The sequence below is a fragment of the Castanea sativa genome, chromosome 5 (genome assembly GCF_040712315.1).
Source record: "Castanea sativa cultivar Marrone di Chiusa Pesio chromosome 5, ASM4071231v1".
NCBI lineage: Eukaryota > Viridiplantae > Streptophyta > Magnoliopsida > Fagales > Fagaceae > Castanea > Castanea sativa.
Genome location: NC_134017.1, coordinates 9910711 through 10184778, shown reverse-complemented (window position 1 = coordinate 10184778; position 274068 = coordinate 9910711). Strand labels below are relative to the sequence as shown.

General features: G+C 34.4%; 7 protein-coding genes, 2 long non-coding RNA genes and 4 pseudogenes across 15 annotated transcripts; 10 read left to right on the top strand and 3 right to left on the bottom strand.

Moving 5' to 3' along the window:
• Window positions 1-71158: 71158 nt before the first annotated feature.
• On the top strand, window positions 71159-73774 carry LOC142633559 (receptor-like protein EIX2). Its single transcript, XM_075807799.1, has one exon. It carries the CDS (start codon window positions 71159-71161, stop codon window positions 73772-73774), a length of 2616 nt encoding a protein of 871 aa, XP_075663914.1.
• Window positions 73775-75326: 1552 nt separating this feature from the next.
• LOC142633246 (uncharacterized) lies at window positions 75327-175830 on the top strand. Of its 4 annotated transcripts, none has more exons than XR_012843851.1 (5): window positions 75327-75561; window positions 170976-171125; window positions 171196-171324; window positions 173319-173606; window positions 175039-175830. It is a non-coding gene; the product is annotated as an uncharacterized LOC142633246 (long non-coding RNA). The 4 variants fall into 4 exon arrangements; XR_012843852.1 differs by lacking the exon at window positions 75327-75561 and adding an exon at window positions 170054-170162 and having other exon boundaries at window positions 171250-171324; XR_012843853.1 differs by lacking the exon at window positions 75327-75561 and adding an exon at window positions 170054-170162 and having other exon boundaries at window positions 175044-175830.
• LOC142636988 (G-type lectin S-receptor-like serine/threonine-protein kinase RLK1) lies at window positions 109996-120529 on the top strand (annotated as a pseudogene).
• On the top strand, window positions 130283-133004 carry LOC142634125 (receptor-like protein EIX2; annotated as a pseudogene).
• On the top strand, window positions 134388-140618 carry LOC142633244 (uncharacterized). Of its 3 annotated transcripts, XM_075807466.1 has the most exons (6): window positions 134388-134544; window positions 134841-134935; window positions 136276-136550; window positions 139485-139524; window positions 139822-140023; window positions 140259-140618. In XM_075807466.1, exons 1-5 carry the CDS (start codon window positions 134515-134517, stop codon window positions 139880-139882), a joined length of 501 nt encoding a protein of 166 aa, XP_075663581.1. In that variant the 5' UTR covers window positions 134388-134514; the 3' UTR covers window positions 139883-140023; window positions 140259-140618. The 3 variants fall into 3 exon arrangements, with proteins under 3 accessions (XP_075663581.1, XP_075663580.1, XP_075663579.1); XM_075807465.1 differs by lacking the exon at window positions 139485-139524 and having other exon boundaries at window positions 140263-140618; XM_075807464.1 differs by lacking the exon at window positions 139485-139524.
• Window positions 143429-149876, bottom strand: LOC142633245 (coatomer subunit zeta-2-like). Its single transcript, XM_075807467.1, has 4 exons — window positions 149745-149876; window positions 147544-147703; window positions 143711-143858; window positions 143429-143591 (listed from the first exon to the last, which is right to left on the bottom strand). The coding sequence occupies exons 1-4, from the start codon at window positions 149751-149753 to the stop codon at window positions 143444-143446; spliced, it is 465 nt and encodes a 154-aa protein (XP_075663582.1). The 5' UTR covers window positions 149754-149876; the 3' UTR covers window positions 143429-143443.
• LOC142637250 (receptor-like protein EIX2) lies at window positions 165704-169956 on the top strand. The gene is made up of 3 exons (XM_075811530.1): window positions 165704-168382; window positions 168808-168878; window positions 169906-169956. The coding sequence occupies exon 1, from the start codon at window positions 165751-165753 to the stop codon at window positions 168358-168360; it is 2610 nt and encodes an 869-aa protein (XP_075667645.1). The 5' UTR covers window positions 165704-165750; the 3' UTR covers window positions 168361-168382; window positions 168808-168878; window positions 169906-169956.
• Window positions 175831-197067: 21237 nt separating the features above from the next.
• On the bottom strand, window positions 197068-199313 carry LOC142634137 (uncharacterized). Its single transcript, XR_012844053.1, has 3 exons — window positions 199086-199313; window positions 198428-198479; window positions 197068-197373 (listed from the first exon to the last, which is right to left on the bottom strand). It is a non-coding gene; the product is annotated as an uncharacterized LOC142634137 (long non-coding RNA).
• A 473-nt stretch (window positions 199314-199786) lies between these two features.
• Window positions 199787-203405, top strand: LOC142634708 (G-type lectin S-receptor-like serine/threonine-protein kinase LECRK4; annotated as a pseudogene).
• Window positions 203406-213132: 9727 nt separating this feature from the next.
• Window positions 213133-215855, top strand: LOC142634259 (receptor-like protein EIX2; annotated as a pseudogene).
• A 1384-nt stretch (window positions 215856-217239) lies between these two features.
• LOC142636943 (uncharacterized) lies at window positions 217240-223486 on the top strand. The gene is made up of 6 exons (XM_075811236.1): window positions 217240-217396; window positions 217693-217787; window positions 219129-219403; window positions 222330-222369; window positions 222656-222868; window positions 223103-223486. Exons 1-5 carry the CDS (start codon window positions 217367-217369, stop codon window positions 222783-222785), a joined length of 570 nt encoding a protein of 189 aa, XP_075667351.1. The 5' UTR covers window positions 217240-217366; the 3' UTR covers window positions 222786-222868; window positions 223103-223486.
• A 2769-nt stretch (window positions 223487-226255) lies between these two features.
• On the bottom strand, window positions 226256-232763 carry LOC142634707 (coatomer subunit zeta-2-like). The gene is made up of 5 exons (XM_075808978.1): window positions 232653-232763; window positions 230427-230586; window positions 226561-226708; window positions 226382-226441; window positions 226256-226277 (listed from the first exon to the last, which is right to left on the bottom strand). Exons 1-5 carry the CDS (start codon window positions 232659-232661, stop codon window positions 226256-226258), a joined length of 399 nt encoding a protein of 132 aa, XP_075665093.1. The 5' UTR covers window positions 232662-232763.
• Window positions 232764-254417: 21654 nt separating this feature from the next.
• LOC142634488 (receptor-like protein EIX2) lies at window positions 254418-262673 on the top strand. Of its 2 annotated transcripts, XM_075808782.1 has the most exons (6): window positions 254418-257063; window positions 258070-258142; window positions 259089-259345; window positions 261405-261466; window positions 261846-262106; window positions 262569-262673. In XM_075808782.1, the coding sequence occupies exons 1-4, from the start codon at window positions 254465-254467 to the stop codon at window positions 261407-261409; spliced, it is 2934 nt and encodes a 977-aa protein (XP_075664897.1). In that variant the 5' UTR covers window positions 254418-254464; the 3' UTR covers window positions 261410-261466; window positions 261846-262106; window positions 262569-262673. The 2 variants fall into 2 exon arrangements, with proteins under 2 accessions (XP_075664897.1, XP_075664898.1); XM_075808783.1 differs by lacking the exons at window positions 259089-259345; window positions 261405-261466; window positions 261846-262106; window positions 262569-262673 and having other exon boundaries at window positions 254418-257093; window positions 258070-258127.
• Window positions 262674-274068: the final 11395 nt, after the last annotated feature.

Below are 274068 nucleotides of genomic sequence, written 5' to 3'. Positions count from 1 at the left end.
GGTCATTGTCAGTGGGCTGAAGAAAAGGTTGGACGATGCGAAAGGCAGATGGGTAGAAGAGCTCCCTCATGTTCTGTGGACGTATCAGACCACACCGCGCAGGTCCACTGGAGAAACGCCATTCTCTATGACTTATGGAGCCGAGGCGGTGATACCTCTAGAATCTAGTTTTCCCACCCTAAAGACGAGCTCTTTTAATCTAGAGGATAACGCGGGACTCCTGGAGAAAGGCCTAGATTTGCTTGAGGAACGGCGCGAGGCAGCTATGGTCCAAATGGCTTATTATCAACAGAAGCTAAAACGGGGATATGATGCCCACGTGAAGCTAAGGCCACTTGCACCTGGTGATCTCGTACTAAGAAAAGTTGTGGGCACCTCTAAGAACCTAGCTTGGGGTAAGCTAGGACCCAACTGGGAAGGCCCCTATCGCATTGTTTCAGTAGCCGGCATAGGGTCATATCGGCTAGCTGACCTAGATGAAAAAATTGTACCACGCCCATGGAATGTAAACAATCTTAGAAGGTATTATTATTAATAAAATGTGCTTTTGTCAGTGAACATTTTAAAGTTATGAGTATCTCTAACATTTGAAGCTATTGTTCTTAAGAATCAAACAGAAACTTGGTTAAGTGTAGTCCTCGGACCACAAACCTTGTGAAAATTGATGTCTTGTCATTTGTTAAACAGAACCTTAGTTATGTCGGGTCCTCGGACCTTCTACTTTGGGAAAATTAACATTTGAAGCTATTGTTCTTAAGAATCAAACAGAAACTTGGTTAAGTGTAGTCCTCGGACCACAAACCTTGTGGAAATTGATGTCTTGTCATTTGTTAAACAGAACCTTAGTTATGTCGGGTCCTCGGACCTTCTACTTTGGGAAAATTAACATTTGAAGCTATTGTTCTTAAGAATCAAACAGAAACTTGGTTAAGTGTAGTCCTCGGACCACAAACCTTGTGGAAATTGATGTCTTGTCATTTGTTAAACAGAACCTTAGTTATGTCGGGTCCTCGGACCTTCTACTTTGGAAAAATTAACATTTGAAGCTATTGTTCTTAAGAATCAAACAGAAACTTGGTTAAGTGTAGTCCTCGGACCACAAACCTTGTGGAAATTGATGTCTTGTCATTTGTTAAACAGAACCTTAGTTATGTCGGGTCCTCGGACCTCCTACTTTGGGAAAATTAACATTTGAAGCTATTGTTCTTAAAAATCAAACAGAAACTTGGTTAAGTGTAGTCCTCGGACCACAAACCTTGTGGAAATTGATGTCTTGTCATTTGTTAAACAGAACCTTAGTTATGCCGGGTCCTCGGACCTCCTACTTTGGGAAAATTAACATTTGAAGTTAATGGTCTAAAGAATCAAATGGAAAATTAGTTAAGTCTTGTCCTCGGACTATAAACTTGATCAAAGTTAACTTCTTATTGTGTACGGGAGTTAGTGCCTTACCGTTCAATAACTCGGATCTTAAGTTTTATTTCTTTAAAAGTATTAAGCAAATTTATGTGAGGAAGGAGTGGTCCTCGGATCTTACATCCTACTAAAAACAATGCTACACATTATAAGGTTTTAATCGTTATATGAGGTCTCTCTTTTTTAACCAAGGCATTGTTTAAACATATTAGCCATATCACTTTTTATTAAGTTTTTAATAACACGCGAATGACTGCGTGGAGGTTATGATTGTGCAAAACTTGAAGTTAGATTTGTTTGCTCTGCCCCTTTTTGACCATGTACTAATGGCAATCTTTATGACCAATATAACAAGAATAAAGTAAAATGGATGCGACATAAATGAGAATCAAACGAAATAGTTCTTCATTAATCACTTAAATGTACATTACATATTTAATCCAGATGTAGAAAAAGAGAAGTCCTAAAGCTAGGTCCTAAGCTTTTGGAGGGGGATCTTGCGAGAGGTGCGGTGGCCTCGGTCTTTCTCAACTCCGGCTCGAAAGGGAGTCGGGACTTGCTTTCCTTTGTCTGCTGTCTTCGTTGGAAGGACGTTGGGTTCCACTTTACGGCTCAAGTCCTTCTGCATCCCCGCCTCCTTCCTTCTCTTTGTTGGAACTGAAGGTTCTGTAGGATCTGGAATTAGGCTGTGGGACCATCGGAGGCGGAAGCGGGGAGAGTTGACTCAGGGGTAGGAGTAGCAGCAGGAGCCTCTTCAATCTCCTGTATCTCCAGGGGAAGCCAAACGTTCTCGGACTTCCTCGGATCCGAGGATAGAGGAACTCCAGCTACGTTTAGGGCTTCCCCCCAGACTTTCTGACAGTACTCCCGGCACAAAGCCGCGAAGGCCTCTGTCAGCTGCTCCTCGGTGGTTGCTACCCCTTCCTCGTAGCTCGTCTGCTTGGCAGCCTGTAAAGAGCGTTGGAATGAGCTGGCTTCTTCCTTCATCAGCGCAAGTTCCTTTTCCAAATCCGAGCGTTCCCTTTGGGCTCGGGAGAGCTCATCATCTTTTTCGCGAAGGAGCTTGCGCTGCCCTTCTATCTGGGTCTTCATGGTCTTCAGATTCGCCTCGGCCCCATTCTTCTCTCTCTTTAGATCAGCCACCTCCGAGGTAAGCTTCTCGTTCTCAGCAAGGGCTGTGCCCAAGGACTTCTCAGTCTCCATCCTAATCTCCTGCTCAGTTCTGGCCTTCTTCCGAGTGTCTTCTATGAACTTCTCGGCTACAAAGACCTCCTGAATGGCCTGTAACAAAGTATGATGGAATCAGGAATAGTAAAAAACTTATGAATATTGTTAAAAGTGGAATCTTCCTAAAAATGGGTAAACTTACCAGCGCCAAGTCCCTTTTTAAAGAGAGGAATAGTTGTGGCTGGCTCATTTTTTCCAAGGTTTCCATGTCCTTGGGCAGCAAAAGAGGGCACTCCAACACTTCTGCCAAGTGATGGGCATGACCTTGCTGGACTGCCCTAATACTAGACTGGCAGGAAATAGGCGCGCCGTCCAACCTTAAGTCAGGGGCCCAGGTGGCCGGTGCTCGGCGCACTTCGGCCACTTCTCTAATCTCCCCGCTTTCAACTGAGCGGGCCCTACCCTTGCCTTTGTCCAACTTCTGCTGCTGAACCGGTGGAGGTTGTTGTCGTGGTTTCTTGGGGTCCTTGCTGATCGTCCCCTCGGCCTCCCCCTTTCTCTTCTTTTTGGGATCCTCGGCTGGAAGTTTTGGCTCGGCTGGAGGAGGGGGAGGTGGCAAAGATGGAAGAGCTTGGGACGCCCCCGTCTTTTTCTCGGCGACCTTCGCACCTCTCTTGGTTAGGAGATCCTGCATCCTATCCATGTCTTCCTCGGATTCGTCTTCCGGTCGGGCAACTACAAACCCTGCAATTCCAGAGGCCTCGGTGGCTTCTTCCTCCTCGTCAGAAAGTACGACGAACTGATTTCCTCGAGGTCTTTCGGTGTCTTCAAGTTGGAATTGATCTATCTCTTCGTCTAGTGTATGTGAAGAAAACACCTGCTCTTCCGGAACAACAGTTGCCTGAGAGTGCACGGCGAGGGGAATTGCCGCTATGGGCTGGTTGTACAAAACGGTGTGAGGGGCGTCAGGGAGAGCGTGGTCGTCCAAAAAGTGGGGCCGGGCTACGTTTATTCTCCTTCGTCTTCGGTCACCCGCGACTATGGCGTTTTCTATCTCCTGGAAGTCCGAAGAGATGGGAGTGTACCCTAGAATTAGATGAGTAGCTCTAAGTTGTAAGTCCTCGCTGACAAACACCTCGGAGCGAAGCACTCGGTTTAGATCGGCAACGCTGCAGTGGCTCAAGCGTGGACGCACGTGTTGCTTATCTGCAAAGAAAGACGTGAAAGTGAACAGCATGGTCAGATTCACACAGCAAGTGATAAAGTTAAACAAATATAAATACATGTTAGTGTGCATGTATGTGAGTATTAAAGGAAGTTGTGAGATGGGGAGGTTAATCCTAAGGTGTCGCACCTGGATCTCCCCACTCAACTGGGCAGTGGAGGCCGTCGTGCCAGTTCCCAGAGACGATCAGGTAGTCATCCTTCATACCTTTGTTGGATTTGGGTAGACATGAGATTAGCCTAACGACGCCGGAGCGGGATTTAATGTAGTAACCTACGTTAGAGAGTTTATGGGACTCGTACAGAAAGACGACATCGTGCCAGGTGAGGTTTAGACCCATTTGCTCGTTTAAAGCATCGACGCTACCCAAAACTCTAAAAACGTTTGGGAGGCACTGATCGGGACACAACCGGTGGTTGCGAAGGTATTCCCTAGTTACAGGTTTCATTGGGAGGGTCATCCCACCCTCTATAAAGGCTATCATTGCGATGATAACCTTTCCCTCTTTTCTAGAACCGGCCACGGCTTCTGCCGGGCAATATTTTAAACCTACATCGCCGGGAATGTTATACTTGGCTCTGAAGCCTTCCATTCCAGCGGCGGTATCAACTAGACACTTAAACCTACCCATCAGAAAAGAACGAAAGGCTAAACTCTAAAGGGGAGAATATCTACGAGGACAGCCGAGGACTTTATCCGAGGAGAAAAGGTTAAGAATAGAGTGAGCAAGAACTTACAAACTTGAAGGTGTGCAAATTTCCACGGTTTTCTGCAGGAAAAGTATGATTGCTGATGTTTTGATGGGATTAGCCCCTAGGGAATTAAATGAAGGCGCAGGTTCCCGAAGCGTCACGATGTGCGGAAAAGCGGCCTCGAAATTATATTCGTCCCGCCCAAATTTTCGTGGAGTAACGAGGACCGTTGGATACCCATCTCGCCGTTGAACGTGGGGGACAAAGTGTAGCTTACAGCAATAAATGCGCGCGCGTTTTGAAAATAAAACCGCCAAGTGGCATCTTCTGGGACGCGAAACGATTTTCACACGTGCAATTATTCACAAAGTGTGTGGAGTAAGTTCTCGTCGGATCAAAACCCTATTTTTCTCCTCGGACGTTGAAAATTAGAGTTTTGAGGGGCTATTGTGGGGAGTAAAAAGACCACAATGGGGATGTGGGCCTTTGGGCCATGCTAAGGAAGGCCGACCTGCTCTTGGGTTTAGAACTTGTTAGTACTACGGGTCGGCCCATACGCCGAGGATCCGAGGATCCAGCCGAGGATGAATTTTCCTTCGGACGGACATCGGAGAACCTGGGACTTCATGGTAAAGGTTAGGGAAGGACACGGTCAAGACCAATGGTTAAAGGGGGTGAACCCTTGAATGTCCTAGAAGCACCGATGTTAGAGAAATACCAAAGATAAAGGCTGCCACCTCCACATTAAAGACCCTGCACCTACCACCCTGGCCGCATTAATGGGGAAGTGACACACGAACGAGTGGAAGGGAAACTTCTGGTTACTATTCAAAGGCACTGAGAAAAGAAATATCTAGGCTAAGGGGAAGTTGGGGCAACACGTGTACAAAGTATCAAAAAGAGGAGTATTTAAGAAGCAACCTAGAACGGGAAGGGGGGGGGCTCCCTTTTTTGTAATCAAAAAGAAAAAGAAAAAAGAGAAAGAGATAATATAAGAACAGCTCTCGGCTTACGTCCGAGCAGGTTGATTTACAATATTCCTTGTTGTTTTCAAGTGTTTGCAATCTTTGGCTTGTCATTTAATCCTCAGACACTTCTAACCTGGGTTTCAAGCCCACACTCTACAAATTCATATTGTTTAAGGCTCATTGGGCCTGAGCCCGTAACTGTTCTTGGGGCTAGGTGCAATTGTGCACTTACACATGCATTCAATGGTTGTTGTCTTATCAATCTTTAAACTATTAATAATTTTTTAGGCTATTGTACAATATAGTTTGTATACTAAATTGTATTTAGAATACTATTTTAGATTATTTTATATAATATGAAAGTTGTATATACAAAAAATAATAATCATTTTATGTTTTACTCCTCCCACAATAAATTTCTAGTTTTGACATTATTGACCCCCTAGAAAAAAAGAGAGATGCTACGTCCACAATATTTTTACAACATTTTTACAACAAATCATAGGTGGTTAGTTGTTATTGGTTTAAATTTGAATCTAACACTAAGATTACTTTTTTGCCCCAACAATAACAACCAATAACATCCTGCCACTTAGGATTTGTTGTAAAAATGTTGTAAAAATGTTGTGGACATATCATTTCTCAGAAAAAAAATCCTAGAGCTGCCATTCGCCAACAAAGTTATTCTAATACTCTGTTGCTAGCAGCAGCTGAGGGAGCGACGGCAGAGCAAAGGTTGTGGAGGTAATAAATATAATAAAGGAAAGCAAGTAATTCCAAGTTTTTAAAAAAGAAATGATACATTCACAATATTTTCACAACATTTTTACAACAAATCCTAAGTAGCAGGTTGTTATTAGTTGTTATTGTTAGGGTAAAAAAATAATCTTAGTGTTTGATTCAAATAAAAACTAATAACAATTAACCACATGTGATTTGTTATGAAAATGTTGTAAAAATATTGTGCACGTAACATCTCTCTTTTCAAAATTCAAAAAAATTATGTTTTGGGCAGTCAACACCATAATTCAAGCGAGAGGAATTCTGGGAATGAGAATGCTCAGATTAGGGCTAAAATCTTGTCAGTTATAGATGGAATAGTATCTAACAGAATTAAAGATGGCTTGGTGTTAGATGTCTCTTTAAGGCTGGAATGTGGGTTGGATGGAAGTGTGGGGGTCCAACGGTCCAATGTTCAGGAAGTGAGCCTCACGAAAATGGGCCAAGATTAGAATCTGAAGCCAAAGCCCGTAGTTACCAAATATTCTAAAACTAACCCAACTCTCAAACTCAAACCCATTTCGGTGTGGCGGCCCAAATCCTCTCAGCACACTACTTCTTCTCACATGCTGGAGACCCACTATTTTGCCTTGCCCAAATCTAACCAACAGAAGCCGATCCTCCCTTCTATTCTAGCAAGCCATGGGGCTTCTCTACCTATGATACCCACCTTCGATACTGCAGTGCATGAGCCAACCCAAACACTTCTTGAGCAGATTGGCACTGTGATGACCTCCGATGAGGCGGTGGCTAACTCAATTTGTTACGATGAGTCTGTTGAGTCCTTTAAAGGGTCGGAATATACATATGATTGCGATGAAGCCTTGCAACAAGACTTGCGAATGATTCTTCAGGAACATTCCGGTAACGTAATTAAGAAATGGAGGAATTCTGAGCAATGGGTCCTCGAATTACGTGATGAGAGGAGGGTGGCAATCTTGATACAGATTTCATTTCCACTTTGTGAGGTCGTAGATGTTCCTGGTGAGCAGAATCAATTGGCGGTGGTTTTGATGACAGCATCTGGCTCTATGGTGAGGACAACAGTGCTGGGAGAAGGGGATGAAGTTATTGTGGAGGATTGGGTCTTTGATATTTGTTCAGAGGATGTTCCTCAGTCAAAAGAGAGCTGTTTGTCACCTTTATCAGTTGAACCACTAGTTTTGTCTATGACTTTGGATTTTTGTGTAGGCCAAAAAGAAGTTGGTGTGGACAGTTCGAGGGGTCAAGAACTGCACTCAAAGTGGTTCCAAAGTAGATTCAAAGAGTTTGATGATTTTCTGGGGACATCTCTGAATGGTTTAAAAGAGCAGGCAACCAATTTTTTGTTGGCTGTTGAAGCTAAGCTACAACAGAGGGCTGTTGCGGAAAAGAATCAACTAAAAATGAAGAGTTCAGGAGTCAAAGGGATAAGAGAGCTAAGGGGTTTATTCAGCTCTATCAATTATAGTTCAACATCAACGAGGCGTAGTGGTAAAGTTAGGGATAAGGCTTTGCTTGTTTCTCAATGAATTTGAAGATGCTATCTTGGAATGTTAGAGGGTTAAAAGTATTGGAGAAGCGGCTTCAGATACATAACTTATTGCGTAATTGGAGGGTTGACATTGTTTGTTTGCAGGAAACTAAATTGGAATGGATTACTAGAAGAATTGTTCAAAGTATCTAGAGTTGTCCTAGTATAGATTGGTTGTACCTGGGTTCTAAAGGTGCCTCTAGAGGTTTTTTATTGACGTGGGATTGAAGGGTTGTGGAAAAGGTGGAGGAAGCAATGGGACAATTTTTAGTTTCTTGCAAATTTAAAAATGTTAGTGATCAATTTGATTGGGCTTTTATAGGTGTCTACGGGCTGAATTTGAATAAGAAGCGTCGAAAAATGTGGGAGAAACTGATTGGGTTGATTAGTTTGTGGGATTTGCCATGGTGTCTGGGAGGTGACTTTAATATAATTCATTTTCCATCAGAGAGATTAGGGACCGTAAGTTATACTCGAGCTATGCATGGATTTTTTTACTCATCTTTCTTCATGGGCTGATGGATATACCTATGGAAGGGGGCCTTTACACTTGGTCTAATACATCCTCTACATCTAGAATAGATCAGTTTCTTTTCTCTCCACTCTTGACAAATCACTTCCCTCTTTTTTCCTAAAAAGGCTATCTAGAGCACTATTGGACCACTTTTCAATTCTATTAGAGGGTGGGAGTCAATGGAGAAGGCGAATGCCTTTTCATTTTGAGAATGTGTGGTTGAGAGTGGAGAATTTGTTGACAAAGTGAAGGCTTGGTGAGCATCTTATTTGTTCCAAGGAACTCCTAGTTTTATATTGGCTAAGAAGTTGGCAACTTTGAAGTTGGATCTAAAAAAGTGAAATGAAACGGAGTTTGACAATGTTACCGATAAGAAACAGCAACTTTGGAGTAATTTAAATGCTTTGGATGCAAGAGAGGGGACTCATTAATTTAACAGTTGAGGAAATGTTAGAACAAGTTAATCTTCGTATAGATATTGAGAAGTTGACTCTATTAGAAAAGATTAGTTGGAGACAAAAGTCTAGGGTGTTGCACATGAGGGAGGGGAGGAGGGGGGGTTCAAATACCCGATTTTTTTATAGGATGACTAATTCTAACCGAAGAAATAATGGTATTGAGAGCCTTATGGTTAAAGGAAGTTTGTCTTTTGATCAGGGTAATAATAATATTGAGAGCCTTATGGTTAGTGGCAGTTTGTCTTTCGATCAGGGTATGATTGTAAATTGTATTACTTAATTTTTTATGAATTTATACTTTGAGCAGCAAGTTGATTGTCCATTTCCAGATGAATTGGAGTTTCCTATGATATTTGGCGATGATGCGGATTGGTTAGAGAGACCCTTTGAGGAGGTTGAGATTTATGACGTCATTCAAAATTTCAATGGTGATAAATCCCCCGGATCAAATGGTTTTCCAATGGCATTTTTTCAAGCTTACTAGGTGATTCTCAAACTTGATTTTATGGTTGTGTTTCATCATTTTTTTGCTAAAGGTCAGTTTGAGAAAAGTTTGAATGCCACCTTCATTACTCTTATCCCCAAAAAAATGCAGCAAGTGAAGTTTGGGATTTTCGCCCTATCAGTCTTGTTTAAGGGGGGAGGGGGGTTTATAAAATTATTGCTAAAGTCTTGGCCACTCGACTACGCATGGTAATAGAAGATATAGTTTCAGCTTCATAGAATGCTTTTGTGAGGAACAAACAGATCCTTGATCTCATACTTATTGCTAATAAAAACCTTCACGGTAGACTGAAAACTAGTTTGCCAAGGCTACTTTGCAAACTAGATGTTAAGAAGGCTTTTGATAATGTAAACTGAAGTTTTCTTATGTAGTTGCTAGAATGGAGTGAATTCTCTACTAAGTGGAGGCGGCGGATTTTCTTTTTTCTGTCTACAGTTTGTTTCTCTATTTTGATTAATGGTTCTCCTTGTGAGTTTTTTGAGAGTTCAAGGGGGTTAAGACAGTGTTACATTTTGTCTCCTTTGCTGTTTTTCTTAGTCATGGAAGCCCTTGGAAGAATGTTGGATAGAGGTGTCCATGAAGGTCGCATGTCAGGCTTTCGTGTGGGTAATAGAGAGGAAAGATCCTTGGTGGTGTCTCATCTCCTCTTTACGAATGACACTCTAATTTTTTGTGATGCTAATCTAGATCAGATTCTGACTCTTTGTATGGTCGTTATTTGGTTTGAGGTGGTTTTTGGTCTAAAAATATATCTGGGTAAGTCAGAATTGGTTCCTGTTGGAGTGGTGCATAATTTTGAGTTATTATTGAACATCCTTGGCTGCAAGCAAGGTACTCTTCCAGTGAAATACTTTGGTCTTACTTTGGGTGTGAATTCAAGGATAAGGCAATATGGATTGGAGAAGATGGAAAGGAGATTAGGGGGATGGAAACATTTGTACTTATCTAAGGGAGGTAGAGTCACTTTAATTAAAAACATTCTATCTAATTTACCTATTTATTTCTATCTTTATTCCCTATACCTACTGCTGTAGCTGACTTAATTGAGAAACTTAAGAAGAATTTCTTATGGGGTGGGCTAGGTGATGAACCTAAATTTTACCTGGTTCGATGGGTTAATGTTTGTACTCCTCTCTCTTTGGGTGGCTTGGGGTTAAGGAAGGTAAGACTTTTTAATGAAGCTTTGCTTGGGAAGTGGCTATGGAGATTTGGGATTGAAAGGGATGCCCTTTGGAGGCAAGTGATAAATGTGAAATATGGATGTGTATAGGGTGGTCGGTGTACCAGATTTGTTTTTGATCCATGTGGTGTTGGAAAAATATTAGTCTGAGATGGCCTTCTTTTTCACGTTATATTCTGTATGATATTGGTGATAGGTCAAGGGTGATGTTTTGGCATGACAGTTGGTGTGGGGAGACATCTCTTGCAACCAGCTATCTTGAATTGTTTAGATTTTGCCGAGATAGGGAGGCAAGTGTGGCTGAGCTTATAAAGTTCACTAATAGGGTCATCTTTTGGGATGTAAATTTCTTTAAGGGTGTTTATGCTCAAGAATTAGAGGTTGTGTTGAGTTTCATGGATACCATGTATGGCTCTTCAGTAAAGGGGTTTGATGAGGATAAGATGGGTTGGAAACCAAATAGAAATAAGGGGTTCATGGTTAATGATTATTATAGACTTCTAGTGGGCTCTAATGAAAGTTGTTTTTCAAGGAAAAGTATTTGGAAGCAAAAGATCCATTCTCGAGTGGCTTTCTTTGTTTGGACTGCTATTTTAGGAAAATGCTTGATGATTGATAATTTATGCAAAATGAAGGTCTGGATATTGGATTGGTGTTATATGTGTAAGTGTAATGACGAATCGGTGGACCATCTCTTTCTTCATTGTCCGGTTGCTATGGATTTGTGGTATATGGTCTTGGGTTTATTTGGAGTAAGCTGGGTTATGCCGGAGTTTATTGTGGGGCTACTAGCTTGCTAGCAAGGCAGGCTTGGTCTTCATTGAAATGATCATATATGGTTAATTGTCCTCCATTTTTTAATGTGGTGTCTTTGGAGGGAAATAAATAGTAGGTGTTTTGAAAATAACAAGAGATCCATACCAGACCTCAAATTATTTTTCTTTAGAACTTTATTGGATTTGTTGGTTGCTTTGCAAAACCAATTATTCACCTCTTTCCTTGATTTTCTTTATTCTTATGATTTTTGTACTTGATTGTTGACTCCTGTACACTCCCTGTGTAGTAGGGTGTTCCTTTTTTATATCAATAAAATTTATTAATTTTCAAAAGAGAATTGTATTTTTCTTTTCTTAATTATGATTTCTGAGTCATGAAGATATTGGTGCCTTTTACTTTATTTATCCAAAAGAGTGCATTCTTGAGAATTTCATTACTATGTTCTAATCCTTTGTACTCGAAACATATTACTAAAAGTTATTAGAAGAAGCTTTGATTGTTAAAGTCATCTATGTTAAAAAACACCTAATTGAGTTCATGTGTTGTGTGGTACAGAAGTTGAATCCTTCAGAATCTTAGTTGCAACTGTGCAGCGTGGTTATCTATAGATTCATAGTTTTCTGTAAAGTTGACACTAACAATAAAAGAAAGCAGCCATGCATCTATTTAATCTGTAATGTTAAAAACTTCAAGTTGTGAAAAATTGGCAGAAATACACAACTAAGAACATTAAAGATTAATACCAATAAAATGCCAAACGTCAAAATATGGATTCTGTTTTTTTCACGTATAGTTTATCGTTTTAGCAATTGCTAGAACTGACATTGATTCTGTAAATCAAATAGTGGAATGAGTAACAAATCATTATCCAAATTGTAAGTCGTATGATTTTTGTTATCATTATCTTTATTATTATATTAAAATTGAAGAAGGTCAACATGGTGGAACAGGCAGAGTAAAGAAGAAAGAAAGCAGAGTAAAGAAGAAAGAAAGAAAGACTGAGGTGGAGTACACGTCTCAGAGAAACAAGAAGAAAGAAATAGAAGAAGTGACAAGTGTTCCCCACGTGTCAAAGAAGCAAGAAGAAGGAAATAGGAGTGACAGATGTCAAGTTGTAATTGGATGAATTAATAATTAGTTAGTTAGTTATTTTGATAGAAGAATTTGTTAGGAATTTGTTAGCTTCCATTAGCATCTGCTTTCGTATATAAAAGGAATAGGTGATAATTATTTTGTACTTATTTTCATTTTCTTTAATCCAAAGAGGAAATTCAGATATCAATCTCTCTTTTTTTTCCCTCTGTTTCTAATATATTATTTATGGGCATTTGGTTACAATTATTAAACAAAGGAATTTTTACGTCTGGTAAATATGGCATACAATTAAAAAGAATCCAGTGATGCAAGGTCTATGTTAGGTTTTAGATTGGCAATACCCCATTGACAGTGTAATATGAAAAAGGTTTGTAATGTGTACTTTATCGAAGAATAAGTAATGGTTAAAGCTGCTCACAGAAGTGAAAACTTGGACATTTCACTCAAGGCTCACTTAGCAGATGTTCTAGGTGCTTGACAGCTTGAGTGAGTCATTAATCCACCTGTAAGCTCGCCTGACCATCGCTCGAGCGAGATTCACAAATTCTGTTTTCCCGAGTCTGTTTTGAAACTGTTTGCACAGCCTTTTGTTAACCCTACCTATATGTATACTTAATGCTACGAGTTTTTAGAGCAGAGAGACAGCCGTATCACAGAAAATCAAGAAAGCCTATTGGCACTGAATATATAGGCTTATGAAATTGGAACTGTCTGATTTGCTAAGTTGTCACTATCAATAGTTTTATCTCATATTTTTAATCAGAGGAGATTTGATTACAGCATGAGTATAAATTTTGACTTAATTTTAATAGTACCATTACTTGGTGAAAGATAAGATTATTTATTTGTGTGTGGTGTGCAATGAATTTATGTTTTTGAATGATATTATATGAATGGAAGTAAGGGGAAGTGCTTGCTTCTTTATATATCTGATGAATTTATGTAGGTTAGGGGAAGTGCTTAATTCTTTATAGTGGCAGTGCTATTATTGTTTTCTATTACTAATTCTGATAAGATTTGTGGTTCTCTCTCTTCTAGAAATTTATTGAATACACTATAAAAAGACAAATTTTAGCATCCTAAACGATGGAGTGGATGAAACAAACGTAAAAAAGATTTCACAAAACAATCATTCACAAGAATCAAGATCTTATTTAGGCTCGACTTGAAAGATGCAGCTCATACCAGTAAGTTGTCTAAGGAATGGCAACGTACTTTGTCCACATTCCCAATCTTGAATTTTCATACAATGGACTTGGATGCACACTGCTGAGAAAGATATTACTATAATCTAGGATGAAGAGGAACAAGTTAATGGAATCTATAGACAAATCTATGGAGTGTCCTTTAGAAAAACATGAGGCCATGAGGGTACAGCAATTCAACGTGGTCATTGAATTTTGTGATTACAATTATGAATCAATTTTACCTTTGGACCAATGGCTTTGCATGGCAGCAAAGGGAGAGAGAGAGAGAGAGAGAGAGAGAGAGAGAGAGAGAGAGAGAGAGATCTTATGATGAATATCCATTCATTGTGATTTAACCATTCGCAATTTATACCTTATAGCTTACCTTGGAATTTCTTCAATATTGGAATCTAAGAGCATTCACATTGGTTTTGCAAATGCTATATGTTGGTTCAACTTAGCATCAAAGCCCCAAAATCCCTCGTTACACTGTTTTGCAAAGTCCTACAATTGTAAAAAAAAATTATAAAAATTTGCAATCATGTTACAGTGTCATCCTAAACCTAAATATATAATGGCACTGTAGCAAGCTTCTATAAGTTTTTATTATATTTTATTCTTTCTATTTATTACTTTATTGGATTATATTATTTTATTAAGTAATATATATTATTTTAATAAGTTGAATAGGGAAATAAAAATTAAGATATATATATATTTTTTTTTTATCATCTCAAAAATTAAGATATTAAGTGTGTTGTAAAATAGTATGATATAAATGATAAAGTAACTTTTGAGATGATAAAATATAATTTTTTTATAGAAACTAGAGGTGAATGCTCTAACAATGATGTATTTATCAGGTTTTACTTTTGTAAAGAGAGGAACTTTCTAGAAGAATCTAAGAGGAAGAGCCAATAAGATTACAACACGTTCTATCCACTAACAAACTCAGCTATGTCACGTGCTAGAACATGTGCGTCCTATTGAGTTACACGACAACGTTTCTTATTTAACTAAACGACATCGTTTTGCTTTTAGTTTCTTCTATTCTTTTGCTGCAAATGCAATACGCTGCTATTTTCTTCAACTGCTTTCTTTGATTTCTTGCTTCAGCTTTAGCAACTTTCGAGCCCAAGCTAGAGCGGTATTATGTCTACTTTTGACTATGTATTTCAGAATCTAGTTTTTGGTTCCAACTCTGATGGTTGTGCATATTGATTCTCCAAATCTACTCTCAATTGAGTTATTGAACGATAAAATGCAGTTGTATTCTGTAAACACCTCATATCTACTTGAAGTGAAGTTTTGAGTTTTAACCTGGGAATCCTAACATTAGCATGGATGATGTGAAGCAATTTCTTGTAAAGCGTGACGAGTCTTAAAGTTTTGGAATGGGCTATCAACTGCATTAAGGTATCTTTAGTTTCTTTTTTCCTGTTTGCCTTTTGGTGTTTTTATCATACCTAATTTCACTAAAATTTCTTGAGGGAAGTGCTGTTTGTACCCTTTATTATCATCTTACATTGAGTAGATTGGAAATTGGAATATAAATTGTGCAAAGGGAAGCACTAACATCAAATTTGGAGTAGCATATATATCTTTTGTTAATCACCATGAGGTTATAATGTTTGTGTGTGTGTGTGTGTGTGTGTGTGTTCAGAGTGAAGATGTGATCATTTTTGAAGAAATGAGTGAAATCTTCCTCTCGCTATCCTGTGATCGCCAGGATTTGTTTCTGAGTTTAATCATTTCATCAATGAGTTATGCAAGCCTTCTAGATGAGTTGTTTCAAAGGTGGATGAACATTCCATCTGTTGTATCTTGTTACAACATCGAATTCACACAGGTGTGTTGTTTTATTTTTTATAATCCTATATATTTCCAACAAAAAGAAACTTGTTTCCTTACATAGTTCAAGTGGCTAATACATAGTGTGTATGTTCATTGTTGTTTTACCTAAACTCCAGGTCCTATATGACGAGATCATGGAAAAGTATCCAAATCCAAATTGCTGCAGACGGTTTTCCGTCCAAATGTTTCCTACATAGAATAGATGTGGAAATTGCAAACCTATAAGGGGTCAAAGATATGTAAACTTTTGACTTGCAGGCATTGATAAAGTCATACCCATCTAATTCATAAAATATTACTAGCTCTAGGTTAATATAGAATCGTTAAGTCTATTTTTGGATTATTAAGATAGAAAGCATAGACTATCCGTATCCCTTTTTTATCCAACTACGGGGTAGACTTATGGAGTTGTGCAGTAAGAACAAAGTGAACTATGGGGTAGACTTTGAATTGCCAATATAGAGGGAGAAACATGCATGGAAAAATGCTAAATCCATAACCAAAATTGTTGAGGAAACATAGCATTGTCTGAGGTAAATGAAAGCAGAGGTCGAAGTTGTTGTTATTATTATTATTATTATTATTATTATTATAGTTAATAAGAATAGTTATATTGATAAAAATAATAAAAACAATGAGTTCACAATGATGAACACAAAGTAACAAGTTATTTTGCAGTTACCACTTTGCATTTTCTACTTTTGGATATTTTCATCTTTCATGGTGTTTGTTTGTTTAGACTTCTTAAAATAGATTGTTTAACCTAATATATTAACCAAGTAGTTATTTAGGTTAATTATTTAGATCTAGGTTAAATAATAATAAATCATACCATACAAACAACGGAAAATAAAAAACACCACGATATGATAATTCAAGAAAACCAATGAAACCAAAAGTTTCAAGGTAAAAATTTAAGAAGGATTTGATCTAATTATCTTCAAGGTAAAACAAATCCACTATAGAGAATTGAAGTTTTTACAATCAAATCTAACCCTAAATCTATTGCTATCTCTAGTAGTAACTTACTGACACGACTACGTGCAAGTTCCGAATTCACGAACTCCTTCTCTCATGGATTTACAACACACAAGCACCCATGCTTGTGACTTTGAGATCTCACTCAAAGGTTTTAGATCACGACTTGTTGATCTATGTAGCAACTAGATTCCATCAGCACTTCATTATAGATCTTGTTTCGGTAGATGCTTGTAAAGTTAGAAGATACATAACCTCTCAAATCTCACAAGAGTAACTCACAAGTCTTCTAAGAGTCTTTAAAACGTGACTAGAGTTTTCTTTTTATATGTAGGAGAGTTGGACTGTAACCCTAAACGTTTTCACAGGCTTGGGCCTATTTAAACTTCTGTAGAAATTCCTTTTTTGCGTTTTTCAATTGATCGAGCTTCACAATTTGATCAGTTGAGCTTCACAAAAAAATAATTATTTTTCCTGCAGTTTGTACATTCTTGAGTTTTGACTTGTACAACTTTGAGTAATGTCTAAAACCTATTCTAGATATGTTTTTGGTTCTCAGTTTGCCAACACATACAAGATGAAATTCTAAACATTTAATCCTAAATCTTTAGAACCTAACACATGAGAATATCCAAGTGCACTTGAAGACTATTTTTCACTTCAATGTTGGCATCTGAAGGTTCATCTTTCTGGGACTCTGGGTGGAGACAGTCTTTTACAAAGGATATTATCTTTGAAGAACACACAATCTTCTATATGTCAAGAATTTATTAAGTTTGAAGCTTATTACCAATTCCTCCAAGGGCTTCATAAGATCACAAGTTTCAGAAACCTATATAGAACTCCATAAAACACAATCATGACTAAATTATGATTTTCTGTAAGCGCTACATGATAGAAATTAAATTCACAAAAGTCTATTGCTGAAAATGTTACCATCAAAGATTTTCAAACATACTGAATGATTCAATGTAGTGATGAGTAATGAGTTTAAGCCTAAATTCTAGTGTTAACAATCTAAGCAGGTAAATCTCTATCTCCTTCACGCTCCTACTCTTGGCATAATAAGCAATTAATTTACCAAGCATCGAGAGTACCGCCATCATAGGTTCCTCTTTTCCTCCTTGAATAGCAATTAGAACATCACTCACTTTAATTTATCCAAACTCAATAATATACAATATTAGTGAAAAAAGATGATGTACTTTTGCATCCCTTCCATGTAATTTCTTGAATCTCTTCATCTCATTTATAAATACTGGTATGAAGGTAAGGTGCCGCTTGAAATTTCTTGGCAGTAACATTGCTAACAAACAATTTGGTTGATGAAAGGATCTAGTGGACTACACTAATACTCTTGGTTTCAAGAATGGTTACCCTCAAACCCCATATTGAATATGAGCACTTTCATTTTGAACTCCATATTCATGTTTGAAGCTTTAAGTCATAGTTGAAGGCATACCTCTATGATGAAATAAATTTTCATTCGATAATTGATTGAAGTGGTCTATGACCCTTTGAGTTTAAAGGTTTATGTCGAAAATGGTAATGACAACGATTGCTTGGTCTTTGTTTAAAATATCTCTCTACAAGTATAATTTTGGGGATGAAATCTGTTTAAGGGGGAGGAATGTGACACTCCAAAAACAAAAGGGAAAAAAAAAGGTTTGGAAATATATTTTAAGTGAAGATATGTTTGTAAATTTTTCCCCTTAAGATATTTCAAGTGGACAAGTGGTCCACATTGTTCAACAACACCCACCCCCCTCTATTATCACCATACGGTAGACCCCCCCCACCTCTCTCATCTTATTCTTCTTTCTCCATCTTAAAGCTCTCAAAAACTAAAAATTCTATCTTTTAGCATTTCATTCCAAAAACACACGTTACAACAAAGGTGTTATTGTTAAAATTTTTAGCAGTTGAGTTACAGTGAACTGCTATCTATGATAGTCCACTATAGCTAAAATCTTATAAAATAGTAATTTTTTAATACATTTTCAATTAAAATATCTTTTCTTCGTCGCGCTCTCGCTCTCACTATTCTCTTTTTTTCTTCTTTCTCCAGACTCTCTTTTCTCTATCTTCTTTCTCAATTTCTTCTCTCTTTCACTAGTTTCTCTCTTCTCTATCTTTTTTCTTTCTTTCTGGCTGGTTCTCTCTTTTTCTTCCTCTCTCCAGCCCTCTTGCCTTTGCCCTCTCTTGCTCATCTCTCTCTCTTTCACCGGTTTCCCATGGGTGCAAGTCATAGTGCTTCGACCATCACTATGGGTCACCTGGTCACGATGGGTCTGGGTTGTGGGTTACAGTTTGGTGGTGGATCGGATTTGGTGGTGGGTGAAATTTTGTGTTTGTGATGGTGGTTGTTTTGTGATTTGTGATTTGGTGGTTGGGTTTTTGTTTTGTGATTGGTGATTTTGTGATGGATGGGTTTTGGTGGTGTTTTGTAATTGGTGATTTGTGATGGCTGGGTTTTGGTGATTGGTTGTTTGATGGTTGAGTTTTGTGATTTAGTGGTTGTTTTGTAGTGGTGGGTTGATTTTGGGTTGGAGTTTATAGTGGTGGCAGGTGGGTGGGTGATGGTGGCTGTGGTGACTGTGGGTTTGTTGGGTTTACGATGGTTTGTTTTTGTTTGTGATTTTGGTGATTGGGGGTTGGGTAGTGGCGGTTGTGGCTGTGGCTGTGGCTGTGGCTGGTGGCAATGGGTTTGTGAGTAGTAGAATAGATGAGATTGAGAATAAAAAAAAAAAAATTTAATGAAGTGGTAAAAAATATAAAACCTTTGATGTTGGGTGAATTGTAAAGTGAATTGTTAAAATAGATAAATTAGGTTTTTGAGATGTTAAATGATAAATTTTTTGAGATCTTTGATGAGAATGCTCTAATTCTCTCTTTCTCTTCCTCCTTTAGTAGCCGACACACTCCATAGACATCTCCACCTGTCTCTCTTGGTGGTTTCTTCCTTGCAATCTCATATGAACGCTCTAATTTTCCCTTGTATACTTGGCCATCATAACAAATAGTTTAGTTTAAATATGCATGTTTGTTATTAACGGTGGATCCAAGTGATTTTTAGTTAATAGTACTACTTAGAGTTTTGTTCAATTTAACATGGAAGGTGGTCTTGGATGGATGGCCGAAAATCTCAAGTTATAGGTTGTGAGTTTTAATTCATGGCATCTATGGGTTTGGGTTTTGTGTGATATTTTTGTAAAATTAGTTTGATGAATGGTAAGGAGGTTTTGAAAGCTAAATTTGAGAATTAGGTTTTCTTGAACGATCATATGGTTTTTCTTGTTCTTGCAATTGTAAATTTTTAAATTAAAAAATTCAGTTGATTTTAAAAATGGGTTTCTTGGCATCTTTGAGTGGTTTTGTGACATGCAAAAATGAGTGTAGCTATGTGAATAGTAGATGAAAATGTAACTATAGAATTGTTTAAATGATGTAGGTTTGTCAAGTGGTTGATGGATGACCTCAATGAGTTATGAGGTTGCATTTGCTTGACTTGTGGTTGTGGTAGGAAAATAATAGGTTTTATTATAAACCCTATGAGTTTCTTGTATGCTTGCTTGGTTCCCATTTGGGTAGGGGCACTTGTCTTAGGATGGTCAAGTTAGGGTTTAGGACCATAGGTTTCATTTTTGAGGGGATCCTTACCTATTTATGGAGACAAATTTGGTAGTGTAATTTGCAATAAGCCTTGTTATTAATAGACTTGATACTTGTGTTTCTAGGTTCCAAGGTACTTGGCGATGGACCTAGTAACTTGATTAGTTGAATGCGGTGCCCGGTTGAGGTAAACTTGGATTGGACTACTGAGGTAAGTAGCTTTTTAACGGGATTTTTGGAAAATAACCATGTTGCATAAACATTGTTTTTGGGTCAAACACATTTTGGAAAATTATTTGTGGAACTATGTTTTCTTAAAAAGTAAAGTGTTGTGATCCTGTTATATATAACTATTTATGATGCATCATATTTGGTATTGCATATGGGGAAATGCATGAATATTTGGCATGGAAAAGACAAGCATCTTTGAATTCCTTTGATAATGGATTTCATGGATTTATGGTATTAATTGAAATACTAAAGACACTTTTTCTTAACTTGTATTAGTTGGGAAATTGATGCAAAACATTTCTGACAAGAAATGGTTTTGAGGACTTTGAGAATATTGTGGATATATGGTTATTGAATATTTTATGAACCTACTTGAAAGTAAACTATGTATATTGAATACATTTAACTTGTGAGATTTTGATGTGAATTTGCCTTTGTACTATGATATTGGTGATTTCTCTATCTTTGTGGCGTGTGATTATTTCGTCTTTGTGACAATGTCTTTGTAACGTGTGATTACCCTGTCTTTGTGATGACAAGCTAGGTCAAAGGCTCCCACTTTGCATGACACAGGTAAATCCTTAAGTGTGTGGGTGAGGCTGCTGCCTATAGAGCCAAAAGACCAAATGCAAAATGGGTACCGTGTGACGTGTCATCCCTTGTTACCCATGAGGGGAATAGGTAAATCTTTGAGTGTATGGGTGAGGTTAGGTAGGGCCAAGAGACCACATGCAAAAGAGGTACTACATGGCGTGTTATCCCCTTCTGCCCATGGGGGGATAGGTAAATCCTTGAGAGTATAGGTGGGGCTAGGTAGAGCCGATAGACCACATGCCAAAAGTGGTACATATCATGCTAGTATGTTTAGGTTCTGACTTGTCTGTGGTGGTATGATGTCTTGGTGACATTTGTTTTTGCCTTTGTGGCACCTTGGGTGAGATTTTTGGTTTTGAAATAGTATTAGATGTTTTTATGGCTTATAATGAATAAAGTATAGTTTTATAGTTATTTTGGAAAGCTTGGCGCTATATTATTTTTATCATTCTTGTCCTATTGTTAATGAAATTGATTTTGCATAAATTAAATGGAAATTCCCAAATTATAGCATGTTTTGTAAAATGTTTATTATCGTGAAACTTGCATTTCCCCCACCTCCATTTATTATATTACTCACTGGATTTTAGCTCATCCCACTCTCCAACAGTTTTATAGATAAATTAACTATACGTTGGGCATGGAGCTTAGTTTATTGGTAGTGATTGGAAAACTATGCTAAGTGGGAGATTTGTGCTATAAATTGTTGGTGACTCAACTTACTAAATTTATTGATAACATTGCTAATTCTACTAGAGGTTGGGCACTTGAGGTTTGTTAGCCTTAGGCATGGCAGACCTAGATTCAATGTTGAGGTTGCGTATTCTAAAATGGATTGTGGTTTTGTGTTATCCATTTGGAGCTCTAAAATATATTCAATTCGTACTTGGAGGCACATGATTTTAGTTATTGTTTGTATATGTGTTATAAAGCTCTGACTTGTAATGTGGAGATTTTAGTATGGTTATTTATTCTTATCTCGTGGGAAGGAAAGGGAAAAGAAAAAAATCTCCTACATTCTTGCTCTTAATGGTTATCCTCTCACACTTTGGACCCTTTTGGGTTTAGGGCATGACAACTAACTTCACTTCTTCAAGTGGCTCCTCACTTGCATGCATAGTAATCTTTTTGGCAATCAGGGTGAACACAACTGATTCTTGAACTGCTACCCTGTCAAATACCTTTGGGCTTATGATATTCAAACCTTTCACTTTTGTCACATCTTTCTTCTTGCTCATGTCAATTGGCTTGGGTTTCAATGGTGTGAGCATAATTTTCTTACTTTTAAACACAGATGAACAAGAATTTGTTTGTCCATAGAGGTTGACATCTAAATTATAAAGCTAAGGCCTACCTAAAATAATATGCCCTACATCCTTAGGGGTTACATCACACCATATTTCAGCCTTAAGTAAGGAATTGAGGCAGGAGTACACATCTCTCTTTTAGGTCTGTCCAACCAAATCGCAGACCTAACCTACCTAGCAAAATCGACCAGACCTGAATTGTCTACCACTTGATCTGACTGCCTAGTGGTCAAATGTGGGTCCCTACCTTTCCAAATTGATGCTAGCAAGTCAAGTGACATGTCTTCCCTTCGAAAACCTGATACACTTGACCTAATAGTGATATATAACCCTTAGTTAGTTAGTTTAGAGTCTCTTCAATTCAGACTCTTCACACACACACACACTCTCTCTCTCTCTCTCTCTTGATTTCTCAACGGCCAACGCATCCAATTCAAATCTTCGATTCGCCCCCATCGCTAACTCACCAATTTGACTCCCTATTTGCGACTCTCTCAAGACTGATTTTCAATCATGTTCTCTCTCTATTTCTTCATTTCATTCTCTTGCAAGTTTAGATTTGCTATCATCTCTCTCTATTTCTGTTTGTGTTCTTTGGATTTGTGGTCTACTGGTGTTTGGGTTTGTAGATTTGTTCTTCAGATTTGTGATGTATGTACTAAGTTTGGTCTTTCATCTCTCTCTCTTTTGGTTGAAGTAGAAGGTGGCCGCCGTCCACTGGAGGCCAATCCAACTCGACCCTTGGTTTTTCGTAGTCGGCAATGGGTCTTTTGTCTTGCCACCCCAACGGGATCACATCGGTTCTAGATTGAGCCCAAACCTGAACTTAACCGACTCGTAGACACCCCTATTGTCTTTTATGGTTATGGAGGAGGTATCTACCCAAGACACTTTATATGAGTTAGGGCATGGAATCGATTTCAAGCCTAGGCAAGAAACAACACTAGGAGACACTACTTTAATAAAACTCCCACTATCTATAATAACCTTGCAAGTTTTGATCCCACACTTAGTGTAAGTTTGGAAGATGACACTCCTTTGCTAATCATCCTTGTTCTTTTACTATGTCAAAGCACACCTTACTACATCACTTTGAGGACACCAAGGATGTCTTCAAAATCATCAATTTGGGGAGATATGACTTTAATGCATGCGAGGTAGCTAGGATAGTCTTCCCATTGTGCCTCAACATCCTAGGATCGTCTCTTCAACATTCGGGTCATACACAAGTTTTTCTGTATCTTCTACCTTCTCTTCCTCTTCTTGAATGACAAGGGTCTTAGAAGGACAGTGATTTGCAATAGGACCAACTCCACTACATTTGAAACATCGGAGGCAAGACCCTTATTTTGAAGGCTCGCTAACCACTCTCTTTCCTTTATCCTCTTGGCCTAGTAAGGCGCTATTAGGCGAGACCTGAGGAAATGGAAGGGATTCCAATGGAATGAGGAATGTGAAAAGGTTTTTTAGGACCTAAAGGAGTACCTAGGGAAAGCACCAATGTCGACATCCCTTGGGACACCATAGACCTTTCTAAAATTGGTCAAGGCAGCCCCAGGTGTAAGAAGATGAGAGTATCCCATTTCTAAACTATGGAGCGAAAAAAAATTGAAAGGGACAAAGGGTAAAGAAAACTTACTTTGGGCTCTAGAGAGTGATGAACTAGAGTGGAGTGTTTACGCACAAGAGGAGGATGCTCGGCAGAGAAGAGATTGAAGGAGAAGGGATGTAAAGAGTGATATGGAGAATCAGAGGGAACTATTTATATAGGCTAGATGGGGGTGGAAACATTTAATGCCAAGGGGAAGCAGGAAAAACTTTTCGGATTCTTTTCGTAATTGACAAGCACACCGCTTCGATTCACAATCTGTCAAGACATGGTGACAGTTAATATCTGACGGCCTAGCACGATGCACCATTCGAGGGCACATAAATGAACGTCCCATCTGTTCAGTAATTGATGCTCGAGCTTTTCGGGGAACCTTAGGTGCGTGCCTTCCTTGATTCTTGCTCGTGATCCGAACACGAATCAAGGGGGGGGGGGCTATTGTACGGGGTTGGGCCCTAGGCCCCATGGGCCTCGAGCCCAAGCCTCGGTATGGAAATAGGCCTCAAGCCCCATGCCCAAACCTTGCCCATCAGCCTCGATCCTGACGCCCCAAGGCCCAATCTGTGCACCAAAACTCAAATAGGACCTCGCTAACTTAAATACCATGGCAAATTCCCCCCCCCCCTCTCGCCGGATCGTCTTTAACCTGGTCGGAGGTATCATTGCTAGGATAACCCCCATACCCGGTTGCACAGTAGTGCCTTCTGGAATATAGCTGCCGGGCAGGTTCATGATGGTGGGAATTAGTTCCAATGCCACTCCCACTTTCCTACCAGAAACCCACCTAAAGATGATAGAATTGGACCCTCATTTTCACTAGTAAGGAGAAATAATCATGGCACCTCCACTTATCTAGGGATGTAAATAGAAAAATGAAAGGAGAAATGAGGGTTGGTAATTTTAGAGAGAAACACAAAGAGAAGAGAGAGACTACAATGAGAAGAGAAAGACTACTATAAGAAGTGGGAGAGAGACTTAGAGAAAAGGGAGGAGCTTACAGAATTTTAAGTGACTGCATGGGTATCAAAGTGAAGGATCACCCATAGTAGGAAACTCAAAGCCCACAAAACAAATAGATTGCGAGCTAAAAAATGTTAACAACATATTTTTGGCCTGCACATGAACATCCTCTACATGGTTACTTGAAAGATGGTTGACAAATGAACCTAATGCAACATCTCATCACTTGTGTGTGGTGAGCATTGATCTTTGGAGGTTTTACTTAAAGCCTTATTATCATTAATTTAACCATGTTATTAAGAGCACGCACACATGATATTTTACTCCATCATGAACCTTAGAATCCAAACAAATGTACTCAACATGAATTTATGGTCTTAGATAAAAATTAATGGTCAACAAGTCACCCAACCAAAAAACAAAAGATGTCAATAAGTTAAATCCTTGATAATTTTGATATTGATAAAAAATCTCTACATGGTTATGTGAGAGACAGTCGTTAAATGAACCTAACACTACATCTCATCACTTGTGTGTGGTGAACATTGATTTTTGGAAGTTGGGCTTAAAGCCAATATTATCATTTAATTTAATCATGTCATTAAGAGCACATTCACATGATATTCTACTCAATCATAAGGCTTAAGTTCATGAATTTTTGGCCTTACATGAAATTATGTCACATGGTGGAAAATATTGAATAATGGATGAATGGTCAACAAGTCATCCAATTTAAAAACAAATATGTCAATAAGTCAAATTCTTAATGATTTTAATATTGATGAAAAATCTCTACACGGTTACATGAAAGATGATCATTGAATGAACCTAACACTACATATTATCACTTGTGTGGTGAGCATTGATCTCTAGGGGTTTGGCTTAAAGCATATATTATCACTAATTTAATCATGTCAGTAAGAGCATGTTCATGGTATTCTACTCAATCATGATCCTTTAGTTCTTGATAATTTCCTCAACATGAATTTACAGCCTTAGATCAAAATTATGCTACACAGTGTGACGTAGGACACAGTTTAACATTTCATTTTTGTAATTATTTAACTTTAGTATTTTTATGTAATTTTTGTTATTTTAGGTTTAGGTGATTTATTTCCTTGTTTTAGGTGATTTAACGTTTTTTTAGTCAAAGTAAGGTTTTACATGCTTTTGTAGCCGCCTTAGGGTTTCTAGCCACCCTAGGTTTTCTTTTTACTATTTAAACTCATTGTAGCCTTCAAAGACAATTTATTTTTGACACTATTTTTCAATAAACACAGACTTTTGTCAAATTTTTTCTCTGGTGGATTTCAGTTTATCTCCTTGTGGATTCAGTAAAAACCCTCGTGGATTTGAGATTTACTACCAGAAGCTAATAGTTTAGTTTCTTTTCTATCAAGAGAGCATCGTGTGTGCTTTCTTCAGGCTTTTGTGACGTCACAGTGGATTATATTGCTAAATGGATTAATGGTCAATAAGTCACTCAACCAAAAAACAAAAAATATCAGTAAGTCAAATAATTAATGATTCTAATATTGATGAAAAATCTCTACGAGGTTACATGAAAGACCAACACTACATCTTATCAGTTGTGTGTGGTGAGCATTAACCGATGGGGTTTTGGCTTAAAGCCTATATTATCACTAATTTAATTGTGTCATTCAGAGCACATACACATAACATTCTACCTAATAATGAGCCTTAAGTTCCAAAAAAATTTCCTCAACATGAATTTCTTGCCCTACATGAAAATTATGTCACGTGGTGGAAAAATATTGCATAATGGCTTAATGTTCAACAAGTCACCCAACCAAAAAAAATTCAATAATTCAAATTCTTGATGATTATGAAATTGATGGAAAATCTCTATGTTGTTATGTGAAAGATAGATATCAAATGAACCTAACACCAAATCTCATCACTTGTGTGGTTAGCATTGATCCTTGCGGGCACTACCACAGTTTGAAGTGCCCAAATTTGGTTGATGAGTAGATCTAACATAAAAATTACCACAATACTCTCTCCAATTAATATCCAACGGCTAAATTTAAATACATCTTACTATTTATATTTACTAGCAGTAAACTGAGCTGAGGAATCTATCTTGAAACAGTAATGAGCCTGCAATGCAATCATGTCATTAACGCCCCTAAACATATCTGCATATGCATAACAGAGGAATATAAGAACACATGCACGAGATTTAAGTTGATCATGGGCATTACTTTTGTGCAAAATAGTAAGTGAATACGAAAGAAGAGACCAAAGTGCGGATGGTTAGAAGTTAGAACAAAGCCATATCTGATCAAGGGAAAAAAGCATATCTTGGTACAATTATCAAACAGTTTACAGGCAAATTAACATAGGTATAATTGGCAAACAAGTCTCCGAACGAACAAAAGTATTCAACAATTCGAAGTTTGTATACAACTATCACTCCGTGGTTACGTGAGAGATGGGCATTGGTCTTTGTCGTTTGGCTTTAAGTCAAACAAGTCAAAGTCTTCATAAAAAAAAAAAAGGTGACTTTTTAAGAATCACTTATCACAAGCTCTATAAATCTCCAATTGAATCACCACCACTACTCACACTCAGCTTCTTTTCCTTTAAAGTTCTCTTTCAACCCTTTCTCTTATCTAAATTCAGGAAAAAAAAAAAAAACCATTCTCTTCTCTTCCACTGTTCTTGCTCTATCATGGTTGCCTCTTTTGCAATTCATGTGCTTTTCTTACCATTGTTCTTTGTCATAACCTTCAGTTTATGTTTCTTCAAAGCAGAGTCAAACGTTTCTTGTTGTGAAAAAGAGAAAAACACACTTCTAGGCTTCCAACGAGGTTTAACTGATCCTTATTAACTGAGCTTAGTCTCATCCTGGTCTGACCAAGAAGATTGCTGCAGGTGGGAAGGAGTTCACTGTGACAACAAAACTGCTCAAAGTCACAGAGCTATCAGTAAAATATGTAGGCGGTAAGATTAATCCTTCATTGGTTGAGTTAGAATTTTTGAATTACTTGGACTTGAGCGAGAATTTCTTTAATTGTACTTCTATTTCAAGTTTCCTTGGATCAATGGTCAGTTTGACACATCTTGACCTCAATGATGCCCAATTTTGTGGACACATTCCTCATCAGCTTGGGAACCTTTCAAGCCTTCTCGATCTAAATCTTAAAAGAAAATAATGGCCTTTATGTTGATAACCTTCATTGGATGTTTCATCTCTCTTCCATGCAACACCTTGATCTAAGCCACCCCGACCTTCACTGAGAGGTTGATTGGCTTCAAACTGTAAGTTCACTCTCATCTCTTTTGGAACTAATCTTAAACAATTGTCAACTTGATAGTTTGACTCCATCGATTGGATTTGTCAATTCCACGTCTTTTCGGGTCCTTGATCTTTCTGAAAATCTTTTCAATCAAGAGATACCTAATTGGTTCTCTAATCGTAGTACAAGTCTCTTAGAATATCTCGATCTTAGGGATAATTCTTTGAGCGGAAAAATTCTAGATTTGCTAGGGCAGCTTAAGCATCTAACGGATCTCGATCTTAGCGATAATTCTTCAAGTGGTCCTATTAATCCTTCATCCCTTGGGAATTAATCTCAAATGCAAGCCTTACTCCTTGGTGTAAATAAATTAAATGGCACCGTTCCAAAAAGTCTTGGACTTCTCTCAAATCTATTTGCGGTATCTATTTCACATAATTTCTTCACAGGCAGTCTTGATGAAGCACATTTCTCCAAATTAGGGAAATTAAAAGAACTGGAAATCTCTTATACACCTTTGTTCTTTAACGTGAATTCCAATTGGGCTCCTCCTTTTCAACTTGAATATGTTTCCATGATCTCCTGCAAGATAGGTCCCAACAAATTATATATATTTACTTTAAGTATGCTACAGAGTATTATTATATTTGAAATGTAATCAAACATTAAAGGAAAATTAAACAATTGTATACAATTATTGCAAAATATGTAGATGAACAAAAAATATATAATAAATGAATGCTTCCTCTGTACAAATCCTGATAGACAAATATATCATTTTTTTTTATTGAATAAATATATTCCTTATACTCTATAATCTAGAATATTAAATGATACTCATATTCTACATGAGCACAAAGTAGTTAAAATTTAAGAGTTAAAGGAGGAAAAATATCAAGAGAATACAATTTTTCTAAAAAATATAAAGGAAAAAACTCATAACAAACATTAGGGATAATAATTTAATGATTAGCTATTTTTAGAGATAATTTTATTACTAAATTCATCCATAAGTTATAAATACCCTTTCTCTCGCAAACTTTAAAAAATTGCTATGCAAAAGCAGCATTAAATAGAGAAGTACTAAAATGTTTTCACATCAATATCTAGAAATTCCTAAGAAAACAATATTCTCATGATAATGCCATTGCATTCTTTGTTGACCCTTTGAAAAGATATTGTGCTATTTCACTTAACAGTTGTCATAAACAATGGTGTGGTTTGTCTTTACACACAATGGCAAAACGAGATCTTTTGTGCACAACTGCTAATCTCCACTTGAAAATATTATCTGCAAAATAATAGAATTCATAACCAAAAAATAATTCATTTAAAAGGATATAAAAGGAATCAATATCTATTTTCTCCTGTTAATGGAGACTTGCAATTCGTATGCACTATCCACTTCCCTCCCTTTACCACCCATCCAAAACGATGGTTCCTAAAACGGGGATGTTTTTATTATTGTTTGTATTCAAATCATGATTGTCATAACCCAACCAATTGAGAAACTTGGGAAAAGCGGCTTTCTTAGGTCAATCAATACATTTATGTAACTAAAATTCATTGTGATATGCAATAGAAGTAGTAGCTACAAACACAAATCTAAATCTTTATCCTTATCCATCATAATTTATCCTCAAAACTAACCACATACCACTTCGACTCTGGGAAAAATTATGAAAAGACTAGGGTAAAAGTTCTAAAATTATAAACCTCCCACTCATATCAAACGGATGCTCAGATCAATGACCACTACAATTTTGAATCTTACCCATTATAAATAACCTAAAATTTACACATGCAAAAATGTCACTTTATTATTGGGGGGGAAAAATTAGAGTCAAAGATTATCTGCCTAGATAGGACTGTGTCTCAAACCCGAAATCAAACTTCAACCTTAATTTTTTCAACAGCATACCAAGTATGTTTTAAATGTAAGTTTGCATTTGACAGAATTTAAGTAGCTAAAAATATTCATAAAACTAACATCTTGTTATCTTATAAGGGTTTCCAATCACATTTCTTTAATAATATATAATCATAATTAAGTTTATGACAATTACATGTTGTGTTTAACTATTAGGTCTAGCAAGATGAGTGGGATTTTTAGGTCTAACAATTCATTATGAAACAAACTCTATAGAACTGAAGCCAAAATTTACGTAAAAAAAGTCATCCTGATTTCCCATAAACCTAAAGTAGAGGAAATGGATTTGAAATTCAAATATTGTTCTACTTGTAGAATCCTCACTCTACTTTAATGGTAATATGAAACTCACAAATTTTTCCCTAAGTGCAAGCATAAAATCATACCTAGATATGCAAAATTTTTCCATCTCGATCAATGGATCATTTTTTTTTTTTGAGAACATGCAGTGGATCATTTAAAACTGATATGCTTCACCTAATACTGCAAACATAAAAAATAATGAATGAACTTGCATAAATATAAAGAATAAAAGGCATGGTTTATCATTGTCAACCAAGTTCTAAGGGAAAAAGTATTGAGAAGGGGGCAATTTTTTTTTTTTTCTAATTCATTTAAAATGAGGTATGTGCGTAGGAAAATCAAGGAAGAGAGATTATCTTTTGCCCACTATAATAATTTCACACAGCAATAGATGACAGATGACAAAGTAAAACACCTTGCATCAAACAACTGAACTTATATGTCTACTTTAAATGTAGTCTAAATTTTTAAGCAAATTTAGTATAATTTACGTCAATGGCCATTCATCTCTCAAAGAATACATGAAATTAAAACCCATAAGAAGAATATAAAAATACAGAACTTTATATCCAATTAAACTGAAAATCCTCAAAGAATACGAAATTAAAACGCAGAAGAAAAATATCAAAATTCTAGGGAATGCCTCCATAGGTTTTTCTTTGCCTTTTGATATCTTAAATTGCTTTAACATTAATGTTGGCAATGGAAAAGAATACTGAATACACCAGATTATGCAATTCCACAAAAACCAATTCTAAACAAAATAGAAGAAGATTAAGAAAGTAAATCTCACGCACATAGGTAAAGAGAAACTGCCTAAACTTTAATAACTATATATATATATATATATATATATATATATATATATATATATATATATATATATATTTAAAAGAGAGGAAAGAAACAATGGTAATTTATGAATAGCATACTTACTTGGTTATGAACTCTTATCACAAAAAAGAATCAGTAAAACGGAAAGAAAAAACAAAAAATGTCAATTTTACAATATAGAAGAATATAGTAAGGAGATATATCTGGGTTTGATTGAATTGTAGGGTCTTACCTGTAGTGGTTCCACTGTTTAACGGTGGCTGTAGGCTGGTGGAGACATCCCTCTATTCTGTCTCTCCACGCTTTACAAAACCCATACCCTAATAACAACTCAGGTGGTAGTATTTGAACTTCTAGGGTGCTTCCTTGACTTCAACCAAAAAAAAGAATAGAGAGGAAAAAGGGTTAGGAATCAAAATCCCAAAATTAACAACAAACCTAATTATAGACAATAAAAGAAATTAGTCATAGATTAATTAAAAATTACCAATAGAGAATGGTCTGATACTAAGGTCAAGTTGGAGATGGCAGACATGGTCATGCCCTTGCAGGGTATTACTTTGTTGGGTCTACGTATGAGAGATTGACAATGGGAAGAACAACGGATGAGAGAGGGGACAGGTTATGCATAGCATATGAATAAATGCAAATCATGAAAGGTTGGTTTTAAAATTAAATTGTAAAAAAACACTATATAATAAAAATGGAAAATACTACTGCACGATTGTGCGTATGAGATGAACTAATAACCATTGCTCTAATCAAAATACAACCAAAACTACAAATAAATAACTGAACATTCACACTGGAGTTTTGAAAATATTTGGCTACATATTTATTTGAATCTTTGAGAGAGATTAAGAATGTTATCTTTAAAGAAGTTTTTTTTTTTTTGATAAGTGGTCCCTAAAGTTTGCCCTATGTACGCAATTGGTCTCTTAATTTTGAAGTGAGCATAATTGGTCCCTCAAGTTTTAAAACTCAATTGTATTAGTCCTTTTACCAACTGCCGTTAGTGGTGTTACATCTTTAAAGAAGTTTTTTATAAGCCAAACATTAAAAAGGATCACCTAAGCCACAAATATCAAATAAAAGGGAACAATGAGAGACATAGATGTCAAAAAGTCAGTGATCAGTAAACTGTGAATTTCTCAAAACCACTTCTTTTAAAATAAAGATGAAAAAGTTACTTTCCCACCAACAATGAAAACCCAACAGGAACTCACTATGCCACCAAAAAAAAGAAAAAAAAAAGAAAGAAAGAATCTTTATAGCTATCAATGATGAAACAGAATAATAACAGAGAAAACCACAACAGCATTAAAACATTTTGTATTGCTTGCCTAATACATTAGGCATTCAGGATAGTCAGCTTCATTTGCATCCTTCCTCGTATGCAGAAATTCCCATTCTCACAAGTGGGCAAATATGGCCTTAGCTTCTTCAACAACTGGTGGTGTTGTTGATGAACTTTCTGAACCAATCTGCAGAGCATTAATAACCACACTTGAATCACCCTAAAAATATTCCTCCAAATTCCCGTTTCCAAGGAAAATTGGGTAAAATTTTAACTAAACCATTACCCCACCATAATTCACAAAAACAAAAACTCAATTAAAATTAGAAGGGAAAGTTTCTTGTACCTAGCATATATCTTCTTGGCTGCCTCTTGCTTTGCACATCCTTCTCAAAACACACTCTAATTTAAAAAACCTAAGCAATCCCAATCAAAACCAAAATATTACCCATTGAAAACTTGTAAAAGACAAACTTCGCATACACATATACAAAGAGAGAGAGAGAGAGAGAGAGAGAGAGAGAGAGAGAGACTTTGTAGTCAGAAATGAAAGGAGTGGTGCATAGGTTTGAAATAGGTGGACAACTTAGGTGCAAAATACCGCTAATTTTGTTGGGATTTTGTTTGCAGGAAGAGAAGTTACAGAGGAGGCAGACTACAATAGGTTTGAGGAAAAGAAGAAACAGAACAAAGACTTTTTTTTTTATAGGTAAACAGAAAAAATATATTAATGATAAAACAAAAAGAGAAAAGTACAAGATGTTCATGATGATGAACAACAGGGGAAAAAAATGCACACAGCACAACACTAAGAGGGAAATCAAGAAACAAAGCTAAGGGAAGACATAAACTCAAAGATAGAAAAACAATTAGTAAAACCCTAACAACGCAACCACTCCAAAAGATTGCGATGACTTAACACCTTTAATTCATCCAACGTTTTCTCCTTGTCCTCAAAAGATCGGCGATTTCATTCCAACCACATAGTCCATAACAAGCACCCTGAACCAAATTTCAAATGTCTGACTTATGCTTTCCAAGCCACTGATGCCAATAAGATAACAAACCTGCCATTGAACCTGGCAGACCCAATGAAAACCAAAAGCCTGAAGCATAAAAGACCATAGGGAATGAGTAACAGGACAATGAAGAAGAAGGTGGTCTACCAACTCCCCATCACAGCGATACATACAACACTAATTAGCCAAGGGGCGATCCTTAAGCATTAGATTATCCAAAGTGAGGATCTGACCATGAGCAGCTGTCCACAAAAAGACCACCACGCGCTTAGGAATCTTTGGTTTCCAAATCCCCTTCCAAGGAAACAAAGAATTTGAATCACCCCGAATCGCATTATAGTAAGACCGAGTGTCAAACTTACCATCACCTTCTAGCCGCCAGCAAAGTGTATCTCTCCTCTCATCTCGAGGAATACGAGTTTGGATAACTTGAAGCAAAGAATAAGAAGCAGCCAACTCCCAATCTTCAAAAGCTCTATAAAACCTTAAATTCCACACTCTAACAATACCCCCTTCTGGAATCCACAAGACCTCAGAGATATAAGCATCCTTGATCACTGAACACACATAGAGCTTAGGATAGAGATCTTTTAGAGTATTATTACCAATCCACTTATCTGCCAAAAACGGATACGAGTGCCTTCACCCACTACAAAAGACAGATGCTTAGAAAAGCTCTCCCACCCTTCATTAATGCTTCTCCAAAGGCCACACCCATGAGTCCTCCTGCAGACTTTAGTACTCCACCCCCTCGCCATATTTAGTAGAGATAACTCTCCGCCAGAGATCGGTAACTTCATGACCATATCTCCACAGCCATTTCCCTAATAAAGCTTGATTGAAAGACACCACACTTCTTATCCCCAATCCACCCATCTCAACACGTAAACACACCTTTTCTCAAGCCACCAAAGGATACTTGAAACTCCCCTCCGAAGACCCCCATAGAAAATTCCTTTGAAGACTTTCCAATTTAGCAGCCACAGCTTTAGGAATAGTAAAAAGAGATAAAAAGTACATAGGGAGGAAGAAAATTACAAAACCTGAACCTAAAATTAATTACATTATTAATGTAGAGACCTAAATTAATTGAGAATAGCCTAGAGAGATGTTGAGGCCAGGTAAGAGATCGAGAACAATGGCAACCATGTTTGTCTCTTTTCCTCTATATATTTCTTAATTGATTCCCTGAAAATTTTGCAGACTACCAGCAAAATTGTTCCCTCAATATGAGCTGTTATCTGAGTAAGAGTCAACTGAAAAATTATCTTAAACCTAATAAACAATTAGTGAGCATCAAACACACCAAATTTTAATCAACCCGTCATAATTTTTCTTTTCTTTCTCAACTAAGGGTCATATCAACAACTAAGTTTGCTTTCATAGCATCCAACGCATTCTTAATTAATTTTATTTGTAGGTATTGATCAGAATATATTGGGTAGACTTCAGAAATAAGAATGATAGAGCAAACCTACTAAATGGCTGATTTGCAATAGTGTAAAAAAATCAAGTTTTTAAGAATTAGCCCACATAATAACAATTTTAATTAACCAAAAATCACAGCTTTAATTAACAAAACAAGAAGGGCACATGAAGCCAAATAAAAAATCACAAAATTTAGACCAAAAAATAAGAAAAAACCTAAAAACATAAACCATTGTCTCATAATGTTAACTCTAACTATTAGAACTTTTTTATTTATTTATGACTATTACTATAATGTATGTAGTTCGTAAAACCTAACAAAATCCACATGACTATTGTTTCTTCTTACAAAAACCATAATCTCATTGTATTTTGTGATGTTTTCCTTTTACTAAGGCATATTCAGAAACAATAAAACTTAAAGGGAGAAGGCAGTGAAGATTCAAGTTCAAATAGATCTGACTATGGTTGCAAGGTATATCTAAGGCATAGGAAGTTTGCTATTTCATGCAATTCATGCAAATTTGACCATTAGAGAAAACTTACCATTATAATAGTGCATTCTTCTGCATCCTTCTGCTTTTCTAGTTACATCAATAGAGTCAATCTCTATTTCATGCAACTCAGCCTCAACATTGCAAGTAAAGGTGTTGCCCACCCTCAGAAGATATTTCTGCAGGAGCAAGGGAATCGATTAAGATAGACGGTTCAATTGCACACATCCACACACACTACTGTCTCTGCATATTTGTAAATGTGATTTGCAGACATATAAATGTTCAACTTGTAGTATATTTATAACTATTCTGCATTTTAATCTTTCTGAACAAAATATAAAAGCAAGTGATGGTTCAATATTAATGGTTTGAAAGTATATTTACGTTTTTGGTGGGCTAACAATAAAAAAGTAGATAAAGGCTAGGTTGCACCGACATGCCATTTTTGGCGTTGTGTCAGACACCGAAACCGATACGACTCGTCGGACTCCGATCTCCAAGCAGTGTCTCTATTTTTTTTTTTTCATCTCCGACACGGCTTCGATGCGGCTCCGACACGTTTGACATGCCAGCAATGAAAAAGAAGAAGAAGAAGAAGAAGAAAATAATAGATTTTGAAACCCACATCTCAAATTCTCAACCCACCCTCCCTCTAACCTATGCCCGCTGTCGCTGGCCTCTGTCCCTCGCCGGAGCTAGATCGGGCCAATGGGCGAGCTCCATAGACGTTGACGCCACCCTTGTCCCTTCTGATCTCTCTCTCTCTCTGTCTCTCTCGGTGTGGACAACAGGTTTGACCACTTCTCTTCTCTCTCTCTGTTTTTTTTTCTTTCTTTCAAATATTTGGGTGAATCTGAATGGGTTACTATTTACTAACGCGTTTTGTGTTATAACTTATAACGCGTTTTGTGTGTGTGTGTTTTTTTTTAATCCCATGTATAAGTCACTATGTTATACTTATTATTATGATTTTTTTTTTAATTCTGTTTCTTCACTTAGCCTTTTATTTTTCCTTATAAATTATAATGTTTATAATGAATTTAGTGATTTATTTTTGTGTAGTCCTTACATAATTTAAATTCTAGACATAAACATATTTATTGTCTAAAAATATTTAAAAATATGCATAAATATAAAATTGAATTAATTATTTAATTGTCGTGTCCACGTCGTGTCGTATCCTTATTTTTCAAAAATTGCCGAATTCCCGTGTCCGTGTCCGTGTCTATGCATCATAGGATAAGGGTAATCACATGTCACATACCGATCTCTAGCATGCCAATATAGGCTCCAGTAGCAAAGCTTCTTGAATGGCAAATTGTCCACTTTGTAAATTGTAATGGATCAAATGCTGACTTTACAAACTAACCCACAATTCAACCAACCTGTAAACACAACTATAATACAAATCTCACAACCCAAATCCAATACCCAAAAGTTTGAATTTTTGGGACCGTGAGAAGTGCTTTCGCAGTGAAGAGAGACAAATCTAAATTAGACAAAAGAAAGAGCAGGGAGGAAGTGTTTTATCGACTATGAATTATATTAACAAACAAACACAATCTAATTTACAAATTTTTTGGGTGCATATCACACTTTTTAAATCCAAATTGACTTTAGAAATCAATAATACTCAAACTAAAAGTCAATTGCCAACAGTTAATAAATTAAAATTGAAACTAAAACTAAATTGAATAAAAGTTAAAATGATTTACAAATATCTAATGTGTTGAACCTGTTGTGTTGTTCTGGCCTTGCAATTGCCATTATTTTTTTTCCAAATAGAAGGCAATGCGCCGAATAATTGAATTATCAAAAACCACTCTACCTCATTAATCTCTGCTAATTATTCAAAATAAAAGCACCCCCAAACGTGACCCTAAATCAAAATCAAGCCAATTGAAATGCCAAAAGCCTAAATCATATTTAATTGGAAGTAAAAAAAAAAAAAAAAAATGGAAACGTTACTGGTAAAGCTTTTGGAGAAAGACCAGTCTGATCATGGTAAACATGTTCTTGATGTCAAACTGTAAGGCAATGACTTTGAAAAGATGGTAGCAGGATGCTATACAATGGGAGGAAGCAGGCCTAATGGTGAACTACAGTCCGATAAGCAAAGAGGAAAGCTTTTGTGAGAAGTCAGCCTGATTTTAAGGGACCTAAGAGGACATGGATGCACCGGTTTAAAAAAAATGAGCTAGATAGTGCTATGATTAGCAGACTTGATCACTTTCATACTATGATGCACAGACACAAACACGGACACGGGGATTCGGCAATTTTTGAAAAATAAGGATACGACACGGCGTGGACACTACAATTAAATAATTAATTAAATTTTATATTTATGCCTATTTTTAAATATTTTTAGACAAAAAATATGTTTATGTCTAGAATTTAAATTATGTAAGGACTACACACAAAAAAAAATCACTAAATTCATAATAAACATTATAATTTATAAGGAAAAATAAAAGGCTGAGTGAAGAAACAAAAAAAATTAAAAAAAAATCATAATAATAAGTATAACACAGTGACTTATACGTGGGATTAAAAAAAAACACACACACACACACTCACACAAAACGTGTTATAAGTTATAACACAAAACGCGTTAGTAAATAGTAACCCATTCAAATTCACCCAAACATCTGAAAGAAAGAAAGAAAAAAAAAACAAAGAGAGAGAAGAGAAGTGGTCGGACCTGTTGTCCATGCCGAGAGAGAGAGAGAGAGAGAGAGAGAGAGAGAGAGAGATCGGAAGGGACAAGGGTGGCGTCGACGTCTATGGAGCTCGCCGATCGGCCCGATCTAGCTCCAATGAGGGATAGAGGCCAGCGGCAGTGAGCAGAGGCTAGGGGGAGGGTGGGTTGAGAACTTGAGATGTGGGTTTCAAAATCTGTGATTTTCTTCTTTTCTTTTTTTTTTTCATTGCTAGCGTGTCGGATGTGTCAGAGCCGTGTTGGAGATGCAAAAAAAGAAAAAAAAAAGAAAAAAGAAAAAAAAGACACTGCTCGAACACCGAAGTTCGGCGAGTCATATCGGTTTTAGTGTTCGACACGTGTTGGACACCGACACGATGCCAAAAATGGCGTGTCGGTGCAACCTAGCTTTCATAAGCCATTACGAAAAAAATATTGGGCGAGTCAACATGATTACAAAACTTGTGTAAAAAACCATACTGACCAATCAAAAATTTCATTAGACTTCTAATACTTGTTTGAGCAAGAAAATAAACACATAAGGAGGAAAACCAAGGTTTAAACCCTCCTATCATTGGCCTTGTCAACCAAAATTCCCAAAAAAGAAACAGTACTCAAGGCATTTTCATACCCTTAAACACTTCTACCTTCTACATAACATTAAATTTTTTTTTTCTTTTTTGCTACTAAGCATGGTGCTCAAAAACTTTCAAAAACTACAACATGGCCGTACAACTGAACTGCAAGCAGTAGGAAAGGGCAATCACAAATTTAAAAATAGTTGATTTCTAAGGACCATGCTATCAACAACTTATCAAGGAAAACTCATAACAAAATGAATTGCATGGTTAACATTGGGAATAAGGGCCAAATCTAACACTAACCCTGGTCCCATAGGCCATAAATTCAATCATGCAGGCCATACTCTGTAATTATTGAATCAACACATATAGCTGATTACATACATACTTTCGGATCAATCCTTACGTGCCATAATTATACAATTATAAATAACCATATATCTTAGGCTACAAATAAGTGGACCTCGAGGCAACTTGTACAAAACTTGAACTTAAGGCCATTCTTAGGACCTAGCAGTTGCCATGCAAAAATGCCTATGTTGGATTATGTTGGATAAGTTTGATTGGATCAATTTCAAACTTAGCTTTTGTTCCAATTAAACACTAACAATCTATTATTAACCCAATAAGTAAGCAATTCATGCACATGCTAATCTGATTTCAAAAAAAGCTCTAGAGAATTACTACAATAAGTAAACCATTTAGCAAAATATTTTCATATAATATGATCTTCTCGAGGCATTTTATCAAACACACATCAAGCATTATTGTTGCAACCATTGCTGCATATAATCTTATCAAAGAACTACCCACAAATACATTCAAATCAAAAGCCAGCAACTAAATCCTTTGATAGACTAAGTTCTCCAAACTCTTTGACAATACCCAACTCCAAAATTTTTCTAGAAACAACATTAGCTTAGCTCTTCCCATATTCTAATCAAAAGTGAATTAGCCAAGTAAAAACTATAAGGTAGCTTATCAAAATCATAACTCAGCCCACTTCATGATTATTAAAAAATTTAAGAAAAAAAAAACCCAATCTTGGAGCGCCTGACCTGACCTTGTTACTAGAGCATAGTCGGGAACGGAGGAGTATACTCGTTGCCGTGGAGGACAAAGTCGCAATATTAGGAGAGGAAGGAAGTGAGAATTGGCGAGAGACATTTGTGGGTCTGATAGTAATATATCAAAAAGCACTCGAATGGTTTGGTTTGGCTTATGAGGGATAGAGAGGTTATCGGGTTTTGTTTGTAAATTAAAGAAAAGAAAGAAAGGGGAGAAGTAGATTCGGTGAGGGTAGCAAATTGATGACTGAAGGCAGTAACAGGGGAGGGTTGGTGGAAACGATGGAGATTGGATAAATATTGGGGGTTGAAGGTTGAGAAAAGGAGAAAAATTTGTTATTGAAAGGGAGTCAAATAAGAGTGGCTTTTTATCACAAATATATATAAATGAATGTTATGACGCCAATAGAGAGAGTGAAAGCAAGCTTGCCTCAAAGAATAGTAATATAACCACCCTTTGGTAAACAAAAAGACCGGTAAAGGTAGAAGTTTTGGAGATAGCGACTGGATGGAGAGAGAAGAGGGCAATTGAGCAATAGGGTTTTTCAGTCGAGAGAACCTTCGGTTAGGAGCTGGCATAAAGAGCCTTCTTTATGCCACCAATAAATAAATACCACATCATATTTCTATTGAAAACCCAATACACTCTAGCACACATAATTATAACTCAATTAAACTCAAAATCCTCAAACACAATCAGGCCTGAAGAACTAAATAGCTCCAACGTCTAAACCCATTTCATCTCCTCCTCTCCTCTCCTTGTTAGGAACTAGAGGTTCCTAATGGGGATGAGTATGAATTGTAGGGGGATTGATGGGAATTGTAGGGAAATTGACTTAATTCAAGGTAGTTACCTTCTATAGAGAAATAGAGAGATTAAAAGAAAGAGAGAGATGCACTAATGCACTAAGAAGTTGGTTTGTTCTTCAATTGATATCTCATATTGGATTATAATCATGTATTTATAGGAGATTGTCTCTAATCTCATTGGCCCACATGATCTCATTCTATTGGTTCTATTAATCCTTATGTGCATTAATAATTCCAACATGTGCTAAATGTGATTAACATTGGTTCTATTATTCCCCATGTGTATTAATAATTCGAACATGTGCTACATGTGATTAACATGCTTGGAATTGTAACTAACTAACTAAATCTCCATACACTCCTCACAATCTTATATTTGCTTTGTGGGCTATATACCAAGCAACATAAAGCAAATAAAACACCCACACAGAAAACTGAAAAGCCATAAAATAGGAAAGAAAGACTCAAATTTTTCCCCTTCTATTCTAGATAACACACTCATATAATACATTCATGTCAAAACAAGAACAAGTAGTCAATATATGACCAAGAATCGCCCAAAATCAAGAATCATATTGCCAAACCAGCATCGTTTAGAAATCACAAAAAGAACAATCACAAATTGATAACAAATATACACCCACATTAGCAATCAATGTTTAGAAGAGAAAAATCAATAACTAATCAACACCCAGATGAGAAAAAGGCAAACCCATAATGTTAACAACAAGTATAGAGCCAAAAGAATCAAAATAACGAAGACCCATTAAGTAAGAAACCTTGAACGACGAGGTGGAGCTCCGGTGCGCGACGCCAACTCCTAACCGACATGTGTGGCAACTTCAACGGCGGGGTGGAGGTCCGATGGTATAAGGAGAGGAGGTGGAATGGGTTTAGGCGTTGGAGCTGTTTAGTTCTTCAAGCCTAATACGTGTTTGAGATTGGGTTATAATTGTGTGTGTTCGAGTGCATTGGGTTTTCAATAGAAATATGATGTGGCGTTTATTCATTGGTGGCGTAAAGAAGGCTCTTTATGCCAACTCCTTACTGAAGGTTTTCTCTTTTCAGTTTGGGGGTTTTATGCGTATTGGTGTTGTAGTCAGGTTTTTTCCAGAGTGTTTGAGGATTTTAGTTTTTTTTTTTAAGCTACAGTAAAATTTTTGGGTCAGACATAATAAGTTTTTTTAAATAATACTGATTTGTAAAAATGTGGAAGTTAAAATTAAAAAAGAAGAAGTCAAAACTAGGTCAAAGCCTTAAGTTATATAATAATAATAATAATATATATATATATATATATATATATATATATATATATATAAAATCGAAACCTCTGAAACTCTCACAATTTTCCACGTCAGCATAATATTTAAATAAAATTATTTTTTTTAGTTCAAACTTAACTAGGAGTGAAACTCTATTTCTCTAATAAGCCTAACTTAAACTCAAACTCAACATTATCATTTTTTTAAATAAAATTATTTTTGTTTAATAAAAACTTAAAAATGAGTGAAACTCTATCTTAAATGTTGATAATCTATATAAAAACAAAAATCATGATAGGACTCAACAAAAAAGAAAAAAGAAAAAAGACTAACTTTGAAAAAAAAGAGACTCACGTTGATAATCGGGGGTTGGGTTTTTGGGTTGAAATTTCTACTAATTATTTTTTTTTATTATACATGGCAGATAAAACATCTCTATTTTTTTGGAGAAAAATCAAAGATGCAACCTATGTCTTCCAGCCCAGGGAACAATAAATTTTTATTAGGTATGTTAGACTCACGTTGATAATCGTGGATTTGGTTTTTGGGTTGAAATTTCTACTAATTATTTTTTTAATTATACATGATAGATGAAGCATCTCTATTTTTTGGAGAAAAATTAAGGGATAATTACACTTTATTCACCAGTGGTTTGCCTTTAATTTGATGTGCCTACCCGTGGTTTAAATTTTAACACTTTACCCACCTGTGATTCCCACCGTTACTGTGCCATAACCCACCTCTCCCTCAGCCGTTACTCTAACATAGAATATGTAAAAAACAAAAGCCCAAATAGATCAAAACACACTCACTCCCATCCAACCCAACTTGCTCACCAAACGAAGATCCTACACAATGCAATGCGCTTCGCTTGAGACTCTAGACCGAGAACCATCTGGGCTTTGATCGTGCAAGTAACCCGAGGAAGAAAGAGCTTTGATTATGGGTTCATCTGTTGCTTAGGTGAGCTTCAAGTTTTGGTTTTTTACTTTCATATGCTCTGTTCATCTGATTTTTTGAAACCTAGGGTTTAAAAAAAAAATTCGAAATTGGGTTGTTGCAAGGACAATTTAAATGCAAATCTATGTTTTGTTTTTTTGTTTGTTTTTGTATTCATTAATGTGGGATTGCTGGACCTTTCCTTCATCAATGTGGGGCTGCATGAACCTAAGTCTCTTTATCTTGTACTTGTACTGTGAGGGAACTTGTTTTAGTTAAAGTTAAAGTTAATACCTTTGCTATTTTAGTTGGGATTATCCTTCCTTCTAAGAGGTAATGATGCAGGTTACATACCACTTTCATAAATAGTGACTGGAAGATCTTTTTGAGCATGATTAATTAAGGATGAAGAGAACTAGTTTGCCCTAGATCTAGTTGGAGGTTGAGTTGCTGCCTCAGATCTATTGTTTGGTGCAGGTTAAGATGCAGTTTGACCAAAAGCTCTATATGCAGGCTGAGATCTAGTACTTGGTGGCTGAGATGCAGTTTGAGGTGTTGCAGTTTGCTTTGTTTTTGTAGATTTACTGCCTTGTGCCTACAAAGAGGGTTGTATAAGTTACATACACATGAAATACTTGAGGAAATGAATATAGTTCAAAGCATGGAAATACTTACGACTTTTGATTTAGTAAGTCTATCTCTTTTCTGCTATGGAGTTTCACTAGTGATGTCTGCCTTGCACCCTCTTGCATTATGTCCTTCTTTCTAGCACTTCCCACACTTGATTGTCTTGTTCATCCTAGAAACTCTATAAGGGCTCCTTGGCTCTCCAGGATCTCTTTTTCTTTGCTTTGGTGGTTTGCTAGGTGGTTTATACACATGAGGAGCAACAGGAGTAGGTTGGTTAGTCTCAACCCACTCAGTTTGGCCAGACATTGGCTGTATTATCTCTTTGTTAGTTTTAACAAATGTCTCTTTCAAGTAACAAGGATGCACATAGTTCTCCACTTTCTGCAGGTTCTTAACAATAGCAGAGATCCCATGTTTGCAAGGAAGTCCTGTTAAATCCCAAATCCTACAGCTGCATGCTTTCCTAGCCAAGTCAACCACGTATCTCTCACGACCATTATCAACCTCATACATGAAGCTGCCTGCTGGAGTAGCACTGAAAGGTATAGATTCATGTTTTAACTTCTCTAATTTGTCTTGAAGAATAGGACACAGCTTTCTTATGTATTTTGCTATATCTTTCATCTTTTTGTATTGTTTGGTCATAAGCCTAACTCTGATCCACTCCAACATTGCTAAAACTGGCTTATCCCTAGCTTCTAAGATCATGGCATTAAAAGACTCACTCAAGTTATTAGCTGAATAGTCACACAAAGCTCTACTACTAAAGTGAGACTTAGACCATTGTGCACGGTTGATGTCAGCAAGATACTCCCATGCCTTGACATCCAAATCCTTCAGTTCCTGCATTCTTCTCTTAAACTCCCTGATTGTTGTGGCTCCAGCACATCTCCACAGTGCATCCTTCAACTCCAAGCCCTTATAATCCACTTTAAAATTATTATAGATATGCTTCACACAATACCTATGCTCAGAAGTTGGGAACAACATCTCAATTGCAGGTATAAGGCCCTAATTCATATACAAAACAGATCAAGTAAATATGTTAGTTAAACATGTTAAAATGAACTGAGGCATGTATTATTGAACTTTAAATATATGGGTTAAATATGTTAGTACAATTGTAGGTCATACCTTTTGTCTATCAGTGATGAAGACCAGATTAAGTTGCTTCGGATTCCCAATGTAATTATAAAACTGGAAAAATGTTATCATTTGCATCTCTAGCTATGGCAGAAAGTATTTGCCCCTCAAATCTCCCTTTCAGGTGGCACCCATCTAAACCAATGATTAGTCTACAGCCTCCCAAAAAACCAACTTTTTGTGCATTATATCTGATATACATTCTCTTAAATATGGGCTGTGCATTTTCATCTTTCATTTCAATTTGCAAAATAACCCTACTTCTTTTATCATTCAATGTTATCATCTCTGCATAATCCCTAACCTTCCCATATTGCAACTGTTCATCCCCAGTAATCAAGTCAGGAGCTTTCCTTTTTGCCCTATACACCTGACTATAACTTATGTTAATTTCAAGTGCTTGCTTCACATGATGTTGAACACCAGCCACTTTCCAATTGAGATTTTTGTCAAACACCTCCATAAAATTCTTTGCAACATAACTTGAAGTCATTTGGCTGTGTTTGAAGGATTTAGGGTAGGTGCACTCTGGATTGAATTTTTTTATTTGGAATGTCAACTCCCTAGATAGTTGAGATGCATAACACCTCCATCCACATTCATTTATGCAATAAACTGATATCTTCTTCTTCTCATTCAGCTTGAACTTGATATCTACTGGCTTCTTTATAGCATATTCCCTCAATGCCTCCCTAAATACCTCAGAGTTTGGAAACTTCATTCCTTTCTTTAACTTTGGTTTTCTCATGTCAGTTTGGACATTAAACTCAGGTTCTTTTGCAGTAGTTGGTGCTGGTTGATCATCATCAAACCCTACTAGACTTTCCATATCATCTTCAAGAGGTGGGTCATTGTCAGCTGCAGTAGTCCTATGTGGGGCTACATACACAGGTAGATTCTCATGTGTAGATGGCCCATCATCTCCCTCAGAGGGCCTATGTGGGGCTGCTGCATTGACACTAACTCCATCACGTGTAGATGACCCATCATCTACATTTCCAAATACATCATCATCAAAATCTGGCCCTTTAAACCCTTCCTCCAACCAATCAAAATCTTGTCCACCATCTCCTTCAGCATCCACATTAGCTCCCTTATGCATCTCATGCACATCATCATCATTCTGACCCACCTCATGCACATCATCAACATTTTGAGGTGCCTTATGCACATCATCATCATTTGCTACTTCCTCATTACCAAATGGTTGTTCAACTGCAAGTGGCTCCTCACCACCCTCAACATATAGTGTTATCTTATCTGTAGGGCATGCAGCATGACTCTCACACATATAAACTACATTATCATCTCCATTTATAAGCCTTAACCCTTGCTCCAAATTACCTCCAGGAATAAGATAATGAAATTTACTTGTACTAATTGCCCCCACATCAGAACAAATATCTTGTATTTCAAAATAACTAAGTTTATCTGAGTCAACATTATCAATAAAAGAAATACTACCTCCTAAATATACCAAATCTGGGTTCCACACAAACTGGCCTCCATGATGAATCTCAAAATTGAATGTCAAGTCAACCATTTGCATATAAAATACAATAGAATAAAGTATGAGATGGGCTTGCATGTGGAAAACTATCATGTGGTCCTGTGGTCCACACAAAGCACAACACAAAAACAGACAATATTATTAAAAGTTTTTGTTTTGTTTTTGGGAGACAAACCCATGGAAAGGGAAAGCAAAAAAACAATAATCAATACTATGGTCCAGCAGCTCCACATTGAAGAATAGAAGCAAAAACCCAATTTCATGAGAAAACATAGCTTAGAATTGAACCTATTTGCATTGCCCCTTTTTATTTTTTTTATTTTTTTTATGACAAGCATATTCCTTTTTTTTCACATTTGGTTTGAAAATCAGAGTATATATGTTGGCATAGAACATATTCATAGTATGTAAAACATAGTAATCCTCAGGTTTAATAGAGCAAAAAGCTTGTACTTTAGGAAGCAAAAACCAGTTGTTTAACAAGTTCCATGGTAGATCACAACTTGTACTTTAGGAAGCAAAAACCAGTTTGATGAAATTGAAACATAGTTGTTCAACAAGCACTACTAGTTCGATCACAGCACTACCAGTTAGATCACAAGCAGTACTAGTTCCATGGTTAAGCAAAAACCCAATTTGGAAGAAAGAATTTTAAAACCCAATTTAAAACCCTAGGTTTCAAAAATTAAAAAGTAATAATCCTGATCTACCTGCAACAACTGAATAGAGGAGCAACTGTGTCTCCTTCTTCCTCGGCTCGGTTTGCATGCACGATCAAAACTTAGTTATCTCAAGCGAAGCGAAGCGCATTGCATTGTCTTAGGTGATTCTAATCTACTTGCCACAGCTGAACAGAGGAGCAACTGTGTCTCCTTCTTCCTCGGCTCGGTTTGCATGCACGATCAAAACTTAGTTATCTCAAGAGAAGCGAAGCGCATTGCATTGTCTTAGGTGATTCTAATCTACCTGCCACAGCTGAACAGAGGAGCAACTGTGTCTTCTTCTTCCTCGGCTCGGTTTGCATACACGATCAAAACCCAGTTATCTCAAGTGAAGCCCATTGTAGGATCTTAGTTTGGTGAGCAAGCCGGATGGGAGTGAGTGAGTTTTGATTTGTTTGGGTTTTTGTTTTTTACATATTTCTGTTAGAGTAATGGCAGAGGGAGAGGTGAGTTACGGCACAGTAACCGTGAGAGTCACGAGTGGGTAAAGTATCAAAATTTAAACCACGGGTAGGCACATCATATTAGAGGCAAATCACAAATGGATAAAGTGTAATTATCCAAAAAATTAAAGATGCAATATGTCTTCCAGCATAAGGAAAGATAAATTTTTACTGGGAATGGCCATAGGTACCATATTAGTAGCTGCGTTTATAAAACATGGCCATAGGCCTTATCTGGAAAAAGGGGAAAAAAAGAATTTGCCTGTAGCTGCTATAGGATTGGCATAAATATAAAATAAAAAACTGATCATTATTTTTTTGTTCACCATCAATCTCTTGCTATAGTCACGCTCGTGCTTCTCCAAACAGTCACCAAACCACGCGACAACACTCTCATCTGATCTCCGATCTCTTCACGCCTCGAGCATCCGATCTCCGATCCATGCCGTCGAGTACTGCAAGAAGCACGTCGAGGCCGCCGACCTATTGTATACAGCCTGGGTAAGAAAATGTCATTTAAAAAATCTCCCCCAAAATCAAAGCCCAGCCCAGCCCATTAAAAACTTAAAAATGTCATTTAAAATCTCCCCCAAAATCAAAGCCCCTAGTCTGAAATTTTCTCGATACAGAAACAGAGAGACTCGCCGTGTCGTGCCGTGCGACGCCGAGGAATATGACTGTTTTCCTCGTTTTCTTGTTACTTCATGTTTAGCTGCGGTTTTCAAGAAACTTTGATCGAGAATGAAAATGGGTTTTATAGTTTTTGTTGGGTCTGTTCATGAGTTGCTGTTGTTTCTTAGAAAAAATTTTGATAGAAAATGAAAATGGGGTTTTTTTTTTTTTTTTTTCTGGTTCCCTATTGTATACAGCCTGTGTACTTGGGCAGTGCCTTTTTCTTTTTTATTTTTAATGAATTTATTTACTTATCCAAAAAGAAAAAGAGATGATACAAATATTTTAATTCTGCTTGGATGAAGAAATGTGTAATAGGAGATAAAACGAGGTAAACTGCATGACTCTGTTGGTGATGATAGAAAATTCCAGCTATGATGCAGTGAGAGGTTGTCTGGAAGTGGACCTTAAACATTATAAGTGCATCTGAGACTAGTTATTTCCCATATGAATGCTACTGTGTCAGAGGGCTCTTCGCATGGGAAACAATTATCCACAGGACTGAGTGGTTGCCATAAGTTGATGCCTGGCTCCACAATTTATGAGGAGATAAAAAATAGTAGACTATAATAAGAAACCCTTGAGCTAAATAACAGAAAGGAGTTTAAAACTTGAGAAAAATAGCCTTTTAAATTTTTGCATATTTTTCCTGTAAACTTATGAGACTTCTGATGTGTGCTAAACTTGACAAATTTCAACTTTTAGGTTTTGGCTTTCTCCTATTGTGGTTGTTGAACCTTTTGTCTTCTTACTAATCATGATATATGCGATCAAGCATGTATTGCTAGTTTGCTTATGTGTTTCGTTTTTAAATTAAAATTAAAATTGAATATTGTTTTAATTACCAGAACAATGATTGCAGCTTTTGAAGCCTGCTTTCGCAATTATATGAGATAAAGACTCAAAATGTTTCCTTCTATTGATTCGTGGTACTCATAGCATTAAAGATACACTAACAGCAGCAACTGGAGCGGTGGTCCCTTTTCACCACTCAGTTTTACATGATCGTGGAATAAGCAATTTAGTTTTAGCATATGCTCATTGTGGAATGGTAATGGTTGCTGCTGCTCGTTGGATTGCAAAGCTTAGCGCTCCTTTTTCTGCTCAAAGCTCTTGATAAATATCCTGACTACAAAGTTAAGGTATGTGCTGTTAGTTATAATTTGATATTATAAATCACTATTTAATTGTGCTAATTCTGCTGATAACTTTTCTTTCTGTCAAACAAATTAAAATGGCATACTTTTTGACTTCTTTGTCCTCCTTTGCATAAAGAAGCTTTATTTATACTGTTTTTTCTTACTTATCAAAAAATAAAATAAAATAAAATGGCATCTTGTGGTAGATCTTAATCTTTTCTTTTTGGATGGATAATAAAGGGACAAAAAGCATAAATTAATTTCTTGATGTTTTCCTATTAAAAATTTAATTTTTATTTTTTTATGTTTCTGCTTGTATTTCCGTGAATATTACATTCAATATTATCTTTTCTAGTTCAACCTATGAAGGAATCTCGTGTTACCAAGCATCTTATGTTATTGACAGTACCGCACTACCCCTTCCCTGAAGCTTACCTTGTGCAGTTATATCCTCTCTAGTAGCCTGCCACAGCGTAGTTAGAATGACGAATAAAATCAATTTTCACTATTATTTAAAGTACCTACCATGAGGTTCAAAATATCACTATTATTTACAAAGGTCTATAAATAAGGCTTAGCAAATATCAAAGAGGACGACGGTTGAAAAATCTCTGGGGCTATCCCCCTAACCTCTCCCCTCTCTACCAATGCTAAAATGTCCAATGCATCAGCAAAAAATTCCTCATAGATCAGATTTCACCCCAATACATCTAAACAACAAGATCAACTTTGACCCTATCATGGGTCAGCTTGAGTACATCTCAAGTTCTTTCTCAGGTTGTTGTTCACTCGTTTGTCCAATTGCATCTATTTCCACCACAGATAGAACAAATGCAGTGAGCTTGTTGACCCATCTCTTCAATTTAGAAATTGATTACATGGGTGAAAAGGAGGTTTAAAGATAAGAGTTTTAGAGAGAGGGAGAGAGTGAGTCGTTCTAAATAAGACTGAATACCCCACCAGCAAAGTAGTTTCTAGATTCAAGAACTTAAGGCAGGACAAACCCACCATAGCTCCTACTCCGTCAAGTTTAACCAGGCAATTTGGAGGCCTTGAATTGTATTGTCACATTACTTCTTTTATATACTTAATGGTACTGTATCCTCCTTTTATAGACAATGGTCCTATCGGTGTGGATATATTGCTTTAGTATATATTTGTGTGGAATGCTTTAAGATTTAATCATTCTAAAGATTAAGCTTGATTTGAAAATTTTAAAAATGATTTTTAAAGTCTGATTAGCTTGATGGTAGATGGGATGAGTTTCTAATCAACTATGGATGTTTCTCAATTTGTGTGGATTTAGATAAATGGAATTTCCAACTTAAATCCAAACAATGGAAATTATTATGTTTTTTAATAAGACAAAACAGTGTAATTAATAATTGATGGGATTTTAAATGATGAGATTATAAATCCATTCATTTTAGATTTTCCTTGTAAATATCAATTACTTCATCCAAACACAAGGTAAGTGATCTGACTTAGTTAAAGAAATATTTCTAAGGGGACAATAGCAGAAATTAGAGAAGATCCAAAGATTAAGAAAGGAGGATTGGGAGGGGGGTGGGGGGAGAAAAGAACCGTCCAGTATAGAAGACATGTTTCCCAATATGCTTTAAATAATGTCACAACAATAGTGAACTCATAGAAGTCACAGAAAAGCAATCCATCCAAATGCATCGATATAATGAGCTCAATCAAAGGAAGGTATGATAACCACACTCATCTCCCAGACCAAATACATAAGAAATTATTGATTAGATGTAAATTTTATATCTTAATAAGCTGGATAAATCGAAATTAAAATCAACAACTTCAGGTGTTGATTCAAGAACTAGTACTACTAGACATTGGTGCCAGTAGGTTTCCTTCTTCTCTTGTCTTGGTGGTTAGGTTATGATTTTTTTTTCCTTTGTATTTCTATCCTACTTTATGGTGTTGTTCAATTAGTAATTAATAAATGACTCACCCCCTCCCCCCTCCCTCCGCCAACTATCCCCCTCCACCTTACCCCTTCCCTCCACCACAACCACTACCATCTCTCTCCTTCCCAGCCAACCCAGCCTCCACCGGTGACATATCCAATTCTACCGCTTGCCTCCCAAAATTTTTTACCTACTCCACAACAAGTCCTTCCCCCATATCCTTGCCCTCTCACACAACCCTTCTATTGGCCAATTCAGTTCAGTCAGTACATTCCTCATTATACCCAAACCTAGACCTCCTTACCCTTAAATCCCAAGCCTACACAGCACTCGCCAAAACCCACTCCCAAGCCTTTTTCAGCCAAACCAGGGGTACCAGAGGTGAAACACTCTTTTTCTTTTCGTATTGATTCAAAGTCATTTCTCTTGGCTTTTGATGGGGGACGTATGGATGCTTATGCCATTACTGAAAAAAGGGGTAGGCATCATGGCTCTATCCGGGTTGGTAGATCGGGGTTAAATTGGACCATTGCTTGTTTGGTAGAGCTATGCTGGTGGGACTTTAGCAAGAAACACTCTTTCAAACGGTTTCATGAGCAATATAAAATCTTGGAGTTTTCTAGTAGGTTGAACAAGAGTGGTCTTTTTGTTGAAATCTCTGAGTATCATAATGGGCCAAGACGTGGTTGTTTGTGTCCCGGAAGGGAGGAATAAGGGTGGTTGGGCTTTCCTTGAAATGAAGCTACGTGAATTCTTTTTGGGAAAATCAGCTTCTAGGATGGGGAAGGAGGCGGTTGCTGGCGGTGGTGGGCTAGAAAAATCCACCAGAAATTCAAGGAATCAAGTTTGGAAAAATCTTAATGGAGACGTGAAATCAGGAAGGGAGTTATGTCTGGAGAATCAGTTTCCAAATATTCATGGGAATTCAAATCAGAAGGAGAGTTTTGGGGGGATTTGACTTTCTTCAAAATTCAAATAAGCATCCCATAAATAGTTGCCCCTTACGTGGCTCTTCTGCCAAATGGACCCAGGCCCACTTCTCCATAAAAATTACTGCTGCTTTTGATGGGAATACACAACGTAAGGTCCGCTGGAGTACTTTTGTCAAACCAATAGGAGCTAAGTTGGGCCCAGTAATATTTGATCAAGCTTAGCGGGCTAAACCAACTAAAGCCCAAAATGAGTTTATTAAAAATCTGGAAAGGTTGACTGAAAGAAGTTCATGGGAGGTGGGCGAAGGGTCGGGGTCACATGCCTCAACTGAGAAGGTTCTGAAGCTGTCACCGAGCACCGACTAGTTGGGTAAGGACCTCCCAAGGGTCGATGGGTGTGTGGATGAGATTTTGACTCGCGATTCTTCGGCGGGATCCTAGTGTAGTGAAGGACTGGACCCCCATGGCTCAGCCGAGAAGCTTCTGATGGTGTTTCTAGGTTTCAGCGAGATGGGTGGAGTCCTTCCAAGGTCTGATGGGTATGGTGATGAGGTTGGGGCTGTCGGTGGTCTTTCGGTGGGCCCTAAATCAAGCGGGGCTGAGGTGGGTTGTTTGGGTGACACTGTGCTTGTCGTCGATAGTCCAGCGGAGGACTTCCCAAACTCCGGGGCTGTTCTAAACTCTGATGGGCAGTCTGTCAACGCTGAGCCCGTTGCTTCCCCATCTCTTTCAGTTTTTGAATTCTCTGATATGATCCGCCACCATAAGCTGCTGGGTAAAAATTGTTTCTCTCCTCTTTCTGAGCTGGGTTTTAATTCTTAGGAAGATGAACTTTTGTTGTTGGATTGGGTCAACCCCACGAGGTCTGGTAAGGATGAGGAGGGTAGGAATGCTTTGGATTGTGTACCTCTGGCTAAGTGGGATCCTCATGGGGGTTTGGAAATAGTATCAGAGGCTACACTGGATGATTTTCTTGTGGGGGAGGATCTGGAACCTTCAGTGCGGGTGAAGAGAAAGATTAAAGGCTTTAGTAAATTTGTGGGATTTCCTATTGATTCATGTGAGCAGCAGTGCATTGCCTTCTTTCAAAAGCTTGAGAAGGTGTGGGAAAATCAAGCTACGGTAGGTAGTCTTCACCACAATACCTCTTCAACTAAAAAAGGAATGATGAAATTGAGGAATTTAGTTTCTTCAGTCAACTATGAGGGGCAATCTGGTCGACAAACTAAAGGGATTGAGAATTTTTGTGGGATGGGTTCAGTTCGTTGTCCATGAATTTGAAAATCTTATCTTGGAATGTGAGAGGATTAAACAATCCTCAAAAGAGGGATACGGTGAAGAATTTACTCAAGGAGTGGAAGTGTGATGTAGTGTGTTTCCAAGAAACTAAATTGGATTCTGTTAATTCTGCTGTTGTGAAAAGTCTTTGGAGTAGCCCTTTTATTGATTGGGTAGCTTTGGATGCCATTCATACAGCAGGGGGGTTATTTTGGCATGGGACACGAGGGTATATAAAAAAATGGATTGTCTGGTTGGGTGCTTTTCTGCTTCTATTTTGTAAGAGGGTGTGGCAAACGGTTTTGCTTGGATATGTACAGGGGTGTATGGTCTGAATGCTGATGGTCTTAGGGATGCTTTGTGGACTAAACTTGATAGTGTGAGAAGGAGGTGGAGTGTAGTTTGGCGTGTTTTTGGTGATTTTAATATCATCAGATATCTAGTAGAGCCTAGGTTGCACCGACACGGCATTTTTGCCAACGTACCGGTAAGACTCGCAGGACACCAGTGTTCGAGCAGTGTCGTTTTTTTTTTTTTTTTTTTTTTTTTTTTTTTTCACTTCTCTGACACGGCGCCAACGCGGTGGACACGCCAGCAATGGAAAAAAAAAAAAAACAAAAACCCACACAGCCCAACCTTTGATTTCCCTCTGCCCTCTATCCCTCGCCGGAGCTACATCGAGTCGATCGGTGAGTCGGCAAGCTCCCTCTCTCCCTCTGTTCCTTCCGATGTCTCTCTCTCTCTTGGCGTGGACAGGTCCGAGCTTCTTCTCTTCTCTCTTTCTGTTTCGCGATTTCTTTTTTTCTTTTTTTCTTTTTTCTTTCTTTTATCTGCTGACTGCTTTGGACCTTTGGTTTGGTGTATTGTGGCGTGTTATATTTATAACACCCAAAGCTTTTTTTTTTTAGTCCCACTCACTGTGTTATACTTTACTGTGTGTATATATATATATATATATATTTTTTTTTTTTCTTCTTTACTCAACCTTGCCTTATAAATTATAATGTTAATTATGAATTTAGTGATTTTTGTTTTTGTGTGTCCTGTTATAGTTTTATTTATTTATTAAAGTTAAATATTGTAGGTGATTTTACTAAAGCTTGTTTTTGTGTGTCCTGCTTATTTCCTTTTATGTTTTTTGTTTGATATTGAATGTAGCCTATTTAAACTTTTGGTTTGTACTCTAAACATTTTATGTGTATTATTGTACTACTTTGGGTGTTAGTTTACTTATTTGTAGTTCATACATAATTTAAATTCTAGATATAAACGTATTTTATGTCTAAAAATATTTAAAAATATGCCTAAATATAAAATTTAATTAATTATTTAATTGCCGTGTCCATGCCGTGTCGTGTCCTAATTTTTCAAAAATTGCCATTGCCGTATCTATGTCCGTGTCTGTGTCCATGTCCGTGCATCATAGAGTAGAGCGTCTTGGTTGCACTTCTTTTAGTCCAGCCATGTTCAATTCTCAGACTTTATTGAGAGGAATTTTTTGGTTGATATACCTTTGGTGGGGGGAGAGTATACATGGTTTCATGACTCAGAGAACCCTTCTATGTCTAGAATTGATAAAGTGTTGGTATCCACTGATTGGGAGGATCACTTTTTGGATGTGACTCAAAGGCCTCTTCCTCAAGTGATTTTGGACCACTGTCCTCTTCTAGTGGAGGCAGGTGGAATGTTGAGGGGAAAGACTTCTTTCAAATTTGAGAATATGTGGCTTAAGGTGGAGGGATTTGTGGATCTAGTGTGAGGTTGGTGGAACGGATACCATTTTGTGGGTCTCCTAGTTATGTTCTAGCTTGCAAATCGTAGGCTCTTAATGGAGATTTGAAACATTAAAATAAACATGTATTTGGTGATGTGTCTTTTAGGAAAAAATGCTTGCTGTTTGAGCTTTTGGACTTAGATTTGAGAGAAGGGATGCAATCTTTGTCACCGGCAGATAGTGCAAGAAGAGCTGAGATAAAGGCTGATATTGAGTATTTAGCTTCTTTGGAGGAGATTTCTTGGAGGCAGAAATCGAAGGCTTTGTACTTAAAAGAAGGGAATAATAATATTGGGTTTTTTCATAGGCTTGCTAAGTCTCATAGACGTACAAATACTATGAGAGCTGTGGAGGTTGAGGGCATTTTGTATGAGGATGAGTTTGCAATTCAGGATCAAGTGGTGGGTTTTTATAAGTCTTTGTACTAGGAGACCGAATCTTGGAGGCCCACTATTGATGGTTTAGAGTTTTCAAATCTGGATGAAACCGAGAGGCTTACTTTAGAAAGGGAGTTTGAGAAGGAGATCATTGCAGCCCTATGGGAGGCTAAGGGTGATAAGGCTCCCGGTCCAGATGACTTTAATATGACTTTATTTCAAAATTGCTGGTGTGTTCTTGAGAAGGAGATCTTGGCTTGTTTTGCAGACTTCCACAAAGAATGTATCTTTGAAAAATCTCTCAATGCCACCTTTTTGTGTTTGATATCCAAGAAGCTTAGTGTAGTCAATATTAGAGATTTTTGCCTTGTTAGCCTTGTGGGTAGTTTGTACAAGCTACTTTCAAAGATCTTGGCACATAGACTACGTTGTGTTTTGGATAAACTTATTTCCAACTCCCAGAATTCTTTTGTTGGGGGTATCAGGTTAATGTTGTCTAGGTTTGTTGCACACAATGTTGTAAAGGAGAAGACTACAGTAGATCTGATGAAGGCTTTGTCTCATATGTATGAAAAGCCGTCAGCAAACAACAAGGTGCATTTGATGAAGAAACTATTCAATCTGAAGATGGCAGAGAACGCATCAGTAGCACAACATCTGAATGAATTCTACACTATCACAAATCAATTGTCGTCTGTAGAAATTGATTTTGATGATGAGATCCATGCACTGATCGTTTTAGCTTCTTTGCCAAACAGTTGGGAGGCAAATTACCGAACCATGTAAATATTGTCTTGTGCGTGTGATTACTTTTTCTTTGGCGTGTGTTTTTCTCTATATTCTTTGTTCTCACAGGTTTAGGAATTTGTGGAAACTCCTTACAAGAAGAAGACAGCTTCTTGACTCTGTTCTTATCGCAAATGAATGCTTGGACATTAGATTGAAGAGTGGTATTTCGGGTGTGAATATTAAATTGGATACTGAGAAAGCTTATGATCATGTGAGTTGAAGTGACTTATTTTACCTTATGGAGAGAATGGGTTTTGGGGAGAAGTGGGGGAGATGGATGAAGATGTGTATTTCTACTGCCCGTTTTTCAGTGCTTATTAATGGGTCTCCAGCTGGCTTCTTTGGCAACTCTCGTGGTCTTCGCCAAGGGGATCCTTTATCTCTACTCCTATTCTTATTGGTAATGGAGGTGTTGAGTAGGTTGTTGAAAAGGACAAAAGATGGAGGCTTTCTCAGTGGATTCCAAGCAAGTCCCAATACAAGTGGAGGTTTGCATATCTCTCACCTTTTGTTTGCTGATGATACTATTCTCTTTTGTGATGCATCCGAGGAACAATTATTACATATTCGTATGGTTTTAATTTTCTTTGAAGCTATCACAAGATTGAAAGTAAATGTTAGTAAGAGTGAGATTGTGCCGGTTGGTGAAATTGGGAATTTGGATGCCTTATCTTGTATTTTATGTTGTAAGGTAGGATGTTTACCCATGTCTTATTTGGGTATGCATTTGGGGGCACATTATAAGGATTCCTCAATATGGAACCCTATCATTGAACGGATGGAAAAAAAAGCTCGCAGGTTGGAAGCAGTTATATTTGTCAAAAGGGGGTAGACTTACTTTATTGAAGAGTACCTTATCAAGTCTCTCTACTTATTTTTTATCTTTGTTCACTATTCCACAACATGTGGTAGATAGATTAGAGAGGATTCAGAGGAATTTCCTTTGGGGGAGATCTAATGATGTTTTTTAAATTATCACTTGTTGCTTGGGAGAAAGTTGTGTGGCCAGTTAAGGCTTGGGGATTCGGAAGATTGAGCTGTTTAACCAAGCTTTGCTTGGGAAGTGGCTATGGCGATTTGGGAATGAGGTCACAAGTTTATGGAGGCAAGTTATAGCTTCCAAATATGGGGAGGCCAGTGGGGGATGGTGTACTAGAGTTGTTAGAGGAACGCATGGATGTGGTATGTGGAAGAACATTAGGAAGTGGGCTGAGAGCTTCTTTGGTCATGTGTTGTATGCGGCGGGTGAGGGTTTTCGTATCAGATTCTGGTATGACCTTTGGAGTAGCCCTACTGCCTTGAAAGATTTATATCTAGCAATGTTTGCTATTGCTGTGGATAAGGCAGCTACAATTTTTGATATGGTTGAGTTTGCTATGGATGAGGGTGGTAGAAGCTAGAACTTACGCTTCCATCATGCTTTTCAAGATTGGGAGACAGGGATCTTTTATGATTTTTTTGTGCATATCTCATCCAAGTTACCTAGAGGGGGTGATGATACCATGATATGGCAATTTAATCGTAGTGGTGGTTTTGATGTGCGCTCTTTCTAGTTTTCATTGCTAGCAGCCCCATTGGTGTCTTTTCCTTGGAAGAGGATTTGGTGTGTTAAGGTACCTAAAAGGGTGGCTTTCTTCTTATGGACAGCTGCTAAGGGTGAGATTCTTACTATAGACAACCTCGTTAAGAAGAATTTACCTCTTGTTAATTGGTGCTGCCTTTGTTGATGTGAAGAGGAAACTGTGGATCACTTATTGATCCATTGTAAGTATGCTCATACCTTGTGGAGTGAAGTCCTTCGTTTGTTTGGGGTTCAGTGGGTGATGCCGAAGAATGTTGTTTCTCTTTTCTCTGCATGGTGGAATTGGTTGGGGCGTCACACTTCAAAAGTGTGGAATATGGTTCCAGTATGTCTTATGTGGTTAATTTGGAAGGAGCGCAATGCCCAAACTTTTGAGAAAATTGAGAGACTTGTAGACTGTGTGAAGTCTTTGCTACTTAGGACTTTGTTTGAGTGGTCCCGTTTTTTGGGATTTACGCATTGTCATTCTTTATTTGAATTACTTAATTTTGTTAGTCTTTCTTTTTGATTGGTTTGTATTCTTTTCAGTGCTGTGAGTTTACTATCGTAAATTCAATGTACTTTTATTATCAATAAAGTTTGTTATTACATATCAAAAAAAAGACATTGGTGCCAGTGACAACTTCACCTTGAGCCTGAAGCAAAAGACTAGATCCTCAGAAATTCTGTTCTTTATATAAAATTAATCTCCTTAATATGAGATGAAAGACTGTAGAATTGCAAATCTCAAGTCACAAGGAAATCTCAAGAAAAGGCTCAAGTTTAGTTTGTGAGCTACAGATTCAACTAGAAATGCTCTTGTTCAAGTTGATAGCAAATGGGAAATATGGAGTTTAACAATTGGAACAAGTAGCAACAATTAATCGTAATCAACAGGAGGACCATAATTACAAATTACGAACAGGGGCATTGAATTTCAATACATGAGATAAATTTAACACTCTGATACAAACTACATTGCTTTGCTAGGATATGATATTTGCAGGTACTTTGCTTTGCTAGATCTTCTCTGTAACATATAGGGATAAGATCCACTCCATTTATATCCTCCAATTCCTTCCAATTTTTAGCTAGATGGGAGAGGATCCTTTCCCTAAGATATAAACCTCTAATTCTTTGTTACTCTCTACCATGCTATGTCATCATCCAGTCAGTTTTGAAATTTAAATTACTGTACTGAATTAGTTCATGCAATATATGCTTTCATATATATAATTTTTTTTTGCCTTAGTTTTTCATTTTGTCATTTTCAGATTGTTGGGCATTCACATGGTGGTGGTACCGCTGCGCTGTTGACATATATTTTACGAGAACAAAAAGAATTATCCTTGACGACTTGTGTCACATTTGCCCTAGGTATGTACTGATCAAGCCTGTTGCCTATGTTTGCTTTCTATTTCTACTGATAGCTTTGTTTTTAGTTGTTTTACAAAGTCTTCATAAACTTTTGTAACTAGATTTACCTATAAAGGATTAAGAAGGTTATGGGGACAAAGGATTATCAATGTGTGCACCTGCCTTTTTTCCTCATTTTGTGGCATCTTACTTGATGATTATCATCAGTGAAGTCAGAATGATGTGGATTTCCAAATTAAAAATGACTTTATCCCCTAGTTTGCAGCTTTTGTTTCCATTGCATGTTCCTTCTATCAGTTAGGTTTCAGATGGCAGTGGAAATTGTGAATTATTTCTATAGAGAAACAGAAAAGGCTCTGATAGATATGATGGCTAATTTATCTAATTATCAAGTGAACACTAAAGGATGAAGAAGATGCTCTATAACATTAGGAATACAAGATATGACATAACTAAGGACACCGGATAAAGTTTATTTGCATGGCATATAAGCCTGAGAAACTTAATCCGGAAACTAGATCACGAATATGACAGTTGCTTTTAAACCATAAGCTGGAAACTTAATCCGAAGGTTCAAGAAAATGAAAACCAAATAATCACATAATGTTATCAACCATGTGCTGATTGCTTGATCAGATATTTCTTCCATATATCTAACAGTCAACCAACGAATGTCTCTCCCTCTTATTGTTCTTTGTTTCCTTTTTCTTTTTTCTTTTTTCTTTTTTTTGCTGGGCATCAAATTAATTATATAAGTCTGCACCATTTAGCTACAAAATTTCACGTTTACATTAGCTAGATCACAAAAGATTGTGACTTTTTTTTTTTTATAGGTAAAAAAGATAAATATTTAGGAACACTACCTTATGCAGATAAACATAAGGTAGAGAGAAAAATACATAGGGAAAAGAAAGAGTAAAAAGGAAAGGAAAGGAAAAAAAACTAAGTACACAGGAGAGGGCTAAGGAAAATAGGGAGAGAATCACTAGAGGTGAGTCCCCAAGCCCTAGACCAATCAAACAGAGTGCCACTAAAATAGGCCAATAGCTGGTCATCCGAACTTTCCATGTCCTCGAACGTCCTCTTATTGCGCTCTCTCTAGAGACACCACATCAAGCATAAAGGAGCTAAATTCCAAATGCTAGACAAATACTTTCCAGGCCAATTCCACCAACTGAATAGAGTATCTGTAACTGATCTAGGCAAGACCCAAGAAAACCCAAAGGATCTAAATAACAAACTCCATAGTCGAGAAGCCTTTCCACAATGTAGTAACAAATAATCCGCCCTCTCCTCATTACTGCGGCACATGATACACCAATCAACAAAATCTAACCCTCTACCCCTCAAATTATCCCCTGTAAAGATCCTATCCCATATAGTAGTCCACACAAAGAAGGAAACACGCCGAGGTGCCTTAACCTTCCAAACACCTTTCTAAGGAAAAATAATGGGCTAGGGGCTTTTCAACTTATTGTAAAATGAACGAATATCAAAGTCTCCATTCTTTGTCAACTTTCATCGAATACGATTTCCATTCTCAGTAGGAGGAAGATTAGAACCCAAGGTACGAAGAAAATCATTCACCCCACCCATTTCCCAATCATTTAGTCTCCAAATAAAATGAACATTCCAACTTCTCCGCTCCTCAATCCCCAACCGTTCAAGAAAAGAGGCCACCAATGCCTCTTTATTGGATGCAATCTCATACACGCTCGGAAAAGATAGTTGAAATGGAGACTCCCCACACAATTGATTAGTCCAAAGCTTCACTCTATCCCCCACCCCTACCTCAAAGAGAGTATTCTTGCTAAAATCCTCCCATCCCATGCGGATACTTCTTCACAAGCCACACCATGCTCCCTTTTACCTAGCTTGGACTTCCATCCCCCCCATTCTTCCCCAAACTTAATGGCTATAACCCTTCTCCAAAATCTTGTCTCCTCAATTCCAAACCGCCATAACCACTTCCCTAGTAAAGCTTTATTAAAAGTAGTTAATTTCCTTACTCCTAATCCACCATTTTTCAAAGGTTCACACACCTTGTCCCATCCCACCAAATGAAACTTGGAGTCCCCCCACAAGGAATCCCTTTGCAACCTCTCAATTTTATTGGCCACATGCGTAGGGATGGTAAAAAGAGACAAATAATAAGTGGGGAGACTAGATAAAGTGCTTTTAAGTAACGTTAGTCTTTCACCTTTTGACAAACACATCTTCTTCCAACCGGCCAACTTACGCTCAAAATTTTCCAAGATAGGATTCCAAATAGTAAGGGACTTGTAGGATGCCCCCAAAGGAATACCAAGATAGGTCATAGGCAAAGACCCAATCCGGCATCCCAAAATCTCTGCTAGGACATGGACATTAGGAACCTCCCCAATGGGAACCATCTCACTTTTCAGCGCATTAACATTTAAACCTGTCACTGCCTGGAAACAAAGAAAAAGCATCCGAATATGAAGAATCTGCTCCTCATCAGCATCGCAAAACAGAATCGTATCATCCGCAAACAAAAGATGCAATACACATACCCCTCCCCCCCCCCCCCCCCCCCCGCCCATCGTCGGCCCTAAAGCCTCGAAACAAACCAGCCTCTTCAGCTCTTTTCATCATCTTACTGATAACCTCCATCATAACCAGAAACAACATTGGCGAAAGCGGGTCCCCTTGTCTCAATCCCCTTGAACTCCCAAAAAAATCAGCTAGAGACCCATTAAACAATACAGAGAATTGGGTTGTAGATATGCATGTGCGGATCTACCTACACCACCTCACCCCAAATCCCATTTTCTTCAAAAAATTAAGAAGGGCCTCCCAGTTCACATGATCATAAACTTTCTCAATATCTAATTTACAGATAACCCCCGGAAGCTTACTTTTCACCCTACTATCAACACACTCATTAGCAATGAGAACTGAATCAAGAATCTGTCTACCACCCACAAAACTGTTCTGAGACTCAGATATCAACTGATCCAAAACCTCTTTCATGCAGTTTGCCAACACCTTGGCCAAAATCTTGTAGACACTCCCCACCAAACTAATAGGTCTAAAATCTCGAATATTGAAAGCACCATTCTTCTTAGGGATTAAGGCTATGAAAGTTGCATTAAGAGATTTTTCAAACTTACTGTGTTGATAAAACTCTTCAAACACAGCTAAGATATCTCTTTTCACAACTCCCCAACAATGGTGATAAAAATCCAAAGAGAAACCATCAAGACCTAGAGTTTTATCTCCTTCCATCTCTTTGACAACTCGAAGGACCTCCTCCTGTTCAAACCTAGGATGCATGGACGCGGTGCCGGAGGTGCCGCACCCACATCCAACACGGCGACGCGCGAGGGACGCCGCTGCTCACGCGTCGGGCCGCATCTGCCACGTGGTTTTTTTTTTTTTTTTTTTTTTTTTTTTTTTTTCAGCCGACTCGCGTCGACGCGGCTTGAATCATGCCGAATTGTCACCGATTCGTGCTGATTCGGCCAGAATCGGGCAGTATCGGCCCGTATCGGTCGGCGACTGAAACGGCCGAAACAGGCCGAAATCGGCCTTGAATCATGCCGGAACAGCCAAAATTGGCTCTGAATGAGACCCAAAAACCCTAAATTTGTCCTTAATTTTATTTTGAATATTTGTTGCTTCTTTTGTGTTTTCTTTTTGGTTTTGTGTTTCTTGCTTTCTTCTTTCTTTATTTTGTGAATCAAGGCATAGTAATATGTTTTTTAAGAATATTTTAATAGTAAAAATATAAATAAAATATAAATAAAAATATTTTTAATAATTTTTTAATTGCCAAGTCCCGCCGCACCCGCACCTGCACCCGCACCCACACCCGCACCCGTGCTTCATAGGTTCAAATCTCCGTTCAAGCCAATCCCTCTCCAACCCCTCTATCTGATCAAACTCCAATCCTTCCACAAAAGGCCTCCACTCCTTTGTCTCCTTGTACAAATTTTTATAAAATTGTACAGCTTGGTTAGCCATCTCAGATTCGTCCTCATAGATAACCCCATTCACTTCCAACATACTAATATGGTTATACCTTCTCCAAGAATTGGCCATCTTGTGGAAAAATTTGGTATTGTTATCTTCTTCCTTAATGCAAAGCATCCTCGATTTCTGTCTCCATGAAACCTCTTCCAAAGAGAGAAGGTTCTGTATTTGAGATCTCAACCCAGCCCTCTCACCTAACTCCTCTTCAGAAAGGCCATGCTCCCCTTCCTTAACATCCAATAATTTCAAAGCCTCCAGCAATTGTAACAGTTTGAGAACATGTGGAGTCATCAATTGACGACTCTTGTGCATGGAAGTCACAATCAATTGTAACAGTTTGCTTAAACTGCATATATTCCAGGAGGTGTAGTACAAGAAAAGTTCTCTGATGGAGCTTCCAAGGCAAATATTTATAGACCTGGATTTTATGAAAGTCAACTGAAACTGAACCGCTTGTCCAAGTACCTTTCGCTTGCCAATATCCTGCCTACTCTAATAGTTAAAACACATTAGAAAGTAGTCCATGTAAAAGAACTAAAAAAGCATATATATATATATATATATATATATATATATATATAAATAAGCTTACCTTCTTGAAATGAAGGTCTACCTTATCCAGGCTGCTTGTAAAAGTTGCTTTATACAGTAGTAAACTTATACAGTATTAAACATGAGATTCTCAACTTCAGAGCTTAGAATGTGTGAAAATAAGGTCATAACAAATATATATATATATATATATATATATATATATATATATATATATATATATATAATACACCTGCTATTGTACAGATAAAAAGTGAAAGCCAAGCAAATGGTACTCCTAAAGTGATTCTTTCCTAAAGGACTCTATAGTCCATACAACAACCAAGCATTAGTACTGAATTATTTGATTTCAAGTTCTTCCCTTTTTATGGTCTTCAGGAAGTCTATCTCTAATTTATAATAGTTCATAAAATTCAGTTTTTAATTTTATATTATAAGTTTTAATTTGAAATCTCTTCTAAAATATGTTGGTAAAAATAATTACTTTTCACATTTTTACATCCCTATAGTTGGCCCTTAGTTGATTAGACTCTAACACCAACCTCCTTGTGGTTTTCTAAAATGACACTTCCCCTAAACAGTTTATGAAAGGAAACTTCATTCATTAAGGTTTGTATAAATGCAACATGTAACTTTCCATTAACATAATATTTCATTTTTAAAAAGATTCCTATAAATTATACTTCTAAAAACTACTCCAAAAACTATTCCAAAGAATCCAAACATAAAAACTACATGGACAGCTTTTCTTCTTGACCCACAACGCTGAATAACAACTATACTGGGAAATTTTGACAACTAATTGAACTTGGGTTAACCATTTTTTATTTACCAACACGGGGCATCCTTTTGTTGCTACTTGCTAGATATGATTGTTGCCAGTAAGACAGAAAATTACTATTAAAAAAAATCAACTTAGTTAATTATAAAACTTATTTGGAAGAAGATGAAATCTTACTTAGTTCTAACCTTGCTGGCTGCATTGCAGTCTTTGGCCTCTTTAGATATATGCAAATATAACTATAATGGCTGGCCATTTTGCCTCCTACTTTTGCGAGTTCCACATGTAGTCTGGGACGACCTAGACTACAAACAATGGGGATTGTGAAACAAATTGTTATAATTTATATGATTTCATTGATCATTGTACTCTACACCATGATTGATGGTCTCTAGTATAAGTCCTGTATATGTTGTGTTTTTTTTTCTTTTCAATGAATTGCGTTATTTATCAAAAAAAAAAAAAAATTATGAAATAGAACACTGATTGTTAGGAAACCCCCTTGTATCTCATCATTCATACTGTGCTTATACTTATTGTGTATGGGTTAGTGCTTATTCTATTTTGTTTTCTAAATAAATTTAGAGTTAGTGTTTGCTTGGTAATGTCAAGGCTCTGAAAATCAATGAATAATATCAAAAGAAAGGAATGTTGAGATTGACAGTCAGTGTAGTCACCACCACTTGGAAGTTTAAAAAAAAAAAAAAATTGCATGTGCGTGGGGAAAGGAATAAAAGGTGGGTGTGGACTATTGGTGGAAAGGAATACAAGGTGGGTGTGGACTGCATGAACATTGGAGAACTGTGAAAGCCAAGAAAAGAAATAAACCACTAGAATATGTGACTTGCTGTATTGGTAATTCTGTAAAGGGAAAATAATTTGATTCTCTACTAGTATTGCAAGTTGATTGTGATAAACCTGTTATTGTTGTTGAAGAGTGAGTTTAAGTATTTTGAGTAGTAGTCTTTTTTGTTGTTGTGAAAATAAACAATGGAATGCCTTCTTTGAAAGGGTAAATATTGAAAGGTTGATGATTTTATAGTCACATTTGTAAAACCTATTGTCGCGTTTGTAAAACATATTAAAAAAATTCTATAGCCGTGTTTTCAAAATGAGGCTGTAGGCTGAGGATCTATAGTCGCGTTTTAAAAACGTGGCTACAGACAATTCAAACAAATAAATAAAAACCCCATAGCTGTATTTTCAAAATGTGGTTGTGGGCTGAGGATCTAGAGCCATGTTTAATAAACGTGGCTAATGTACACCCTATAGCTGCGGCTTAAAAACACGGCTGAAATAATACCTATGGACCTATCAGACCTATAGTTACAGGTTTTAGGCAACGGCTAAAAATGTGGCTATAGAAAATGCCGTTATAGACCGAATTGACTTATAGCCATGTTTTTAGGATCTATAGCTATAGCCCACTTTTTTTTTTTTTTTTTTTGTTTTGTTTTGTAGTATGGTCTTGAATTCAGAATTTGTTGGCTGTTTATCTCACCAGTATTAATAAAAAGGAGTCGATGCTTAGATTCCAACCCTATCAATTTTCATTAAATAATCCCTAACACAGCAATTTAATAACTACTACTACTATGAGTTCCAGATAGCTCAACTTGTAAAGTCTTTGATGGTTGTATAAGAGATTTGGGGTTCAATCCTCGCCTACACAAAAAACTGATTGGTGTTTTGGTCTGATGATAAAAAGTTATCATCAGGAGTGGACGCCACAGGTTTGAAACTCTAAAAAAAAAAAAAAAAACTACTACTACTGAACATGGATCACACATTGGGACCACCATTTAATTACTACTACTAATGAATATAGATCACACATTGGGATTTAAATCAACAGCCCATCATTTGCAAAACCAAACCTAAAATCTAATAAGTCCCATAAAATCCTACATTAATCAAAGCCCAAAATAGCAAACATATCATAGGTCCATAAACTTAACTCTTGGTTGAGTTTTCGTCACAAACATTGCCGAATATTGACTAACACAACCAATATGATTCTCATCATTTGGAGCTAAAACAACCCCCATCATGTCCAATTAAAGCCTCCTACCAACTGCCACAAGATCCTAAATTGATCAAAACCTTAAACTGGATAACGTTTCATAGTCAAATAAGCCTAACACGGTCAATCTGATCCCCACCACCTAAATTACTACGACTAATCCACACAGTTCACACATTCTGAACCCAAATCAACCACCCATCATTTCCAAAACCAATCCTAAACTCTCCTACAGCTGCCATGACATCCTACATTGATCAAAACCCCAAAAATGGTTAAAATTTCATAGTCAAATAATTCTAACACAAAAATGTGATCCCCACCATCTAATCACAACTGCTATTACACATAAATCACACAATTTGGATATAAATCAAACCCCAATCATTCCCAGAACCAATCCTAGAGTCTCCCAACAACTGCCACAAGATCCAACACTGATCAAAACCCCAAAGTGGATAACATTTCACAGCCAATGTGACACATAGATCACAAAATTTGAACCCAAATCAACCACCCATCAATTCCAAAACCAATCCCAAGCTTATCCAAAAGGGAAACCATTCTTAAATTTGACCATTGAATGTCTCCTTTCATGTTTATGAGGTGTACACTCATTTTTATTGTCACTTTGCTTGGACCATCTTTTGAACGGTTGGCCATTTAAGATTTAACCATTTTTTCCTTTATCAGTTTGTGTGGAGTCAACTATTCTTCGCTGTATTGATATCATCAACATCTAGAAAAATTATCATTATATAATTGTCGGGGACGTTTTTGTGACAAGGGCAAAAAATGCGAGAATGACCTAAATCTTCCCTTTAGTTCTTTAAAAGTGATTATTTGTGGAGAATCAAGCCCAAAATTTCAAATGTATAATAAACAAAGGCTAATGGTGCTTTAACAAGAGAGAAATCAAAATGCTAATAACAAAAATGCTGAAAAATGCATAGGAATACAACAGGTCTGAAACTTTGACCCATAGTCAGCGAGAAGAGGAAATTGAAAGAGGTTGTGAGGAAGAGAGGGAAAGTTCTTCTGTACCCATATTTCCATTCCTAAGCTTCGAAATTGTGAGAATGTTGGTTGATTGAATGGGTTTTTGCTCTAAAGTTTCAGCTACGCGGGTAAAACATGGTTCGTTCATTTAAGTTGAAGAGAGAGTTTCGTATCGAGTTTGGGGTGTTGCTAATGACTGGTTTTTTGGTAGTAGTAGAGACTTTTATCCAACATGATACTAATTTGGTGTCTTGGCTTAGGTTGCTTTTGTTTAGGGAATAGCTTGCATGTATTTAACATGATTTGGGAAATAAATGGGGTTTGCTCTAATTGGCTGCCTTTCGTCAACCATTTTAGATTATTGGAATACTCACCTAAGTAAGGGCTAGCAGCTGGAGTTGGCGAATAAGAGTCAACTATATTTTAAAGGAAAAAATGGTTTAGGGCAGAAACTTTGAGTTACAAATAGTCAGAGCATAAAAACTCTTTTGGGGTGGAAATTTTGGGTATAAGACCTCGTCCATGAACCTGAGGTGCTACTATTATCCCTTACCCACTTGGTAGCCACACTTCCTCAATTTCCCGAATAAATCGTATGGGATTGGGCTATACTTAAAAAAATATAATATAATATAATATAATACATTAATTGAGCCCACAGGGAAGTCGGGCTTGGTTGAATTAGGCTTATACAAAATGTGTCGCGAAAATGGGTATCAACAATAACCACAATAATATTTTGTTTCACAATTACAACAATATCAAGTAAATCTACCTCCACTTCCTTTAGTTTAGGTTAGTGTAAATAAATAAAATTTCAAGGCAAAAGAAGGTGAAAAAAAAAAAATCAACTATTACGCAGACAAAGTTTTCAACATTACTAGTGGGATTCAACTTTATTTGGCTCATTAATGATTATTGTTTAAAAAATATAATAGAAAGAACACGGCATCTAGAAGTTGGATATTTGACATATGGTCTTACATGAAAATTATGTCACACGGTAGAAAATGTGTAATTGTTGAAAAGTCACCTTTCACCCCAGGATGGGGTGGGAGTTAAAGAAAAAGAATCTAGAAAGTCGATAACATTGATATTGATGAAGAAAATCTATGCGGTTTATCTGAAAAATGATCGTTAAGTGAAATGATAGTCCTTTGTTCCACTATGAGTATTCAATTTTATGCACCACAAATGTAATATACTATGGGTCTTATTTCTTTCCACTTTGATTACTTTATTAGAAAACGTGGCGTGTAGTAATTTGCAATAAACGAAGGATAAAAGTGGAACATGGAACTTTTATTTCGTCCAATAAACCTAGCACATCTCATCACTTGTCTTTGGCAAATATTGATCTAGCAGGGTTTGGTTTACTATCACTAAAAGAATTATGCCATTAAGAGCACACATGCATACGCATAAGATTTTTCACCATCATGAACCTTAGGTTCTGGACAAATGTCCTCCACATGAATTTTTGAATGTGTATTCTTGACCTAACAAGTATATTGCTTAATTATTGTATCGAATATGAACTCAACTGGAAGAAGAGAATGTAGGGAATAATGATCCCATATTTTGAAAAAACACCCCACAAGCACTTATATTTATGGAGTAGCCTTCATGCTAAGGGTGCGTGGTGGTGACCATCTTTTAAAATGGTGCCCATTTAACCTTTATTCCGTTTGCCAGTTTGTGTGGAGTCACCATTCCTTCGTTGCAATGATATCACTAGCAGAAAAATTATCATTATATAACAATAATAAGTTTTCTTTAAATCTTCCTCCACTTCCTTTAGTTCAAGTTAAATAAATAAAAGTTCAAGGCAAAAGAAGGTGAAAAAAGGAATCAACTATTAGGCAGACAAAGTTTTCAATATTACTAGTGGGAGCCAACTTTATTTGGCTCATCAATGATTGTTTTTGAAAAAATATAATAAAAAGAACATGGCATCTAGAAGTTGGACATTTGACATATGATTTTACATGGAAACTATGCCACATGGTAGAAAATGTGTAGTGGTTAACAACTCACCTCCCACCCCAAGATTGGAGTGGGGGTTAAGGCAAAAGAAGTCAAAAAGTTTTTTTTTTTTTTTTTTTTTTTATAATTTTTAGAAACAAGTCAGAAAGTTGATAACATTGATACTAATAAAGAAAATCTGTGGTTTATATAAAAACTAATAGTCCTTTGTTTCACTATGAATATTCAATTTTATGCTCCACCAATTGTAATACTATGGGTCTTATTCCACTTTGATTAATTTATTAGAAAAAGTGGCATGTGGCAAATTGCAATAAGTGCATAGCAATAATAAATGCTATGTTTTAACTTTAGATATATAAATGTAGATTTGAGAGGAGATAATTGCATTGTATTAATTTAATGTGTTTTATATATTATCACATTTATAAAGTGTAGATTCCATTAAATAGTAAGTCTTTGTATACATCTTATACGTCATAAAAAGTGATATAGAAAAATAGCTACCTACAATAGATCGTTTGAAACCATTTGTTCTTTGGATGACTTGGTTAGTTGGTTATGCTCAATCCATCACCATTTACCAATTAGGTGGTGTTTCATTTGCGTAATGCTAGATTCCATGGAATCACATACATGGGAATGTTAAGGTTGGTTATTGAACACATGGGGTTCCACTGTATCTACCCTGAAATGGTAATTATACTGCAATCGTGTCTTTCTTTATGGGTGCAATCATGTTAGTAAGGCCACTAAACAGTAACACTTGCATAAATGAAGAATTGGAAAGCACATAAATGAGATTTTAATCAACCATGGGCATTACTCTTTTGCTAAACGTGCGGGAGGTTAGAACAAAGCTATATATATACACTATGCTCATGGGAAAAAGCCTTTCTTCAAACAATTTTATCAAACACCTTACAGGCTTAATCATTATTGGAGTATTTTTTAATTATTTTTTAAAAAATACCTTACAAGTAAACTGTGAGATGTCCATTGGCAAACAAAAGTCACTGAACCAAAAAAAGAAGAAGAAGCAATTAAGGGTATGTTTGGTAGTGACTTTTAAACAACAGTTTTAGTGTTCATTGGTAAACAACTTACAGGTAAACTGTGAGATGTCCATTGGTACTCTCATTTTCTAATATTCCGTCAAGGTTCATTGCTTGTTAGAATTGTGTTGCTAAATAATTAAAATTTTCATATTTTAATACTGAAAACTAAATAACAATACTTAAACACTACTACCAATTGAGCCCTAAGTTACTGAACGCAAAAAAGAAAACAAAAAGTAGTCAACAAATCAAAGTCTTGAACTGCAATTCCTACGCAATTTCGTGAAACATGAGGATTGGTCTTTGGCATTTGGTTGAAGTCATCCAGTCAAAAGCCTTCATTAAAATTAAAAGGGTAACTGCACTTTCTTCTAGGGAGAAATGACACTCCATTGATATCCAATTGCATTTTATTAAATTAATATTAAAAATGTTATGTACTATCCTACCATATTTCTAAAATTATCTTATTTTCAAAATTTTGAATTTGTGTTTCTGATATACTCTCATTTTCTAATATTCCGACAAGGCTCATTGCTTGTTAGAATTGTGTTGCTAAATAATTAAAATTTTCATATTTTAATAAATTAAACTTTTGAGACCATCGATAATTTAACCTTGCTTAATTATTGTATCAACAACACTGTAATGGAAATTCTTCACCAAAAACCAACCTTTAGCGTGAAAATTTTGAATGAAATGTTAATTCCACCGTCGTATCATAGGCCACTAAATAGTGTTTCACATGCACATCGGATGAATTTAAAAGCACAAGTCAACAAGTCAAGTTCTTTATTAAAATAATATAATAATAAGGAAAAGGAGAAAGGGTTTGAAGAATCACTATATATATATTACGATGAGCTCTAATAACTATATACCCACACTTCAGCTTTTCTTCCTTCAAACTTCCCTTCCTTCAATTCGTTACCATGGCCGCCTCTTTTGTAACTCTTCATCATGTGCTTTTTTTAGTATGGTTCCTTCCCATTGCCTTCAGTCTAAGCTTCTTTTTCTTCAAAGCAGAGTCAATCTCAAATGTCTCTTGCAATGAAAAAGACAAGCAAGCCCTTCTAACCCTCAAACATGGTCTCACTGATCAAGAACACGTCCTCTCATCCTGGTCTGACCATAAAGATTGCTGTATTTGGGACGGAGTTTTCTGCGACAAGAAAATTGGCCGAGTCTCTGAGCTCCACCTCAATTATTTGACGTTAGGCGGTGAGATTAGTGGTTCGTTGCTCCAATTAGAACATTTGAATTACTTGGATTTGAGTCGCAATGACTTTAATTGTACTCCGATTCCGACTTTCCTTGGTTCAATGATCAGTCTCACTCATCTTAACCTCTTTGGTGCTAACTTCTGTGGACTCGTTTCTCATCAGCTTGGGAACCTTTCAAGCCTTCGCTATCTGTCACTTGGAAATAATTCTGACCTCTATGTAGATAACCTTCGTTGGATGTCTGGTCTCTCTGCCATTCAATTCCTTGACCTGGGCGATGCTGACCTTCACAGAGAAGTTGATTGGCTTCAAATAATGAGTAAGTTCCCATCTCTTTCAGACCTATACTTGTACAATTGTCAGCTTGATAGCCTGAATCCATCTCTTGGATTTATCAATTTCACGTCTCTTGGAGTCCTTGATCTTTCTGGATATCATTTCAATCATGAGATACCTAATTGGTTCTCTAATCTCAGTACAAGCCTCTTATGGCTTAGCCTGTACAACAATTCTTTGAAAGGCAATATACCGCCTAGCATTTTCAATTTAGAGAAATTAGAATATCTTGATCTCGGACGTAATTCTTTAAATGGTTCTATACCTTCTTCCTTTGGGAATTTATCTCATATAAGATCATTATACCTCGACCAAAATCAAATGAATGGCACCATTCCAAAGAGTCTTGGGCTTCTCTCTAAGTTAGAGACGTTGTATGTCGGAAAAAATTCTTTAACAGGTACCATAGATGAAGGGCATTTCAGAAAACTCTCAAAATTAAAGGATCTCTATATGTCTGAAGCACCTTTGTTCTTTAATGTCAATTCCAATTGGGTTCCCCCCTTCCAACTTTGCTATGCCTACATGAGCTCAATCAAGATAGGTCCTAATTTTCCTTCATGGCTACAATCACAAAGATCCCTCAATATTTTAGATATGTCCATGTCAGGAATTTCAGGCAAAGCTCCGGTTTGGTTCTGGAATTGGACTTCAAACATTACATTTATCAATCTCTCTAACAACCACATAGAATGTGATGTATCAGACATTTTTCTGAGTTCTACTGTCAAAGTGCTCAATATAGCTAACAACTCATTTTATGGACCCATTTCTAGTTTCTTATGCCAAAAGAAAATTAGAAAGAATAAATTAGAAGTTTTAGATGCATCAAACAATCTCTTATCAGGAGAACTTTCTCACTGCTGGAAGTATTGGCAATCTTTGATCCATTTAAACTTAGGGAGCAATAATCTAGTAGGTGGAATTTCCTACTCCATGGGGGCTTTAGTTAACCTCCAATCATTGCGTTTACAAAACAATAGCATCTATGGAGATATTCCTTCATCGTTGAAAAAATGCTCAAATCTGAGGCTTATTGATATGGGTGATAATCATTTGTCCATTATACCACTATGGATTGGAGAAATAACAAATCTTATAGTTCTTCGTCTAAGATCAAGTGACTTCAAGGGTTATATACCTCGACAAATATGCCAACTTTCTTCTCTTAGAGTATTGGATCTTGCCAATAATAGCCTATCAGGATCCATACCAAACTGCTTGAAAAATATTAGCGCCATGGCATTACCAGAATCCTATGATATTTCATTTTCTTATTTTATGTCTTATTCGTCTTTTTATTTTTATGCATATGCATCCTATGTTGAGAATGTTCAGTTGGCTCCCAAAGGGAAAGAAATGGAATACAAAGAAAACCTTAAATTACTTAGGCTCATAGACCTTTCAAGTAACAACTTGTCTGGATCAATCCCTACTGAGATTTCAGATCTTTTCGAATTACGTTTTTTGAATTTGTCTCGAAATCATTTGATGGGAAAGATACCAGAAAAAATTGGGAGTATGAAAGAGTTAGAGTCAGTTGATCTCTCACGAAATCATTTATCAGGTGAAATTCCTCCAAGCATATCTAATTTGACATTTCTTAGTCTCTTGGACTTGTCATACAACAACCTCTCGGGTAGAATTCCTTCAAGCACCCAGCTTCAATCATTTGATGCCCTTAGGTACATTGGAAATCCTCAGTTATGTGGTGATCCTCTTCCAAAAAGCTGCGCAATTGAGGAACAATCTTTGAATAAATCACCAATTGGCAGTGTTGAAGATGATTTTGAAAACTCCAGCTTCTACATTGGTATGGGAGTTGGATTCGCAACTGGCTTTTGGGCAATTTGTGGAGCTCTCTTCTTTAATAGGACTTGGAGGCATGCTTATTTTAGATTTGCGGATGAAATAAAAGATTGGATTTATGTGACTACAATGATAAAGATGAATTTACTGGAAAAGCTAAGAGTCTGCCTTAGTAAGTGAGGCTTTGTTATCTAGCCAAAAGGTATTGCTTCAAGTTATATGTCTTGAATATTTTTTTCTTTCATGTTATTGTTGTAGTCAAATACTTTTAATATACAATTTAATTCATAGCTAAATGTGATAGTCATTTGGTTTTTATTTCACAAATATGACATAACTTTAGCCTTGGTTTATGACATAATAGTTTTACTGAAAATACTATTCCCTATTTTAAAAATGGGTTTCTCATTTTGGAACTAACAAACTCTACTCAATTGAACCAAATCTATGATTGACTTTGAATTGAGTTGGGTTTTGATAACAATATTAGTCAATAAACTCTACTCAATAAAGTTTAAAACTTTCTTTCACTTATGCTATACTTTCTTATCTTCTTCTTCTTTTTCGTGCTTTTGTATGACCCTTTTGCTCTTTTGCAAAAAATATTCACAGGTTGTGAAAACTCTTGCAATCCAAGACAATTACAATTAGAAGCAGATATAAATAAATTGTTTCTATACGAGTTCAGTGTAACTATGACTTTGTCATCTGAATTATCTTGTTTGTTACCTCTGCATACGAACTATATGCGGCTATTGGTACTGGCCAGTTTCACTAAGGATATTGTATGTGTGTGAAAAGATAGGGACCATATCAATAGTGTAGACCATTTGATATTGGTTTTTATTAACCTCTTGAATGAATGTTTTACCCAATTATGTTGATATACATGATTATGTTTGAAGTAGAAATTGTATGGATTTTGATGTTATGGTCAAATTAATTAAAGCAAATTTACCATAACAATGAGATCTACCTCAAATGACTTCCTCTTCCATAATAATGAGATAGAGGGTGAGGTTTTGAATTTGATTCAAAACTTTATGAATGCATAATATACCAATAATAATAATAATGATAAAAAAAGACTATTCCCTAAGTTTCAACCCTATCAATTGTCATATATTGTGTCATATCTATTTGTAATAGGTGAATGCATTAGTTAAGGATTTTTATTTTTATTTATTTTTTAATTTTAAATTTACTTGAAAGAAGTGATAAATTATCATTGAGATTGTGTTTGGATGACCTTATTTTGACTAACTTACGTTGTTTAAAAATACAACTATAGTTAAAAAAAGTGAGGCTTCAAAAAACTTTTCATAAGTTGTTTGTTGAAATTAAATTTACATTTTAATCTAAAACAAACAGAACCTTAGCATATAAAGTTCATGGTTAGGCATCAACTATTTTCTGGTTCCTATCTCTATGGTATTTAAAGATAGAAGTGAATGTAGTATTATAATGATTAAGAATTTTAGGTTAGATCACCACTATTAATTATATATTTTGTGCCTATTTTAGTTTCAAAACTTCTTAAATCTTAATTATTGAAAAAGTTGAATTACTTGCAAGGTGATAATAGACAAATAATAGTAGATGTGACATAACTTAGCTTCATGTGAATTTATGCTACCTTTGTCATTCAGTGTACTACTTCATTGGTTGTCCTTTAATCTCATTTTTATTAATCATTAACTATTTGGGAAGGGATGCTGATGAGGCAAAAGCAAAGAAGTTCAATGAAATGGCTTGTATAGCCTCTCTTACTTATCAACAGAAGCAGGTCCAAGAAAACATTCATGCTCAGACTAAAAGTTTCTCCATGTGTATAAATGAAATTCGTCTGCCTTATACTAAAATGATAGGTGAGGCTCAAGAACTGCCTCCACAACCAATAAATGCTCCTTGTCAGAGTGGCTTTGGTTTTGCTGTTGGCAGGAATGGCCAACCTACAAACTTTCTTGGTAAGATCTGTTTGTAATAAAAAACCCCTTTCCAATGTTGTATTATGAGCTTGAAGTTGTGTGAGTGTAGCTTGAGATGTTCAGGATCTTTGAATTTTCTTGTGGCTCACCCTTGAAGTAGGGGGATTATATTGATTCAAATGAATGATCTTTTGATTTGTCCATTGAGTACCCTAACTTCTTTAATTTTTTCCTTAAACAAATTTAATTATTTAAAATACTTAAAGTTATTCAAGTAGAGTTGAAGTTAACATCCAATCACTTTTGCACTGAAGTATCAACAAAAGAAATCTACATTTGGGTAGCGAAGTGGAGGGGAAGATGCCTTGGGGATACTTAAATTGATTTTTTGGAAAGGCATCTTCAATGAGCTTTTAATTACTGTTTTCAGAATACTCATTGGGAGTTTGTTATCTCTAGCTTCTATAAGGCCTTTCTTGAAATCATGTTTTTGTGTTTGTGATGTGATTCGTTCTATAATTTTTAACCTTTTTACTTCTAAATTAATATTCTTAGATGAAATGTTGATTTTATATATTTTTTTTGGAAAGATAATATGCTCTAGTTGTTAGATTTCTTGCAAACTTCAATGTTGCGAATGAGCATTTCCCTCTTTTTAAGAACAAGGTGGCAAGTGAGATTGAGGGTTCATGACCCACCCATATGTGTAACTTACCAATAAAACAAAAAGATTACTTGCAAGCTTTGATGCTGTTAATACCTTCTAGAATATCTCTTGGCTTCTTTTCATTGAGGTTAAAGCTCTAAATCTAAAATAGTGTATGTTCATTTTTGAATGCCATTCTTATTGCAGCCAAACAAGGAATTCAACCAGTTTGTAACCTAAAACATGACATTATTTGGGTTGAAACCTTGGAAACCAAATTGATTATAAAGGTTATGTGAAGTTCTCAGTTTTGATTGATACTCGACAGGGCCTTGATTGGAAGTCATTGTATTGGAGGTAACACATATAGAGGTTTAGATTATTTTACTGCAAGAAAGTGCTAGATTGTGATCAATTCTTATTTTAGTATTTGGATGGCATGTTGCTGGTAACAAATACATGGATATGTGGGAAAAAAAAGGGGATCAATATCTCTAGAAGTACAAGGATGTCCTCCAAGCTGGACTTATGCCCTTCAGTTTAATCTCCTTGTGTGGTAAGAACTAATCGGTGTTCTTTTAATTATAAGGTTAATGTTTCAAAAATTTTCTTGAATATATTTCCCAATAACATCAAATCGACCCTTGCCGCATCAAAGACCGGATGAGAAGGCTTCAACTGGGTGCCTGTTCTAATACACAACTGTCAAATATGTTTGATTGTTACAAAATTCGTTACAATTGCGCATATAAGCAGGGCCCCATGTCATAATCTCTGTGCTGGAATCAAATTAGAATGTTTCTACACCCAGATTTGATTGCAAAACCATCAAGTTTCTTCTTAATGTACTTGAGTATATGTACTTGTTGAGCTTGGATATATTTTGTATTACAAGAAAACATCAAAATCCAGAAATCTATATTGTTGTCTTCTGCTGAGTTGCTTGTTCAACAATTGTTAAATTCCTTAGGTTTCCTTTGGTGGCAACATTGCTTTGCGTTGTCTGCTGCACTTAATTTGATTTGCATGATCATGTATCGCCACTCTCTTCTGCATTTTGTGGTGCAGAGGCTCTCCACATTTCCATCATCTGACACTTACATTTGATTTTTCTTGTTGACCTTGCTGTCTTCAATAATTATAGAACAGCTCCTCCCTAGTATTTAATAAGTTGCTTTTTTTCATGGTTAGTTTTTTTATCAAATTGTCAACAATAAACTGTTTTTACTTATGCCACTATTAACATAGCTAGAATGCAATTTATGGCATTTTAATTTTTATAATAAAACTTATGAATTTGTGAAGAGGATAAAAGAGAAAGGTTTATATGTACAACACATTTTTGTTTTTTTGAGCATAACTGCATTATTTGGGTTTTTAGTACCTATCTTCTGTTTAGGTACAGAAGAAGTCTCATTTAATTATTACAAAATTTCCACATTTGGTTCTGATTACTTAAGAGCATGTGGGTGTGTTCTAGTTTTCCCATTAAAGTAACAATTACTAATGATTTTTCTGCACATCATTGAATAGTGCTGAACTCTCTGAAAGACTAAAGGACCTCCTTGTTTACAAGCTTGATGGTGAAATACTTCACTAGGAAGCCAGCCAAGGTATATGTTTAAACGGTGAAGCTGATGTTGGTACTGTCATACCCTTCTAGCCTGGTGTAACTTTGAGGATAACCCATTTTAATAATCAAAATCCTAAGCTCCTTTTGTAATAAGTGAATAAATATGTTCATAAAGTAGTATTGAATAAATTTTCACGAATGTGTGTTGGATGAGCTTATTTTGACTGCCTTACTTTGTTGAAAAATAACCTGTAGAACAGTACAACTATTCTTAGAAAAAGTGAGGCATTAAAAAGATTTACATAAGATGATGGTGAAAAGAAGCTGATATTTCTAAGCCAAAACAAACAGAACCTTAGTGTATAACATTCATAGAGGCACCTACTAATTTTTTGTTCCTATCTTGATGGTTTTTAAAGTTAGAAGTGATTGTTTTACTATAATACTGAGGTATTTTAGGTTTATATGACCACTAATTAATTTATATTTTGAGCCTATTTTTGGTTTTCAAGCTTCTAAAAATCAACCCAAAAGTTGTACTATTTGCGAGGTGATTAAACTCAAATAATAGAAGTTCAAAACTTGACATAACTTGATTTTAATTATTGCCTGACTTCCATCCAAGTTTTAGCTTCTTTGATCTTGTGTATCTATGTCAAGTACTTTAACAAAGCTAAAATTTCTTTTAACTTGTTGATAAATCAAGCCAATAGTGAACTTTTAAATCATGTCTTGCATTTTGTGTAGATGCACAATATCAAAGAAGCTAAAACTTGGATGGAAGCCAGGCAAACATTAAAATCAAGTTATGTCAAGTTTTGAAGTTCTACCGTTATATGAACTAGTAAGTTGCCCGTGCGATGCACGGATAATGTCGTAATAGTTTATGTAATTTTTTATGAAGAATATTGTACATATATTATAACATATTTGTTATAAAACTTTGTTAGTACTGAGTTTATCATAAGAAGTAACAATTATAGATTGCAAACACATATACTATATATAATAGCAGAAGCTGAGAGAAAGTTGATTCCTATGTTTAAGGAGGTATTGACAAATAGGAAAAAAGACCCCTTAAAATGCTGCCACGTATACAGTTTTAAAGTGAAACAGCCACACATTACAATGTTTGGGCTTTAAAAACTCTGCCACGCTTGCAAAAAAAAACACCGTTTGACTGCTTCTTTTGGTATATTAAAAAAAAACGGTTAAAATAAAAAGTAAAAAAATGTTGCAATTAAAAAAACCCTAGCCATCTATTTTCATCAAAAAGAATAAACTTTAGAGTAATATTGTATAATAAAAGTTGATAAAAGCATGGTAACATTCCATATTATTGATATTTATTTTGTGATGTAATAAAGAGCTTTATAAAAGTTGATAAAAGCTTGGTAATTCATTCCATATTATTGTTATTTATTTTGTGATGTAATAAAGAGCTTTATTGCGAAATTTTGTTTTTTTGTTTCTTGAATGCTTTGTTTTTTTGAAGTATGTTGACGCTTGTAGAGCATATTGAGGGGTATGTTATCATAATCTGTCCTTATTTGTTCAATTTGTGAGCTTTTATCATTTTCTCCTTTTGTTGCATCATTTATGTTGATCATTGATGAAATGGCACTGGAAGATTCTTGGCTGAATCTTACAAAGTTTGTGCTGGCAGATTTGTTGTCGCTACGATTTTGCATAGGTATTTCCATCTATATTAAGTTTGAGCACATTATTTACATCAGTGTAGTGTAGAGAAATAAACAATATAGCATACTGGCTTGTGCTTTTTTTTTTTTTCTTCCATACATTTTTCTCATTTGAAGGTGCATCAAAAATTTTAGCAACTGTGTAATTTTCAACAGACTTTTAGGCAAGTGACAACCAAAGAAATACTCCAACCAAGCTAATTATTATATCATTACAATCATTCCAAATTATGGAATTAGTACATGTAAGCTCAGTTGTAGGCAGATGCTTATCCAAGGCACTGGCATTTGTAGGCAGATGTATCCTGAATTCTTTCACAATAGTTGTTGTAGCAACATCACCATTAAGCCCAACAATCGAGTGAGAAAAAACATTTATAACTGAAGGGGTTGATTGCTGCAAGCATTGAGCATTTGAACTACTTTCCCAAGTACAGTCAAGGTTGAGTACCATTCGCCTATTAAGTCTTGCTCGCTTACAACTATCTGTATCATGGATCATTGCTATGTCTTTATGCTTTTTACTCCTATGGCTTCCACTTCCAAATCTCTTTGATGACACTATGTTTGTGGAATGCATCTTGGCCATCCTTTTCTTGTACATGATCATACGCCTTCTTTGGCATGCAAGTCTTGCAGCCTCCATTTCCCCCCCAATAAATTCCTCTACTCAAAACTGTTAAGGGACCTCGTGGTTTTTGAAAAAGAATTTGAAATTAATTGTAAATACTTCCTTTGTTTTGTTTTATTTGTGTTTTTTTTTTTGGTTGAACAAACAAATCAATATTGATTCTGTGGGTTAACAACTATTGAATTATAAATATTTTTCAAAGATGGTTAAACTAAATTAACAACAAATCAATAAAAAAACTATTGAAGAGAAACATGAAATTAACAACGAATGTGAAATGAGATGTAAGATTATAGTGGCATAACAACGAACATAGTATTTTTGGCTTCAAAAATAAATTAATAAACAAACTATTTAAGAGGAACATAAAATTAGGAAAGTAAACATACCACTCTGAAATGAATTGTGATAAATTATAGTGGCCTAAGTTTTGAGACATAAGGAGACGGAGATATATAAAAGAATAGATTTTACAACCTGCAAAAAAAACATTAAATGAAACTAACTCTTTAATTTCATAAATTAGGTGGCATTTACCTGGTGCTAACTGCATTGTACAATTGGTTGGAAGTGGCTACATTGAAGCCCAAAATACTAAACGCTGAAATCTTTTAAGCTCCTGCATTTATGTCTTCAAATAACCACCGAGTCGGAGTGAAAACCGTTGTTTTTTTTAGAAGTTGAAGAGTGTTTGTACAGATAATCACTGAGTTGGAATGGAAACCATTGTTTTCTTAGAAGTTTAAGAGTTTTTGTATAGAGAAACAAAGGTTCGCTATGATTGAAATTCTTGGCTGGGAAGGAAGAAGAGGGTTTGTGTGTAAATATTTAAGCTCTCATCTACTGAACTATGGGGTGGGTCAGCCTTGGCGTGAGTTAGCCTTTGAGCTACACGTTGGTGGGGAATTTAGATGGTAGCCTTTGAGCTACATGTTGGTGGGGTGTTCAGCATGGGTTATCTTTTGAGGTATACATTGGCAAGGGTTGAAAGTTGGGGTGGGTCAAAGGTTGTAGCCTTTCAGCTACATGTTGGTGGAAAATTCATATTTGGGTCAATATTTATGGGCTTGGTCCTTTTATCTACTTTGACAACGTGGTTATTTTTTTAAAAAAATTACAATTGTTTGGTCATTGTTAACCTCAGGCCATATATGTGATAGTAAAAATAAGTTACCATAAATTATTGGGTTACAATTAAAAATTTTAATTTAAAAAAGGTTAAAAAGACTAAATGGAAGCTTAGAGTGCCACATGGCAAGACCTCATGCATTTTCGCATGAGGTCTCTGCTTTTATATATATATTGATTTTATCACCAAACAAATAATACAACTTTTGTTTGTTCCCTACTTTGCCACTTGGCTTCATGTGAATTTATGCTACCTTTGTCACTTGGGGTACGGCTTCATTGGGTTTCCTCTAATCCCAATTTTTTTCTCATGACAGACTTGAACATCCAGCTACAATCGTTTGGGAAGGAATGCTGATGAGGCAGATGCAGAGGAGATCATAGAATGGCTAGTGAAGCCTCTATTGCTGATCAACAGAGCCAACTCCAAGAAAATGTACATGCTCAGATTAAAAGTTTCTCCATGACTATGGATGAAATTCTTATTCTTGATACTAAAAGGACAGGTGATGGACATGAATTGCCTCAACAACCAATAGCTGCTCCTTGTTGGAGTGGCCTTGGTTTTGCGGTTCGCTGGAATGGCCAACCTACTGACCATCCTGGTAAGGTTCTATTTTGCAATCCGGAAGCTTTTTCCAATGTTGTATTATGAGCTTGAAGATGTGTGAGTGTGTCTTGAGATGTTCAGGATCTTAGAATTTTCTTGTGACCCATCCTTTCTATGTTTGAAGTAGTGGGATTATCTTGATTCGAGGGAAAGATCTTTTGATTTGTTCCGTTGATTACCTTAGCTTCTTTACTAGTTATTTAAAAAGTTTAATGTTATTCAAGTAGAGTTAATGACTCAATGTTAACATCCAATCACTTTTGAACTGAAGTGTCGACAAAAGAAATCTACAATTGGGCAGCAAAGTGTGGGAAATGGGATGGTGCCCTTCAGGGGTGGGGGAGGGGAGGGGAGGTGAAGATTTCTTGAGGATACTTAAATTGATTTTATGGAAGGTATATTCAAGGAGTATTTAATTACTGTCCAGAATGCCTACTGGGAGTTGTTGGGGTATCTAATGCTATATCCATTATCTATAGCTTCTATAAGGTCTTTCTCGAAATCATGTTTGTGTTTGTGATGTGATTCATAGGTAGTTCTATACATTTTAACTTTTCTTCTAAAATAATATTCTTAGAAGAACTGTTGATTTTATATTTTTGTAATGATAATGTGCTCTAGTTGGAATCAAATTAGAAGAGTTTCTGCACCCAGATTTTCTGCAAGGCTATCAGTTTTGTTTATTGTACTAGCTTATAGGTACATGTTGAGTTTGGATAAATTTCATATTACAGGAAAACATCAAACTCCAGAAATCTGTGTTGTTGTCTTCTGCTGAGCTGCTTGCTTGTCCTACAATTGTGAAATGCCATAGATATCCTTTAGTAGCAACGTTTCTGTGTCTTGTCTGCCACACTTAGTTTGATATACATGACCATGTATCGTGCTCTCTTCTGCATCTTGTGGTGCAGAGGCTCTCTTGACATTTCCGTCATCTGACACTTTCATTTGATTTTTTTTGTTGACCTTGCTGTCTTCAATAATACTTGAACTGCTCTTCCTCGTACTTGATAAGTTCTTTTTATTATTATTATTACTATCATTATTTTTTTCATGGTTAGTTTTTCATCAAATTGTCAACAATGAACTGTTTTTACATATGTCACCATTAACATAGCTAAGCAATGCCATTTTTGGCCTAATTAAACATGGAAAACACATGAAGTTAGAATGCAATTTATGGCATTTTAATTTTTATGATAACAACTTGTGAATTTGTGCATAGAAAAAAGAGAAAGGACACAGTGTTTTGGGTTTTGTGTATCCATCTTATGTTTTGGTATAGAAGAAGTTTCAATTAGTGATTCAAAATGTCCACTATTTGGTTCTGATTATGTAAGAGATTGTGTGTGATGTGTGTACGCTCTAGTTCTCCCATTTTAAGTACTAACTATTAATGATTGTTCAGCACAGTTGAACCTGAAACAAAGCCATTGAATTGTGCTAAACTCCCGAAAGACTACAGGACCTCATTGTTACAAGCTTGATATCAAGCCATCTTAAATGCCACACAAGGAAGCCAGCCAAGGATTATATTTAGATGGTGAAAGTGAAACTGATGTTGGTGCTGTCGTGGCCTTCTAGCCTGGTGTAGTATACTCTACCAGCGTACTATACATTGCAGTCTTGGATACCCAAAAGTTGATGTGCAGAACACATATAAGATAACAAGGTATGATGGAACTATGATCAATGCCCAACATTGGGGTTTTGGTGGCTACTAAGGTACTTCATAATGAAGAAGCGCTGTTAGACTTACAGATTGAGCAACTTAAAGCGACGACGCATGATAAACTCCAATGTATGAAGAGGACCAAAGGAGATGGAGCTTCATGTATGTTGGTTAGCCATAATTTTATTCCACACACCTTCTCACCCTGGCGTACTTTTTCCATGTTTATTAGTTAGCAATCATATTTTTCATTTTACTGTTTTGAAGCTGCAATTGCCAACCTTTGTAAATTGCAGAGTTATGACATCTAGATGAAGATTGTACTACTCTATGCTCAAGTTTTCTTTCAAGTTTACTTTATGCTAAGGGGTTGACTTAGTAGTTGTTAAGGCTTCATCATATCCATGAGATTATTGGTTCAAAATCTCTTGCTAATATCTTGGGGCCACTTCCAAGTGATTCCTCTTCGTAATTACCCGGTGTGTGTGGGATAGAAGGATTGCCCGAGGGAATAGTCAGATACTCAAAGGGGTTTGAACACCCTTGTTATTAAAATAATAATAATAATAATAATAAAATAAAAAGTTCTGTATGCTTGAGTTTTCTTCACATACAAAGTTTGGATTAGCAACTGTTTTGAGGGATTGGTCGTGATTGCTTTCCTTTTGCAATTAATTCTTTTATGAAATGATCAAGATGGAAAGATATTATTAAACAAATGATGACATATTTGGACGTTTACCATGAGATGCGATACTATCTTAGTTGCTATGTTGAGTTTGAAACCTACTTTTGTAGTTTCTAGCATCGCTGAGATCATGAAAACAATGATGCACCATTCAGATGCAACATATTTTAATCCAAAGGACTGAATTTTTGTACAGTGGTGCGGACACCAAGTTAATGCCAATTGATTCCACTAGTCCATATTTTGGGATTCGAATTTTGTTTCGAGGGTTTTAACTTTTAAAGGTTTGAATGCAATCTTAATTATGAATTTTTTTTTTTGCTAAAATTATGAATTATGATTTGATTTCCCTTATTTCATGGACTTTGCTACCCTATTTATAGACCCTAGAGTAATCCCAAGCTCTCCAAACAAGGCTGTTTTGCATAGTCTGGGACTATGCTCCCTCTTTCTCATAGATGGGTGGGTCTCACCCACCATGGGGCCCATCTCTCTGTGAGAGGTAGAGATCATAGTCCCAGACTATGCAATAATTTCCCCTCCAAATAGTCACTAGTAGATCTTACATTAACATTACATTGCGCTCCAAAGTGAAGTCTTGGTTTAGTATTAACAACAAAAACATTATAAACATTCAACATTAACATCAAATACACTCTTTTTTTCTATAATGTGAACCCTCTTATGACTAAAATGTAAATAAATTCACACATTGCACAAATCTAAACCAAAAATAACAGTAAAAATTGTAAAAAACTTTAGATCCAAATGTAATAACACAGGAGAAATTTATTAAAATAGACTAATAGAAAAGTTAGAATTTGCTTCATTTCTAGGAATCTATCACAATGAAAGTGTTGAGAAATGAGAATCGAGATACAAAGTATGTTTGTTTTGGCAACGAGCCACGTGAGTGGTGGAGATTTTTGTGATTTAGTCCTCTAAAGTTGTACAAGTCCACATTACAAGTGTTAGATACGGCGATATCTAGCCCTCAAATGATGGTGATTTTTTTTTTTCAAATCGACAATTCTACCAATTCTTTTGTATTCTTGTCATACTATTTTCAAGTCAACTTTAAATATTCCTGAGATAAAAAGAAAAAAGAAAAAAAACAAGAAACCTTCATGTAAGTATATATATTGATGTAAAATATCATTTTTTTAATCATTTTATTGAATGTAAAGTTTTTTTATTATCAAATAGTAGACATCTGATTGAATCTCGCCTATATATAATTAAAAGAAAAATAATAATTATTATTTAATGATCAATATAAATTAAAAATTCCATGTAGTGAATTAGGCAATGCACCAATTGATGTTTTGTAGTCTGCAAAAACAAGCCATGATTCTTTCCCTATCTTTTGGTACATGCATATTGATAATTACCTTAGCTTTTGCAAGTTGACTTGAGTAGCTTAGTCAACAAAGCCTTGAACTCAAGGAAGTCAATACCGTATTGGAGGCTGTACCGGTTTGGCTAGCGGTACGATATATTTCGGATACCGGTCAATATCGGTGTACCGTTTCGGGTTTACCACTATTTTTTACTATTTTATACAATATACAAGATTATAATGATTTTTTTTTTATAAACATTTAGTTATAATGATTATTTTATTAGTATGTTTATTGTTTTATATAATACTTTGGAGTAAATAAAGAGAGGTTTGTTTTTTGTCTAAAAAACAGAGAGGGATTTTTTGAGAAAAAAAAAAGTGAATAAAAAATACTTTTCAAAAAATTATATGGAAAAGTAAAAATACAAAATTGTCATCTCTTTAAAATCAATTCACTATCACATCATCTAGGGTCCTAGGCCAAGTATTGGCCTTTTAAGTTTAAACTAAAGGAAATTTAAATAAATAATAAAAAGTGTTATATTCACAATATTTTTCACAATAATTTTACAAGAATTACATCAAAATCTTATGTGAAAAGTTGTTACTAGTTCTAATTTGAACACACCGCTGAAATTATTTTTTTACTCATCATTATTAGCTAATTACTTGAAATTTAATGTGAAAATATTGTAATAGTGTTTCTAAGGGTCATTTCCTATTCTTTTCCTTTCTTTCATCCTTATCCATACGTTTCCTTTTCTTTTTTTCTTTTTCTTTTTTCTCCTGATTTTTCTCCACCACACACTTGAGTCCTGACCTATTCCCATTTCCCATATATCTCATCCTCTCCTTTCTTATCTCCACTTTCCAAAACCTGCCTCTCTCTTTCTCCTCTTCATCCGTGCTTCCTTTTTTTTTTTTTCCTTTCCTCTTCGGCTCACTTCACACACACAGGTGACACAGCCAACCTCTATGTTTGCATTTTTTTTTTCTTTCTTCTTCATCTCACTTCACACACACACACAGCCGAATGGCCTTCGTCTGTCTGTCTGGCTTTTTTTTTTTTTTTTTTTTCCTTCCTTCTTTTCTTGTTCTGATTCACTTTGTTGTTACAATGGAGCTTAGATAGGCTTTCATGTTCTTAATTTTTTGTTTTTGTTTTGATTTTAGATTTTTTGTTCTAATTAATTTGTATTTTTCCCTGTTCTTGATCCGTCGTTTCTAAAATTTAGATTGTGTTTGTGTTTTGATTGGGTTACCTTTTAAGAGAGAGACAGATAAACAAAGAAAAGAGGAGGATTGTGTTTGTGTTTTCTTAGCTTACTCAGATTTGTATTTCGGTTCGGTATCCATTTATCGGCCGAAACAGCTGAATTTCGCAGGTACGGCCGGTATGCGGCCGGAACAGCCGATATTTTTTTCGGTACGAAACAGGAGGTGTACCTGTACCGGTGCACTGGCCGGTACGGTATTTTTCGGTCGTACCGGCCGGTACGGTACGGTACGGTATCACCCACACTGCTTGAACCTCCTTCCAGCTTTATATACTTTTGCACAAGATGGACACAAGATATCAAGCTAGGGTGCCTGAGTATAAGAAAAAAAAAAAAAAACTTAAAATAAGTATCTATATAGTATTAACAAACTATGACAAATACACAAAATTATTGTTTTTTTAATACATTTAGATACAATCATCTATTAACAAAGAAAAAAAAAAATACAAACTACCATTGTTTTTTGATGTAAGATAGAATCTATAATTTAGTTTTTGTATTTATTTAATTTTAAAAGTAAAAGCATTATATATTTTAGATTTAGGTGATTTATTTCCTTATTTTTAGATGCTTTTAATGTTTTTTAGATCAAATTTGGTTCCTGTTATGGTTAGGTATTAATTAGGAGTTATTTTAAAATATATTTTTTTGTCTGTCAAGTTTTATGGAGCCCTTAAATAGGCCTCTATGCCTGTAAATGTTTTTCATAGTTTATTATCAATAAAAATTAAAACTTTTGTCTATTGTTTTCTCTGGTGGATTCTAGACCTATCACCTTGTGGATTCAAGGAACTCCTCGTAAATTCAAGGTTTATTACAATAAACTAACAGTTTAGTTTTTGTTTCATTAAAGGGACTATCGTGTATGCTTTCTTCAGGCTTCCACGACATCATTTTTAAATATATTATAGTGCAATCACAATTTATAGATTTACTAGTTTTCAATTTATAAATTTATCTAATTTAGTGAGCTAATAATCTCGGAGGATAGGGGGCCCAACTATTAAAAAAAAAAAAAAGTCTGGTTAATGTAATCTATTAGTAATCTATTGTAGGAAATTTCTTATGAGAAATTTTTTTGGAAAAAGTTTTCTTATAAAAATTTTTCTAAAATGGTTTGCTAACATATGCCCTATACGATAATAAAATTCATAAAAAATTATGCTTAGAAAAAAAAAAAAAAGTCTTCTTTTGGTTGAGGGAGACTCAGGCCCCTATGCCTCCCCCCCCCCCCCCCTCAGGACGGTCCATATTTTGTGGAAGAAGATGAAGATTGTATTTCCACAATTTGTCTCACACTTTTTTCAAGTTCACGTGGCCGTCAATGTTCAACCTTTCTTTTATTTTATTTATTTGAGAAACAAACTAACTACTAAACACACACACACACACACACACACACACACACACACACTTAATTACACCCTCTCATTATGCCCTACAATGGAAAATATTGTATAATGGATTAATGGTCAACAAGTCACCCAACCAAAAAACAAAAGTTGTCAACAAGTCAATTTTTTTTTTTATGATTTTTATATTGATGAAAAATCTCTACGTGGTTATGTAAAAGATGGTCGTCAAATGAATCCAACACTACATCTTATCACTTGTGTGTGGTGAGCATTGATCTTTGCTCTTTGGGGGTTTGGATTAAAGTCTATGTTATCATTAAGTCAATCATGTCATTAAGGGCACAAACACATAATATTTTGCTCAATCATGACTTCCACACAATTGTCCACAACATGAATCTTTGGCCTCACATGAAAATTATGCTGCATAGTGAAAAATATTGCATAATAGATTAATGGACAACAAGTCACCCATAAATAAAAAAAAAATAAATAAAAAAAAAAACAAAAAAAACAAAAGCAAAAGATGTTAGTAAGTCAAAATTTTGATAATTTTGATATTGATGAAAAATCTCTATGTGGTTACATGAAGGATGGTCACTAAATGAACACAACACTACATCTCTTCACTTGTGTGTGGTGAGCATTAATCTTTGGGGGTTTGGCTTAAAGCCTATGTTATCACTAAGTCAATCATGTAATTAAGAGCGCAAACTTGTGATATTTTACTCAATCATGACTTCCACGCATGCAAATGTCCACGACATGAATCTTTGGCCTTACATGAAAATTATGTGACACTGTGGAAAATATTGCATAATAAATTAATAATTTAATGGTCAACAAGTCACCCAACAAAGAAACCAAATATGTCAGTAAATCAATTCTTGATTATTCTAATATTGATGAAAAATATCTATGCAGTTTCGTGAAAGATGGTCATCAAATGAACCTATCACTACATCCCAACTCTTGTGTGTGGTGATATCTTAGTCAATTGTAAGCCTTAATTTCCACAAATATGCACAACGTGAATTTTAGACGTGTATTTCCTGTATGATCTCATTTTTTGACCTTTTAACAAGGCTCATTGCCTAATTATTGTATGAACAGCACTGTAACGAAAAATAGTTCCCCGAAAACCGAACCTTTATGTTAACTCCACCATCAGATCACAGGTTTTTTTAGAAAAACTGATTTTTCAATAAACTAACAAGAAATACATGGTCAATATGGATAAGGATCAACCTTTCTTTGATGGTCATGCAAACATCCAAAGACCATTGCTTATGTTCTAAACTATTGTAACAACAGCTTGCTTCTTTTCATGCCGGCCGAAAAATATAGTTCCTTCATATTCTTGCGTTCGTCGTATCAGGTCTAAGAATGTTCAAATTATCACAACCTGATAGACTGAGGCAGCCATTCCTCTTCAGTGGTGCCATGTACAAGCTGTCTTGAGCTGTTGGAGCCGAAATGTATAAACATTTTTAAAATTAAAGAACTCCATTCTCATAACGTACATAATCTCCACTTGCCTCTAGTTTTGCAAGATCTTGAGGATCCAAATTACACGTTGTAAAAACATAAAGGAAAATGGAGGGATTGGAAGAAAAGGGGGATTCCTTCTGGGGGATGGAATCCCCAAAGCAATGGTGTTGGTGTTGTTGAAATGCCGATACAGGTGTGGCAACAATAGCAGTAATTGGCTGGTCTGGAGTATTATGGTTATTGAACACTTGGGGTTCCACTCTTTGTGGAATCCATGGGCATTGCCACAGGTAGATCTAAATTGTTGGGAATTAGGAAACCATAAGCACAAAAATTACTAGATTACTCTTTCCGATGACATCTTACTATTTATATTCACTAGTAGATATTGGGCATAGGTATCTATCTACCCTGAAATGGTAATTATATTACAATCATGTTTTTAAGGCCACTAAATAGTATTTCATATGCATAACAGAAGAGTTTAATCATGAAAAAACAAAAGCTGAAATTCTTCACTAATTATCAAAACACCTTACCGGAAAACAGTGAGATGTCCATTGGCAAATTAGTCACGGAACAAAAGAAACAAAAAAGCAGTCAACAAGTAAAATTCTTGAAGTGCAATTACTATGCTGTTTAGTGAAACAAGACGAGTATTGGGCTTTGGCCTTTGTCCTAAGTCAACGAGTCAAAGTCTTCGTTAAAATAATATAATAATAAGAAAGTAATTGAAGAATCACTATATATTATTAAGCTAGTATCCTCCAATTGCATCACCTCCACTGCTCACACTCAGCTTTTCTTCCTTCATACTTCTCTTTTGAAACTTTCTCTTCCTTCATTTTTGCTCTGTAATGGGTGCTTATTTTGCAACTCATGTTCTTCTTCCTATACTTCTTTGTAGCTACCCTCAGTTTAAGCTTCTTCTTCAAAGCAGAGTCAAACTCAAATGTTTCTTGCAATGACAAAGAGAAACAAGCACTTCTAAGCTTCAAAAAAGGTTTCATTAATTCTGAAATCCTACTCTCCTCCTGGACTAAACAAAAAGATTGTTGTAGATGGGACGGAGTTTGCTACGACAACATTACTGGTCGCGTCACAGAGCTCCACCTCAATTTTTCATGTGTAAAGTTGTAATTTACAACTATTTTGTGTTGGTTTTAATTCCGTGCCAAATTTGATTATAATTTATTCAATCATATTTTCCTGTATTTATGTGGATTTTTAATTGTAAGGGATGAGTGTGAAGACTCAAGCTTAAAATGAAGAACAAGTGGATTTCGCGAGAAGCTAACCCGCGAAATAGCCACGTGTAGAGCACATGACTAGAAGGTGAAGAGTCATGACAGCCTGGAGTTTTTGCAAGTGTCTCGCAGGTAAGGCCTTCCCGCGAAATACTCGTGAAACATGATCTGTTTGGCTAATTTGTCATGTTTTGTTTTTCCAAGTCTTTAGTCACACTACATATACCCTCATTACCCACATATTATAAGAAGTGTTTTTCAGAGAGAAAACCCTAAAAAATACACTTGAGAGTTAGAGATTGTTATATCACAATCATCTACACATTTCCTTGTGGTTTTCCTCTACTTCTGCCTCTCCATCTCTAAATCCTTGAGAGGTTAATAGCCCAAACACTTATCACGCCCAATCTGAGTGTAAAGTAAGGTTTTGATGCTATTGGGAAGTATTGGAAGAAGCCATTCATTGGCGGATGCAATCGGGCTGAATTGCGAGATTCGTGAAAGCGAGAGAAGATAAGGTTCTGAGAAGCTAGTTAGTAGCGGGAGTTTGGAGGGCTTAAGTACATTTGGTAGACTAGGCTTGTAGGGTCTTTTGTTATTCGTGTACTCCAACTTTATTCTCTAGTGGATCGATTACCACTTGGAGGGTAGCGGAGAGGTTTTTCGCCGAGTACTCCGGTTTCTTCTTTAATAACTCGTCTTGGTGTTATCTTGTATTTGCATCTTTCTTCTCTACTCTTTAAGCTTTTCTTTTATTGTTGAAGAGTCATGACAGCCTGGAGTTTTCACAAGTGTCTCACGAGTAAGGCCTTCCCATGAAGTACTCGTGAAACATTCTGTTTGGCTAATTTGTCATATTTTGTTTTACCAAGTCTTTATCCACACTATATATACCCTCATTACCCATATATTGTAAGAAGTGCTTTTCAAAGAGAAAACCCCTAGAAAATACACTTGAGAGTTAGAGATTGTTATACCCACAATCATCTACACATTTTCTTGTGGTTTTCCTTTACTCCTACCTCTCTATCTTTAAATTCTTGAGAGGTTGATAACCCTAACACTTACCACACCCAATTTGACTGTAAAGTGAGGTTTTGATGCTGTTGGTAAGTATTGGAAGAAGCCATTCATTGGCGGATGCAATCAGGCTAAATTGCGGGATTCGGGAAAGCTAGAGAAGACAAGGTTCCGAGAAGCTAGTGGTAGTAGGAGCTTAGAGGGCTCAAGTACATTTGGTAGAATAAGCTTGGAGGGTCTCTTGTTATTTGTGTACTCCAACTTTATTATCTAGTGGATCGATTACTGCTTGGAGGGTGGCGGAGAAGTTTTTCGCCGAGTACTTCAGTTTCTTCTTCGATAACACGTCTCAGTGATATCTTGTGTTTGCATCTTTCTTCCCTACTCTTTAAGCTTTTCTTTTATTGTTGATATTGAATAAATATGGCTTAGAGTAGTTTTATCAGTTGTTTGCGCTCATTTACTCTTATACTGTACTTAGTTTAAGTTAGAGTAAAAGCAATCAAGTCGTAATTGTTATTGCGGGTCTAAACAAGCTCTTGTGTTTTCACACAAATTCAAGCTTTCATCATGGGATGGTGCTGAAGATTTCAACTACGGAAAGAGGTTAGGCAGTGCTATTAGTCATTCGTTGCTAGAATTAGAACATTTGATTTACTTAGGCTGAGTGAGAATGAATTTAATTGTACTGGCATTCCAAGTTTTCTTGGTTCAATGGGTAGTATGAGACATCTTAAGCTCCATGGTGCTGGGTTTTGTGGGGTCATACCTTATCAACTTGGGAACCTTTCAAGCCTTCACTATCTAAATCTTGGACGTAATTTAGGCCTTTATGCAGATAACCTTCATTGGATGTCTAGTCTCTCTTCCATACAATACCTTGACTTGGGCTTAGCCGACCTTCACAGAGAAGTTAGCTGGCTTCAAATAATCCGTAAGTTCCCAACTCTTTCGGAGCTATACTTGCAATATTGTCATCTTGATAGTCTGAATACAACTCTTGCATCAGCAAATTTCGCATCTCTTCAAGTCCTTTATCTTTTTGAAAATAATTTCAATCATGAGATACCTGATTGGTTCTCTAATCTCAGTACAAGCCTCTTAAGGCTTTACCTGGCCGAAAGTTCTCTGATAGGCGGGATGCCACCTAGCATTTTGCATTTTCAGAAATTAGAATATCTCGATCTCGGAGATAATTCTTTGAGCGGAAAAATTCCAGATTTTCTAGGACAGCTTAAGCATTTGAAATATCTCAGTCTTAGTGGTAATTCTTTAAGTGGTCCTATTCCTTTGTCCATTGGGAATTTATCTGAATTGCAAATCTTACTCCTTGATGGAACTAAGTTAAATGGCACCGTTCCAAAGAGTCTTGGACTTCTCTCAAATCTATTGGTAGTATCTATTTCACTTAATTTCTTCATAGGCAATCTCGATGAAGCACATTTCTCCAAATTAGGGAAATTAAAAGTATTGTATATCTCTTATACACCTTTGTTCTTTAACATGAATTCCAATTGGGTTCCACCTTTTCAACTTGAATATGTTGACATGAGCTACTACAAGATAGGTCCCAACTTTCCTACATGGCTACATACGCAAAGATCCCTTCAGGTTTTATTATTGCCCTTGTCAGGAGTTTCGGGTAAGGCTCCAAGTTGGTTTTGGGATTGGATTTCAAACATTCAGAAGGTTGGTCTCTCTAAACACAACATAGAAGAGGATGTACCAGACATTTTGTTGAATTCTACAATTTTGAATCTAAGAACTAATCACTTTAAGGGGTGATTGCCAAGGTTGTCTGCAAATGTTGAAGTGCTCAATCTAGCTAACAATTCATTTTTTGGACTGATTTCCACTTTCTTAAGCCAAAAGATGAATATAAATAAATAAATTGCAGGTTCTAGATGTATCAAACAATTTCTTACTTGGAGATCTTTCTAACTGTTGGAGGTACTAGCAATCTTTGATCCATTTAAACTTGGGGAGCAATAATCTATCAGGAAGAATTTTCCTTATTCTCTGGGGTCTTTAGTTGAACTCAAATCATTGAGTTTACGAAATAATAATATCTACGGGGATATTCCTTCGTCATTGGAAAGGTGCTCAAAATTATTGCTCATTGATATAGGTGATAATAATTTTTCAAGGACTATACCACTCTGGATTACAAAATTGACACAACTTATAGTTCTCCGTCTAAGATCTAGTGGATTCAAGGGAAATATACCTCTAAATATAAGCCAAATATCTTCTCTTAGAATATTGGATCTTGCAAATAATAGCCTATCATGGTCCATACCAAGTTGCTTTAAAAATATCAATGCCATGGTTATGCCTGACCCTAATCAAGATTTTTATTTTGACAATTTAGAGTACAGCTTTAACTATGGCTCTTACCTTGAGAATCTTATGCTGGTTCCAAAAGGATATGAACTACAATATGAAGATAACCTTAAATTTGTGAGGATCATAGACCTTTCAAGTAACAATTTGTCTGGATCAATTCCTATTGAAATATCAATTCTTTTTGAATTACGATTTTTGAACTTATCTTGAAATCATTTGATGGGCAACATACCAGCAAACATTGGGCTAATGAAGGAGTTAGAGTCAATGGATCTCTCACAAAATCATCTATCAGGTGAAATTCCTCCAAGTATGTTTAATTTGACATATCTTGATTACTTGGACTTGTCATATAACAATTTCTCAGGTAGAATTCTTTCAAGCACCCAACTTCAATCTTTTGATGCTGTCAGATATATTGGCAATCCTTAATTGTGTGGTGATCCTCTCCAAAAAAGCTGCACACCCCTAATTGGAGAATCTCATAATAGAACATCAATTGGAAAAACTAAAGAGGACTCTAAAAGTTCTAGCTTCTATATAGGTGTGGGAGTTGGATTCCCAATTGGCTTTTGGGGAGTTTGTGGAGGTCTCTTCTTTAAAAGGACATGGAGGCATGCTTATTTCAAATTTGTCAATGACACAAAGGATTGGTTTTATGTGACTACAATACTAAAGGTGAAATGGTTACTAGAAAAGCTATGAAGTGACTGCCTTAGTTAGTGAAGGATATCAGTATCTAGCTAAAAGGTATTGCTTCAAATAATATGTCCTTAAATACTGGTTCGTTCATGTTAATGTAGCAATCACTTATTTTGAATATTTAATTTAATTCATAACTAAATGTGATAGTCATTTTGATTTTTTTCAACAAATATGGCATGCCTCTAGCCTCAGTCTTTATTTGAAACTAGTACATTGTGTTAGAAATAAAGTTCATGCGGATATCTTAAAGGATATCGTTATCTTTGAGCTACCATTGAACTTCTTTTAGAGATATTCGAAAGAACAAATAGAGAGATCGTGTGAAATTCTCAATAGAAACAGAGGGCTACTATGCCAGGAGGAATTGTTTCTCATATAAAAATACATGAAATATGTGGTGTAGTTTTTGTTTTGTTTTAAAAATATAAAATTAAAATTGTTAATTTTATTATTACTATTTTTTAATACAATGCATAGCATATTTTCTCACCTTATACAGTATAAGCTTCAATTCCATAGGGAGATTTACAAATAAAATATTAAGGAAAAAACTTAAGTACTGTACTTAGGTGTCAATTATTGAAAGAAGAAAATATTGGCTTAATTATTTACCTTTTTCCTTTATTTAGCTAAGTTAAGTTTCAAAACAAGTATATTGACTAAGTGCTTCTTATGTACTTGTTGATCATAATTGTTTTGCTTATGGTAATGCAAGCTTGTTTTGGTATTTGAAATAAAAACAATACACTATAATCCCAAATATATGAGTGTTAAACTATGACACGGTCACTTTTTCTTATTTGAGTGTTAAATAATCTATTAGCCAGAAAGATATACTTACTCTACCCTTTTTTTTCCCAATTCCTTAAATGCCAAAATAATCTGGTCAATTAATCATTCAAATTGTGACATGGGTAGTTTTGCATATTTGAGTATCAAATAACCTATTAGGCCGAAACAAATACCAACTCCACCTTTTTATTTGCCAATCTCATAAAATTTAAATGATCATATATTTACCATTCAAAGAAACAACTTTTTTTTTTTTTTTTTTTATCTTGTGGTATATTTGTAAAACATGGGGCTCTCTTGTGCTTTATTTGGGAATTTACCTTTCATGTTTGCTGAATGTGGTTCCACTAACTTTAATGGAATTTTATGATTTGGCAGGTGCAAGCATCACCTATTGGGATGTTTTTGGATTATTTATGTAGATGTTATGTGTAGAAGGTCCTTGACGGGCTGTGTTTGTGTTTGCCGGTGACCCAATCTGCTAGAAATCAATTCTACAGGATACAATTGCTCTATACACTAAGTTAGAATATATGGTGGTAATAGAGGCAGCAAAAGAAGCAGGTTGGCGAACCACGAACATTTGTATCTCCTTTTTTTTTTTTTTTTAGTAAAACTTTCTCTAACGTTGCCATGGATGTAGGCAGTTTGCCAAAAAACATTAATGCTAGTGTTCTTTGTGTGTATATGTCTATTATTTATTGTTATTAATATGAATCTTGGGGTGCTGTTTCCACAACAATTTGTGTAGATGTTATTTTGTTTGTTCACTACTTTACCACTTGGCTTCATATGAATTCATGCTACCTTTGTCACTCAGTGTACAATTTCATCGATTGTCCTTTAATCTCTAAATTCTTCTCAATAAAGACTTAAACATCCAACTACCAACATTTGGAAAGGAATTCTGATGAGGCAGATGCAGTGGAGATCATTGATATGGCTAGTAAAGCCTCTCTTGCTGATCAACAGAAGCAAGTCCAAGAAAATATCCATGTCCATGGATGTAATTTTTCTTCCTGATACTAAAAGGATAGGTGACGAACATGGAATGCCTCCACAACCAACAGCTGCTCCTCATTGGAGTGGCCTTGGTTTGTTGGCAGGAATGACCAATCTATTGACCGTCCTGGTAAGATTATGTTTGGCAATCCAGAAACCTTTTCCATGTTGCATTATGAGTTTGAAGTTGCATGAGTGTGGCTTGAGATGTTCAGTATCTTTGAATATTCTTGTGACTTATCCTTTCTATATTTGAAGTAGTGGGATTATCATGCAATGAAGGAGTGATCTTTAATCTGTTTCGGTGATTACCTGATCTTTTTTACTAGTTTCCTCAAAACAAATTTAGTTATTTGAAAACTTTTAAGTTATTCAAGCAAAGTTCAAGTCAACATTCATTCACTTTTGACCTGAAGTGTCAGCAAAAGAAATCTACAATTGGGCAGCAAAGTGAGGGAATGATGGTGGCCTTGGGTGATGGGGAGGGGAGGGGAAGATGCCTTGGGGACACTTAAATTGATTCTAAATAAGACATCTTCAAGGAGTGTTTAAATTTAATTACTAGTTTTTGAATGCCTATTGTAAGTCTGTTTAGCTTCTATAAGGTCTTTCTTGAAATCATGTTTTTGTGTTTGTTCATAGCTAGGTAGTTCTATACTGGTTGTTAGATTTCTTGAAAACTTCAATGTTGCAAATGAGCATTTCCTCCCTCTTTAACAATTTTCAAATTCCCAATTTTGTTGATAAACATGCTTCTATTTGAAGTAGTAACTATTATGGAGTAGATGCTATGGACAAATTAAATTAATTAGAGCGATTTTACCATAACAATGAGTTCTACCTCAAATTACACTTCCTCCTCCATAATAATGGGATCAAGGATAAGGTCTTGAATTCAAAACTTGCTGGCTATGTAACTTATACAAATATTAATAAAAAGGAGTTGATGCTTAGAGATTCCAACCCTATTGATGAAGCAGTACCTCGTTGGTTTGCTGGGACTCGTCCAGATGGCTCCTGGATGTACTCTGACGACCCTACGGGAGCAAGAACTTACTCAAGTGGTCACCGGTGTGGTGCCTGCCACAACGCCTCCGATGATAAAGTCAGTACCAAGGAAGATGATTATAGAAATGTCAATAAGAATGACTCAAGTGGTAATGCTGTCTTTTTTCCGTACCTTGTATTGGTGTTGTGAGGGTTTTATATATCCTTGGAGATTATAGCCGTTGGAGTGTTAATGACTCCCTGATAACGTCTCTGGTGGAGTTATGGACTTTAATGCGTTCCCATCGGTTCGTCCAGCTGGTCTTGTAACGGTTGGAGCTTTATTGGTAGCATTGAATGGCATTAATTCTTTTTGATGACGCGGATACTGATCATGTTCGTCCGTGAAGGCAGCTTCGTCTATACCTATCTTCGTCAGTATTATCAGATGCCTCCGGGCTTCATGGTCGTCAGTGACGACCGTGGAAGCTGAACGGTTTTTTTTTTTTTTTTTTTTTTTGCCCTTTGGGATTTCGTGCCGCATTGAATGCGTTATGGCGGCGTTACGTGGGTTGTGGCCACGTGGCGTGATGTGGTTGGAGAGGGACTGACCCTTGGGTTTCCCGCCGATTTTCGGTTTTCACTTCTATTTGGTTTTTAAACTTCTTTCTTTGTACTTTACTTTTCATTTTCTTTCAATCTTCAGTTCTTCTCCTCTAAGCACCCTCTTCGTATATTTCTTTGCTTCCTTTTGAGTTTGGTTGTTTGCTTGGCTGTTGGGCTTCTCGCTTCTTCGAGGTAAGCTTTTTCTTCCTCTCCCTTCTCCTTTTTTCCTTCTTCGCAAGTATCTGATTCTTGGTTTTTTTTTTTTTTTTTTTTTTTTTCTGTGTCTTTGTTTGTTTCTCCCCTCTTTTTTGTGGGAATTTTAGCATTTTTCTTTTTAGACTGGGAGTTCATGGTCAGCAATTTAGAGGTTAGGGAAGCTTGTCCTTCAATTTCTTTTCTTTTTGCTCGCTTAGGGGGGTCTTTAGGCGCTTTTCCCAATTTGAGGGGTTTTGTTTTTGAAGGTAGCAGCTTAGGTGTTGTTTTAGGGGATTTGTTTCCATTGCTCCGAGAGTCGGTCGATTGGTTTGAAGGCTTGGTGAAGGAGTTACAGTTGATGTCTGAAGTTAGGTCTAGTGACCTCGATACTGGGTTGTCGTCTAGCGATGACCCTATGGAGGGAGATACAGCCGTTTCGACTTTTAGAGAGGTTAGGGCTTTTCATGCCCTCGTGGAGCCGTGCGGGTTAGATTCTGACGCCGTCAGTCGGTTTAGGGATAGGTTTCAGTTTCCAGAGCGGGTTCGTGTTCGTCGCCCCACTGACGACGATAGGGCTTGCTCGTTTTTCCCCGGTGAAGTGTGCCTCTATGAGGCCGCTTTCACTTGTGGACTTAGGCTTCCTGTCCACCCGTTTGTGATGGAGCTCCTGGCGTATCTGGGGATTGCCCTCGGGCAGCTTATGCCCAATTCGTGGAGAATAGTGGTCAACTGTATGGAAATATGGTTGGCCGCTAACGGGGATATGATTAAAGTAAATGAGCTCGTCTATCTATACCGTCTAAAAGAGTCCAAAGAGTACGGGTACTACGAGCTAGTACCTTGGGAGAGAAGAACCAGGATCGTCAAGGGCTTACCTTCGTCCTTCAGGTACTGGAAGTCCAGATTTGTGTTTGTGTCTAGGGACGATTTTGAGACTCCCTCTAGCCAGGACTGGGGTGAGATCCCCAGGTTGCTTCGTCGGTGGGGAACCCCGACCTTAGGTGCGTCAGTCTCCTTTCTCGCTTTTTTTTTTTTTTTTTTTACATATATTTTTTTTGAGGTGATTGTTACTAATTCCCTTCGTTCTTGTGCAGCTAAACGAAGACCGAAGTTGAAAAGTAGATACAAGGAGCGCGTCGAGGCGGCCATCACGTATTCCCAGTCCATTGAAAACTGGGACGACTTGGTAGACCCGAGGACACTCGCTTTCTACAACCTCGGGCCCGATCCATCTCCCTACGTCTTGCGGAGCCTTGATATCGAGGGAAAGAAGAGTAAGCTTTTGAATTCGTCGATCTCGACCCTGAGGCTGTACTTGTTTGATTTGCTCTTTCTCTTATAGAACCTTTCCCTTTCGCAGAGATGACGACGAAATTCAACAAGGGTATGTATGAGAAAATGAGGTCCAAGAAAGACGAACCTTTGTCGAACCTCGGGAAGAAGGTGGTTCGTGTGAAAGGCAAAGTTGCTTCCGTTACTCCGACGGCCTCGACCACACCCGTGGTTTCGGGTGCCGAGACGACGAGGACGGCTTCTCCGGCCACTTCGGTAGAAGAAATCCCGACACCTGCTTCCAAGAGGCCTCGCACATCGGATAGAGGAAAGGAGGCCGCCGGCTCGTCCACTATTTGGGATGACGAGAGGTTGGCGACGGATCGGGCTCATGGGGTCGTGAATGCTGAGGACCTGAAGGTGCTTTCAGGTTCGACTCCAGCTGAGTTGATGGGTCGTCACATCCATAAACTCGTCCAGGTAACCTGTTTGTTTCTCATGACGCCTTTACATATATGCCCCTCCCTTTCTTATTTATTCTTTTGCATGCCCCTTTTTTTTTTTTTTTTTAGGTGTTGGGGGAAGCCGTCCATTTTTCAGCGGAGTATCAAGCTCAGGAAGCCAAGGTCGAGTCTTCGCTTTCTCGGATCAAAGTCCTGGAGATGGAGAACTCGAAGCTGAAGAGGGATCTAATAACCGCGATGGAGGACGTTCACCAATACAAGGACGAGGTCAAAAAGCTGGGCGACGATCTTAAGGTTGAGCAGCAGCTAGTTCTGGAAAAGGACGAGCAGCTCGCAGCCGCGAAGGAAAAAATTAAGGTCGTCGCCACTAGGGCCATCGAGGGCTTCCAGCAGACCGAAGAGTACAACTCCGTGCTCTTCAGCTGGTACTTTAAGGGGTTCGAGCTCTTGAGGAGGTATTGCATCAAGCATCCTTCCGGGGTAGATTTGGAGGCGCTGGATATGGAGGAGGTCGACAGGGAGATCTCTGCTGACGAGGCCGCCCAAGCCGCCGCCGCCGAAGCTCCTGGGGACGTACCTGATGCTAGCGTATTCGATGCCCCTGCCCTCGATGCCCCAGCTGAAGACGATGCCGATCCGGGTGTTTGAACCTGTTATTAAGAAGTTTGTTTCTTTTTTTTTTTTTGAGGTGCCTGACATGTTTTTCAGGCTCAATTTCCTGGACAACTAGAAATTTTCATGTGTATTTTTAGCCCAGTGTTTATGGGTTTTTTTTTTTTTTTTGAGCAATGGCCTTTGGTTTTAGGCTTTTATAATATCGTATCTACTTGGACATGTTCACCTGTGTGTCAAATTTTTTTTTTTGCATTCACCTTCAATGTATGCTCATCCGGTGGGAACGTCATTGCTTAAGCTTTCCTCTGTACTTAGGAAATTTTTTTTTATTTTTGCCTTCGTCAGTAATGTACATCCGTCGACGTAGAATCTTATTACTTAGGCATTTTTTTTTATTTTGCCTTCGTCAGTAATGTACATCCGTCGATGCGGAATCTTATTACTTAGGCCCTTTTTTTTTGTTTTGCCTTCATCAGTAATGTACATCCGTCGATGCGGAATCTTATTACTTAGGCTTTTTTTGTTTTGCCTTCGTCAGTAATGTACATCCGTCGATGCGGAATCTTATTACTTCGTCAGTAATGTACATCCGTCGATGCGGAATCTTATTACTTAGGCTTTTGATTTTGCCTTCGTCAGTAATGTACATCCGTCGATGCGGAATCTTATTACTTAGGCTTTTTTTTTTGTTTTTCCTTCGTCAGTAATGTACATCCGTCGATGCGGAATCTTATTACTTAGGCATTTTTTTTTATTTTGCATTCGTCAGTAATGTACATCCGTCGATGCGGAATCTTATTACTTAGACATTTTTTTTTATTTTTGATTTTGTTTTCAGGGTCTCCGGGACTTGGTACCTGTACGAACACATTATTTGAACCATTATTTCATTAATTTTGACGAATTGGTACATTCTCGATTTACATCTGTGGGTGGTATTTCTTCAAGTGTTCTATGTTCCAAGGTCGTGGGAGTTTTTGTCCGTCTAGGGTCTCCAAGTGATAGCTACCTTGTTGGGAGTAGTGCACGACTTTATAAGGTCCTTCCCAAGTGGGACCGAGTTTCCCGTGGGCGGAGTTTCCAGTTGCAATCGTCACCTTACGTAAGATGAGGTCGCCAATATCTAGTCTTCTAAGCTTGACCCTTTTGTTGTAGTATTCAGTCATCTTCTGCTGGTACTTCATCGTCATGTTCGAGGCTTTGTCCCTTACCTCGTCTAAGCAATCCAGATTGATTCGAAGCTGGTCGTCGTTGTTCTCCTCGCGGAATACTTCTCGCCTGGTGCTAGCCATACCCACCTCGACTGGGATTACTGCTTCAGTGCCATAAGTGAGCCTGAAAGGCGTCTCTCCCGTGGGGGTTCTTGCTGTTGTCCTGTAGGCCCACAAGACGTTGGGCAATTCTTCTGGCCACGCGCCCTTAGCTTCGTCTAGTCGTGCTTTGATGATCCTGAGCAGCGTTCGATTAGTTACTTCCATCTGCCCGTTAGACTGTGGGTGCCCAGGTGACGAGAACTTATTCTTGATACCTAGACCCGAGCAAAAGTTTCTAAATCCCTGGCTGTCGAACTGTCGGCCATTATCTGAAATGATCGTTTGCGGAATCCCGAACCTGCAAATTATATTTCTCCACACGAAGCTACGGGTTCTCGCCTCTGTGATCGTTGCTATCGCTTCTGCTTCAACCCATTTAGTGAAGTAGTCGATAGCGACGGGTAAGAATCGTACCTGTCCTTTTCCCAGGGGTAATGGGCCGACGATATCAATCCCCCATTGTGCGAATGGCCAAGGGGAGGTAATCGTTGTCATCTTTTCTGCTGGCAGCCTCTGGACGTTCCCGAACCTCTGGCACTTATCGCACCTCTTGACGAGCTCCGTAGCGTCTGCCTGCATAGTTGGCCAAAAATATCCTGTTCTAATAACTTTGCTTACCAAGGACCTGGGCCCGGCGTGGTCTCCGCAAATCCCCTCGTGGATTTCGTGGAGGATGTACTTAGCTTCTTCCTCGTCGATACACTTCAAATAAGGCAAGGAGAATCCTCTTTTGTATAAGGTATCATTCAAAATTGTGAATCTGGCCGCCCTTGCTTTAATCTTCCTGGCCTCCATCGAGTCATGAGGGAGATGCCCGTCTTGAAGATATGAGATGATCGGTGCCATCCAACCACCTATGTTCTGGATAGGGAATACCGGGACTTCCTCGATGCTAGGGTACTTCTGAATCTCTATGAGAATCTCATTGTTCGATGGTTCTTCTTCGGACGAGGCCATTTTTGCAACCTCGTCTGCCGCTGCATTCTGGTTTCTTGGGATCCGGACGAAGTCCAACTTGTCGAACCCATGAGCTAGATGTTTAATCAGCTTGAGGTATTTCTGCATCCTCTCTTCCTTCGCCTCATACTCTTCCCTGATCTGCCCTATTGCCAGTTTCGAGTCGCTCTGAATAAGCAAGTTCTTAATCCCGAGGGCTTTGCCAAGTCTCAATCCCGTCAGTATGCCTTCGTACTCAGCCTCGTTGTTGGTTGCCGGGAATTTTAATTGGACTCCATATTGGAGTTTTTCTCCATCGGGGGTGTTTATAATGACCCCTACTCCACCCCTCTTTTGGGTTGACGATCCGTCAGTCTGAATCGTCCAACGTTCCACCTCGTTTTTGTCGTCGTCATCGTCTGGAAAGGTGAACTCCGCTATGAAATCTGCCAGAGCTTGCGCCTTGATGGCCGTTCTGGGATGGTATTCGATGTCGAACTGGCTGAGTTCGATTGCCCATTGGACCATTCTCCCAGCTGCTTCAGGCTTGTTCATGGATTTCCTGATGGGTTGATCCGTCATTACAAGGATAGGGTGTGCTTCGAAGTATGGTCGTAGCTTTCGTGAAGCCACTATTAGGGCGAAAACAATCTTCTCAATCCTGGGATACCGGGCCTCTGCTCCTTGGAAGGCTTGGCTGACATAATAAACTGGGAGCTGTTTCTTATCTTCCTCTCGAATTAAGGCCGCACTGACGGCCGTGGCTGATGCCGCCAGGTATAGAGAAAGGCTTTCCCCTGCTTTTGAGGGACTCAAGATGGGCGGGCTACCGAGGTAACGCTTCAGCTCTTGAAAAGCTGCCTCACATTCGTCAGTCCAGGCGAAGGCTTGCTTCAATGTTTTGAAAAATGGGAGACATTTATCCGTCGCTTTAGAGACGAACCTATTGAGTGCAGCTATCCTTCCTGTGAGTTTTTGGACATCCTTGACGGTCTTGGGTGATGTCATGTTGAGTATTGCTTGCACCTTCTCTGGGTTTGCTTCTATTCCTCTCTGGGATACCATGAACCCTAAGAACTTTCCTGAAGCTACTCCAAACACACACTTGCTAGGATTGAGCTTCATCTGGTACCTTCGGAGGGTGTTAAATGTCTCTCCCAGGTCGTCCAGGTGAGTCAACTCTTCTTTGCTCTTGACGAGAATATCGTCCACATATACCTCCATATTCCTCCCAATTTGCTTGCAAAACATCTTGTTTACCAGTCTTTGGTACGTTGCTCCTGCGTTTTTTAGTCCGAAGGGCATTACTTTATAGCAGTAGAGTCCTTGGCTTGTGATGAAAGCAGTTTTTTCCTGATCTTCCTCAGCCATCTTTATCTGGTTGTAACCTGAAAATGCATCCATGAATGTTAGTAATTTATGTCCAGCCGTAGAGTCTACCAACTGATCTATCCTTGGCAGGGGAAAACTATCTTTCGGGCAGGCCTTGTTCAGGTCCGTGAAGTCTACACACATTCTCCACTTGCCATTTGCTTTCTTCACTAGCACGATGTTGGCCAGCCATTCGGGATAGTAAACTTCTCGGATGAAGTCTGCCTGCAACAATCTGTTAACTTCTTCCTTGATTGCTTGGTTTCGATTGGGGGCAAAGACCCGTCGTTTCTGCTGGACGGGTTTCTTCTCGGGATCTGTCTTCAGCTCGTGCTGGATTACCTGGCATGGTATGCCCGGCATATCTTCGTGACTCCATGCAAATACGTCCAAATTTCCTTTAAGGAAACGGACGAGTTCATTCCTCATCTTGGGGCTTATAGTTGTACCTATCCTCGTCACCTTTGAGCTTTCCCCCTCAACGAGTTCCACCGTTTCCAGGGCTTCCATTTTGTCTTCTTTTTCTCTCTCGATCGTCCATGTGTGGTTTTCTCCTGCAGCCAACACGGCCTGGTAGCATTCTCTGGCCAAGACTTGGTCTCCTTTTACCTCACCGACTCCGTCTTCAGTTGGGAATTTTATCTTTAGGCAGTAGGTGGACGTTGCTGCCTTCCACCGGTTGAGCGTGGGCCTACCAATGATCACATTGTACGAAGAGGGGCAGTCCACAACCAGGAAGTCCAGATGACGGGTCTGCTGCTTCGGGTAGGCGCCTATCGTGACTTTTAGTGTCACAATGCCCTTGGGGTATACCCTGTAACCGCTAAAGCTGACGAGGGGGGACTCAAACGGGCGCAATCTACCAGGACCTAGTTTCAACTGTTGGAAGGCCGATAGGTACATAATGTCTGCAGAGCTACCGTTGTCGACGAGGATCCTTTTAGTATTGAACCCTTCAATTGTGAGTGCTATCACCAGAGGGTCGTTATGGGGCTGCCTGACTCCCCTTGCGTCCTCTTCGCTGAAGAATATATCTTGGTTCGTCCGTCTTTGTTTCAACGGGGGTTCCATATGGACACTGTTTACTTGTCTCTGGTATGCTTTCTTGAGGGACTTGTACGATCCCCCCACGAAAGGTCCTCCTGCTATCGTGCTTATCTCCCCGATCACTTCTTGTGGTTGAGATTGGCGACTCTCGTTTTTGGACGAGGGCTCTCGTTGGCTCGTGTCGCCCTCTCTGAACCTGCTGGAGTCCCCCTTCTTTACGTACTTCTGAAGTTTTCCTTTCTGTATCAATTCTTCTATCTGTCCCTTCAGATCTCGGTAATCTTCTGTGTAATGGCCGTGGTCCTTGTGGAATCGGCAGTATTTGCTTTTGTCCCGCACACTTGGTGACGAGTGCAAGGGCCTCGGCCACTTTAGGTGGTGTTGATCCTGGATCTGTGTCAAAATTTTGTCAACAGGCATAATTAGAGGCGTGAATTTTATCGGTTGTGGAGCTTTCTCGTCTTTTCGCCTGTCGGTGTCACCTCCTCGGCGGCTCGGACGCTCCCTCTTTTGTCTCCTGCGTTCGTCTTCCTTCCTTCCTTCCGTCTTTAGCTTCCCCTCGTCTACGATGGCCGCCAGTGCGTCCTCAGCATTCATGTACTTTTGAGCTTTCAATAACATCTCTGCCATCGTCCGGGGCGGATTCTTTGCTAACGAGACGACTAATTCTCTGGACTTAAGCCCTGCCTTAAATGTCGTCAGTTGGACCTTATCGTCTGCATCGTCCACCTCTAGAGTCTCCCGAGTGAAGCGTTTTACATACGATCGCAAGGTCTCCCTCTCTCCTTGCTTAATAGTAAGTAGGTGATCCGCTGGTCTTTTGGGACGTTGTCCCCCGACGAAATGGCACAGGAAAGCACTACTTAACTGCTCAAAGTTGTCGATGGACGAAGTGGGCAATCTCGTGAACCATTCTCGTCCAGCTCCCTTCAGCGTAGTGGGGAATGAACGACACATGATCTCGTCAGGGGGCTGTTGAAGGCCTAAGGTCGTCTTGAAGGTGTTAAGGTGATCTTGGGGATCTTTGAGCCCGTCAAAAGGCTCAAGCTGAGGTAGCCGAAATTTCGCTGGTACCGGTCGTTCTAGGACTGCCATGGTAAAAGGGGAGTCCGTCGCTCTGACCATTTTATCCAGGCTTCGATCGGTCTTTTCTTTGATAGCGTTTCTTAATTCATCCATCTCCTTCCTCATCTCTTGGAGGATGTCAGAATGCTGTTCCTCTGGGGTTACCGTTCTCCGTCGGTCACTTCTTCCATGGCTATCCCCCTCGTCCTCTTGGACAGCTCTCGACCGGTTCTCCTCTTGCTGTAACCTCTGTCTCATCTCTTGATTCTGTCTGGTAAGTTCTTCGACGGTGGCTGCGAGATTTCGGACTTGCTGCGCCAAGGCCGCTGAGTCCTGGTTAGATTCCATCTGGAGCTGGTAGGAACCACGTTCTGGTTGTATGAGAAAGTCGTCCCCACAGACGGCGCCAAACTGATGAAGCAGTACCTCGTTGGTTTGCTGGGACTCGTCCAGATGGCTCCTGGATGTACTCTGACGACCCTGCGGGAGCAAGAACTTACTCAAGTGGTCACCGGTGTGGTGCCTGCCACAACGCCTCCGATGATAAAGTCAGTACCAAAGAAGATGATAATCGAAATGTCAATAAAAATGATTCAGGTTGTGATGCTGTCTTTTTTCGTACCTTGTATTGGTGTTGTGAGGGTTTTATATACCCTTGGGGATTATGGCCGTTGGAGTGTTAATGACTCCCTGATAACGTCTCTGGTGGAGTTATGGACTTTAATGCGTTCCCATCGGTTCGTCCAGCTGGTCTTGTAACGGTTGGAGCTTTATTGGCAGCATTGAATGGCATTAATTCTTTTTGATGACGCGGATACTGATCATGTTCGTCCGTGAAGGCAGCTTCGTCTATACCTATCTTTGTCAATCCCATTTTCGTCAGTATTATCACCTATCAATTTTCTTTTAAAAAAAAAATCCCTATCAATTGGTATAACTTGTGTCAGATCTATTTGTCAACCAAAGTCTCAAAAATTTAGAATATGTTCCATAAATACCGCTTTATCATTGCACAATTTCTAATTTTGTTCTAAAACTATGTGGCTCTACAGTTGGAATCCTTTCTTATCTAATTAGCCTTGTCCACAACATCTCATTTTGCTCTATTTGTTTCTATAACTTTATTAATTTTCTTTTATTTTCACCAATTTTCACTTCATATTCAAACTATAGTTGTGATCACGGTTTTTCATCAAACTGTCAACAATTAACGATTTTTTACTAATGCCGCTATTAACATAGCTAAGCAATGCCATTTTTAGTCTATATGTAGAAAACAAATGAAGTTAGAACTTATTTTAACTAGCTGCGAACCTGCATGTTACGCATGATAATTATTTTTATGGTGGTTTTATTAAATTTTTTTATACAATTTAAAATTATTTAATAAAGAGTAATGTATTTTTTAATTATATTTTTATTTATTATAAGAATAATCATAAATGTAATGTAGAAATAATCATAAATCATAAATTTAATCATTTTTGTTGTACTAAAATGAAAAAAATATAAAATTTTCTCATCAATTCAAAAGGTAAGTTAACGAAAATATTTATTTTTAAATAAAATTTATTTATAACAATTTGTGAATCATTAAAAAGAATATAAAATTTGGAAATTATTCTTTTAGTTTTAAACAAACTTTCTCAAACTTATTTTTTTTGCCTACAATCCAAAACACTAAAAGAAAGTAACTAAAAAAATTAATAAAACTTAACTATGATTAATTGGACCAATTAGGAAAACAATTTGTTGTTTATAATCTACTAAGATTATTTTCTTTGTAGAAATTCTAATTTCGTCTTCCAAATCAGATTATCAAATAAACAATTATTAGTAAAATCTAAGAATTAAATTTCTATATATGCATTGTTATAATAATAATAATAATAATAATAATAATAATAATAATAAAAGTAAAATTGCGAAAGATAAAATTTGTTTCTCATCCAATAATTTTTGTTTAGCCAACCTTTGATTTTCTCTAAATAAATGACATTATAGAGTACTTATAATACAATTATTAAGTGTACTTTGTCCACTACAAATGATTAAAAAATAAACAAAAATGATTAAAGTCTCATAGTTTAACATCTAAATTGAGCACTATAAAAATCATGCTGTCAAATTACAATAACTACCAAATTAAAATATCCAAATCATGCTATGTAGTAGAATAATATTATATTTTTATATGCTATATTTAATCATTTATAACGCAATAGGATAACATTTAACAAGCAAAGAGAGAGAAAAAAAACACAACAATTAAAAAAAACAAAACTGAATTTCATTAACCTAAAGTAGATTAAAGAATATAAAAAATTATCAACCTAAAGTGAAGATGCAAGAAAAATAAAAAATAAAAATCCACCCAAAAATTGTGTGTGTGTGTGTGTGAGAGAGAGAGAGATAGAGAGAGAACCTTTTTTTTTTTTTTTTGTAAGGGAAAACTATGCATAAAATGAAAGAGATAGTAACAAATTTATAGTAAGAGGATCTAAATTAGAAGAGACAAAAATAGAAGAAGTTGAAGGGAAAGATAAAGAATGATATTAATGTAGAGGGTAGTGAGAAGATGAGAAGGTGAGGAAAGAAGAAAGGTTGGAGAAATAGTGGGAAGATGAAAAGGTAAGGGAGAGAGAAAAGTTGGAGAAGTGTAAATATGAAATAAAAAAATATTAAAAATAATTATAAGAAAATGAAAAGAAAAAAGATAATGACGTGGGCGCTGACGTGGCTTAATGTGAGTGCAGCAGCATTAAGTGCTACGCTTCAGCTTTTAGTAATATATAGATTTTTATGACTATGCTTATGAATTTGTGAAGAGAATAAAAGAGAGAGAATTATATGTACAGCACATATTGTTTTGACCATACCTGCATTATTTGGGTTTTCTATATGTAACTTATGTTTAGGTACAGAAGAAGTCTCTGTTAATGATTCAAAATTCCAACCATTTGGTTCTCATTTACTTAAGAGCTTGTGTATGTGTAGTGTGTATCACAGTTCTCCCATTTAAGTACTAATTACTAATGATTTTCGAGCACACTTGTTCCTGTAACAAGACCATTGAATTGTGCTGAACTCTCTAAAAGGACCTCAATGTTACAAGCTTGATATCAAGCCATCTCATATACCCCACAAGGAAGCCAGTCAAGGTTTATAATTAGATTGTGAAGCAGATGTTGGTACTGTCATAGCCTTCTAGCCAGGCGCAATATACTCTCCAACGTACTATCATTACATTCCTGGATAGACAAGAGTTGATGCGCAGAACGCATATCTGATCACAAGGTATGCAAGGTGTTGAGAAAGGCTCAGGCGGATTTTGGAAGCTGCTCGATACTCCTTTGGTAGGTACACAATCAGGAATGAGTTCTGATGTTTTGGAGTGGGGAAACCTGTTAGCTTTCATTTTGCTAACTACCCTGCAAAGTGCAAAGGGTATGGTCCCATTTGTCATGATTTGCCCTTATGATTTCCCATTGACTGAGAAGGATATGAGAGTCTATATTCCCAATGTATTGTTTGGAAAAGCTGAAGAAGTAAAGATGAAAAGATTTAGCAGCTTTTGGTGGACCTAATATTTCTATCCTGAAGACTCTTGTTCTGGTGGCTATTAAGGCACTTCATAATAAACAAGTATTGCTAAACTTCAGGTTGAGCAACTCAAAGCAACGACTAGCATTGTATACTCCAATGGATGAAGAGGAGGAGCAAAGGAGATGGAGGTGAGTGAAGGTTGGTTAGCATAATTGCATTGTGCATCTTCTTACATCGGTGTACTTTTTCCATCTTTCTTAGTTAGCAATCATATTTTTCATTCACTGTTTTGAAACTGCAATTGCCAACCTCTGCAAATTACAGAGTTATAGCCTCTAGATGAAGATCAAACTACTGTATGCTCAAGTTGTCTTCATATACAGAGAGTTAGGAGGAACACAGTTCTTTATGCACGAGTTTTGTTCACATACAGAGTTTGGATTAGCAACTGATCCGAGGGTTTGGTTGTGGTTTCTTTTCTTTGCAATTTAATTGTTTTATGAAATAATTAAGATGGAAAGATATCACTAAACAAATGATGACATATTCAGACGTGATATTATGCTTGTAGCTACGTTTGAGGTGGGAACCAGCTATTTGATTACTATCTTAATTATGAATTATGATTTAATTCCTTATTTCATGTAATTGGGTGCCCTGTTTATAGGCCCCAGAGTAAACATTATAGTTAGGCTAAAATATAATGTTGGTTCCTAATGTTTACACCTTGAGTGCTTTTAGTGCTTTTGAGTCCTCAAAAGTTTAAAAATGTAGCTTTATTGGTTCTTCAGTTTAGTTCTGCTCAATTTCTTGTGTATGTGGTTGATGGAGGAATGAGATGACATTATTTTAATGAAGCACAATATCTTTAACACTCCCCCCTCAAACTCAAGGCAGAGGTTTAATGATGCCTCGAGTTTGGAATATGAGCTTGTGAAGATCCCTTGAAAATGCCTTAAATGACCGGATTGGACGGATCAATGATGAATTGGGCACAATGTCTATTAATGAATTTGAGAGTGAGTTATTGAATTTCACATATACAATAACCAGGGACAGACCTAAGGGGGGGCCTGAGCCCCCCGGCCCTAAGAAAAAAAAGGAAAAAAAAAAATTTGGGCCCCTTGGCCCAAAGAAAAAATAAGAGAAAAATTTTATGGGTTATATATATATTTTTTATTTCGAAAGCTGTACTTCCCTCTTTCAAAAACTTAGAGCCCCTCCTTTTTTTATTAGCCTAGCCCAATTAGCAACTATCAAACACAAAAACTTAACAAAAATAAAACTTTAAAATAAAAAAAATAAAAAAAATCCTAATTAGCCTAATATTAGAGTACTAGCATCATGTGTTCTAAATGATAAATATTTAATATTTAGAACATCAAATATAAAAAATACTACTGTATGAGACATTTCAAATGCTATATTAAAGTAACAAAATTAAGTTTTGGTTTGTAATATATATATGTATATTGCAACAGTTGATGCTCTTAAGAAAAAAAATATTATTTTGTATTATTTTGTCTTTATTGATAGATGATTACATCTTAATATATTAAGAAACGATGATTTCTTGTATTTATCTTGGTTGATATTTTGTTAGTAATATATGGATGCCTATTTGATTTTTTTTTTCTTACACTTCGACCTTCCTAGCTTGAAATCCTAGGTCTGCCCCTGACAATAACCAAAAATAAATAAAAATGCATGAGAAATTGTTCAATATGAGTGATTTTCTTCATAATGGAAAACAGACTCCAAAATTAGAATTTATACGAAAATTGGGAAATGACATGTCAGACGTGGAAGATACTGCTGACATGGTAGTGACGTTGAAGGGATGGTGATGTGGATGATAGGGTTAATGTGGCTTGACCATGACACATGGTCTCATGACATAATGGATGGCTGAATAGTTGTATGAGTGCCTAAGAGCATCCACATTTGGTGGATATTTTTCTATAATACAAAAACTCCTTCATTTTACACATTTTGGCTGAACAGTCACAGTGCTACGCCGTTTGCCTAGCTTTTGCCGCTAGCTTCACCGTCGATCCATCACAGTGCTTCGCCGCTAGCTTCACCATCGATCCATTACAGTGCTTCACCGTTCGCCCAGTTTCGTTGCCAGCTTCACCGTCGATCTCGTTGTTTGATCAATGGGTTCAATCTCTCTGTCAAGCTTCACAGTGCTTCACCATCGATCAATGGGTTCGATCAATGGGTTCAATCCATCATAGTGCTTCACCGTCGATCTCGTTGTTTGATCTGTGGATTCGATCTCGTTGTTTGATGGTGGCTGTGTGGGATGTCTTGGTTTTGTGAGAGAGATGAGAATGGAGAAAAAATTGAATATTTTATTTAATAAATGTGTAGAATAAATAAACTGATGTGGGTGTTTTGTAAAAATAGGTGTGTAAAATAAAAAAAGTAAGTTTTGGATGTGTAAATTTACAAAATTTTTGCATGAACTGATGCAAATGCTCTAACGAGCATGGAGGCACTTGGATATGATAGTAGCATGTGGAATAATAATAATGTTTTTTTTTTTAAAGTTGTTAATTTCCTCGCTTGCACAAGAAGTTGTATGCGAGAATACAAATCTTTTGTATTATTTTTTGTATTTCATTTTATGTTGTACCAATCATAACTTGCCATGTATTTATATAACTTTTCTTATAAAATAGCCAAAGTTTAAAATGGAAAAAAATAAACACATGATAACTTGTGATTGTTGGAATATAAAATGAAACACAAAATGTGATACAGAGAATTTATATTTTGTATAGAGTCATTTATGGGAGATAATAGATAGGAAATGGCAGAGATTTGAGCTTGCATGCATGGTGTTTACGGATCCAGATCCTCTCCATTTCAAAGAGAAATGGAGAGTGTCCAGTTAAGGGACATGATGCATCTAAGATAAATCAAGGGTGTAAAAACTGCCATGTCAATTAAAATTTAAAGCATTTACCTCTGGAAAGCTCAACTGTGGTTAAACAAAAGGGTTAACTCAGAAAACCCATCTTATTCTTATCTGAGATCGAATATATCAAAATCACTCTTGCTCTCTCTCAATCTCTCTTCTCCATCACCGTCTTGCTCAACCTTGCCGTCACCGCTGCCACAACCACCAACGTGCCAAGCCACCGTTATTGCACTGGCCACATCTCACACCAGCCCAGCATTGCTGAACCCACTGCCCAGTTAGTTTTCTCTCTTTGTCTCTTATTTCTTATTGATAAGCTCTGTTTGGTTGCTTGGAAAAAGAAGGAAAATAAATTATTATACGGCTATTTTTTATTGATTTTTTCATGCAAATTTTGATCTCTTTTCTGTGTTTTTTTTTTGGTTGGATTTGAGCTTGGGGATTGATTGAAATTTGTAAGAAATTGGCTAATTGAAAGGGAAGAGCTAGGAGAAATGAAGTGGCGTACAAATGAAAAGAAAGTGGCTGATTGAATCTTGGTGAGAAGCTGTATTTGCGAGTTAATTCGAAACATAGTAAAATACATTTTAAACCATTTTTTATTCTTTATCAGGAAAACTAATTTAACTAAAGGATATGATTATTTTAGAGAATTTATTAAAGTGGACAACAGGCCTATGAATCTCCATAATATATGTTGTTGTTTTTTTATTTGTTGGTTTTGCATCTTGGCGTGCTTGAATCATACATTTACATTGTATCATATCCCTTAGCTAACTAGTGCTTGGATTTTAAATGGCCTTTGGGTTGATATGTCAAAATGCTTGTGTGAAGGGGTTTAAAGCATTGAACATTTGGCTTACTGCATATAAAAGCATAAATATTTATCATCAAAATATCTATTATTAAATGGCTTTTGAATGCAGTTTCTTGTCTTGCTTTGGAGTCTAATGAGTGGATGAACATTATTCTATTCTCTCTTTGAATTCATGTTCTTTTGAAACAGAAGTGCTTGGAATTTTGTTTGGCTTCTTATCTAGTTTTCTTTCCACTAGAAGGTATATTTAAAAGGAGATAGCGCTTTTGTTCTTATTTTGGTCCATTTTCATGTCTGAGTATGTGGACCACTTTCAGTTTGTCATGGTGTATTTGCAATATGTGTAGAACTTTTAATTTGATGGTATGGATTATTAAGGAATTTTATTGTTTTTTTCTTTTTCTGATGTACATAATGCATATGATTTTTATTCTTATAGAAAATGAGTTGAAGACTTGAAGCAGCCTAGTAGCCCAACTGTAAAAAGGTTTGAAGAGAAGGGTATAAGTGTTATTCATGAAGTCAAGTGCAAGCTTTGTTATGCAAAGTTTCATGTACCGAATTTTGCTCATTATCAAGAAAAGGTTTTGAAGTTTTCCATGCCTTGTTGAAGACAAAATGTATCTTGAACTGAGCAACTTTAAAATTCAATTTTAGTAAAGATTCACATTTGATATATTCTAGCTTGTAGGACAACTTGGAGTCTTGGACTATTATTTGCATATTTTGTATCAAGTTTTTGGATAGTTTTTGTAGGTGGCTTTTGAAGATACTTAAATAGATTGGTTTTCATATGTACATATTTTTAGCAGTACTTACTTGTGTATAACAATGCTGATGCACTTTTACATTAACAGTCAAAGCTATTAAATCACCCTTTTACATTAATATTCAAAGCTCTTAAATCATTGCAACTGGTGCGTACTTGTGTATAACATATTTTCCTATTTTTGTGTTGTTTTAAAGAAACCATAAACCAAAGGAATATGTAACGTTCACATCACTATGAATTCATAGGGCATCATCAACAATAAAGCAAATTGCTTCAAGTTGAATAATTGATGGTCCATTACAATCAAAATTTGATCCAAAATAGAATAAATTTTATTAAAATGTAAATTTTGATTACAAAAGCCATAATAACAAGAGTTCTATTGAAATAAACACTTTGATAATAATGTCAGGCACTTCCACACTCGGCGTGTCTCTTGCTTCTTGACCATACATTCCCCCTACAGTTTGCAATTTTCAGTCTTAGCTTGATCACTTTAACTTGTCTTGTGTTATACAGCTTGCCCCGGTATGAAGTCTCTTCATTATTAAGTTTTTTGTACCAAAGCTCTAGAGTCCCAGGTTTCTCAACATATGAAATGCAATCGCCTAGAGCACCTTGCACTTTGAGAGTCTTTCCCCTCAAGTTACTAATGATTCAAAATAATGCAGGAAAGTATACCAAGCAGGGATTGATGAAACCTACAGGCAATATCCAACAAATGCCAATCATTCATATTGTAACCTTCTCTATTTTCCAACAGAATTAACTATTATGATTTAAGTAAAACACTAAGCTTGCACCTATAAAAAAAAAAAGTAAAACACTAAGCTTGTATTTTGATGAATACTCACAAACAATATTATGTTTTTCGTGGGATTGGGGAGAGGGGAAAGAAGAATAAAAATAATTAACAACTGATTAAAAGCCAAAATTGAACATTCACAGTATCATACATTTAGCCTACGCATCCTCAAGCCAATGTGAGTGACCTTACAATAACAAACAAGGCTGTAAGCTTTTTATAAGGTGAATTAGTGCACTCATGCATGCTTACCAAATAAAAATTGTCAAACATTTTCCTATAAGAGCTTCAAATACCAACCACAAAAGGGTTCTCAAGAATCCCAACAACTCAAATTTTTGAAAATAAAAAATTTGTTTGCCTCACCCTAAAAAGCCAGTGTATATCAACAGCCAACAACCAATAAACATAAATCTAGCCATAGGCTAAATGTTTTCTTTAGCAGTTCATCATCAAAATATAATTATGTGCATTTCATTCCTACAAAGGAAAATTTACACACACCTAATTCTGCAATCAGTAGCATGACAAGGAAACAAAGAAATAGTCACAATACATTCCCTAAAACCTTTCATAATAGAGTGAACAATTAAAAACACAATACATTCCCTAAAACCTTTCATAATAGAGTGAACAATTAAAAATTAATCGAGTGAACAATTATGATTAAGTAAAACAACAAGCTTGTATTTTGATCATTAATTCTATTTCCTCCCACACCCTTCCAGTATTAGCTTTGCTTGTTGTTTTCGTTTTTTAGATTTTTCATCATAGTCTCAAGAAACTTGGGTGTGGTATCAAAGCAACCCAAAAATCTCATACCTTTTGGAACAAATTTAGATCAAAACAAACCATAAACCCTGAAAAGCTTAAACACCCACCAACTGTTTTGTTTTCAAACAATCCCAAAGCTCAAACCCCCCCCCCCCCAAAAAAAACACTTAGAGAGTAGAAACCAAACTCAACATGACGAAATCAATAAATAAATAAAAATAGCAGTATACTAATTTATTTTCCTTTGTTTTCCAAGCAACCAAACAGAGCATATTAAGAAGAAATAAGATTGAGAAAATTTACCGAGCAGTGGGTTCGGTGATGTTAGGCTGGTGTGAGACGTGGTTGAAGAAACAACGGTGGCTTGGCATACGTTGGTGGTTGTGGTAGTGGCGACGGCAAGGTTGAGCGAGATGGCGATGGAGAAGAAATATTGAGAGAGAGCAAGAGTGATTTTGATATATTCGAATCTCAGATAAGAATAAGATGGGTCTGCTGAGTTAACCCTTTTGTTTAACAACAGTTGAGCTTTTCAGAGTTAAGTGCTTTAAATTTTAATTGACGTGGCAGTTTTTACACCTTTGATTTATTTTAGATGCATCCTGTCCCTTAATTGGACACTCTCCATTTCTCTTTGAAATGGAGAGGATCCGGATCCGGTGTTTACGTGGACTATTGATATATGGCACTGTCATGAAGCTGTTGGCAACCATGTACGGTGGCTCTGTGTTGTCGTTGAATTTGAGATGGGGGGTTTGACTCTCGTTTGGTTGGCACTTGGCAGGAGTGTATTTAGAAAACAAGAGGTAAAATGCCACAAGTGTTTTGTTTTGTTTTGTTTTTTTTTTTTTTTTTTTTTTTGAGCAAGTTACAACTTACTCACCTGTTGTTTGGTTGAAATTTAAGTTGTCTACTTATGATTTGAAATTTGACACTTTACCCATCTAAAGTTAGCTCAGTTAGAATTTCGTAACTTACCTCTATTAAAAGCAGGGCTAAATATGTAATTTTTTTCCATTTTTATATCTCTTTCCTCCAAAAACACAAAAAACATTAAAAAAAAATATATAAGATCAAATAAGATGAAAAAGAATCTAACAGAACACTTGCATCATGAGATTTCAAACAACAAGTAGAAAACTTAAATTTTGGTCAAACTTTAAGTAGGTAAAATATTAAATTTCAAACAATATGCAGGCAACTAAAATTTTGGTAAAATCACAAGTAGATAAGTTGTAATTTGCCATTTTTTTTTAATTCTTAATTTTAATTTTAAATTTGGAATATACCCATTTAATTGCAAAGCGTGTTTCTTGCTAGATTTGAATCAGGTTAATTGGTTTTCATTTAATACCAAATCCTAGGTCAGATAGGTCAGTTTGGTGAAATAAAACTACTTATCAGTTATCTGTAGTGAAATGGGTATTAAACAAAACAGGAAAAAGAGCTGAATCCATGACTTCTAGCACAAAATCTAACGAACTGGATCTGTTTTGATTCTGCAAATGAACAAACATGTAATTTGAAATGCTATATGTATTACAAAGACTTTCATCAAAAAAAAAAAAAAAAAGGACTCAATCAAACAGGTGGATAAAAAATATATGTTTTGTTCATTATATATGGTGCCGGCTTCCTTTGTATTGTACTTTTTTGTATGGTTTATATGTGTGGATCTTAGTCCGTGTTTGTGTACACAATAAAATGAAAATTTAATATCAGTTTTCCTTCAAGACAAGCGCAAGCTTGGACTAAATCAAAGGAAAACTTGTACTTGAGTTAAAAAAGTAGTTTCTCTTGTCGTAGGCTATTAAACAACAGTCCATTTAGTGGTTGCATTCATGAGTCCAATATCACATTAATCATAGCTTTTTTTCATCCTCCTCCTTTTGTTTTCTTACTAATTGTGCTACCAATTTGTGTTGTTGCTCAAAATAATAGTGGTTATGTTAGCGTTGGAGAATCTCTCATTGCAACTGACAACACCACTTCATGCCTATCACCTTCTGGTGATTTTGCCTTTGGATTTAGCCCACTCAGCCAAAGTGATCTCTTCCTGTTTTCCATTTGGTTTGCTAAAATTCCAGACAAAACCATAGTTTGGTATGCTAATGTGGATAATCCTGCACCGAGGGGATCAAAAGTGGAGCTAATCACTGATCGTGGGCTAGCACTTACTGGCCCTCAAAGCGATGAGTTATGGGCAAAAATACCTCTGATACTCTCTATGGTGTTATGAACAATACAGGCAACTTTGTGCTTGAAGATAGCAACTTTAGTAAGTTATGGGAGAGCTTCAAGAATCCCCGGGATACGTTGCTGCCTACACAAATTTTGGAAAGGGGAGGGGTGCTTTCTTCTCAACAATCGGAGACCAACTTTTCCAAAGGCAGGTTCCAGCTACTATTCATTGATAATCTTTTGCTCGATGCCATAAATTTGCCCGCTGATAATGCTAATGATGCTTATTATACTGCTGGTGATTCTAGTGCATCAAGTCCTGGTAAACAACTGGTCTTCAATGAGTCAGGCTACATTTACATCTTGAAAAATAACAGCCAAACATTTCCTCTAAGTCAGGCAACGGTAGGCTCAACTGCTGATTGCTATTATAGAGCCACTCTCAACTTTGATGGAGTTTTCACCCAATGTTCTCACCCAAAGACTTCCAACGCCAATGTAAGCTGGACTGTGATATGGTCTTTGCCAGATAATATTTGTGTTTCCAGTAATGTACGCACAGGTAGTGGCACTTGTGGTTATAATAGTATATGTACCCTCAAACCAGATTAAAGGCTGATGTGTACATGCCCCAACGGATACTCCTTACTTGATCCAAATGATCAGTATGGCAGCTGCATTCCGGACTTCATACGAGGCTGTGAAGAAGACAAGCTAAGTCCTGGAAAAGATCTTTATTCTTTTGAAGTGCCAATAAATACAGATTGGCCAAACTCAGACTACGAGTTTCTGAAGCCTCATACAGGAGATCAATGCAAAACGTCTTGTATGGAAGACTGTATGTGTGCTGTTGCAATTTTCAGATTAGGTGATAGCTGTTGGAAGAAGAAGCTGCCTCTCTGAAATGGGTAAATGGACAGCAACCTTAATGGCGGGAAGGCTTTTATAAAAATCAGAAACAACAATTCCATCACACTTCCGGATGGCGGCTTACCAAATCCAGAAGCAAATAAGAATCAGGACAAATTGATCTTCATGTGGTCAATGCTTCTCGGTGGCTCTGTGTTTTTTAACATTATTCTAATTGTTGCAATTTGTATAGGTGCTTTCTTCCTTTACAATAAGAAGCTCAAAAGATCTAGAATAAATTTTAATGTTGTGGAGATGAATTTGCAGTGTTTTACTTACAAATAACTTGTAGAAGCTACAGATGGGTTCAAGGAAGAATTGGGAAGAGGAGCTTTCGGCGTTGTTTACAAAGGAGCAATTCAAATGAGTTCTAATGTCCTCGTGGCAGTCAAAAAGTTAAATAGTTTGTTTCAAGAGAGCGAGAAAGAGTTTAAGACTGAAGTAATTGTAATTGGTCAAACACATCATAAGAATCTGGTTCGACTACTTGGGTTTTGTGATGAAGGACTACATCGATTGCTAGTATGAGTTCTTGAGCAATGGCACTGTGGCAAGTTTGCTTTTTGGAGACTCAAAACCCAGTTGGAATCTAAGAAATACAAATTGTAGTGGGGATTGCAAGAGGACTCTTGCACTTACTTGAAGAGTGCAGTACTCAGATTATCCATTTTGATATAAATCCTGAGAACATGTTTCTTGATGACTACTACAATGCTCGAATTTCTGATTTTGGATCGGCAAAACGTTTGATCATGGACCAAAGTAAAACTCTTACTAACATAAGAGGAACAAAAGGGTATGTTGCACCTGAATGGTTTAGGAATTTGCCAATCACAGCCAAAGTGGACGTTTATAGCTTTGCTGTCATGCTACTGGAGATAATTTGCTGCCGAAGAAGCGTAGATATGGAGTCAATTGGGGAAGAGAAAGCAATTTTGACTGATTGGGCTTATGACTGCTATCAAGAAGGAAGAAGACTAGATTCTCTTGTTGAATATGATGTGGAAGCATTGGATGATAGAAGGAAGCTAGAGAGGTTCATGATGGTTGCCATTTGGTGTATTCAAGAAGACCCATCTCTTAGACCTACCATGAGGAGGGTTACGCAGATGCTTGAGGGTATTGTTGAAGTCCAGATTCCACCATGTCCCTACCCTTATAGTAAGACTAGTTAATCATGTATTTATCACTTCATTAAGGAAGATTTTCAATCACTTTGTAAACCTTACTTGTTGTTTACAGTTAAGTTTGTTTTTATAATAATAATTGCTCTCAATAATTGTTACAATTGGTTTGTTCGAATAGATTGCAAATAATTTTTTGTGGGCTTGGCAGAAATTGTCCAAGAAATTTATTTTGGTCACATACTTGGTTTAGAGGATCAAAACTCAATGCACCGATGTTAAAAAACAAATCAATCATGCTTCTATAGTTTTCCATGCCAAAAATCCATTTTTAAGATGCTTTCCAAAACTCATATGGTTCAATTTTTTAATTGACAAACTGCATCATTCACTATAGAATGATGAGATCTTGATGGTTAGGACCAGCCATACAAAGCATGATTAATTATAAAGGGTTTGGTTTCCATAAAAAAAAAAAAAAAATTATAATGGGTTTGATTGTGACAATTCCCAAAATTTTCCTGATAGTTAAGACTTTCTACTTTAATATCATGTTAAATTTTAATTCTCCTAAAAGTTTAATTATTGAAAAATGATAAATTTAATCATTTAATCACATAATTTTACCACACCGCAACTATTATTCTTGGCATCATCTCCATCACCAAACCGAACCACCGCTAGTAGCATGGAAAGCTATAATATGTGGCCATTGTGGGCTACCTAAGAACCTGCTACATGGGAATTCAAGGCCAGCCTTAGACTTGAATTATTCTTAGACCTTTAGACCCTTCTCTAACATTTTGAAATCCATTCTGCAACTAGAAAATCCAGTAACTCTGAGGATTGAACCCAGAAATTATTTTCTATTGGTCAGGGCTAAACATATTGATGGAACAATTGACTCAAAATGCAAACTTTGAACATCACAGAGGACCATTTGACAATGACTCACATTCAAATATCCCAGTTTTTAAGGAGTTCCTTGCTCTCCATTGTTTAAATTTCTTTACTTTCCTAGTCTTGGGTTTCTAAAAGTTGGGGATTTCTTCAATCATGCATTTTTAGGCTTCAAGTTACACTTTTAATTCATGGTTCAGGTTTCAAATTGTCTAGGTTGTTTCTAGATGATGTATGTGGGCTGAACTTCATGCATATTGTTGTTCATGCACACCCATTGATGTTCATGCACACCATGTGTTTGCGCTAATAGGTGAAATTCATAATACGCCTAGTTTTTAACCGTTTTTCATAATTATTATCTCATATTTCTAGTTTGACCTAGGATCAACTTTGTATAGGTATCATGTTTTGACTTTGATTATCATGCATTTGTCATGTACATTAATTTCTACGAGATCTAATGGTTAAAAATAGTCAACTACTGTATTAGCAAAATTTATTTTAGGGTGTTTTTTTTTTCCTCTGATCTTATTTATTATAACCATTGATTTATCTCTCCTTATTTATTTATTCATGCTGTCAAAATGAGAAATTTTTTTGACAATACACGCAGTATGTGTATGCAGTTCACTGGGCATAATTTTTCCATCCTTCTCAAAGTTGTAATTGTATGTAGACCTCATCCACTTCAATTTTCAAGTATTCTAATTTTTATTTTACCTCGTTGATTAACTTGCATATTTAACAAATAAAGGGGAAATATATTTTGTCTTGCGGTGATAAATTTAAAAGCATTTTCAACAAAATAGAGGGGAAATATATTTTGTCAAGACCAACAAAAGTAGGAGTTGTAGTTTCTTTTATAGCATAAATTGTGGAAGGAAATACTACATAAACAAAGCAGCGGATTGTGGTTACATTACCCTAATTGTAAAATCTGGAAATCATCAATAATTTGCTTGCTTATTCATTAACCCGCTACTTAGATTTTTGACATCCAAATCAGATCTTTCAAACTCTTGAATGACAACTATTCAACGTTAGAAATAGTAAATCTTCATGAAAAGTTTCAGATGATGGCACCAATACTCCAGCTCGCCTACCCCTTCATAAGGAGAGAGAAATCAATGTTTGTAATAAAAATACCCTTAAATAAATTTTGCTGATGTGGTAGTTGACTAATTTTAACCATTAAATCTCATAGAAATCAATGGTTTAAAAAATATGTAACTTCTTTAGAGTTACACAAAGTGTAACTTGAACCCATCTATATATATATGATTGGATTCAAGCTAAATCTAGTATAATTTTAAGCAATATTACACTATTAAATATTTTTAATTGGATGCAAATTTTGATAAATCTATTGTGAGATTATATTATATTTGTATATTCTCCATACTTGCAAAATTTTAAGAGGATCAAAGATTAATAGCTATGTTATCAATCAATTGTTTAAATTTAAATTTTTGTAGTTAAAAATAATGCATAAAAGATGAATTTATGGATTGAATGGTAAATAACATTCAATTGACACGAAAATTAGCATAAATATTAAGAACATATAGAATATGTAATTCAACGGTGGAATTTTCAAAATATAAATTTTATAACAAGTTATTAAATCCAACATCCATATATATATATATATATATATATATATATATATATATATATATATTTCTTTCATACTAGATTATTTAGAACTGGATGTTGAACTAGTGGCCTAAGAATTAATGATCATATCACACATAAGGCTCTGCCTTACATATTGACTGGTGTCGACTGTCAAGTGTATTATGGATCTATATCTGGCTAAAATGGTCATATACCACTATTTGGAAAAATATGTACGGATCTACCATTGTTTGCGAAATATTTAGCAATCTACCACATTTTGAAATTTCGAGTTCTTGAAACTCGATTTCTTTGAAAAAATAGTCTTCAAATTTGCAGTGCTATTTTTTATGAAACTCGAGTTCTCCAAACTCAAGTTTCCAATTAGTAGTAGATTCCTACATATTTTAGAAACATTGGTAGATTGCAAAATATTTTTTTAAAAAAAAAGTGATATTTGGCCATTTTGGTCCTCTATATCGTCTACTCACAACCAGTTCTGCAACTCCTAGCCCTCAGGTATGATGAGAGTCGATTCTATGTTATGACAATACAATATTCTTCCAAAACACTGTTACAAAACCCAGTCACAGTTATAACGGTCAGAAAAGTCTTGAACTTCTTATTAGGCCTACTTTAGAAAGCATGAAAACTTCATTAAGAGTGTCGTACCTGTTTTGTATCGGTGATATACCGGCTATGTTATGTTATAATTTTTCAAAAATTACTTATATCATTGTGTTATACTTGTACTAGTGTCCATGTCCGTACTTCCTATATCTTACTTATGTTTCACTCTCGGATTAACTCAGCGATGCTGCTTCCTACACTTTGCCGCTGCGACAAAGACATCAATTTGCTCGGAGCATGCACGGTTGGACTACTTTAGATTGAAAATAATAATAATAATAATAATAATAATAATCAAAGGAAGACGTGTACTTCGACTTTGAAAAGTAGTTTCCCATGTAATATGACATTATTCATGCCTACGGGCTCCAGATATTCTGTCAAGACCTATTAAATTTATATCCAAGGTTCTAGAGTTCTAATAACGCTGGTTTGAACAGAGGTAATATTGCGTGTATCGGATACATATGCTAAGTTTTCTTAGTTCGAATATCCTTGGCCTGTTTTGTTTTATATTATATATTATTAGGGCAAATTATAACATACCACCTGTAATTTGACCAAAATTAAAGTTGTCTACTTGTCATTTGAAATTGGATAATTTATCCACCTAAGGTTAGTTCAGTTAGATTTCCTTAACCTACCACTGTTAAAAACATGACTAAATATATAATTTTGCTTCATTTTATGTTTCTCTTCTCCAAAAACACAAAAACCATAAAAAATACAAGGTCAAATGGGATTCAAAAAAAAAAAAAAATCTAGTTGAAGTGCTGAACACTTGTATCTTGATATTTCAAACTACAGGTAGACAATTTAAATTTCAGCCAAACAACAGGTGGGTAAAATATCAAATTTTTAAATCATAGATAGACAACTTAAATTTTGGCCAAACCACAGTAGATATGTTATAATTTGCTCTATTATTTGACTGTTTCTCGTAAAGTAACCACTAATATATAAGTTCTAGACCACCAAAGTTGTGGTCTACACTATTCATTGGTTCTCAGGGACATGGATTTTCATATGTAGAGTAGCTTAATCCATGACCTCTATAGCTAAAACCTGACCAACTAGATATGTTTTGAGTGTGAGAATGAATAAACTAGTGATTTGGAAAAGTTTTATGTATTGAAAAGACCCAATCAAGCATGTGAATGCAAAATATGGTTAGTCATATGTGGTGCCAGCTTCCGTTATCTTGTACTTTTATGTTTGGTTTATATATGTGTCAATGTGTGGATCATTAATTAGGCGGTGTTTTTTAACACAATAAAATGAAGAGTACTGATGATGCCGAAAAAATCACCAGTAAGCTGCGAGCACTCTCCAAACCGAAACAACACCTGCAAAAAGAAAATAAAAAACCTAACAGAGCACTGGTGTGGTACCGGCCAAAAACCCTCCGAAGGTCAAGTTAGAGTCTTTTTAACAACCCTAGAGTGCCAGAGTTGAGATAATTGTGCGTACCTTGAGTTATGAGGGTTTTGACGTATTTATAGTGGTGTAGGGTTGACATCCATACCTTCATCACCAAGTTCTTTCCTTCTACGATTAGAACTTTTTCCCTTTTTATACCTCCTAGAATTCTTTTCCTTATAAAAAATCCTTCAATCAAGGCCAACATGTAATGCAAGAATTCTTCATGCATTTGTTGATGTGGATAACAATTAAGGCCATGTCAACCCTAATCATATAGCACGATCCCTTAGTTAAGGTTTCTCGGAGACGATCGGCAAAGACCGACACATGCATTTTACTCGTCCGTCCACTATGGATCCGTCCTCTATGGATCTGTCCTCCTGGGTCATATAGACCGTCATGCTATTGTCATCATGTCAACCAAACGTGGTGAACCCATCATGATCAGTTTTATTCCCTATCAAGTACTAATATAAAAGGAAGACTTGGATTAAATCAAAAGGAAGACTTGCATATAGTATATACTTGACTTAGAAACTCAGTAATTCTCTTGTCATATATAGGCTATTGATTAATCCAATATCAAATTAATCATGGCTTTTGCTTATCCACAACCTTTTTTGTTGTCTTACTAGTTCTGCTACCAAATTGCTCAAAATAATTGTAATGTTACCATCGGCAACGCAACTCTACAACTGAGACAACAACACTTCTTGGCCATCACTTTTTGGTGATTTTGCCTTCGGATTTCGCTATCTCATCTAGAAAGATCTCTTCCTTTGGTTTGCTAGACTAGATAATGCTGCACCCAGGGGATCAAAAGTAATGGACCTAACTGCTGGCCATGGGCTAGTACCTAAAATACCATTGTTGGTACCTATGGTGCTATGATCAACTTCAAATTCAAATTATATCATATCAAAATACTAAGATTATGTTCTAGGGTGTCCAAGGACCGAGAAGAATAAGACGCAAGGTGTCATGCCCCGAACCATTTATAAAAGCACATTTGACCCGAGGATTTGGTCTACTCAAGAAGAGGAATGGGGCTATAGGAGGGGATCGGTACGGTGGGAGGAAGCTTCCTAAAAGGGTATACCTTCCCCCCCCCCCCCCGGTGGCATTGAATGCTCTATAACAACTTTATCAGCTGCATTAATGAGGAAATGGCACCTGAACAGTGTTTTCACAGCTAGCAATTCTTTCTACCACCTTCAACAAAATCTTGATGGGACAAGTATCCAGAGAAGAACTATGAAGCATATAGGTGGAGGGCTAGGATGTCAAGAAGGAGGACATATAAGAGGAATGAAGCTCTACAACAGAGAGGGGGGGGGGGGAACTTTTTGAGAAAGAGAGAGAAAAATAGAAAAGTGAACATTGAACAGTGTATAGCTTAATAAAAACAAGAGCAAGACTTCTATAAGAAATCTTTCTCAGAAGTGACCGAGGAGGACTTTTTTTATCAATAACTATTCGGTTTATGCTCCCTTATCCAAGAACCACTTCAGTGGTCTTAGGCTTAGCTTGCAACGATACTGAAATTGTCTTCCCACCTCTATACAAAACAGTTCTATTGTTTAGGCTTGGGTATAGTCGCAGGGCACTACTCTTCTAAGTGGGCTTGAGCTGCCAAATCCAATCCTTACATATGTAATTTATTCAAAAATTAAAATACTAATATTAGCTAAGGGTAGAAGAATATAAAGAAAGATAATATCACAAAACATTAAATTAAACAATTAAAAATAATATTATTAAATGTTGTCATTTATATAATTTTTTAATATATTTGAATTTAGAATAGGTATTCTTGACCCAAACCTGTCTTTACCCATTTTTAAATAAATGTATTGAAATGGACCGAATGGAACAAAATGCTATACTAATGAGGCTCAACAGGAACGTAATAACAATAAATACTACGCTCCTTTTGAGCTATATCACCAGCCACATCATTATTTTCTTTATTGATTTGTTCCTCTAGTTTTATTTATAATATTAAATATATTAACCAATTGAATTTACACATCATCTTTGACAACTTTTTTTTTTCTAATAATATCTTAGACAATTTTAAATTTTCATATGCTTTGCCTTTACACATTCATCTGCTTTAATTTAGAAAGAACTCCTTCCACACTTTTCTTTTTCTTTATTACTCTTTCATCAATTCATTGCCTCTCCCTAATATCTTAGACAATTTTATCCTCAATTGGTCTTCAAATTCAAATTATATCTTTTCAAAACACTAAAATTGTGCAATTCACTCAAAAACTAAAATAATAATATCAGCTAAACGGGGGAGGGGGAATAAAGAAAGATAATACTACAAATCATTAAATTGAACAATTAAAAATAATAATATCACTTTTTTAATATGTATTTTTTAATAAATTTGGATTTAGAATAGGTATTCTCATTTCTCAACCTAAATTCTTCGGTAAATGCATTGAAATTAACCGAATTAGACTTAAGTTAACCGAAATACTGTGTTGATGTGGTTCAACAGAATGAAACGTAAATCAAATAACGAGTGAAACTCATTGAATTGGTGAGTACGAAATTATGCTTTTAGTTTTCCACGCCAAAAACCTCTTCTTCTGATGTTTTCCAAAGCACAAATGCATTGGCAAAAGAAAGCACAAATGATGTTTCCTTTTGTGTGATCCCATGTAGTTCAAACCTTAACTAACCGACGAACTGCATTATTCACCATGGAATGATGTGATCTTGATGGCTAGGACCAACCCCACAAAATGTGACTTCAATGGGTACTACTGAGATTTCAAGTCTATGTTGACATCAAGCCTTTGTCCGCCATGAGTTTTTCAAATTGGTTTTTTCGGGAATTGTTGAGACTTATTTGGGAATTTTAGGAACTGTCAACACCTGTTTTCAAGTTGAATTTACTAGATTGTGTTAAGGTATGTATATATGTGTTCTTTAATCATAAAGTTAAGTTAAATTAACCAAAATTGGTATGGTTTTGTTAGATCCTATAGATTTATAAAATTTGGATTTTTGGGCTCAAACTAGTGGAATTAGAACCTTCGATATAAATTTAACACGTCTTTGACAGAATCTTTGGAGCCCACAGAATAGGATAAAAATTCATTTTAAATTTTTTCTTAGTAGGTATTATTATGTGTGGTTTGCTTTAGGTTTTAATGATCTTGGTGATGAATTAACATAGGTTTGGATTTCGTTTGAGTCATTGATGAACCCAATTGTATGCTCATTGTAGACAAATTTTCCATATTTTCAAAGTGTCCTTAATTCGTTAAAATCCTTTTTTTTTTTTTGTATTGTATTGTGGATGCTTATGAACATTTTAATCTAATATTACTTTCCTATAATTCTTGAGCTATTGCATTTGCAAAACTAAACCGATCATGCTTGTATGTACGCTTGATTAAATTCTTTGTCATGAAATACTTTCAATGATCCTACGTAAATTGTTAACCAAAAGAAGTCAAAAAGTCTGATAACATTGATACATTAAGAAATCTAAGTGGCTATGTGAAAAACGATCATCAAGTGGAATGAAAGTCCAATGTTCCGCTATGAGTATTCAATTTTATCTTCCACCAGCTATGATTGTTCAATTTTCTTTGTTATCATAAACTTGATTACTTTATTAGGAAAAAAATTATGTGTAGCGAATTGCAATTCATAACATATAAAATGTAACAAAGGATTTTTATTCTGTCCAATGAACCTAGCACGTCTCATCACTTGTTTGTGGTGAGCATTGATTTATGAGGGTTTGGCTTAAAGCCCATATTATCACTAATGGAGTCATGTCATGTGAGATTTTAATCGATTCCAGACAAATGTCCTCTAAATGAATTTCCGAATGTGTATTTTTTGTATACTCTCATTTTCTAATCTAATTCTAGCAATGCTTATTCCTTAATTATTGTATCAAATGCACTGAAATGGAAAATAGTTCACCAAAAAACCAACCTTTAGCATGGAAATTTTGATCCAAATTTTAACTCCATCATAGCATAAGTACTTGGACAAACTGACTTTTCAAAAACTGACTAGAGATACATAGGTCAATATATATAAGGATCAGCCCTTCTAGGATGGTCATGCAAAATGATATTGGAAACATTTCAGCATGGACTTTAATTAGAATAAAGCTTATAACATAAAACATCTCGACTAAAACGCATATGCTTTTTAGCACTTAATATGATCTCTACATGCCTCTAGTTTTGCAAGATCTTGAGGATTTAAATTACACGCTGTAAAGACATAAAGGACAATGGAGGGATTGGAAGACAAGGGGAATTCTCCGCGCGTGCATGGGGGATGGAATTCCCGAAGCAATGGTGTCACCGGTGTTGTTGTCATGCCAATACAGGTGTGGCAACAACAATAGCAGTAATTGGCTGGACTGGAATATTATGGTTATTGAATAGTTGGGGTTCCACTCATTGTAGCATCCATGGGCACTGCTATAGTTTGAACTTTGAAGTGCCCAAATTTGGCTGATGAGTAGATCTAAATTGCTGGGAATTAGGAAACCACGAGCACAAAAATTACTACATTACTTTTTCCAATGAATATCCAATGTCTAAATTTAAATAGATCTTACTGTTTATATCAACTAGTAGAATATTGGGCAAAGGTATCAACCTTTAAATAGTAACCAATCCGCAATCATGTCATTTAATGCTGAACTTAAATAAGTATTTACTTTTGTGCAAACAGATTTGCATAAATAGAGTTCCATACACGAGATTTTATTTTTCTGCAATATAGGAGTAACAAAAACGAAAGAAAGGGACAAAATGCCGAAGGTTAGACCAAAGACATATACAATATGTTCATTGGATAAAAAACCTTTCCGATGACTTTGCAAAACAAGTCACCGAACCAAAAAAAGAAGAAGGTAAATAGGTCAAAGTTTTGATGACTTTGATATGCAATAAACAATTATTTCTACGCGTTAAAGTGAAAGACGGTATTGATCTTTTGGCGTTTGGCTTAAGGCAACAAGTCAAAGTCTTCCTTGAAAAAATTATATTGATAAGATAATGATTGTTTTGAAAAATCACTATAATTTTTTGAACAAGTCAAAGTCTCATCAGAATATATTATCAGTTCACACCGAGTAGATTCATCAGTATATATTATCACAAGCTAGTAGTCTCCAATTGCATCACCTCCACTACTCACACTCAGCTTCTCTTCCTTCGTTTTTGTTTTTCCTTTGTCATGGGTGCCTCTTATGCAACTCATGTGCTTTTCTTACTATGGTTCTTTGCAGCTACCTTCAGTTTAAGGTTCTTCAAAACAATGTCAAATGAGATCTCTTGCAATGAAAAAGACAAGCAAGCACTTCTTTGCCTCAAACGAGGCCTCATTGATCCTTTCAACTTACTCCATCCTGGTCTAGCCAAGAAGATTGCTGTAGATGGGATGGTGTTCATTGTGATAACAAAACCAGTCGAGTCACAGAGCTCCACCTAGCGTATACCGGGATAGGGGGTGAAATTAGTCGCTCATTGCTTAAATTAGAGTTTTTGAATTACTTGGACTTGAGTTTCAATGACTTTAATCGTACTCCTATTCCAACTTTCCTTGGCTCAATGGGTAATCTCACACATCTTGACCTCTCAGACGCCAACTTCTCTGGACTCATTCCTCATCAGATTGGGAACCTTTCAAGCCTTTGCTATCTGTATCTTGGATCTAATTTTGATCTCTATGCAGATAATCTTTATTGGATGTCTGGTCTTTTTTCCCTTCAATACATTGACCTAAGCTCAGTTGACCTTCACAAAGAAGCTGATTGGCTTCAAATAATGAGTAAGTTCTCCTCTCTTTCTGAGCTATACTTCTCCAATTGTAAGCTTGATAGTTTGAATCCATCTCTTGAATTTGTCAATTTCACATCTCTTCAAGTACTTTATCTTTCTGGAAATCATTTCAATCATGAGATACCTAATTGGTTCTCTAATCTCAGTACAAGTCTCTTAAAGCTTTACCTGGACGATAGTTCTTTGAAAGGCGAGATACCACCTAGCATTTTCAATTTAGAGAAATTGGAATATCTATCCTTGTATCCCAATCATCTAATTGGAAAAATTCCAGAGTCATTAGGCCAGCTTAAGCATCTAACATATCTCGATCTCTCTTTTAATTCTTTAAATGGTCCTATCCCTTTATCTGTTGGGAATTTATCTCATATGAGAACATTATCCCTCAACCAAAATCAGTTGAATGGCACCATTCCAAAGAGTCTTGGGCTTCTCTCAAATCTAGAGGAGTTATATATCCAAAATAGTTTCTTAACAGGAACTATAAATGAAGGCATTTCAAAAAACTATCAAAACTAAAGGATCTCTCTATGTCTCAAAGACAATTGTTCTTTAATGTCAATCCCAATTGGGTTCCCCCCTTTCAACTTGAGTATGTCTCCATGAGCTCAATCAAGATAGGTCCTAATTTTCCTTCATGGCTACAATCACAAAGATCCCTCGGGTTTTTGGATATGTCAACGTCAGGAATTTCAAGCAAGGCTCCAAGTTGGTTTTGGAATTGGACTTCAAATGTTGAAGCTATCGATCTATCTGACAACCACATAGAAGGGGATTTGTCGAATATTTTTCTGAATTCTACTATTATAAATCTAAGATCTAATCACTTCAAGGGTTGCTTTCCACTATTGTTTGAAAATGTCAAAGTGCTCAATATAGCTAAAAACTCATATTCTGGACCCATTTCCACTTTCTTATGCCAAAAGGTAATTAGAAAGAATAAATTAGTGGTCTTAGATGCATCAAACAATCTATTGTCAGGAGAACTTTCTCATTGTTGGAGGTATTGGAAGTCTTTGATCCATTTAAACTTAGGGAGTAATAGTCTAGCAGGTAGAATTCCCTACTCCATGGGGGCTTTAGTTAATCTCCAATCATTGCGTTTACAAAACAATAACATCTCTGGAGATATCCCTTCATCATTCAAAAATTGCTCAAATTTTGGGCTCATTGATATAGGTAATAATCATTTGACAGGGATCATGCCACCCTGGATTGGAGAAATGACAAATCTATTAGTTCTTCGTCTAAGATCAAATGAATTTAAAGGTCGTATACCTCCACAAATGTGCCAACTTTCTTCTCTTAGAGTATTGGATCTTGCTGATAATAGTCTATTTGGTGTCATACCAAATTGCCTGAAAAATATTAGTGCCATGGCACTACCAGAACCCAATATTCGAGTTTTTCCTTTTGAACCTTTAAAATATATGTATGGTTATGTATCCTACATTGAGAATCTTAAGTTGGTTCCCAAAGGTAAGGAATTGGAATATGCAAGGAATCTAGAATTTGTTAAGATCATAGACCTTTCAAATAACAACTTCTCTGGATCAATCCCTGCTGAAATTTGTGTTCTTTTTGAATTATGTTTTTTGAATTTGTCTCGAAATCATTTGATGGGAAAGATACCAGAAAAAATTGGGAGCATGAAAGAGTTGGAGTCAATTGATCTCTCAAGAAATCATCTATCGGGGATAATTCCGCCAAGCGTTTCTAATTTGACATTTCTTAGTTACTTGGATTTGTCTTACAACAACTTCTATGGTAGGATTCCTTCAAGCACCCAGCTTCAATCTTTTGATGCACTCAGCTATGTTGGCAATCCTCAACTATGTGGTGATCCTCTTCCAAAAAATTGCACAATAGAGGAAGAATCTTTGAAGAGATCACCAACTGGCAATGCTGAAGATGACTATAAATTCCAGCTTCTATCTAGGTATGGGAGTTGGATTTGCAGCTGGCTTTTGGGCAATTTGTGGAGCTCTCTTCTTCAATAGGACCTGGAGGCATTCCTGTTTCATATTTTCTGATGACATAAGAGATTGGATATATGTGAATACAGTGATAAAGTTGAATTGGTTATTGAAAAGCTAAGAGTCTGCCTTAGTAAGTGAAAGGTATCATTATCTAGCTAAAAGGTACTATTTCAAGTAATATATTCTTAATATTGTTTTGCTCATGTTAATGTGTAGTAGCCTACTTTAAATATATGATTTAATTCATTGTTTATACTTCAGGAGGTGGCACTGGTTCATGCTCTTCAAAAGGCCAAAAAGAATCATTTGCAAAAGATATTTTCTTGGTCTTATTTCATCTTGGATGTATCGTAAACATACATGAACAAAATGCTACAAATTATGATTCTTGAATATGATGTGTAAGAACTATTTATCTATGTAGTGCTACTAGACATTTAATGAAGAATTATTTCACCATTAGCATAAATTCAGAGTTTAGGTCACTGAATATAGTGCTTCCTGTACTCATTGATTCATTTCATAATGGCTTTTCCACTCCACAAATTCCAAGAGGTCTCTCTCTGGTTTTGGTTTTACGGTTTTACTGAAAATACTGATATCCATTTCTCAATAGCAAAAATGGGTTTTCCATTATGGAACCAACAAGCTCTACTCAATTGAGCCAAATCAATTACTTTTGTTAGACTAATCTTAGTTTCGGTCTTGTTCTTTGGGCAAACCCAATACAATATTAGTCATGACGATTAAAACCTTCTTTCATTTAGGCCTTTGTTTTGTTTTTTTTCCTGTGTTTTTGTATGACCCATTCGCTCTTTTGTGAATGATATTCGTATGAAAACTCTTGCAAAAGCCCACTTTTGCTAGGGATTCATGCTTAAAGGGCCAACTATGGCCACCATATTATTGAAGCCAATGGTGGGCCTTTTATTTATTTTTTAAATAATCAACAGGGAAAACCTATTAGAATGGATCAACTTGCTAACAAAAATCAAAAGAGTATACCATATAAATGGTAAGATTATCTATTTAGGTAAAATTATATCTTATCCTTTTTATTTGAAGACTAAAATGTTATTTTGATACTTTATGAAAATTTTGTTTTTTATTCCTAAATTTTAAAAAATTGGTTTGCAATCTCTAAATTATTTTTAAATGTTTTAATTTTTGTCTTTAGGTTTTAAAAAAGATTATTTTTCATTGTTAAAATATTGAAAAAAAATATTTTTCGTCCTTATTTTGTATATTATTAAAGAAAATTCTTTATAAAGTTAAGGATGAAAATAATATTTTGATAAAGTTTTAAGTATCACACTCTTATTATTTTAAAAGAAAAGTTTTTTTTATAAAAAGTATTACGGCGAATTAATTTCGACCTAACAAACCAAGGCACAGACCACAGACAAGTTTTTGGCCAGGTCATTGAAATGTGAAACAAGGAAATAAATTGAGAGGTCAAAGATATGGTCGACGTTACAACTCTAAAGTCGACACAATAGACGTTTTCAGTAACACCAAGGCACAGGCACGCCACCATAAAGGGCGTAACGGAAAGCGCACGCTCTTCGTTTCCCTTGCAGTCAATTTCACAGAGTTCAGCTCACTGAACCAAAAAGATTGCTTTCTGTACTCATCGATTCACTTCACAATGGCTTTTCTATTCAACAAATTCCAAGAGGTTTCTCTCTCTTTCTTTCTCTCTTTGTGGTTTTAGTTTTACACTTCTACTGAAAATACTGTTCTCCATTTCTCACTAGTAAAAATGGGTTTTCACTTTTCCATTAAGTTCTACTCGATTGAACACAATCTATGACTGTTATTGAACTAATCTGATATGGGTTTTTGTTCTTAGTGCAAACCCAGATCAGTTTTAGTCATAAAGATTAAAACTTTGTTTCATTTATGCCTTTGTTTTCTTCTTTTATGGTCTTTTTTGAATGACCCTTTTGCTCTTTTGTAAATGGGTATTTACAGGCTGTGAAAACTCTTGCAAAAAGTCCCACTTTTGCTAGGGATCCAAGACAGTTACAATTTGAATCAGACATAAATAGATTATTTCTATATACCAGGTCAGTTGTGACTGTGAATTTGTTAATTGAATTATCTCTCATGTATTACCTTTAAACATGAACTGTATGTGTCTACTGGCTAGTTTCAGTAATGCTGTTGTTTGTGTTAATGTGCAAATATAGGTAGCATATTGTAGTGTAGAGTTTAGACCATTTGATTGGTTTTAATAAACCTCTTCAGTGAATTATTTTCCTCAATTTTGTCGATAAACATGCTTATGTTTGAAGTAGTAACTGTTGTGGAGTAGATGCTATGGTCAAATTAATTAGAAAAAATTTATCATAACAATTAGCTATACCTGAAATGACATTTCCTCCCGTAAAATGGGATTAAGGGTAAGATTTTGGATTCAAAACTTGTTGGGTGTGTAACTTACCAATATTAAAAAAAAAAAAAAAAAAAAGGGAGTAGATACCTAGATTCCAACCCTATCAATTGGTATAATTGTGTCAGGTCTAATTGCCTTTGCAGTGCCTTTAATCATTGGCTGATGAACTCTTTCTGTGCATTTTATTTTTAGTTGTCCATGACATCTCATTTTGCTCTAGTTGTTACTATAGCCATATTAATTTTCTTTTCTTTTCACCAATCATCCATTTCATATTCAACGTATAGCGATGATCATGGTATGAACAATAACAAACTTTTTTGCCCAACAAGTTGCTTAACAAAGAATGTTCAGTCTTGTAGATATCTTAAAGACATTCCCTTCATCCATAGGCATATGCAATCACGCAAAACCCTTGGAGCCCTTGATCATTTCATGTATGTTGATATAATTTTTTGAGAATCATACTCTTTAAGAGAAGGAAAGATAGGGACGTAGTGATCATGTAGAGATTATCTTTTAGGTTGTTTTCTCACTGAGACATTCCTTATGTTTTCCCTTTTCTGCATCCACAAAACATAAGAAAATGGAAAAATATTGGCGTTGTGCTGGCTATGGACCATGTAGAGATTAAGAATTTCATTGTTTACATTTATGTTGTTCTCTCACTGATTGTGACATATCCCTTGCGAATCAAAATGTTTATTACTTCTTGACATAACTGATCTTAATGTTTGCCTCACTTCTATCCAAGTTTTAGCTTCTTAGATCTTGTGCATCAATGTCGAGTACTTCAACAAAAGATAAATTTCTTTTAACTTTTTGATTGATTAAGCCAAAAGTGAACATTTAAATAATGTCAATTGCATTTTGTGTAGATGCTATTTTGTTTGTTCCCTACTGTACCACTTTGCTTCATGTGAATTTATGCTTCCTTTGTCACTCAGTGTTCAGCTTCATTGGGTGTCCTTTAATCTCAAATTTTTTCTCATGAAAGACTTAAACATCCAGCTACAACCGTTTGGGAAGGGATGCTGAGGAGGCAGATGCTGAGGAGATCATTGAAATGGCTAGTAAAGCCTCTCTTGCTGATCAACAGAAGCTAGTCCAAGAAAACATCCATGCTCAGATTAAAAGTTTCTCCATGTCTATGGATGAAATTCTTCTTCCTGATTCTAAAAGGATAGGTGAGGCACACGAATTGCCTCCACAGCCAACAGCTGCTCCTCGTCGAAGTGGCCTTGGTTTTGCTGTTGGCAGGCACGACCAACCTACTGACCATCCTGGTAAGATTCTGTTTGCAATCAAAAAAAAATTTCCAATGTTGCATTATGTGCTTGAAATTGCATGATTGTGACTTGAGATTGTCAAATCTTTGAGTTTTCTTATGACATATCCTTTCTATGTTTGCGGTAGTGGGATTATCTTGATTTTTCTTTTTTGGATAAGTAACGATAAATTTTATTAAAAAAACACAAACCAAATACAGCAGGGTGTACTCAGTGTGATTATCTTGTTCGAAGGAGTGATATTTCGATTTGTTCCGTCAATTACCTTAACTTCTTTACTAGTTTCTTTAAACAAATTTAGTTATTTAATAAGTTTGAAGTTATTCATGTAGAGTTCAAGTCAACACCCATTCATTTTTAAAAATGAAGTATTGGGCAGCAAAATGGAGGAAACAGGGTGGTGGCCTTGGGGGTAGGGGAGGTGAGGGGAAGGTGCCTTGAAGATGCTTGAAGTTGATTGGATGGCATCTTCAAGGAGTATTGAATCACTATTTCCAGAAACTCATTGGGAGTCTGTTGGTGTATCTAATGCTCTATCCATTATCTCTAGCTTCTATACGGCCTTTTTCTTTTGGTAAGTAACACATGCATCTAGTGGGTCTTGAACCCCTGACCTCACCCTCCATCTAGCACTTGCAAGGGGAGGAGGTGCCAGTTGAGCTAGAGTTGATAGGCAAAAGTCAATTGGTAGGTTTCAATCTTTTGTACTTCTATAAGGTCTTTCTTGAATTCATGTTTTTTTTGTTTGTGATGTGAGTCATTGGTAGTTCTTGATATTATATATTTTTGGAATGATGATACGCTTTAGTTGCTAGATTTATTTTTCAATGTTGCTACGAGCATTCTCCTCCTCTTTTAAGAACAAGGTGGCAGGAGAGGTTGAGGGATCATGACCCACCCACATGTGTAACTTACCGATAAAAACAAAAAGATTTCTTGCAAGCTTGCATGCTGTTAAAACCTTCTAGAATATCTCTTGGCTCCATTTCATTGAAGTTAAAACTCTATGTAAGAGTATTTGTTCCCTGCTTTGCTTGCATTATTACAGCAAAACATGTAATCTCAACCGGTTTGTAACCTAAATTGGGAATTTGTATATAGGTGCTTTCAATGGTTTAAGTTTGGGAGGATTAATAGATCTAGGGTATAGAGTTGTAGAAGAAAAGGTGAAGACTCAAACTTGGTTTGATGAGTTTTGTATGGTGATTTGATAGAGAAAATGTGTGGGGTGTTATGGTGTTGATAGGCAAGAGGAAGGGCTTTACTTAGGGTTTGGGATATAACGAAGAAGGAAATGAGAGAAATTTATGGTATGGCCTGTATGAGTATGAACAGTACCATAATAAAGAGAAGAAGAAAAGAGAGAACAAAGAGAGAGAAAGTAAACAATAAGGCCAAGATGTAAAAGACTAACTTGGACTCAAAGAAAATAAAACCTAAGATAGTTATGATCTCCTAGAAAATTCTAGATAAAAAAAATACCTATATTCACAGGATTCCAGAGATTACACTTCTGCTCCTAATTACAAAATTGGCCAGAACTTGTTGAATAAAAACCCAAATAAAAACTGTTTCAATCTAAGGACACATTTAACTAGACCTTTAAAACCCCATGACTTTTACTTTGATTGGACTTGACACATGGCCTCATAAAATAAATCTTGAACAGTCGAACTTGTGAAGTGATAACAACTTAATCTTCCATGGCAGCATCAAGAACGTAACATTATTTACATTGAAACTTGTAAACGAAATTGATTAATAGAGTTTGTATTAAGTTCTCAGTTTTGATAGATATTCTTCAGGGCCTTGATTGGAAATTGTTGGACAGGAGGTAAAACATCTAGCATTCAAGATTCATTTTATTCAAGAAATTGCTAGATCATGTTCAACTCTCATTTTAATATTTGGATGCTGTGTTGCTGGCTTACAAATGCCTGGAAATGTGTTAGATGATAAAAGAAAAATTACTAGCAAAAATCCAGGTAGGGAAAAAAAGGGTCGATATCTCTCGAAGTACAATAGCCACTTAAGTCCTCCTGTTCAATCTCCTTATGTGGCAAGAGCTAATTGATACTGATTTTAATATATGAATAATGTCTCAAACTTTGTCTGTTGCTGACTATATTTCCCGATACTGCAATAAAAAAACCCTTGCCACGTCAGAGGTTGGATGAGAGGGCTTCAACCTCAGTACCAGTTCTGCTATACACAGACGTCAAGTATGTTTGATTGTTACGGAACTCGTTACATCTGAGCATATAAGCAGTACCCCATATCATATTCTGTGTACTGGAATCAAATTCAAAGTGATTCTGTACCCAGATTTGACTGCTAGACAATCAGATTTGTCTAATGTACTTGTGTGTATACTCTCACACACACATACACATTTTGAGTTTGGATAACTTTGGTATTATAGGGAAACATCTGAAGCATGAAATCTGTATCGTTATCATCTGCTGAGTTGCTTGTCCTGCAATTGAGAAAGACCATAGGTTTCCTATGGTGGTAACATTTCTGTGCCTAGACTGCGGCGCTTGGTGTGTAAAACCAAAAAGTTCAGAAATAGTTTGATATGCATGATTATGCATCACCTCTATCTTCTTCATTTTTCTTGACATCTCAGTTGTCTGATTCTGACTGTTTCATTTGATTTTTTCTTATTGACCTTGCTGGCTTTAATAATACTTGAACTGCTTGTATTTTATCAGTTATTGTTTCATGGTTAGCTTTCGTCAAAGTGTCTAACAATCAACTGTTTTTACACATGCCACTATTAGCATGGTCAAGCAATGCCATGTTTGGCCAAGATGTTTAGAATTTTCATGACATAGTCAAGCAATGCCTTGTACCCTCAGGGTAATTGTTGACAAAAACCTTTCCTTTTGGTCCATGAAAGACTTTATTCATCCTATGCTTTTAATGCAGGTACCTCAACAAATGAAATTGAAACAGATAGCTTGGTCCAGTGAGTGTTTTATTTTAAAAAGTTTAAAGTTATTCAAGTAGAGTTAATGTTAACATCCAATCAGTGAGTGAATTGAAGTATTGGCAAAAGAAATCTACAATTGGGCAGCAAAGTGTGGGAAATGGGATGGTCGCCTTAAAGGGTGGGGGAGGGGAGGGGAGGGGAAGATTTCTTGGGGGTACTCAAGTTGATTTTATGGAAGGCATATTCAAGGAAAACTATTTCTTGAGCATACTTAAATTGATTTTATGCTAGGCAGTGCTGAAGATGACTCTAAAAATTCCAGCTTCTATTTAGGTATGGGAGTTGGATTCACAACTGGTTTTTGGGCAATTTGTGGAGCTTTCTTCTTCAATAGGACTTGGAGGCATGCGTTTTCAGATTTGCTGATGACATTAAAGATCGGATGTATGTGACTATAGTGATACAGATGAATTGGTTGTCTAGAAAGGCAAGAGTCTGCTTTTGCAAGTGAAAGGCATCATTATCTACCTAAAAGGTATTATTTCAAGTATTATGTCCTTAATATTGGTTGGTTCATGTTAATGTAGCAGTTACCTACTTTGAATGTATGATTTAATTCGTAGCTAATGTGATAGTCAATTGGATTTTATTTCACAAATATTGATTGTCTTTAACTTCAGTCTATATTTGTAGTTAGCCCATTGCGTTTGAAATAAAGTTCATTTATAAATTCAGACTTTGTTTTAATGTTTTGAAACCTTTTTTGATAGGTAGATAGTGGAGGGGAAGATGGGTTTCTACTACGGATGGATCACCATAAAGAATACCATTACTACTATGCTACTATTTGACTTTGTTTAGAGATATTTGAAGTGGACAAAGAGGGAACTCATGGGAATGCCCTCAATAGAACCAAAGTTGTACTATGACAGTAGAAATAGTTTCTCATATACATAATGCATCAAATAGGTGGTGTAGAGTACCCTTTTTTTTTCAAATACAATGCGTAGCATAATTTCTCACCTCATGTTGTAGGCTTTAATTCCATTGGAGGATTTACTTATTGAATATCAAAGAGGTGGGCTTGACATGAATTCTTATAATTTTGACATGGCGTTATTTGAATTGAAGTTAAGCTTGATGCCTAGAGAGTCATGCTGCTAATACTCACATCACTATATTATTGAATATTGCAATTTGGTGACACTGGTTCATGCACTGTTTACAAAAGAAAACTTCTTGATCTTATTTCATGAATATTTTATCATAAAATATTCATGAACAAAATGAAACAGATTATGATTCCTGTGTAGGATGTGTAAAAACTATTTATCTATATAGTGCTAATCACTTAAAGAAAAACAAATTTTTTGGTCAATACACTATAATCGCAAACATGAGTAATAATGTTGTCAACTGAGTAAACTCAAAAGTTTATGACATGGTCACTTTTGCATATTTGAGTGATAAATAATTTATTAGCTTGAAAGATATATTAAATCCACCTTTTTTATATTCCAGTCCCTTAAAAATTAAAAGTCAAATGATCTGGTCAAATGAACATTTAAAATGTGACATGGTTATTTTTTCTCCTATTCGGTTAAATAACCTAGCTATTAGGCTGAGAAATATACTAACTCCACCTTTTTTTGTTTTTATTTACCAATCTCATAGAATCAATTTAAATTATCATTTATTGTTTCTCAAAAAAAAAATTTAAATGATCATTTCCTTACCATTCAAGGATACAATTCATTTTTGTTTATGGAGAGTAAATTATACACACCATCTTGTGGAGAAATTATTAGGTCCACCAGGAGGACTGCTGGCGTGATCCTCCCAACTAATGAGATAATGTCATTTATGCAAATGTGTGAGTGAGCTTTCTAATCAACATAAGGAATAAAAAATAAAAATTACCAAGTAATTTTACATTTGCATAAATAATGACATTTTATTGGTTGGGAGGTTAGGGAAGACTACGTCAGCAATCCACTGGTGGACCTAACAATTTCTCCATCTTGTGGTATACCTGTAAAACATGGAGCAATCTTGTGCTTTATTTGTGAATTTACCTTTCATGATTTGCTTTGTTTGACAAGTGCAAATATCACATATTGATATGTTATTTTTTCAATCTAGTCACCTGTTGAAACATGTACCATTGGGTTAGGAAGTCCCATACATGCAAGCCTAGGTGATAGATGGATTTTAGGACTGGATCTTGGTGAAGGAAGGAGTTTTGATAGAAAAGTATCCCGACATGGTCATAGGTGATAGATTGACTTGTTTAAGCGCCTGGAATTGAAGCTGTGCTGGGTATTTTTTAAAACATCCAATACGAGGAGCAACTCCCCTAGTCCGTTTACATGACAAACACTTAACCAATTTGAATGTTAATGCATTTATTGTTTCATATGGGGTGTTAATTCATGTTAGCATGTCATGTCAAAGTAGGGGTATTTAGTTAAATAGCTCAATCCAAACCCAACCCATTTAATAATTGTGTCTTGACACATCAACTTCAAAAGAAGTGCATACTCTTCAACCCAAATCAAAATAACATGGTTCATAAAAAAATATAACATTTATATAAAAATAAGTTTTTTGGTGAGGTTTAGTCCATAAAGCGAGCCAATAAGCCCAAGCTAGAGCGCTCATTTTTTTAATTTGAATTTGAATTTTTATCAAAATACAATCTTGACTATGTTAATTACAGATTGACATTCTATCCACTTTAGTCTATTCGATCAAGTTCAGTCTACTTTGGTCCAATTAGGTCCATTCAGTTTACTTCAGTCCATTTGGTTCACTTTGGCCTATTTTGGTCCATTTCAGTCCATTCGGTTTTGTTTGGTCCAATTCTGTCTACTGCGGTCCATTTTACTTTAGTCCAATACTTCCAATTCGGTTTACTTTGATCAGTTCAGCCCAATTTGATCCATTCATTCCATTTTGGTCCCATTCGGTCCATTTCGTCCATTTCGTCCACATCAGTCCAGTTCAATCTATTCGGTTTAATTTGGTCCATTCTGTCCATTTCAGTCTACTTCGGTCCATTTAGTCTATTTTAGTTCACTTCGATCCAATTTAGTGTACCTACTAAAGAATGAGAATATATAAATTTAAGTTGAGACTACTATTAATTATTTGAGTAGTATCAATTGTAATTATATGAAAAATTTTAATTATCATAATAATCTCCTTAAGAGAATGAGAATTTGAATAATAAATTTGAAACTTAAAAATTTTAGTTGTACCAAAAGAAATTAAGAAAATATAATGCATAATAACAATAGTTAGAAGAATATGAATCATTTCAAAAAATAACAATATCAATCAAAAACATCAAAAGTGATAAAATTATATATTTGTAAAATAGAGTTATGAAAATTACTTTTTGAAATTGTTAAATTTTGAGAGTGAACAAATTATCCACAATAAAATTTAGAAAATAAATTATACATATTTAATATAAGTTTGTTATGAGTTTTGATTATCATAATAATCCCCTTTATGAGAATGAAGAATTTGAATAGTTTATTTGAAACTTCGAAAGTTTAGTTGTAAAAAAAAAAAAAAATAGCATAATGTAATATAATTTCGAAGAATATGGACCACCTTATAAAAGAATAATATCAATCAAATACACCCAAAATAATAGAATGATATATTGGTAGAGATAGAAAGATGAAAAATAATTATAAAAATTGTTTAATTTTTAGAGGGTACATATTATCTTCAAAAAATAGATATATGTTCTTAATAAATAATACATTCCTTCACCATAGAAGCACTGCAGTAAACTAGACAACACTTATTGATGCTTCATGGGAAAAGAAAAAAAATCCTCCAATAGAGAAGGAAGATTGATAATTCTCCATAGTAGAACAAAATTCTTTTTCCTTTATGTTCTTCTTATCCATTATGATCTATCAAACTGATTCCACATTCATTATTGGAAGCGTGGAAAAAGGAACATGGAAATATTTGATAGAGTGCAAATATGCAGGGTTTGTGAATTTAAGAAGCATGTTACATACCCTCCATCAACAATCTCATCAAGACATAAAAGAATGAGATCCAAGTTTTCGAGTGCCTCCCTTTTATCAACAGTGTTCCAACAGCAAGTGAAATAGAAGAACGCATAAAACAGAAGCACAAACTAATAAATCTCTTTATCAAAAATCAAGAAACAAAGGTTAATTATGACAAACAATACCTCAAGAGAAGGGCAACTGCATCAAAGAATCCCTGAAGAACTGTAGCTAAGATGAGTTCGTTTTCATCATCACCTCCAGTCACAAAGAAGTGCAGGTCCTGGAAGAACTTGTAGATAACAATGTTGTTCTCAAACATAGCTATCTCAGCTGCAGACTGTAACACAGCAATGTATCAATAATTCAAGTCTCATGCGGTGTACCATATTTACGAGGCTTCATCAACCTTTATAGGGTCCTATCACCTGTGGCAATACTAATATTTTGTGTTTTTGTTGAGTCCCAGCTAAAAATTTTCCAGGTCAATTAGAATAAATGAAAGATGCGATAGAGTATGGCAATTTGAACTAAAGCACATGCTTGTCACTTTAGCTTTACGTTCACAAGAATATGCATTTGTGGCTTCAAGCCATGGGGCTAAAATATGCAGATATGTAATCATTGCTTTACCAATCCTTTTGACACCAGTAAGAAGATCAACTAAAATACCAAAACCTGTATTATTATACTTTTAAAGTGGTGGTTGAAGGTTTTGGCTAACTGTTGTTAGCACACAAATAGCATAGAGAAAATAATGCAAGAAATACACTAACGCTAACTTTTACCATTAAAAAAAAATACACTAAGGCTAACTTTTGTTATTACACAACTATACAGAATGTAGTGCAAGCAATACACTCCAATGCCCTTGGAAATTGGATATGTTCAAGGATAGAAAACTGCTGATCAGTAATTTAGCCAAGGTCATTTAACAAGAAGGTGATTGACTGACATCTTGCAAATGTTTCAAGAGAAAATCTATGTATAAAGATTAATCATATTACCCATTTTCCCAGTTTCAGAAAAATAATACATGATTGACCATATGGCTATGTCCTCTGTAATCTGTAGAGCACACAAACTTGACTAATTGTATGATGCTATGGTTTCAAATTCTACAGTCTATATTGAAATTCAAGGCACTAGTACAAAATCTTGTGCTTAAAAAGTGACACGGGTTTTGTTTGAAAAAGTATAGATCACATCAATCAAGAACTGAACTTATTAGAGGGATCAATATGAGAAAAATGCTCATACACCCCCTGAACTTTTTTATTAGCCAATTTACTCCATAAACTTTACATACCTGCCAAATCAGTACCTCCATTAGTCTACTGTTAAAAAGACTAACGGAATAGTCATGTGAGACACACATGAGCTTTAAAAAACAAACTCAACCCCTAAATTTGAAACTTGGTGAATTGATGCAAAGACAGAGAACATTTCAAGAACCCATTGACACTCTTACCAACTTGAAGGGGCTTCGAATCCCCACACGAATCCAACAACACACAGAAAACACCATAATCAGCACAAACACCTTGACCCATATACTACACAATTTTTATTTTTTTTATCTTTTTTTTTTTGCATAACAGTGGAAATTTTATTGATGAAACAAAACATACAAGATAAATCAGAGTTCACGCTTACAACAGCACACTTAAATCAGAGTAACCAGACACTAACTACAACACACTGGACTACACATCGACTATTACAACAACAACAACAAAAAACAGATACGTCCTTAACCACACCAAACTACCAGCAACTAAACATTACAACAACAACAAAAAAACTAGGAAAATAGGCCACAATTTCGCCCAGGCCAGCTGTCAGCCCAAGTGGGAAATCAACTCCTCCAGCCACACTGAACGCAACCACTCAACACACAGGCAAAACCACTCCACAACTTGTTCAACCTTGCCTCCTCACACAAACCCATCAAATCAACATTTGGTGGGTCACTGCATAATGGGTCACTCTCATTTTCATTGTTAAGCTAATTACTGTTCATCTTTTGCACATTGGACTGGTTCTGCTTCCTGTTACTCTTGTGACTGAAAAAGGTTCAGGGTGGGATTTGTACTGAGTGTTGGTGCTTTGGCAGTGAGAGACACCACTACCGTAGCGACAATAGGCCTCTGAGTCATGGGTTTTGGGTAGTGCATAGGTGCATAGAGGTTTGGAAGATGTGGGGTTGAGAGAGCTGAGCTGAAAGTTGTGCTATTTGAGGTCTCAAGTGGGAAGCGATAATGGAGTTTCTTGAGCCTTGAAGAAATATTAGAGAAGCCATCCTCTATCCTATGATGCATGGACACAGACACGGACACGGACACGGACACGGCGATAAGGCAATTTTTAAAAAACCAGGACACGACACAACATAGACACGGCAATTAAATAATTAATTAAATTTTATATTTAGGCATATTTTTTAATATTTTTAGACATAAAATACGTTTATATCTAAAATTTAAATTATGTAAGAACTACAAATAAGTAAATTAACACCCAAAGTAATACAACAATACACATAAAATGTTTAGAGTACAAACCAAAAGTTTAAATAGGCTACATTCAACATCAAACTAGAAACATAAAAGGAAACCAAGCTTTAAACTTACAATATTTAAGTAAATCACCTACAATATTTAAGTAATTTAACTTTAATAAATAAATAAAACTATAGCAGTAAAAACTAACAACATTATATTATATGGCAAATAATGTAACAACATTATATTATATCCCACTCTCAAACAGTGACCGTGAGAGTGGGATTAAAAAAAAAAACGTGTTATAATTTAAATAAGTAACCCGTACCATTCACCCAAACAAATATCTGAAAGAACAAAAAAAAAAAAAAAAGAGAGAAGCTTAAAGAGTCGGACCTGAGTTGTCCACGCCGAGAGAGAGAGAGAGATCGGAAGGGACAGGGATGGCGTCGACGTCTATGAAGCTCGCCGATCGGCCCGATCTAGCTCCGGTGAGGGACAGAGGGCAGCGGCATAGCGGGCAGAGGTCAGAGGGAAGGTGGGTGGGTTAAGAAGTGAGAGCTTGAGATGTGGGTTTCGGTTCTCAGACTTTTGTTTTAGGGTATATCATGAAATCAACGGTATTGGTAAGTCCATCTGTCAAAATCTGTGATTTTTTTTTTCACTGCTGGCGTGTTGGACGTGTCAGAGCCGCGTCGGCGCTGTGTCAGAGAAGCGAAAAAAAAAAAAACAAACAAACAAACACTGCTTGGACACCGGAGTCCGGCGAATCATACCGGTTCCGGTGTCCGACACATGTCGGACACCAACACATTGCCAAAAATGCTGTGTCGGTGCAACCTAGCCTCTATCCAGTCTGACCTTGCTTCTTTTCTTTGTTCTTTCCATTAATCCATTGAGTTTTAAATTAAGGGGTTTAAGTTTGTATTTTTAAAGCTCAGGTGCGTCTCATGTGACTATTCCGTTAGTTTTGACAGCATACTAATTGGAGATACTGATTTGGCAGGCATGAAAAATTTATGGAGTAAATTGGCTAATAAAAAAGTTCAAGGGGTGTCTTGGCCACTACTTCAAAGTTCAGGGAGTGTATGGCATTCTCCCCGATCAATATAGCATGGCGCGCATGAATTTATATGCATAGAATTGCAAGCCATGCACACAAGTTCTAGTTATCCACAGATGTAACACACCATTATTTCTGAAATACATGAGAGGAAGCTTTCTAATTTTTTTTTTTTTTTTTTTTTTTTGATATGTAAAATGTTTTAGTCAAAGAAAGAAAAGCTCAGAATGGCAGGCATCGAGGGGAAGCTTTCTGATTTGGTTTAAATATTAAAACTGCATTCTAATTTAGCAGAAGAAAATAGTTTTTAATGCAATTGAATAGCAAACAACTAGCTAAGAAGGCAAAAAAATAGATGAGAAAGTTTGCATACCCATATATATAATTAATTGGCTGATAATATTTGGACAAGAACAACTGTACTATTTAAAGTTGAGTTATCACAGCATACCTTCAACCCGAGCATTGGACTTCAGAGTCTTGGTAAAAACAGATTTTTCAAAAGCTAACTTTGCACTATTTGTTGGCCAATCATCTGAGTAATACTTGACTGCTACACGCTTCCCTTCAGAGTCTAGAAGAAGAATGTTCTTCACCGTAGGGCATGATTCCTATTTTTTTTTAAAAAAAAAACTGGATTAATAGAGTAACAAGTCCCTTTACACTAAAAAAGACATGTTTAAAACGTAACAGTAAAAAAAATGCAGAACATATCTTTTTTTTTTTGCTACGTCAATATGTGGGGGGACAGTTTGAACCATAGACATATCTAAATTTTCAACCAAAAAAAAAGGAAAAAAAATCTATTGCATGTCACTAGCACGACCAAGACTCAAGTCTGCATGACCAATACTTTAAGATCACTCTGATGAACCTTTACAACGTTTTTCCATTGATAAGTTACCCATCTAATGGCTTTTGAACCCACAGACTCACCCTCCATCCATTCTCGTGGGAGGAGGGAGTTCTATTTGAGCTAGAACTCACTAGCAGTTCACTTTCATGAACAAATATGTGACTAAGACTACTGTATCATTGGCTGTGTTTCCAACATTATCATTCTATTGATTTATGTCAATTTCTGCACAACTGGCCATGTAACCACTCCAATGCTATTGCTTACGCCATATAATCTCACTCAACCAAGTCACCCTCCATAATTCCCTCAAATTCTAGAGGTTCTATAACTGTACCAAGCTGGGGATTCGCATATTGCTGCATGCAGTTCTTTGTGCATTACTGCACCTAAGGCAGCCAATGTGATTCTAGCCATTCCAATACTCTACAACTAATCAGCATAGATTGCACAGTCAGGACCTAAATCAACCACCCATCATTTCCAAAACCAATCCCAAATCCTCCTAACAAGTCTCACAAGATCCTACATTAATCAAATCCTAAAATGGCTAGCATTTCATGGCCACATAAATTGATCTCTTGGTTGAGTTTGAGGTAACATAGTCAAATACACCTAACTCTGCCAATCTGATCCTCCTCCATGTAGTAACTACTGCTATAGAACATAGATCACACATTGGGACCACCATTTAATTAGTACTACTAATGAACATTGATCACACATTGGGACTTAAATCAACAGCCCATCATTTTCAAAACCAAACCTAAAATCTAATAAGAACTCCAGGAAATCCTAAATTAATCAAAGCCCAAAATGGCTAACATTTCATAGCCCCGTAAGCTTAACTCTTTAGTTGAGTTTACATCACAAACATTGTCGAATATACCTAACAAAGCCAATATGATTCTCATCATTTAAATACTACAACTATTCAACATAGATCAGACAATTTGGAGTCAAAACAACCCCCATCATGTCCAAAACCAATTCCAAAGTCTCCTACCAACTGCCCCAAAGTCCTACATTGATCAGAAGTTCAAAACCACAAACTGGATAACGTTTCATCGTTAAATAAGCCTAACACAGCCAATCTGATCCCCACCATGTAATTACTACCACTAATCACACAGATCACAGATTTTAGAGCTCAACTAACCACCCAGCATTTCCAAAATCAATCCTAAACTCTCCTAATAGCTGACACGACATCCTACATTGAGCAAAACCCCAAAACTGGCTATAATTTCATAGTCAAATAAGCATAACACAGCCAATCTGATCCCCCAGCCCCCACCATCACCATGTAATTACTACCACTAAGCCACACAGATCACACCCTTTTGCATCCAAATAAAGCACCCATCAAACCCAAAACATTAACATTACATTGAGCTCCAAAGTGAAGTCTTGGTTCAGTATTAACAACAAACACCTTATAAACAAACATTCAACAACATCATCAAATACACACTCTTTTTCCATTATGTGAACCCTCTGATTACTAAAAAGTAAATAAATTCACACATTGCACAGATCTAAACCAAAAAATTACAAATTGTGCGAAAATTTAGATCCAAAACTAATAACCCAAAAAAGGGGCATTTAGAATTTGCTTAATTTCTTCGGATCTATCATACTGAACAAGTATAGAAATCATAAAATTTTCTCAGCGACCAAATAAACAGAGATTAACAATAGTCCTAGTTGTATTAATTTGTGGATTCGGAATTTGAAAGTTGAATAAACATTTCGTTGTGTGCAATTGTAAGAGAAATAGAGAAAGAGAGACTTACGCGAGCCATTGATGAAATATTCAGAACAGAGAGAGAGAGAGAGAGAGATATGCTGCAGATTACAAAAGCGTATGCTTTTTGAGTAGTTTTTGGTGACGAGCTATATGAGAGTGTTTTATTTTATTTTATTTTTTTCGCGGTGGTGATGGTGTTTTTATTTTATTATTTATTTTCGGGTAAAGTAATTAATCCGTATTAAATTTTTAAATATGTTCTATCTTTTATATCAAAAAAAAAAAAAAATATATATATATATATATATGAATTTTGAAGTGTATTAATTTTGTATTAAAATGTTTGAAGTTTATCAAAAGATGTAATTGTATTAAATTTTTGAAGTTTATATTAAAACACACCCAACGAGGAGAGAATATATTTAAGAAACTAATAGCGGTGTATTTCCAAAATGATCTAACTTTTTTTTTTCTTTTTGTTTAATACTACACGTCAAAACCAAAAGTGCATGCAACACTTACTTCTGCGGAGCAGTATATAAACTCACACACCCCAACACACACACACGATGTGGGACTAAGCTCAAACTGTTTTTTTGCTTAATACTACACGTCAGAACCAAAAGTGCATGCAACACTTCGTTCCGTGAAGCAGTATATAAACTCACACACCTCAAAAATGTTTAGCTATTGGATACACAGCACAAGTTCTAAACCTCTTTAACTCACTCATTTTCCAATGTGGGATTAACCCACTATTTTTATTTTTATTTTTAGAATACTAATTATTTTAACATATACACGAGGAGAATGGAAAATGTAAAGAATATTGTTTATTATGTTTTTCCTTTTTCAACGACTTATGGAGATATTTGCTATTGCAATTATTTTGGTACTAGATAAATTTTTTATTTTTATTCTAAATTTATCAATTTTTTTATAAACCATAGTTAAACTTTTGTAACGAGATTCTTATACTAGAAGGTTAAAATATTCATTACTAATATAAATAAAAGGGGGGAGTTGTTAATTTTTTAAAAAAAATTTTAAGGGAGAGGGGTGTTTTTTCATTCAAGTTTGGAGTTGAGTATCATTCCCTCAAACCTCAAGGGAGGGGAATGTAACCCACCCATACTTTAAAAAAAAAAAAAAAACTTTTATGTTAAATATATTACAAAATAAGCTAAAAATTAATTTATTTTAAAAAATCTAAAATTTATATTATTAATAAAAAAAGATAACACTGAAAAAAAAATTAAAATTTGTTTTTAACAATTCCTAAACACACAAACAAGTCATATATATATAACCGCACAAAAGTCTTAAACAATGTATTCAGACAGTTTTTTTTTTTTCTTCAACTTTTAAGCTAAATTATAAACTGGACTTTCTATATTTTACCCAAAAATTAATTCAGTTTTATAGCCTTAGATTAATTAAGTATCTATACCTTTTGTTTTATTTTTTTTTATGTAGCCATTTCATTTAGAAAAATTGTACGTTCACAATATTTTCACAACAAATATTAAATAGTAGGTTGCTATTAATTGTTATGGGTGGATTAAAAAAGTAATTTCAGTTTTAAATTTAGACTAGATCAAATAATAACATACCATTTATGATTTGTTGTGAAAGTATTACAAAAATATTGTGCATATAACACTTTTATTTTGTTTACTTCTATTAAAGAGGTTGTCATTCAGTATCCCAATATAATGTGATTTCAGTATTTTGAATTTCTAAAACAACGTCATTTTAGAATACTTAAAAGGCACAATGCCATGGAATTTGATGGAAGGAAAGTTATAAATCTAAAATAAATAAATCAAAAGTTACAAGATTGAATTGAACTATGAATAAATTTAAATGGTGAAATTTATAACTTAGTTTTTTTTTTGAATAAAAAATCAATAATTTCAACATAATCTTTCATATCCCTGTTTTAGATCTTCAAGTTTTCAACTTAAAAAAATGCTGAAACTAATATAAATTGTATTATAAAATATTTACAATTTGATAAAAAAATCAATATGACTAGTGGATTTAAAAACCATAATTAATGAATGACTGATTTATTTTTTTATAATTAGTGATACACTAGTTTGTAAAAATTATATAGTAAAATTTGTAGTATCTTTAATGTTACTTTTTCAACTTTTCAAAAAACTCATTTTCTTGAATGTAAATTTCTTTTAATATCGAATCTCAATGATAAAAAAATAAAAAGGTTAGTTGCTAAAGAATAACTATTATAAAGAATCTCTCTTGTACAAAAAAGGATAAAAGAAAATTATTGATGTCTTGAATAATTGCTAGAGAATAGTACTCTTATAGAAAATAAGTTCCAATTCTATGGATATATAAATAACTTTGTGCCACATTTGAAATAAGTTGGTTTAATTACAAATCTAGCTCATCTTCTAACTACATTTATGTATGTTTCACTAGTCACTACCTTGATTGTTTCCTTTATTTCCTTTCTTACCTATGAGGTTAGAGTAATTCTACGGTACCCTTTTTTTTGGGTACTGAACTCACTAGTTAGCAACTTGTTATACTAGGTTACCAAAGCATCACATTTGACGGTTTCATTCTCACATTGTGCAGTTTCAACATTACATGTGACGATTCTTTTGTTACATTTGATGGTTATCTTATTTTTTTCCTCATATTTGATGGTTTCTTCCTCATATTGTGTAGTTCCAGGCTTCCAGCATCACATGTGACAATACTCTAGTCACATTGGTGGTTCTTTTATTTTTTTCTCACATCTGATGGTTTCCTCCTCACATTGTGCACTACTAACATAACAAGTGACGGTATTTTTGTCACATTTGGTGGTTCCTTTTTTTTTTTTTTTCTTACATTTGACAATTTCATTCTCATATTGTGTAATTTTAACATTACATGTGATTGTTTTTTTTGTCATATTTGGTAGTTCTATTTTTTTTTTCTTACATTTGATGGATTCATTAATTGTCACATTAGGTAGTACTAGAATCAGATCTGATTGTACTTTTGTCACATTTGGTTGTATCCTATTTTTTTCTCACATTTGTCGATTTCATCATCACATTGTGTAGTTCTAATATCATATGTGACTATTGTTTTGTCACATTTAGCGGTTCCCTTATTTTTTTTTTCTTACATTTGATGGTTCCATTGTCATATTAGGTAATACCAACATCACATCTGACTGTACTTTTGTCACATTTCGTAATACCTTATTTTTTTCACATTTGACAGTTTTATTGTCACATTGGGCAGTACTAACATCACTTATGACCGTACTTTTATCACATTTGGTGGTAACATTATTTTTTTCCTCACATTTGACAGTTTCATCGTCACATTGGGCAATATCAATACCACGTCTGACCATGCTTTTGTCACATTCGGTGGTATTCTCATTTTTTTCTCACATTTGAAAGTTTCATCGTCACATTGGATAGTACCAACATGACATCTGACCATAATTTTGTCACAATTTGTGGCACCATTATTATTTTTATTTTTTTTACATTTAATAGTTTCATTGTCATATTGGACGGTACCAACATCACATGCGACCTTACTTTTGACGCATTCAATGGTTCCTTATTTTTGCTCACATTTAACGGTTCTATTGTCACATTGGACAGTACCAACATCACATGTGACCGTACTTTTATCACGTTCAATAGTTTCCTTATTTTTTTCTCACATTTAATGGTTCCATTTTTACATTAGATAATACCAACATCACATATGACAGTACTTTTATCACATTTGATGGTTCCCTTTTTTTCCCTTATATTTAACAGTTACATCGTTACATTGGGTAATATTAACATCACATGTGACTGTACTTTTATTACATCCAAAAGTTCCCTTATTTTTTTTTCTCATATTTGGCAGTTTCATCATCACATTGGGCAGTATCAATACCACATCTGACCAAACTTTTGTCACATTCAGTGGTACTCTCATTTTTTTCTCACATTTGAAAGTTTTATCGTCACATTGGGCAATATTAACATGACATCTGATTGTACTTTTGTCAAAATCTGTGGCACCATTATTTTATTTTATTTTTTTCACATTTGGTAGCTCCATTGTCACATTGGACAGTACCAACATCACATGCGACCATACTTTTGACACATTCGAGGGTTTCTTATTTTTTTCTAACATTTGACGGTTCCATTGTCACATTAGGCAGCACCAACATCACCTGTGACCGTGCTTTTATCACATTCAATGGTTCTCTTATTTGTTTACTCACATTGGATGGTCCATTTTTACATTAGGCAAGATCAACATCACATTTGACTGTATTTTTATCACATTTGATGGTTCCCTTATTTTTTTTCTTACATTTGACAGTTACATCGTTATATTGGGTAGTACCAATATCACATGTGACCGTATTTTTATCACATCCAATGGTTCCCTTATTTTTTTTTCCTCACATTTGACAATTCTATTGTCACATTGAGCAATACCAATATTACATGTGACCAAAATATCCCCAAAACTCTTAGAAAATACTGGGATACCCTTAAAACCTAAAAATGATGGAAATACACTTAGAACCTAAATAATGATCGAAATGACCCTAAAACCAAAAAAAATGACCAAAATATCTTTAGAACCTAAAAAATAACCTAAATGACCCTGAAACCTAAAAAAATGGCTGAAATGACTTTGTAACCTAAAAAGTGACTGAAATACTCTTAAAACCTAAAAAATGACCATAATACACCTAAAACCTAAAAAATGATCGAAATACTTATAGAACCTTTAAAATAACCAAAATGACCTTAAAACCTAAAAAATGACCGAAATACCCTTAAAACCTAAAAATGACCGAAATGAACTTGAAACCTAAAAAATGACAAAAATGAACTTGTAACCTAAAAAGTGACTAAAATACCCTTAGGACCTAAAAAAATGACTATAATGCACTTAAAACCTAAAAATGACCAAAATACCCTCAAAACCTAGAAAATGACCAAAATAGCATGACTGAATAACGACCGAAATACCCTTAAAACCTAAAAAATGATAGAAATACCCTTATAACCTAAAAAATGACCGTGATGCCATTGAAACCAAAAAATAACCAAAATGATCCTGAAACCTTTATTTGCAAGACCAAAATGACAATAAAAATTTTATATAACTACTCTACTTGCTTCCCCCCCCCCCCCCCCCTTAAAAGTCTCAGTGGAACTTATAAAATTTTCTTTTGTGATTAAATTGTTGTATTTTGGTGTATACTTATTGTAATTTAAAAGATGATAAATTATCTATAAAAAAATATCTAGTACACACACACACACACACACACACACTATTTTTTTAAGTTTTATATTGAAATTCTCGCAAAAAAAAGTTAAGGTTGTGTTTGGATGGCAACATTTGGATTTGGATTTGGATTTTAAATCAATGGATTTAAAATGCCTTGATTTGAAATCCATTGATTGTAAAATTCCTTGTTTGGGTCTTTTTATAAAACTCAAGATTTGAAATTCATAATTTGAATTTCCATTATTTGGATACCTAAATTTGGATTTGGATTTAGAAATGGATTTAAGATCATAAAATATTTTTTTCCAATTATTATTTTTCTTAAACCTTCTACATTTTGATTTTAGTAACATTTTTAATAAATACACAAGGTAATAAAAAAGCTATTGATAATCCAATTGACAAGATGATGACTAAAAATCTGTCATCATAGACAACTAATAATTTGCTATTAGTTACAACTTGGACTTGAAAAATATGAATTTATCATATAACTAAAAACAATTTTTATTGTTCCATCATAATCATTATCAATGGCAAGGACAATCATAATCGATCTAGAAATTATGGACATTTGACCCCAAAATTTATAACCAACTTTCATGTACTACAAATAGGTCTCTTGTTGTAAAGTATCTAAAGGAAGAAGCCAGACTACAAAGAAATCCATTATAAGTATCTTAACTACTACTTACTTTGCTACTTTCTCATCACAAGAAGGAAAAAAATTCATTGACAACTGAAATCCATTACAATGTATTTCCTTCAAATCTATATTTGAATACCATCATGGAATGAGACAATCAAAAGCAGCTTGCAATGGGTCTTCATGTCTAGATCATTCATCCCTAAGTTTTCAACACGGCAACTTATAACTTGTAGGAATTTCTCATTGTCCCTTCAGCAACTCAAGTGGTAAAGGAAATATTTGCATTTACATAGTATAACTATCAACACTTAGAAAAATGAGATGTGGTCACCACCTTGATTAACAAGTAGAGCCACCCCTAACAGTGGAAAATATTGCATAATGGATCAATGGTCAACAAGTCAAAAAAGAGAGCTAGATTCTAGATGATTCTGACATTGATGAATAATAGCTACGCGGTTACTTGAAAGATGGATGTCAAATGAACCTAACGCAACATCTCATCACTTGTGTGTGGCGAGCATTGATCTTTGGGGGTTTTGCTTAAAGCCTATATTATCACTAATTTATTCATGTCATTAAGAGCACACTCACATGATATTCAACTCAATCATGAGGCTTAAGTTCATGAATTTTTGGCCTTACATGAGATTATGTCACATGGTGAAAAATATTGCATAATGGATTAATGGTTAACAAGTCACCCAATTAAAAAACAAAAGATGTCAATAAGACAAATTCTTAATGATTTTGATATTGTTGAAAAATCTCTACACGGTTACATGAAAGATGATCGTCAAATGAACCTAACACTACATCTTTTCACTTGTGTGTGCTGAGCACTGATCTCTAGGGGTTTGGCTAAAATTATATATTATTACTAATTTAATCAAGTCATTAAGAGCACATACACATGACTTGAGATTGTACTCAATAATGAGCCTTAAGTTCCAAAAACAATTTCCTCAACATGAATTTTTGGCCCTACATAAAAATTATGTCACATGGTGGAAAATATTGCATAATAGATTAATGGTCAACAAGTCACCCAATAAAAACAATAATTCAACAATTCAAATTCTAGATGATTATGATATTGATGGAAAATCTCTACATTATTACGTGAAAGATGGTTTTGAAATGAACCTAATACTACGGGTCTATTTGAGAACAGTTTACTTAGTTGAAACTGAAAATTTGTTGTTGAAAATGTAGAAAATAAAATTTAAAAGCTAGTTGAATAGTACAATGAGACTTATGAATAATTCCAATTGTACAATGAGACCTATAAATAGTAAAAAAAAAACTACAAAATTAAATAAATTTAATGATTTTTTTTTAAATTATGAAACAAAAAATAAATGCAAAAGAGTAATGGGACCATGAAAATTAACTAATTTGTGTTGTGTTCACATTTTTAATACTATGAAATAAAAGTATGTCCAACTCTCTCACTGTCTTGCACTCATCAATAGTGCGATATTAAAACATGGTGTGAGCAAGTGTGTATGCATGTGTCTTATAGATGATTTAAAACCATGGTAGAATATGACTTTACATTGCGTACCAAGTATTCTCTCTACTTATATACCAAAAACAAAAATTATCCAACCAAATGACTCAAGCCTAAATCATATTTAATCCCTTAATTAAAAAAAAAAAAATACTTATAGGGGTTTCGGCGTCTTGATGGTAGTGGGAGGCCAATATGACGGAGGCGGCATCCCCTTAGATTTCTCTTTCTCTCTCTTTCAAATGTTTTGTTAGTCTTAGGTCTTTTATTTTGGTAATATGTAGTGAAACAATGCGGTTTATTTAACAATCCATAACATTTTTGTGTCTCTCTATCTCTCTCCAAGGCCTTATTTGGTTAGTTATTACTATTAGTTTTTAATTATTATTATTATTATTATTATTATTATTATTATTTAAATATTAAAAAGGTGGGTATGCTAAAAGACATGAAAAAGAGAGAAATGTGTGATGTAAGCTTAGGCAATAAATGAGAGATTAATGAGATAATAGTAAAATAAGTTAATGTAAACTTTTGAGTAACAGTAAAAAAAACTTAATGAAAGAGGTAAAAAAATGCTAAATGCAAAATTAGAATGTCTATATATATATATATATATATATATATATATATATATATATAGTGATTATTCATTTATAACTCCTAATCACTAATGATCATAAGTCTCAAAAAACTGTGATAGGACTTTATCATACGTACAAAATAAGCATAGATTTTTTTTTATCTTTATTTTTTTTAAAAGGATATTGCTATTATGTTCATCCTTATAAGAATTTAAGCAAAGATTAAATTTTCATTATTTTTGACAATTTTTCTTTGATTCCTTTATAATTTATATATTGTGTTAATTTAAATGAAATTTTTCTCAAGCTTTCAGAGGATGGACTTTAGATAAGATGTTCAACTTTTATACACCAAGCATTGGCTGTAAGTCTTGTATATGGAACAAATCGAGATAAGAAATTAAGAATATGGTCCATTTTGGTTGGCCTTAGCTTGATTTGTCTGGACATCAATATTCTCTCTTGCCAAAAGTCCGACTTATTTTAGGTGGAAGTTTCCTTGATTATTACTTGTATACAAAATTCCAGGATCATTAAATTGGAATAGGTCCTTACTGGCCAAACCAATTGGAATAGGATGAAATTTCTTCCCATCCACGATAAACATTGTGTACACTCCAAACTTTTTCTGCATGAAATTTTTCTCAAGCTTTCAGAGGACGGACTTTAGATAAGATGTTCAATTTTTATACACCAAGCATTGGCTGTAAGTCTTATACATGGAACAAATCGAGATAAGAAATTAAGAATATGGTCCATTTTGGTTGGCCTTAGCTTGATTTGTCTGGACATCAATTTTCTCTCTTGCAAAAAGTCCGACTTATTTTAGATGGAAGTTTTCTTGATTATTACTTGTATTCAAAATTCCAGGATCATTAAATTGGAATAGGTCCTTACTGACCAAACCAATTGGAATAGGATGAAATTTCTTCCCATCCATGATAAACATTGTGTACACTCCAAACTTTTTCTGCATGAAATTTTTCTCAAGCTTTCAGAGGATGGACTTTAGATAAGATGTTCAACTTTTATACACCAAGCATTGGCTGTAAGTCTTGTACATGGAACAAATCGAGATAAGAAATTAAGAATATGGTCCATTTTGGTTGGCCTTAGCTTGATTTGTTTGGACATCAATATTCTCTCTTGCCAAAAGTCCGACTTATTTTAGGTGGAAGTTTCCTTGATTATTATTTGTATACAAAATTCCAGGATCATTAAATTGAAATAGGTCCTTACTGGCCAAACCAATTGGAATAGGATGAAATTTCTTCCCATCCACAATAAACATTGTGTACACTCCAAACTTTTTCTACATCTCATAATAATACGTTGTGGAAAGGAGTCATCTAAGTCCAACATGATTGAGAGTTGTAGTTGAGACTATGGCCCATAAGATTTAATATTCAATACTTTGTGAGAAAAATTAAACACTCATTTGATGTAACAGGAGACTATGGAATTTGACACTACATACACTGGGGTTTGTTCTTGATGTTGTGAAATTGTTGTAGGTATTAAAAACTCTAGTTTGATTAATTGGCAAGTCATGTTCTTTAAGCGTGAAAAGTCTACAATGGAAAACTTTTATGTTCCTACAATAAATGTTTTGGAGAGAAAATTGTTAGCCCCCCATCCCATTGGGACCCCCTATTTATACAAAGGAAAAAAGGTCCAATACTCTTGAGTATGACTTAGTTACATGTGGAATTTTTGTGCAATTGTGCCTAGATTTCTTTTAAAAATTTAATTATAATTTAAACTCTAATTTGGTGATTTTTATATGAGTTTTGTGGTTTGATTTTGATTTAGTAAAGACACATTAGCCAAAAGATACAAAGGTAGAGTTATTAAATAAATCTGTACTTTCAGATTAGCAATTACCGATGGCCAATGCTACATTGTCATTTGTGGTTGTGGTATGATTAAGCGGTATGTTGTTTGGGCAACTAATTGAGGCAAAGAAATTAACTATATTAAAAAGGATTAGCAACTTTTTCTTTCTCCTTTACCATTTGTGGTATGTATATGCCTTTTTTCACATATGCTCAAGTGAAGTACCCATTAGGATTTTCTTTAATTATGATAAACATATTAATTTTTTTAAAGGAAGCTCTATATTTATTGAATGATATATATATATATATATATATATATATATATATATATATATATATATATATGACAAGGGTCATGGAGCTGAATTGGCATTTCCTCATACACAAAATGTCTAGGGTTTAAGGGAGAAAATGTTCAAATTGTGGGAGTCAGGGAGAAAAGGTTCAAGTCGCTGGATTAGCATATATTGTAATTATTTCTATATATATATATATATATATATATATATATATATATATATATTGTTTTCCTTGAGCAAAAGCAGCTGCGATGGAAGGGTGGAGTGAATGGTTTTTTTTTTTTTTTTTTAACCTTGAGTATTTTGGGTTTTTTCAAATGAGTAATGGCTCCTCTTAGGCTCCTAAAATTTTTGGTTTATTGATTTTGCTATCTATAACTTGATTCTTCTTTACCTAATTAAGTTTGGAATTTTTTGTAAGTACATTTTTTCTTCAAGAAAATGAATAGAAATCTCCCTTCATGTTCATGCTCATGTTAATGTTCATATTTGTATCTTTTGCAATACTCAATAAGTTGTTTACTCATGTTGTGAATTATCAATTGTAGTTTAAAAAAAGAATAAACACAATATTGTTCAATTAAACTAACTAACAACATTCCAATTATTACGTGCACAATGGGGTGATGAAATGGTTGTTCAATTTATTTAAGAAATGTGATCTAGCTAATAGAAATTAAAAAATACAATAACTTTCATGCGTAGTCATGAATTATGCCTTTACGTATATCTTATGCATTTTATGAGTTTTATTTTATATAAATGTATTTCATAAAATTAACAAAATTTATCATAAAACCCTTCATTGTATTTCTTAAAATCACTACATAAAAATGAAAGAAGTTTTTTTTTCCCTAAAACAATGTTCTCCAGTCATAATATTTACCAAAAAAGATCATACCAAAAAAAATTGTGCAACGCATGGGCCAATAACCAGTCTATATATATATATATATATAATTAAAGCCAAAACTAAGAGAAAATTTAATTAGATTTTAAATTGGATTCCAATTATTGTCTAATTTTGTGCTACGGTCCAATTTAAGAACATTGATTCCAAATACCAATGGACTCATCCTTTCAAATATATTGCAATATACTAACTTTTTTTTTTTTTGATGAGATAGTGGCTCCTAAAAAAGGACCATATATGGGACTATGATTTCATGAACAACATGTAATTTTAAATAGAGTGATGGTAGGTTGCTATACATCTATATATTGGAGTCTAATTTTGCGCCATGTGTCTCATCTAATTTTTAAATTTGTGAGTCAAATGAATTATTAGGTGCAAAAATCAAAGAGTCTAAATTCAATTAGATTCTAAATTGAATTTTAATTAGAGTTCAATTTTGTGCCATGTGTCCCATCTAATTTTTTAATTTTTGTAGCAAGTGAATTATTTGATACAAAAACCGAAGATACTAGATCCAATTAGATTTTAAATCATATATATATATATATATATATAATTGTGATTGTTTTTAAATGTACATGTGCATATGCACGGGATTATACATTACTTTTATTAAATGGATGTATCAATTTTTAAACACAAAATAGGAAAATAATTAGGAAATTGATTTATTACCTTGTTGACATGACACTAATTATATTCATTACCATGTTAGTTTACAAGATTTTTATAATATAATTGGCAATAACTTTAACTTCTTAAAAAAATGATAATGTAAAAAATTGACATTTGGCTTTTCCTTTTTTTTTTTTTAATTTTCATTTTAAAATTAGGTAAATAGTGTGTTTTGTAGATGATGTTCATGAGCACTTTAACTAAAAAGTCAAGACTTAAACCCCATTTGGTTGGTGAGAAAGCAGAGGAAAAGAAAAAAAAATTTCAATTTCTGCTAATAAAATGACATCTCATTTACTTATGGAGATGCAATTAATATATTTTCAAATATTTTATTTTATTTTCTAATTAAGGACACGTGATAATTCAAAACATAGCTTAGATGGCATAAAAATATTATTTTGATATTAATGTTAGATAAATCAATTCTTTTCATGTACCACTTAATAATAAGGATTATTTTGACAATATACGAAAACTTTAGAAACAAAATTGACACATTTAAGATGTTAAAAACCATTTCGATACATTATACAAGTGTTAAAGACTAAAACAGTAATCAAACATATTTTTTACATATTTTTATTGAAGATTAAATTTTATAAAGATGTGGTTTAAAACCCAAGTTTTACACTTTCTAATCCCAAAATGTCACATCATCTTATCATGTATTAAAAAAATAAGCACAACCACACTTAATCAATTATAATACTCATCTGAAAATTCAGCCATCTTGGGAGTTTATTAAGACGTTATTAATTGTAGTATGATGTACTGAGTTTTAAATAAAAAGCTGATGTGACATCTCTTATTAGATGGTGTAAAATATGAATTTTACATCACATTCTTATCAAATTCAGACTCTTTTTATTAATATCCTCAAAAAAAAATTTATTAGTTGAATTTGGAAACTAGTATCTTGTTTAGTTGTAAGGGAGATGAAAAGGAACGAAGGGAGGAAAAAGTAAGGGAAGGGAAAGGGAAGAAGAGAGAGTTGTACATAGAAGGATTGCATTAGTACAATTTCTTTGAAAGAAAGGTCTTCTTTGAAAAAATAATGGGACTGTTTGAAGGATTGTGCTAGGAAAATTTTTAGAACACAAATGTTTCTCAAAATTATGGGTTGTGACAAAAGTATGAAACTTCATCAAAAAAGAAAAAAAGTATGAAATATTGAGGAATCGGTCAAATTGTGTATTCTCACTTTTTAATAGAAAACTGAAAAGTGAAAATGCTTGGGACCATCACAGCACATATTGATATAGAAAAGCTTAATGAAAAAGGTAAAAAAAATGCTAAATGCAAAATTAGTGCACCACTTGGAAAGACCTCATACACTTCCGTACGATGTCTCCTTATATATATATATATATATATATATATATATATATATATATATATATATATATATATATATATATATTGATTGATTGATTATCTTTATCAATGTACACAACTAAGCAATCATTAAACTGTTGATCTCCCATTCAATTACTAATACCTTACCAAAATAAGTAAAAATAAAACAGAATGCATTATCCCTTTTTATGATATGTTCCAACTAATTTTTGTATTCTTTAAACTAATTAGGATTAAATTGACACAATACTCCACAATTTTTTTTTAAAGGAAATTATGGCCAAGAGGTTGACAAGAACCTCTTTATAAATATGCTCTTCTTATTTCATCTTGATCATTAAGCTGAAACATTTTCCCATATCCTAGGATCTAAAAGAAAATTATTCAAGGCAATACGAATTTTCTTAGAAAATGAATCTTGAAATACAAGTGATTTCCTTATAAGAAATTTGTTCATAGTGCTAGCAAAAAAGTAAAGAGTAAACTATAAGTTCATTCAATATATTCAACTTATGCATTCAGTTGTTACATTAATCATGTTCTACAAAGTATTCAGGTATTAATTAAGTGCATATGCATGTGTAGAAAATGTATCAAATAAATTCAACAAATTCAGTAGAAGACTAAAGCAAGCACGAACAGACTAAGTGACTAACTATTTGAAAATGTGTTTTTTAGAAAAAAAAATATAATGATTTTAAAATATGCCTTTTGAAATCTAAATTAAAAAAAAATCACAACTAAACATTTGATTTGGGCTTTTGGGCTAATTTGTATGTGTTTGGGCAATTTTTGAGAAGTGCTATATCTACAATATTTTCATAATAAACCCTAACTGGTAAGTTGTTATTGGTTCTAATTTGAAATTAGGAATGAAATTATCTTTTTGTTCACTACTATTAGGCAGTAACAATATGCCACTTAAGATTTATTTGTGAAAATGTTGTTAACATAGCACTTCTAACAATTTTTTGGTTCAATCTTCATTGGACCAAAATTTTCTTTTTAATGGCTCAAATTTTTATTTAGGGTGTTCAAGATTTTTTTAGAGTGGTCACGAATCTTTTTTAGGGTGGTCAACAACACGTATTAATTTAAAATTTAATTTTTTAAGGTCTATATATAAAAAATAAAATTCAAGTCAAGGTGGTCACCACCCCGATTAACAAGTAGAGCCGCCCCTAATAGTGGAAAATATTGCATAATGGATCAATGGTCAACAAGTCAAAAAAAGAGAGACAAATTCTAGATGATTCTGACATTGATGGATAATCTCTACGCGGTTACTTGAAAGATGGATGTCAAATGAACCTAACGCAACATCTCATCACTTATGAGTGGTGAGCATTGATCTATGGGGGTTTTGCTTAAAGCCTATATTATCACTAATTTAATCATGTCATTAAGAGCACATACACAAGATATTTTACTCCATCATGAACCTCAAGTTCTAAACAAATGTACTCAACATGTATTTATGGTCTTAGATGAAAATTAATGGTCAATAAGTCACACAACCAAAAAACAAAAGATGTCAATTAGTCAAATTCTTGATGATTTTGATATTGATAAAAAATCTCTACGCTATTATGTGAGAGACGGTTGTCAAATGAACCTAACACCACATCTCATCACTTGTGTGTGGTGGGCATTGATCTTTGGGGGGTTTGGCTTAAAGCCAATATTATCACTAATTTAATCATGCCATTAAGGGCACATTCACATGATATTCTACTCAACCATGAGGCTTAAGTTCATGAATTTTGGGCCTTACATGAAATTATGTCACATGGTGGAAAATATTGCATAAAGGATTAATGGTCAACAAGTCACCCAACTAAAAAACAAAAAGATGTCAATAAGACAAATGCTTAATGATTTTGATATTGTTGAAAAATCTCTATGCGGTTACATGAAAGATGATTGTCAAATGAACCTAACACTACATCTCTTCACTCGTGTGTGCTGAGCAATGATCTCTAGGGGTTTGGCTAAAAGTATATACTATCACTAATTTAATCTTGTCATTAAGAGCACATACACATGACTTGAGATTGTATTCAATAATGAGCCTTAAGTTCCAAAAACAATTTCCTCAACGTGAATTTTTGGCCCAACATGAAAATTATGTCACATGGTGGAAAATATTGCATAATAGATTAATGGTCAACAAGTCACCCAATAAAAACAAAAATTCAATAATTCAAATTCTAGATGATTATGATATTAATGGAAGGGCAAGACTTAAATATAGTACTTAAGTGCTTTTCCTTAGGTTCCCTTTTTAAGATTTTGCCATGTGGATTTTTTCTTATGGAATGGAAGTGTATTTTTTAATTAAGTGGTCACATGACTAAATTTTAAGAGGGGAACCTAAAGAACATGACCTAAGGTATTATACTTAAGTTTTATCCTTAATGAAAAATCTCTACATTATTACGTGAAAGATGGTTCTGAAATGAATCTAATACTATGGGTCCGTTTAAGAACAGTTTATTTAGTTGAAACTGAAATTTTTTTACTAAAAATGTAAAAAAGAAGAAGTTAAAAGCTAGTTGAATAATACAATGAGATCTATAAATAGTATCAATTATACAATGAGACCCATAAATAGTATAAAAAAAAACTACAAAATTAAATAAATTTCTTCCCAAATTCTCAAAAAGAAAAAAAGAAAAAAAGAAAAAATTCTTCCCAAACGGACTGTACATCTCATCACCTGAGTGGTTAGTGTTGATCCTTTTGGGTTTGGCTTAACATAATATAAAAGCACAAGTCAACAAATCAAGGTCTTTATTAAAATAATATAATAATAAGAAAAATGAGAAAGGGTTTGAAGAATCACTATATATATGGCCGCCTCTTTTGCAATATACCCACACTTCAGCTTTTCTTCCTTCAAACTTCCCTTCCTTCAATTCGTTACCATGGCCGCCTCTTTTGCAACTCTTCATCACGTGCTTTTTTTAGTATGGTTCCTTCCCATTGCCTTCAGTCTAAGCTTCTTCTTCTTCAAAGCAGAGTCAATCTCAAATGTCTCTTGCAATGAAAAAGACAAGCAAGCCCTTCTAACCCTCAAACGTGGTCTCACTGATCAAGAACACGTCCTCTCATCCTGGTCTGACCATAAAGATTGCTGTATTTGGGCCGGAGTTTTTTGCGACAAGAAAATTGGCCGAGTCTCTGAGCTCCACCTCTATAATTCGAGGTTAGGCGGTGAGATTAGTGGTTCGTTGCTCCAATTAGAACATTTGAACTACTTGGATTTGAGTTTCAATGACTTTAATTGTACTCCGATCCCAACTTTCCTTGGTTCAATGTTCAGTCTCACACATCTTGACCTCTTTGGCGCTAACTTCTGTGGACTCATTCCTCATCAGCTTGGGAACCTTTCAAGCCTTCGCTATCTGGATCTTGGAAATAATTCTGACCTCTATGTAGATAACCTTTGTTGGATGTCTGGTCTCTCTGCCATTCAATACCTTTACCTGAGCTCAGTTGACCTTCACAGAGAAGTTGATTGGCTTCAAATAATGAGTAAGTTCCCATCTCTTTTAGAGCTACACTTGTACAATTGTCAGCTTGATAGCCTGAATCCATCTCTTGGATTTGTCAATTTCACGTCTCTTCGAGTCCTTTATCTTCCTGAAAATCATTTCAATCATAAGATACCTAATTGGTTCTCTAATCTCAGTACAAGCCTCTTAAGGCTTAGCCTGTACGACAGTTCTTTGAAAGGCAATATACCGCCTAGCATTTTCAATTTAGAGAAATTAGAATATCTTGATCTCGGACTTAATTCTTTAAATGGTCCTATACCTTCTTCCGTTGGGAATTTATCTCGTATGAGAACATTATTGCTCGACCAAAATCAGTTGAATGGCACCATTCCAAAGAGTCTTGGGCTTCTCTCTAAGTTAGAGACGTTGTTTGTCGGAAAAAATTCTTTAACAGGTACCGTAGATGAAGGGCATTTCAGAAAACTCTCAAAATTAAAGGAACTCTATATGTCTGAAGCACCTTTGTTCTTTAATGTCAATTCCAATTGGGTTCCCCCCTTCCAACTTGGCTATGCCTCCATGAGCTCAATCAAGATAGGTCCTAATTTTCCTTCATGGCTACAATCACAAAGATCCCTTAGTTTTTTAGATATGTCCATGTCAGGAATTTCAGGCAAAGCTCCGGGTTGGTTCTGGAATTGGACTTCAAACATTACATATATCAATCTCTCTAACAACCACATAGAATGTGATGTATCAGACATTTTTCTGAGTTCTACTGTCAAAATGCTCAATATAGCTAACAACTCATTTTATGGACCTATTTCTACTTTCTTATGCCAAAAGAAAATTAGAAAGAATAAATTAGAGGTTTTAGATGCATCAAACAATCTCTTATCAGAAGAACTTTCTCACTGCTGGAAGTATTGGCAATCTTTGATCCATTTAAACTTAGGGAGCAATAATCTAGTAGGTGGAATTCCCTACTCCATGGGGGCTTTAGTTAACCTCCAATCATTGCGTTTACAAAACAATAGCATCTATGGAGATATTCCTTCATCGTTGAAAAAATGCTCAAATCTGAGGCTCATTGATATGGGTAATAATCATTTGTCCATCATACCACCATGGATTGGAGAAATGACAAATCTTTTAGTTCTCCGTCTAAGATCAAGTGAATTCAAGGGTTATATACCTCAACAAATATGCCAACTTTCTTCTCTTAGAGTATTGGATCTTGCCAATAATAGCCTATCAGGATCCATACCAAACTGCTTTAAAAATATTAGTGCCATGGCATTTCCAGCTTCCTATGATATTTCATTTTCTTATTTTGTGCCTTTTTTATATTGGGATATATATGCATTTTATGTTGAGAATGTTCAGTTGGCTCCCAAAGGGAATGAAATGGAATACCAAGAGAACCTTAAATTAGTTAGGCTCATAGACCTTTCAAGTAACAACTTGTTTGGATCAATCCCTACTGAAATTTCAAATCTTTCCATGTTACGTTTTTTGAATTTGTCTCAAAATCATTTGATGGGAAAGATACCAGAAAAAATTGGGAGTATGAAAGAGTTAGAGTCAGTTGATCTCTCACGAAATCATTTATCGGGTGAAATTCCTCCAAGCATGTCTAATTTGTCATTTCTTAGTCTCTTGGACTTGTCATACAACAACCTCTCGGGTAGAATTCCTTCAAGCACCCAGCTTCAATCATTTGATGCCCTTAGGTACATTGGAAATCCTCAATTATGTGGTGATCCTCTTCCAAAAAGCTGCACAATTGAGGAACAATCTTTGAATAAATCACCAATTGGCAGTGTTGAAGATGATTCTGAAAACTCCAGCTTCTACATTGGTATGGGAGTTGGATTCGCAACTGGCTTTTGGGCAATTTGTGGAGCTCTCTTCTTTAATAGGACTTGGAGGCATGCTTATTTTAGATTTGCGGATGAAATAAAAGATTGGATTTATGTGACTACAATGATAAAGATGAATTTACTAGAAAAGCTAAGAGTCTGCCTTAGTAAGTGAGGCATTGTTATCTAGCCAAAAGGTATTGCTTCAAGTTATGTCTTGAATATTGTTTCTTTCATGTTATTGTTGTAGTCAAATACTTTTAATATACAATTTAATTCATAGCTAAATGTGATAGTCATTTGGTTTTTATTTCACAAATATGACATAACTTTAGCCTTGGTTTATGACATAATAGTTTTACTGAAAATACTGTTCCCTATTTTAAAAATGGGTTTCTCATTTTGGAACTAACAAACTCTACTCAATTGAACCAAATCTATGATTGACTTTGAATTGAGTTGGGTTTTGATAACAATATTAGTCAATAAACTCTACTCAATAAAGTTTAAAACTTTCTTTCACTTATGCTATACTTTCTTATCTTCTTCTTCTTCTTCTTCTTCTTCTTATTTTTCGTGCTTTTGTATGACCCTTTTGCTCTTTTGCAAAAAATATTCACAGGTTGTGAAAACTCTTGCAATCCAAGACAATTACAATTAGAAGCAGATATAAATAAATTGTTTCTATACCAGGTCAGTGTAACTATGACTTTGTCATCTGAATTATCTTGTTTGTTACCTCTGCATAGGAACTATATGCAGCTATTGGTACTGGCCAGTTTCACTAAGGATATTGTATGTGTGTGAAAAGATAGGGACCATATCAATAGTGTAGACCATTTAATATTGGTTTTTATTAACCTCTTGAATGAATGTTTTACCCAATTATGTTGATATACATGATTATGTTTGAAGTAGAAATTGTATGGATTTTGATGTTATGGTCAAATTAATTAAAGCAAATTTACCATAACAATGAGATCTACCTCAAATGACTTCCTCTTCCATAATAATGAGATAGAGGGTAAGGTTTTGATTTTGATTCAAAACTTTATGAATGCATAATATACCAATAATAATAATAATGATAAAAAAAGACTATTCCCTAAGTTTCAACCCTATCAATTGTCATATATTGTGTCATATCTATTTGTAATAGGTGAATGCATTAGTTAAGGATTTTTATTTTTATTTATTTTTTAATTTTAAATTTACTTGAAAGAAGTGATAAATTATCATTGAGATTGTGTTTGGATGACCTTATTTTGACTAACTTACGTTGTTTAAAAATACAACTATAGTTAAAAAAAGTGAGGCTTCAAAAAACTTTTCATAGGTTGTTTGTTGAAATTAAATTTACATTTTAATCTAAAACAAACAGAACCTTAGCATATAAAGTTCATGGTTAGGCATCAACTATTTTCTAGTTCCTGTCTCTATGGTATTTAAAGATAGAAGTGAATGTAGTATTATAATGATTAAGAATTTTAGGTTAGATCACCACTATTAATTATATATTTTGTGCCTATTTTAGTTTCAAAACTTCTTAAATCTTAATTACTGAAAAAGTTGAATTACTTGCAAGGTGATAATAGACAAATAATAGTAGATGTTACATAATTTAGCTTCATGTGAATTTATGCTACCTTTGTCATTCAGTGTACTACTTCATTGGTTGTCCTTTAATCTCATTTTAGTTAATCATTAACTGTTTGGGAAGGGATGCTGATGAGGCAAAAGCAGAGAAGTTCAATGAAATGGCTTGTATAGCCTCTCTTACTTATCAATAGAAGCAGGTCTAAGAAAACATTCATGCTCAGATTAAAAGTTTCTCCATGTGTATAAATGAAATTCTTCTGCCTTATACTAAAATGATAGGTGAGGCTCAAGAATTGCCTCCACAACCAATAAATGCTCCTTGTCAGAGTGGCTTTGGTTTTTCTGTTGGCAGGAATGGCCAACCTACAGACTTTCTTGGTAAGATCTGTTTGTAATAAAAAACCCTTTTCCAATGTTGCATTATGAGCTTGAAGTTGTGTGAGTGTAGCTTGAGATGTTCAGGATCTTTGAATTTTCTTGTGGCTCACCCTTGAAGTAGGGGGATTATATTGATTCAAAGGAATGATCTTTTGATTTGTCCATTGAGTACCCTAACTTCTTTAATTTTTTCCTTAAACAAATTTTATTATTTAAAATACTTAAAGTTATTCAAGTAGAGTTGAAGTTAACATCCAATCACTTTTGCACTGAAGTGTCAACAAAAGAAATCTACATTTGGGTAGCGAAGTGGAGGGGAAGATGCCTTTGGGATACTTAAATTGATTTTTTGGAAAGGCATCTTCAATGAGCTTTTAATTACTGTTTTCAGAATACTCATTGGGAGTTTGTTATCTCTAGCTTCTATAAGGCCTTTCTTGAAATCATGTTTTTGTGTTTGTGATGTGATTCGTTCTATAATTTTTAACCGTTTTACTTCTAAATTAATATTCTTAGATGAAATGTTGATTTTATATATTTTTTTGGAAAGATAATATGCTCTAGTTGTTAGATTTCTTGCAAACTTCAATGTTGCGAATGAGCATTTCCCTCTTTTTAAGAACAAGGTGGCAAGTGAGATTGAGGGTTCATGACCCACCCATATGTGTAACTTACCAATAAAACAAAAAGATTACTTGCAAGCTTTGATGCTGTTAATACCTTCTAGAATATCTCTTGGCTTCTTTTCATTGAGGTTAAAGCTCTAAATCTAAAAAAGTGTATGTTCATTTTTGAATGCCATTCTTATTGCAGCCAAAAAAGGAATTCAACCAGTTTATAACCTAAAACATGACATTATTTGGGTTGAAACCTTGGAAACCAAATTGATTATAAAGGTTATGTGAAGTTCTCAGTTTTGATTGATACTCGACAGGGCCTTGATTGGAAGTCATTGTATTGGAGGTAACACATATAGAGGTTTAGATTATTTTATTGCAAGAAAGTGCTAGATTGTGATCAATTCTTATTTTAGTATTTGGATGGCATGTTGCTGGTAACAAATACATGGATATGTGGGAAAAAAAAGGGAATCAATATCTCTAGAAGTACAAGGATGTCCTCCAAGCTGGACTTATGCCCTTCAGTTTAATCTCCTTGTGTGGTAAGAACTAATCGGTGTTCTTTTAATTATAAGGTTAATGTTTCAAAAATTTTCTTGAATATATTTCCCAATAACATCAAATCGACCCTTGCCACATCAAAGGCCGGATGAGAAGGCTTCAACTGGGTGCCTGTTCTAATACACAACTGTCAAATATGTTTGATTGTTACAAAATTCGTTACAATTGCGCATATAAGCAGGGCCCCATGTCATAATCTCTGTGCTGGAATCAAATTAGAATGTTTCTACACCCAGATTTGATTGCAAAACCATCAAGTTTTTTCTTAATGTACTTGAGTATATGTACTTGTTGAGCTTGGATATATTTTGTATTACAAGAAAACATCAAAATCCAGAAATCTATATTGTTGTCTTCTGCTGAGTTGCTTGTTCAACAATTGTTAAATTCCTTAGGTTTCCTTTGGTGGCAACATTGCTTTGCGTTGTCCGCTGCACTTAATTTGATATGCATGATCATGTATCGCCACTCTCTTCTGCATTTTGTGGTGCAGAGGCTCTCCACATTTCCATCATCTGACACTTACATTTGATTTTTCTTGTTGACCTTGCTGTCTTCAATAATTATAGAACTGCTCCTCCCTAGTATTAAATAAGTTGCTTTTTTTCATGGTTAGTTTTTTTTATCAAATTGTCAACAATAAACTGTTTTTACTTATGCCACTATTAACATAGCTAGAATGCAATTTATGGCATTTTAATTTTTATAATAAAACTTATGAATTTGTGAAGAGAATAAAAGAGAAAGGTTGTACAACACATTTTTGTTTTTTTGAGCATAACTGCATTATTTGGGTTTTTAGTACCTATCTTCTATTTAGGTACAAAAGAAGTCTCATTTAATTATTACAAAATTTCCACATTTGGTTCTGATTACTTAAGAGCATGTGGGTGTGTTCTAGTTTTCCCATTAAAGTTATAATTACTAATGATTTTTCTGCACATCATTAAATTGTGCTGAACTCTTTGAAAGACTAAAGGACCTCCTTGTTTACAAGCTTGATGGTGAAATACTTCACTAGGAAGCCAGCCAAGGTATATGTTTAAACGGTGAAGCTGATGTTGGTACTGTCATACCCTTCTAGCCTGGTGTAACTTTGAGGATAACCCATTTCAATAATCAAAATCCTAAGCTCCTTTTGTAATAAGTGAATAAATATGTTCATAAAGTAGTATTGAATAAATTTTCACGAGTGTGTGTTGGATGAGCTTATTTTGACTGCCTTACTTTGTTGAAAAATAACCTGTAGAACAGTACAACTATTTTTAGAAAAAGTGAGGCATTAAAAAGATTTACATAAGATGATGGTGAAAAGAAGCTGATATTTCTAAGCCAAAACAAACAGAACCTTAGTGTATAACATTCATAGAGGCACCTACTAATTTTTTGTTCCTATCTTGATGGTTTTTAAAGTTAGAAGTGATTGTATTACTATAATAATGAGGTATTTTAGGTTTATATGATCACTAATTAATTTATATTTTGATCACTATTTTTGGTTTTCAAGCTTCTAAAAATCAACCCAAAAGTTGTACTATTTGCGAGGTGATTAAACTCGAATAATAGAAGTTCAAAACTTGGCATAACTTGATTTTAATTATTGCCTGACTTCCATCCAAGTTTTAGCTTCTTTGATCTTGTGTATCTATGTCAAGTACTTTAACAAAGCTAAAATTTCTTTTAACTTGTTGATAAATCAAGCCAAAAGTGAACTTTTAAATCATGTCTTGCATTTTGTGTAGATGCACAATATCAAAGAAGCTAAAACTTGGATGGAAGCCAGGCAAACATTAAAATCAAGTTATGTCAAGTTTTGAAGTTCTACCATTATATGAATTTTATCACCAAACAAATAATACAACTTTTGTTTGTTCCCTACTTTGCCACTTGGCTTCATGTGAATTTATGCTACCTTTGTCACTTGGGGTACGGCTTCATTGGGTTTCCTCTAATCCCAATTTTTTTCTCATGACAGACTTGAACATCTAGCTACAATCGTTTGGGAAGGAATGCTGATGAGGCAGATGAAGAGGAGATCATAGAATGGCTAGTGAAGCCTCTATTGCTGATCAACAGAGCCAACTCCAAGAAAATGTACATGCTCAGATTAAAAGTTTCTCCATGACTATGGATGAAATTCTTATTCCTGATACTAAAAGGACAGGTGATGGACATGAATTGCCTCGACAACCAATAGCTGCTCCTTGTTGGAGTGGCCTTGGTTTTGCGGTTCGCTGGAATGGCCAACCTACTGACCATCCTGGTAAGGTTCTATTTTGCAATCCGGAAGCTTTTTCCAATGTTGTATTATGAGCTTGAAGTTGTGTGAGTGTGTCTTGAGATGTTCAGGATCTTAGAATTTTCTTGTGACCCATCCTTTCTATGTTTGAAGTAGTGGGATTATCTTGATTCGAGGGAAAGATCTTTTGATTTGTTCCGTTGATTACCTTAGCTTCTTTACTAGTTTCCTTGAACAAATTTAGTTATTTAAAAAGTTTAATGTTATTCAAGTAGAGTTAATGACTCAATGTTAACATCCAATCACTTTTGAACTGAAGTGTCGACAAAAGAAATCTACAATTGGGCAGCAAAGTGTGGGAAATGGGATGGTGGCCTTCAGGGGTGGGGGAGGGGAGGGGAGGGGAAGATTTCTTGAGGATACTTAAATTGATTTTATGGAAGGTATATTCAAGGAGTATTTAATTACTGTCCAGAATGCCTACTGGGAGTTGTTGGGGTATCTAATGCTATATCCATTATCTATAGCTTCTATAAGGTCTTTCTCGAAATTATGTTTGTGTTTGTGATGTGATTCATAGGTAGTTCTATACTTTTTAACTTTTCTTCTAAAATAATATTCTTAGAAGAACTGTTGATTTTATATTTTTGTAATGATAATGTGCTCTAGTTGGAATCAAATTAGAAGTGTTTCTGCACCCAGATTTTCTGCAAGGCTATCAGTTTTGTTTATTGTACTAGCTTATAGGTACATGTTGAGTTTGGATAAATTTCATATTACAGGAAAACATCAAACTCCAGAAATCTGCGTTGTTGTCTTCTGCTGAGCTGCTTGCTTGTCCTACAATTGTGAAATGCCATAGATATCCTTTAGTAGCAACGTTTCTGTGTCTTGTCTGCCACACTTAGTTTGATATACATGACCATGTATCGTGCTCTCTTCTGCATCTTGTGGTGCAGAGGCTCTCTTGACATTTCCGTCATCTGACACTTTCATTTGATTTTTTTTGTTGACCTTGCTGTCTTCAATAATACTTGAACTGCTCTTCCTCGTACTTGATAAGTTCTTTTTATTATTATTATTACTATAATTATTTTTTTCATGGTTAGTTTTTCATCAAATTGTCAACAATGAACTGTTTTTACATATGTCACCATTAACATAGCTAAGCAATGCCATTTTTGGCCTAATTAAACATGGAAAACACATGAAGTTAGAATGCAATTTATGGCATTTTAATCTTTATGATAACAACTTGTGAATTTGTGCATAGAAAAAAGAGAAAGGACACAGTGTTTTGGGTTTTGTGTATCCATCTTATGTTTTGGTATAGAAGAAGTTTCAATTAGTGATTCAAAATGTCCACTGTTTGGTTCTGATTATGTAAGAGATTGTGTGTGATGTGTGTACGCTCTAGTTCTCCCATTTTAAGTTCTAACTATTAATGATTGTTCAGCACAGTTGTACCTGAAACAAAGCCATTGAATTGTGCTGAACTCTCCGAAAGACTACAGGACCTCATTGTTTCAAGCTTGATATCAAGCCATCTTAAATGCCACACAAGGAAGCCAGCCAAGGATTATATTTGGTGAAAGTGAAACTGATGTTGGTGCTGTCATGGCCTTCTAGCCTGGTGTAGTATACTCTACCAGCGTACTATACATTGCAGTCTTGGATACCCAAGAGTTGATGTGCAGAACACATATAAGATAACAAGGTACGATGGAACTGTGATCAATGCCCAACATTGGGGTTTTGGTGGCTACTAGGGTACTTCATAATGAAGAAGCGCTATTAGACTACAGATTGAGCAACATAAAGCGACGACGCATGATAAACTCCAATGTATGAAGAGGACCAAAGGAGATGGAGCTTCATGTATGTTGGTTAGCCATAATTTTATTCCACACACCTTCTCACCCTGGTGTACTTTTTCCATGTTTATTAGTTAGCAATCATATTTTTCATTTTACTGTTTTGAAGCTGCAATCGCCAACCTTTGTAAATTGCAGAGTTATGGCATCCAGATGAAGATTGTACTACTCTATGCTCAAGTTTTCTTTCAAGTTTACTTTATGCTAAGGGGTTGACTTAGTAGTTCTTAAGGCTTCATTATATCCATGAGATTATTGGTTCAAAATCTCTTGCTAATATCTTGGGGCTACTTCTAAGTGATTCCTCTTCGTAATTACCCGGTGTGTGTGTAATAGAAGGATTGCCCGAGGGAATAGTCAGATACTCAAAGAGGTTTGAACACCCTTGTTATTAAAAAAAAAGAATAATAAAAAAAAAAAAAAGAAGTTCTGTATGCTTGAGTTTTCTTCACATACAAAGTTTGGATTAGCAACTGTTTTGAGGGATTGGTTGTGATTGCTTTCCTTTTGCAATTAATTCTTTTATGAAATGATCAAGATGGAAAGATATTATTAAACAAATGATGACATATTCGGACGTTTAACGTGAGATGCGATACTATCTTATTTGCTATGTTGAGTTCGAAACCTGCTTTTGTAGGTTTTAGCATCGCTGAGATCATGAAAACAATAATGCACCATTCAGATGCAACATATTTTAATCCAAAGGACTGAATTTTTGTACAGTGGTGCGGACACCAAGTTAATGCCAATTGATTCCACTAGTCCATATTATGGGATTCGAATTTTGGTTCGAGGGTTTTAACTTTTAAGGATTTGAATGCAATCTTAATTATGAATTTTTTTTTTGCTACAATTATGAATTTTGATTTGATTTCCCTTATTTCATGTACTTTGCTACCCTATTTATAGACCCTAGAGTAATCCCAAGCTCTCCAAACAAGGCTGTTTTGTATAGTCTGGGACTATGCTCCCTCTTTCTCATAGATGGGTGGGTCCCACCCACCATGAGGCCCATCTCTCTGTGAGAGGTAGAGAGCATAGTCCCAGACTATGCAATAATTTCCCCTCCAAATAGCCACCAGTAGATCTTACATTAACATTACATTGTGCTCCAAAGTGAAGTCTTGGTTTAGTATTAACAACAAACACATTATAAACATTCAACATTAACATCAAATACACTCTTTTTTTCCTATAATGTGAACCCTCTTATGACTAAAATGTAAATAAATTCACACATTGCACAAATCTAAACCAAAAATAAAAGTAAAAATTGTAAAAAACTTTAGATCCAAATGTAATAACACAAGGGAAATTTATTAAAATAGACTAATAGAAAAGTTAGAATTTGCTTCATTTCTAGGAATCTATCACAATGAAAGTGTTGAGAAATGAGAATCGAGATACAGAGTATGTTTGTTTTGGCAACGAGCCACGTGAGTGGTGGAGATTTTTGTGATTTAGTCCTCTAAAGTTGTGCAAGTCCACATTACAAGTGTTAGATACGGCGGTATCTAGCCCTCAAACGATGGTGATTTTTTTTTTTTTTTCAAATCAACAATTCTACCAATTCTTTTGTATTCTTGTCATACTATTTTCAAGTCAACTTAAAATATTCCTGAGATAAAAAGAAAAAAAAAAAAAAACAAGAAACCTTCATGTAAGTATATATATTGATGTAAAATATCATTTTTTTAATCATTTTATTGAATGTAAAGTTTTTTTATTATCAAATAGTAGACATCTGATTGAATCTCGCCTATATATAATTAAAAGAAAAATAATTATTATTATTTAATGATCAATATAAATTAAAATTCCATGTAGTGAATTAGGCAATGCACCAATTGATGTTTTGTAGTATGCAAAAACAAGCCATGATTCTTTCCCTATCTTTTGGTACATGCATATTGATAATTACCTTAGCTTTTGCAAGTTGACTTGAGTAGCTTAGTCAACGAAGCCTTGAACCTCCTTCCAGCTTTATATACTTTTGCACAAGATGGACACAAGATATCAAGCTAGGGTGCCTGAGTATAAGAAAAAAAAAACTTAAAATAAGTATCTATATAGTATTAACAAACTATGACAAATACACAAAATTATTGTTTTTTAATACATTTAGATACAATCATCTATTAACAAAGAAAAAAAAAATACAAAATACCATTGTTTTTTGATGTAAGATAGAATCTATAATTTGATTTTTGTATTTATTTAATCTTAAAAGTATAAGCATTATATATTTTAGATTTAGGTGATTTATTTCCTTATTTTTAGATGCTTTTAATGTTTTTTAGATTAAATTTGGTTCCTGTTATGGTTAGGTATTAATTAGGAGTTATTTTAAAATATATTTTTTTGTCTGTCAAGTTTTATGGAGCCCTTAAATAGGCCCCTATGCCTGTAAATGTTTTTCATAGTTTATTATCAATACAAATTCAAACTTTTGTCTATTGTTTTCTCTGGTGGATTCCAGACCTATCACCTTGTGGATTCAAGGAACTCCTCATGAATTCAAGGTTTACTACCATAAACTAACAGTTTAGTTTTTGTTTCATTAAAGGGACTATCGTGTATGCTTTCTTCAGGCTTCCACGACATCATTTTTAAATATATTATAGTGCAATCATCTATGCAATCACAATTTATAGATTTACTAGTTTTCAATTTATAAATTTATCTAATTTAGTGAGCTAATAATCTCAGAGGATAGGGGGCCCAACTATTAAAAAAAAAAGTCTGGTTAATGTAATCTATTAGTAATCTATTGTAGGAAATTTCTTATGAGAAATTTTTTTGGAAAAAGTTTTCTTATAAAATTTTTTCTAAAATGGTTTGCTAACATATGCCCTATACAATAGTAAAATCCATAAAAAATTATGCTTAGAAAAAAAAAAAGTCTTCTTTTGGTTGAGGGAGACTCAGGCCCCTATGCCTCCCCCCCCCCCCCCCCCCACCCACTTAGGACGGTCCATATTTTGTGGAAGAAGATGAAGATTGTATTTCCACAATTTGTCTCACACTTTTTTCAAGTTCACGCGGCCGTCAATGTTCAACCTTTCTTTTATTTTATTTATTTGAGAAACAAACTTACTACTAAACACACACACACACACACACTTAATTACACCCTCTCATTATGCCCTACAATGGAAAATATTGTATAATGGATTAATGGTCAACAAGTCACCCAACCATAAAACAAAAGTTGTCAACAAGTCAATTTTTTTTTTATGATTTTTATATTGATGAAAAATCTCTACGTGGTTATGTAAAAGATGGTCGTCAAATGAATCCAATACTACATCTTATCACTTGTGTGTGGTGAGCATTGATCTTTGCTCTTTGGGGGTTTGGATTAAAGTCTATGTTATCATTAAGTCAATCATGTCATTAAGGGCACAAACACATGATATTTTGCTCAATCATGACTTCCACACAATTGTCCACAACATGAATCTTTGGCCTCACATGAAAATTATGCTGCATAGTGAAAAATATTGCATAATAGATTAATGGACAACAAGTCACCCATATAAAAAAAAAAAAAACAAAAAACATAAAAAAAAAAACATAAAAAACAAAAACAAAAACAAAAACAAAAACAAAAACAAAAGATGTTAGTAAGTCAAATTTTTGATAATTTTGATATTGATGAAAAATCTCTATGCGGTTACATGAAGGATGGTCGCTAAATGAACACAACACTACATCTCTTCACTTGTGTGTGGTGAGCATTAATCTTTGGGGGTTTGGCTTAAAGCCTATGTTATCACTAAGTCAATCATGTAATTAAGAGCACAAACTCGTGATATTTTACTCAATCATGACTTCCACGCATGCAATTGTCCACGACATGAATCTTTGGCCTTAAATGAAAATTATGTGACACTGTGGAAAATATTGCATAATGAATTAATAATTTAATGGTCAACAAGTCACCCAACAAAGAAACCAAATATGTCAGTAAATCAATTCTTGATTATTCTAATATTGATGAAAAATATCTATGCAGTTTCGTGAAAGATGGTCATCAAATGAACCTATCACTACATCCCAACTCTTGTGTGTGGTGATATCTTAGTCAATTGTAAGCCTTAATTTCCACAAATATGCACAACGTGAATTTTAGACGTGTATTTCCTGTATGATCTCATTTTTTGACCTTTTAACAAGGCTCATTGCCTAATTATTGTATGAACAGCACTGTAACGGAAAATAGTTCCCCGAAAACCCAACCTTTATGTTAACTCCACCATCAGATCACAGGTTTTTTTTGAAAAACTGATTTTTCAATAAACTAACAAGAAATACATGGTCAATATGGATAAGGATCAACCTTTCTTTGATGGTCATGCAAACATCCAAAGACCATTGCTTATGTTCTAAACTATTGTAACAACAGCTTGCTTCTTTTCATGCCGGCCGAAAAATATAGTTCCTTCATGTTCTTGCGTTCGTCATATCAGGTCTAAGAATGTTCAAATTATCACAACCTGAAAGACTGAGGCAGCCATTCCTCTTCAGTGGTGCCATGTACAAGCTGTCTAGAGCTGTTGGAGCCGAAATGTATAGACATTTTTAAAATTAAAGAACTCCATACTCATAACGTACATAATCTCCACTTGCCTCTAGTTTTGCAAGATCTTGAGGATCCAAATTACACGTTGTAAAGACAAAGGAAAATGGAGGGATTGGAAGACAAGGGGGATTCCTTCTGGGAGATGGAGTCCCCAAAGCAATGGTGTTGGTGTTGTTGAAATGCCGATACAGGTGTGGCAACAATAGCAGTAATTGGCTGGTCTGGAATATTATGGTTGTTGAACACTTGGGGTTCCACTCTTTGTAGCATCCATGGGCATTGCCACAGGTAGATCTAAATTGTTGGGAATTAGGAAACCATAAGCACAAAAATTACTAGATTACTCTTTCCGATGACATCTTACTATTTTTATTCACTAGTAGATATAGGGCATAGGTATCTATCTACCCTGAAATGGTAATTATATTGCAATCATGTTTTTAAGGCCACTAAATAGTATTTCATATGCATAACAGAAGAGTTTAATCATGAAAAAACAAAAAGCTGAAATTCTTCACAAATTATCAAAACACCTTACCGGAAAACAGTGAGATGTCCATTGGCAAATTAGTCACGGAACAAAAGAAACAAAAAAGCAGTCAACAAGTAAAATTCTTGAAGTGCAATTACTACGCTGTTTAGTGAAACAAGACAAGAGTATTGGGCTTTGGCATTTGTCCTAAGTCAACGAGTCAAAGTCTTCGTTAAAATAATATAATAATAAGAAAGTAATCGAAGAATCACTATATATTATTAAGCTAGTATCCTCCAATTGCATCACCTCCATTGCTCACACTCAGCTTTTCTTCCTTCATACTTCTCTTCTGAAACTTTCTCTTCCTTCATTTTTTGCTCTGTAATGGGTGCCTATTTTGCAACTCATGTTCTTTTCTTACTATACTTCTTTGTAGCTACCCTCAGTTTAAGCTTCTTCTTCAAAGCAGAGTCAAACTCAAATGTTTCTTGCAATGACAAAGAGAAAGAAGCACTTCTAAGCTTCCAAAAAGGTTTCATTAATTCTGAAATCCTACTCTCCTCCTGGACTAAACAAAAAGATTGTTGTAGATGGGACGGAGTTTGCTACGACAACATTACTGGTCGCGTCATAGAGCTCCACCTCAATTTTTCATGTGTAAAGTTGTAATTTACAACTATTTTGTGCTGGCTTTAATTCCGTGCCAAATTTTATTATAATTTATTCAATCATATTTTCCTGTATTTATGTGGATTTTTAATTGTAAGGGATGAGTGTGAAGACTCAAACTTAAAATGAAGAACAAGTGAATTTTGCAAGAAGCTAACCCCCGAAATAGCCACGTGTAGAGCACATGACTGGAAGGTGAAGAGTCATGACAGCCTGGAGTTTTTGCAAGTGTCTCGCAAGTAAGGCCTTCCCGTGAAATACTCGTGAAACATGATCTGTTTGGCTAATTTGTTATGTTTTGTTTTACCAAGTCTTTACCCACACTACATATATCCTCATTACCCACATATTATAAGAAGTGCTTTTCAGAGAAAAAATCCTAGAAAATACACTTGAGAGTTAGAGATTGTTATATCATAATCATTTACACATTTCCTTGTGATTTTCCTCTACTCCTACCTCTCCATCTCTAAATCCTTGAGAGGTTAATAGCCCAAACACTTAGCACACCCAATCTGAGTGTAAAGTGAGGTTTTGGTGCTGTTGGGAAGTATTGGAAGAAGCCATTCATTGGCGGATGCAATCGGGCTGAATTGCGAGATTCGTGAAAGCGAGAGAAGATAAGGTTCTGAGAAGCTAGTTAGTAGCGGGAGCTTAGAGGGCTTAAGTACATTTGGTAGACTAGGCTTGGAGGGTCTTTTGTTATTCGTGTACTCCAACTTTATTCTCTAATGGATCGATTACCGTTTGGAGGGTGGCGGAGAGGTTTTTCGCCGAGTATATCGGTTTCCTCTTCGATAACACGTCTTAGTGTTATTTTGTATTTGCATCTTTCTTCCCTACTTTTTTAAGCTTTTCTTTTATTTTTGAAGAGTCATGACAGCCTGGAGTTTTCGCAAGTGTCTCACGAGTAAGGCACGAAGTACTCGTGAAACATTCTGTTTGACTAGTTTGTCATGTTTTGTTTTACCAAATCTTTACCCATACTATATATACCCTCATTACCCATATATTGTAAGAAGTGCTTTTCAGAGAGAAAACCCTAGAAAATACACTTGAGAGTTAGAAATTGTTATACCCACAATCATCTACACATTTTCTTGTGGTTTTTCTTTACTTGTACCTCTCTATATTTAAATCCTTGAGAGGTTGATAGCCCTAACACTTACCACACCCAATTTGACTGTAAAGTGAGGTTTTGATGTTGTTGGTAAGTATTGGAAGAAGCCTTTCATTGGCGGATGCAATCAAGCTAAATTGCGGGATCCGGGCAAGCTAGAGAATACAAGGTTCCGAGAAGCTAGTTGGTAGTAGGAGCTTAGAGGTCTCAAGTACATTTGGTAGACTAAGCTTGGAGGGTGGCAGAGAGGTTTTTCGCCAAGTACTTCAGTTTCTTTTTCAATAACACGTCTCGGTGATATCTTGTGTTTGCATCTTTCTTCCCTACTCATTAAGCTTTTCTTTTATTGTTGATATTGGATAAATATGGCTTAGAGTAGTTTTATCGGTTGTTTGCACTCATTTACTCTTATACTGCATTTAGTTTAAGTTAGAGTAAAAGCAATCGAGTCAGTAATTTTTATTGCGGGTCTAAACAAGCTCTTGTGTTTTTACACAAATTCAAGCTTTCATCATGGGATGGTGCTGAAGATTTCAATTACGGAAAGAGGTTAGGCGGTGCTATTAGTCATTCGTTGCTAGAATTAGAACATTTGAATTACTTAGACTGAGTGAGAATGAATTTAATTGTATTGGCATTCCAAGTTTTCTTGGTTCAATGGGTAGTATGAGACATCTTAAGCTCCATGGTGCTGGGTTTTGTGGGGTCATACCTTATCAACTTGGGAACCTTTCAAGCCTTCACTATCTAAATCTTGGACGTAATTTAGGCCTTTATGCAGATAACCTTCATTGGATGTCTAGTCTCTCTTCCATACAATACCTTGACTTGGGCTCAGCCGACCTTCACAGAGAAGTTAGCTGGCTTCAAATAATCCGTAAGTTCCCAACTCTTTCGGAGCTATACTTGCAATATTGTCATCTTGATAGTTTGAATACAACTCTTGCATCAGCAAATTTCACATCTCTTCAAGTCCTTTATCTTTCTGAAAATAATTTCAATCATGAGATACCTAATTGGTTCTCTAATCTCAGTACAAGCCTCTTAAGGCTTTACCTGGCCGAAAGTTCTCTGATAGGCGGGATGCCACCTATCATTTTGCATTTTCAGAAATTAGAATATCTCGATCTCGGAGATAATTCTTTGAGCAGAAAAATTCCAGATTTTCTAGGACAGCTTAAGCATTTGAAATATCTCAATCTTAGTGGTAATTCTTTAAGTGGTCCTATTCCTTTGTCCATTGGGAATTTATCTGAATTGTAAATCTTACTCCTTGATGGAACTAAGTTAAATGGCACCGTTCCAAAGAGTCTTGGACTTCTCTCAAATCTATTGGTACGATCTATTTCACTTAATTTCTTCATAGGCAGTCTCGATGAAGCACATTTCTCCAAATTAGGGAAATTAAAAGTATTGTATATCTCTTATACACCTTTGTTCTTTAACATGAATTCCAATTGGGTTCCACCTTTTCAACTTGAATATGTTGACATGAGCTACTACAAGATAGGTCCCAACTTTCCTACATGGCTACATACACAAAGATCCCTTCAGGTTTTATTATTGCCCTTGTCAGGAGTTTCAGGTAAGGCTCCAAGTTGGTTTTGGGATTGGATTTCAAACATTCAGAAGGTTGATCTCTCTAAAAACCACATAGAAGGAGATGTACCAGACATTTTGTTGAATTCTACAATTTTGAATCTAAGAACTAATCACTTTAAGGGGTGATTGCTAAGGTTGTCTGCAAATGTTGAAGTGCTAAATCTAGCTAACAATTCATTTTTTGGACTTATTTCCACTTTCTTAAGCCAAAAGATGAATAAAAATAAATAAATTGTAGGTTCTAGATGTATCAAAAAATTTCTTACTTGGAGATCTTTCTAACTGTTGGAGGTACTGGCAATCTTTGATCCATTTAAACTTGGGGAGCAATAATCTATCAGGAAGAATTTTCCTTATTCTCTGGGGTCTTTAGTTGAACTCAAATCATTGAGTTTACAAAATAATAACATCTACGGGGATATTCCTTCGTCATTGAAATGGTGCTCAAAATTATTGCTCATTGATATAGGTGATAATAATATTTCAAGGACCATACCACTCTGGATTACAAAATTGACACAACTTATAGTTCTCCGTCTAAGATCTAGTGGATTCAAGGGAAATATACCTCTAAATATATGCCAAATATCTTCTCTTAGAATATTGGATCTTGCAAATAATAGCCTATCATCGCCCATACCAAGTTGCTTTAAAAATATCAATGCCATGGTTATGCTTGACCCTAATCAAGATTTTTATTTTGACAATTTATAGTACAACTTTAACTATGGCTCTTACCTTGAGAATCTTATGCTGGTTCCAAAAGGACATGAACTACAATATGAAGATAACCTTAAATTCGTGAGGATCATAGACCTTTCAAGTAACAATTTGTTTGGATCAATTCCTATTGAAATATCAGTTCTTTCTGAATTACGATTTTTGAACTTATCTGATGGGCAACATACCAGCAAACATTGGGCTAATGAAGGAGTTAGAGTCAATGGATCTCTCACAAAATCATCTATCAGGTGAAATTCCTCCAAGTATGTTTAATTTATATCTTGATTACTTGGACTTGTCATATAACAATTTCTCAAGTAGAATTCTTTCAAGCACCCAACTTCAGTCTTTTGATGTTGTCAGATATATTGGCAATCCTTAATTGTGTGGTGATCCTCTCCCAAAAAGCTGCACACCCCCAATTGGAGAATCTCATAATAGAACATCAATTGGAAAAACTAAAGAGGACTCTGAAAGTTCTAGCTTCTATATAGGTGTGGGAGTTGGATTCGCAGTTGGCTTTTGCGGAGTTTGTGGAGGTCTATGCTTTAAAAGGACATGGAGGCATGCTTATTTCAAATTTGTCAATGACACAAAGGATTGGTTTTATGTGACTACAATACTAAAGGTGAAATGGTTACTGGAAAAGCTATGAAGCGACCGCCTTAGTTAGTGAAGGATATCAGTATCTAGCTAAAAGGTATTGCTTCAAATAATATCCTTAAATACTAGTTCGTTCATGTTAATGTAACAATCACTTATTTTGAATATATAATTTAATTCATAACTAAATGTGATAGTCATTTGGATTTTTTTTCACAAATATGGCATACCTCTAGCCTCCGTCTTTATTTGAAACTAGTACATTGTGTTAGAAATAAAGTTCATGCGGATATCTTAAAGGATATCATTATCTTTGAGCTACCATTGAACTTCTTTTAGAGATATTCGAAAGAACAAATAGAGAGATCATGTGAAATTCTCAATAGAAACAAAGGGCTACTATGCCAGGAGGAATTGTTTCTCATATAAAAATACATGAAATATGTGGTGTAGTTTTTGTTTTGTTTTAAAAATATAAAATTAAAATTGTTAATTTTATTATTACTATTTTTTAATACAATGCATAGTATATTTTCTCACCTTATGCAGTATAAGCTTCAATTCCATGGGGAGATTTACTAATAAAATATTAAGGAAAAAACTTAGGTACTGTACTTAAGTGTCAATTATTGAAAGAAGAAAATATTGGCTTAATTATTTACCTTTTTCCTTTATTTAGCTAAGTTAAGTTTCAAAACAAGTATATTGACTAAGTGCTTCTTATGTACTTGTTGATCATAATTGTTTTGCTTATTGTAATGCAAGCTTGTTTTGGTATTTGAAATAAAAACAATACACTATAATCCCAAACATATGAGTGTTAAACTATGACACGGTCACTTTTTCTTATTTGAGTGTTAAATAATCTATTAGCCAGAAAGATATACTTACTCTACCCTTTTTTTTCCCAATTCCTTAAATGCCAATATAATCTGGTCAATTGGTCATTCAAATTGTGACATGGGTAGTTTTGCATATTTGAGTATCAAATAACCTATTAGGCCGAAAAAAATACCAACTCCACCTTTTTATTTGCCAATCTCATAAAATTTAAATGATCATATATTTACCATTCAAAGAAATAACTTTTTTGTTTTGTTTATCTTGTGGTATATTTGTAAAACATGGGGCTCTCTTGTGCTTTATTTGGGAATTTACCTTTCATGTTTGCTGAATGTGGTTCCACTAACTTTAGTGGAATTTTATGATTTGGCAGGTGCAAGCATCACCTATTGGGATGTTTTTGGATTATTTATGTAGATGTTATGTGTAGAAGGTCCTTGACGGGCTGTGTTTGTGTTTGCCGGTGACCCAATCTGCTAGAAATCAATTCTACAGGATACAATTGCTCTATACACTAAGTTAGAATATATGGTGGTAATAGAGGCAGCAAAAGAAGCAGGTTGGCGAACCACGAACATTTGTATCTCCTTTTTTTTTTATAGTAAAACTTTCTCTACCGTTGCCATAAAAGTAGGCAGTTTGCCAAAAAACATAAATGCTAGCGTTCTTTGTGTGTATATGCCTATTATTTATTGTGTATATGCCTATTATTTATTGTTATTAATATGAATCTTGGGGTGCTGTTTCCACAACAATTTGTGTAGATGTTATTTTGTTTGTTCACTACTTTACCACTTGGCTTCATATGAATTCATGCTACCTTTGTCACTCAGTGTACAATTTCATCGATTGTCCTTTAATCTCTAAATTCTTCTCAATAAAGACTTAAACATCCAACTACCAACATTTGGAAAGGAATTCTGATGAGGCAGATGCAGTGGAGATCATTGCTATGGCTAGTAAAGCCTCTCTTGCTGATCAACAGAAGCAAGTCCAAGAAAATATCCATGTCCATGGATGTAATTTTTCTTCCTGATACTAAAAGGATAGGTGACGAACATGGAATGCCTCCACAACCAACAGCTGCTCCTCATTGGAGTGGCCTTGGTTTGTTGGCAGGAATGACCAATCTATTGATCGTCCTGGTAAGATTATGTTTGGCAATCCAGAAACCTTTTCCATGTTGCATTATGAGTTTGAAGTTGCATGAGTGTGGCTTGAGATGTTCAGTATCTTTAAATATTCTTGTGACTTATCCTTTCTATATTTGAAGTAGTGGGATTATCATGCAATGAAGGAGTGATCTTTAATCTGTTTCGGTAATTACCTGATCTTTTTTACTAGTTTCCTCGAAACAAATTTAGTTATTTGAAAACTTTTAAGTTATTCAAGCAAAGTTCAAGTCAACATCCATTCACTTTTGAACTGAAGTGTCAGCAAAAGAAATCTACAATTGGGCAGCAAAGTGAGGGAATGATGGTGGCCTTGGGTGATGGGGAGTTTAATTACTAGTTTTTGAATGCCTATTGTAAGTCTGTTTAGCTTCTATAAGGTCTTTCTTGAAATCATGTTTTTGTGTTTGTTCATAGCTAGGTAGTTCTATACTGGTTGTTAGATTTCTTGAAAACTTCAATGTTGCAAATGAGCATTTCCTCCCTCTTTAACAATTTTCAAATTCCCAATTTTGTTGATAAACATGCTTCTGTTTGAAGTAGTAACTATTATGGAGTAGATGCTATGGACAAATTAAATTAATTAGAGCGATTTTACCATAACAATGAGTTCTACCTCAAATTACACTTCCTCCTCCATAATAATGGGATCAAGGATAAGGTCTTGAATTCAAAACTTGCTAGCTATGTAACTTATACAAATATTAATAAAAAGGAGTTGATGCTTAGAGATTCCAACCCTATCAATTTTCTTTAAAAAAAAATCCCTATCAATTGGTATAACTTGTGTCAGATCTATTTGTCAACCAAAGTCTCAAAAATTTAGAATCTGTTCCATAAATACCGCTTTATCATTGCGCAATTTCTAATTTTGTTCTAAAACTATGTGGCTCTACAGTTGGAATCCTTTCTTATCTAATTAGCCTTGTCCACAACATCTCATTTTGCTCTATTTGTTTCTATAACTTTATTAATTTCCTTTTATTTTCACCAATTTCCACTTCATATTCAAACTATAGTTGTGATCACGGTTTTTCATCAAACTGTCAACAATTAATGATTTTTTACTAATGCCGCTATTAACATAGCTAAGCAATGCCATTTTTAGTCTATATGTAGAAAACAAATGAAGTTAGAACTTATTTTAACTAGCTGCGAACCTGCATGTTACGCATGATAATTATTTTTATGGTGGTTTTATTAAATTTTTTTATACAATTTAAACTTATTTAATAAAGAGTAATGTATTTTTTAATTATATTTTTATTTATTATAAGAATAATCATAAATGTAATGTAGAAATAATCATAAATCATAAATTTAATCATTTTTGTTGTACTAAAATGAAAAAAATATAAAATTTTCTCATCAATTCAAAAGGTAAGTTAACGAAAATATTTATTTTTAAATAAAATTTATTTATAAAAATTTGTGAATCATTAAAAAGAATATAAAATTTGGAAATTATTCTTTTAGTTTTAAACAAACTTTCTCAAACTTATTTTTTTTGCCTACAATCCAAAACACTGAAAAAAAGTAACTAAAAAAATTAATAAAAATTAACTATGATTAATTGGACCAATTAGGAAAACAATTTGTTGTTTATAATCTACTAAGATTATTTTCTTTGTAGAAATTCTAATTTCGTCTTCCCAAATCAGATTATCAAATAAACAATTATTAGTAAAATCTAAGAATTAAATTTCTATATATTCATTGTTATAATAATAATAATAATAATAATAAAAGTAAAATTGCGAAAGATAAAATTTGTTTCTCATCCAATAATTTTTGTTTAGCCAACCTTTGATTTTCTCTAAATAAATGGCATTATAGAGTACTTATAATACAATTATTAAGTGTACTTTGTCCACTACAAATGATTAAAAAATAAACAAAAATGATTAAAGTCTCATAGTTTAACATCTAAATTGAGCACTATAAAAATCATGCTGTTAAATTACAATAACTACCAAATTAAAATATCCAAATCATGCTATGTAGTAAAATAATATTATATTTTTATATGCTATATTTAATCATTTATAACGCAATAGGATAACATTTAACAAGCAGATTAAAGAAAAACAAAACTGAATTTCATTAACCTAAAGTAGATTAAAGAATATAGAAAATTATCAACCTAAAGTGAAGATGCAAGAAAAATAAAAAATAAAAATCCACCCAAAAATTGTGTGTGTGTGTGTGAGAGAGAGAGAGAGATAGAGAGAGAACATTTTTTTTTGTAAGGGAAAACTATGCATAAAATGAAAGAGATAGTAACAAATTTATAGTAAGAGGATCTAAATTAGAAGAGACAAAAATAGAAGAAGATGAAGGGAAAGATGAAGAATGATATTAATGTAGAGGGTAGTGGGGAGATGAGAAGGTGAGGAAAGAAGAAAGGTTGGAGAAATAGTGGGAAGATGAAAAGGTAAGGGAGAGAGAAAAGTTGGAGAAGTGTAAATATGAAATAAAAAAATATTAAAAATAATTATAAGAAAATGGAAAGGAAAAAGATAATGACGTGGGCGCTGACGTGGCTTAACGTGAGCGCAGCAGCATTAAGTGCTACGCTTCAGCTTTTAGTAATATATAGATTTTTATGACTATGCTTATGAATTTGTGAAGAGAATAAAACACAGAGAATTATATGTACAGCACATATTGTTTTGACCATACCTGCATTATTTGGGTTTTCTGTATGTAACTTATGTTTAGGTACAGAAGAAGTCTCTATTAATGATTCAAAATTCCAACCATTTGGTTCTCATTTACTTAAGAGCTTGTGTATGTGTAGTGTGTATCACAGTTCTCCCATTTAAGTACTAATTACTAATGATTTTCGAGCACACTTGTTCCTGTAACAAGACCATTGAATTGTGCTGAACTCTCTAAAAGGACCTCAATGTTACAAGCTTGATATCAAGCCATCTCATATACCCCACAAGGAAGCCAGTCAAGGTTTATAATTAGATTGTGAAGCAGATGTTGGTACTGTCATAGCCTTCTAGCCAGGCGCAATATACTCACCAACGTACTATCATTACATTCCTGGATAGACAAGAGTTGATGCGCAGAACGCATATCTGATCACAAGGTATGCAAGGTGTTGAGAAAGGCTCAGGCGGATTTTGGAAGCTGCTCGATACTCCTTTGGTAGGTACACAATCAGGAATGAGTTCTGATGTTTTAGAGTGGGGAAACCTGTTAGCTTTCATTTTGCTAACTACCCTGCAAAGTGCAAAGGGTATGGTCCCATTTGTCATGATTTGCCCTTATGATTTCCCATTGACTGAGAAGGATATGAGAGTCTATATTCCCAATGTATTGTTTGGAAAAGCTGAAGAAGTAAAGATGAAAAGATTTAGCAGCTTTTGGTGGACCTAATATTTCTATCCTGAAGACTCTTGTTCTAGTGGCTATTAAGGCACTTCATAATAAACAAGTATTGCTAAACTTCAGGTTGAGCAACTCAAAGCAACGACTAGCATTGTATACTCCAATGGATGAAGAGGAGGAGCAAAGGAGATGGAGGTGAGTGAAGGTTGGTTAGCATAATTGCATTGTGCATCTTCTTACATCGGTGTACTTTTTCCATCTTTCTTAGTTAGCAATCATATTTTTCATTCACTGTTTTGAAACTGCAATTGCCAACCTCTGCAAATTACAGAGTTATAGCCTCTAGATGAAGATCAAACTACTGTATGCTCAAGTTGTCTTCATATACAGAGAGTTAGGAGGAACACAGTTCTTTATGCACGAGTTTTGTTCACATACAGAGTTTGGATTAGCAACTGATCCGAGGGTTTGGTTGTGGTTTCTTTTCTTTGCAATTTAATTGTTTTATGAAATAATTAAGATGGAAAGATATCACTAAACAAATGATGACATATTCAGACGTGATATTATGCTTGTAGCTACGTTTGAGGTGGGAACCAGCTATTTGATTACTATCTTAATTATGAATTATGATTTAATTCCTTATTTCATGTAATTGGGTGCCCTGTTTATAGGCCCCAGAGTAAACATTATAGTTAGGCTAAAATATAATGTTGGTTCCTAATGTTTACACCTTGAGTGCTTTTGGTGCTTTTGAGTCCTCAAAAGTTTAAAAATGTAGCTTTATTGGTTCTTCAGTTTAGTTCTGCTCAATTTCTTGTGTATGTGGTTGATGGAGGAATGAGATGACATTATTTTAATGAAGCACAATATCTTTAACACTCCCCCCTCAAACTCAAGGCAGAGGTTTAATGATGCCTCGAGTTTGGAATATGAGCTTGTGAAGATCCCTTGAAAATGCCTTAAATGACCGGATTGGACGGATCAATGATGAATTGGGCACAATGTCTATTAATGAATTTGAGAGTGAGTTATTGAATTTCACATATACAATAACCAGGGACAGACCTAAGGGGCCCGAGCCCCCGGCCCTAAGAAAAAAAAGGAAAAAAAAAAATTTGGGCCCCTTGGCCCAAAGAAAAAATAAGAGAAAAATTTTATGGGTTATATATATATTTTTTATTTCGAAAGCTGTACTTCCCTCTTTCAAAAACTTAGAGCCCCTCCTTTTTTATTAGCCTAGCCCAATTAGCAACTATCAAACACAAAAACTTAACAAAAATAAAACTTTAAAATAAAAATAAAAAATAAAAAATCCTAATTAGCCCAATATTAGAGTACTAGCATCATGTGTTCTAAATGATAAATATTTAATATTTAGAACATCAAATATAAAAAATACTACTGTATGAGACATTTCAAATGCTATATTAAAGTAGCAAAATTAAGTTTTGGTTTGTAATATATATATGTATATTGCAACAGTTGATGCTCTTACGAAAAAAAATATTATTTTGTATTATTTTGTCTTTATTGATAGATGATTACATCTTAATATATTAAGAAACGATGATTTTTTGTATTTATCTTGGTTGATATTTTGTTAGTAATATATGGATGCCTATTTGATTTTTTTTTTCTTACACTTCGACCTTCCTAGCTTGAAATCCTAGGTCTGCCCCTGACAATAACCAAAAATAAATAAAAATGCATGAGAAATTGTTCAATATGAGTGATTTTCTTCATAATGGAAAACAGACTCCAAAATTAGAATTTATACGAAAATTGGGAAATGACATGTCAGACGTGGAAGATACTGCTGACATGGTAGTGACGTTGAAGGGATGGTGATGTGGATGATAGGGTTAATGTGGCTTGACCATGACACATGGTCTCATGACATCATGGATGGCTGAATAGTTGTATGAGTGCCTAAGAGCATCCACATTTGGTGGATATTTTTCTATAATACAAAAACTCCTTCATTTTACACATTTTGGCTGAACAGTCACAGTGCTACGCCGTTCGCCTAGCTTTTGCCGCTAGCTTCACCGTCGATCCATCACAGTGCTTCGCCGCTAGCTTCACCATCGATCCATTACAGTGCTTCACCGTTCGCCCAGTTTCGTTGCCAGCTTCACCGTCGATCTCGTTGTTTGATCAATGGGTTCAATCTCTCTGTCAAGCTTCACAGTGCTTCACCATCGATCAATGGGTTCGATCAATGGGTTCAATCCATCATAGTGCTTCACCGTCGATCTCGTTGTTTGATCTGTGGATTCGATCTCATTGTTTGATGGTGGCTGTGTGGGATGTCTTGGTTTTGTGAGAGAGATGAGAATGGAGAAAAAATTGAATATTTTATTTAATAAATGTGTAGAATAAATAAACTGATGTGGGTGTTTTGTAAAAATAGGTGTGTAAAATAGAAAAAGTAAGTTTTGGATGTGTAAATTTACAAAAATTTTGCATGAACTGATGCAAATGCTCTAACGAGCATGGAGGCACTTGGATATGATAGTAGCATGTGGAATAATAATAATGTTTTTTTTTTTTAAAGTTGTTAATTTCCTCGCTTGCACAAGAAGTTGCATGCGAGAATACAAATCTTTTGTATTATTTTTTGTATTTCATTTTATGTTGTACCAATCATAACTTGCCATGTATTTATATAACTTTTCTTATAAAATAACCAAAGTTTAAAATGGAAAAAAACAAACACATGATAACTTGTGATTGTTGGAATATAAAATGAAACACAAAATGTGATACAGAGAATTTATATTTTGTATAGAGTCGTTTATGGGAGATAATAGATAGGAAATGGCAGAGATTTGAGCTTGCATGCATGGTGTTTACGGATCCAGATCCTCTCCATTTCAAAGAGAAATGGAGAGTGTCCAGTTAAGGGACATGATGCATCTAAGATAAATCAAGGGTGTAAAAACTGCCATGTCAATTAAAATTTAAAGCATTTACCTCTGGAAAGCTCAACTGTGGTTAAACAAAAGGGTTAACTCAAAAAACCCATCTTATTCTTATTTGAGATCGAATATATCAAAATCACTCTTGCTCTCTCTCAATCTCTCTTCTCCATCACCGTCTTGCTCAACCTTGCCGTCACCGCTGCCACAACCACCAACGTGCCAAGCCACCGTTATTGCACTGGCCACATCTCACACCAGCCCAACATTGCTGAACCCACTGCCCAGTTAGTTTTCTCTCTTTGTCTCTTATTTCTTATTGATAAGCTCTGTTTGGTTGCTTGGAAAAAGAAGGAAAATAAATTATTATACGGCTATTTTTTATTGATTTCTTCATGCAAATTTTGATCTCTTTTCAGTGTTTTTTTTTTTGGTTGGTTTTGAGCTTGGGGATTGATTGAAATTTGTAAGAAATTGGCTAATTGAAAGGGAAGAGCTAGGAGAAATGAAGTGGCGTACAAATGAAAAGAAAGTGGCTGATTGAATCTTGGTGAGAAGCTGTATTTGCGAGTTAATTCGGAACATAGTAAAATATATTTTAAACCATTTTTTATTCTTTATCAGGAAAACTAATTTAACTAAAGGATATGATTATTTTAGAGAATTTATTAAAGTGGACAACAGGCCTATGAATCTCCATAATATATGTTGTTGTTTTTTTATTTGTTGGTTTTGCATCTTGGCGTGCTTGAATCATACATTTACATTGTATCATATCCCTTAGCTAACTAGTGGTTGGATTTTAAATGGCCTTTGGGTTGATATGTCAAAATACTTGTGTGAAGGGGTTTAAAGCATTGAACATTTGGCTTACTGCATATAAAAGCATAAATATTTATCATCAAAATATCTATTATTAAATGGCTTTTGAATGCAGTTTCTTGTCTTGCTTTGGAGTCTAATGAGTGGATGAACATTATTCTATTCTCTCTTTGAATTCATGTTCTTTTGAAACAGAAGTGCTTGGAATTTTGTTTGGCTTCTTATCTAGTTTTCTTTCCACTAGAAGGTATATTTAAAAGGAGATAGCGCTTTTGTTCTTATTTTGGTCCATTTTCATGTCTGAGTATGTGGACCACTTTCAGTTTGTCATGGTGTATTTGCAATATGTGTAGAACTTTTAATTTGATGGTATGGATTATTAAGGAATTTTATTGTTTTTTTCTTTTTCTGATGTACATAATGCATATGATTTTTATTCTTATAGAAAATGAGTTGAAGACTTGAAGCAGCCTAGTAGCCCAACTGTAAAAAGGTTTGAAGAGAAGGGTACAAGTGTTATTCATGAAGTCAAGTGCAAGCTTTGTTATGCAAAGTTTCATGTACCGAATTTTGCTCATTATCAAGAAAAGGTTTTGAAGTTTTCCATGTCTTGTTGAAGACAAAATGTATCTTGAACTGAGCAACTTTAAAATTCAATTTTAGTAAAGATTCACATTTGATATATTCTAGCTTGTAGGACAACTTGGAGTCTTGGACTATTATTTGCATATTTTGTATCAAGTTTTTGGATAGTTTTTGTAGGTGGCTTTTGAAGATACTTAAATAGATTGGTTTTCATATGTACATATTTTTAGCAGTACTTACTTGTGTATAACAATGCTGATGCACTTTTACATTAACAGTCAAAGCTATTAAATCACCCTTTTACATTAATATTCAAAGCTCTTAAATCATTGCAACTGGTGCGTACTTGTGTATAACATATTTTCCTATTTTTGTGTTGTTTTAAAGAAACCATAAACCAAAGGAATATGTAACGTTCACATCACTATGAATTCATAGGGCATCATCAACAATAAAGTAAATTGCTTCAAGTTGAATAATTGATGGTCCATTACAATCAAAATTTGATCCAAAATAGAATAAATTTTATTAAAATGTAAATTTTGATTACAAAAGCCATAATAACAAGAGTTCTATTGAAATAAACACTTTTATAATAATGTCAGGCACTTCCACACTCGGCGTGTCTCTTGCTTCTTGACCATACATTCCCCCTACAGTTTGCAATTTTCAGTCTTAGCTTGATCACTTTAACTTGTCTTGTGTTATACAGCTTGCCCCGGTATGAAGTCTCTTCATTATTAAGTTTTTTGTACCAAAGCTCTAGAATCCCAGGTTTCTCAACATATGAAATGCAATCGCCTAGAGTACCTTGCACTTTGAGAGTCTTTCCCCTCAAGTTACTAATGATTCAAAATAATGCAGGAAAGTATACCAAGCAGGGATTGATGAAACCTACAGGCAATATCCAACAAATGCCAATCATTCATATTGTAACCTTCTCTATTTTCCAACAGAAATAACTATTATGATTTAAGTAAAACACTAAGCTTGCACCTATAAAAAAAAAAAGTAAAACACTAAGCTTGTATTTTGATGAATACTCACAAACAATATTATGTTTTTCGTGGGATTGGGGAGAGGGGAAAGAAGAATAAAAATAATTAACAACTGATTAAAAGCCAAAATTGAACATTCACAGTATCATACATTTAGCCTACGCATCCTCAAGCCAATGTGAGTGACCTTACAATAACAAACAAGGCTGTAAGCTTTTTATAAGGTGAATTAGTGCACTCATGCATGCTTACCAAATAAAAATTGTCAAACATTTTCCTATAAGAGCTTCAAATACCAACCACAAAAGGGTTCTCAAGAATCCCAACAACTCAAATTTTTGAAAATAAAAAATTCGTTTGCCTCACCCTAAAAAGCCAGTGTATATCAACAGCCAACAACCAGTAAACATAAATCTAGCCATAGGCTAAATGTTTTCTTTAGCAGTTCATCATCAAAATATAATTATGTGCATTTCATTCCTACAAAGGAAAATTTACACACACCTAATTTTGCAATCAGTAGCATGACAAGGAAACAAAGAAATAGTCACAATACATTCCCTAAAACCTTTCATAATAGAGTGAACAATTAAAAACACAATACATTCCCTAAAACCTTTCATAATAGAGTGAACAATTAAAAATTAATCGAGTGAACAATTATGATTAAGTAAAACAACAAGCTTGTATTTTGATCATTAATTCTATTTCCTCCCACACCCTTCCAGTATTAGCTTTGCTTGTTGTTTTCGTTTTTTAGATTTTTCATCATAGTCTCAAGAAACTTGGGTGTGGTATCAAAGCAACCCAAAAATCTCATACCTTTTGGAACAAATTTAGATCAAAACAAACCATAAACCCTGAAAAGCTTAAACACCCACCAACTGTTTTGTTTTCAAACAATCCCAAAGCTCAAACCCCCCCCCCCCCCCCAAAAAAAAACACTTAGAGAGTAGAAACCAAACTCAACATGACGAAATCAATAAATAAATAAAAATAGCAGTATACTAATTTATTTTCCTTTGTTTTCCAAGCAACCAAACTGTCACGCCCCAAATCCCAAAGGGTTCAAAGCGTGAGAAAGACATCTCAAGTACCTGTAAATTTTTCTTTTCGACAATTCAATCCACATAAATCCTATCAAGTATCAACATCAAAAATTATCTTAATAATTTCATTGAATATACTCTCAAGGTAAGTCAGAGCTCTAAGCATTAATTACAAAGACCATTGGCCACAAAAGAATAGAGGTCTGAATAATTACATTTCAACAGCTTGTCCCATCAGTGGGAAACATAGTCACAACCACTATAATATACAAAAGAATGAGTCAAGCCTATTCTAAAATGTACATCATCAAATAAAATCCATTACAAAAGTTCAGCCTCCATCAGTAGTTAGTCTAACTACTATTAGCCACCAACAGCTATCTCAAAATATTGTTGCCTACTCTGAAAAGTTTATAAAAATAATGGGATGAGACTAGGCCCAGTAAGTAGCATAATTAATGGGGGTAGGGGAAATGCAAGTTCCAACTTCAATAATAATAATATGACAAGAATGGTTAACTAATGAAATACCAAATTTCTCTAAGTAACTACCTTGAAACAATATACTATAATATGTGAGCACTAACAATATAAATTTCAAAGCCATAATATCTAATATAAGACAAATTATCACAATAATATACCACACTACCATATATACCGGTCAAGGGATCCACTCCTTCACAACTGGCATGATATTGTCCTCTGCAGTATGCGGACTCTTGGCCCCATGGACAGCGGCCTCACCCATACCCTCAAGGTTTTTCTCTCCCCCCATGGGCAGCAGAGAGAGCGCGTCAAATAGGCCCTCTCTTGCATGCGGTCTCTTGGCCCCATGGACAGCAGCCTCACCCACACACAATTAAGGAACCTCTTCCCCCCATGGACAGCAGGGAAGAACGCGTCATCCAAAGTAAAAGAGCACTGACCTAGATTTGATTCCGTTGTCACAAAGACTACGAAAACCAAATCGGGTGATCACCGGGAAATCACACATGGCATGGTGTTAAAACTATATAATGCTCACAAGTTACGTTACTTTGAAACACATAGTTTATATCCAAGTAGTTTCAGAAAAACCTTAAATAATCTACTTCCACAAAGTTTGTAAGGTTTTCAATTTCATTCTTGCCACAAAGATTTTCTATCAATTTCTCAAATACTAAGACAAGATAAGCATCTTTAAATTTTCTATTATACCATAGAATCCATAATTTCCTTATCAAAGATTAAATAAAAGATGCTCATTTTTCTATATCAACAATTCATGCATTTCCCCAAATGTAATACCAAATATGATGCATTTTTATATATAATAATATGTAATAGGGTCACAACGCAACAATTTTAAGAAAGCATATATCCATATATAATTTTCCAAAATGTGTTTGACCCAAGAACATCGTTTGTGAAATATGGAAATTTTCTAAAAGTATCCCATTAAGAAGCTACTTACCTCGCAACCACAAAATCCTAACTCTCCAAGCTCCAAGGAGATTAGCTAGAACCTAAACAATTATCAAGTAAACCTATTACAATAAGTACAAAACTTGAAATTGTATCTAACCAAAATTTAGGATTTGCCAAATAAACACTTAATTAGGCAAGCCTACTATTTACCCTCATCAAAATAATATATACCATTCACAAGGTTTCTCAACAAATTTATTCCCAAGGTATCAACTTCAATTTATAAAGTTAACCCATTTCATAATATCTCCAACATTATGACTAATTTTTATAAGATTTACACTACATCATTAAGAGACCCATGTAGGCAAAAATCAACATATCCTCCAAGACAAGAAATTTAGAATTTCACTAACTCCAAATAAACCCAATGACAATGGCAAAATTAAATTTACCAACCATCATACATTATATCTTAAAACCCCTAAATTTTTCCACCATACATAAACCTTGAATAGCCATTTTAGCACAAAATATATATATACCCACTCATCAAAAATTCCACCAATACAAAACCCATACATAAAAACACATAAATATCACTTCCAATGCACATAAATCACATGGGTATCATTATCAAAACTTAGATAAAAAATATCCTCAAGCAAAAGTGTAAAACCTACCAAAAGATTAGAAATTTTTACCTCAAAAAAAATGATGAAGATGCTTATGGGTTCCTAAGAATTTTTCCGGTGATCTTGCCGGAAAAATGATGGTGAAATGGTGTGTTTTGGAGAGGAGGCCGGCGGGTGAGGTGAGGAATGAGTATGTTTAGGTGAAGAGAAAAGAAAGAAAAATAAAAGAGAGAAAGAAAGATGAGAGCCGGCCAAAAAGGGAGAAGAAATAAGAGAAAATGAGTGGTGGAGAGTGATGGGTAGTGGGGTTAGGTGGGGGGCACGTGGGAGGGCTTAAAACTTGACCTTTCCCATTTTTTTTTTTTTTTTTTTTTCTGACAGGGACGTTACACAAACAGAGCATATTAAGAAGAAATAAGATTGAGAAAATTTACCGAGCAGTGGGTTCGGTGATGTTAGGCTGGTGTGAGACGTGGTTGAAGAAACAACGGTGGCTTGGCATACGTTGGTGGTTGTGGTAGTGGCGACGGCAAGGTTGAGCGAGATGGCGATGGAGAAGAGAGATTGAGAGAGAGCAAGAGTGATTTTGATATATTCGAATCTCAGATAAGAATAAGATGGATCTGCTGAGTTAACCCTTTTGTTTAACAACAGTTGAGCTTTTCAGAGTTAAGTGCTTTAAATTTTAATTGACGTGGCAGTTTTTACACCTTTGATTTATTTTAGATGCATCCTGTCCCTTAATTGGACACTCTCCATTTCTCTTTGAAATGGAGAGGATCCGGATCCGGTGTTTACGTGGACTATTGATATATGGCACTGTCATGAAGCTGTTGGCAACCATGTACGGTGGCTCTGTGTTGTCGTTGAATTTGAGATGGGGGGTTTGACTCTCGTTTGGTTGGCACTTGGCAGGAGTGTATTTAGAAAACAAGAGGTAAAATGCCACAAGTGTTTTGTTTTGTTTTTTTTTTTTTTTTTTTTTTTGAGCAAGTTACAACTTACTCACCTGTAGTTTGGTTGAAATTTAAGTTGTCTACTTATGATTTGAAATTTGACACTTTACCCATCTAAAGTTAGCTCAGTTAGAATTTCGTAACTTACCTCTATTAAAAGCAGGGCTAAATATGTAATTTTTTTCCACTTTTATATCTCTTTCCTCCAAAAACACAAAAAACATTAAAAAAAAATATAAGATCAAATAAGATGAAAAAGAATCTAACAGAACACTTGCATCATGAGATTTCAAACAACAAGTAGAAAACTTAAATTTTTGTCAAACTTTAAGTAGGTAAAATATTAAATTTCAAACAATATGCAGGCAACTAAAATTTTGGTAAAATCACAAGTAGATAAGTTGTAATTTGCCATTTTTTTTTAATTCTTAATTTTAATTTTAAATTTGGAATATACCCATTTAATTGCAAAGCGTGTTTCTTGCTAGATTTGAATCAGGTTAATTGGTTTTCATTTAATACCAAATCCTAGGTCAGATAGGTCAGTTTGGTGAAATAAAACTACTTATCAGTTATCTGTAGTGAAATGGGTATTAAACAAAACAGGAAAAAGAGCTGAATCCATGACTTCTAGCACAAAATCTAACGAACTGGATCTGTTTTGATTCTGCAAATGAACAAACATGTAATTTGAAATGCTATATGTATTACAAAGACTTTCATCAAAAAAAAAAAAAAAAAGGACTCAATCAAACAGGTGGATAAAAAATATATGTTTTGTTCATTATATATGGTGCCGGCTTCCTTTGTATTGTACTTTTTTGTATGGTTTATATGTGTGGATCTTAGTCCGTGTTTGTGTACACAATAAAATGAAAATTTAATATCAGTTTTCCTTCAAGACAAGCGCAAGCTTGGACTAAATCAAAGGAAAACTTGTACTTGAGTTAAAAAAGTAGTTTCTCTTGTCGTAGGCTATTAAACAACAGTCCATTTAGTGGTTGCATTCATGAGTCCAATATCACATTAATCATAGCTTTTTTTCATCCTCCTCCTTTTGTTTTCTTACTAATTGTGCTACCAATTTGTGTTGTTGCTCAAAATAATAGTGGTTATGTTAGCGTTGGAGAATCTCTCATTGCAACTGACAACACCACTTCATGCCTATCACCTTCTGGTGATTTTGCCTTTGGATTTAGCCCACTCAGCCAAAGTGATCTCTTCCTGTTTTCCATTTGGTTTGCTAAAATTCCAGACAAAACCATAGTTTGGTATGCTAATGTGGATAATCCTGCACCGAGGGGATCAAAAGTGGAGCTAATCACTGATCGTGGGCTAGCACTTACTGGCCCTCAAAGCGATGAGTTATGGGCAAAAATACCTCTGATACTCTCTATGGTGTTATGAACAATACAGGCAACTTTGTGCTTGAAGATAGCAACTTTAGTAAGTTATGGGAGAGCTTCAAGAATCCCCGGGATACGTTGCTGCCTACACAAATTTTGGAAAGGGGAGGGGTGCTTTCTTCTCAACAATCGGAGACCAACTTTTCCAAAGGCAGGTTCCAGCTACTATTCATTGATAATCTTTTGCTCGATGCCATAAATTTGCCCGCTGATAATGCTAATGATGCTTATTATACTGCTGGTGATTCTAGTGCATCAAGTCCTGGTAAACAACTGGTCTTCAATGAGTCAGGCTACATTTACATCTTGAAAAATAACAGCCAAACATTTCCTCTAAGTCAGGCAACGGTAGGCTCAACTGCTGATTGCTATTATAGAGCCACTCTCAACTTTGATGGAGTTTTCACCCAATGTTCTCACCCAAAGACTTCCAACGCCAATGTAAGCTGGACTGTGATATGGTCTTTGCCAGATAATATTTGTGTTTCCAGTAATGTACGCACAGGTAGTGGCACTTGTGGTTATAATAGTATATGTACCCTCAAACCAGATTAAAGGCTGATGTGTACATGCCCCAACGGATACTCCTTACTTGATCCAAATGATCAGTATGGCAGCTGCATTCCGGACTTCATATGAGGCTGTGAAGAAGACAAGCTAAGTCCTGGAAAAGATCTTTATTCTTTTGAAGTGCCAATAAATACAGATTGGCCAAACTCAGACTACGAGTTTCTGAAGCCTCATACAGGAGATCAATGCAAAACGTCTTGTATGGAAGACTGTATGTGTGCTGTTGCAATTTTCAGATTAGGTGATAGCTGTTGGAAGAAGAAGCTGCCTCTCTGAAATGGGTAAATGGACAGCAACCTTAATGGCGGGAAGGCTTTTATAAAAATCAGAAACAACAATTCCATCACACTTCCGGATGGCGGCTTACCAAATCCAGAAGCAAATAAGAATCAGGACAAATTGATCTTCATGTGGTCAATGCTTCTCGGTGGCTCTGTGTTTTTTAACATTATTCTAATTGTTGCAATTTGTATAGGTGCTTTCTTCCTTTACAATAAGAAGCTCAAAAGATCTAGAATAAATTTTAATGTTGTGGAGATGAATTTGCAGTGTTTTACTTACAAATAACTTGTAGAAGCTACAGATGGGTTCAAGGAAGAATTGGGAAGAGGAGCTTTCGGCGTTGTTTACAAAGGAGCAATTCAAATGAGTTCTAATGTCCTCGTGGCAGTCAAAAAGTTAAATAGTTTGTTTCAAGAGAGCGAGAAAGAGTTTAAGACTGAAGTAATTGTAATTGGTCAAACACATCATAAGAATCTGGTTCGACTACTTGGGTTTTGTGATGAAGGACTACATCGATTGCTAGTATGAGTTCTTGAGCAATGGCACTGTGGCAAGTTTGCTTTTTGGAGACTCAAAACCCAGTTGGAATCTAAGAAATACAAATTGTAGTGGGGATTGCAAGAGGACTCTTGCACTTACTTGAAGAGTGCAGTACTCAGATTATCCATTTTGATATAAATCCTGAGAACATGTTTCTTGATGACTACTACAATGCTCGAATTTCTGATTTTGGATCGGCAAAACGTTTGATCATGGACCAAAGTAAAACTCTTACTAACATAAGAGGAACAAAAGGGTATGTTGCACCTGAATGGTTTAGGAATTTGCCAATCACAGCCAAAGTGGACGTTTATAGCTTTGCTGTCATTCTACTAGAGATAATTTGCTGCCGAAGAAGCGTAGATATGGAGTCAATTGGGGAAGAGAAAGCAATTTTGACTGATTGGGCTTATGACTGCTATCAAGAAGGAAGAAGACTAGATTCTCTTGTTGAATATGATGTGGAAGCATTGGATGATAGAAGGAAGCTAGAGAGGTTCATGATGGTTGCCATTTGGTGTATTCAAGAAGACCCATCTCTTAGACCTACCATGAGGAGGGTTACGCAGATGCTTGAGGGTATTGTTGAAGTCCAGATTCCACCATGTCCCTACCCTTATAGTAAGACTAGTTAATCATGTATTTATCACTTCATTAAGGAAGATTTTCAATCACTTTGTAAACCTTACTTGTTGTTTACAGTTAAGTTTGTTTTTATAATAATAATTGCTCTCAATAATTGTTACAATTGGTTTGTTCGAATATATTGCAAATAATTTTTTGTGGGCTTGGCAGAAATTGTCCAAGAAATTTATTTTGGTCACATACTTGGTTTAGAGGATCAAAACTCAATGCACCGATGTTAAAAAACAAATCAATAATGCTTCTATAGTTTTCCATGCCAAAAATCCATTTTTAAGATGCTTTCCAAAACTCATATGGTTCAATTTTTTAATTGACAAACTGCATCATTCACTATAGAATGATGAGATCTTGATGGTTAGGACCAGCCATACAAAGCATGATTAATTATAATGGGTTTGGTTTCCATAAAAAAAAAAAAATTATAATGGGTTTGATTGTGACAATTCCCAAAATTTTCCTGATAGTTAAGACTTTCTACTCTAATATCATGTTAAATTTTAATTCTCCTAAAAGTTTAATTATTGAAAAATGATAAATTTAATCATTTAATCACATAATTTTACTACACCGCAACTATTATTCTTGGCATCATCTCCATCACCAAACCGAACCACCGCTAGTAGCATGGAAAGCTATAATATGTGGCCATTGTGGGCTACCTAAGAACCTGCTACATGGGAATTCAAGGCCAGCCTTAGACTTGAATTATTCTTAGACCTTTAGACCCTTCTCTAACATTTTGAAATCCATTCTGCAACTAGAAAATCCAGTAACTCTGAGGATTGAACCCAGAAATTATTTTCTATTGGTCAGGGCTAAACATATTGATGGAACAATTGACTCAAAATGCAAACTTTGAACATCACAGAGGACCATTTGACAATGACTCACATTCAAATATCCCAGTTTTTAAGGAGTTCCTTGCTCTCCATTGTTTAAATTTCTTTACTTTCCTAGTCTTGGGTTTCTAAAAGTTGGGGATTTCTTCAATCATGCATTTTTAGGCTTCAAGTTACACTTTTAATTCATGGTTCAGGTTTCAAATTGTCTAGGTTGTTTCTAGATGATGTATGTGGGCTGAACTTCATGCATATTGTTGTTCATGCACACCCATTGATGTTCATGCACACCATGTGTTTGCGCTAATAGGTGAAATTCATAATACGCCTAGTTTTTAACCGTTTTTCATAATTATTATCTCATATTTCTAGTTTGACCTAGGATCAACTTTGTATAGGTATCATGTTTTGACTTTGATTATCATGCATTTGTCATGTACATTAATTTCTACGAGATCTAATGGTTAAAAATAGTCAACTACTGTATTAGCAAAATTTATTTTAGGGTGTTTTTTTTTTTTCCTCTGATCTTATTTATTATAACCATTGATTTATCTCTCCTTATTTATTTATTCATGCTGTCAAAATGAGAAATTTTTTTGACAATACACGCAGTATGTGTATGCAGTTCACTGGGCATAATTTTTCCATCCTTCTCAAAGTTGTAATTGTATGTAGACCTCATCCACTTCAATTTTCAAGTATTCTAATTTTTATTTTACCTCGTTGATTAACTTGCATATTTAACAAATAAAGGGGAAATATATTTTGTCTTGCGGTGATAAATTTAAAAGCATTTTCAACAAAATAGAGGGGAAATATATTTTGTCAAGACCAACAAAAGTAGGAGTTGTAGTTTCTTTTATAGCATAAATTGTGGAAGGAAATACTACATAAACAAAGCAGCGGATTGTGGTTACATTACCCTAATTGTAAAATCTGGAAATCATCAATAATTTGCTTGCTTATTCATTAACCCGCTACTTAGATTTTTGACATCCAAATCAGATCTTTCAAACTCTTGAATGACAACTATTCAACGTTAGAAATAGTAAATCTTCATGAAAAGTTTCAGATGATGGCACCAATACTCCAGCTCGCCTACCCCTTCATAAGGAGAGAGAAATCAATGTTTGTAATAAAAATACCCTTAAATAAATTTTGCTGATGTGGTAGTTGACTAATTTTAACCATTAAATCTCATAGAAATCAATGGTCTAAAAAATATGTAACTTCTTTAGAGTTACACAAAGTGTAACTTGAACCCATCTATATATATATGATTGGATTCAAGCTAAATCTAGTATAATTTTAAGCAATATTACACTATTAAATATTTTTAATTGGATGCAAATTTTGATAAATCTATTGTGAGATTACATTACATTTGTATATTCTCCATACTTGCAAAATTTTAAGAGGATCAAAGATTAATAGCTATGTTATCAATCAATTGTTTAAATTTAAATTTTTGTAGTTAAAAATAATGCATAAAAGATGAATTTATGGATTGAATGGTAAATAACATTCAATTGACACGAAAATTAGCATAAATATTAAGAACATATAGAATATGTAATTCAACGGTGGAATTTTCAAAATATAAATTTTATAACAAGTTATTAAATCCAACATCCATATATATATATATATATATATATATATATATATATATATATATATATATATATATTTCTTTCATACTAGATTATTTAGAACTGGATGTTGAACTAGTGGCCTAAGAATTAATGGTCATATCACACATAAGGCTCTGCCTTACATATTGACTGGTGTCGACTGTCAAGTGTATTATGGATCTATATCTGGCTAAAATGGTCATATACCACTATTTGGAAAAATATGTACGGATCTACCATTGTTTGCGAAATATTTAGCAATCTACCACATTTTGAAATTTCGAGTTCTTGAAACTCGATTTCTTTGAAAAAATAGTCTTCAAATTTGCAGTGCTATTTTTTATGAAACTCGAGTTCCCCAAACTCAAGTTTCCAATTAGTGGTAGATCCCTACATATTTTAGAAACATTGGTAGGTTGCAAAATATTTTTTTTTTTAAAAAGTGGTATTTGGCCATTTTGGTCCTCTATATCGTCTACTCACAACCAGTTCTGCAACTCCTAGCCCTCAGGTATGATGAGAGTCGATTCTATGTTATGACAATACAATATTCTTCCAAAACACTGTTACAAAACCCAGTCACAGTTATAACGGTCAGAAAAGTCTTGAACTTCTTATTAGGCCTACTTTAGAAAGCATGAAAACTTCATTAAGAGTGTCGTACCTGTTTTGTATCGGTGATATACCGGCTATGATATGTTATAATTTTTCAAAAATTACTTATATCATTGTGTTATACTTGTACTAGTGTCCATGTCCGTACTTCCTATATCTTACTTATGTTTCACTCTCGGATTAACTCAGCGATGCTGCTTCCTACACTTTGCCGCTGCGACAAAGACATCAATTTGCTCGGAGCATGCATGGTTGGACTACTTTAGATTGAAAATAATAATAATAATAATAATAATCAAAGGAAGACGTGTACTTCGACTTTGAAAAGTAGTTTCCCATGTAATATGACATTATTCATGCCTACGGGCTCCAGATATTCTGTCAAGACCTATTAAATTTATATCCAAGGTTCTAGAGTTCTAATAACGCTGGTTTGAACAGAGGTAATATTGCGTGTATCGGATACATATGCTAAGTTTTCTTAGTTTGAATATCCTTGGCCTGTTTTGTTTTATATTATATATTATTAGGGCAAATTATAACATACCACCTGTAATTTGACCAAAATTAAAGTTGTCTACTTGTCATTTGAAATTGGATAATTTATCCACCTAAGGTTAGTTCAGTTAGATTTCCTTAACCTACCACTGTTAAAAACATGACTAAATATATAATTTTGCTTCATTTTATGTTTCTCTTCTCCAAAAACACAAAAACCATAAAAAATACAAGGTCAAATGAGATTCAAAAAAAAAAAAAAAAATCTAGTTGAAGTGCTGAACACTTGTATCTTGATATTTCAAACTACAGGTAGACAATTTAAATTTCAGCCAAACAACAGGTGGGTAAAATATCAAATTTTTAAATCATAGATAGACAACTTAAATTTTGGCCAAACCACAGTAGATATGTTATAATTTGCTCTATTATTTGACTGTTTCTCGTAAAGTAACCACTAATATATAAGTTCTAGACCACCAAAGTTGTGGTCTACACTATTCATTGGTTCTCAGGGACATGGATTTACATATGTAAAGTAGCTTAATCCATGACCTCTATAGCTAAAACCTGACCAACTAGATATGTTTTGAGTGTGAGAATGAATAAACTAGTGATTTGGAAAAGTTTTATGTATTGAAAAGACCCAATCAAGCATGTGAATGCAAAATATGGTTAGTCATATGCGGTGCCAGCTTCCGTTATCTTGTACTTTTATGTTTGGTTTATATATTTGTCAATGTGTGGATCATTAATTAGGCGGTGTTTTTTAACACAATAAAATGAAGAGTACTGATGATGCCGAAAAAATCACCAGTAAGCTGCGAGCACTCTCCAAACCGAAACAACACCTGCAAAAAGAAAATAAAAAACCTAACAGAGAGCACTGGTGTGGTACCAGCCAAAAACCCTCCGAAGGTCAAGTTAGAGTCTTTTTAACAACCCTAGAGTGCCAAAGTTGAGATAATTGTGCGTACCTTGAGTTATGAGGGTTTTGACGTATTTATAGTGGTGTAGGGTTGACATCCATACCTTCATCACCAAGTTCTTTCCTTCTACGATTAGAACTTTTTCCCTTTTTATACCTCCTAGAATTCTTTTCCTTATAAAAAATCCTTCAATCAAGGCCAACATGTAATGCAAGAATTCTTCATGCATTTGTTGACGTGGATAACAATTAAGGCCATGTCAACCCTAATCATATAGCACGATCCCTTAGTTAAGGTTTCTCGGAGACGATCGGCAAAGACCGACACATGCATTTTACTCCTCCGTCCACTATGGATCCGTCCTCTATGGATCCGTCCTCCTGGGTCATATAGACCGTCATGCTATTGTCATCATGTCAACCAAACGTGGTGAACCCATCATGATCAGTTTTATTCCCTATCAAGTACTAATATAAAAGGAAGACTTGGATTAAATCAAAAGGAAGACTTGCATATAGTATATACTTGACTTAGAAACTCAGTAATTCTCTTGTCATATATAGGCTATTGATTAATCCAATATCAAATTAATCATGGCTTTTGCTTATCCACAACCTTTTTTGTTGTCTTACTAGTTCTGCTACCAAATTGCTCAAAATAATGGTAATGTTACCATCGGCAACGCAACTCTACAACTGAGACAACAACACTTCTTGGCCATCACTTTTTGGTGATTTTGCCTTCGGATTTCGCTATCTCATCTAGAAAGATCTCTTCCTTTGGTTTGCTAGACTAGATAATGCTGCACCCAGGGGATCAAAAGTAATGGACCTAACTGCTGGCCATGGGCTAGTACCTAAAATACCATTGTTGGTACCTATGGTGCTATGATCAACTTCAAATTCAAATTATATCATATCAAAATACTAAGATTATGTTCTAGGGTGTCCAAGGACCGAGAAGAATAAGACGCAAGGTGTCATGCCCCGAACCACTTATAAAAGCACATTTGACCTGAGGATTTGGTCTACTCAAGAAGAGGAATGGGGCTATAGGAGGGGATCGGTACGGTGGGAGGAAGCTTCCTAAAAGAGTATACCTTCCCCCCCCCCCCCCCGGTGGCATTGATGAGGAAATGGCACCTGAACAGTGTTTTCACAGCTAGCAATTCTTTCTACCACCTTCAACAAAATCTTGATGGGACAAGTATCCAGAGAAGAACTATGAAGCATATAGGTGGAGGGCTAGGATGTCAAGAAGGAGGACATATAAGAGGAATGAAGCTCTACAACAGAGAGGGGGGGGGGGAACTTTTTGAGAAAGAGAGAGAAAAATAGAAAAGTGAACATTGAACAGTGTATAGCTTAATAAAAACAAGAGCAAGACTTATATAAGAACTCTTTCTCAGAAGTGACCGAGGAGGACTTTTTTTATCAATAACTATTCGGTTTATGCTCCCTTATCCAAGAACCACTTCAGTGGTCTAAGGCTTAGCTTGCAACGATACTGAAATTGTCTTCCCACCTCTATACAAAACAGTTCTATTGTTTAGGCTTGGGTATAGTCGCAGGGCACTACTCTTCTAAGTGGGCTTGAGCTGCCAAATCCAATCCTTACATATGTAATTTATTCAAAAATTAAAATACTAATATTAGCTAAGGGTAGAAGAATATAAAGAAAGATAATATCACAAAACATTAAATTAAACAATTAAAAATAATATTATTAAATGTTGTCATTTATATAATTTTTTAATATATTTGAATTTAGAATAGGTATTTTTGACCCAAACCTGTCTTTACCCATTTTTAAATAAATGTATTGAAATGGACCGAATGGAACAAAATGCTATACTAATGAGGCTCAACAGGAACGTAATAACAATAAATACTACGCTCCTTTTGAGCTATATCACCAGCCACATCATTATTTTCTTTATTGATTTGTTCCTCTAGTTTTATTTATAATATTAAATATATTAACCAATTGAATTTACACATCATCTTTGACAACTTTTTTTTTTCTAATAATATCTTAGACAATTTTAAATTTTCATATGCTTTGCCTTTACACATTCATCTGCTTTAATTTAGAAAGAACTCCTTTCACACTTTTCTTTTTCTTTATTACTCTTTCATCAATTCATTGCCTCTCCCTAATATCTTAGACAATTTTATCCTCAATTGGTCTTCAAATTCAAATTATATCTTTTCAAAACACTAAAATTGTGCAATTCACTCAAAAACTAAAATAATAATATCAGCTAAACGGGGGAGGGGGAATAAAGAAAGATAATACTACAAATCATTAAATTGAACAATTAAAAATAATAATATCACTTTTTTAATATGTATTTTTTAATAAATTTGGATTTAGAATAGGTATTCTCATTTCTCAACCTAAATTCTTCGGTAAATGCATTGAAATTAACCGAATTAGACTTAAGTTAACCGAAATACTGTGTTGATGTGGTTCAACAGAATGAAACGTAAATCAAATAACGAGTGAAACTCATTGAATTGGTGAGTACGAAATTATGCTTTTAGTTTTCCACGCCAAAAACCTCTTCTTCTGATGTTTTCCAAAGCACAAATGCATTGGCAAAAGAAAGCACAAATGATGTTTCCTTTTGTGTGATCCCATGTAGTTCAAACCTTAACTAACCGACGAACTGCATTATTCACCATGGAATGATGTGATCTTGATGGCTAGGACCAACCCCACAAAATGTGACTTCAATGGGTACTACTGAGATTTCAAGTCTATGTTGACATCAAGCCTTTGTCCGCCATGAGTTTTTCAAAATGGCTTTTTCGGGAATTGTTGAGACTTATTTGGGAATTTTAGGAACTGTCAACACCTGTTTTCAAGTTGAATTTACTAGATTGTGTTAAGGTATGTATATATGTGTTCTTTAATCATAAAGTTAAGTTAAATTAACCAAAATTGGTATGGTTTTGTTAGAACCTATAGATTTATAAAATTTGGATTTTTGGGCTCAAACTAGTGGAATTAGAACCTTGGATATAAATTTAACATGTCTTTGACAGAATCTTTGGAGCCCACAGAATAGGATAAAAATTCATTTTAAATTTTTTCTTAGTAGGTATTATTATGTGTGGTTTGCTTTAGGTTTTAATGATCTTGGTGATGAATTAACATAGGTTTGGATTTCGTTTGAGTCATTGATGAACCCAATTGTATGCTCATTGTAGACAAATTTTCCATATTTTCAAAGTGTCCTTAATTCGTTAAAATCCTTTTTTTTTTGTATTGTATTGTGGATGCTTATGAACATTTTAATCTAATATTACTTTCCTATAATTCTTGAGCTATTGCATTTGCAAAACTAAACCGATCATGCTTGTATGTACGCTTGATTAAATTCTTTGTCATGAAATACTTTCAATGATCCTACGTAAATTGTTAACCAAAAGAAGTCAAAAAGTCTGATAACATTGATACATTAAGAAATCTAAGTGGCTATGTGAAAAACGATCATCAAGTGGAATGAAAGTCCAATGTTCCGCTATGAGTATTCAATTTTATCTTCCACCAGCTATGATTGTTCAATTTTCTTTGTTATCATAAACTTGATTACTTTATTAGGAAAAAAAATTATGTGTAGCGAATTGCAATTCATAACATATAAAATGTAACAAAGGATTTTTATTCTGTCCAATGAACCTAGCACGTCTCATCACTTGTTTGTGGTGAGCATTGATTTATGAGGGTTTGGCTTAAAGCCCATATTATCACTAATGGAGTCATGTCATGTGAGATTTTAATCGATTCCAGACAAATGTCCTCTAAATGAATTTCCGAATGTGTATTTTTTGTATACTCTCATTTTCTAATCTAATTCTAGCAATGCTTATTCCTTAATTATTGTATCAAATGCACTGAAATGGAAAATAGTTCACCAAAAAACCAACCTTTAGCATGGAAATTTTGATCCAAATTTTAACTCCATCATAGCATAAGTACTTGGACAAACTGACTTTTCAAAAACTGACTAGAGATACATAGGTCAATATATATAAGGATCAGCCCTTCTAGGATGGTCATGCAAAATGATATTGGAAACATTTCAGCATGGACTTTAATTAGAATAAAGCTTATAACATAAAACATCTCGACTAAAACGCATATGCTTTTTAGCACTTAATATGATCTCTACATGCCTCTAGTTTTGCAAGATCTTGAGGATTTAAATTACACGCTGTAAAGACATAAAGGACAATGGAGGGATTGGAAGACAAGGGGAATTCTCCGCGCGTGCATGGGGGATGGAATTCCCGAAGCAATGGTGTCACCGGTGTTGTTGTCATGCCAATACAGGTGTGGCAACAACAATAGCAGTAATTGGCTGGACTGGAATATTATGGTTATTGAATAGTTGGGGTTCCACTCATTGTAGCATCCATGGGCACTGCTATAGTTTGAACTTTGAAGTGCCCAAATTTGGCTGATGAGTAGATCTAAATTGCTGGGAATTAGGAAACCACGAGCACAAAAATTACTACATTACTTTTTCCAATGAATATCCAATGTCTAAATTTAAATAGATCTTACTGTTTATATCAACTAGTAGAATATTGGGCAAAGGTATCAACCTTTAAATAGTAACCAATCCGCAATCATGTCATTTAATGCTGAACTTAAATAAGTATTTACTTTTGTGCAAACAGATTTGCATAAATAGAGTTCCATACACGAGATTTTATTTTTCTGCAATATAGGAGTAACAAAAACGAAAGAAAGGGACAAAATGCCGAAGGTTAGACCAAAGACATATACAATATGTTCATTGGATAAAAAACCTTTCCTGATGACTTTGCAAAACAAGTCACCGAACCAAAAAAAGAAGAAGGTAAATAGGTCAAAGTTTTGATGACTTTGATATGCAATAAACAATTATTTCTACGCGTTAAAGTGAAAGACGGTATTGATCTTTTGGCGTTTGGCTTAAGGCAACAAGTCAAAGTCTTCCTTGAAAAAATCATATTGATAAGATAATGATTGTTTTGAAAAATCACTATAATTTTTTGAACAAGTCAAAGTCTCATCAGAATATATTATCAGTTCACACCGAGTAGATTCATCAGTATATATTATCACAAGCTAGTAGTCTCCAATTGCATCACCTCCACTACTCACACTCAGCTTCTCTTCCTTCGTTTTTGTTTTTCCTTTGTCATGGGTGCCTCTTATGCAACTCATGTGCTTTTCTTACTATGGTTCTTTGCAGCTACCTTCAGTTTAAGGTTCTTCAAAACAATGTCAAATGAGATCTCTTGCAATGAAAAAGACAAGCAAGCACTTCTTAGCCTCAAACGAGGCCTCATTGATCCTTTCAACTTACTCCATCCTGGTCTAGCCAAGAAGATTGCTGTAGATGGGATGGTGTTCATTGTGATAACAAAACCAGTCGAGTCACAGAGCTCCACCTAGCGTATACCGGGATAGGGGGTGAAATTAGTCGCTCATTGCTTAAATTAGAGTTTTTGAATTACTTGGACTTGAGTTTCAATGACTTTAATCGTACTCCTATTCCAACTTTCCTTGGCTCAATGGGTAATCTCACACATCTTGACCTCTCAGACGCCAACTTCTCTGGACTCATTCCTCATCAGATTGGGAACCTTTCAAGCCTTTGCTATCTGTATCTTGGATCTAATTTTGATCTCTATGCAGATAATCTTTATTGGATGTCTGGTCTTTTTTCCCTTCAATACATTGACCTAAGCTCAGTTGACCTTCACAAAGAAGCTGATTGGCTTCAAATAATGAGTAAGTTCTCCTCTCTTTTTGAGCTATACTTCTCCAATTGTAAGCTTGATAGTTTGAATCCATCTCTTGAATTTGTCAATTTCACATCTCTTCAAGTACTTTATCTTTCTGGAAATCATTTCAATCATGAGATACCTAATTGGTTCTCTAATCTCAGTACAAGTCTCTTAAAGCTTTACCTGGACGATAGTTCTTTGAAAGGCGAGATACCGCCTAGCATTTTCAATTTAGAGAAATTGGAATATCTATCCTTGTATCCCAATCATCTAATTGGAAAAATTCCAGAGTCATTAGGCTAGCTTAAGCATCTAACATATCTCGATCTCTCTTTTAATTCTTTAAATGGTCCTATCCCTTTATCTGTTGGGAATTTATCTCATATGAGAACATTATCCCTCAACCAAAATCAGTTGAATGGCACCATTCCAAAGAGTCTTGGGCTTCTCTCAAATCTAGAGGAGTTATATATCCAAAATAATTTCTTAACAGGAACTATAAATGAAGGGCATTTCAAAAAACTATCAAAACTAAAGGATCTCTCTATGTCTCAAAGACAATTGTTCTGTAATGTCAATCCCAATTGGGTTCCCCCCTTTCAACTTGAGTATGTCTCCATGAGCTCAATCAAGATAGGTCCTAATTTTCCTTCATGGCTACAATCACAAAGATCCCTCGGGTTTTTGGATATGTCAACGTCAGGAATTTCAAGCAAGGCTCCAAGTTGGTTTTGGAATTGGACTTCAAATGTTGAAGCTATCGATCTATCTGACAACCACATAGAAGGGGATTTGTCGAATATTTTTCTGAATTCTACTATTATAAATCTAAGATCTAATCACTTCAAGGGTCGCTTTCCACTATTGTTTGAAAATGTCAAAGTGCTCAATATAGCTAAAAACTCATATTCTGGACCCATTTCCACTTTCTTATGCCAAAAGGTAATTAGAAAGAATAAATTAGTGGTCTTAGATGCATCAAACAATCTATTGTCAGGAGAACTTTCTCATTGTTGGAGGTATTGGAAGTCTTTGATCCATTTAAACTTAGGGAGTAATAGTCTAGCAGGTAGAATTCCCTACTCCATGGGGGCTTTAGTTAATCTCCAATCATTGCGTTTACAAAACAATAACATCTCTGGAGATATCCCTTCATCATTCAAAAATTGCTCAAATTTTGGGCTCATTGATATAGGTAATAATCATTTGACAGGGATCATGCCACCCTGGATTGGAGAAATGACAAATCTATTAGTTCTTCTTCTAAGATCAAATGAATTTAAAGGTCGTATACCTCCACAAATATGCCAACTTTCTTCTCTTAGAGTATTGGATCTTGCTGATAATAGTCTATTTGGTGTCATACCAAATTGCCTGAAAAATATTAGTGCCATGGCACTACCAGAACCCAATATTCGAGTTTTTCCTTTTGAACCTTTAAAATATATGTATGGTTATGTATCCTACATTGAGAATCTTAAGTTGGTTCCCAAAGGTAAGGAATTGGAATATGCAAGGAATCTAGAATTTGTTAAGATCATAGACCTTTCAAATAACAACTTCTCTGGATCAATCCCTGCTGAAATTTGTGTTCTTTTTGAATTACGTTTTTTGAATTTGTCTCGAAATCATTTGATGGGAAAGATACCAGAAAAAATTGGGAGCATGAAAGAGTTGGAGTCAATTGATCTCTCAAGAAATCATCTATCGGGGATAATTCCGCCAAGCGTGTCTAATTTGACATTTCTTAGTTACTTGGATTTGTCTTACAACAACTTCTATGGTAGGATTCCTTCAAGCACCCAGCTTCAATCTTTTGATGCACTCAGCTATGTTGGCAATCCTCAACTATGTGGTGATCCTCTTCCAAAAAATTGCACAATAGAGGAAGAATCTTTGAAGAGATCACCAACTGGCAGTGCTGAAGATGACTATAAATTCTAGCTTCTATCTAGGTATGGGAGTTGGATTTGCAGCTGGCTTTTGGGCAACTTGTGGAGCTCTCTTCTTCAATAGGACCTGGAGGCATTCCTATTTCAGATTTTCTAATGACATAAGAGATTGGATATATGTGAATACAGTTATAAAGTTGAATTGGTTATTGAAAAGCTAAGAGTCTGCCTTAGTAAGTGAAAGGTATCATTATCTAGCTAAAAGGTACTATTTCAAGTAATATATTCTTAATATTGTTTTGCTCATGTTAATGTGTAGTAGCCTACTTTAAATATATGATTTAATTCATTGTTGATACTTCAGGAGGTGGCACTGGTTCATGCTCTTCAAAAGGCCAAAAAGAATCATTTGCAAAAGATATTTTCTTGGTCTTATTTCATCCTGGATGTATCGTAAACATACATGAACAAAATGCTACAAATTATGATTCTTGAATATGATGTGTAAGAACTATTTATCTATATAGTGCTACTAGACATTTAATGAAGAATTATTTCACCATTAGCATAAATTCAGAGTTTAGGTCACTGAATATAGTGCTTCCTGTACTCATTGATTCATTTCACAATGGCTTTTCCATTCCACAAATTCCAAGAGGTCTCTCTCTGGTTTTGGTTTTACGGTTTTACTGAAAATACTGATATCCATTTCTCAATAGCAAAAATGGGTTTTCCATTATGGAACCAACAAGCTCTACTCAATTGAGCCAAATCAATTACTTTTGTTAGACTAATCTTAGTTTCGGTCTTGTTCTTTGGGCAAACCCAATACAATATTAGTCATGACGATTAAAACCTTCTTTCATTTAGGCCTTTGTTTTGTTTTTTTTCCTGTGTTTTTGTATGACCCATTCGCTCTTTTGTGAATGATATTCGTATGAAAACTCTTGCAAAAGCCCACTTTTGCTAGGGATTCATGCTTAAAGGGCCAACTATGGCCACCATATTATTGAAGCCAATGGTGGGCCTTTTATTTATTTTTTAAATAATCAACAGGGAAAACCTATTAGAATGGATCAACTTGCTAACAAAAATCAAAAGAGTATACCATATAAATGGTAAGATTATCTATTTAGGTAAAATTATATCTTATCCTTTTTATTTGAAGACTAAAATGTTATTTTGATACTTTATGAAAATTTTGTTTTTTATTCCTAAATTTTAAAAAATTGGTTTGCAATCTCTAAATTATTTTTAAATGTTTTAATTTTTGTCTTTAGGTTTTAAAAAAGATTATTTTTCATTGTTAAAATATTGAAAAAAAAATATTTTTCGTCCTTATTTTGTATATTATTAAAGAAAATTCTTTATAAAGTTAAGGATGAAAATAATATTTTGATAAAGTTTTAAGTATCACACTCTTATTATTTTAAAAGAAAAGTTTTTTTTATAAAAAGTATTACGGCGAATTAATTTCGACCTAACAAACCAAGGCACAGACCACAGACAAGTTTTTGGCCAGGTCATTGAAATGTGAAACAAGGAAATAAATTGAGAGGTCAAAGATATGGTCGACGTTACAACTCTAAAGTCGACACAATAGACGTTTTCAGTAACACCAAGGCACAGGCACGCCACCATAAAGGGCGTAACGGAAAGCGCACGCTCTTCGTTTCCCTTGCAGTCAATTTCACAGAGTTCAGCTCACTGAACCAAAAAGATTGCTTTCTGTACTCATCGATTCACTTCACAATGGCTTTTCTATTCAACAAATTCCAAGAGGTTTCTCTCTCTTTCTTTCTCTCTTTGTGGTTTTAGTTTTACACTTCTACTGAAAATACTGTTCTCCATTTCTCACTAGTAAAAATGGGTTTTCACTTTTCCATTAAGTTCTACTCGATTGAACACAATCTATGACTGTTATTGAACTAATCTGATATGGGTTTTTGTTCTTAGTGCAAACCCAGATCAGTTTTAGTCATAAAGATTAAAACTTTGTTTCATTTATGCCTTTGTTTTCTTCTTTTATGGTCTTTTTTGAATGACCCTTTTGCTCTTTTGTAAATGGGTATTTACAGGCTGTGAAAACTCTTGCAAAAAGTCCCACTTTTGCTAGGGATCCAAGACAGTTACAATTTGAATCAGACATAAATAGATTATTTCTATATACCAGGTCAGTTGTGACTGTGAATTTGTTAATTGAATTATCTCTCATGTATTACCTTTAAACATGAACTGTATGTGTCTACTGGCTAGTTTCAGTAATGCTGTTGTTTGTGTTAATGTGCAAATATAGGTAGCATATTGTAGTGTAGAGTTTAGACCATTTGATTGGTTTTAATAAACCTCTTCAGTGAATTATTTTCCTCAATTTTGTCGATAAACATGCTTATGTTTGAAGTAGTAACTGTTGTGGAGTAGATGCTATGGTCAAATTAATTAGAAAAAATTTATCATAACAATTAGCTATACCTGAAATGACATTTCCTCCCGTAAAATGGGATTAAGGGTAAGATTTTGGATTCAAAACTTGTTGGGTGTGTAACTTACCAATATTTAAAAAAAAAAAAAAAAAAAAGGGAGTAGATACCTAGATTCCAACCCTATCAATTGGTATAATTGTGTCAGGTCTAATTGCCTTTGCAGTGCCTTTAATCATTGGCTGATGAACTCTTTCTGTGCATTTTATTTTTAGTTGTCCATGACATCTCATTTTGCTCTAGTTGTTACTATAGCCATATTAATTTTCTTTTCTTTTCACCAATCATCCATTTCATATTCAACGTATAGCGATGATCATGGTATGAACAATAACAAACTTTTTTGCCCAACAAGTTGCTTAACAAAGAATGTTCAGTCTTGTAGATATCTTGAAGACATTCCCTTCATCCATAGGCATATGCAATCACGCAAAACCCTTGGAGCCCTTGATCATTTCATGTATGTTGATATAATTTTTTGAGAATCATACTCTTTAAGAGAAGGAAAGATAGGGACGTAGTGATCATGTAGAGATTATCTTTTAGGTTGTTTTCTCACTGAGACATTCCTTATGTTTTCCCTTTTCTGCATCCACAAAACATAAGAAAATGGAAAAATATTGGCGTTGTGCTGGCTATGGACCATGTAGAGATTAAGAATTTCATTGTTTACATTTATGTTGTTCTCTCACTGATTGTGACATATCCCTTGCGAATCAAAATGTTTATTACTTCTTGACATAACTGATCTTAATGTTTGCCTCACTTCTATCCAAGTTTTAGCTTCTTAGATCTTGTGCATCAATGTCGAGTACTTCAACAAAAGATAAATTTCTTTTAACTTTTTGATTGATTAAGCCAAAAGTGAACATTTAAATAATGTCAATTGCATTTTGTGTAGATGCTATTTTGTTTGTTCCCTACTGTACCACTTTGCTTCATGTGAATTTATGCTTCCTTTGTCACTCAGTGTTCAACTTCATTGGGTGTCCTTTAATCTCAAATTTTTTCTCATGAAAGACTTAAACATCCAGCTACAACCGTTTGGGAAGGGATGCTGAGGAGGCAGATGCTGAGGAGATCATTGAAATGGCTAGTAAAGCCTCTCTTGCTGATCAACAGAAGCTAGTCCAAGAAAACATCCATGCTCAGATTAAAAGTTTCTCCATGTCTATGGATGAAATTCTTCTTCCTGATTCTAAAAGGATAGGTGAGGCACACGAATTGCCTCCACAACCAACAGCTGCTCCTCGTCGGAGTGGCCTTGGTTTTGCTGTTGGCAGGCATGACCAACCTACTGACCATCCTGGTAAGATTCTGTTTGTAATCAAAAAAAAAATTCCAATGTTGCATTATGTGCTTGAAATTGCATGATTGTGACTTGAGATGTCAAATCTTTGAGTTTTCTTATGACATATCCTTTCTATGTTTGCGGTAGTGGGATTATCTTGATTTTTCTTTTTTGGATAAGTAACGATAAATTTTATTAAGAAAACACAAACCAAATACAGCAGGGTGTACTCAGTGTGATTATCTTGTTCGAAGGAGTGATATTTCGATTTGTTCCGTCAATTACCTTAACTTCTTTACTAGTTTCTTTAAACAAATTTAGTTATTTAATAAGTTTAAAGTTATTCATGTAGAGTTCAAGTCAACACCCATTCATTTTTAAAAATGAAGTATTGGGCAGCAAAATGGAGGAAACAGGGTGGTGGCCTTGGGGGTAGGGGAGGTGAGGGGAAGATGCCTTGAAGATGCTTGAAGTTGATTGGATGGCATCTTCAAGGAGTATTGAATCACTATTTCTAGAAACTCATTGGGAGTCTGTTGGTGTATCTAATGCTCTATCCATTATCTCTAGCTTCTATACGGCCTTTTTCTTTTGGTAAGTAACACATGCATCTAGTGGGTCTTGAACCCCTGACCTCACCCTCCATCTAGCACTTGCAAGGGGAGGAGGTGCCAGTTGAGCTAGAGTTGATAGGCAAAAGTCAATTGGTAGGTTTCAATCTTTTGTACTTCTATAAGGTCTTTCTTGAATTCATGTTTTTTTTGTTTGTGATGTGAGTCATTGGTAGTTCTTGATATTATATATTTTTGGAATGATGATATGCTCTAGTTGCTAGATTTATTTTTCAATGTTGCTACGAGCATTCTCCTCCTCTTTTAAGAACAAGGTGGCAGGAGAGGTTGAGGGATCATGACCCACCCACATGTGTAACTTACCAATAAAAACAAAAAGATTTCTTGCAAGCTTGCATGCTGTTAAAACCTTCTAGAATATCTCTTGGCTCCATTTCATTGAAGTCAAAACTCTATGTAAGAGTATTTGTTCCCTGCTTTGCTTGCATTATTACAGCAAAACATGTAATCTCAACCGGTTTGTAACCTAAATTGGGAATTTGTATATAGGTGCTTTCAATGGTTTAAGTTTGGGAGGATTAATAGATCTAGGGTATAGAGTTGTAGAAGAAAAGGTGAAGACTCAAACTTGGTTTGATGAGTTTTGTATGGTGATTTGATAGAGAAAATGTGTGGGGTGTTATGGTGTTGATAGGCAAGAGGAAGGGCTTTACTTAGGGTTTGGGATATAACGAAGAAGGAAATGAGAGAAATTTATGGTATGGCCTGTATGAGTATGAACAGTACCATAAGAAAGAGAAGAAGAAAAGAGAGAACAAAGAGAGAGAAAGTAAACAATAAGGCTAAGATGTAAAAGACTAACTTGGACTCAAAGAAAATAAAACCTAAGATAGTTATGATCTCCTAGAAAATTCTAGATAAAAAAAAAAAAAAAAAAAAACCTATATTCACAGGATTCCAGAGATTACACTTCTGCTCCTAATTACAAAATTGGCCAGAACTTGTTGAATAAAAACCCAAATAAAAACTTTTTCAATCTTAGGACACATTTAACTAGACCTTTAAAACCCCATGACTTTTACTTTGATTGGACTTGACACATGGCCTCATAAAATAAATCTTGAACAGTCGAACTTGTGAAGTGATAACAACTTAATCTTCCATGGCAGCATCAAGAACGTAACATTATTTACATTGAAACTTGTAAACGAAATTGATTAATAGAGTTTGTATTAAGTTCTCAGTTTTGATAGATATTCTTCAGGACCTTGATTGGAAATTGTTGGACAGGAGGTAAAACATCTAGCATTCAAGAAATTGCTAGATCATGTTCAACTCTCATTTTAATATTTGGATGCTGTGTTGCTGGCTTACAAATGCCTGGAAATGTGTTAGATGATAAAAGAAAAATTACTAGCAAAAATCCAGGTAGGGAAAAAAAGGGTCGATATCTCTCGAAGTACAATAGCCACTTACGTCCTCCTGTTCAATCTCCTTATGTGGCAAGAGCTAATTGATACCGTTTTTAATGTATGAATAATGTCTCAAACTTTTGTCTGTTGCTGACTGTATTTCCCGATACTGCAATAAAAAAACCCTTGCCACATCAGAGGTTGGATGAGAGGGCTTCAACCTCAGTACCAGTTCTGCTATACACAGACGTCAAGTATGTTTGATTGTTACGGAACTCGTTACATCTGAGCATATAAGCAGTACCCCATATCATATTCTGTGTACTGGAATCAAATTCAAAGTGATTCTGTACCCAGATTTGACTGCTAGACAATCAGATTTGTCTAATGTACTTGTGTGTATACTCTCACACACACATACACATTTTGAGTTTGGATAACTTTGGTATTATAGGGAAACATCTGAAGCATGAAATCTGTATCGTTATCATCTGCTGAGTTGCTTGTCCTGCAATTGAGAAAGACCATAGGTTTCCTTTGGTGGTAACATTTCTGTGCCTAGACTGCGGCGCTTGGTGCGTAAAACCAAAAAGTTCAGAAATAGTTTGATATGCATGATTATGCATCACCTCTATCTTCATTTTTCTTGACATCTCAGTTGTCTGATTCTGACTATTTCATTTGATTTTTTCTTATTGACCTTGCTGGCTTTAATAATACTTGAACTGCTTGTATTTTATCAGTTATTGTTTCATGGTTAGCTTTCGTCAAATTGTCTAACAATCAACTGTTTTTACACATGCCACTATTAACATGGTCAAGCAATGCCATGTTTGGCCAAGATGTTTAGAATTTTCATGACATAGTCAAGCAATGCCTTGTACCCTCAGGGTAATTGTTGACAAAAACCTTTCCTTTTGGTCCATGAAAGACTTTATTCATCCTATGCTTTTAATGCAGGTACCTCAACAAATGAAATTGAAACAGATAGCTTGGTCCAGTGAGTGTTTTATTTTAAAAAGTTTAAAGTTATTCAAGTAGAGTTAATGTTAACATCCAATCAGTGAGTGAATTGAAGTATTGGCAAAAGAAATCTACAATTGGGCAGCAAAGTGTGGGAAATGGGATGGTCGCCTTCAAGGGTGGGGGAGGGGAGGGGAGGGGAAGATTTCTTGGGGATACTCAAATTGATTTTATGGAAGGCATATTCAAGGAAAACTATTTCTTGGGCATACTTAAATTGATTTTATGCTAGGCAGTGCTGAAGATGACTCTAAAAATTCCAGCTTCTATTTAGGTATGGGAGTTGGATTCACAACTGGTTTTTGGGCAATTTGTGGAGCTTTCTTCTTCAATAGGACTTGGAGGCATGCATTTTCAGATTTGCTGATGACATTAAAGATCGGATGTATGTGACTATAGTGATACAGATGAATTGGTTGTCTAGAAAGGCAAGAGTCTGCTTTTGCAAGTGAAAGGCATCATTATCTACCTAAAAGGTATTATCTCAAGTTTATGTCCTTAATATTGGTTGGTTCATGTTAATGTAGCAGTTACCTACTTTGAATGTATGATTTAATTCGTAGCTAATGTGATAGTCAATTGGATTTTATTTCACAAATATTGATTGTCTTTAACTTCAGTCTATATTTGTAGTTAGCCCATTGCGTTTGAAATAAAGTTCATTTATAAATTCAGACTTTGTTTTAATGTTTTGAAACCTTTTTTGATAGGTAGATAGTGGAGGGGAAGATGGGTTTCTACTACGGATGGATCACCATAAAGAATACCATTACTACTATGCTACTATTTGACTTTGTTTAGAGATATTTGAAGTGGACAAAGAGGGAACTCATGGGAATGCCCTCAATAGAACCAAAGTTGTACTATGACAGTAGAAATAGTTTCTCATATACATAATGCATCAAATAGGTGGTGTAGAGTACCCTTTTTTTTTCAAATACAATGCGTAGCATAATTTCTCACCTCATGTTGTAGGCTTTAATTCCATTGGAGGATTTACTTATTGAATATCAAAGAGGTGGGCTTGACATGAATTCTTATAATTTTGACATGGCGTTATTTGAATTGAAGTTAAGCTTGATGCCTAGACAGTCATGCTGCTAATACTCACATCACTATATTATTGAATATTGCAATTTGGTGACACTGGTTCATGCACTGTTTACAAAAGAAAACTTCTTGATCTTATTTCATGAATATTTTATCATAAAATATTCATGAACAAAATGAAACAGATTATGATTCCTGTGTAGGATGTGTAAGAACTATTTATCTATATAGTGCTAATCACTTAAAGAAAAACAAATTTTTTGGTCAATACACTATAATCGCAAACATGAGTAATAATGTTGTCAACTGAGTAAACTCAAAAGTTTATGACATGGTCACTTTTGCATATTTGAGTGATAAATAATTTATTAGCTTGAAAGATATATTAAATCCACCTTTTTTATATTCCAGTCCCTTAAAAATTAAAAGTCAAATGATCTGGTCAAATGAACATTCAAAATGTGACATGGTTATTTTTTCTCCTATTCGGTTAAATAACCTAGCTATTAGGCTGAGAAATATACTAACTCCACCTTTTTTTGTTTTTATTTACCAATCTCATAGAATCAATTTAAATTATCATTTCTTGTTTCTCAAAAAAAAAATTTAAATGATCATTTCTTTACCATTCAAGGATACAATTCATTTTTGTTTATGGAGAGTAAATTATACACGCCATCTTGTGGAGAAATTATTAAGTCCACCAGGAGGACTGCTGGCGTGATCCTCCCAACTAATGAGATAATGTCATTTATGCAAATGTGTGAGTGAGCTTCCTAATTAACATAAGGAATAAAAAATAAAAATTACCAAGTAATGTTACATTTGCATAAATAATGACATTTTATTGATTGGGAGGTTAGGGAAGACCACGTCAGCAATCCACTAGTGGACCTAACAATTTCTCCATCTTGTGGTATACCTGTAAAACATGGAGCAATCTTGTGCTTTATTTGTGAATTTACCTTTCATGATTTGCTTTGTTTGACAAGTGCAAATATCACATTGATATGTTATTTTTTCAATCTAGTCACCTGTTGAAACATGTACCATTGGGTTAGGAAGTCCCATACATGCAAGCCTAGGTGATAGATGGATTTTAGGACTGGATCTTGGCGAAGGAAGGAGTTTTGATAGAAAAGTATCCCGACATGGTCATAGGTGATAGATTGACTTGTTTAAGCGCCTGGAATTGAAGCTGTGCTGGGTATTTTTGAAAACATCCAATACGAGGAGCAACTCCCCCAGTCCATTTACATGACAAACACTTAGCCAATTTGAATGTTAATGCTTTTATTGTTTCATATGGGGTGTTAATTCATGTTAGCATGTCGTGTCAAAGTAGGGGTATTTAGTTAAATAGCTCAATCCAAACCCAACCCATTTAATAATTGTGTCTTGACCCTTCAACTTCAAAAGAAGTGCATACTCTTCAACCCAAATCAAAATAACATGGTTCATAAAAAAATATAACATTTATATAAAAATAAGTTTTTGGTGAGGTTTAGTCCATAAAGCGAGCCAATAAGCCCAAGCTAGAGCCCTCATTTTTTTAATTTGAATTTGAATTTTTATCAAAATACAATCTTGACTATGTTAATTACAGATTGACATTCTATCCACTTTGGTCTATTCGATCAAGTTCGGTCTACTTTGGTCCAATTAGGTCCATTCAGTTTACTTCAGTCCATTTGGTTCACTTTGGCCTATTTTGGTCCATTTCAGTCCATTCGGTTTTGTTTGGTCCAATTCTGTCTACTGCGGTCCATTTTGGTTTACTTTAGTCCAATACTTCCAATTCGGTTTACTTTGATCAGTTCAGCCCAATTTGATCCATTCATTCCATTTTGGTCCCATTCGGTCCATTTCGTCCATTTGGTCCACATCAGTCCACTTCAATCTATTCGGTTTAATTTGGTCCATTCTGTCCATTTCAGTCTACTTCGGTCCATTTAGTCTATTTTAGCTCACTTCGATCCTATTTAGTGTACTTACTAAAGAATGAGAATATATAAATTTAAGTTGAGACTACTATTAATTATTTGAGTAGTATCAATTGTAATTATATGAAAAATTTTAATTATCATAATGATCTCCTTAAGAGAATGAGAATTTGAATAATAAATTTGAAACTTAAAAATTTTAGTTGTACCAAAAGAAATTAAGAAAATATAATGCATAATAACAATAGTTAGAAGAATATGAATCATTTCAAAAAATAACAATATCAATCAAAAACATCAAAAGTGATAAAATTATATATTTGTAAAATAGAGTTATGAAAATTACTTTTTGAAATTGTTAAATTTTGAGAGTGAACAAATTATCCACAATAAAATTTAGAAAATAAATTATACATATTTAATATAAGTTTGTTATGAGTTTTGATTATCATAATAATCCCCTTTATGAGAATGAAGAATTTGAATAGTTTATTTGAAACTTCGAAAGTTTAGTTGTAAAAAAAAAAAAAAAAAATAGCATACTGTGATATAATTTCGAAGAATATGGACCACCTTATAAAAGAATAATATCAATCAAATACACCCAAAATAATAGAATGATATATTGGTAGAGATAGAAAGATGAAAAATAATTATAAAAATTGTTTAATTTTTAGAGGGTACATATTATCTTCAAAAAATAGATATATGTTCTTAATAAATAATACATTCCTTCACCATAGAAGCACTGCAGTAAACTAGACAACACTTATTGATGCTTCATGGGAAAAGAAAAAAAATCCTCCAATAGAGAAGGAAGATTGATAATTCTCCATAGTAGAACAAAATTCTTTTTCCTTTATGTTCTTCTTATCCATTATGATCTATCAAACTGATCCCACATTCATTATTGGAAGCGTGGAAAAAGGAACATGGAAATATTTGATAAGAGTGCAAATATGCAGGGTTTGTGAATTTAGGAAGCATGTTACATACCCTCCATCAACAATCTCATCAAGACATAAAAGAATGAGATCCAAGTTTTCGAGTGCCTCCCTTTTATCAACAGTGTTCCAACAGCAAGTGAAATAGAAGACCGCATAAAACAGAAGCACAAACTAATAAATCTCTTTATCAAAAATCAAGAAACAAATGTTAATTATGATAACCAATACCTCAAGAGAAGGGCAACTGCATCAAAGAATCCCTGAAGAACTGTAGCTAAGATGAGTTCGTTTTCATCATCACCTCCAGTCACAAAGAAGTGCAGGTCCTGGAAGAACTTGTAGATAACAATGTTGTTCTCAAACATAGCTATCTCAGCTGCAGACTGTAATACAGCAATGTATCAATAATTCAAGTCTCAGGCGGTGTACCATATTTACAAGGCTTCATCAACCTTTATAGGGTCCTATCACCTGTGGCAATACTAATATTTTGTGTTTTTGTTGAGTCCCAGCTAAAAATTTTCCAGGTCAATTAGAATAAATGAAAGATGCGATAGAGTATGGCAATTTGAACTAAAGCACATGCTTGTCACTTTTAGCTTAACGTTCACAAGAATATCCATTTGTGGCTTCAAGCCATGGGGCTAAAATATGCAGATATGTAATCATTGCTTTACCAATCCTTTTGACACCAGTAAGAAGATCAACTAAAATACCAAAACCTGTATTATTATACTTTTAAAGTGGTGGTTGAAGGTTTTGGCTAACTGTTGTTAGCACACAAATAGCATAGAGAAAATAATGCAAGAAATACACTAACGCTAACTTTTACCATTAAAAAAAAATACACTAAGGCTAACTTTTGTTATTACACAACTATACAGAATATAGTGCAAGCAATACACTCCAATGCCCTTGGAAATTGGATATGTTCAAGGATAGAAAACTGCTGATCAGTAATTTAGCCAAGGTCATTTAACAAGAAGGTGATTGACTGACATCTTGCAAATGTTTCAAGAGAAAATCTATGTATAAAGATTAATCATATTACCCATTTTCCCAGTTTCAGAAAAATAATACATGATTGACCATATGGCTATGTCCTCTGTAGTCTGTAGAGCACACAAACTTGACTAATTGTATGATGCTATGGTTTCAAATTCTACAGTCTATATTGAAATTCAAGGCACTAGTACAAAATCTTGTGCTTAAAAAGTGACACGGTTTTTGTTTGAAAAAGTATAGATCACATCAATCAAGAACTGAACTTATTAGAGGAATATGAGAAAAATGCTCATACACCCCCTGAACTTTTTTATTAGCCAATTTACTCCATAAACTTTACATACCTGCCAAATCAGTACCTCCATTAGTCTACTGTTAAAAAGACTAACGGAATAGCCATGTGAGACACACATGAGCTTTAAAAAACAAACTCAACCCCTAAATTTGAAACCTGGTGAATTGATGCAAAGACAGAGAACATTTCAAGAATCCATTGACACTCTTACCAACTTGAAGGGGCTTCGAATCCCCACACGAATCCAACAACACACAGAAAACACCATAATCAGCACAAACACCTTGACCCATATACTACACAATTTTTATTTTTTTTATCTTTTTATTTTTTTTTTTGCATAACAGTGGAAATTTTATTGATGAAACAAAACATACAAGATAAATCAGAGTTCACGCTTACAACAGCACACTTAAATCAGAGTAACCAGACACTAACTACAACACACTGGACTACACATCGACTATTACAACAACAACAACAACAACAACAACAACAAAAAACAGATACGTCCTTAACCACACCAAACTACCAGCAACTAAACATTACAACAACAACAAAAAAACTAGGAAAATAGGCCACAATTTCGCCCAGGCCAGCTGTCAGCCCAAGCGGGAAATCAACTCCTCCAGCCACACTGAACGCAACCACTCAACACACAGGCAAAACCACTCCACAACTTGTTCAACCTTGCCTCCTCACACAAACCCATCAAATCAACATTTGGTGGGTCACTGCATAATGGGTCACTCTCATTTTCATTGTTAAGCTAATTACTGTTCATCTTTTGCACATTGGAGTGGTTCTGCTTCCTGTTACTCTTGTGACTGAAAAAGGTTCAGGGTGGGATTTGTACTGAGTGTTGGTGCTTTGGCAGTGAGAGACACCACTACCATAGCGGCAATAGGCCTCTGAGTCATGGGTATTGGGTAGTGCGTAGGTGCATAGAGGTTTGGAAGATGTGGGGTTGAGAGAGCTGAGCTGAAAGTTGTGCTATTTGAGGTCTCAAGTGGGAAGCGATAATGGAGTTTCTTGAGCCTTGAAGAGATATTAGAGAAGCCATCCTCTATCCTAAAATGCATGGACACGGACACGGACACAAACACGGTGATACGGCAATTTTTAAAAAACCAAGACACGACACGGCATGGACACAGCAATTAAATAATTAATTAAATTTTATATTTAGGCATATTTTTTAATATTTTTAGACATAAAATACGTTTATATCTAAAATTTAAATTATGTAAGAACTACAAATAAGTAAATTAACACCCAAAGTAATACAACAATACACAAAATGTTTAGAGTACAAACCAAAAGTTTAAATAGGCTACATTCAACATCAAACTAGAAACATAAAAGGAAACCAAGCTTTAAACTTACAATATTTAAGTAAATCACCTACAATATTTAAAGAATTTAGCTTTAATAAATAAATAAAACTATAGCAGTAACAACTAACATTATATTATATGGCACATAATGTAACAACATTATATTATATCCCACTCTCAAACTGTGACCGTGAGAGTGGGATTAAAAAAAAAATGCGTTATAACTTAAATAAGTAACCCGTCCCGTTCACCCAACCAAATGGCCAAACAAATATCTGAAAGAACAAAATAAAAAAAAAAAACAGAGAGAAGCTCAAAGAGTCGGACCTGAGTTGTCCATGCCGAGAGAGACAGAGAGATCAGAAGGGACAGGGATGGCATTGACGTCTATGAAGCTCGCTGATCGGCCCGATCTAGCTCCGGTGAGGGACAGAGGGCAGCAGCACAGCGGGCAGAGGTCAGAGGGAAGGTGGGTGGGTTAAGAAGTGAAAGCTTGAGATGTGGGTTTCGGTTTTCAGACTTTTGTTTTAGGGTATATCATGAAATCAACGGTATTGGCAAGTCCATCTGTCAAAATCTGTGATTTTTTTTTTTTCACTGCTGGCGTGTCGGATGTGTCAAAGCCGCATCGGCGCCGTGTCGGAGAAGCAAAAAAAAAAAAAAAAAAAACAAAAACAAAACAAACAAACAAACACTGCTCGGACACCGGAGTCCGGCGAATCATACCAGTTTCGGTGTTTGACATATGTCGAACACCAACACGTTGCCAAAAATGCCGTGTTGGTGCAACCTAGCCTTTATCCAGTCTGACCTTGCTTCTTTTCTTTGTTCTTTCCATTAATCAATTGAGTTTTAAATTAAGGGGTTTGAGTTTGTATTTTTAAAGCTCAGGTGTGTCTCATGTGACTATTCCGTTAGTTTTGACAGCATACTAATTGGAGATACTGATTTGGCAGGTATGAAAAATTTATGGAGTAAATTGGCCAATAAAAAAATTCAAGGGGTGTCTTGGCCACTATTTCAAAGTTCAGGGGGTGTATGGCATTTTTCCCAATCAATATAGCATGGCGCGCATGAATTTATATGCATAGAATTGCAAGCCATGCACACAGGTTCTAGTTATCCACAGATGTAACACACCATTATTTCTGAAATACATGAGAGGAAGCTTTCTGATTTTTTTTTTTTTTTTTGATAAGTAAAATGTTTTAGTCAAAGAAAGAAAAGCTCAGAATGGCAGGCATCGAGGGGAAGCTTTCTGATTTGGTTTAAATATTAAAACTGCATTCTAATTTAGCAGAAGAAAATAGTTTTTAATGCAATTGAATAGCAAACAACTAGCTGAGAAGGCAAAAAAATAGATGAGAAAGTTTGCATACCCATATATATAATTAATTGGCTGATAATATTTGGACTAGAACAACTGTACTATTTAAAGTTGAGTTATCACAGCATACCTTCAACCCGAGCATTGGACTTCAGAGTCTTGGTAAAAACAGATTTTTCAAAAGCTAACTTTGCACTATTTGTTGGCCAATCATCTGAGTAATACTTGACTGCTACACGCTTCCCTTCAGAGTCTAGAAGAAGAATGTTCTTCACCGTAGGGCATGATTCCTATTTAAAAAAATAATAATAACTGGATTAATAGAGTAACAAATCCCTTTACACTAAAAAAGACATGTTCAAAATGTAACAGTAAAAAAAATGCAGAACATATCTTTTTTATTTGCTACATCAGTATGGGGGGTGGGGAGGGTGGGGGGGACAGGTTTGAACCATAGACATATCTAAATTTTCAACCAAAAAAAAAGGAAAAAAAAATCTATTGCATGTTACTAGCACGACCAAGACTCAAGTCTGCATGACCAATACTTTAAGATCACTCTGATGAACCTTTACAACTTTTTTCCATTGATAAGTTACACATCTAATGGCTTTTGAACCCACAGACTCACCCTCCATCCATTCTTGTGGGAGGAGGGAGTTCTATTTGAGCTAGAACTCACTAGCAGTTCACTTTCATGAACAAATATGTGACTAAGACTACTGTATCATTGGCTGTGTTTCCAACATTATCATTCTATTGATTTATGTCAATTTCTGCACAACTGGCCATGTAACCACCCTAATGCTATTGCTTACGCCATATAATCTCACTCAACCAAGTCACCCTCCATAATTCCCTCAAATTCTAGAGGTTCTATAACTGTACCAAGCTGGGATTCGCATATTGCTGCATGCAGTTCTTTGTGCATTACTGCACCTAAGGCAGCCAATGTGATTCTAGCCATTCCAATACTCTACAACTAATCAGCATAGATCGCACAGTTAGGACCTAAATCAACCACCCATCATTTCCAAAACCAATCCCAAATCCTCCTAACAAGTCTCACAAGATCCTACATTAATCAAATCCTAAAATGGCTAGCATTTCATGGCCACATAAATTGATCTCTTGGTTGAGTTTGAGGTAACATTAGTCAAATACACCTAACTCTGCCAATCTGATCCTCCTCCATGTAGTAACTACTGCTATAGAACATAGATCACACATTGGGACCACCATTTAATTAGTACTACTAATGAACATTGATCACACATTGGGACTTAAATCAACAGCCCATCATTTTCAAAACCAAACCTAAAATCTAATAAGAACTCCAGGAAATCCTAAATTAATCAAAGCCCAAAATGGCTAACATTTCATAGCCCCGTAAGCTTAACTCTTTAGTTGAGTTTACATCACAAACATTGTCGAATATACCTAACAAAGCCAATATGATTCTCATCATTTAAATACTACAACTATTCAACATAGATCAGACAATTTGGAGTCAAAACAACCCCCATCATGTCCAAAACCAATTCCAAAGTCTCCTACCAACTGCCCCAAAGTCCTACATTGATCAGAAGTTCAAAACCACAAACTGGATAACATTTCATCGTTAAATAAGCCTAACACAGCCAATCTGATCCCCACCATGTAATTACTACCACTAATCACACAGATCACAGATTTTAGAGCTCAACCAACCACCCAGCATTTCCAAAATCAATCCTAAACTCTCCTAATAGCTGACACGACATCCTACATTGAGCAAATCCCCAAAACTGGCTAAAATTTCATAGTCAAATAAGCATAACACAGCCAATCTGATCCCCCACCCCCCACCATCACCATGTAATTACTACCACTATGCCACACAGATCACACCCTTTTGCATCCAAATAAAGCACCCATCAAACCCAAAACATTAACATTAACATTACATTGAGCTCCAAAGTGAAGTCTCGGTTCAGTATTAACAACAAACACCTTATAAACAAACATTCAACAACATCATCAAATACACACTCTTTTTCCATTATGTGAACCCTCTGATTACTAAAAAGTAAATAAATTCACACATTGCACAGATCTAAACCAAAAAATTACAAATTGTACGAAAATTTAGATCCAAAACTAATAACACAAAAAAGGGGCATTTAGAATTTGCTTAATTTCTTCGGATCTATCATACTGAACAAGCATAGAAATCATAAAATTTTCTCAGCGACCAAATAAACAGAGATTAACAATAGTCCTAGTTGTATTAATTTGTGGATTCGGAATTTGAAAGTTGAATAAACATTTCGTTGTGTGCAATTGTAAAGAGAAATAGAGAGAGAGAGAGACTTACGCGAGCCATTGATGAAATATTCAGAACACAGAGAGAGAGAGAGAGATGCTGCAGATTACAGAAGCGTATGCTTTTTGAGTAGTTTTTGGTGACGAGCTATGTGAGAGTGTTTTATTATTTTTTTTATTTTTTATTTTTCGCGGTGGTGATGGTGTTTTTATTTTATTATTTATTTTCGGGTAAAGTAATTAATCCGTATTAAATTTTTAAATATGTTCTATCTTTTATATCAAAAAAAAAATATATATATATATATATTTATATGAATTTTGAAGTATATTAATTTTGTATTAAAATATTTGAAGTTTATCAAAAGATGTAATTGTATTAAATTTTTAATTGAAGTGTATATTAAAATACACCCAGTGTGGGGAGAATATATTAAAGAAAGAATATATTAAAGAAATTAATAGTGGTATATATCCAAAATAATCTAACTCTTTTTTTTTCTTTTTGCTTAATACTATGCGTCGGAATCAAAAGTGCATGGAACACTTACTTCCGTGGAGCAGTAAATAAACTCACACACCCCAACACACACACACACACACACGATGTGGGACTAAGCTCAGACTGTTTTTTTGCTTAATACTACACGTCACGTCAGAACCAAAAGTGCATGCAACACTTCGTCTCGTGAAGCAGTATATAAACTCACACACCCCAAAAATGTCTAGCTATTGGATACACAGCATAGGTTCTAAACCTCTTTAACTCACTCATTTTCCAATGTGGGATTAACCCACTATTTTTATTTTTATTTTTAGAATACTAATTATTTTAACATATACACGGGGAGAATGAAAAATGTAAAGAATATTGTTTATTATATTTTTCCTTTTTCAACGGCTTATGGAGATATTTGCTATTGCAATTATTTTGGTACTAGATAAATTTTTTATTTTTATTCTAAATTTATCAACTTTTTTATAAACCATAGTTAAACTTTTGTAACGAGATTCTTATACTAGAAGGTTAAAATATTCATTACTAATATAAATAAAAGGGGGGAGTTGTTAATATTTTTTCAAATTTTAAGGGAGGGGGGTGTTTTTTCATTTAAGTTTGGAGTTGAGTGTCATTCCCTCAAACCTCAAGGGAGGGGAATGTAACCACCCCATAGTTTTTTTTTTTTTTTTTTTTAACTTTTATGTTAAATATATTACAAAATAAGCTAAAAATTAATTTATTTTAAAAAATCTAAAATTTATATTATTGATAAAAAAAGATAACACTGAAAAAAAAATTAAAATTTGTTTTTAACAATTCCTAAACACATGCACAAGTCATATATATATATATATATATATATATAACCGCACAAAAGTCTTAAGCAATGTGTTCAGACAGTTTTTTTTTTTTTTTTTCAACTTTTAAGCTAAATTATAAACTGGACTTTCTATATTTTACCCAAAAATTAATTCAGTTTTATAGCCTTAGATTAATTAAGTATCTATACCTTTCATTTTATTTTTTTTATGTAGCCATTTCATTTAGAAAAATTGTACGTTCACAATATTTTCACAACAAATCTTAAATAGTAGGTTGTTATTAATTGTTATGGGTGGATTAAAAAAGTAATTTCAGTTTTAAATTTAGACTAGATCAAATAACAACGTACCATCTATGATTTGTTGTGAAAGTATTACGAAAATATTATGCATATAACACTTTTATTTTGTTTACTTCTATTAAAGAGGTTGTCATTCAGTATCCCAAAATAATGTGATTTCGGTATTTTGAATTTCTAAAACAACGTCATTTTAGAATACTTAAAAGGCACAATGCCATGGAATTTGATGGAAGGAAAGTTATAAATCTAAAATAAATAAATCAAAACTTACAAGATTGAATTGAACTATGAATAAATTTAAATGGTGAAATTTATAACTTAGTTTTTTTTTTTGAATAAAAAATCAATAATTTCAACATAATCTTCATATCCCTGTTTTAGATCTTCAAGTTTTCAACTTAAAAAAAAATGCTGAAACTAATATAAATTGTATTATAAAATATTTACAAATTGATAAAAAAATCAATATGATTGGTGGATTTAGAAACCATAATTAATGAATGATTGATTTTTTTTTTTATAATTAGTGATACATTAGTTTGTAAAAATTATATAGTAAAATTTGTAGTATCTTTAATGTTACTTTTTCAACTTTTCAAAAAACTCATTTTCTTGAATGTAAATTTCTTTTAATATCGAATCTCAATGATAAAAAAATAAAAAGGTTAGTTGCTAAAGAATAATTATTATAAAGAATCTCTCTTGTATAAAAAAGGATAAAAGAAAATTATTGATGTCTTGAATAATTGCTAGAGAATAGTACTCTTATAGAAAATAAGTTCCAATTCTATGGATATATAAATAACTTTGTGCCACATTTGAAATAAGTTGGTTTAATTACAAATCTAGCTCATCTTCTAACTACATTTATGTATGTTTCACTAGTCACTACCTTGATTGTTTCCTTTATTTTCTTTCTTACCTATGAGGTTAGAGTAATTCTACGGTACCCTTTTTTTTTGGGTACTGAACTCACTAGTTAGCAACCTATTATACTAAATTACCAAAGCATCACATTTGACGGTTCCATTATCACATTGTGCAGTTCCAACATTACATGTGACAATTCTTTTGTTACATTTGATGGTTATCTTATTTTTTTTCTCACATTTGATGGTTCCTTCCTCATAATGTGTAGTTCCAGGCTTCCAGCATCACATGTGACAGTACTCTAGTCACATTGGTGGTTCTTTTATTTTTTTCTCACATCTGATGGTTTTCTCCTCACATTGTGCACTACTAACATAACAAGTGACGGTATTTTTGTCACATTTGGTGGTTCCTTTATTTTTTTCTCACATTTGACAGTTTCATCCTCATATTGTGCAATTTCAACATTACATGTGATTGTTTTTTTGTCACGTTTGGTAGTTCTATTTTTTTTCACACATTTGATGGTTTCATTAATTGTCACATTAGGCAGTACTAGCATCAGATCTGATTGTACTTTTGTCACATTTGGTTGTACCCTATTTTTTTCTCACATTCATCGATTCCATCCTCACATTATGCAGTTCTAATATTATATGTGACTGTTATTTTGTCACATTTGGTGGTTCCCTTTTTTTTTTTTTTTTTCTTACATTTGATGGTTCCATTGTCACATTAGGTAATACCAACATCACATCTGACTGTACTTTTGTTACATTTCGTAATACCCTATTTTTTTCACATTTGACAGTTTTATTGTCACATTGGGCAGTACTAACATTACTTATGACCGTACTTTTATTACATTTGATGGTACCATTATTTTTTTCTCACATTTGACAGTTTCATCGTCACATTGGGCAATATCAATACCACGTCTGACCATGTTTTTGTCACATTTGGTGGTATTCTCATTTTTTTCTCACATTTGAAAGTTTTATCGTCACATTGGGAAGTACCAACATGACATCTAACCATAATTTTGTCACAATTTGTGGCACCATTATTTTTTTTTTTTTTTTTACATTTAATAGTTTCATTGTCATATTGGACGGTACCAACATCACATGCGACCTTACTTTTGACGCATTCAATGGTTCCTTATTTTTGCTCACACTTGACGGTTCCATTGTCACATTGGATAGTACCAACATCACATGTGACCGTCCTTTTATCACATTCGATAGTTCCCTTATTTTTTTCTCACATTTAATGGTTCCATTTTTACATTAGGCAATATCAACTCACATATGACTGTACTTTTACCACATTTGATGGTTCCCTTTTTTTCCCTTATATTTAACAGTTATATCGTTACATTGGGTAATATTAACATCACATGTGACCGTACTTTTATCACATCCAAAGGTTCACTTATTTTTTTCTCACATTTGGCAGTTTCATCATCACATTGGGCAGTATCAATACCACATCTGACCATACTTTTGTCACATTCAATGGTACTCTCATTTTTTTCTCACATTTGAAAATTTCATCATCACATTGGGCAGTATCAACATGACATTTGATCGTACTTTTGTAAAAAATCTGTGGCACCATTATTTTATTTTATTTTTTTCACATTTGGTAGTTCCATTGTCACATTGGACAATACCAACATCACATGCGACCGTACTTTTGACACATTCGATGGTTTTTTATTTTTTTCTCACATTTGACGGTTCCATTGTCACATTGGGCAGCACCAACATCACATGTGACCGTGCTTTTATCACATTCAATGGTTCCCTTATTTGTTTACTCACATTGGATGGTCCATTTTTACATTAGGCAAGACTAACATCACATTTGACTGTACTTTTATCACATTTGATGGTTCCCTTATTCTTTTTCTTACATTTGACAGTTACATCATTACATTGGGTAGTACCAACATCACATGTGACCGTACTTTTATCACATCCAATGGTTCCCTTATTTTTTTTCCTCACATTTGACAGTTCTATTATCACATTGAGCAATACCAACATTACATGTGACCAAAATATCCCCAAAAATCTCAAAAAATACTGGGATACCCTTAAAACCTAAAAATGATGGAAATACACTTAGAACCTAAATTATGATCGAAATGGCCCTAAAACCAAAAAAATGACCAAAATATCTTTAGAACCTAAAAAATAACCTAAATGACCCGGAAACCTAAAAAAATGGCTGAAATGACTTTGTAACCTAAAAAGCGATTGAAATACTCTTAAAACCTAAAAAATGACCATAATACACCTGAAACCTAAAAAATGATCGAAATACTTATAGAACCTTAAAAATGACCAAAATGACCTTAAAACCTAAAAAATGACCGAAATGAACTTGAAACCTAAAAAATGACAAAAATAAACTTGTAACCTAAAAAGTGACTAAAATACCCTTAGGACCTAAAAAAATGATTGTAATGCACTTAAAACCTAAAAATGACCAAAATACCATCAAAACCTAGAAAATGACCAAAATACCATGACTGAATAATGACCGAAATACTCCTAAAACCTAAAAAATGATAGAAATGCCCTTATAACCTAAAAAATGACCGTGATGCCATTGAAACCAAAAAATAACCAAAATGACCCTGAAACCTTTATTTGCAAGACCAAAATGACAATAAAATTTTTATATAAGTACTCTACTTGCTTCCCCCCCCCCCCCCCCTTAAAAGTCTCAGTGGAACTTATAAAATTTTCTTTTGTAATTAAGTTGTTGTAATTTGGTGTATACTTATTGTAATTTAAAAGATGATAAATTATCTATAAAAAACTATCTAGTACACACACACACATAAACACACACTATTTTTTTAAGTTTTATTTTGAAATTCTCGCTAAAAAAACTTAAGGTTGTGTTTGGATGGCAACATTTGGATTTGGATTTGGATTTGGATTTTAAATCAATGGATTTAAAATGCCTTGATTTGAAATCCATTGATTGTAAAATTCCTTGTTTGGGTCTTTTTATAAAACTCAAGATTTGAAATTCATAATTTGAATTTCCATTATTTGGATACCTAAATTTGGATTTGGATTTAGAATTGGATTTAAGATCATAAAATATTTTTTTCCAATTATTATTTTTCTTAAACCTTCTACATTTTAATTTTAGTAACATTTTTAATAAATACACGAGGTAATAAAAAAGCTATTGATAATCCAATTGACAAGATGATGACTAAAAATCTGTCATCATAGACAACTAATAATTTGCTATTAGTTACAACTTGGACTTGAAAAATATGAATTTATCATATAACTAAAAACAATTTTTATTGTTCCATCATAATCAATGGCAAGGACAATCATAATCGATCTAAAAATTATGGACATTTGACCCCAAAATTTATAACCAACTTTCATGTACTACAAATAGGTCTCTTGTTGTAAAGTATCTAAAGGAAGAAGCCAGGCTACAAAGAAATCCATTATAAGTATCTTAACTACTACTTACTTTGCTACATTCTCATCACAAGAAGGAAAAAAATTCATTGACAACGGAAATCCATTACAATGTATTTCCTTCAAATCTATATTTGAATACCATCATGGAATGAGACAATCAAAAGCAGCTTGCAATGGGTCTTCATGTCTAGATCATTCATCCCTAAGTTTTCAACATGGCAACTTATAACTTGTAGGAATTTCTTATTGTCCCTTCAGCAACTCAAGTGGTAAAGGAAATATCTGCATTTACATGGTATAACTATCAACACTTAGAAAAATGAGATGTGGTCACCACCCTGATTAATAAGTAGAGCCACCCCTAAAAGTGGAAAATATTGCATAATGGATCATTGATCAACAAGTCAAAAAAAGAGAGCCAGATTCTAGATGATTCTGACATTGATGAATAATAGCTACGCGGTTACTTGAAAGAAGGATGTCAAATGAACCTAATGCAACATCTCATCACTTGTGTGTGGTGAGCATTGATCTTTGGGAGTTTTGCTTAAAGCCTATATTATCACTAATTTATTCATGTCATTAAGGGCACACTCACATGATATTCAACTCAATCACGAGGCTTAAGTTCATGAATTTTTGGCCTTACATGAGATTATGTCACATGGTGAAAAATATTGCATAATGGATTAATGGTCAACAAGTCACCCAATTAAAAAACAAAAGATGTCAATAAGGCAAATTCTTAATGATTTTGATATTGTTGAAAAATCTCTACACGGTTACATGAAAGATGATCGTCAAATGAACCTAACACTACATCTTTTCACTTGTGTGTGCTGAGCATTGATCTCTAGGGGTTTGGCTAAAAGCATATATTATCACTAATTTAATCAAGTCATTAAGAGCACATACACATGACTTGAGATTGTACTCAATAATGAGCCTTAAGTTCCAAAAACAATTTCCTCAACATGAATTTTTGGCCCTACATAAAAATTATGTCACATGGTGGAAAATATTGCATAATAGATTAATGGTCAACAAGTCACCCAATAAAAACAATAATTCAACAATTCAAATTCTAGATGATTATGATATTGATGGAAAATCTCTACATTATTACGTGAAAGATGGTTCTGAAATGAACCTAATACTACGGGTCTATTTGAGAACGGTTTATTTAGTTTAAACTGAAAATTTGTTGTTGAAAATGTAGAAAATAAAATTTAAAAGCCAGTTGAATAGTACAATGAGACCTATGAATAATTCCAATTGTACAATGAGACCCATAAATAGTATAAAAAAAAACTACTAAATTAAATAAATTAAATATTTTTTTTTAAAATTATGAAACCAAAAATAAATGCAAAAGAGTAACGGGACCATGAAAATCAACTTATTTGTGTTGTGTTCACATTTTTAATATTATGAAATAAAAGTATGTCCAACTTTCTCATTGTCTTGCACTCATCAATAGTGCGACATTAAAACATGGTGTGAGCAAGTGTGTATGCATGTGTCTTATAGATGATTTAAAACCATGATAGAATATGGCTTTACATTGCGTACCAAGTATTCTCTCTACTTATATACCCAAAACAAAAACTATCCAACCAAATGACTCAAGCCTAAATCATATTTAATCCCTTAATTTTTTTAAAAAAATACTTATAGGGGTTTCGACGTCTTGATGGTAGTGGGAGGCCAATATGACAAAGGCGGCAGCCCCTTAGATTTCTCTTTCTCTCTCTTTCAAATGTTTTGTTAGCCTTAGGTCTTTTATTTTGGTAATATGTAGTGAAACAATGTGGTTTATTTAACAATCCACAACATTTTTGTGTCTCTCTATCTCTCTCCAAGGCCTTATTTGGTTAGTAATTACTATTAGTCTTTAATTATTATTATTTTACTTTTTTTAAAATATTAAAAAGGTGGGAATACTAAAAGACATGAAAAAGAGAGAAATGTGTGATGTAAGCTTAGGCAATAAATGAGAGATTAATGAGATAATAATAAAATAAGTTAATGTAAACTTTTGAGTAACAATAAAAAAAAAACTTAATAAAAGAGGTAAAAAAATGCAAAATGCAAAATTAGAATGTCTATATATATATATATATATAGTGATTATTCATTTATAACTCCTAATCACTAATCATCATAAGTCTCAAAAAACTGTGATAGGACTTTATCATACGTACAAAATAAGCATAGATTTTTTTTATCTTTATTTTTTTTAAAAGGATATTGCTATTGTGTTCATCCTTATAAGAATTTAAGCACAAATTAAATTTTCATTATTTTTGACAATTTTTCTTTGATTCCTTTATAATTTATATATTGCGTTGGTTTAAATGAAATTTTTCTTAAACTTTCAGACGATGGACTTTAGATAAGATGTTCAACTTTTATACACCAAGCATTGACTGTAAGTCTTGTACATGGAACAAATCGAGATAAGAAATTAAGAATATGGTCCATTTTGGTTGGCCTTAGCTTGATTTGTCTAGACATCAATTTTCTCTCTTGCCAAAAGTCCAACTTATTTTAGGTGGAAGTTTCCTTGATTATTACTTGTATACAAAATTTCAGGATCATTAAATTGGAATAGGTCCTTACTGACCTAATCAATTGGAATAGGATGAAATTTCTTCTCATCCACGATAAACATTGTGTACACTCCAAACTTTTTTTGCATCTCATAATAATACGTTGTGGAAAGGAGTCATCTAAGTCCAACATGATTGAGAGTTGTAGTTGAGAGTATGGCCCATAAGCTTTACTATTCAATACTTTGTGAGAAAAATTAAATACTCATTTAATGTAACAGGAGACTATAAACTTTGACACTGCATACACTGGGGTTTGTTCTTGATGTTGTGAAATTGCTGTAAGTATTAAAAACTTTAGTTTGATTAGTTGGCAAGTCATGTTCTTTCAGGATGGAAAGTCTACAATGGAAAACTTTTATATTCCTACAATAAATGTTTTGGAGAGAAAATTGTTAGCCCCCCATCCCATTGGGACCCCCCTATTTATACAAAGGAAAAAAGGTCCAATACTCTTGAGTATGACTTAGTTACATGTGGAATTTTTGTGCAATTGTGCCTAGATTTATTTTAAAATTTTAATTATAATTTAAACTCTAATTTGGTGATTTTTATATGAGTTTTGTGGTTTGATTTTGATTTAGTAAAGACACATTAGCCAAAAGATACGAAGGTAGAGCTATTAAATAAATCTGTACTTTCAGATTAGCAATTACCGATGGCCAATGCTACAATGTCATTTGTGGTTGTGGTATGAATAAGCGGTATGTTGTTTGGGCGACTAATTGAGGCAAAGAAATTAACCATATTAAAAGGGATTAGCAACTTTTTCTTTCTCCTTTATCATTTGTGGTATGTATATGCCTTTTTTCACATATGCTCAAGTGAAGTACCCATTAGGATTTTCCTTAATTATGATAAACATATTAATTTTTTTTAAAGGAAGTTCTATATTTATTGAATGATATATATATATATATATATATATATATATATATATATATATATATTTGACAAGGGCCATGGAGTTGAATTGACATCTCCCCATACACAAAATGTTTAGGGTTTAAGGGAGAAAATGTTCAAATTGTGGGAGTCAGGGAGAAAAGGTTCAAGTCGTGGGATTAGCATACATCTTGTAATTATTTCTAAATATATATATATATAGTTTTCCTTGAGCAATAGCAGTTGCGATAGAAGGGTGGAGTGAATGGTTTTTTTTTTTTTTTTTAACCTTGAGTATTTTGGGTTTTTTCAAATGAGTAATGGCTCCTCTTAGGCTCCTAAAATTTTTGGTTTATTGATTTTGCTATCTATAACTTGATTCTTCTTTACCTAATTAAGTTTGGAATTTTTTGTAAGTACATTTTTTCTTCAAGAAAATGAATAGAAATCTCCCTTCACGTTCATGCTCATGTTAATGTTCATATTTGTATCTTTTGCAATACTCAATAAGTTGTTTACTCATGTTGTGAATTATCAATTGTAGTTTAAAAAAAGAATAAACACAATATTGTTCAATTAAACTAACTAACAACATTCCAATCACTACGTGCACAATGGGGTTATGAAATGGTTGTTCAATTTATTTAAGAAATGTGATCTAGCTAATAGAAATTAAAAAATACAATAACTTTCATGCGTAGTCATGAATTATGCCTTTACGTATATCTTATGCATTTTATGAGTTTTAAGTTAATGTAAACTTTTGAGTAACAGTAAAAAAAACTTAGTGAAAGAGGTACAAAAATGCTAAATGCAAAATTAGAATGTCTATATATATATATATATATATAGTGATTATTCATTTATAATTCCTAATCACTAATCATCATAAGTCTCAAAAAACTGTGATAGGACTTTATCATACGTACAAAATAAGCATAGATTTTTTTTTATCTTTATTTTTTTAAAAGGATATTGTTATTGTGTTCATCCTTATAAGAATTTAAGCAAAGATTAAATTTTCATTATTTTTGACAATTTTTTTTTATTCCTTTATAATTTATATATTGTGTTGGTTTAAATGAAAATTTTCTCAAGCTTTCAGACGATGGACTTTAGATAAGATGTTCAACTTTTATACACCAAGCATTGACTGTAAGTCTTGTACATGGAACAAATCGAGATAAGAAATTAAGAATATGGTCCATTTTGGTTGGCCTTAGCTTGATTTGTCTAGACATCAATTTTCTCTCTTGCCAAAAGTCCAACTTATTTTAGGTGGAAGTTTCCTTGATTATTACTTGTATACAAAATTCCAGGATCATTAAATTGGAATAGGTCCTTACTGACCTAACCAATTGGAATAGGATGAAATTTCTTCCCATCCACGATAAACATTGTGTACACTCCAAACTTTTTCTGCATCTCATAATAATACGTTGTGGAAAGGAGTCATCTAAGTCCAACATGATTGAGAGTTGTAGTTGAGACTATGGCCCATAAGCTTTACTATTGAATACTTTGTGAGAAAAATTAAACACTCATTTGATGTAACAGGAGACTATGGAATTTGACACTGCATATACTGGGGTTTGTTCTTGATGTTATGAAATTGCTGTAGGTATTAAAAACTCTAGTTTGATTAGTTGGCAAGTTATGTTCTTTAAGCGTGAAAAGTCTACAATGGAAAACTTTTATGTTCCTACAATAAATGTTTTGGAGAGAAAATTGTTAGCCCCCATCCCATTGGAACCCCCCTATTTATACAAAGGAAAAAAGGTCCAATACTCTTGAGTATGACTTAGTTACATGTGGAATTTTTGTGCAATTGTGCCTAGATTTCTTTTAAAAATTTAATTATAATTTAAACTCTAATTTGGTGATTTTTATATGAGTTTTGTGGTTTGATTTTGATTTAGTAAAGACACATTAGCCAAAAGATACGAAGGTAGAGCTATTGAATAAATCTGTACTTCCAGATTAGCAATTACCGATGGCCAATGCTACATTGTCATTTGTGGTTGGGGTATGAAAAAGCGGTATGTTGTTTGGACGATTAATTGAGGCAAAGAAATTAACCATATTAAAAGGGATTAGCAACTTTTTCTTTCTCCTTTATCATTTGTGGTATGTATATGCCTTTTTTCACATATGCTCAAGTGAAGTACCCATTAGGATTTTCCTTAATTATGAAAAACATATTAATTTTTTTTAAAGGAAGTTCTATATTTATTGAATGATATATATATATATATATATATATATATATATATATATATATATATATATATTTGACAAGGGCCATGGAGTTGAATTGACATCTTCCCATACACAAAAATGTTTAGGGTTTAAGGGAGAAAATGTTCAAATTGTGGGAGTCAGGGAGAAAAGGTTCAAGTCGTGGGATTAGCATACATATTGTAATTATTTCTAAATATATATATATATATATATATATATATATATATATATATATATATATAGTTTTCCTTGAGCAATAGCAGTTGCGATAGAAGGGTGGAGTGAATGGTTTTTTTTTTTTTTTTTAACCTTGAGTATTTTGGGTTTTTTCAAATGAGTAATGGCTCCTCTTAGGCTCCTAAAATTTTTGGTTTATTGATTTTGCTATCTATAACTTGATTCTTCTTTACCTAATTAAGTTTGGAATTTTTTGTAAGTATATTTTTTTCTTTAAGAAAATGAATAGAAATCTCCCTTCATGTTCATGCTCATGTTAATGTTCATATTTGCATCTTTTGCAATACTCAATAAGTTGTTTACTCAAGTTGTGAATTATCAATTGTAGTTTAAAAAAAGAATAAACACAATATTGTTCAATTAAACTAACTAACAACATTCCAATCACTACGTGCACAATGGGGTTATGAAATGGTTGTTCAATTTATTTAAGAAATGTGATCTAGCTAATAGAAATTAAAAAATACAATAACTTTCATGCGTAGTCATGAATTATGCCTTCACGTATATCTTATGCATTTTATGAGTTTTAAGTTAATGTAAACTTTTGAGTAACAGTAAAAAAAACTTAGTGAAAGAGGTACAAAAATGCTAAATACAAAATTAGAATGTCTATATATATATATATAGTGATTATTCATTTATAACTCCTAATCACTAATCATCATAAGTCTCAAAAAACTGTGATAGGACTTTATCATACGTACAAAATAAGCATAGATTTTTTGTTATCTTTATTTTTTTAAAAGGATATTGTTATTGTGTTCATCCTTATAAGAATTTAAGCAAAGATTAAATTTTCATTATTTTTGACAATTTTTTTTTTATTCCTTTATAATTTATATATTGTGTTGGTTTAAATGAAAATTTTCTCAAGCTTTCAGACGATGGACTTTAGATAAGATGTTCAACTTTTATACACCAAGCATTGACTGTAAGTCTTGTACATGGAACAAATCGAGATAAGAAATTAAGAATATGGTCCATTTTGGTTGGCCTTAGCTTGATTTGTCTAGACATCAATTTTCTCTCTTGCCAAAAGTCCAACTTATTTTAGGTGGAAGTTTCCTTGATTATTACTTGTATACAAAATTCCAGGATCATTAAATTGGAATAGGTCCTTACTGACCTAACCAATTGGAATAGGATGAAATTTCTTCCCATCCACGATAAACATTGTGTACACTCCAAACTTTTTCTGCATCTCATAATAATACGTTGTGGAAAGGAGTCATCTAAGTCCAACATGATTGAGAGTTGTAGTTGAGACTATGGCCCATAAGCTTTACTATTGAATACTTTGTGAGAAAAATTAAACACTCATTTGATGTAACAGGAGACTATGGAATTTGACACTGCATATACTGGGGTTTGTTCTTGATGTTATGAAATTGCTGTAGGTATTAAAAACTCTAGTTTGATTAGTTGGCAAGTTATGTTCTTTAAGCGTGAAAAGTCTACAATGGAAAACTTTTATGTTCCTACAATAAATGTTTTGGAGAGAAAATTGTTAGCCCCCATCCCATTGGAACCCCCCTATTTATACAAAGGAAAAAAGGTCCAATACTCTTGAGTATGACTTAGTTACATGTGGAATTTTTGTGCAATTGTGCCTAGATTTCTTTTAAAAATTTAATTATAATTTAAACTCTAATTTGGTGATTTTTATATGAGTTTTGTGGTTTGATTTTGATTTAGTAAAGACACATTAGCCAAAAGATACGAAGGTAGAGCTATTGAATAAATCTGTACTTTCAGATTAGCAATTACTGATGGCCAATGCTACATTGTCATTTGTGGTTGTGGTATGAATAAGCGGTATGTTGTTTGGGCGACTAATTGAGGCAAAGAAATTAACCATATTAAAAGGGATTAGCAACTTTTTCTTTCTCCTTTATCATTTGTGGTATGTATATGCCTTTTTTCACGTATGCTCAAGTGAAGTACCCATTAGGATTTTCCTTAATTATAAAAAACATATTAATTTTTTTTAAAGGAAGTTCTATATTTATTGAATGATTTATATATATATATATATATATATATATATATATATATATATATATATATATATAGTTTTCCTTGAGCAATAGCAGTTGCGATAGAAGGGTGGAGTGAATGGTTTTTTTTTTTTTTTTTTTTTTTAACCTTGAGTATTTTGGGTTTTTTCAAATGAGTAATGGCTCCTCTTAGGCTCCTAAAATTTTTGGTTTATTGATTTTGCTATCTATAACTTGATTCTTCTTTACCTAATTAAGTTTGGAATTTTTTGTAAGTACATTTTTTTCTTTAAGAAAATGAATAGAAATCTCCCTTCATGTTCATGCTCATGTTAATGTTCATATTTGCATCTTTTGCAATACTCAATAAGTTGTTTACTCATGTTGTGAATTATCAATTGTAGTTTAAAAAAAGAATAAACACAATATTGTTCAATTAAACTAACTAACAACATTCCAATCACTACGTGCACAATGGGGTTATGAAATGGTTGTTCAATTTATTTAAGAAATGTGATCTAGCTAATAGAAATTAAAAAATACAATAACTTTCATGCGTAGTCATGAATTATGCCTTTACGTATATCTTATGCATTTTATGAGTTTTAAGTTAATGTAAACTTTTGAGTAACAGTAAAAAAAACTTAGTGAAAGAGGTACAAAAATGCTAAATGCAAAATTAGAATGTCTATATATATATATAGTGATTATTCATTTATAACTCCTAATCACTAATCATCATAAGTCTCAAAAAACTGTGATAGGACTTTATCATACGTACAAAATAAGCATAGATTTTTTTTTATCTTTATTTTTTTTAAAGGATATTGCTATTGTGTTCATCCTTATAAGAATTTAAGCAAAGATTAAATTTTCATTATTTTTGACAATTTTTTTTTATTCCTTTATAATTTATATATTGTGTTGGTTTAAATGAAAATTTTCTCAAGCTTTCAGAGGATGGACTTTAGATAAGATGTTCAACTTTTATACACCAAGCATTGGTTGTAAGTCTTGTACATGGAACAAATCGAGATAAGAAATTAAGAATATGGTCCATTTTGGTTGGCCTTAGCTTGATTTGTCTAGACATCAATTTTCTCTCTTGCCAAAAGTCCAACTTATTTTAGGTGGAAGTTTCCTTAATTATTACTTGTATACAAAATTCCAGGATCATTAAATTGGAATAGGTCCTTACTGACCTAACCAATTGGAATATGATGAAATTTCTTCCCATCCACGATAAACATTGTGTACACTCCAAACTTTTTCTGCATCTCATAATAATACGTTGTGGAAAGGAGTCATCTAAGTCCAACATGATTAAGAGTTGTAGTTGAGACTATGGCCCATAAGCTTTACTATTCAATACTTTGTGAGAAAAATTAAACACTCATTTGATGTAACAGGAGACTATGGAATTTGACACTGCATACACTGGGGTTTGTTCTTGATGTTGTGAAATTGCTGTAGGTATTAAAAACTCTAGTTTGATTAGTTGGCAAGTCATGTTCTTTAAGCGTGAATAGTCTACAATGGAAAACTTTTATGTTCCTACAATAAATGTTTTGGAGAGAAAATTGTTAGCCCCCATCCCATTGGGACTCTCTATTTATACAACGGAAAAAAGGTCCAATACTCTTGAGTATGACTTAGTTACATGTGGAATTTATGTGCAATTATGCCTAGATTTCTTTTAAAAATTCAATTATAATTTAAACTCTAATTTGGTGATTTTTATATGAGTTTTGTGGTTTGATTTTGATTTAGTAAAGACACATTAGCCAAAAGATACGAAGGTAGAGCTATTAAATAAATCTGTACTTTCAGATTAGCAATTACTGATGGCCAATGCTACATTGTCATTTGTGGTTGTGGTATGAATAAGCGGTATGTTGTTTGGGCGACTAATTGAGGCAAAGAAATTAACCATCTTAAAAGGGATTAGCAACTTTTTCTTTCTCCTTTATCATTTGTGGTATGTATATGCCTTTTTTCACATATGCTCAAGTGAAGTACCCATTAGGATTTTCCTTAATTATGATAAACATATTAATTTTTTTTAAAGGAAGTTCTATATTTATTGAATGATATATATATATATATATATATTGTTTTCCTTGAGCAATAGCAGTTGAGATAGAAGGGTGGAGTGAATGGTTTTTTTTTTTTTTTTAACCTTGAGTATTTTGGGTTTTTTCAAATGATATATATATATATATATATATATATATATATATATATATATATATATATATATATATATTTGACAAGGGCAATGGAGTTGAATTGACATCTCCCCATACACAAAATGTTTAGGGTTTAAGGGAGAAAATGTTCAAATTATGGGAGTCAGGGAGAAAAGGTTCAAGTCGGGGGATTAGCATACATATTGTAATTATTTCTAAATATATATATATATATATATATATATATATATATATATATATTGTTTTCCTTGAGCAATAGCAGTTGAGATAGAAGGGTGGAGTGAATGGTTTTTTTTTTTTTTTTAACCTTGAGTATTTTGGGTTTTTTCAAATGAGTAATGGCTCCTCTTAGGCTCCTAGAATTTTTGGTTTATTGATTTTGCTATCTATAACTTGATTCTTCTTTATCTAATTAAGTTTGGAATTTTTTGTAAGTACATTTTTTCTTCAAGAAAATGAATAGAAATCTCCCTTCATGTTCATGCTCATGTTAATGTTCATATTTGTATCTTTTGCAATACTCAATAAGTTGTTTACTCATGTTGTGAATTATCAATTGTAGTTTTAAAAAAGAATAAACACAATATTGTTCAATTAAACTAACTAACAACATTCCAATCACTACGTGCACAATGCGGTAATGAAATGGTTGTTCAATTTATTAAAGAAATGTGATCTAGCTAATAGAAATTAAAAAATACAATAACTTTCATGCGTAGTCATGAATTATGCCTTTACGTATATCTTATGCATTTTATGAGTTTTATTTTATATAAATGTATTTCATAAAATTAACAAAATTTATCATAAAACCCTTCATTGTATTTCTTAAAATCACTACATAAAAATTAAAGAATTTTTTGTTTTCCCTAAAACAATGTTCTCCGGTCATAATATTTACCAAAAAAGATCATACCAAAAAAAATTGTGCAACGCATGGGCCAATTATTGTCTAATTTTGTGCTACGGTCCAATTTAAGAACCTTGATTCCAAATACCGATGGACTCATCATTCCAAATATATCGCAATATACTAACTTTTTTTTTTGATGAGATAGTGGCTCCTAAAAAAGGACCATATATGGGACTATGATTTCATGAACAACATGTAATTTTAAATAGAGTGATGGTAGGTTGCTATACATCTATATACTGGAGTCTAATTTTGCGCCATGTGTCTCATCTAATTTTTAAATTTGTGTGTCAAATGAATTATTAGGTGCAAAAATCAAAGTGTCTAAATTCAATTAGATTCTAAATTGAATTTTAATTAGAGTTCAATTTTGTGCCACGTGTCCCATCTAATTTTTTAATTTTTGTAGCATGTGATTGTTTTTAAATGTATATGTGCATATGCACGGGATTACACATTACTTTTATTAAATGGATGTATCAATTTTTAAACACAAAATAGGAAAATAATTAGGAAATTGATTTATTACCTTGTTGACATGACACTAATTATATTCATTACCATGTTAGTTTACAAGATTTTTATAATATAATTGGCAATAACTTTAACTTCTTAGAAAAATGATAATGTAAAAAATTGACATTTGGCTTTTCCTTTTTTTTTTTTTAATTTTCATTTTAAAATTAGGTAAATAGTATGTTTTGTAGATGATGTTCATGAGCACTTTAACTAAAAAGTCAAGACTTAAACCCCATTTGGTTGGTGAGAAAGCAGAGAAAAAGAAAAGAAAAGAAATTTTCAATTTTTGCTAATAAAATGACATCTTATTTACTCATGGAGATGCAATTAATATATTTTCAAATATTTTATTTTATTTTCTAATTAAGGACACGTGATAATTCAAAGCATAGCTTAGATGGCATAAAAATATTATTTTGATATTAATGTTAGATAAATCAATTCTTTTCATGTACCGCTTAATAATAAGGATTATTTTGACAAAATATGAAAAGTTTAGAATCAAAATTGACACATTTAAGATGTTAAAAACCATTTCGATACATTATACAAGTGTTAAAGACTAAAACAGTAATCAAACATGTTTTTTACATATTTTTATTGAAGATTAAATGTTATAAAGATGTGGTTTAAAACCCAAGTTTTACACTTTCTAATCCCAATATGTCACATCATCTTATCATGTATTAAAAAATAAGTACAACCACACTCAATCAATTATAATACTCATCTGAGAATTCAGCCAAATTGGGAGTTTATTAAGATGTTATTAATTGTAGTATGATGTACTGAGTTTTAAATAAAAAGCTGATGTGACATCTTTTATTGGATGGTGTAAAACACGAATTTTACACCACATTCTTATCAAATTCAGACTCTTTTTATTAATATCCTCAAAAAAAAATTTATTAGTTGAATTTGGAAACTAGTATCTTGTTTGGTTGTAAGGGAGATGAAAAGGAAAGAAGGGAGGAAAAAGTAAGGGAAGGGAAAGGGAAGAAGAGAGAGTCGTACATAGAAGGATTGCATTAATACAATTTCTTTGAAAGAAAGGTCTTTTTTGAAAAAATAATGGGACCATTTGAAGGATTGTGCTAAGAAAATTTCTAAAACACAAATGTTTCTCAAAATTATGGGTTGTGACAAAAGTATGAAACTTCATCAAAAAAGAAAAAAAGTATGAAATATTGAGGAATCGGTCAAATTGTGTATTCTCACTTTTTAATAGAAAACTGAAAAGTGAAAATGCTTGGGACCATCGCAGCACATATTGATATAGAAAAGCTAAATGAAAGAGGTAAAAAAATGCTAAATGTAAAATTAGTGCACCACTTGGAAAGACCTCATACACTTCCGTATGAGGTCTCCTTTTATATATATATATATATATATATATATATATATATATATATATATATATATATATTGATTGATTGATTATCTTTGTCAATGTACACAACTAAGCAATCATTAAACTGTTGATCTCCCATTCAATTACTAATACCTTACCAAAATAAGTAAAAATAAAACAAAATGCATTATCCCTTTTTATGATATGTTCCAACTAATTTTTGTATTCTTTAAACTAATTAGGATTAAATTGACACAATACTCCACAAATTTTTTTTAAAAGGAAATTATGGCCAAGAGGTTGACAAGAACCTCTTTATAAATATGCTTTTCTTATTTCATCTTAATCATTAAGATGAAATATTTTCCTATATCCTAGGATCTAAAAGAAAATTATTCAAGCCAATACGAATTTTCTTAGAAAATGAATCTTGAAATACAAGTGATTTCCTTATAAGAAATTTGTTCATAGTGCTAGCAAAAGAGTAAAGAGTAAACTATAAGTTCATTCAATATATTCAACTTAGGCATTTAGCTGTTACATTAATCATGTTCTACAAAGTATTCAGGTATTAATTAAGTGCATATGCATGTGTAGAAAATGTATCAAATAAATTCAACAAATTCAGTAGAAGACTAAAGCAAGCACGAACAGACTAAGTGACTAACTATTTGAAAATGTGTTTTTTAGAAAAAAATATATAATGATTTTAAAATATGCCTTTTGAAATCAAAATTTAAAAAAATCACAACTAAACATTTGATTTGGGCTTTTGGGCTAATTTGTATGTGTTTGGGCAATTTTTGAGAAGTGCTATATATACAATATTTTCATAACAAACCCTAACTAGTAAGTTGTTATTGGTTCTAATTTGAAATTAGTAATGAAATTATCTTTTTGTTCGCTACTATTAGCCAGTAACAATATGCCACTTAGGATATATTTGTGAAAATGTTGTTAACATAGCACTTCTCACAATTTTTTGGTTCAATCTTCATTGGACCAAAATTTTATTTTTAATGGCTCAAATTTTTATTTAGGGTGTTCAAGATTTTTTTAGAGTGGTCACGAATCTTTTTTAGGGTGGTCAACAACACATATTAATTTAAAATTTAATTTTTTAAGGTATATATATAAAAAATAAAATTCAAGTCAAGGTGGTCACCACCCCGATTAACAAGTAGAGCCACCCCTAACAGTGGAAAATATTGCATAATGGATCAATGGTCAACAAGTCAAAAAAAGAGAGACAAATTCTAGATGATTCTGACATTGATGAATAATCTCTATGCGGTTACTTGAAAGATGGATGTCAAATGAACCTAACGCAACATCTCATCACTTATGAGTGGTGAGTATTGATCTATGGGGGTTTTGCTTGAAGCCTATATTATCACTAATTTAATCATGTCATTAAGAGCACATACACAAGATATTTTACTCCATCATGAGCCTCAAGTTCTAAACAAATGTACTCAACATGAATTTATGGTCTTAGATGAAAATTAATGGTCAATAAGTCACACAACCAAAAAACAAAAGATGTCAATAAGTCAAATTCTTGATGATTTTGATATTGATAAAAAATCTCTACGCTATTATGTGAGAGACGGTTGTCAAATGAACCTAACACCACATCTCATCACTTGTGTGTGGTGGGCATTGATCTTTGGGGGGTTTGGCTTAAAGCCAATATTATCACTAATTTAATCATGCCATTAAGAGCACATTCACATGATATTCTACTCAACCATGAGGCTTAAGTCTATGAATTTTGGGCCTTACATGAAATTATGTCACATGGTGGAAAATATTGCATAATGGATTAATGGTCAACAAGTCACCCAACTAAAAAACAAAAAGATGTCAATAAGACAAATGCTTAATGATTTTGATATTGTTGAAAAATCTCTATGCGGTTACATGAAAGATGATTGTCAAATGAACCTAACACTACATCTCTTCACTTGTGTATGTTGAGCAATGATCTCTAGGGGTTTGGCTAAAAGCATATACTATCACCAATTTAATCTTGTCATTAAGAGCACATACACATGACTTGAGATTGTATTCAATAATGAGCCTTAAGTTCCAAAAACAATTTCCTCAACATGAATTTTTGGCCCTACATGAAAATTATGTCACATGGTGGAAAATATTGCATAATAGATTAATGGTCAACAAGTCACCCAATAAAAACAAAAATTCAATAATTCAAATTCTAGATGATTATGATATTAATGGAAGGGCAAGACTTAGTTATAGTACTTAAGTGCTGTTCCTTAGGTTCCTCTGTTAAGATTCTGCCATGTGGATTTTTTCTTATAGAATGGAAGTGTATTTTTTAATTAAGTGGTCACATGGCTAAATCTTAAGAGGGGAACCTAAGAAACAGGACCCAAGGTACTATACCTTAGTTTTGTCCTTAATGGAAAATCTCTACATTATTACGTGAAAGATGGTTGTAAAATAAATCTAATACTACGGGTCCGTTTAAGAATAGTTTATTTAGTTGAAACTGAAATTTTTTTACTAAAAATGTAAAAAAGAAGAAGTTAAAAGTTAGTTGAATAATACAATGAGACTTATAAATAGTATCAATTATACAATGGGACCTATAAATAGTAAAAAAAAAACTACAATATTAAATAAATTTCTTCCCAGATTCTCAAAAAAAAGAAAAAAAGAAAAAAAATTCTTCCCAAACGGACTGTACATCTCATCACCTGAGTGGTTAGTGTTGATCCTTGTGGGTTTGGCTTAACATAATATAAAAGCACAAGTCAACAAATCAAGGTCTTTATTAAAATAATATAATAATAAGAAAAATGAGAAAGGGTTTGAAGAATCACTATATATATGGCCGCCTCTTTTGCAACATACCCACACTTCAGCTTTTCTTCCTTCAAACTTCCCTTCCTTCAATTCGTTACCATGGCCGCCTCTTTTGCAACTCTTCATCATGTGCTTTTTTTAGTATGGTTCCTTCCCATTGCCTTCAGTCTAAGCTTCTTCTTCTTCAAAGCAGAGTCAATCTCAAATGTCTCTTGCAATGAAAAAGACAAGCAAGCCCTTCTAACCCTCAAACGTGGTCTCACTGATCAAGAACACGTCCTCTCATCCTGGTCTGACCATAAAGATTGCTGTATTTGGGACGGAGTTTTCTGCGACAAGAAAATTGGCCGAGTCTCTGAGCTCCACCTCAATTATTCGAGGTTAGGCGGTGAGATTAGTGGTTCGTTGCTCCAATTAGAACATTTGAATTACTTGAATTTGAGTTACAATGATTTTAATTGTACTCCGATCCCAACTTTCCTTGGTTCAATGTTCAGTCTCACACATCTTAACCTCTTAGGCGCTAACTTCTGTGGACTCATTCCTCATCAGCTTGGGAACCTTTCAAGCCTTTGCTATCTGTCTCTTGGAAATAATTCTGACCTCTATGTAGATAACCTTCGTTGGATGTCTGGTCTCTCTGCCATTCAACACCTTGACCTGAACTCAGTTGACCTTCACAGAGAAGTTGATTGGCTTCAAATAATGAGTAAGTTCCCATCTCTTTCAGAGCTATACTTGTACAATTGTCAGCTTGATAGCCTGAATCCATCTCTTGGATTTGTCAATTTCACGTCTCTTCAAGCCCTTGATCTTTCTAAAAATCATTTCAATCATAAGATACCTAATTGGTTCTCTAATCTCAGTACAAGCCTCTTAAGGCTTAGCCTGTACAACAATTCTTTGAAAGGCAATATATCGCCTAGCATTTTCAATTTAGAGAAATTAGAATATCTTGATCTCGGACTTAATTCTTTAAATGGTCCTTTACCTTCTTCCGTTGGGAATTTATCTCGTATAAGAACATTATTTCTCGACCAAAATCAGTTGAATGGCACCATTCCAAAGAGTCTTGGGCTTCTCTCTAAGTTAGAGACGTTGTTTGTCGGAGAAAATTCTTTAACAGGTACCGTAGATGAAGGGCATTTCAGAAAACTCTCAAAATTAAAGTATCTCTTTATGTCTGATGCACCTTTGTTCTTTAATGTCAATTCCAATTGGGTTCCCCCCTTCCAACTTTACCATGCCTCCATGAGCTCAATCAAGATAGGTCCTAATTTTCCTTCATGGCTACAATCACAAAAATCCCTCAGTTTTTTAGATATGTCCATGTCAGGAATTTCAGGCAAAGCTCCGGGTTGGTTCTGGAATTGGACTTCAAACATTACATATATCGATCTCTCTAACAACCACATAGAATGTAATGTATCAGACATTTTTCTAAGTTCTACTGTCGAACTGTTCAATATAGCTAACAACTCATTTTATGGACCTATTTCTACTTTCTTATGCCAAAAGAAAATTAGAAAGAATAAATTAGAGATTTTAGATGCATCAAACAATCTCTTATCAGGAGAACTTTCTCACTGCTGGAAGTATTGGCCGTCTTTGATCCATTTAAACTTAGGGAGCAATAATCTAGTAGGTGGAATTCCCTACTCCATTGGGGCTTTAGTTAACCTCCAATCATTACGTTTACAAAACAATAGCATCTGTGGAGATATTCCTTCATCGTTGAAAAGATGCTCAAATATGAAGCTCATTGATATGGGTAATAATCATTTGTCCATCATACCACTATGGATTGGAGAATTGACAAATCTTACAATTCTCCGTCTAAGATCAAGTGAATTCAAGGGTTATATACCTCAACAAATATGCCAACTTTCTTCTCTTAGAGTATTGGATCTTGCCAATAATAGCCTATCAGGATCCATACCAAACTGCTTGAAAAATATTAGTGCCATGGCATTCCCAGATTCCTATGATATTTCATTTTTTTCTATGCCTTTTCAGTATTTGTACACATATGAATACTATGTTGAGAATGTTCAGCTGGTTTCCAAAGGGAAAGAATTGGAATACAAAGAGAACCTTAAATTACTTAGGCTCATAGACCTTTCAAGTAACAACTTGTCTGGATCAATCCCTACTGAGATTTCAGATCTTTTCGAATTACGTTTTTTGAATTTGTCTCGAAATCATTTGATGGGAAAGATACCAGAAAAAATTGGGAGTATGAAAGAGTTAGAGTCAGTTGATCTCTCACGAAATCATTTATCGGGTGAAATTCCTCCAAGCATGTCTAATTTGACATTTCTTAGTCTCTTGGACTTGTCATACAACAACCTCTGGGGTAGAATTCCTTCAAGCACCCAGCTTCAATCATTTGATGCCCTTAGGTACATTGGAAATCCTCAGTTATGTGGTGATCCTCTTCCAGAAAGCTGCACAATTGAGGAGCAATCTTTGAATAAATCACCAATTGGCAGTGTTGAAGATGATTCTGAAAACTCCAGCTTCTACATTGGTATGGGAGTTGGATTCGCAACTGGCTTTTGGGCAATTTGTGGAGCTCTCTTCTTTAATAGGACTTGGAGGCATGCTTATTTTAGATTTGCGGATGAAATAAAAGATTGGATTTATGTGACTACAATGATAAAGATGAATTTACTGGAAAAGCTAAGAGTCTGCCTTAGTAAGTGAGGCATTGTTATCTAGCCAAAAGGTATTGCTTCAAGTTATATGTCCTTAATATTGTTTCTTTCATGCTAATGTTGTAGTCAGCTACTTTGAATATACAATTTATTTCATAGCTAAATGTGATAGTCTTTTGGATTTTTTTTCACAAATATGACATAACTTTAGCCTTGGTTTATGACATAACAGTTTTACTAATAATATTGTTCCCTATTTCAAAAATGGGTTTCTCATTTTGGAACCAACAAACTCTACTCAATTGAGCCAAAACTATGACTTTTATTGAATTGAGTTGGGTTTTTGATAACAATATTAGTCATAAAGATTAAAACTTTCTTTCATTTATGCTATGCTTTTTTTTTCGTGCATTTGTATGACCCTTTTGCTCTTTTGCAAAAAATATTCACAGGCTGTGAAAACTCTTGCAATCCAAGACAATTAAAATTTGAAGCAAAAACAAATATATTGTTTCTATATACCAGGTCAATGTAACTATGACTTTGTCGTCTAAATTATCTTGTTTGTTAGCTCTGCATATGAACTGTATGCGGGCTATTGGTACTGGCTAGTTTCATTAAGGATGTTTGTAGTGTTAGTCATTTAAAGAATAATTATTTCTCCATCAGCATAAATTCAGAGTTCAGGTCACTGAACAAAAAAAAGTGCTTCCTGGACTCATTGATTTATTTCACAATAACTTTTCTATTCCACAAATTCCAAGAGCCCCCCCCCCTTCTCTCTCTCTCGTTTTTGTTTTACAGTTTTACTATAAATACTGTTCCCTATTTAAAAAATGGGTTTCCCATTTTGGAACCAACAAACTCTACTCAATTGAGCTAAATCTATGACTGTTAATGAATTGAGTTGGGTTTTTGATAGCAATATTAGTCATAAAGATTAAAACTATCTTTCATTTATGCTATGTTTGCAATTTTGCATTTTTTTTTTTTTATTCCTCGTGCTTTTGTATGACCCTTTTGCTCTTTTGCAAATGATATTCACAGGCTGTGAAAACTCTTGCATTCCAAGACAATTACAAATTGAAGCCAACATAAATAAATTGTTTCTATATACCAGGTCAGTGTAACTATGACTTTGTCATCTGAATTATCTATTTTGATACCTCTTCATATGAACTATATGTGGCTATTGCCCATTGGTACCGGTCAATTTCACTAAGGATGTTGTTTGTGTTAATGTTCTAAGATAGGGACCATATCAGTAGTGTAGACCATTAGATTGGTTTTTATTAACCTCTTGAATTAATTTTTTACCCAATTATGTTGATATACATGCTTATGTTTGATTCAAAACTTACTGAAGCATAATATGAAAATAATAATAATAATGAAAAAAAAGACTAGATGCTATGGTTCAACCCTATCAATTTCCATTTAGTGTGTCAGATCTATTTGTAATAAGTGAATGCATCAGTTAATGATTTTTATTTTATTTTATTTATTTTAAATTTACTTAAAAAGAAGTGGTAAATTATCATTGAGATTGTGTTTGGATGACCTTCTTTTGATTGTCTTACTTTGTTTAAAAATATGATTGTAATTAAAAAAATTGAGGCTTTAAAAGATTTACGTGAGTTGTTGGTGAAATTAAATTGACATTTTAATCTAAAACAAACAGAACCTTAGCATATAAAGTTCATGTTAGGCATCGACTATTTTCTAGTTCCGGTCTCTATAGTATTTAAAGATAGAAGTGAATGTAGTATTATAATAATTAAGAAATTTAGGTTGAATCACCACTATTTAGTATACATTTTGTGCCTATTTTAGTTTCAAAACTTCTTAAATCATAATTACTGAAAAAGTTGTATTACTTGCATAGTGATTAAGCCAAAATTGAACTTATAAATCATGGTATTGCATTTTGAGTAGATGTTATTTTGTTTGTTCTCTCTACTTTACCACTTGGCTTCATGTGAATTTATGCTACCTTTGTCATCTAGTGTACTACTTCATTGGTTGTCCTTTAATCTCAATTTTTTTCTCATGAACCGTTTGGGAAGGGATGCTGATGAGGCAAAAGCAAAGGAGTTCAATGAAATGGCTTGTAAAGCCTCTCTTGCTGATCAACAGAAGCAGCTCCAAGAAAACATTCATGCTCAGATTAAAAGTTTCTCCATGTGTATAAATGAAATTCTCCTGCCTTATACTAAAAGGATAGTCGAGGCACAAGAACTGCCTCCACAACCAATAGCTACTCCTTGTTTAAGTGGCCTTGGTTTTGATATTGGCAGGAATGGCCAACCTACAGACCGTCCTGGTAAGATTCTGTTTGTAAAAAAAAAACATTTTCCAATGTTGCATTATGAGCTTGAAGTTGTGTGAGTGCAGCTTGAGATGTTTGGGATCTTTGAATTTTCTTGTGACTCATCCTTGAAGTAGGGGGATTATCTTGATTCGAAGGAATGATCTTTTGATTTGTCCATTGATTACCCTAACTTCTTTAATTGTTTCCTTAAACAGATTTAGTTGTTTAAAATATTTAAAAGTTATTCAAGTAGAGTTGAAGTCAACATCCAATCATTTTTGAACTGAAGTGTCAACAAAAGAAGTCTACATTTGGGCAGCGAAGTGGAGGGGAAGATGCCTTGGGGATACTTAACTTGATTTTATGGAAGGCATCTTCAATGAGTATTTAATCACTGTTTCCAGAATACTTGTTTGGAGTTTGTTGGTGTATCTAATGCTCTATCTGTTATTTCTAGCTTCTATAAGGTCTTTCTAGAAATCATATTTTTGTGTTTGTGATGTGATTCATAGGTAGTTCTATACTTTTTAACCTTTGTACTTCTAAATTAATATTCTTAGATGAACTTTTGATTATATATTTATTGGAATAATAATATGCTCTAGTTGTTAGATTTCTTGCAAACATCAATGTTGCGAATGAGTATTTCCCCCTGTTTTAAGAACAATGTGGCAGGTGAGATTGAGGGTTCAAGACCCACCCATGTGTGCAACTTACCAATAAAACAAAAAGATTACTTTCAAGCTTTGATAATATTAATACATTATAGAATATCTCTTGGCTTCTTTTTATTGAAGTTAAAGCTCTAAAATAGTATTCATTCTTTTTTGAATGCCATTCTTATTACAGCTAAACAAGAAATTCAACCAGTTAGTAACCTAAAACATGACATTATTAGGGTTGAAACCTTGGAAATCAAATTGATTATAAAGAATATGTGAAGTTCTCAGTTTTGATTGACATTCGTCAGGGCCTTGGTTGGAAGTGTATTGGAGGTAACACATATAGAGGTCCAGATTATTTTACTGCAAGAAAGTGCTAGATTGTGATCAATTCTCACTTTAGTATTTGGATGGCATGTTGCTGGCTAACAATTACATGGATATGTGGGAAAAAAAAAGGGTATCAATATCTCTTGAAGTACAAGGATGTCCTCCAAGCTGGACTCATGCCCTCTAGTTTAATCTCCTTAAGTGGTTAGAACTAATTGTTTTTCTTTTAGTTATATGGTTAATGTTTCAAACTTTTTCCTGAATATATTTCCCAATAACATCAAATCAACCCTTGCCGCATCATAGGTTGGATGAGAGCGTTCAACTGGGTGCTTTTTCCGTAATACATAGCTGTCATGTATGTTTGAATGTTACAAAATTCATTACAAGTGTGCATACAAGCAGTACCCCATATCATAGTCTCTGTACTGGAATCAAATTAGAATGTTTCAGCACCCAGATTTTATTACAAGACTATCAGTTTTTGCTTAATGTACTAGACTATATGTATTTGTTGAGCTTGGACATGATCATGTATCGCCACACTCTTCTGCATCTTGTGGTGCAGAGGCTCTCAACATTTCCATCATCTAACACTTTCATTTGATTTTTCTTGTTGAACTTGTTGTCTTCAATAATTATTGAACTGCTCCTCGTATTTAATAAGTTGTTTTTTTATTTTATTTTATCAAATTGTCAACAATGAACAGTTTTTACTCATGCCATTATTAACATAGCTAAACAATGCCCTTTTTGGCCTACATGTAGAAAACACATGAAGTTAGAATGCAATTTATGTCATTTTAATTTTTATAATAAAACTTATGAATTTGTGAAGAGAATGGTTTATATGTACAACGCATATTTTTTTGACCATAATTGCATTATTTGGGTTTTAAGTACCTATCTTCTATTTAGGTACAGAAGAAGTCTCAATTAATTATTACAAAATTTCCACATTTGGTTCTGATTATTTAAGAGCTTGTGGGTGTGTCATGTGTGTTCTAGTTCTCTCATTAAAGTACCAATTACTAATGATTTGTCTGCATATCGTTGAATTGTGTTGAACTCCCTGACAGACTAAAGGACCTCATTGTTTACAAGCTTGATGGTGAAATACTTCACAAGGAAGCTAGCCAAGGTATATGTTTGGATGGTGTCATAGCCTTCTAGCCTGGTGTAACTTTGAGAATAACCCATTTTTAATAATCAAAATCATAAGCTCTTTTTGTCATAAGTAAATAAATTAGTTTTAAGGCCTTTGTTTTAATATAAATTATGTTTACAAAGTTAAAATTAAATAAATTTTCACGATTGTGTTTGGATGAGCTTATTTTGACTGCCGTACTTTGATAAAAAAAAATAAGCTGTAGAACAGTACAACTATTCTTAAGAAATTAATACAACTTTTGTTTGTTCCCTACTTTGCCACTTGGCTTCATGTGAATTTATGCTACCTTTGTTGCTCAGGGTATGACTTCATAGGGTGTGCTTTAATCACAATTTTTTTCTCATGACAGACTTGAACATCCAGCTACAACCATTTGGGAAGGAATGCTGAAGAGGCATATGCAGAGGAGATCATAGAATGGCTAGTAAAGCCTCTCTTGTTGATCAACAGAGCCAAGTCCAAGAAAATGTCCATGCTCAGGTTAAAATTTTCGCCATGTCTATGGATGAAATTCTTATTCCTGATAATAAAAGGATAGGTGATGCACATGAATTGCCTCCACAACCAGCAGCTGCTCCTCGTTGGAATGGGGAACCTACTGACCGTCCTGGTAAGGTTCTATTTGCAATTCGGAAAGTTTTTCCAATGCTGCATTATGAGCTTGAAGTTGTGTGAGTGCAGCATGAGATGTTCAGGATCTTAGAATTTTCTTGTGACCCATCCTTTCTATGTTTGAAGTAGTGGGACTATCTTGATTCAAGGGAAAGATCTTTTTTTATATTTTTTGTTGATTACCTTAACTTCTTGACTAGTTTTCTTGAACAAATTTAGTTATTTAAAAAGTTTAAAGTTATTCAAGTAGAGTTAATGTTAACATCCAATCACTTTTGAATTGAAGTGTTGGCAACAGTAATCTACAATTGGGCAGCAAAGTGTGGGAACTATTTCTTGGGGATGCTTAAATTGATTTTATGGAAGGCATATCAAGGAAAACTATTTCTTGGGAATACTTAAATTGATTTTATGCTAGGTAGTGCTAAAGATGACTCTAAAAATTCCAGCTTCTATATAGGTATGGGAGTTGGATTCACAACTGGCTTTTGGGCAATTTGTGGAGCTCTCTTCTTCAATAGGACTTGGAGGCATGCTTTTTTCAAATTTGCTGATGACATAAAAGATCAGATGTATGTGACTACAGTGATAAAGATGAATTGGTTATCTAAAAAGGCAAGAGTCTGCTTGAGTATGTGAAAGGCATCATTATCTACCTAAAGGTATTATTTCAAGTATTATGTCCTTAATATTGGTTGGTTCATGTTAATGTAGCTTTGAATATATGATTTAATTTGTAGCTAATGTTATAGTCATTTGGATTTTATTTCACAAATATAGATTATCTTTAACTTTTGTCTATATTTATTGTTAGCCCATTGCGTTTGAAATAAAGTTCATTTATGAATTTATACTTTGATAGGTAGATAGTAAAGGAGGGGAAGATGAGTTTCAACTATAGATGAATCATGCACCATAAAGGATACCATTACCACTATGCTACTATTGGACTTTGTCTAGAGATATTTGAAGTGGACAAAGAGGGAACTCATTGGAATACCCTCAATTGAACGAAAGTTGTACTATGACAGTAGAAATTGTTTCTCATATACATAATGCATCAAATAGGTGGTGTAGACCATTAGTAGTATCATCAGCAACACTTTAAGCCTTCAAGATCTTTTTCGTAGTTGTTTTTTCTGTTGAGTTAGAAGAGACTATAATGCAGTAGCCCATAATGCTGCCAGGCTCTCCCTTTTATCATCTAAGTCCTTTATAAGTTACAATAAACTCAGTCTCCCTGATGTTCTTAGATCTGCTTGTGAGGTTGACTGATCCCATTTGTATCCTGCTCCAGTTTGATTAATGAAATTGAAGATTATCCACACAAAAAAAGAAAAAGAAAAAAAGAAGGTGGTGTAGAGTGCCTTTTTTTTCTTTTTCAAATACAATGCGTAGCATGATTTCTCACCTCATGTTGTAAGCTTTAATTCCATAGGAAGATTTACTAATAGAATATCAAAGAGGTGGGCTTAACACGAATTCCTATAATTTTGACATGGCGTTATTTAAATTGAAGTTATGATTGATGCCTAGATATTCATGTTGCTAACCTAATACTCACATCACGTTATTATTGAATATTGAAATTCATTGTTTATTCTTCAGGAGGTGACACTGGTTAATGCTCTTTTTACAAAAGAAACCTTCTTGATCTTATTTCATTATGATTTTATCATAAAATACTCATGAACAAAACGAAACAGACTATGACTCCTGTATAGGATGTGTAAGAACTATTTATCTATATAGTGCTAGTCACTTAAAGAAAAAAAATATATTGTTTATCTTTTTCCTTATTTTGACTAAGTTAAGTAGATTGACTAAGTGTTTCTTATGTACTTGTTTATCGTAATTGTTTTGCTTGTAATGTAAGTTGTTTTGGTATTTAATTAAAAAAAAAAAACACTATAGTCGCAAATATATGAATAATAATGTTGTCAACCGAGTAAACTCAAAAGTTTATGACATGGTCACTTTTGCATATTTGAGGGATAGATAATTTCCTATATATAAAAAAAAAAAAAATTATTAGCATGAAAGATATATTAACTCCACCTTTTTATTTTCTAGTCCCTTAAAACTTAAAAGTCAAATGAACATTCAAAATGTGACATGGTTAGTCTTGCATATTTGAGTGTTTAATAACCTATTAGGTTGAAATATAGAGAGACTTACGCAAGCCATTGATGAAATATTTAGAGAGAGAGAGAGAGAGAGAGAGAGAGAGATGTTGCAAATTATAGAAGCCACTTTTTGAGTTTTTGGTAACGAGCTATATGAGAGTGTTTTATTTATTTATTTCGCGGTGGTGATGGTTTTTTATTTATTTATTTTGGGTAAAGTAATTAATTTGTATTAAATTTTTAAATATGAAATTTGAAGTGTATTTTAAAATATTAAGTATGAATTTTTTTTATTATATTTTTCTTTTTTCAACAGCTTATGGAGATATTTGTTGTACTAATTGTTTTGTTACTTGATAAATTTTGCAATTTATATTTTAAATTTATCAATTTTTTTATTAACCATGGTTAAACTTTTGTAATGAGATTTTTATACTAGAAAGTTAGAATATTCATTACTAATATAAATAAAAGGGGTGGGGAGGGGGAGGGGGAGGGGGGAGTTGTTAATATTTTTTTTCAAATCTTAAGGGATGGATGTTTTTTTCATTCAAGTTTGGGGTTGAGTGTTGTTCTCTCAAACCTTAAGGAAGGGAAGTGTAACCACTCCATAGTTTTTTTTTTTTTTTTTTTTAAACTTTTATGTTAAATATATTACAAAATAAGCTAAAAATTAATTTATTTAAAAAATCTAAAATTTTTATTATTAATTAAAAAAAACACTAAGAAAAATTAATTTTTTTTTAAACAATTCCTAAGGACACAAGTCTTTTTTTTTTTTTTTGTGGATAACCGCTCACAAGTCTTAAACAATATGTTTAGAAAGGTTTTTTCTATTTTTATTTTTTTCTTCAAGTTTTAGTTTAAATTAGAAACTGGACTTTCTATATTTTACCCAAAAATTAATTCAGTTTTTTAGCCTTAGATTAATTAAGTCCTAAGCCTTTCGATTTATTTATTTTAATGTAGTCATTTCGTTTAGAGAAATGGTATGTTCACAACATTTTCATAACAAATCTTAAATGGTAAGTTGTTAATAGTTGTTATGGGCGGACAAAAAAGTAATTTCAATTTTGAACTCAAATTAGAGCAAATAACAATGTACCATTTATAATTTGTTGTGAAATTATTATGAAAAATATTGTAGATATAACACTTCTCTTTTGTTTACTTCCTTTAAAGTGGTTGTCATTAAGTATCCCAAAACAACATGATTTAGGTATTTTGAATTTCTAAAACAACGTCATTTTAGAATACTTAATGGCACAATGCAATGCCATGGAATTTGATGGAAGGAAAGTTATAAACATGAAATAAATAAATCAAAAGTTACAAGATTGAATTGAACTATAAATAAAGTTAAATGGTGAAATTTATAATCTAGTTTTTTTTTTTCAATAAAAAAATCAATAATTTCAATATATTCTTTCATATTCCTGTTTTAGATCTTCAAGTTTTCAACTCAGAAAATGCTGAAACTAATATAAATTGTATTATAAAATATTTACAAATTGACAAAAAAAAATGATTAGTGGATTTAAAAAACATAAATAATGAATGACTGATTTATTTTTTATAATTAGTGATACATTAGTTTGTAAAAATTATATAGTAAAATTTGTAGTATCTTTAAAGTTACTCTTTCAACTTTTCAAAAAAATCATTTTCTTGAATGTAAATTTCTTTTAATATTGAGTCTCAAGGATAAAAATAAAAATAAAAAAGGTTAGTTACTAAAGAATAATTATTATAAAGAATCTTGCTTATATAAAAAAGGATAAAAGAAAATTATTGATGTCTTGAATAATTTCTAAAGAATAGTACTCTTATAGAAAGGATGCCATAAGTTCCAATTCTATGGATATATAAATAACATTGTGTCACGTTTGAAATAAGTTGGTTTAATTACAAATCTAGCTCATCTTCTAACTACATTTATGCATGTTTCACTACCTTGATTGTTTCCTTTATTCCCTTCTTCCCTATGTGCATGGTTTACACGCTATTTCCTAAACTTACTCAAATCATCTTTCTTTCTTTTTTATTTTATTTTATTTATTTTAATTTTTAAAATCAATAATGTGGCTCACACTTAACTAATTTTTGTATTCTTTAAATGAATTAAGATTTAACAGACACAATGCTCCACTAATTTCTTTTTGAAGGAAAATTATGGCCAAGACGTTGACAAGAACCTCTTAGTAAATATGCTCTTCTTATTTCTTATTTCATCTCAATAATTAAGATGAAAAAATGAAACGTTTTCCCACAGCTTAAGATCAGAAAGAAGATTATTTAAGTCAATACGAATTTTCTTAAAAAATGAATTTTGCATTACAAGTGATTTTATTATAAGAAATTTGTTTGTAGTGCTAGCAAAAGAATAAAGAGTAAACTATAAGTTCATTCAGTATATTCAACTTAGTTATTCAACTGTTACATTAATCATGTTTTACAAAGTATTCCGGTATTACTTTGATGCATATGCGTGTGTAAAAAATGTATCAAATAAATTCAACTAATTCAGCTAAGACTATAGTAAACACTAAATAGACTTCTATTTTTAAAATGTGTGTTTTTAGAAAAAAATAATGATTTTAAAATATGCCTTTTGAAAAGAAAATTTGAAAAATCACAATTATACATTTGACTTGGACTTTTGGGATGATTTGCATTTTTTTGGGCAATTTTTGAGAAATGCTATGTCCACAAAATTTTCATAATACTTTTATAACAAATCCTAAATCGTAAGTTGTTATTGATTCTAACTGGAACCTACCAATGAAATTATCTTTTTTGTTCACTATTAATAGCCGCCAGTAACAATCTGTTACTTAGGATTTGTTTGTGAAATTGCTACAAACATAACATTTCTCACAATTTTTTGTTTCAATCTTCAACGGACCAAACTTTTGGAGTGATCAAATTTTTTTTTTAATGGGCTCAAATTTTTATTTAGGGTGTTCAAGTCTTTTTTAGAGTGGTTTAGAATTTTTTTCTAGGGTAGTCAACAACAACACATTAATTTAAAATTTAATTTTTTTTAAGGTATATATAAAAATAATTTCAAGTCAAAGTGGTCATGTGACCACCCTAATTAACAAGTATAGTCGCCTTTGATGAACAATCTCTACACGGTTACTTGAAAGATGGTTGACAAATGAACTTAACGCAACATCTCATCACTTGTGTGTGGTGAGCATTGATCTTTGGAGGTTTTGCTTAAGCCTTATTATCACTAATTTAATCATGTTCTTAAGAGCACACACACATGATATTTTACTCCATCATGAACATTAGAATCCAAACAAATGTACTCAACATGAATTTATGGTCTTAGATAAAAATTAATGGTCAACAAGTCACCCAACCAAAAAAAAAAAGATGTCAATAAGTCAAATTCTTGATAATTTTGATATTGATAAAAAATCTCTACACAGTTATGTGAGAGACGGTCGTCAAATTAACCTAACACTACATCTCATCACTTGTGTGTGGTGAGCATTGATCTTTGGGAGTTGGGCTTAAAGCCAATATTATCACTAATTTAATCATGTCATTAAGAGCACATTCACATGATATTCTACTTAATCATAAGGCTTAAAGTTCATGAATTTTCGGCCTTACATGAAATTATGTCACATGGTGGAAAAAATTGCATGATGGATTAATTGTCAACAAGTCATCTACACGATTACATGAAAGATGATTGTTGAATGAACCTAACACTAAATCTTATCACTTGTGTGTGGTGAGCATTGATCTCTAGGGGTTTGGCTTAAAGCATATATTATCACTAATTTAATCATGTCATTAAGAACATGTTCATGGTATTCTACTCAATCATGAGCCTTTAGTTCTTGACAAATTTCCTCAATGCGAATTTATGGCCTTAGATCAAAATTATGCCAGTTTGTAATTATTTAACTTTAGTATTTTTATGTAATTTTTGTTATCTTAGGTTTAGGTGATTTATTTCCTTATTTTAGGTGATTTAATGTTTTTTTAATCAAATTAGGGTTTTATATACTTTTGTAGCCGCCTTAGGGTTTGCTAGCCGTCTTAGGGTTTCTAGCCACCCTAGGTTTTCTTTTTACTATTTAAACTCATTGTAGCCTCCAAAGACAATTAACTTTTGACACTATTTTTCAATAAACACAGACTTTTGTTAAATTCTTTCTCTGGTAGATTCCAGTTTATCTCCTTGTGGATTCAGGGAAAACCCTCGTGGATTTGAGGTTTACTACCAGAAGCTAATAGTTTAGTTTCTGTTTCATCAAGAGAGCATCGTGTGTGCTTTCTTCAAGCTTCTGCGACATCACAAAGGATTATATTGCTTAATGGATTAATGGTCAATAAGTCACTCAACCAAAAAACAAAAGATATCAATAAGTCAAATAATTAATGATTCTAATATTGATGAAAAATCTCTACGAGGTTACGTGAAAGACCAACACTACATCTCATCAGTTGTGTATGGTGAGCATTGACCGATGGGGTTTTGGCTTAAAGCCTATATTATCACTAATTTAATTGTCATTCAGAGCACATACACATGATATTCTACTTAATAATGAGCCTTAAGTCTCAAAAAAATTTGCTCAACATGAATTTCTGACCATGCATCAAAATCATGTCACATGGTGGAAAAATATTGCATAATGGCTTAATGGTCAACAAGTCACCCAACCAAAAAAAAAAAAATTAATAATTCAAATTCTTGATGATTATGATATTGATGGAAAATCTCTATTTTGTTATGTGAAAGACAGACATCAAATGAACCGAACACTAAATCTCATCACTTGTGTGGTTAGCATTGATCCTTGTGGGCATTGCCACAGTTTGAAGTGCCCAAATTTGGCTCATGAGTAGATCTAAAATAAAAATTACCACAGAACTCTCTCCAATTAATATCCAACTGCTAAATTTAAATACATCTTACTATTTATATTTACTACTAGTAAACTGAGCAGAAGAATCTATCTTGAAACAGTAATGAGCCTGCAATGCAATCATGTCATTAACGCCCCTAAACATATATGCATATGCATAACAGAGGAATATAAGAACACATGCACGAGATTTAACTTGATCATGGGCATTACTTTTGTGCAAAATAGTATGTGAAAACGAAAGAAGAGACCAAAGTGCGGATGGTTAGAAGTTAGAACAAAGCCATATCAGATCAAGGGAAAAAAGCCTATCTTGGTACAATTATCAAACAATTTACAGGCAAACATAGGTATAATTGGCAAACAAGTCTCCGAACGAACAAAAGTATTCAACAATTTGAAGTTTGGATATAACTATCACTCCGTGGTTACGCGAGAGATAGGCATTGGTCTTTGTCGTTTGGCTTTAAGTCAGCAAGTCAAAGTCTACATAAAAAAAAAAAAAGTGACTTTATCACAAGCTCTATAAATCTCCAATTGAATCACCACCACTACTCACACTCAGCTTCTTTTCCTTCAAAGTTCTCTCTCAACCCTTTCTTTTATCTAAATTCAGGAAAAAAAAAAAAACCATTCTCTTCTCTTCCACTGTTCTTGCTCTATCATGGTTGCCTCTATTGCAATTCATGTGCTTTTCTTACCATTGTTCTTTGTCATAACCTTCAGTTTATGTTTCTTCAAAGCAGAGTCAAACGTTTCTTGTTGTGAAAAAGAGAAAAGCACACTTCTAGGCTTCCAACGAGGTTTAACTGATCCTTATAAACTGAGCTTAGTCTCATCCTGGTCTGACCAAGAAGATTGCTGCAGGTGGGAAGGAGTTCACTGTGACAATAAAACTGCTCAAAGTCACAGAGCTATCAGTAAAATATGTAGGCTGTAAGATTAATCCTTCATTGGTTGAGTTAGAATTTTTGAATTACTTGGACTTGAGCGAGAATTTCTTTAATTGTACTTCTATTTCAAGTTTCCTTGGATCAATGGTCAGTTTGACAGATCTTGACCTCAATGATGCCCAATTTTGTGGACACATTCCTCATCAACTTGGGAACCTTTCAAGCCTTCTCTATCTAAATCTTAAAGAAAATAATGGCCTTTATGTTGATAACCTTCATTGGATGTTTCATCTCTCTTCCATGCAACACCTTGATCTAAGCCACACCGACCTTCATTGAGAGGTTGATTGGCTTCAAATTGTAAGTTCACTCTCATCTCTTTTGGAGCAAATCTTAAACAATTGTCAACTTGATAGTTTGACTCCATCGGTTGGATTTGTCAATTCCACGTCCCTTCGGGTCCTTGATCTTTCTGAAAATCTTTTCAATCAAGAGATACCTAATTGGTTCTCTAATCGTAGTACAAGTCTCTTAGAATATCTCGATCTTAGGGATAATTCTTTGAGCGGAAAAATTCTAGATTTGCTAGGGCATCCTAAGCATCTAATGGATCTTGATCTTAGCGATAATTCTTCAAGTGGTCCTATTAATCCTTCATCCCTTGGGAATTAATCTCAAATGCAAGCCTTACTCCTTGGTGTAAATAAATTAAATGGCACCGTTCCAAAGAGTCTTGGACTTCTCTCAAATCTATTTACGGTATCTATTTCACATAATTTCTTCACAGGCAGTCTTGATGAAGCACATTTCTCCAAATTAGGGAAATTAAAAGAACTGGAAATCTCTTATACACCTTTGTTCTTTAACGTGAATTCCAATTGGGTTCCTCCTTTTCAACTTGAATATGTTTCCATGATCTCCTGCAAGATAGGTCCCAACAAATTATATATATTTACTTTAAGTATGCTACAAAGTATTATTATATTTGAAATGTAATCAAACATTAAAGGAAAATTAAACAATTGTATACAATTATTGCAAAATACGCAGATGAACAAAAAATATATAATAAATGAATGCTTCCTCTGTACAAATCCTGATAGACAAATATATCATTTTTTTTTTAATTTAATAAATATATTCCTTATACTCTATAATCTAGAATATTAAATGATACTCATATTCTACATGAGCACAAAGTAGTTAAAATATAAGAGTTAAAGGAGGAAAGATATCAAGAGAATACAATTTTTCTAAAAAAAATATAAAGGAAAAAATTCATAACAAACATTAGGGATAATAATTTAATGATTTTAGAGATAATTTTATTACTAAATTCATCCATAAGTTATAAATACCCTTTCTCTCGCAAACTTTAAAAAATTGCTATGCAAAAGCAGCATTAAATAAAGAACTACTAAAATGGTTTTCACATCAATATCTAGAAATTCCTTAGAAAATAATATGCTCATGACAATGCCATTGCATTCTTTGTTGACCCTTTGAAAAGATATTGTGCTATTTCACTTAACAGTTGTCATAAACAATGGTGTGGTTTGTCTTTACACACAATGGCAAAATGAGATCTTTTGTGCACAACTGCTAATCTTCACTTGAAAATATTATCTGCAAAATAAGAGAATTCATAACTAAAAAATAATTCATTTAAAAGGATATAAAAGGAATCAATATCTATTTTCTCCTGTTAATGGAGACTTGCAATTTGTATGCACTATCCACTTCCCTCCCTTTACCACCCATCCAAAACGATGGTTCCTAAAATGGGGATGTTTTTATTATTGTTTGTATTCAAATCATAATTGTCATAACCCAACCAATTGAGAAACTTGGGAAAAGCAGCTTTCTTAGGTCAATCAATACATTTATGTAACTAAAATTCATTGTGATATGCAATAGAAGTAGTAGCTACAAACACAAATCTAAATCCTTATCCTTATCCATCATAATTTATCCTCAAAACTAACCACATACCACTTCGACTCCGGGAAAAATTATGAAAAGACCAGGGTAAAAGTTCTAAAATTTTAAACCTCCCACTCATATCAAACGGATGCTCAGATCAATGACCACTACAATTTTGAATCTTACCCATTATAAATAACCTAAAATTTACACATGCAAAAATGTTGCTTTATTATTAGGGGGGAAAAATTAGAGTCAAAGATTATCTGCCTAGATAGGACTGTGTCTCAAACCCGAAATCAAACTTCAACCTTAATTTTTTCAACAGCATATTAAGTATGTTTTAAATGTAAGTTTGCATTTGATAGAATTCAAGTAGCTAAAAATATTCATAAAACTAACATCTTGTTATATTATAAGTGTTTCCAATCACATTTCTTTAATAATATGCAATCATAATTAAGTTTATGACAATTACATGTTGTGTTTAACTATTAGGTCTAGCAAGATGAGTGGAATTTTTTGGTCTAACAATTCATTATGAAACAAACTCCGTAGAACTGAAGCCAAAATTTACATAAAAAAAGTCATCCTGATTTCCCATAAACCTAAAGTAGAGGAAATGGATTTGAAATTCAAATATTGTTCTACTTGTAGAATCCTCACTCTACTTTAATGGTAATATGAAACTCACAAAATTTTCCCTAAGTGCAAGCATAAAATCATACCTAGATATGCAAAATTTTTCCATCTCGATTAATGGATCATTTTTTTTTTGAGAAGATGCAATGGATCATTTAAAACTGATATGCTTCACCTAATACTGTAAACATAAAAAATAATGAATGAACTTGCATAAATATAAAGAATAAAAGGCATGGTTTATCATTGTCAACCAAGTTCTAAGGGAAAAAGTATTGAGAAGGGGGCAAATTTTTTTTTTTTTTCTAATTCATTTAAAATGAGGTATGTGTGTAGGAAAATCAAGGAAGAGAGATTATCTTTTGCCCACTATAATAATTTCACACAGCAATAGATGATAGATGACAAAGTAAAACACCTTGCATCAAACAACTGAACTTATATGTCTACTTTAAATGTAGTCTAAATTTTTAAGCAAATTTAGTATAATTTACATCAATGGCCATTCATCTCTCAAAGAATACACGAAATTAAAACCCATAAGAAGAATATAAAAATACAGAACTTTATATCCAATTAAATTGAAAATCCTCAAAGAATACGAAATTAAAACCCAGAAGAAGAATATCAAAATTCTAGGGAATGCCTCCATAGGTTTTTCTTTGCCTTTTGATATCTTAAACTGCTTCAACATTAACATAGGCAATGGAAAAGAATACTGAATACACCATGTGGGGACACAATTTTCAGACCAAGCCCAAAATGTAAGGGATCTTGGCCCAGTGAACCCAGTACAATAAATTTGTAGAGAGTGAGTCAAAGAGCTAGGCTTTAGTGCGTGGATAGCAATTAGTATGGTTTTGGATGATGAGCCAATATGAATTGTACCCGGTTTGTGCAAGAAAGTTTGTCCTCGGCACAATCCGAGAAGCTCTGTTCTAGCATATATTGGATGACCACGGTTACAGGAGTTGTTGAGGTTGCTACAGTGCTTTCTCTTCTCCTTTTTTCCGTCCGTCTCTCTGGGATCTCTACCCTTATTTATATTACATCTCCCCCTTCATCCTTACCCTACATGTGGACTACATGTGGACAGTTGATGGTTTATGCTGATATTTGTCCCATCATCCCCCTCTAAAAGTCTTCTGGGGTGGCTGTAAGGCTGCCATAATACTGTTCAGAGGTCACTTCCTCATTAATGCGGTGATAGCAGCTTTCCCTTAGATATTTTTGAGTCTTTATCCCTCTTGTACGTTCATGATACTCGTTGCTATCATTAGAACTTCTTGGAAGGTCATCCTTGATCATTAGGATTTATACTAGATTTACATTTTTAGCTTTGTCCGAGGAGATAGTACTCCTCGGACTAGGACCACCCATGCTTCTCGGCCAAACCCACATGCTCTCGGCCAAAACCACATGCTCTCGGCCAAATCCCAAAATCCATGACCCCACAATAGCCCCTCAAAACTCCGGTTTTC

What these genes read in the sequence shown, in the direction of transcription:
- LOC142637250 (XM_075811530.1), top strand. Translation starts at nt 165,751, where the DNA reads ATGGCCGCCTCTTTTGCAACTCTTCATCACGTGCTTTTTTTAGTATGG.
- LOC142634707 (XM_075808978.1), bottom strand. An exon ending in GTCCAATGCTCGGGTTGAAG is followed by an intron (nt 226,709 to 230,426) that starts GTATGCTGTGAT and finishes TACAGTCTGCAG; the next exon opens with CTGAGATAGCTATGTTTGAG. An exon ending in GCAGTTGCCCTTCTCTTGAG is followed by an intron (nt 226,442 to 226,560) that starts GTATTGGTTATC and finishes TGTTGATAAAAG; the next exon opens with GGAGGCACTCGAAAACTTGG.
- LOC142634488 (XM_075808782.1), top strand. Translation starts at nt 254,465, where the DNA reads ATGGCCGCCTCTTTTGCAACTCTTCATCATGTGCTTTTTTTAGTATGG. An exon ending in AAAGCTAAGAGTCTGCCTTA is followed by an intron (nt 257,064 to 258,069) that starts GTAAGTGAGGCA and finishes TGATATTCACAG; the next exon opens with GCTGTGAAAACTCTTGCATT. An exon ending in AAATTGTTTCTATATACCAG is followed by an intron (nt 258,143 to 259,088) that starts GTCAGTGTAACT and finishes CCGTTTGGGAAG; the next exon opens with GGATGCTGATGAGGCAAAAG.
- LOC142633245 (XM_075807467.1), bottom strand. An exon ending in GTCCAATGCTCGGGTTGAAG is followed by an intron (nt 143,859 to 147,543) that starts GTATGCTGTGAT and finishes TACAGTCTGCAG; the next exon opens with CTGAGATAGCTATGTTTGAG. An exon ending in GCAGTTGCCCTTCTCTTGAG is followed by an intron (nt 143,592 to 143,710) that starts GTATTGTTTGTC and finishes TGTTGATAAAAG; the next exon opens with GGAGGCACTCGAAAACTTGG.
- LOC142633244 (XM_075807465.1), top strand. Translation starts at nt 134,515, where the DNA reads ATGGCTTTTCTATTCAACAAATTCCAAGAG. An exon ending in AGATTATTTCTATATACCAG is followed by an intron (nt 134,936 to 136,275) that starts GTCAGTTGTGAC and finishes TTAAACATCCAG; the next exon opens with CTACAACCGTTTGGGAAGGG. An exon ending in CCAACCTACTGACCATCCTG is followed by an intron (nt 136,551 to 139,821) that starts GTAAGATTCTGT and finishes GCTTCTATTTAG; the next exon opens with GTATGGGAGTTGGATTCACA.
- LOC142636943 (XM_075811236.1), top strand. Translation starts at nt 217,367, where the DNA reads ATGGCTTTTCTATTCAACAAATTCCAAGAG. An exon ending in TATTCAACAAATTCCAAGAG is followed by an intron (nt 217,397 to 217,692) that starts GTTTCTCTCTCT and finishes GGGTATTTACAG; the next exon opens with GCTGTGAAAACTCTTGCAAA. An exon ending in GAAACAGATAGCTTGGTCCA is followed by an intron (nt 222,370 to 222,655) that starts GTGAGTGTTTTA and finishes TAAAAATTCCAG; the next exon opens with CTTCTATTTAGGTATGGGAG.
- LOC142633559 (XM_075807799.1), top strand. Translation starts at nt 71,159, where the DNA reads ATGGCCGCCTCTTTTGTAACTCTTCATCATGTGCTTTTTTTAGTATGG.